The sequence below is a fragment of the Myiozetetes cayanensis genome, unplaced genomic scaffold, assembly GCF_022539395.1.
Source record: "Myiozetetes cayanensis isolate MyiCay16 unplaced genomic scaffold, myiCay2020 scf7, whole genome shotgun sequence".
NCBI lineage: Eukaryota > Metazoa > Chordata > Aves > Passeriformes > Tyrannidae > Myiozetetes > Myiozetetes cayanensis.
In genome coordinates this window covers 52127309-52415666 of record NW_026087964.1, presented here as the reverse complement: position 1 = coordinate 52415666, position 288358 = coordinate 52127309, and the positions used below count along the sequence as shown (strand labels likewise).

Below are 288358 nucleotides of genomic sequence, written 5' to 3'. Positions count from 1 at the left end.
GGAAATAAATACTACTTTCTCTCTGTAGAGCAATTAATTCACCAGCTAGCTGAGAGAGGACACTCTGCCCTTGGACTCCCTGCCATATGGAGGACATCAAGCTGGCCAGACTCCAGCTAGGACAAAAATTGTTACGTTGAGAGCTGTTTTCTGAAGCACCTTGTAAGATGTGGGATGTTACGCCTTCCCCTGATACTGAGGCTTGCAAGTCAGTTTGGTGTCTTGAAAATTGTGTTGATCCATCATAATACAGGTGTAGCAACGATTTGAGGATGTGGAATGCCCCTGTCTTGTTTCCTCAATGACTTTAGAGGGAGCCTAGTCAGATACCTGAGGCTCAGCACCTGATCTTTAGATAAAAGACAAAACTCACCTGCATGTCCAGTTGCACCGTGGAGAGCCTGACGTTGGGCAGACTGCTTCCTGCAGCTCAGGAAGGCTGCAAAATCTGAACATGCTCTCCATAGGTGTCAACTTGATCTATTCACCTCTTGAAATTGAGGTAAACCTTTCCCAGCTCTTTTTTTTTGTATTGAAAATTTCTACTCACCTAAATTGATGACAAGGGAGCAGAATATTCACCACTTCCCAGAGTCCTACCTCCAACCATGCTAATGGCAGGTTACATGTTTTTAGTATTGTGCTTGAGCTTTTTCTGGCTTCTCCCCTGCATGATCTATCTGTAGCCACATGCCCTTTGCACAGTGGGCCCACCCTGTTCCTGTGGTCAGGCTTTTTCAGTGCAACTCAGCATTCCTGTTCCATTGACTTGATATCAAAATGATGTTGTCATTCATCTTCCTTACGCTGCAAGAAGCACCACACGTGTGTTTTGCACCATATTGCAACTGGAAAGGTAGTTGAAATGACTGATTGAGCTTCTCTTGGTGCTACTGTTGATCTCTCTGTCCTTGAAGTTTGAGACTGCTTCCTTTGAGCTTTTTAATAAGAGCTGCTACAGGCTTGGCATGTTAACATTAATTTAGTCTTTACAGAGGAACACAGAGCACCCTTTACAGACTCGCAAAAAAACACTAGTTGGAGCTGACCCTGGTGTAATTCCTTAGTAATTCTGCCTTGGGAGAGAAGAAATTATTAAAAACCTGTGCTCCTGAACCCCTTCCCTGCCCCTGTCGTATGATACAAATGTATCAGTGAAATCCACAGAGTTGGTGATTTGTTGCAAATTTCCTGACCCAGGCACTCAGTTTGGATGGCTCTGCTTCCCTCTGAGTTACTCATGCAGCTGCTGCTCACAGGGATATGTGGAACAAGAAGCCCATAGTGCAGTCTTTCTGGGAGGTGCTACAGCCACTTATAAGACTGATGGAAGCCAGGATATTTTTTTTTTCCTAGACTACAGAATACAGTGAAATAAATACTCAGGCTCTGTAGCTGCAAGTAAGCCCAAGGGCAAGGTCAAATGTAAACATTTCTGTGACTTTTTGGTTAACCTGTAATGGCCTTTTCAGCCTTCCAGCATGTACGAATCATCAGGCTTCTGGTCAGAGTATTGGGTTGTGCTTAGAGCTCGTGTTATTTCTTCCCTTAGGCTAGATAGTGTGCTTTGTGGTTATTCTACTGTAAAGGTCAAGCTGCTGAGGCGTTAAGTGCATCCCTCCTTTTCCTGTATTAGCTGTTTTTTCTTTTTAGTCTGCTTCCACATTTGGGCTTTGTGCCTTCCTTGAGCAGTTATGATGTGTTTACTTCATATGCAGGTTAAACACCGTAATGTACTCTCATTCTGTCTATTTTCTTCCTCTGGTTTCACAAACTGTTTCCTATGTTACATGTTGATATCCCCAGGAAGGCACTCTTTGTCAGGAAGCAAATTAAATTGAGTGGCAATGCTTGACACCAACTTGATGGATGATTAAGTTACCTCTGGGAAACATTTGACTCCCAAAGAGAGAAACAATACATTGTAGATATGCTCTAGTCTTCTTCAAGGAGTTTTTATGTGGAGGCAGAGCTATGGAATCATAAATAATACCTTATGATTATCTCAAAGTTTGTCTTTCAAAGAACAGGATGTCAGCAAAAGAAGAGGCAATATGGCAGGAAATACAATTACTGCGCTAATTGGAGGGGTGGGGGTGGTTCAGTTTGGAATTTTTTTTTCCGTTTCATTTTTTTTTTTAAGGGACGTGATGGATAGAAAACTGCACTTAATGTCCCATGTGGGAAATGATGCAATCAGGGTCTTGAAGTAACTTTGGGACCACCTAGCACAGCCAAGACGCAGTGAAGAACTGACAGTGAGTATACGGCCATTAACCATGTACGACCAACAAGTGCCTTTGTGATCTTCATTTTCTCTAACATTCAAAATGAATCAGGCAGTGAGGGTTTTGTTAGGGGGATTATATGTTTTCCTCTGTTATCTGAAAGTAATAAGTGAGAGGTCATCTTTGTCTTTTTCTGCAGTCTGGACAGGGTAAAAGGAAAACTATTAAGCTACTTCCCATCCACCTTTTCTGACGCTTCAAGGCAGAATCACATGTACAATGCTGAGCTTCCAACCTGTAACCTTGTGATTAGACATAGCAATACTGCTTGTACCTCCATTTACTAATCAAGAGTTTACAATTTTAAAACTAAATAGCTGAATTTCTTTAGCCTTGAGTCCTGATTCTGCAAACAGTTCTTCTCAAAAGGGGATTTTTTGCAGGTCAGGAGTTTGATTTGCTTTTATGTCTTTTAGTATAACCCTGAAAACTACCTTGATTATTATGGCCTCGTGATACAGCAAAGTGCACCAAGTGGGCTTTTCTTTTTTATGTTGGATGTTGCTTTGGTTTTTATTTTGGCTCATTTTCTAGAAGCTACGAGCTCAAATTGGTTTGGGAATTACCAGAAGACTGCCTTAGAACTCTAAGCACCAAAATCTCAGTCCAGCAAAACTCTTGGGTGTAGGTTTAACTTTGAACATAGGCTTTAGATTCCATCACGCAAATTATACTTTTGGGAACACCTGAGGGTTTTATTCAACTCCAGCCACATATTGGGGCCAGTAGTACAGCTGGAAATGGTGTATTTAGTGATGCGTGGCAATGCTTCTTTCCTTGAAAATGGTCACAGGGAAAAAAATTTAGCTAGGAGGTGTGTTATTCTTACAGACTGTCTACCGTATTTAGGACTGAAGGGTGCTTTTCTCCCTAAATGTGCTCTTATTGGCAGTGTGGCTAATGCAGCTGTCTGCAGCTCACCAGTGAATGAATTGAGAGAAGCTTGGAAGTGGTTTATGCTCACTCAGACAGCAGCTCTGAGACAAGAAAGAAAGAAATTAAACACAGAGTTGCTTTGCACAGAGATTAAAAAGCTGCTGCAGACTGTTCCACCCAGGATGGGATGTGGCAGTCTAAAAAGAAGAAATAAAAGTAGTTTGGGACTTGTTTTCATTTCAGCTGGTGTCCAAATCAGTATTTGTATGTGAATGAGTGATAGCAGGTCTTATATTCCTTCAGAACATGTTGAAATGAGAGATTTGGAAATGTGTAGTTCTTTTGCTTTACTTGAAAAAAAGAGTCAGGCCACAACATCTGTCAGTGCCTCAGTTTCTCACAAAATGAAGGGGACTCAGTATTATTAATTGTGATCTTTGGGGTTGGAATTAACCCCCACTACAGGAGATGATAATGTGGCAGTCACACTGTAGGTGACAGAGACAGAAGAACCTCCAGAAAGCAAATGAGCCCAGCTGAGATCTGAGTTTCTCTCTGGAGTTCCATCTCTGTCCAGTGGCTAAAGGAGACAGTTAAGCAACTGCATGACCCTTTTAGACAGTGGAATGAAAGAAGATCTGGAGAACTACAGATGTTACTGAATTTACATGGTCTGAAGTATTTTCACTGGCTATGCAGGAATTTTGCAAGTGTAGTACACAAAAGACCCTTTTCTTGGAGGCACTAAGGAGTACCATCTACATCATTAATCTCTCCTAGGATCTTGTCACTCCTGGAGGCTTATGATAAAATTGTCATAAAGAAGAGCATTTTTTTCTATTAATATGCAACCAGCATTGCATTTCTAAGTGCCAGGTGTCATCTGGGGTCATTAACTGCTCTTCTGCTGCAAACTTGGGGAAATTAGTGACTGACCTCATGCAAAACCAGAGCTGGGACATAAGAAATCATAATTCGCAATTAAGCAGTGCCTTGAGAACTGCAGTCAATTAAAAGGTGTTTCTGTTGGAGGGGGGTTTGTTATTGTTTTAGCTTTTTGTTTAAAGAGTCTGAAGTCTATTTCTTTTGGGAAGGCTTGCCTAAGCACTTTCTAACCATTATAATGTCATTATATATGGGATTCATTACATTAGAGACATTAGGGGAGATTAAAAAGGATCTATTGGAGGCATTGGCTGAAAAAGAAAGGATAAAGACTAGTTGCAGTTTGTGCTTTTATTACGTGACTTGAAACAAATGTTGAAATATTGTATTTAAGCTAAGTGTTTGTTGGAGGGAGCATGAGGAGGGAAAGCAAAGAAGCAAATACCACTCTCACCATTAAAGAAAGAAATCACAATGGCTGGGAACAGTGTGTTAATTAGCAAACTAATTTCCTTGTACTTTAAGTGCATAACAAGTTTTAAATGCCTTCCGAATGGATGGTATCAATTGCATTTTGTTCCTTGAATGTAATTGTTTCCATGGCAATGCTGAGTTCTGCTGTACATGGATTATACCTGTAAATCCTTCCAGTCATTTATGAGAAGTCTGTATTAGTTTAGCAGCTGACCTGTATTCAGGTTGTATTCTGCTTTTGTTGCAGTTGTTTTACAAGCCAATGAACAAAAAGAAAAGTCACTGGCAAAGGGTCAGATCCTCATTCCATCCAATTTGGCTTCATTTCATTGATTTTAGTGGAGCTGTGCTGCATTACCTCAGCCCCAGCCCTGTTCTTATTAATATCTTCTTTACATATGCAGGAAAAAAAGGCCGCAAATGTCATTTCCCTGCTATTATAGGCCATTGTTCAGGCCACTTTTAATTTGCTGCCTTATGAGATGCTATCAAGTAAGCTCTTATTCCCCAGGGAGAACAGGTAACACCAGGGCACTGCTGTAGACCTGCTGGCCACTGCTGGGCAGCTGGAAAGGGTCAAGAGGAGACTGTTGCCTTCACGGGGCAGTAGTCACTGATTGCAGGGTGACTGCAGAGTCCTCTTAGTGTGAGGAACGTCATACAGGAAAAGGACTAACCCACCACCAACTTCTGGTCTCTTAAAGCAGGAGCACATTCCCTTTTCTCTGCCAGCTGTACCTTTTCTCCTTGATTTTTACACAAGGTGCTGTTATTACACCTTACTCAGAATCCCTTTACCTTCTCCCATGTTAATTAGATTCTTTTTTTTACTTCTGGTATCAGAAAGAGTAGCCTGTAAGTTCAATAATTCACTCAAAGTCCATGCTTTTCAGGTTGGCATTTGTTGGATTTCAATTCATCCCATTTTCCAATGGTCATGAAGTTCAGTGTTATGAAATACACCATGGATTTCAGGAGGACGGTCCAAATACCTGCATGAAGATACTGAAGGGCTGAGTTCAAGCCCTAGCTCTGTCATAAATTACTGCTTTAGGCTTGGGTAGATTAGATAGTCTCATAACCTTAGTTCCCATTGTACAAACCACTAATTTTTCATTCCCATCACCATTTTATCAATTTCTTTCTAGTCTATATATATAGTCTAATGGGACCAATTGTTTACCCCATTGTAAATTTCATAGAAAGGAGCTGAGGATGTTAAACTGTGGTGCTCACCAGGAAAAAAAATACTCTGTATTTGCATTTAATTTACTCTTTTCATAATTTACAAGCTCCATGTATAGTTTAGTCTCCAAAACTGGCACCACCTGAACATTATGTTGTCTACCACATTTTGACTTTCTTTTTTTCATTTAGAAATGTGAGAGGCAGTTGGATTCATTGGGGTGTTTATATAGTTATAAAAGATTAAATAGAGGAAATACATAGCCAGCTTGGGGAGGAAATGGAAACATTTATACAGAAGACTCAGCAGTTTCTAGTTTAGTACATGTTTTTTTTTTTTTCCCATTTACCTTTGTACTCTTTTTTAGTGCAGTTTTTTCTTTCCCATTTACCTTTGTTTGCTCAAGACAAAGACATCAAACAAAATCCTGACCTTGAAGAAAGACTGATGTGTGTGACACAGCATTCAGCAGAAATGCACTCTCTAAAAAAAGTCTTGCATAAATGTGTTAGAGAGGAATTAAACTCTATTTGGGAATGGAGGAGAAAATAAAAGAAACTCAATTTTAGTGGTGTACCCTGTAGCTCCTGTAGCAGCATGCCTCCTTACATCAGTAGTACTTAATCTCTATTTAGATTCAGTTGTTCCTTGTGTAGTGTGTTGCTTTTGTCTTCTGTTGGGACCCAGGTGTTCATTTTTATGACTCTGTTCTACATAATGAAAAGCATAAAGACATGGTGTAGGGATAGCCCTCGTCCACAAGAAACTACTAATGAAAAGACAGTAATAAAAATTATCTCTGTTTTACATGTAGGAAGCTAAACTAGGAAGAGATCATGTAATTTGCTCCAGGTCCCATAGGAAAGTCAGACAAAGCTGGGAAAACAGAGTTCATGTGCTGGGTGGACAGCATGACCACAGTTTGTAGCTAAATATCCAGCATGCTGGAGTTTTAAGATAGGCAGTCAGTGATGTCCAGGCACTAAACTGCTAGAAAAGTACTTATGCTTCAGTGACATAAATGTGAGGCAGAGCCAGAGGGCCTTTTTCACCTTCTGCCAAGTACTGTCCAGGCATTGAGCCTGAAGCCATTCCCAAGAGGTCCTGCAGTGCCTGAACACACCACACTTGGTAATAAAGCAGGTGAGTAATTTGCAGCAACCAAGAAATCTAGCAAAGAGCTCTTCTTTCATGCTTGGGTAAAATATTGATCATCTCTAAAATATGGAGCAGCATCCAGATATTCCCCAAAGGATGTATCCTTGAGGTATTTCAGGGTATTTCTCCCTTTCTCAGGAATTCTCCCTGAAAATGCTCAATGCGGAATCAAAAAAAAAAAAAAAAAAACATTCTGGAGAGAGACCTGACTTTCATAATTTATGCTAGATGGCAGTATAAAAAAGTATTATTATCAGAGAAATTGGAGAAACCCTTGGTTTAAGAGCTGTTTGTATTGCCAGACTCCAGTTAAAAGACAAATAAGAGGTACCATTGCCTAATACCCTCACTCTCGTCCCTCTAACTAAACTCTAGCCAGGTGTTGTTAGCCCTTGTAATACCTGGCCTTGGCAAGTGTTAATGGATTGTGAGCCAGGGAAGAGCTGTTGGGAAAATGGATTTTTGGTTCAGCAGTCAGCATGATTGTTCCAGACAATTTGTTTAGTTCTTTTAGGAGAATGGAGAGAAGGGGGGGAAAAAAAAAAAAAAAAGAAAAATAATTATATTGACCTAAATATTTCATTTGTTCTAATTTTGAATGCTTTTGCTTTTTAATTATTTCAATTTTCAAAAAGAAATTTTCCTCCAAAACAAGAAATTGAACACCTGTGTCTAAAAAAAAAGGAAAGATGGTATTTTGTTTTTGGAATTAGTACCTTCCCTCTCCTCTCCGTACTGTTTTTTTTGGCTATAACTCCCTTCCCTGTTTGACCCAAACAATTTCAGTTGTGTAAAACTAGATTTTTTACATCATATTTCTAGGATAAACTCAATTCTGGCCACATTTTAACTTGGGAAAAGCCAAGTGTTCTATTTCCATGAGACTCTTCCTCTCTCACGCAGCCAAAGGCAGGGCCTCCATCTCTGCTAGAGCTGCCTTGCTCTGTCCTGAGTACAGTGTGTGAGTCTGGGCTCCTTTAGCTGCTAACCACGACTGAGAATCAAGAGCGGGCAGAGTAAACACTCTGAATAAAAGACTTCAAGCACTGCATTTTCCTTGGTAGCTGATCCCACTGAGTCTGTGCTCTGTCCCAACTTAATCTTGCCCTTCAGCTAGGCCAGGTACCAACCTTTTCATGCTTCCCTCTACCTTGGCCTCATGTAGTTAAGAGGCTTCTTGCTGCTCAAGACGCATCCCTGAGGCTATAGCCCTCTCGTGGAGTGAGTTAGTCTGTGTAGCATCTAATTTCATGTACTAACCTGTGGTGCTTCATTCACCATGATCTCCTTTCTCATCTTTCCTACAAGTACAAGCAAGAAATCCCAGTGTTGGCTTCTCCATTGCTCCCTGTTGGGTTCACCTGTTCACTCTTTCTTTACTAATGACAATAAAGTGCTGTTGGGTAACTAGTGATATGTAAGTCATCCCAACTACTGCATGTCACCTCCAGCAAGGTAAAAAAGGCTTAAACTTTAAGATACCTTTCTCCTGGGTTAGAACATTAGCACTTCTACCTGGTTATCAAAGCCCTCTAGCTCTCCAGCATCCTACAGAACAAGCACTTCAGCCCAGGCAAATGCTGACACCCATTCTCAGTACTTACACATGGGAAAGATGTGGAGAAATCAGTTTCTACCTTTCTGCTCACTGCACAGAAATTTCCTTCCACTTTTTCATCCCCTTCAGTACATCTTGCTTGGCCAAAACCAGCTACATTCACTCACTGGACTGCAGTCCTACTCCTGCACACACTCCTGTGCACAGTCACGCACCATCATGTCATGCTCAGCCACCCTCATACGTACTGTACATGCACACATGCTTGCACACACGTACTGTCTCATGTACACACCTGGTGTAAATTTCATGTTGAGGGTATTTTTCTGGACTTTGGGGTTATTCAGAGATTTATCTCTAGGTATGACTTGGAGCCTGTTAAGGTACTGAAGAAGTAACACATTTTCTTCACTAAGATGGATGCTAACCACGTCATCCAGTCCTGTGTTGCACCCACGATCCTATGAGGCAGGAGGAACCAAATACCTTACAGACTCCTTTACTAATGATCTGCTTGATAAATCCCAATCTCAAAGGAACTAGTTTCTTTCAGAAAACTTTGAGAGCTCTGTTCCCAATGGGATGATTCAGGCTCTGCATCTAAAAAAATTTAGATTTACAAGGAGAAACAGAGTTAATATATTTAGAAATTCATGTGGAGAAGCTTTCGAGAGATTGAAGTTAAACTTGTACTATGTAACATGGAACATTTCAAGCTCCTGATAGAGATGACCTGAGGTATTAATGTATGAGGGACTGTTATGATGAGTTGGGAGCACCTATTCTAAATCCCTTTGAGTTTTAATCTGGGACAGATGAGAAGTGGGGAGAAAAAAGCAGATTTAAAAATAGCTGTGTGCCTTCTGCAGTCAATTCATTCTGCAGGAAATCTGAACACTATTCAGGAAATAGTATAACTCCCAGAAAAGCCTGTTGTTTCTAAGCAGAGCCAGTCTGGTCTTATCCACGCTGAGGAGCAAATGGGATTGACAAGCATATAACAGAATTGAGACAGGAAGTGTGAAACTGTGTTTGAAAGCAGAGAGAAACTTAGAGACAATGTTAGTTTCAGTGTGATTGAGAAAGGGCTGGGGGAGAAGGAAGGAGGTTCCCTAAAGGAGTTGGGTCTGCATTTGGAAAAAGCAGTAGGCACCTGAGAGGGTCTAAAGAAAACCAGCTCAAATTTTGTGCCAAATAACAAAAAGTTACTGCATGTCATTAAATAGAGCATGTCTGGCTTAGTGTAGCTGAACAAAGCTACCGGTATGGCAGCAAGTGACATCCACTTTGCATTCCTTGGATGAGTGAGTACACGAGGACTGGGAGCCAGAGCAGAGTCACACGAACAGGGGGAGGACAGTCCCATCAGCTGAACACAACCCTCATGAAATAACTGTCTGGCTGAACAGTCAAATTCATCACTGACTTGAGACAGGATGTCACTCAATTGAAAGCCAGAAGTTTAGTTTTCAAATCTGCTTTGCACGGCAGTGGTACCCTGTCTGCAAGGGAGTTTTTCACTGCAAAAGCACTGGCATTTTATGACACTGTTTCTTTAAATTTTGGGTTTGGACAGTTTTCTATTTTTGTTTGTTTCTTTTTAAAAGACAGAACAAAAATTTGCATGTTTGCTTGTCCTGTAGGGTGGATTTTTGTTAGTCTGAGCAAAACTGTGCATACTTCTTAGGAGGTTTGTGTGATCTCTAGGAAAGGAAAAAGCCATCTCTTATGAAGCTCTCTGCTATCCTTTCATCAAAGTGGAAGGGGTTTGGTTTTCAAGTAACTTTCAGACACCTAAATACCATTCAAGAAAAATTTCATAGAAAAAGATGGAAAAAATAGGGATTTTTTTTGTGAGAAATGAGTAATGTTGTGCCTTTCAAACATCTCTGCTGCACTGAAGAGTGTCTGTGTGGTAACACAAGGCTGTGCCTGAGGAGCTGGTCATGCCTGAGCTATGGCCAGAGCTGCAGCATCTCCTCAGGCCAAAAACAACCTGTGAGGATCTTTTATTAGGGCTGAAAGCTTAATCATCAAGGCTATGACCTGGTCTTTTGTTGCTTCTATCATCCTCAAAAAGGATGATAGAAAAAAAAAAAGCCTAAAAAAACCTCCACCTGTTGCGTTGTATACTTGCTTAGTTCCCTCTGAGTAACGCCACCCATGGCCAGCACCCCTTTCTTCCTGCTGGGCATCTTTTTCTGTTTGGGATTCAACAGCTGCTATTGGGAAATAGGAAAAAACTTGGCTAAATAGAAAGGATTTGCATGCAGAGCAGCTGCTTTCATGAACAGGATGAGCACATGCAAATCTCTGCCCTGTCAGTGTGTAACCTACTCACTGCTCACCAATATTTAAACAGTGGTGATTTTAAATGTGTCATCAGTCTTTCTTTGGCTAAGAAAGAAGAAAGGTTTTGTTATTTTTCAACTTGGTTATAGTCTTGATTTAGACACACTCAGCCATCTGTTGAGGTCACGAAAAGACAGAAGCAAGTAATTAAGCAGAGCAGTTGCACTCAAATAACAAATAATTGAGATTAAGTGTTTAGAGACAGCTAATAGGCTAAAAGTATTTTCTCATAGATAGCTAGTGCTTGTGAAAATTTTATGCACTTGTGAGAGAAAGAGGTGGCTCCTCAATGAAAGGTAAACTAGAAATAAGGTATCAAATCTGGAAAAAGATTTTTAGGGACTTTTCTCACTTTACTGTGATGGTCTAAAAGTTTCACTAGACCTGGAGGCACTCTTAACTAGTCCGGAGAGATCTGTAGACTTATTAAATGAGTTGCCTCTCACTTTGGAGATGTTGTCCTTTCCCAGTATTCCTGGAAGGAGCACACACCCCAGGGTTATTCAAGACATATTACTTCAAAAAGTCAAGTCAGGGGAAAAGTGCTACTCACAGAGCGAATTCCCAGCTCTGATGCAATCCAAAACAATTTTACCTTTGTTCAGTATTTTTTGAAGAAGAGTCTTTCCATTTAGGAAGCTACATCCTTCAGAAACTTACAGTAAATGTATAAAATTATAGTGTAGGTTGAGTGCTAAACCCTAAGTTTAGAAACAAGCAAAAAGGGCAGGCAGCCAATATTTCTGTGCCTTCTCAAAAGCCTTTATTTTTTTCCCCATAGTGAGCATTTTATTGAAACTGGCATAATCCACAACATAGAACAGACATTTTACATGAAGTAGTGTATGGAAGGGACATGGTGGCAGTGTGGAAGATTAACGAGCCAACACCATGTTGGGAACTATCATAACCTGATTTATTTGCCTTTATTTGTGATGTGTTTTCATACCACTTTGGGAGGTGCTGGTGGGAGAAAGACATTTCTCACTCATGCTGTTGCTAAAGTCTCTAAGACTGAGCATCCCCTACCCTGGTTTGGGGTAGTCTGGTCCAGCAGTTCTTGTGGAGCTACACGTAATTTTGCAGTATATCAGACATTATCAGCTGACGAGCAAAATTACTTATCACCGTTATAGTGGCTGTACTTTGACAGGTATTCAAACTGAAAGATCAATTTACATTTTCTGAAAGGAAGGAACATGCAGTAGATTAGTTTTCAAATGGTTTTTAGTGCAAGAAATGAAACTACTTACATCAGTGATTTCTAAGGTTACATCTGTTTCTGCTGTGTTTTTTTTCTCCCATTCTGGGTGCAATTCCTATTTGCTAAGGACTCCGTGCATTATATTAGAGTAAGGAAGGCTTGGAGGGCAATTTTAGAAAAATAGATATCCAAATCACTACCATAATCCTTCTGGCTCTTTGAAAATGAAAAGTAGAGTGTTTCAGAGAGCTGTTTATTGGAAAGATTAGTTTTATCATGAAATTATTGCTTCAGCACATGGTTTGAGATTTTCCATTACCTTAGAAAACTCACAGATGAAAACACAGGGAGAGTTGCCAATGAAAAAGACCTAATGACTGAAAGAGTCTTTTCCTTGTGCATATTTTTTCCCCCCTATAGCTATATAGTGGCTTCACCTGGGAGAAGTAAACAATCTGTTAAAAAAGCCAAGGATGGAAAAAATAAGTTAAAGCTCTACTGTAAATTTTGTAAATCAACTCATTTTTTGGGGGGAAGGTCATTTTACTTATTTATTAATAGTGCTAGGTAAATTTTGAAAAAAATGTATGAAAGAGCGACTTCTAAAAATAAACTCCTTTGTTCTTTCTTCAAGAACAGTCTGGCAATATGTGTTTACATGGAAGCTTGTAAAAGAGCTCTTAGTGCTTTTGAATTAATATATGAACAGCATGCAAGGATATAACAAGACCCTTAAAGGGAAAATTTTACAAAACACAAAGACAATTCCTGTGAAGATTGTTAATGCATTGACAGCCTTAGCCTAGCTTCTTTATTACAGATAACCCCTTGGGAAAGACCTCATCAACATCCCCTAAAATCAGAAACTGTCTGCCAATTGAATGCTCCAAATAGGAGAGGATCCTGTTTGGTTTTTTGCAGCATTACTTCACCACCTGCTTAATTTAGTTGTGGAAGGACTCTGGCATGAAACTGTCTTTCATTCAATAATGGAGACTCAGTTGCTGTTACTGAAGCTCTGAATTTATAGTCCTTTCACATATGGAAAACTTTGATGTCCGTAGTGATGGACCTTGAAAAAATACATGAATGAGTATGTACTCATGTCCATTCCTGATATGGAGACATGTATTTTGGAAGAAGACTTCTAATCTTGTAGACTGTATTTTCTCATTTGCTCTTTTTCCATCTCAATTTGATTTTGGCCAATGTAAGAATTTTCTTGACTAAAACCTAAATGCCTCCAGCAGGAATCTGTTCCCCTGTGTTAAAAAGATGGAATGTAAAGGAAAGTGAGTGTTTAAGTTCACAGTCATATAGCAAATTTCCATGTCAGTATAGTGGCTTTTGTGATGAGAGAAAAGATTATTATTGAAACTTCAGCAGAGAGGGATGAAAGGAGAATGAGGTCAGTGTTCCTTTAAATGTCTCACAGAGGCTGCATGAAAGCAGGAGAATATTAGTCTTAGGATGCCAAGGTTTTATTTATAAAAATAAATTCTTCCAGAAAATATCCCAAACCAGTGTCATATTGTTGAGTGCAAATGGCTACATTAGCAGTTAGCGGTGGTTGTACATATGCCCATCCATCTGCCTTATGACTCCGTATTTGAGAAAGGGGCTGTGTGTTGGTTACTTTATGTAAAAGTCTGCTCTTCATGTGTGTAAAGAAAAGGATTGGAGTCCATGGTGATACACTGGGATAAAAGCACTCGTAGGTGGCCAGATTAAGCCCTTGCTGGGGACACACTTGTCTCTGGGCAGAATAAGCCCAGGTGAATAAGATCAGGTGAAAAAATGGATTTAACAGAATTATGGACATGTCTTTGTTCAATTTTTTTCCTAGTCAATCCTGCAATTTTCATTTATAATTAGAACACCTTTCAAACTGGCAAAGGAACTCTTTTCTTTGAGTGGGTTGTTCTATTTGTCTTGGACAAGGTATTGAAGTATTCTCACTGAAGAGAGTCAAATGCTGCAAAATGGCATTTACGTGTGTACAAGCATTAGATCACAGTGCAGCCTGGAGGTGGATGGGAGGGACACGATGCACCACCACATCTCACTGCAGTTTAATTCCAATTCCTTTTGCCTACACCTGAGGCTGCCTTTTACTTGTCACGTGTAAATATTTTCCTTTTGGCAGGCAGTCAAGTGTGAGATGATGCAGATTCAAATCTTAGCGGGACTTTTTACCATGTCTTTGCATGAAGCTAGAATTTAGAATAGAAAACAACCATCGCAATGGGAAAAATAGAATTACCTCACTTGAAAAGGAGAGGTTACTGTGATGAGAACATGGTGAATATTCATTTCTTGCTATTTTTTTGTTTAGGAAGTTTAAGTCTTCCAGTTAAAGAGAGGAGATACAGACATGTAAGACAGATGCAACTTAGATGCAACACATTGTGAGTAGCAAATGACGATTTTGAAAAAGTCTCATATTCTACACTGTGTGAAAAATCTTCCTTATAGCGATATGACAAGCATGCATGGAATTGGGCTTGGAAATATATTCCAGTTTTCAATGGTCACTGAGGGAAAGGAGATAAATACTATTTTCTAATTCACAGCTAATATTATTTTCTGTTGATAACCCAAGCTTCCTATGCTGACAGGTGTTCATTCCAGCAGCCTAAGAGGCCACAAACATGAGCCAGTTTGCTGTATGTGGTGGCTCATTTCCACAAAATTTTTGTACATATGTCTCTGATTTCAGTTCTGCAATCCTCTTCAGAACATCTGAGCTGGACCACAAATTTTAGCCATTGAACAGTCATTATAAATCAAGATATGTTTTCTTCCAGATATGTCCCCTTAAGCTCTGTGGTTTTTGGAAACATATTTTCCAAGGGCAGGGTAAATATCTTCTGTTCTCTCTTTCAGCAGTTCCTGTTTCTTCAGTTGTAAACTGACTGTGCAGTGGTGGAGAAGAGAAGCAGCTCTGTAGAAAGTGTTGCTGCCAGTGGTTATCCTGCATGCATCCTTCACTGTCTGGCGTGGGCCTTTGTCTTAATTTCCCTTAATGGGATGGAGTTTGCCCTCATCTCTTATGCCCAGCATTGCCAGATGGCAAACTTCTTTAGTTGTTTATAAAATCTGCTTCTTGTCTGGTCATGTCTATCTGGCTGGCTGGCTGATCCAGCTGTGTGTAGGCTTCTCCATGAAGTAGAATTTATCTTGGTTTAGGAAATAAAATAGATAAATTCTCCCTTTTTGCAGAAGTACAGGTAACTAGCATGTATTCATGGCAACCTCATGCAACTCTTTCCATGCAGGAAGATGGTTCCCTGTTGTTTATCGTTTTTTATCATCATGTGTGTGGTTTTCTCTTTGATAGAAACAGCAACAACAAAACAAAACAACCTGCAAAATTTTACTGCAAATAATCTTCTTTTCCCCTGCCCTCTTATTCTTACTTAGTTGCTCCTCCCAGGCTCTTTTATCTCTCATGTAAAAAAACCACCAAAACCAAAACAAAAACAACAACAAAAAAACCAAACAAACAAAAAAACCAAACAAAAAACCAAACAAAACCAAGAAAATTTCATATGATGGAATGAACTTTGCTACATTTAGTGTTAAATTTAGTATAGGTATTAAATATACTGATGCTTTCCAGTGAAATTCTATGGATCTCTGGATTTTTTTTCTGACTCTGGACACAATAAATTATCTGCTACTTATAAGACTGCAGTCCCCCACCTCCATCAGATCAATTCAAAATCGATTATATTAAACTAAGGCAAATACAATGCAACAGACAAGCTGCAGATAAAATGTAAAATAAGCATGCAAGATTATAAGCTGTGGCACATAAATAAGACAAATATGTCCACCTCTCCACCCTCTCATCCCCACAACAAAATGTTTGCCTGGAATGGCAAAAGAATAGATGCTCTCCTCCCAGTCTTAAATGCACTGTTTTTTCTTTTCATTTACCAGCAGTTTGAACTAGTTAAAGCTCTTCTAATTGCAGCTGTGATGCCTCATGTCATCATTGATTTCTGTAAAGAAGGTACTTCAGTTGGTCTGCACTTCCCGTGATCGACCACAGCATTACCCGGTCATAAAGGAAAGCAGAGGGATGGAAAGGAGAGGGAGCTGGCTTGGGGCCACAGCTTTGCTAACTGACAAAGTTAAAGGAGTCATGGTGTCCCCACAGACACCTAAACAGTGAAATTTGTGCAGACTGGTTTTGCCCTGCCCAGGTAGCTGTGAACCTGAAGCGTGTCTCTGGGTGAGCACAGGAATCATTGATTGGTGCCCAGGGCAGCAGTGTGGTTTTAATGAACCGTGAAGCAAGAACTAAACTTGTGGGCTTTCCTTTCTAAGAATGGTAGCTATTTTGGGATTGATTTCTGCTCTTCTTGATGATTTCCCAAGCAGCAGCTTTGAAAGTTGTCTCTCCTACTTTTCAGAGGGCCTTTTTAAAAAGCTCTGAGTTTCACACGGTGCAGAACAGAAAGAAAAAAAGAAGCCAATGCAAAACCAGTCCAAACCGAAGACAATTGTATTCTGCTCAGCACTAATTTGGCTAAAAAAGTAATAATACTAATAGTGGTAATTTCAAATTAATTTATGTGCATACTCATCTATTTTAGTTGGAATCTGTTTTGTTCCAATGCTTCTGGTAAGATTTCAGAACTTACATCTTTAAAAAGAAAAAAAACATGTCCAAAATGAATTTATTTAAATGCTCAGAAGTACAATTGTAACAGCCTGTCTGCATTATTTGCCCTTAATGAGAACAAACTGTCATTGGCATCGTTTCCAGGCAACTACCAAGGAATGCTTAACCTTACACAGGGGTCTTGCAAACCACACATTATTCCAGGTAAAGCATGTCTTTGAAATGAAACTAGCTCAAGAGATCACATAGAAACTGTTTATTTAACCTTATTTTTAATTAGTTCTTTTCCTTATTTTCAGAGCTATTATTTTCCTGTCAAAAACTTGCTTTCCTTAACTATTAAAATCAAATAAAACATATTTTTCACATTCTATTTTAATAGTTAATAAGTCAAGAAGTACTCTAGGCTACAGTGGTTACTGTGGGGTCATTTGAAAAGATTTTGACAGTTTGAGAGTGTTCCCTCTTGATGAAAATAGGAAGAGCCAGTAAGCAAAATAAGATGGGCAGTTTTAGAGGCTTCCATGGAGACTGGAGATTCATTATGCATCATGCATCCTGCAAATACCCATCTCTCTTAACAGAGTACAGCCTGAATAAATAAGAAATTGATGGAGAAATGAAGGTACAGTAATGAGAGGCACAACTTGCAACAGGGGACTCTCCACCCAAGTTCCAAACAGCGCCTCATGAGCTGAGGGAAGTGTCAAAAATTAATACAGTCTGGAAGTGACTGAAATTACCTTTCACTTATTAAATGAAAATACATATAGATGGTATTGACTGTTACTGTGCTTTATGTTTGGCAGCATTTTAAATCAATTTTTGTGGTTATATTAGAATTTGATCATCAACATATTTTCTATCCATGCTCCTAAATGGTGCTTGATGACTAAATTGGCAAATAGCTGGAACCTTTTCTGGCAATTCACTAAAGTTTACATTTTTTCACCACAACACTGTTCACTTTGAAAGCTCTTATTACTTGGTGCAAAGAAAAGATAAACCTATAGAATAGAATGCAATGAACCTGCTTTTTACAACCACAGTCTGAGGATGGCTCACCCGTCTCTGCTCAGGGTGCTTTGAGCCTTCACTGGGAAGTCAGGGGAGAGGAACACACACAGACTTCCACAAGTGGCAGGTATCACTTCACTGGGCTGAGGAGGTGCTCTTTCTCTCAGTGGGTTCTTGGTATAAAAAAAGAGTACAAAGGAATGGGGAAGCTTTGTGAAGCGTTGCCACAGCATCCCTGATTATGTCAGTGGATCCCAAAGTAAAAAATTCAGTGAAACACCTTTCATTCTTCTATTCAGTGAACCTGAACATTCCTCTTAATTTTTGTGTTGGTAGAGGGAAGGTGGATAGCTTTCTCATGCAAGGCAGCACCCTTTCTGTTTGCTGAGGATCATCTGGTCTCCAAATCCCTGGCTGAAGTCAGCTGTCATGCCACTGTAGCTTGGACTAACACCTATTTATATGATATCACCACTGGGCTTGTCATTTTTTTCCCCACGTGAGGGCTGGCAAGGCAAAGAGGGTAAGTGGTATTTAGTATTCCAACAGCACCAGTAAAAGCTCCAGTATGTTTTCTTACCCAGTTCCCTCAGCCTTCAGGAGATGCAGAGGAAAAGTGGATAAAAGTTCACAAGAAGATATACTTGTTGATAGTCATGCATCAGTTATAATAATTGGCATGCTTTTCTAACAAGAGAAGGTTTTCTAGTGGCAACAAATTTACCAAAACCTGAAGCCAGAGCAGCGCTGCTCTCTTGACCTCTGCGGAGACAGGTTTGTGGTCTTATCTGTGTCAATACATAGATGTGATGTCTTTTTTCTTCTGCCAAAAGAAATTCATGTAAGGCCTGCACAGCATGGCCTAAACTGAGAAAGAGATTTGTCACTTTTTTGACAATAATTCACATAGACTCCAAAACAAATGTACTTCTGAGCAGTGACTCCGTGAACAATAAAGCAAACACTCTCGACTACCTACCAGCCCATCCATCTTTTTAAATCATGTCAGCAGGCTTCAAATTGTTCACTAAGCTTTATTGTTTCATAGAGAAGGAAATAATTTGTGGTGAAATACACTGAGCCATTGAACTTTGCAATTGTTTATTACTTGGTCTTGATTCCTTGTACATTGCTGCTTCATCATTTACCTATAATTCGCTTTGGATGACATGGTTTGTCCTCTCTTCAAAACTATCTGGATTGCACAGGTAAATTTGTAAACTCAACTACTTAGCCTTTCTGCTTGTAATAACATCTACTTTCTCTTTGTAAAATCTGCAGTAGTGCTGTGGATGGGATTTTGTTGTAGGCTGGATGTGAATTCTTTCTTCTATCAAGAGAAACAGGTGTATGCAGCCTGATGTGAAGCTTGCTGGCTTTTGTTTGGACTGGAAGGCTGATGAAGAGACTTTTTAGAAAGCAAGAAGGTATGTACACCAAAGCAGATGGATAAAAAGTGGTTGACATGGCAAGCAACTAGGCTTTGTGCCATAAGTGACATCTCAGGATATAAGAACTGTTGAGAAATGGGTCATTTTTGTGGCATGAGAGAAAGAGAGGTGACTGCATCTGAGCTAAGTCTGCTGTTGTTTCTCCTGTGTTGTTATTGCTGTTATAAATGGGTGCCCTAATTAGAACTGAGGGAATTTATGGGCAGATATGAAAATGTGGTTACCATAGTTACCAGGTGCTCCAGCTCAGTCAGGAAATGTGGCTAATATAATGATAGCCCAAGGGTAAACACATGAGGTAAATGGTGAACAAGCCCCCCTGCTTCAGGAGAAAATATTTTTCTTCTCACTTTTTCTGGTGGCTTATTTGCCAAAGTAACATCTATCACTACAATTCATTTTCTGTCCTTCCCTTTCTTTCAACAGTCTGGTTTTGGTGAGACTATAAGGAGCTCTGGGGAAAAGAAAGTGCAAAAATGAAGTAGCATTTAGAGGAAGGCTAAAGATCTATTTCCCTATCTTTCAAAGCTCTCTGCTAAAACCCTTCCCCATTCCTCTGTACATAGGCTAGACAGCAAGGTGAACTACATATATTTTCACAAGTTTAGAATGAAATCTTTCCTTGTGTTTGTGTTTTTTTGCTTCTGACCCTAATTCATGCAGCAACCCTATTTGTCCATGCCAGCCTGTGGACAGAGAAGGAGGAGAATGGAAAAGAGGAGGAGAATGGAAAAGGACCCCATTGGTTCTCTCCTTCCATCCCCTGACTGAGATATGGGGGACATCTCAGTGCATATCTGCTTAGACCAACTGCTAAAATTAGCTGTCAGGTGTGGGAGGATTCAATGAGAAAAATGACGTTTCAGAGGACTCAAGCCCCATATTGAGGTTGAAGTGGGATCTTTCTCGGTGCTGCCTACAGGCAGAATCTACCTAGGTTATTTCATTTGTTACAGGGAAAGGAAGAGTTATGAAGCCAGATTAATTCCTGCTGCAATTTCTCTGAAGTCAATGAGATGCCACCACCGATTGCTTTGACACAGATTTTTCAGTCCTGAGTAATTGCCTGACCTTTTAGAAAAAAACACATGAGGAGACAGAGAATCAGAACAGCTGCTGCTAAGGGAGCTGATCCCCACCACTTTAAACAGTGTTGACCATTAGTTGCTCTCTGCTTTTGGAGGAAGCATGCAAGAAGAGAAAGAAGCCTGAAGCATCTATATCCTACTCAACCAGAGATAAACTGCAACTATACTTAGCAGTATCCAGCATGTTGACTGCTGTTACTTGTTGACAGAGACCACAAAATTATTGCTCTGTGATTCATCTTGCTCTGTGTGACTGTAGGACCAGACTCCAGTGACGTACACAAAAGCAGAGCCACAGCTGCAGCAATGAGGTCAGTGTAAGCACTGTCACTGGCCGCACAAGTTCCAGCTCCTCTCTAGGCATCACTGCAGGCTGATGAACACACGTTCTGAAATCAGAGAGCATTGCCTATCCAGTTCACTCTCAGATACCTTGCTTGAGATGCCTTAATCAGACACCATAACCTCAGTCTCCAGCCTTAGAGAGAGACAGGAGCTCTGCCTCTCCCTTAGCAAAAAAATGCAAAAAGGCTTTGAATTCAATTGCCTCAGCTAGGGTATTAGTCACAGTCATTGCTGTCTTGATGAACTTGACCATCCTGAATGGTTTAAATTACTTTGGATGATGGATTTTCTCCATTAGCAAGAAGGTGATACATCTTCTTGTGGGTCTGCCACAAGCCTTCCCACAGGAGGAGTTAGGTGTGCTGAGATGCAATGTCTGGGCTTCAACATTAGCGTTGCTTAATAAAATGAAGCAAAGTGCACATGAAGAGCCATCCAATTAGGCAGTGTCTCATTGCTGCAAAGACTTTTCTTTCTACCCAGAAAGAATCAAATTCTCAGTGAAAGTAATCAGGCAGAAATTACTCATGGATCTATGCAGGCACATGAGTTTCTGCTTTGCTTCAGGGTTCATGCATCACTGTGGCTGCGCAGGGCTCATCTGCTAAAGCCTGCCCTCTTGTGCAGAGGAGGATACTGAGCTCATCCTCTTGAAGATGGTCCTTCACTGAATGTCCTGGGGTATGAGTAGAAGTCTCATGGCCTTTTCTTATAGCCTAGCTGCTGTTCTCTGTCATCTGATGTTTGCAGTGAGTTACAGGTTGCCCACTGTAGTGGGGTTTCTGCAGCCTTACCCAAATGGAAGAAATAGAAAATATCTAGAAAAGAAAACTTTCAGAATGACCAGGAAAGGAGGGAGGGAGCAAACAGGTTACATATGCACTAGTGATGACAATAAGGTTGCTTATCCTTTTCTTATGATACAAAAGATACCAGTGAAATTTAAAAGCCTCAAAACTGCCTGCTCTTTTAGTATTACTTAGACTACTGCTCTGACCTAGCATAGCTCTTTGACTTTAGAAAATGAAGAAAGCTTCAGTGTCCTGGAAGTTTGGGTTTGTCAGCATGGCATTACTGGGCTGGGCAGTTATAGCCTGGATGGGACACAAAGGAACAGAGACTATTAAATCACTGAAAGTGTTCTAAGCAGTAAACAAAACAGACTTTAGTGCTTCAGCTGATCCTCTGGAATATGTTTTCTCTGGACCTGTTTTTTGTTTGATCTCTGTATGGCTTAGAGAACAGCATGAGAATCCCATCCTACCTACTTCTCTGTCTGTCTCTTCTGTGTACCTCCCACATGCTATATTAGTCAAGCACTTCATATATTATATGTGTGCTTCATAGATTATATTTTAAAATGTTCTGTTTTCTCCCACATCCAGAGTAAGGGAAATGTTAGTCTACCTGTATATGTTGGGTTTACATTCTGCAAGATGTTAACACTGACTCTTTTAGACTTCTTAGGATCTTGAATGTAAATGAATTCAGCAGCAGCACTGATACATGCATTTTTGCAGGAGGATAGCAAGGGGACAAAAATCTTTAGAAATGTTCAAATAGAAAAATCATGTTTGGCCATAGGAATGCTCAATGATCCATGCTGTTGTGACAGAGCTGGAGAAATCCCATCTTCTTCATGTCATTAAGATCAAGGGCAACTGCTGTGTGCTGAATCTCTAACAAAAAAATGTAAAATTCGGTGCTTCAGACCTGCTTTTCTTTGTAAAGGTGATTATGTAGACGTCCTTCCTCCATAAATTAATACTTTTAGACATACTCTGTTCACAATACTGGTTTTCTTTTTGCTGCAAGAATACATAACAAAACCTTTGCCTGGTGATAAGCTTCTCCTTGATTGCCTAGGCTAGTTCCACTCATTGAATTTTGGATTGAGTAGGTGGCTTGAGCCAAGTTTTTATGCTTTGGCGTTTTACTGAGCCACAGCTGCCAGACTGGGTGAGCTGTGAAAACACTTTTCTGTAGAGCTTGGCTATTTGTCTTAGCCACATCTTTAATGCCAAAACAGTCCAGGAACATCTAGCTCTCCTGTGGTCTGTCAGCCTTGAAATAGGGCCATGGCTCAGACTGAAGAGCCAACAGAAGCAATTTTCTTCTGTACAGTTTCTATGCATTTGATCTTGCAGAAGTTTTTTGGAAGAGAAGTTTATGTGGCAGCCTGAACAGCAGTCTATCTGTCTATTTTTCCCTTTGGAAGGCAAAATCCAAAAACCCTTCTGTCTTTCAGGACCCAGAAAATATTCTTTTTCTCTGATAGCTGAAATGGTATTATAATACTGTGGACAAGGTTTACTACTAGAAGTCAGTAAGACAGATTAGCAGCCTGCCAAGTTTTCTGGGTTAGCAGGGAGTATGGGCTGACAAGCCTGATCACTGAGGTTGGATAAGTACACACCTCATTTTCACACCTCATGTTAGCACCAGGATAAACAAGACTAATTTTGAAAAACAATAAAGCTAGCTGGGAAATGATCCCTCAGCTCAAAAAATATTCGATATGTCAACACTTTGTCACTTGACCTCAGCTGGAGATAAGAACACTGCAAAGTCCTCCCTTACATCTCCTAACTGCTTTCTCTCATAATTTTTAGGCCACATGGATTCTTCAGCTAGAAGGTGGAGTTGTTATGAGTGGTGTTTACAAAATCTAGCCAGTTCATGCTGTAGATGTACTTAAAGATCAGTGATTCTGAAAACCACTGTAAGTTTGGGATATGGTTGTTTATACACACAGAGTGACCTTGACATGGCCAAGAGCTGTGCAGGGCTCCTACAGTCATGGTAAGGACCTTGTGCAATGCATAAGATGTTGTGAGATTAAAGAGTGACTGTCCCCCTTGCCTTCTGAAAATTTCTTGAAGAAATGAGCTGAGGCACCCTCAACTATCCTTTTCTGCAGTCTGCCTCCTTGGATATACAGTTATAGAATTATTTTGCCAATTTTAACCAAATTTAACTCAAGAGTACACAGAAGTAATTAAGCTCCTTGGAGAAAGGCAATTAGATGTCAAGAGAGTGAGATCCAGTGTTGGTCCCACCAAAAAAAAACCCCTGATTGCAGCAAAGCAACATTGTGCAGCAGCATTGTGACAATAAAAAACCATACATTTTATTAGACATCAGTGAATCCAGCCAAAAGGGTGGAACTATGGAGGAGTGCAAATTTTCAATGACATTGCATCTCATTGAATAATGAGTTACTTTCAGAAGAGATTATAAAAATCAAGAGAAAACATCTTAAAATAATAATATATACCACCTGCAACAATATGACTATGAAGTAATACATTCAAGTGAACTATGAAATCAGGCATTCACTTAGGGGTGCATCATAGAATTTCTTCTGAAAGAGGCTTTCTTTAAAAAGAAAAGTAAAGTTGAATGCTATTTTATAAAAGACTTGAGAGGTTTGTGGGAACATCCTCAGCATGCATGTCATTCTACTTAATTAGTGTTCCTAAGGAATACCTGTAGTCTCAGTAAAGGCTGGGGAATGAGCAGATTGAGAACAGCCCTGCCAAGAAGGACTTGGGGGTGCTGGTTGGTGAGAGGCTGGACATGACCCAGCAATGTGCACTTGCAGCCCAGAAAGCTGATCGTGTCCTGGACTGCACCAAAAAGCAGCGTGGAGAAGAGAAGGCTCTAGGGAGAACTTACAGCAGCCTTTCAGTACCTAAAGGGAGCTTTAAGAAAGACAGGGACAAACTTTTTAGGAGGGCATGTAGTAATAGGACAAAGGGTAATAATTATACACTAAAAGAGGGTAAATTGAGAGTAGATATTAAGATGATATTTTTTATGATGGGGGTGGTGAAAACCACTGTCACAGGTTGCCCAGAGGTGTGGTAGATGTCCCATCCCTGGAAAAATTCAAGGTCAGATTTGGACAGGGCTCTGAGCAACCTGGTTTATTTGAAGGTGTCCCTGCTCATTGAAGGGGAGTGGGACAAGATGGCTTTTAAAGGTGCCTTCCAACCCAAATTATGTCACGAATCTCTGATAATAGTATGCTATTTGCCAGTGGAGCAAATAGCTCTGCCCTTGTCCACTGATGGAGTCACTCCATCACAGAAGGTTACTGGGTTGGTCAGGCAGGACTTACCCTTGGTGAAGGCGTAATGGCTGTCCCAAATCACCTCCCTGTCCTCCATGTGTCTTAGCATAGCTCCTAGGAGGATCTGTTCTATGATCTTCCCAGGCACAGAGGTGAGGCTCACAGGTCAGTAGTTCCCAGGACCCTCCTTTCTACACTTTTTAAAGATGAGTACATTTCCCTTTTTCCAGTCATCTGGGACTTGATCTGACTGTCATGACTTTTCAAATATCATGGAGGGTAGCTTGGTAACTACATCATCCAGTTCTCTCAGGATTCTGGGATTCATCTCAGCGGGTCCCATAGACTTGTGTACATTCAAGTTCCTCAGGAAGTCATGAACCTGAATTTTATTTACAGTGGGAATGGATATCAAAATGTTTGACTTAGTGTTCGTTAAGATTACTGTCTGCTTAGAGTCCTCTGTAAGCAGTAGCCAGTGGTGCCTATAACGGATTGTGCAGTTACTCCTTTGGACCACAAACTAGCAAACCTTCCCTTGTGTGTGCAAATCAGATTAAAATGCAGCAATATAGAGGCATCTAGAACACAATATCAGATAAAACATCAGCATCTCTGTAAAATGTTTTCCACCTCTTTGGAAATGGAGGAATTCAGAAAAGATTGGTGGCTACCATCTATGGGGATTAATTTTTCAGTTACGGTTGTGTTTTCTGGTGGCTTTATGTACGTGTTATAAGGACAGGACAGTATAGGATGGTGATCCTTAAAGAATGGGACAGCTTTTCAAGGCTTAAAGTTGGAGAAAGTAAATGGTGGATGGCATGTGAAGAAGTGAGCGCTGTCAGAGCTCCCATCAGCCATGGGCAACATCTGCGCTAGTAGATTAAACAGTAGCAGAGAGCAGGTTTTGGTTCTCGGGCCAGCTGGCAGGACTTGACCTTGTCCATACTGTTAAACTTCTTCAGCTGAGCTGCATGCCCACATGGAAACTGCCTGTTAGACATAGTTCCTGGGTTGTGCTAATGGCAGAATTTGGGAAATGCTTTGTTGGCAGAGGCAACAGCGTGCTGGAGCCGATCAGCAGATGTAGCATAACTGACTGTCAGGCTCCTGTGTGCAGGAGTGGTTTCTGGCACGGTGTGTTTGACTTGTCTAGCTTCAGCCCTTCAGTCTTCCCCAGATTCTTGTATTCACAGTCTGTTATTTCTGAGGTCAGAATTATCATACGTGCAGAAATCTGGTGAGGTGCGAGAAGCACTTAGTGTTTGAAAGTGCCTTAAGCTCTTCCCTGACTTTCTGAACCTGACTTAGGCAAATGTTCATTAGCCTTATTAATGACATGAGATGCCGATGGAGCCAGGAAGTTATTTTGCAACATTGACAACTCCTGTTCTGTGAGTCAGACTTTTGTCGCTAAGCTGTGACCCTTTTGGAGCTGGCAGCTCCTCTGCCATTGGGAGATGGCAAGCGCTTACAGGTAGTGTGAAACAGCATCATCAAGCAGACAGTTTCTGTTTGCCCCAGTCAAACAGTTGTCTTTCAAGACATGTCCTAGATTTTAACCTATTGAACAAGAACACAACAAATCAAATGGAAAACACATGGTTCACTGCTCTCAGTTTTGATAGCATCAGGAAGGTCAATCAAAGATTAATGGGTGTAACTGTTTTCTAAGCCTATCTTTAACGCTTTTAGCTTGGTTTCCAATGGAAGTAGAGTGTATGTAGTAATTCTCTTCTGGATTTTTTCCTTACCAGTAATTCTTAATCTGAACAAATCTGACAAGTATGTCAATTCTTACAAGTTTTGTCTATCCAAGTATAGGAGAGAGTCTCTGTAAGTGAGGAAAAGTGGTCTTTAAGCTCAGCGAAAGACAAGAAGAGATTGCACAACGAAGAGCAATTCTATAAACATCACAGCTGAAGGGAGAGCTGCATGCTGAGTTTTCTCTCTCAGCAGAGATGTGTAATAAGGTAGGTCTCAAAAACTGCCTTTTAGTTACTCTTCATCACATCTTTTTTCAGAGGAAACTTTGCAAAATGGACAAGGTTAATAAAAGCTGCTTGGGAAGGTGAGGGCTGGTGTTTGCAACTCTGCCTTTGTAGATAAGAGCAGTAGTTACTTGAAAAGGAGAGTGGCACCATCAGGCCTTGCTATCTGGAAGGAGCACTGCTTAAACCCAGCAAGGGGCAAAGAGATCCAGTTGCTTGGTTCTGCAAAATGCCATGTGTTTAGAAAACTGTGCATGCTGCAACTTGTTCTTAGTGGTAACAGACAAGAACAAAGGGATGTGTTTTACCCTGAATTGGATATATTAATACACAATATTTTGAATGTGCCTTGTCATTTCTGTGACTTTTTGTGTTTATTTTAGAATAACAGCCTAAATGCAAGGCCATGGTAACAGAGCTGCATGCAAAACCTCAGATAGGTTTCAGGAAGGGAGAGGGCAGTAGTCAGAGGTATGGTTTCATGGTATGCATTTTTTTTATAAATTTTCTCCTTTGTTTCTCTCCACGTGTGTCTCAGCTTTTTCAGTGCCTCCCAATCTTCTTCCAATTCTTCCTTTTCCTGCAGACCCCTTTGCAACTCACTGTATTTTTTTCTCCCCATTAACTTGTTACTCAAGATAAATTTCATTTATCTGTTTTGAGCCTTCTTGCTCCATTTAACTCTTGCCCCCTTCCCCCCACCCCCCATGTTTTGTTATCTTTGTCTCTGCTAATACCCCCTAAATTCAAGCATCGTGACTCTGGTGGACAGCAGACATCCCTTGGTACTGAAGAGACCCTTCCTTTGACTACAGACCAAGCTTGAGTATCTGTATTCCAACTAAAACAATGCTGCATCTTTCCCTGATCATGGCCTGACTTTTTTGCAGCCCTAAGGGGGTGGACCATTGGGTGCCATTAGGACCAGTCCTCATTAACTGGAAATAACAGAACTGAACTCTGGAGCAGCACTATAGCTACCCAGTGCCATTTGACACATGCATGTGTATTTGCAGTGCTGAACCCAGGAATGCTAATGGTGCTCCCATCACAAAGAGGCAATGAAAATGAGCACTTGCTCTCAGCTATTTCAGTTTGCTATTATTTTGGACCATTGACTGTGAATGAAGTTCAAGCCAAATTGAACACCAATCACCTAGAAATGCATGTAAAAGGCCTCAGATAAATTAGCAGTACAGCCTCTCACAGCTTAAGGGAGCCATCATTGCATATCTGCCCCTAAATGTCAATACCGCTCTTCCTGCCTCCACGTTGCTGTACATTTGAGAGCACGTAGCCTTAGCAATGCTAGATTCCCATGCTCAAACTCCGGCTGTATGGGTTGCCTTCCTGTATGGCATTTTGTAAGCAAGCCAAGCAACTGCTGAAAACTAATAAGACTTGTGACAGTGGGGCTGATGTTTGTTCTGTCCCCAGTGGCATGCAGGTAGTGATGGGGAGACTCTTCTGCACTGTCTTTCAGGTGATCTTTCTCCTTCACAAGGGAGAAAGGCTTGTTCCACTGGGTACACATCAGCAATTGCAGGAGGGCTCTGAAATTACAGGCATCAGCCACAAGTACCCCACTTCAATCCATTATTCTGGTGGGGCAGGGAGGGAGGGTGGGGGGGCACAGAGTAAAAAGAAATGCAGGAGCTTGTATGGGAAATCTTAGAGAACTACTTGGCTTCTGTTCCAGGCCCCAGGGCTGCGTGGTTTTGTGTGTCTGTCAGTAATCAGGAGTGGGAAAGAGCCACTTCTCACTAATTGTCCCTCTAATTTTCCTTAATAGAGGAAATGGCTCTTTTTGTGGACATTTCTCTCTGATGGGCAGGTTAATGCTAGGAAAGGCTGCTTTGGGCATCCTGTGCAGTGCTTGAATGAATGGGAGGAAAAGTGCCTCTGGCTGCATGGCATTTATTCATTGCCTCCTCCTTGAGAGGGAGGTTAGTGTATCATAGCATGATTAAGGGCAAGAGAATCTTACCCTAAATCAGAGAAAGCTTGGGAAGAAATTAAAATTTACTTCCTCAGGCCACATATATTTATTTTCTTACTGCTGCCTTTCCTCCATCACAGAGTTCTAACATTGTTGGCACGTACAATCTAATGGGTACACCAGGGCCAGCAGTGTGATGGATTTCAATGTCACAGAGAGAGTACTGAGTGAAGTACATAGGGGAAAAAAAAAAAAAAAAAAAAGAAAAGAAAAGATCCTTGGATTTCATTGCACAAATAAATGTCAGAATGAAACAGGTCTGGCATGACTTCAGCTCCCTGCTACCCAAAGTCAATCACACTGAAATGCTCATATAAACAAGAAATACTGTACTGTTCTGGCACGGGTGAAATATAGGGTCTAGAACAAACCTTTTTGACCACTTAAATGCTGATTAAAACTTAAGAATAGACATAGCAGTACTTCACTGGAATCTGGGACTTTTCACCCAACCTTTTAGCAAGGGTTAACTGCAGGTTATCAAGCCTGGATTGGAGTGCTGGGTCTGATGCTGTGCTGTGGGACCCCAGCTGAAGCTTTCTTCACCCCCTTTAAGTCCTGTGAATTGAACATAAGGAGTGTGTGCCTTACTCTGTGTCAGTTTTTCAGCCTATACTTTTTGTGCAACACAGGCCCATATTTCCCACAGCAAGCCTGGGTGTTCCAGCTCTTACAGCTACCCCACTGGAGAAAAAGAGCAGGAGCATATCTCTCAAAGGAAAGGCAAAGATGGCTTGTCACCTTCGTGTGTTGCTGGCTGAGATGGAGGTAAGGGTATGGTCATAGAATTTGGCAATGTGTAGCAAATTCAGATCATGTATATGATATGTTATATATACAGGTACACCTCCAGATGGGCTGCTTGCAGTGGTGCTGTGTAACAGAAGCTCAGGTCAGCTCCCCTCGGTAAAGACTTAGCCTGAACTTACTTGGCTTAAGAGACCAGCTGTTGCTGTTTTATGACTTTTACTGGTAAACTAGTAAGTAGAAAAAAGCTGGGTTTGCTTTGTTTCACTCCTTTTCCCCAACACTTTCCACAGGTAGGCTCTTTTCTCAATTGGAGCATAATGCTACCTCTTTAAGGTAAAAGAAAATCAGCAAAGATTTAGAAACATGAAAAGTCTTTCTCTGCACAATAAACATCCTTTAAGACCCACCAAAATGTTTTTGAGATTTTAGTCATAGAAACATAGAATATTTAAGTTGGAAGGGACCCATTAGGATCATCAAAGTCCAACTCCTGGCCCTGTACAGGACACCCAAGAGTTGGACCATGTGCCTGAGAACATTATCCAAATGCTTCTTGAACTGTGTCAGCCTTGGCATTGTGACCACTTCCCTGAGGACCCTGTTCCAGTGCCCAACCACCCTCTGGGTGAAGAACCTTTTCCTAATATCCAACCTAAACTGCCCCTGACACAACTTCAGGTCATTCGCTTGGATCCTGTCACTTGGTCACCACAGAAAAAAGATCAGTATCTGCCCTTCCTCTTCCCCTCACAAGGAAGTTGCACCTGCAATGAAATCTCCCCTCAGTCTCCTCTTCTCCAGGATGAACAGAACAAGCGCCCTCAGCCTCTCCTCATACGGCTTCCCCTCAAGGCCCTTCACCATCTTTGTTGCCCTCCTTTGGACACTCTCCAATAGTTTTATATCTTTCCTTTATTGCAGTGCCTCAAACTACCATGATATTCCAGGTGAGGCTGCACCAGTGCAGAGCAGAGTAGGACAATCATCTCCCTGCTCTTGCTGTTGATGCTTTGCCTGCTGCCCCCCAGGACACGCTTGGCCCTCCTGGCTGCCAGGGCACTGCTGACTCATATTCAACTTGCCACTGAGCAAGACCCCTAGGTCCCTTAACATGGCACTGCTTTCCTTCATCTCATTCCCCAATCTGTACATAGATCCAGAGTTGTCCCATCCCAGGTGCAGAATCTGGCACTTGTCCTTGTTATTGATTGTCCAGCCCTCTAATTCATCTAGATCTGTCTGCAAGGCCTCTCTGCCTTTTAGTTAAAATATTGCTTGTTACAGCACAATCCTTTGTGACTGTAAAGTCTTTCCAGAACCTGCAGTTGTTGGAGGGCAGGTATCAAGCAAAAAGCACAAAACAGCAAAATATTCATTAAGAATCCTGGCAAGAGTACTCTTGTGGCCAGGTCTAGATAACAAAGATTTTTTTTTTCCTTCATTAGTTCCTTCATTTCTGCAGGCATTACAAGGTGGCTTAGTACATCCACTGTTGTCTGGAAATAGTCTAATCTTTATTTGCCAAAATGATAGTTTAAAACTAGAAACTAGCCTCAGAGGCATCATGTCAGTTGGACAAATAATCATAACAGTTTCCATGTCTCCTGCAAGGTTTTTCTTATTTAAAAAATAATAATAAAAAAGCTGAAAGCAAGCATTGAATCTTTGTGTAACCCAGTGAGTGCTCAGACAATAAAATTGCTTTATATGTGTCTCTCTCTTACCCTTATCTTTCTTCAAAGTATCAAAAGAACAAGGCAATAAAAACAAATACTTTATAGAGTGGTAACCTCTGAACTGCACTGTTTTAATTGAGGACCATATAATGTAACACAACATGATGCTGCTCTTTCTCTCACTGATGCCAGGCTGAAATGTAAGGTGGGGGTTGTGTCCTGAATGTAGCTTTTGAGCTGCTACTTGAAAATTTTGTTTAGTTAATGTGGTACAGATGTCTGGAGTTACTTGTATGGTGATGCCCTCAGGAGTTGTTTCAATTAGAATACTACAGTATAAAATCAAATCATTAACCATTTGGGATGGAAATCTCGGCTCTTAAATAGTTCATTAGTACAAAACCTTAACGTAGAACAAAACTGTATGAATAACATGAGGGTGGGGTTATGTTTACAGGACAAAAAAAGGGGAAAAAAAGATAATTATAATCTCTGATTGTTCTTATTGAAAGAAATGACAATCCCAGCATGTTAAAAGAACTTTATTTGACATAAATCATTGAAATTTTGAGTTTTAAACATAGTATTTACCTTAAAATTGAAATTCTATTTACAGTGATAAAAGGGATTGAGTGGAGAATAACCTCCTGACTCTTCAAATATATCTGAAAAACTGGGCACTTGCAGTACTCACTCATTCCTCTTTTCCTCCCTCTGATTCTAGTTTCAGTCAGCACCATCATGAGTTTGCCACGTTGGCTGTATGGGGCACCTGAGAGGGCCTGGCACTTTTAGGAAAAGCATGGCATCTCTCAGATGGCACCCATTCAAAAGTGCTTGTGATCACCTGGTCATACTTTAAAAGTAATTATCTTCTCAGTTTCTTAAACTGTACACTCAATTCTTCTTGTTCTTTCCTTAGGAAGATAATTTTCCTTTAATAATGGATATCCATTGTCCACACTGTATAGGGATGTAGCAATAGCTTCCCATGAGGTCATGAAATCCTTCATAAAAAGTGTTTGCCCTCAAGCCATTTGATGTGTTTTGCTGGGATTGTTCTTTGCTGTCTAGGTGAGTTTCTGTAACATCATTGCTGCTGAAACCCTGAATACCTCAAACATGGTGCTCTAGGACATGAGATTGAGGGGATATTTCATGCTCTTCTGGAAGCTGTTTTGGTGTGATTTACCCATCTCCACTATTTTATGGTCCTGTGCATAGGAAAAGAGGTTGTTGGTAGCACAACTTAAGAAAAGTATAGGTTCTTCAGTAGTTCATCCCTTCAACATTGGGCACGAGTAAAACTGAGGACATTTCCACAGACTTGCTAACAAATTACCTTCAGGAAAGAGACATGTTATGCCTGTGTTTCTGTTCTTCACCAGTGGAGAAACTTTAAGGCTTGTTTGTTGTGGTTTTTGTTTTTCTTTTCATGTTGTTGTGTTTTTGATTTTGTTTTTGTTTTTTTAATCAGAATTTAGATAGAAAGTACTCTGGCATAAACATCAAGCTGGAAGGAGTTTTTAGGGTGGTCCCTTATGGTTCTTATATTTCCAGCAGAATTTTTTAGCAGAGATGTCGACTGCCTCTGGAGCAAAAAGCACAAAGTTAGGACGTGACAGTACTTAGTTTGCAGCTGATCTTAGGTCTCTCCTTCTCTGATAATGATAGTCAGTGACTTTTCCACATCTTTGGTTTCATTAGTTGATTCTCAGTGACCTAGGATGCAGGCTTAAAACCAGTAATCCCCTAGAAATAGAGGGGTTCTATTTGTCACCCAGACGCAGCTCTAGCAGTAGCTTCTCTGCATTTGTTTTGTTGAGAAGATGGCATTTTCATGTGAGAACAACCACCTGGAAACTTTCCAGAATGGTAGTACAGGAAGGAATCAAATTTGCAGTTGGTGCTTAGGGACATATGTCAGTACAGCAACCTCTCTCTGTTTCACTGATAGCAAATGAAAGGTAAATATTGTGAGTGATGGGTTTATTTGAAGGGCTGAAATGAAGCTTTGTTCTGACTCTCTAACAAGCCTTAATTTCCAGGAGAATAAACCTTTGCCCACCCTGAGTGGTGCACCAAGAGCAACTTAGGAGACTGCTAATAAAGTGAGCCTCAGAAGTGTGGTTTTGTCACTCATAGGTCCATTCCACAAAGACGCACAGTAATCAGAAGGTGCCGCTGTTGATAGGGTGGCTTGTCTATGAGCATCTTATTACTGCCATTGCAGGATCCAGTGCTGATCTGTTATAGTCTTGCAAAGTTCTTCCAGCAGCACCAGACTAGTGTGAGTGCCTTTTAAAGGAGATGTGATAGAGCAATAGCGTCTTTGTTTGGCATGTGTCTGTGGAACAGCTTGCATCCACAACCAGACCATTTCATTCACTTGCTTTCAGTCCATGTTCTCATCTCTTTAAAATGGGCACTATAATGCTGTCTCATTATGCACAGACTTTATGGGAGAGGTTCAGTAATCACTATGAAAAGGTCAGATGCTTCTGTGAAGGGCACCTATAAATGAGTCTATAAATAAATAGTCTGGAAGCCTTTAGGAGAGGCTAACAACTTATTTATCTTTTATCCTGCTGTTTTCAGGGGATGTATAAAAGCAGTAGCATACTGCTAATTAGTTTAATGCTCAAATTTTGGTTTGGGGGCACTGAGACACTGCTGGGTGTAGCAATTGGCTTGATATGAGACCTGACCAGTGCTCAGCTCATACTAATACAGAATGTGGCTCCATGAGATCTGTGCAAAGCCTCGCTGGAGACCGCGTTTCTTAACTGGGAAATGGTTGTGTTTTATTGAGATGATACTCACTGCAAAATATATCATTGGCAACCATGTGGCACTGCTTTTTTCCACTTGGCTTAAGGGAGAAAAGCGACTGTTGGTAATGCTTTTTATTGACTAGTCTGAGTGCTGCTGGTTGTTTGGGTAGTGTTCAATAGTGTCAAGTCTGGACTTGAAGCTGTCTAGCATGAAGCTGGTTTCATTCCACACTCTAGTGATGTTTAAGACAGGTAGTAAGAAACACCTCGTTTGCTTTGAGGTCATTATACTTTTTATGAGAGGACACTCCTGATCTGCCTGTATAGCAATGGGATGGATACTTTTGTTTGCTAGCTGTCTGTGCAACAGGTTTTGGCTGCAACAGAAAGGTCTGTGGCAGAGCACAAGGACAGTCCCAGTTCTGAGGGGTGGCAAGAGATGGGGGAAGTGAGGGCAACTGAGGGGATGAGCCTCTTTGAAAGGCTTCTCCCTTGGGCAGCTCATTTAATCACTTCAGTAATGCTTAGCTTTATGTCACATGAGATTCAACACTTCCAGCTTCAGAGAAGCCGACAGTCTCAATGTGAAGGTTTTCAGAGCCTCTGGCACCTGATTCTTAATATGCAGCTTCTTAGGAGATCCCATCCGACTCCTTGATCCCTGGCTGCAGACTGAAGCACAGAAAAGCCACTTTAATTTAACTGCAGGACATAGAGTGCCCCCTTCCTTTTCTCTCTGACCACGGAGGCTGGAGTTATTAAGGGAATTGAGCCCCAAAGCATCCTGGTGTTTCTGAATCCATTCTGCTTCAGGTTGCAAATCTGCTTAGTCCTCTGACTGTTTCCTGTGTCAGATAGTTTAATGCCAAGTAAAGAGAGAAGAAGGCAGTTATTCATTGTCCTCCCTTCATCTGTCTTCTGAAATAATTCTGACAGGCTGGGTGTTTATTTTAATCTGGTTTAAATATCTGAGTTAAAAGACTGGCCTTTTTGTTTGACAGTCTGATCCCACCTGGGTTTGCTTTTATCGGCAGTCTGAATGGAATAGGGCTCAAATATTCAGTTGCTTCATGACAGGCTCATTTCTACCTGCTGGGCTCTCACAGGATGGTACTGGGTGTTGCACTCTTTGCAGGTGGGATTTTAATGATTGCAATCTTTCTTCTGTTGCAGCCTTTCCTTTCAGAGAGGTGGGAAACACACGTGTGTGTCCGTGAAGAGAAAGAGCAGAGACTACTTAAAAAGGGAAATGCCCTGATGCACTAGAGAAATAAGAAATTAACCCGCAGACTTTGTTCCTCACTGCAAGATGACCCATCTTAGGAAGGTAGATTTGGTAAGTGTCTTACTTTGTCCTCAGACCACTGTCTCTTCATAGTATCTCAGCATAGAAAATGTTCTACCTTAGTGTTTGTACTGTTTTGATAAGGCTAGAAAGAGAATCAGTCTTTCTCTGATGGCACAGTGAGCCACTTCAGCCCAAGAACCAGGAGAACACCCGCTACAAAAACATAGAGACACTAGGAGTTACAGCAAAAGACACAGCTGAAAATGCCTTCAGAAGGGTTCCCAGCTGGTGCTAGAGGAAAGAATTAACTGGTGTGTTAGCACATTGCAGGTTAGTCCAGCATCTGGCCAACCTTCCTGAGCACTCAAGGCAAGCATGTGGTTGGGGTTCAGTTTCTACAGAGGGCAGTGCCTGAATTGAAGTAGCTGTATGGATTAATTGAGCCACATGGGAGCTATTCGATTGGCACATCCAGAAGGGCAGTATATTCAGTGTGACATCCAGCAATATGCTGGATTTCTCATTTTACTCGAAAAACATAGGGCTGAAAAGAGCCTAAGCTTGGTCCCCAGCAAGCTGAGCCCTGTTCACTGTGTGTTTCCTTTCAGTGAGATAAAGGACTCCATCTTAAGAATCACTTGGTCATTTGACATCCATCTTTTTTCCTGGAGGTCTTCCCTTCTCCCCTGATCCCCTGCACCTCCATCCAAATCCTCTTCTCACAAGGGACCTCTCCATTTTACTTCATGCTAGCCTTCTGAGAATTGTTCAGACCTGTATGAGCTTGGGCAAGCTGAAAAAGAACACGGATGGAGACTTTCTGGATAAATAAATCACCAGGTACCTTGGAAGCTTACAGCAGTTCTCTCCTCTCTTTCTCCCATGCATGTAGCCTGTTTGTCCTGCATCTTATTCTTAGCCCAGAGCAAGAAGGTAACTCCTCTTTGCAACTTTAATCATCATTGAGTATTGGATCTTCACTGTTAGGAAACAACATATTTTTGCAAGAAAAAAAAAAATTCTCTAATGACCACTAAATTAGACTTTACTGTCAAGCGCAGCAAAACATTTGTGTCAACCCAAGGCTGCTTTTCTTTGGAAATCTTTAATAACAGGATTTATAATCTTTGCTAGATGAAATATTGTCAGTCCTTCAGGCTCCATTTCAGGCATTAGTATGTGTGTAAATGAGAGTTTTCCAGACCAAGCCTCACACCATATAAAAGTGTATAGAACCAGGGCCAGACAGGACATAGCATTAGCTAGTCTTTCATTTACAGTGTGTTATAGTTATAGGGATCATTCATTTAAGCTCAAATTTTTGCTATTTTTCATTACTGCCTTGGTGCTGCTGTACTGGAAAATTTTCAACTAAAAATGTTCCCTAAAGAACTACTGAGTTCATATGTATGTATGTAATTTTTCCCCCTAGTAAGTCAGTGAAATGAGAGCAGTTTCCTCAGCATCTTTCTTGTGTGAAGTTTTCTTCCTGCAATACCAGCAAGACACTTGATCACTCTTCGTTTATGTTTCCCTCTTTCGAAAGAGGCATTAAAGTGTTGGCTCACTAGGCCAATTTATAAGAAGGATAAATTCAGTTGTACACATAAAGATGGGAGATATTAAATAACAAAATGCTGAGCTATCTCTCTGTCCAGGCTATTGCTTGGATATGGGAGATGCCAAGCAGTTCCTATCAACCAATGTATTCCCACAAAAATTATATTTTTTTTTCTCAAGTAGATGATGATCACCTTGGGGCTGGCTGACATTTCTACTTGCAGTCTTTTTGCTTTTTTAGGAAAAAGAATTCTTTTACATTTGCTAATGAAGAAGAAGTGGGGATATTTGTTCTACAAGTACCTGTTCTAGACAGAGTATTTAATCTCTATTTGTATTCCTTCTTTTGACAGTGGTTACAGATATTTTTGTCTCATTATTCATAGACTTTGAAGGATTAAGTAAGCAATAATTGTGAACAGGACAGATTTCATATTTAAAGGTTCCATATCAACAAGGCGATGAATAAACAGGACAAATAGATTTAACCAAGGCTTAGAGTGTATTAACTTCATCTCATTTCTCATTAGTTTGGTATCGAGCTTGTCTTATAGTCTGCTGGAGTTGCACTGTGTATAAAAATCTGCTCTTAAAAGCAAGTTGATAGTTTCTGGGATTTATAAATATTGATGGCTGAATGTGCCTTCCACTTGTGTCATGACATTTCACACTGGAAAAGAAGAAAGTTGCAGAAGCTGTGCAGCATCCCAAGATCCCTTGTTACCAGCCTTTTTTCCTCCAGTGTTCAGCCTTTCTTTTTCACCCTCCTGAGGACAGAGACATCTTCCTTTTTTCATGGGTTTGAACCTACTTGGGAAATAAATATTCTGTGAACAAAAAGGCTAATACCCAGCAACTGTTAAGAGGCTAACTGTTAGTTTTATGCTACTCTGGTTAAAAACCTCACCTCTTACATCTGCCTCTATGCTATGCCCTCAGGCACGGTCAGAGGTTATACTCTTCCTTGGTCTTGGATGGAAGTGTCAGAGCTGTAATGGTTCAGTACTGTGAATTAGCTACTTGAATTCTTTCTCAGGCCTGGAAATGAGTAATAGATGTCTTGTGTCTCTAAGATGTGAGGCACACCCCTTTATGACTCTCTACAAAGATCATTAGGTTTAAGAGAACAAAGCACAAGATATTTGCGTGCATCTTGAATACTTATTAAGATGGAAGTAACAGTATTCTTAAAAGCAGAGGTGTAGAGAGCAATCTAGGCTATTGATTTTTAAACCAAGTTCTTTTGTTCCAAGAGAGAAGGTAATTCATCCTTACATTAGACTGTTTTTACATTAGATATTGGAAATTTGTATAGCGAGGCAAAAAGGAATTGCTGCCCTAAAATATATATAAGTCGGCATCCCCTCTGGAAAAATTCCTGCTGTAGCTGCAGAATTGGTGGCATCTCATCAGCTCTGGGCAGGAATTGTCCCAACAGGGGTTCTTGAGTGCTTTGTCACTCAAGTTTGCACTTTGGAGGTGGGCAGTTGAACCCTGGTTACTGTCTGAGAACTACCTGTACTACAGCTCTCCTGTAATGAGCAAATCAGGAGTGTTTTGTATTTTTGTATTTATGCATGTCTCTGTCTCAACAGCTCTTGTAACACTGTATTGCTGTGGAAATTTGCTGTTATGACAAATGCTGTACTAATCACAAAGATGAGATGTTTTAGGAAGGTGCTCTGCTTGTACTATGATAAATGAATAGAAGGGCTATTTCATAGTGTTTTTGTGGGAGAATAAAGTCCTGCTTCCCCTCATTGTCTCTATTTTTGAAAAAGGTTATCTTTAATTCTTCTTGGTTTGTTGTTTTGTTTTGGTTTGGTTTTTTCTGACCACTAGACCACCAGGGTAGCCCAGTATTTGGGAAATTTTCGCAGAATATATATGTTGATACAAAGAGCTTGTAGTCTGATAGTGTTCACAGCTGCTGTGCTAGGAAAGGAAAAGGATCTGTTTGTTGTTCACTGATGGTTTGTTAAATGCTTAGAGGCAAGGATACCCGATCATCCCTTCACCTAACTCCTTCACTTACTCTTCTGAGGAGAAAGCAATCCTGTTTGAGAGATACAAAGGGGATATAATAGGGTAGATTTGGTATAATTCTTTTTTCAAGGTAATTCAGACCTACTGCAAGAGATATATCTTCACGTGGATGAATGGGGAAGAGTTTTCTTTCCCAAATGCTCTCAACAGTGTGGGGTTCACAAGCGTAGTGCTCAGTGTCTGTGACTGTCTGACAAAATAGTGGTCTAGTTTTTCCTCCTCCTATAAAAATACAGTAGGCTCCTGAGAGAAAGTAGTATTTGTTGCCCCATCTTGTCACATATTTGTGTGCATATATGCCCGTGTCTGTCCCCCCCCCTTAATTACAATTACACCAAGTGCCTGGATGCAACCCAAAAGTCTCATGGGTGCTCCTGTAAATTTTACGAAAATAAATGTCCGGATGGAAAAAACAATGTCCTGCTGAGGGAAGGGCTTCCAAATTCATGCTGTATTAGACTTTGGGCAAGCCATATAGTGGAGCCTATTGTCATAGGATACATTAGCTCTGTTAACTCAAAAACCTACTGTTGGGTGTGTTTGGTTTTCAGACTGCCAACAAACCCCTAAAATCAATTAGTCGCCCAGCTCTACTTGCAGTACATGTTTTCCTGCTGTTCACAGGTAGAAGCTATTTTATGTTATCCCTAATTATTTTTGCATTCAGCTTTTCCTGCTGGCTAAGGCAGGCATTGCTTTTTGTGCAGGAATTAGATCCCAGGTAGCTTCTGATTTTTTCAAATGTGCTGTAAACCACGCTAATATCTGCACTGGTATCAGACACTGTCTAGCACACTTAATGGGGAAGGAGAAAGGCTGGCAACTATTTAGTTTCCCCCCAAACCCTTTGATGATACACTTTAAGGTAAATAGAAGTCCACTTCTTCTTCCTATGGCCAGAGCTCCATCTTTCCTAGATTCAACTGGAACTTCATAGTTCATCTCAGAAAGCAGGAAAATGTGATTGTTTGGTTACACTGATTTTAATACATTGTTTTTATACTTATTGGTATATGCACTTGTATTGCAATCTGTTGTATACGTGAACCTCAGTTGAATGGGCAATAGGCTTAGCACTTATGGGTGATTCCCTTTTTTTTGGGGTTCTCTCAAAGCTTTTTCTCTCTTCCATTTGAAGTAATTTTCAGCTGTCAAAGATGTGGCTGTTAGGTCACAGCAGGAAGAGGTGACCCACTCTAAATTGCATTGGGATGCATCTGTATTATCCCAGAAATAAAAGGGTGCATCCTGGTCTTACTGTACTACAAAGTACCACTGCGGTATTTCATATCTGATCCAGGCATCAGCAAATGTTTTCAGTTCACTAGCAGCTCATGCTTTAATCTTAGCTTTAAATCTACGAAGATGATCTATTTTTACTGTAACCCAAAGGGATCTGAAGGATGTGAAATTCGCCACTTGAAAAGCTGGACTGGTACAGGCAGCCACTTGCCTATTACATGTGCAAACACAATCCTGGTTTCTCCTGTGCATTTGCTTCATCATCCAATCATAACGTTTTTGGTCTTATTGATTCTCACCACATTGATGTGCACATTGTAGAGATCTTGTCTGATGTGGGGTGTGGTTGTTTCACAATGCAAAAGCAATGCAAGGCCGGATGCTAATTTTCCAGCAGTTACCATGGCACTAAAGTTTGCATAACCTAAGCAAATTTGGCCATCCTGCAGCTGTCTCTTCCAGACTATTGTCCTGTTAAGGAAAACGGCATAGAAAAGAACATTTCCAGTAAATTTGGTATGTTTTTTCCCAAACCCCATCCATTAGTTTCCTTATTGCAAGTCTCTTCAGGCTTCTCAGTGCTGAAGGGGTTCTTCCCCATCACCTCTCACTCTCCTCCCCACACTTGCTTCAACTGTTCCTCATCTTCCTGTCTCCCTTCTTCCCTGTCCTCAGCTTCCTGTCTCTGATTCCATCTCTCTGGAAATGGTTGCCCAAGAAGGAGATGGCACATTTTGAGGCTCACGCTGAGCTGCCCAGTGGCTGCTCAGTTGCTTGGCCAGATGCATGGTGTGGGGGATTGCAGAACTGTTCCACTTATCCCCAATTTTTGCAGTTTGCTCCAATTCATCTGTGAGATTTCTACCCTCCCTTCCATCTCAGTTGAAACCAGTCAAGCAATTCAAATGCTATTAAGAGGAACCTTTCAGACAGGCAAAGTGCAACCATGCAAACACACACATTTAGAAAACCATGGCCACAAACGTGCTGTTCCACCTAAAGAGTAAGAACGTAATAGCATGTTCTCACCCCAGCAGAGTGTTTCAGGGTGATCTGTGAAAGCAAAGTTGGAAACTCTGCCCTATCCACTAGGTGACCTAGAAGCAGCCTGGAACCTGAGGTAATTTGTTAATTTCATTATTACAACTTCAGCTCCTCTAAATGACCCTTAAAATTTATTTGCTGCATCTACTTGGGGTTTTAAGAGATTATGCTTAAGTAATGCTTCACTGCATTTAATGTTTTGTTGTATTTTAACTTACTGTGTAATGACTGTCTATATTAAATAATAGCAGCAACATCTGAAATTATTAATCAACAAAAGATGACAGATAATGCATGTTAAGTTCTCTCTGTGTTTTGAATCGTTTATCTCCCAGGTAACATAAGAAGAATGTTAAATCATACTGGAACACATTTCTCAGCTGATGTAAATCAGCAAATGTACAACAGCTGAATTTCTGGCCCATTATATTTTTCCATGAAAGATGTCTTTTCCTTCAAAGTATTAATTATCTATGATTCTTTTACTTTTCTTGTTTTCTGCCTTTGCAGGTGCTGCTAATTCTCCCAAATTCTCCCTGAAATGGGAAAATTTATCTATATTAGGAAATGTGTTCTTCCCTTCTTCAGTATGCTGCATTTTCATTTTTGGCATCCTTATTTAAATCCTAATGCACATAGAGATATGAATGGTGTGGGTTTTACTGCCTACAGTTTTAAATCCTACTATGCATCAGCTGCATGAACAGCTTAACCCCTTCTGGTTTTAGCAGAAGACCGTGTGGTTTTTTTTTTAAAGATGACTATGGTATACACTTTGTCACACACTGCACAGAGGTCTCTGTCAACAAACTGTCCCCATCTTCAAGTCCTACATCACAAAATCAGTTAAATCAGAAAATAGATGATGCACCAAGACTGGTTGCTGTAGGGGGATGAAGAGAAGATTCAGTCTCTTATCCCACAACCTGCTGGCACTAGCAGATGCACCAAAAGCTCTGACCCAAAGGGACACAATTGAAGAGGTTCCTTTCCCCTTATCTGATTCCCCCTTCAGAAAAGCTCAGGGTGAAACTCACAGTATCTGAGCTCTGGGATAACTTTCCATGTCCCACTGCTGTATGTGAGGGGGCATTTCGAGGGTTGTATGCCAGGGCAAGGAGTATCCCATGCTGCTCCAGAAGAATTCACCATTAGTGACCTGTATCCAGCAGCCATGGGAGAGACAACCCCCATAAGGCTGTGTGGGCGATTCGACAACCCCCAGTGTTTCCCCCAGGAGCTGCAGGGCATACAGCCTGGGCAGAACAGGGGAGAGGGTTAATCCTCCTGTCTCTACTAGAGTTTAATTGGAAGGGAAATTGTCTTTGACTTAATTTCCTCTCTTGTCTCAGCTCAAGTCTAGTGGATCAAAAGAAATGCAAATTGAAAGATAATATTTTGGACGTGCCTGATTTTAAAGTTGAACATGAATAATCCTTCATGCCTCTGACTTAATGTCTGTACCATTTTTGTTACAAAAATCTTGAAACAATGTGTATTTCCTTGTGTAACAAAAAGAATTTACTTTTCATCAAGAAAGGAAACCTGAATGATGCTGTTGCAGTATGAAAACACAGCTACTAATTACCTCAAGTTATCAAACATGACATTATCCTTTACATTAAAATACTGTATGTTTTATTTCATAATAAGAGGGCAAAGACCCAGGTACTACAAAGTATCAAGCTACTGCATGTGGGCTGCCATTATATAATAGGGTTTTTTCACAAAGAATTCAATTGGCTGATTATTAGATTATTAGTTAATGCAATTTAATATAAAACCTTCTTTTTCTTTTTCTTTTCCTTTCTTTCCTTGTTATTTTGAATTATAGTTCTAGGAAAGTATTTTTCAAGTGGTTAACTTGAGTTTGCTTTCCAACATCTCTTTATTTGTGAAGAAATGAATTCAGAGGTTCTGTTTTCTTTTTAGTGCTTTTGAAAATGAAGGATAGTTGTGCTTGCACTACAAGAAGGGTGATTTAGGTAAACGTCTCTGAGGCAGCTTGAGTCAATTTAGCTTAGACTTGCCCTGAAATTCTCTATTGCTTTGCTGCAAACCTTCCCAAGAGAAAAGATTTAGTCTTGCTGAGCTGTATTGGAGTAGAAGGTGGTTTTGTTGGTGTCCTACATTGTGGCTGACAAAAAGGGTAGAGAAAAATGCTACTCTCAACCACTTTAATGGGGAGGAGAAAAGATTTAGTTACTTCTTCGCCACATGTTCTGTCTGGGGCTGATGGATGTCAGTTGTGTCATCTCTAAAATTCACATCAGACTCTGCCAAGAAATCTATAAGGAGTTTTTATTGATGGTTTTCCAAGAATTCCTCATTTTCAAAGTGCACATAAGAGATTTTTCTGTGACTACTTGACTGCAGATAGTAGAGCCCTACGTGTTGGCTGACACGTTGGTAGAATAAATGCCCAGCCCTGTGTTCAGCCCCACCTTGGGAAGGCCCAAATGTATAGGTGGAAAAAAAGAACCCCACCTCACTTCTCTGCCATTGAGACCACAGTGCCCTGAGAATGTGCCCCAGGTCTGCACCATGGAACATAAAGGAAGGCAAAGCCCTGAGGCAAAACAAAGGGAGAAGATGCAAGGTTAAATGTTATTTTTCCATTACCCTGGCACTTATATATAGACTGGGAGAAATAACTCGTGCCTGCTCTTTGAACAAAGCCATTCCTTTGCTCATGCAGAGACATCTCGCAGGCCAGCTGTGCTGCCTCGGAGTTGCTTGTTGTGAACTCTTACAAGTGTGGGGGAAAGCAACAAAATCATGACAATGATAAATACTGCTTCTTTACACGCTTCCACAATGCCAGCCCAGTCTGTGGTCCAAAAGCCCCACTGTGGTCTGGCTCCGAGTAAACAGAGTTATTAGCAATCACAGGAGGATGAGAGGTTGGAGGTTTGAGCTGACCAGTTGTTACAGAAAAACAACAGATTCCTCCTCTTTTTCTTTTTTTTTTTCTTTTTTCTTTTTTTTTTTTTTTTTTTTCCTCTGGGCTCCTTTTATTGCTGAATCTTTCACACTCTGGAGAAGAGCGCTGCTGTTGTCTGGTGGCTAAAAGCAAGATCACATAAAGAGGGAAGAGAAAGGAGAGTAAAACAAAGCTGTCTCTCACTCCCAGCTCGATAACAAATGCAGCAAGTGATCTCGTAGGCACACCAGGTAGTGCCCCTGGGCTGGCACAGTGCCCATCTGTGCCATCTGCTGAGTATCAAACCTTCCTCTGCTTCCCACCGTGCCGAACCTGCTGCAGCCAGGCTCTGCTTTTCTGCTGAAATCACTGTGGCACACAGCCAGCCCAGGTTAGCAGTTTGATAGGTTTTACTACAAAAAAGGGGAAAGGGGGGCACACTACATCTTTGTATTTTTGCAGTTATAATCCCTGTTATGGTATTTGTGAGTGTAATAGGACATTTCTTTATCTATTTACAACAGGTCAGGGCAAGAACCCTGATTCTCATATGGCCTCTCACTGAAAGGGCTACTTTTGCTCGCTGAGTACAACTTTAGATGAAGGCTAGTGAAACAGCCACACTGGAATTACTCATGTGATTATTGTGTTGAAGGAGAACAATAAATAAAAATATGTTGTATATATTGTGAGATGCAGGACTCAAAGTGACGGGCTGTCATATAAAAGTGGGAACGAAATAGGAAACTGAGACCCCAAAAAAAGCAGTAATAAAAAGCTCAGTATTTTATTCCATGTCAGATAGCTTCTCTTCTATCTAAACTGGCATGTTTCCTAAAACAATATTGTTTAAGGAAACAGCTGGTCCATCAGAATGTTTTCCCTCTGCTGCGTATCATCTGCCCAGCATTTTGCTCTGATCAGAAAGGTAAAGAGTGTGAGCACAGAACGAGGGCTGAAGGAAAAAAATTTCCATGCCTCTAAATAACAATGCAGCAACTCCAAGAAAAGCCATAGAAATAGAAGAGAAATTCACTGGTAAATCAAGCATTAACATTTTCAGCAGGAGGAAATATGTCCTAACTGTCACAATATCTTTCAGCTTTTACAAGGCCAGTTCATCAGTACTTCAAATCAATAAGAATGTTAAGACTAGCGTCTGAGATTACAGAAAAACTGATTTTTTTCTCTTGTGCTGATTTTCAAAGCACAAGAAATTTCCAAGAAATTTTGTAAAATTCATAAATAGCAAATCTAGAAGTCTTCCATTTGAAAAGAATCACGTTGCTTTAGTCTTAAAAACTGAAAATATAACATCTGGTACAAAATGTTTTGAAGTGCCATGTGACCATCCCCTTAGATCAGATACTGTTAGGGTTGGAGAATTAGGCTTTAGTTCAGCTTCTGGGGTCTGTGTTAAAGAAGAATTTGATTTAGGAGCCCTTCTGACTAAAAAAATCCTGCTAAATAACTTGGGGCAGTGTTCTGTTTCTCCACAGAGGAGTTTAATTTCCAGTCTCATAAGCCTGAGAGCTCTCACCTGTGGCATTTTATATTTCGAGGGGGTTTTTTCCCTCCTTGCAAAGTTTGGAATCAAAATTAAAAGGCAGGGTGAACCAAAGAGGTGTTTTGCCAGGAATTATGCAACTTTTACATGATGGTACATTTAGATTGCTTTTATTTCAACCTGCATGGGCTGACTATACTTTAGAGCATTTGCAAGAATAGCACACACATGGATATGTGATGTTGACTTTGAAGGATTAGGTAGACGCCCCAATAAATAGTGTAATATTTAGAGAGGATGAGTAGTGAGGGACACCTAGTGAGTTATTAACCTTTACTTTGTTCATTTTATTATCTGTCGTCCTTGCTAAATTTCCCATGATCTCAAATGCAGATCCCCTAGTTTAACTGATTCTGTTCTGCAGCAGCTTTGCTTGACCAAAACCAAAGTTTTCAAGGCAGATTTGCCGAATTCACCAGTGCTGATCCAGATTCAAATATTCAGGTGTTTTGAAGAGTGAAAATGCTAGAAACTGAGTATATCACTGAGAGTTGTTAGTTCTTTTCAAAACCTAGTATTCATATTACCACCTCTTCTCAAAAAGCCTGAGATCTTTTGAAGAATATTGTTCTAAATGTGTATGTTGAGCATTTAAAAATTAGGCTTTGGGTTCTTTTTAGAGCATAAGTCTACAACTCATTTGAATAGAGTTAATGTAAGTACTGCATCTCCTAAACTCAACTTTCTTGGTGCAGATAGATGGGAAAAAATGTCAGGGAAGCTTACACTGAGACTTAATTTCTTTTGACTAAAGCACACATTTGCTCAAACCATGTTGTCCAAAAACCATGCAGATGTAATCTTAAAAATGTTGAATTGAGCTGTTTTTTTTTTTTCCTGAAATACAAGTCAACGCTTTTACATTTAAAAACCCATCAACCCATCATTTCAGTTTCAAGAGATTTGTTTGAGACTGTAACCAAAAACACAGAACAGCTGTACCATACAGGCACAGGAAAGAAACTCCTGTCTTTTCCCCTAAAATACGTGGGAAAGCCATACTGTCTGGTCTTGCTACAGTTGATTTACTACAGATTCAACTTGCCAATGTAAAGTCGTAAGTCAGAGACTTACATTGTTTTAGTTTTACCAAAACTCTCTCCCTTATGTAGCTTGTTATCAGCTAAAGCTGAGTTCACTATTTTTTTCCAAAGCAGGACCACAGGGTGAGGAGCCCCCTGGGCTCTGCTGGCTCTGCTGTGGCAGCCACTGCTTGGGCTGGATGCCCAGCTAAGGCAGCAGTCCCAGGAAAGGGTGCCTCTTGCAGCTGAAGGAAGAGCCTACACCAGCCCCAGGAACTTGCCTGGGGGTCACCAAACTTCTTTTGGAGGAGCTTTTTAAGGGGCTGTGGGGCTTCAAACTCAAAGGATTATATAATGGTGAAATTGGGTTTTGCAGTTACCGTGGAGTGGCACAGCATTTGGTCTGGGCTAACTGGAAATGGTTAATTTCTTCTCTTCCAAGGAAAATTTCATTTAAGCTGGACTGAAGGCATTCTATTCAATGACCACCAAGTGTTTTCAGTGTTCGTTTGGGGGTTGTTACTTTAGGTTGTGCCCTTTCTGAGTGCCACCTCCAGACATTTCTTTTTGAACCCATTGGCATGCAGTGCTCCAGAGTGTTTGATTTTTGCCTGTCTTTTTTCTAGGCAAAACTGCTCACCAGACAACCAGAATTTACAATTCCCACAAGCTGGGCCTTGGGCTGGAGGAGTAACTGCAGGCTGCTGCTCTCCAAAGGAGCACAGAATTTGGGGTCTGTCTGCACCACAGTACCAAGAATTCTTTTATCTCTTACTGGTAAGTACATGCAATGTAGACACACCTGTAGCTTTTATGCAACCCTCCTTTAGGTGAACAACTAAGGTTCTTCTCCAGACACTCCCTTGAGACTATGTGTTGGGTGAGAACATCCCATAACAGTCCTAGTCTGCACTGGAAGTATTCAGGTAGTAAAATCTACTCAGGGTTTCTAGTAATTGCGCTGGACCAGGTAGATGGTGGTGTGGAGAGTGTGCAGCCTGAGCAAGGTTGCATGGGGGCACTTGGGCTGATCTGTTCTAACTCCAGAGCTGTGCATGGAATGAAATGCAGTAGAGAGAACTGCAGGGCTCCTTTTCCTCAATGTTAGAAGTCCCTCTTGAGAGGCAGGGTAGCTGAAATTGCTGTCTGGCCCCCTGTGCTGTCACAACAGCATTTCTAACATTTAAACAACGGTTTAATTTTTCTGGGGAGGAAATGTCTCTAAAATTTCTTGGGAGAAAGCAAATCAAACCTTCAGAAAACTGCAGATGGAAAGCTTGCATTTATGTAAAATGGAAACAAGCTGCGAATCATTGGAGAAAACCTATATTTTCTTGCCAATTATAACAATATTAGGTAGCAGTGAAGGTTTCCAAGGCAACCTGGCCACGGGTGCATTCATGTGGAGTGTGTGTGACTACCTGCTTTGTCAAGCCAATGGATGGATGTCAGAAGGTGGTGTGGTGGGGGAGCACAGATCATTTCATCAAACTTCACTAGAACACTATTTAAAAGCAGAGGATCTTTTTTTTTTTTTAATGTATGTCTGATTGTGCCAAGCATTTCACTGCCTTTGTTTCTAGAATAGGCAAATGTGTGGAAGCCAGGCTGAAGACACCTGCCTGGTGAAGTGTCCAAGATTATAGGAGACCTTCTGGGCAAGATTATCTCGTCTTTGTCTGTCTCTCATTCCCCTCCACTGTGTCTGGTGTATAGAAATTTTCTTGGCCTCTCCAGCTATCCTGTAAACACAGAAACTGAAACATACAGTGTGGTCTCCATACATTTTCTCCAGGCCATCACTCTTGTCTCCTCTGAAGAGTCATTGCGGTTAGATGTTATGTGATGACCCCGCTGTCAGTCTCCAAGGAATTCACTGCCTTGTCTTTGACCTTTTAAAAACTTCTGAGAATTGCAGATTAGGTTAGTTTGGAGAAAAAATTATCAGGGCTGCACAATACCTGATACAGGTGTCAAGAAAATAAAAAACCCCACACCCTTAGCCACCCAAGGGAATTAAGAAAGGAATGTGGGTCACGTTCATCAGTCCTGACTGCTTTCCACATTACCAGGGTAGCTGTGACACAACCATGATGTAGAGCAGTCTGTCCCTCATCTTAGCTGGTCGGGTAAGCTGAGCTTGCAGGTCTGTGCTGACATTCAGAGAGCGGCAGATCACTCGGGGATGCACTCTGAGATTTCGCTGAGCATTTCCACTGTACTTCAATAGTAGCCCCTTTTCCAAATTTTTGCCTCAGAAAAAGGCAGAGGATTCCCAGTTATCTTTCTCTAAACAAAAACTGTTGCCATACTGAGTTCACTGTAACTTTGCAGCTTCCCCTGGGAATTGAACAGTCATAGGATGTGTTGAATGCGCCGTTATTCAGGTATTGAAAAATGTCTGTGTTATCCCTTTTGGCTCTGGCATGAGGGCTCCAACCACATTGAAACTCTGGTGATGTGCACGGCCACATTCCTTGCTCAGTGCTGCTTTCAGAGTAGCCACGTTGGCTGCTGTGTGCAATGAATGACAATCGCACCCTAAGCACCCAGAAGTAAGCTTGAGTGAAAAATTAGGATGCTGGGAATTTGTGCTTAAATTACTTTACCTAACCGTTGCTTTTTACTGTGGGTTACAAAATGTCCTCCGTGCATGCAGATGTGCTCACACCTAGCTCATGCTCAAACAGCTCGCACTTTTGTGCTTTCAGCTGTGGCTCAGATGTGCATCATTCTGTGTCCCTATCCCTGTGCCAGTGTGTACACTGCCATCCAGAGGTGCAACAGCTGCATGTGCAGGTACACCCCAAACTAGCTGTCAGCTCACTGTCACCGTGCAAACAGCAACAAAACCACACTTGCCAAGAGGCTTGGCAGCTGGCATCCCGGGAGTCCCAGCACACACATGCCTGATGGCCATGGCCCTCTCGCACCCGAAGTGCCTGAGCCATGACTGGTGCTGTTAGGTGCGTGCACAGCACCCCAGTCAGAGTGTGAGCACCAGGGAGAAGGAAAATGGGTTCCTCTTCTCAAAGCAATTGTTCAAGTGCTTGGCCAATGCCAAACTCTCAAAGAGGGAGGAAACAAAGAGAGGAGGATGCAGGTCAGGAACCTACTCAGCTAACCAACCCAGGAGAAGGTACTCATCTGCTTTTACAGAGATTTTCCACTGCATTGGCTGTCCTGAAATTTGAGGTATAAGCCCATTTTTTCCTTGCTTGTGAGCAAGGAAAGAAGAAACTTGGAAAGAGACAGCCGAGATTATGTCCTGTCAGTGTCTAAAAGGGGCCTGCAAGAAAGCTGGAGAGGGACTTTCTACAAGGGCATGTAGTGATAAGACCAGGTGAAATGGCTTTAAGCTGACAGAGCATAGGGTTAGATTGGATATTAGGAAGAACTTAGTTACTGTGAGGGTGGTGAGGCACTGGAATTTGTGTCTCAGAGAAGCAGTGGATGCCCCATCCCTGGACATTGATGGAAGGTATCTAAATATGGTAGTAGCTCTTGAGCATTGAATATGTTATTGAATACTCGGGCCCAATTGATGAAGGCACTCCTGACACTTAAGTCTTATGTTTGAGGCTCTCAGTCACCTTAGGGCTCTGCATTATTTGGCATTTTGGGTTCCAGAGAAAGATATATCAAGGTCTTGTCTCCGGAGACAAAATCAAACACAGGATTGAATTACCTTTCCTTTTCACAATATGGGACACTTGACAGAGCTATAGAAATCCCATTTGAAAAATGATAGCTGTTGATTTTCTGCTTGCTAAGAATTATTAGTATTTTTCTACCTGCAAAACCAGCCATTAAATCAGTAAAATGCTTTGGCATTAGAGCCATTTGGAATGTAAAAATACTGCTTCTGTAATGTTCAGCTGCAAAGTTAAGAGAAAATCTAAAAGGACAAATAATGATCTTAATTTGCAAGACATTTTACAAGTAAACATGCTACAGTTGTAGCTACAAATCAGATAATTGCTGAACATTTTAAAACCCAGGTGTATAAAATTAAAACAAGAAAATCAAATTTAAGTGAAAACAAATAACAGGGGAATTCTAAGTAGAAGGTTCAGGTTTTTTTTTTATGAACCATCTCTTTATCTCTAAAGCCTCAAATATCACATAGTGGTCTCTAATCATCTACTTTATAATATTTAAATTAGCATGTACTTTAACATAAAGTGGTTTACAGTCAGTTTTTCTATTTCTGTATAAGAAATGTATGCACGAAACATAAAAAGGTCAACTTCTTCAATGAAACAACTTTTAAAAATAATGCGGTTTTACAACCATACATAAAGATATGTATTTTATTATGTCAAAGAATATGAAATAATATAGCTCAGCGTTAAGTACCAAGTCTTTCAAGGGGGATACATTAGCTTTAAACTGGGATGTATGATCATTGAAATACATTATCTCTGCTTTGCACTTTACATTTCGAAGTGAAAGTTTTTTCTTCTCCCTACTTGCCATCTTTTGCTAATCTTTTTTCCCTCTCATAATAGTTTATCTATCAAAGTACTAATATATCTTGTCACCGTGTATTTTAGTAATGTCTAATTGGGCACTGAGGGCTGTGCTGGTCCCCTGTGTGCTGTGTGCTGTCCAACCCTATGGCCCAGCTCTGCCATGCCAGGACAGATGGTCCCATGCTTCCAGAGGGTGCTGGCAGCTGGTTTAGGGAGCAAACCTGAAGTGCAGCCATGATGCAGGTGGCAGAGAGGGTCTGGAAGTATTCCCAGGCAGGATGGGACTTTGACTGGGAGGAAGAAGCAAAGGGACAGTGCTTATGTTGATGCAAGTGGAACATTCATCAGAACTTCCTGAGAAGATAGAAGGAAAGGGAGATGAGACCAGAAAATATACTTTGTATTTGGTCCTCCTATTTACCCAGGACAAAGTATGGCTTGGTCTAAGCTGATCCTTAGAGAAGTTCCTAATGCTTTGGTAGGTTTTACATCTTCTAACAAACCTTTATCAGCCCAGTTATGTGTGTTGAGTTCCTTCCATACAGCCTCCCAGCATGTCCCACTTGACTGTGGGATCCCATGAATACAGATTCCCAAAGCATCTGCTGTTACACAGTTAACTAATATCTCTAGGCCATACCTGACCTAAATTTTATACAAGTAATTAAAAGGGCAAGTTTATTTCGGAGGAGCAGCTGTTCACAGAGTTGGGAGATAGAAGCAAGGTAAAAAACATTCCCATTCCCTACACATCCTTCCTCTGAAGCACTCAATAAGTTTAATTAGAGTGGTTAGGAATGAGCTGTGAAAGCAGCAAAGTTAGTATCAGATAAATTAGGGAAATATTGGGACAGAAGATATATGTGTGACATTTTTAACAAAAATCTGATGTACATAATTGCCCGTGCTGCTTGTTATGAAGTGGAGGAGTGTGTGCATCAGGACCTTGCAGCAATAGAAGGAAAGTCTATTATAATCCATCCATTTCACACACTGTAACTGCAGTCTCAATAAGTAATTGGAGGGGAGAGTGGTATAAGACCCACACCACCCTGCCTACCCCCTTGAAAATACTGGTGTTCTCTTACTGATTAACTCCTGAAGTCAATGGGTAAGTACAGGTTTGATATAATACAATATGATATAATCCTTTTGTGTGCAAGCCATTATGCTTTGCAAAAAGACTTTGCTTCTTTCTAGCATAGAAAGAAATCCTCTACAGTATTCCTTCTTTGAGTACCACCTGGGACAAACAAAAATCCAAAAAATACCGACACCCCTAGATTCATCCTGCTCTTTCCCAGATGCCTTAAGTTAAAAAGTCTAGTTGGTTTAGGAGGGTGAATGGTACTTCCAGTTGCCCATCTGCAGTTGATTCCCCTTTGGAGATGCCTTGTCTTCTTTAGTGACCATGAAGGTCCTCCCAGAATAAGCACCATGAGTCTATTTCTATCAAATTTCAGAGGCTATCCAGAGTAATTCAACACAACTGTCACCACTGGACTGTATCATGCAAGATACCCTTGTGTCCTTTCCAGCTTATGTTAGTATTAATATCAACTCCACACACAGTTCAATGTAAGACACATCTCTTCCCTTCCCTCTTGCTGGTTTGCTGGATAATACTTCTTAAAAATGCTTAAATACATATTTTTAAGGAAATCACCCCTCAAATGATGGACACAGTTTTAAGGTGTGGAGGTTCCACAATAGGGATCATTTATAACTGCAAGCATTGGCTTCCTGGAGAAAGAATTTTAAGGAAACACTTTATTTCTAAGTTTTATTTTGTTTGTGGTAGGGCTGCTCACACTTTTGAACTTAAGCATGTTCTTAAGAGCTGTATTCAGTTTGGGTCAACGTGATAAGTGACAGAGCTGAGAGGACCTTTCATACCAAACACCTTTCTGAAAAATGCTATAGATCTGTTGATACCAGAAGGTTTTGTGGGCACATACTCTTAGTTCTTTTGGTGCAGTAAAAATACCTGAAATTTTATTTGAGGCACTGAAATTCTCTGAGACACTGGATTTCAAAATCTTGTTGGCTGAAATATGTGAACTTTCAGTTTAAAATTGCTCCTCATGTCAATATTTTTTTATTCAATTGAGACACTTAAAACCAAGACATTTTGCAAAATCTGGTTTGTTTTTGGGGGTGGTTGTTTTGTTTTGTTTTGTTTTACTGTAAGGAGAGGACTTATTTAGGTTGGCAGAGAGAATAAATTGAATTATTTACTGAAAAGAAGAGAACATGATGGAGGACATCTCTCCAAATAAATAAAAGGCTGCTGCAGTGAAGAAGGCAATAAATCTGCTATTCTTGTTCAGGGTGGATACAAGAAAAAGTAACAGGACTCCAATTGAGGAACAAAAAAATTCCAAGACTTCAAGCTAAGCATTAGGAAAATATTCTACTGCTAAGGCTCCAATAGCTCTTGGAGAATTCTGCCTGACTGGAGATCTCCAACAAGCTACCTCAAGTCTGTTCTTGAGGTAAAGCACCCTCAGGATAACAGAAAGGACTTGTTCTGCCTAAGGCTTAGATTATCTCTGGAGTCTCACCAGTGCTTGGGATTCTCTGATGTCGAGGGCTGTTTTCCTGAAAATAGATGGAAATAATATGGGAAGAGTCTGGTAAGAGGTTGTAGGTGCAGCAAACAGATTCTCAAGGAGATTTTTCCTTGGACAGTAAGTGGCTTCGGCAGGCTGTCCCCAGGCTTTGAATGTGCTTTGCCTGTATGTGATCCGCATGTATAGGGGTGCAGATGGGGCTGGCAGAGGTGAAACATTTCTTTTAATCCTTAAAAGAAATGACAAATTAAGATGTGATTATAGAACTGTTAAAAATAAATTATCACAGAGGAATTTCCAGATGGTTATGTAGAATAACTACTGAAGAGTGAACAGTCAGGCTGAGATACTTATCCAAGTACAGTTCTTTCTTTTCTTTGTTTCCAGTTGGTGAGTCCCATTCTGTCTGTCTTCCAGTCCCTCTAATAGTTTCTATTTCAGTCCAGTTACAACTACCTTTCTGCCTGATAGTTTTCTTGTGTAGTGCTGGTAATATTCTTTTAAACCTAATTCCTCAGGAAAATAAAAGGTATGGGATCAGTTTTTCCCCCACTGTGGAAAACAACTTCGGGATTTTTTTTTTTCTGATGTTAAGTCTATTTGATAGTGCATAAGGGATGCTTAGGTACTGTTTTGTGGAGCAGCATGCAATTCTGCACGATAGGGTATCAGAGCAAATCACGGCTGATAACCTCCTAGGTTAATTGCTGTGCAATGAGTGCCTTAAATCAACACATTATGTTTAATCCAAGAACACTATAGATACCTCTTTACAGTGACTCGACAGGGCTTCCAATTGTTATTTATGCATGAGAGGTGACACTTTTTCAGGGCCATGTAAGTGATTCAGATATAACAGTTTAACCTTTTTGCAGGAGCTCATCCCTGTAGATGATTCTGGCATAACGTACATTGCAAATGTTTCTACATATTCCAGTTAATGCCTAGATAATTCCCTACTCCCCTTTTTCATCAAAGCTTGTAAATCCTTATTTGTTCTCTGCACAGTGGCTAGATTTTTTTAAAATTCTCTGAAGTGCTGAGCACTGCGCATGAGTCTCAGAGGTCAGCATGAGATCCTGATGAAATTTCTCATCTGACTGCAGGTTTCTGTATTTGACAAAGTGGTCAAATGCTATGTTTATTCTAGATGGTCCTCTGGGAACTGATTCCAGGGCTGGAGAAAGATTTCAGTCACATCAGTGGAAAGATTCTTGTTGTCATTCCTTCAGCTCAGGCCCAGAGAAACTGTCCAGAAGTCAAAAATCTTGCAGAGCGTGGGATTTGTGTTGCTGCTGAGGATTAGGTTGGATTGCCTTTTTACTAAGGAGAATTTCCCAGCGTGTTTTACAGGAACTAGATTCAAATTCCTATTGAACTTTGTGGCAAATTAGACTTTGCTACTTCTGTAAAAACTTACCTTTATGATCTAACTGGAGTAAGGCTGTTCTAGTCCTAAAAGGCATGCTGCTTATGCAGTTTCCCTAGGTTAAAATAGCACACAGTAACAAAACCACATACTTAACACTAGGGCTGAGCAGGTTCTTGTTCACAACTTCACTGACCGGTCACAAGACAAGAGGAACTCTGTAATTTGCTCAGTACTCCTTCACTGTCCACACTGCTTGTGTTCAGTCTCCTTTTTCATTAGATCTTGCACTTCCAAATCACAACGTTATTCACAGCTGACTATTTAAGTATTCCTGCCATGGAAGACTCTGAGGGAAGGTAGCTTTTGTTCATCTTTTAATATCTTTCCAGACAAATTGTACCTCTGCAATGCTCTGTCTTTCATTTATTACTGTATCACTCACATCTTCATTTTATATTGTCTCACACCTCCATATTTCAGTATTCCCTCCACAGTAATCAAGGATATGACTAAATTTACATCACCTTGTAATGTGGGGAGTGGGGCAAGAAAGGGAGATAATGCTGCACACACCCTGTTCATCTAAATAAAATTAAGTCTGTATACACAACTTGCAGTTACTTCAGCTGCAGCACAGCCCAAAGAAAATACTGTTTTCTTACTTTGCAGTCAGCTAGAAGCTATTATAAAAACTTCCACTATCAACATCAAAATAAATCTTTGCTTCCAGATAGAGCAGTATAAGTTTTCTTCTCAGGTTCACAGAGTAGCTCTCAATTTACATCTTATATACAGAATCTGTGGAAGGAATGTGTATTAACTTTTTCATAAAAATGTTGATCTTTGCTTTGTGTTCTGTGAGGCTTTCCATTGCTTCCTTTCTGTTTTCAAGGCTGGTAGTGTGCTGACGGTGAATACTGCTAAAAGTTGTTTTCCCATCATGTGCTTTTAGACCTGTAGTCCAAGCCTAGCTTATAGACTTTAAAATTAACCTTAAGTATCCATGAAAGAAACTTGCTGCAGATATAACCATGGTCTCTGTAGCTTCTTTGTTTATAAGTTAAAATTTTACCTTTTTTTTTTTTTTAATGGAGATTTAAAATAAAATATCATTTGAACTCATAAAATCTATGTCCAAAAAATAATGTAGACACAGGAGCAAAAAGCTCTGGCAATAAAATGCTCTCATGCAGAATGAAAAACTTGCTAACACAAAGAAGCTCACACAAAGAAGTGGATAGGGTTCAGTAAAATGCAGGATTTTTCTGATAAATTGCCAACACTTTCATGGAAATGATAAGAATTTTGCTATTTAGGCTATTTCTGTGTATACTTTATGTCATTTCTATATACTCTTCTTAAGCTGTACTTGTGTGAAAGATTTTACTGGTTGAAATACTGATAGAAATCATGATTTCTTGTTTGAGGAAAGTTTCTGTGGAGAACATTTGCAGATTCTGATCACATCTTGGCATAATACAGCTCTGTTATTAAATTTAGATCTTAGACTTTCTTACACATTAGGCCAGGGTTGAGGATTATCCCATAAAGGACAGTTTTGCATTCTAATCTGATGAGGAAAAGATAGGAGGGTGGCATTCACTGGTAAATTAGGAGTATCCTTCATTTACAAAGGAAGCTAACATTACCTTTATGTATATTATCAGCAGTTTTCTACTTGTACCTTTCGTATTTCTCCATACTTTCCACTATCCCTCAATTTTTTGTAGAACAGTCCTGCAAGAATTTTTCTGATGATTGACAGTCTGAGACTGGGCATTTAAAATTGGGGAATAGTATAATGTGTTAGATGTGCTGAGATTTTTATTTGGATGGATGTTTTTAAAGCAAACTTTCATCTGTAGTAAAAAGTTTTTAGCGTGTTAGGAGTCAGCAAACCATCATTATTTGTAATAAGCAAAAAAGAAAAGCCACTATTTTCACCAGAATTCAAACAAGTGAGAGAGACTGGACAAAAAAATTGCAAACTTTAAAAAGCATGGAAGAAATGATCAGTGTTATATGACAGAAATGTTAGGGACAGAGGATTAATCAGACATCTCAACAGTCAGATATGGCTGGAAAGGTTCCAAAGTACTTTGCAGCTGAACTGTGGGTTCAGAGATGCTGCTGTGCCCAAGGCCTCCTCTATCACTGATAGTGCTCTCCATTAGCTGAAATGATGACTATGATTTGCCTAGCTCAATGTCAAGAACCTTTTCTATAAGTGTCAGGACACAGTGAATTACAAGGAACAGGCAACCATTCTTTGAGACCCACACAGCTCACATCTACTCCAGTCCAGCTGTAGGCTGGACTGGCTAAAAGCCTGAGGCTACACTGCTAATCTGTCTCAGAGCTGATGCATGATCCTGTGTAGAGGTACCTGAAATAAGTACCTCAGGCTCCTTGTATTGCAGGTATTGCAGATTGCCTGTGGCTGCTTTAGCTGCCGATACACCATAGGACTTTGGTGTCCACATTCTGGTTTAGAACATTTTTGTGACTGCTCTGACTCGCCTGGGACTAGGCTTAATGCACATAACCTTCTAGGGAGAGAAAAGATCATGCTCAGGTATCTGGGCTCCTTGTTACATAATGTTTCTAAATCCAGCTTTACAGCGGCAGGAATGACCATAAATTAGTGCTAAATGAAACAAGGAAGAGAGAACAGACAACAGTGTTTTTCGTGTATGGATACGTCTTCAGGGGAATGACCTACAGAGAAACTGTGCAGTAGAAGGAGTGTTTGATAATGGCTAACATTCAGTGAGCAGTCAAATCCAATAAAAATATGCTTTAGAAATCAGCTGTGGTACATGAAAGAAAGGTGCAGAAAATTACCAATGCATTCCTCAACATAATAGATGCTTTCTAAGAGAATAGGCAGAAGATGATGCTGCACAAGGACCTATCCTTCGTTGTTTTTGTCTTTTAATGAGACCATAGCAACTACCTTTTGTCATGAGCAAAAAAGCGCTTTCTTTGAACATAAGTGCTGATAGTTGCATAATATGAAACTTACTGATGCATATAATGGTAGCAGTGGGCCGTCTGGGCACAATGCATGCTTTAAAATTTATCTATGCTCAGATCAGCAAGCACATGCAGATTCTCCCATGTTGACAAGAGCAATGTACTTCTTTAGGAGAAGTCAAACTTTCAAAGCCTAGCAGCTGGAGTTTGCAAGCTTGTTGTTCCGTTATTAACTCTGTAGACCTTAGGGAAGGAGTAATGGATGAGGTGATCCCATGAGGTCCCTCCCAGACCTACTTTGTTTGGTTTCATGCTTCCTAACCAAGCAGGCAATAAGCAAAAATGTTTTCTGAAATGAGCAGGGGGAAAGGGATGTGTGTTAGTTACGCAAGATGCTTCATTCAGTGCAGAACAATGTAGTCTGTCCCAGTCAGAGCTCAGAACAGGTGAAAGGAGCCACAGCCACAAGGAAGGCTTGTGTTTGCTAAGGACCACTGTGACCTCCAGTGCTGCTGAATACACCTTGAGGAGAACCACGAGACTGTAAAGAATGGGTTTTGAGGGAGTGAGTTTGGGCAGGACAAAACTGTTAGGGAACACATCTCCCAAGAGACCTGAAATGAACATCCCTTGACAGCACAGTTCATCAAAATCTCATTTATTTTCTGCAAGAATAAGTGGCGTTTTACAGTGATGCCGAAATCACTCAACCCATATTGTAAATACTGGGTATTTGAATCACTACAGCAGAAACACACTGGGTTTCTCTGTTGCCGACTTGTGTGCTGTGATCCTTTAGAAAGCCTAAGGCTGGAGGGAGAGGTCGTGCTTCCACTCAGGGCAAGGCCAGCACTGCTTCCAGACATGTTTGCTTCAGGCTTTGTTCACTTGGGACTTGAAAGCCCCTGAGGTCTGAGATTCTGCAGCCCTTCTGAGCCCTTGCTCCTGTGTTCAGCTGTCCTCCCAGCGAGCACAATTCAATACATTATCTGCTCTCAGGACTGGGGTTGCCAGAGGTTAGCCAAGCCTGCCAGGGTCAGACTGTAGCTGTATCTCAGCTCTTTGCAGACCTTTTGGTGCTCCAGTTGTCATCTTCACTCACCCCTTGTAGCTTGTCTTGAAGAGTCTTTTCTTGAATGTTCGGTGGTTTCAAGTAATATCTCCACTTTTTTTTTTTTTTTTTTTGAAGGAAAAGGAAGGGCACCGTTCTTTTGAATAAAATCTGTCCCAGCCTTTTTGCAATCCTTTGACTGCAACAATGCATTTGTGTATTACTCCCTTTACCTTCTTCCAACAAATCAAGCAAGCCTTCAGTTCACATTTTAAATGGAACTCAGATGATTTGTAGGCAATTTTGTGATGCATTGTAGCATATTTGTACATTTATGAGCTCAGGTCAGAATTTTCCTTGTGTCTAGAAAAATGAGCTATCCTTCCCCATCAGCTTTCAGGGGCTTTCAGGCATACATGAAAAAGACCCTGAGTGATTTAGGCACATACTGAAAGTCAGTTAGACTGAGGACTCTACTGCACTTTTAAAAATATTACTTTCTTCAATGTTTTAAAAATCCCAGCTGCAATAGCTGTAGTAATAAGGAGTTAAGTTGAACTCTGTGTTTTTGTAAAACAGGATGGTTTTTCTCTGTGTTCTGGAAGATATATAATCCAGAAAAACAAGTCATTAAAACATTCATTTATAAGGATAAACAGAATTGACAAATAAAGCCGGTTTTTGAAACTAGGCTGAAAAAGTATTTTTTTCTCAAGAGGTGATGATAGATTTCAAAGCTCAGTCCCTGCTACCTCATGCCTACACCGTAATTCCTCCCCCAATTAGCTGTTTGTAAGGCAGTGCCGTCTTCCACTTGTCACATTATAGGCTTTATTCAAATGAAATGCAAAGGGAAGAACGAGCTGATACCACTGTCACTACCTGAAACAAAAACCTCCAACCTGTCCAGTACTACTAAGTAGAATTCTATTATGTAAATATACTTCCATATTTTGGGAACAAATGATAGGCAGGACATAAAATGGAAAAATAAATTATACTTGCACAAGTAAAAGATCAGTCAGGCAAGGTACTGAGGTATCATTAGGGCTGATGAATCACTATTATCATTATAAAAATAACATATAATGCTTCAAATCCTACATCGTGGTTGACTTCTTTGGTGATGAATATTTATGCAGTTTCTTTTGTTTCTTTGTGTGTCTAACAGATGCCAAGCTAAGTTCAATAGACAAATTGCATCTCTGTGAACTGTCACAGCCTTGTCCTTGTTTTTTCTAGCAAACTGAAGTTAAATAGCAAAATGGAATAAATAAACAGAGGTCAGAACCTTCATCTCCCTACAAGATTCAATAATCTGTGGAAGAATTCAGTTCAGATCAAAGGAAGAATGAAAGTTAAATCTTCCTTATTTGAAATGAACTGTTTGCATATCTGCACTCTGAGGATCATAAATTACCTAACCAATGTCTATGTCATAATCTAATTAGTCACTTACCTCTGCTAAATTTCTCAGTATTTCTTGTTTCTGTGCTCCTTCCTGCAGTGTAGGATGGGAGAATTATTGTAAATGTATGGGGTTTTTTAGCAAATTAGGCTTTTAAACAAATAAAAAAATTTACAAGAAGGAAAATAAAGATGTTTAGATAGTGGTATTTTTAGACACAAAAGATGAGGTCAACAATATTTATAACCTTTTTCAAGTGGTAATAAATCAGGTCAATTAATTCAATGTCTTAGCATAATCTTGTTCCAAAACAAACTGTTATCTTAGCATAGTAGTATTTATGGCAGGGGATTTTTTTTTTTTTTTTTTTTTTTGCATCAGGGACCTCCAAATGTACAGTCCTATCGATTTGCTTTGCAAGCTTTCTGTAGAAGGTAGAATCAATGGTGCACTGTCACCCAAACAGCTCTGAAGTAGAATTTATAGATTTGGGGAAATGACTTAATTGCTGGAACCATGCTTGCAGCTAAGCCTGCCCACTTACACGTGTGCAACTACTGTGCATTATCCAAGTATTAGGCATGAAATATATAATAGTATATAAAAGGAACTGAGAAAATGTGTTTCTGGAATGTCACCACTCTTGTGAAGTATTACACAGCGTTTAACTGATGCTCACACAGGGATACCATATCTGAATTTTGTCCCATATTCTGCCTAGAACAGCCCTGAGACTTTTGACATCTTTTAAGATACACAAGGCTTCCCACAATTAACTTAGGCTATACAAAAGCAGAGTTTGCCATTTAAAAGCCTTGCCAGGCAGTTAGGTTAAGGCTTTTCTCCTGTCTCAGTACCAACCATTTCTCTGTCTTCATGTGGAAAGTCTCTCCTTGCAAAGGCAGTACGTGGGATTCAGTAATGATTCAATGGGCTAAAGAAGTAACATGCCTTCTGAGAAGCAGATAGTTTGTCATTGCTTCACTAAGTGATACCTTTGTAAAGATCGTGTCTCTGATAAGTACAAACACACACAAAAGTTGATTCTCCCTTGTCAGCTTCACTGTTCCAGTGCCCGTTTTTCCAGTGTGGGCAGTGCCCATCAATACAAGTCCCACTAGTCACTGTGATTACTTACAGCCCAACCTCTTCTCTGAGGTCTTGTAGTCCCTCTGTTCTGACATCTTCAGAAAGTGAACTTGCTGATATTTAAAAATGACAAGACTGTAACCAAGAAGTGAAGGGATTTGTGTTTTGGTTTTTGTTTTGGTTTTTTTGTTTTTGTTGTTTTGTTTTGTTTTTTGTTTGTTTGTTTGTGCATTTTGGGATTTTGTTTGGTTTTTTGTTTGTGTTTTTTTTTGTTGCTTTGTTGTTGTTGTTTTGTGTTTTTGGTTTTTTTTCCTGGTGATGCAACACTCTATATCTTTTGGGCAGCTTTGTCCAGGAAATTTTAATATCTTCACAGAAATCATCAGCTGCCGTACCCAGCTATACAGAAGGTACTGAGCCTTACACTGAGCACCTAGTTCTTCCGTGCTTGGCCACTGCCAGGATGTTTCTTGCCAAGGGATCCAACAATATGTAACACCATATCGTTTGCTAGCGCTCCTGACTCCTGAAGAAAACATTACGTTTGGAATTAGTTTTTTATGGGGAAATCTTTTCACACACCTGCATGATTCTGTCTTTAGCCAGTAGCTCTTCAAGTGGCAGCGTAAAGTCATTTGATTCACTTGCTTGACCAGTTTCTAATTGGATATAATGAAGCAAAGCAAAATAGCTGTATACACTCCCTCTAGCACTGCTCAATTATTCCTCACGTCTCTGTGATGAGATCAGCAGGACCGTCTCATACATGCCGGGCTCTCCATGCCACTGACAATCCCACCCCACTAATGAGGCTTTACTGCTATTTCAACGCCGTTACATTTTTATTCACTCGTCCTCACATTTACACTTCATACGAGCCTCTGCGAGTACTGCATGAGCAAATTGGCTTCTTAATGCAAAACAAATACACGATCTGTTGGTATGTATTACACATATATACCTTTTGCTAAAAATCAGCTGTGCATTAAATGGATGGTATTTCTATTTAAAACAGTGAGTGTGGTCTGAACAGCTATGCTGTGAGCAGGTTGCCTAGGCAACAAAATTCCTCAGATTTGAGGCGTCTATACCAAAAGATGTTTATCTGGCTTTAGTTTTGGGGCATAGTTTTTAAAAAATCTTAATTGACTCCTTTTAAATGTATTTTATCTAGTGATAATGCTATGTTTCAAGCAACAACTAGGACAAATACATCTACTTTATCTCTGCTACAAATTATAGCTATGAAAAATATAAAACATAGACAAAGTTTAAAGGGTGTTTCACAGTTTAGCAAGTATTTAGATGTTTGAGCCTTGCTTCTTAGCTACTACGTTTACTGAATATTTGTTTATTTTCTGCATACATATAAAGCATCAAAAATTATTTTTCTGAATTTGACTGCAGTTGGGCTATGAGGTAAAAAATTCTTGGTCTTATTTTAATTAAGTTCTATATTTTCTGTAATATTGTCTGTAAGTCTCCCTGCAGCATGCTACTCTTTCCACATAACTCAGCACCATGGAGAGTGGTTATCCATAATCCTAGCAGTGGTGTCGGACCCATTATCAAGGCAGGTGTGTAGATATTTTTGTTTTGCCTCTGGGTCTGCACTTTGACTGGAGGGACTGCACTGTTTTTGATAAGTGGGATGGGCCTTTTCCTTTCAGTAGAGCATGACTTCAGTCTCCCTTAATAACCCCCGCCCCTCAGATGGATATGGGAGCAGGGTTATGTGTTAACATGGCTTTGCAGCAAGGCCTGAGGGCTCAGTGTGGGTCAAGCTCCCACTCTGGGGGTGGTGGATTCATAACAGGGCAGCTGTATTGCTCCCAGAGCTTGAATCAGTGTGTTAGGGGCTATATCAGGCTCTGCTGTTAAGGTTGATACTGCAGAGCTCAGCTCTACCATCAGTGTGAAGGTGAGAGTGGCTGTACATTTACCTGAGGGGATGCTGCAGCACCATGTTGGGAATAACCATTCTGACATCTCCCAGCATCAGTTTCCTAAGAGTTCAGTGCTCACAACTGGAGGGAAAATGCCAAAAGGTTTATCTCCCATTAGTCATTAGTTAACTGATGACATAATGTAAAGTGTTCAATATTAGGTAACTTCTGCTGTTCTTACAGCACCAGAGGCCTCTCTAAACCCAAGCTGGTCATGGCAGCATGGGTTCATTCTGCACATCTGTAGCAGCTGACAACTGGTTTTCAGAGGTGGCTGTGTGTGCAAAGTTGTCCCCAGTCAGAGGATCTCTTGGGAACAAGGTTTTGTGGCTCTGCAGGGACTTTGAAATGAATTAAAATTAATAGGAAGTGAGCCTTCAGATCTATTAAGAAGAAGTTTCAAAAGCAAAGGCTTAATGTTTCTGTAGGTGATTTTTTCCAAAGCGCTCAGGAGATTTCAGAGCATAAGGCTCCCTGCAAGGTAGTGGGACTGCACTCCTCAATCCCTTTAGGGAGAGGATTTTGGGCTGCCTACCCAAAGACAGGTAGGAAATATCTCTCTGAACAAAACCTGAGAATTTTCCACCTTTTACTTCCTTTCTGCTCACCTGGATTATACTGATCTGTGCATAAAGCAAATGTAGGGCTGGGAATCAATCACCCATAAGTAACTGCTGCTGTCTGGATTTAGGTATTTCTTACTCTATCTGCAGCTGCAGTTTAAGGGAAGGCATGTGCAATTTTCTGAATTTTAACTTTGGGAGGAAAGGATTTGGCGTACATCTGTTTTGGACAGCAGAAACCTTGCACAGATGATGGTGATATTAATTTTTCTTGCCTTCATCAAAATTAAATCTATTGCCTCTCCCAAATTAATACTGATGTTCCCACTGTAGATTGAAATTTCTCAGCACTTTGTTTCTTGAGCAGATATTTTTCCTTTTCAGTACTGTTTTCTACAAATGTTTTTAAAAACCTCTGTTAAGAGTATCTTGAATGCAACACATTGAAATAGTCAGGTACACTCATGCTTGTGTATTCACCAAAAAAAAAATTAAAACAGTTTGACACCTATTTGAGGAAATCTGGTAAAAATGACCTGTCAAATGTACTAAAGTTTCAGTGCCAAATGCAGACAGTGAAATGTTTTCCGCTCAACTGAGACTGGCTCATCATCTTCTTGCTGAACACCCATCTCGCTCCCTCTCCTGCATGCAAGATCTTTCTCACTTTCATTAGCTTTCCCTAAAAATTCAGACGGTATTGTTTGCTTTTCTCTGCTGACAGATTTTTGCCTTTTAAAGCTCAGCCTTGCTGTATGATTATGAAAGTACTACTGAAGCTTCTGATTCAGTATTTTTATTCTTGATTGTCCATCATTTTTTTGTCCCTGAAAATCTCAGTCGTTTAGACAAGAGAGAGATGTCAGATTCAGCTTAAAGGAACTGGCATGATAGCAGCCTGTTACTAGGACCTCTCAGTGCCTCAAAACAAGATGCTTTGTTCCTAAGCTTTCTTTTGCATGTAACTCTGGACATTTATTGTGGCAGGTGTAGCTTAGACAGATGTCTGTTGCAGGTCCTGTCTTGTTCTTACAGTAAACAGGAGAGATGAAAAAATGTGTAACTAATTGTCAATGGGGTAATGAATCTCCTCATATTTTGACAGAGCCTGTTAATTCAGTTGTGATCCTGTGGGTTGTTTAACCAATTCTGCTTGGAAATGGGTAGACACACAACAGAAGGGTAGAGACACATCAGTCCCTATGTACTCAGGAATAAAAAGAAAAACTCTGTTTCAGGTTGATACAAAATAGACAGAAAATACCAAGTTTTAGTCAATTAAAATATTTTAGAGCAAACTTTCCCTGTGGTTTTTTTAATTGCCATTATTATTTTTTTTGTATTTGGCTGGGGTTTTAAGACATTTTAAGGTAAGATGTAAAGGAATTTTGAAAAGGTACAGTCACTTGGAATTGAATGACAGAAGTAGTTGTTTAAGGAAATAAAACAATAAAAAAAACCCAAACCCAACCCAACAAACCAACCTGAGATGTCTAGATTGTTACCATCCTGCACCTCGTTCCCTTCCTAGACCCATTCTGGCACGAAAAAAAAAAAAAAAGTGAAGGCAAACCAAAAGGTTCTTTCTCCAAAAACTAATTCTGTAGTATTACCAGATCACCATTTTTCCCCCCAAAGCATTCTTTGATAGAAAATGCTTTACTTTGTGCTTATCTAGGAGCACAGGACATTCATCTGAATTACAGGTGAGCACAAGGAGGACTACAGATCTTCTGCTATCAGCAGAAAACAGCTTTAGTGTTAGCCCTGCACTGGAACTGCTGAAATCCTCTTCAACTGAAGGCAGTGGCAGCGCAGTCCTTTAGGAGGAAAACAAACAAACCGAAACCAATCTGTGGGGCATTTATTAAATCACATTGCCAGAATTTATGCATATAGTACTTAAGTCAGTAAAATCTGCTTGTGGGAAATACATTTGGGAGCAAAAGTACTTAGGATTTCTCAGTGTCATTTTACTTTGCTTTAATTTTCAAGTTAAATTTGGAATAGCTTAATACTTTTTCTGATATGTAGTAGGACACAGAATCTAATAACTGGAGAATGGCAAAAAAACTAGAAAGGGAGGTAAGGAACATATACAAGTAAGTGCTGAACCCTTACTCCTTCCATGGCTAACCTGAATGCCAGGCACCCAATGCTGCTATGTTATGTGCTTATTTGCTCCTAATAGCAGTGGAAGTGGAAAGTGCTAAGAGTGATCCTTTTTTATTTTTACTTTTTGTCCCAAGTGAGAGGAAATTTATATTGATTCATCATTTGGGCAGTACTGGATGATTATGTTGAAATTGTAACTGGTTGGCCTGTCCCTGCAGTAGCAGATAGGCCAGTCTAGCTAATCACGTTACTGTTTCATGTCTTCTGCTGCTATTCCCTGTGTCAGGACCCACAGTGTCCACTGTTCAGTGGGTTAGTCCTCCTCTATCTCATCCCCCATGCTGGCTTAAGTGCAGACCCAGACATTTCTGCACACAAAAATACCCAAACCCAGTCACTTCTTCCAACTTCATTTCTAGTCTCTGTTGCCATTGGCTTCACAGAGGGCTTCTCTATTTTGACCTGACACTGAAAACATGAATTCCTACTGGTGTGCTAGGTACTCTTCACTAATATTGAGAAATGCTGTGATGAAACTCAGAGCTTCTGTAGGCTGTTTCTTCTTTTGCAATAAGACTTTCACACTGCTTTCTCCATAACTACAATAATGTGTCAGGCCAAAGACCTGCCTACAAGTCAAATTTACTCCCAGAAAACACCTTCTTTCTCATCTTATCTCTAGAAGACTAAGGCATTCCTTGGGAGTTTTAAAGTGGTCCCAGCACAGCACAAAAAAGGAAATGAGAGGTTTGTCCTGCAGATTTGGTGACTTGAAGGAAGATGAAGTTCCCAGTGCCAAGAAGTATTGTGAATGCAGATATCACCTGAATCATCTGCAAAAAGTCACCTGCAGAACAGCTTAGAAATAATTTCTGTGTTAAGTAATTAACCTGTAGCAATTGCCTGGGGAGGCACAATTTCACAAACTTTATGGTCAACATAAAGTTAGGCCTGGCTGACTAGAGAAGGAACTCTCCAACCTCAATGTGTATTGAGCTCACAGAAATTTGGTCTGCTTACTTGAACAGGAATAATACCTTTGAAGCCCATTTATACCAAGGGAAATAGGTGTATTTCAGGCACTTACATCAAGGTTAATGTTTTGGGAGAGAACTGAATTCTGGACTGGGAAGCCTAACTCAAGGAAGCTGGATCTGGGAATATTTGCAGTGTTGATCTGTTTGTTGAAGCTGGCAAACTCCCTTCTTGCATTTCAGGGATTTTCAGAAATTTTTTCTGTGTTTCTCTAAGTTGCCTCAGTCCTCTGAGGGCTTAGGTCACTTCATACTGCTCAGCAGGGTACGGGACAGGGCTTTATGACCTCACGTGCCCCAGTGGCATCTGTTATCTTTCTTTGTAATATTTTTTGCTTTCTTTCCCCATTTCTATGGCAACTTCTGACAATGTCCCTTCTATTATGCAGCTCAGCATAACTTGAAAAAAAAAACCTGTTAAATTTTCAACAGGGTCAGATGTCAGGCTTTTTAGAATGAGATTGAACATTTGGCTGGCAATGCTCATGTTGGCAAAGTAGGGAGGAAAATTCCTTTGTGTGGAAACTTTTTCTAAAATGTGCAATACAGGCTCTGATTGTGGGTGATACGTCTCTGCCCTGCATCCCCAGCATGAAGTAAAGGCTGGATTACAACAGGAGAATAAAATCAGCCACTGGTCTGGACTACTTGCATCCTTTTAGGCAATTACACTTCTCTCATTGTACTGCTTCATGGGTTTCTCTGTGGGAACGAGGCAGTCTAGTGTGCTTGTTCTCCTGCTGCCATGACAAAGGGACAGGTTAGAGTGAGGCTTTGCTTCTTATCTTGCCTTATTTAATGAGAAGAATCCAGAGCTACACAGCTGCCCTCACCCTTGCTTATTAATCACACCTCAATCCTGCACAGAAAAATGCAATGGTAAAAGAGAATATCCACAAGGCACGCTATGTTCATCTCTGTTCCTCAGCAATTATGATATCTGCAGTGAACCTCTATGTAGTGAGATATCTGAGGCACAGCTATGAATGACAATACTTTAGCAAAGGTCTTGTAAAAGTTGCTGGCACGGTGGTTGGTTCCTCTACATCACCTTAAGAGAAGCTGCAGTTGCCAGACATTATTCAAGAGCTGGACTCCTCAGTGTAGGACTAAAATATTGATGAGGGGGGTCTTCCAAAAGTCTGATCTGATTAGTTTTGCCTCTCTGGAAATGAGATGGCTAGAAGAGTCTCTGACCTCGTACTTGTGGTCAGGAAAGAGTGAAAGAAACTCTTCCTGCACACCAAGCCTGCGAATGAGATCAAAGAGGGCTCAGAGATCAGAACTTAACAGGAGTCAGGGGAAGAGCAAGTAGCAGTTGTTTTTAAAAATTCAGACATGTAAAATGAAGATCAGCAGTTTCAAAAGATATCATATTTATCGCTGACACACTCAATTTATTTTTGTCTTCTGCTCTAGGAAATGACAGTGTCCTAAATGAACACAGCGGAGAGCATGGGCAGGCCAATGAACACACCTTAAAACAAGTGGCTCCCCACAGATGAATGGAGGAACACACTGTTTGCAAGCCTCATAGTACTAAGAGGTGAATGATGGGGCAATATGTAGAGCATGTCTCCCCAGGAGTGGGAGTTGAGGTCTGTGTATGGGGCATTCCTGGCAGGAAATGGCAACATGTGCTCCCAGCATACCAACCTGAGCTGTGAGAAGCAGAGGGGTTGCACTGGGGTAGCTGTCAGCTTTGCACCTGTGTTTGGAGGGAGACAGAAATGCAGCAGGTATGATTTTAAAGCAATCCCTCTCTCTGTTGCTTTGAGGAAAGTAGAGCAGCTGTCAGGAGGAATATCCCTATTCCACATGGCTTTTCCATGTAAATATAGCACTGTAAACAAAGACCTGTCTGGGAATTAATCCCAGGGTGACTAAAAATACATGGACATGTTTTGCTGTCTGTTCTAACACTTAGCGCAGCACTTTTCCCACTCATAACTGATAGATATTTCCATTAATGCATGTATAAGCAATTCAAAGAGTTGCTGCTAGCAGAGCAGGCTGGAACTTTCAAGTGTCACAAACCTGAAGTGGAGAACAGAAGTCATGCCCAAATGCCAAGCCCAAATACTTGCATGTTGTGGTGCTGGTGAAGCGCTCGGAGCAGGGAACATTAAATGGCACAGGAGGGCCATGACACCACAGAGGCCCACACTAATACAGCCAGTTAGCGCCTGTCTGATCTGTCTGAATCTCTTGGGGAAGGGTGTAGTATCACAGGTTTGGAAGCTGCAAGGATGTTTTTTTCTCTGGGTCTAGTGTGGGCAATAACATGCCAAGGTCACCCACTCCTGGGTTTGGAGGCCATCCTGCCTCCTTGGCAGGATAGCCTTCAGGTATAATTCCTCCCTGCCTACCTGTGTCAGTCATTATTTTCCCCCAAGTGTCCATGGGAAGAGAAGTGATGAACAGAGACTAAATTATCTATTTTAAAGAGATTAATTTATGTTCTGCATGAAAGTTGTAATGTTTTTGTAAAAAGTAAACCTTATTCCTCCTGCCGCTTTTCAAATCACAGCCATATTCTGCTGCTTGTAGAGGATGTTTGTATTTGTGTCAGTGCTATATATTCAAATAACCCCTTCCTTACTTAGGAATTCTTGAATTTTTGAAACCTGTAGGGAACTCAAGGGTGTTGGCAAGTGCATTTCTTCAAAATGGTCCCAATGGTGGAGATTTGAAAGCATTTATGAGCTGTTTTGATAATCCCTCTACTGAGCTACTTTATAACTTTGGATTCTAAAATACTTCCCTGACTCTGGCCTAAATCGCTTCAAAAACAGAATTTAGACACTTAAATCATTAGGAGAAAAAAATTCTACCAGTAATGCGTAAGTCCTTTTGAGAGTACAACTCAATGTCTTTGGCATCAAGTCCATAGAACCCACATGTCAGACAAGAAAGCAGGTTTTGCTAGCAAGAAAATCCCCTCAACTTTGAGAATTAAACTGCCATGACACCCTACAAATCATACGCTCTTTGTAGCAACCTGTCTTGAAAGTTCAACATCTTGTTCAGGCCTCTCACACTGAAAAAAGGTGCCTTCATAAACTAGAAGACACACAGGCATCCCCCTAGAAAGGTCAAAGCATGACAGATTCCTTCTGTGTCATATCTCATACAGCAAAATCAAGAAAGACTTTTAAAGTGGTGCACAAACACAGAAGCAAAAATAATTGGGATAGATGAGTTAGACAACCTACCTAATTGCATCTCCAACAGGTAATGCCTTCATAGACATACATGGGAGAGGAGTTAAATATAGATCCTGATTTGTATTCTTCAACATGAGAGTGTGGTTGGCTATTTTTTTGCAGGAGAAGGGGAAACCACAGAGTTGGACTGCTGAAAGCACATTGCCTTGTGATTCTGCATGTGCTCTGCACTAGGATAATAGCTGGAAATAGTTTAGGCATTCATTTTGCCTGAACCTGGATGCCTACTGTCACAAGGCTGGCAGACAGGAAATACTACCTATGGGGAAACAACTGTGTTTCTGGAGAGATAGCCCACTGCCTGTCTGGGTACAGAACAGGAGAGATATTTCTACCCTTTGTCTCCAGTCTGCCTAAGGGGTAGGTTCATAGAAACATAGAATATACTGAGTTGGAAGGGACCCACTAGGATCACTCGAGTCCAGCTCCTGGCCCTGCACAGGACACCCCAAGAATCACACCATGTGCCTGAGACCATTGTCCAAATGCTTCTTGAACTCTGTCAGGCTTGGTGCTATGACCACTTCCCTGGGGACCCTGTTCCAGTGCTCAACCACCCTCCAGGTGAAAAACCTTTTTCTGATATCCAAACTAAATCTCCCCTGACTCAGCTTCATGCTGTCTCCTTGAGTGCTGTCACTGGTCACAATAGTGAAGAGATTGGTATTCACCCTTCCACTTCCCCTCGTGAGGATGTTTAAGAACATCTCACCACATCACAGACTGCAATATTTATATGAATCAACTCTTCATCAGCCTCTTGCCTCACTGCTACTTCTTAGAGTATTTTGATGGGGCATGTTTTTGAAGAGATATTTACCTCCTTCAGCAGGGCTAGAGGCACCAAAGAGATGTTCAGTTTTCTAGGTTTTGAAGAATGACATTACATCTTTGTTGTGACAAGACAGCTACTGGGATAATTTGGGGAGGGGGGGAGGATAGCTAAGCCTAATAACAATAAAAATTTAAGAAATAAGGTTCTGACTAGCTCCTTGAGCTTTTCCGTTGGGAAAAACTATTTTCACTATTTTAAGGTAGTGAAAATAAGAAAAGAAATCTTGTGGTTAGTTTGGCCCACAAAGAGCTACTATGAAGACAGGGTGATGGATGTGTTTCATAGAATGAATATCGAACACATTCATGTGTTTGTTGGAGTGAATAGATAGAATTTCAACTACTTCTTGAAGCTGAAATACTGATCCTAAATATGTTTGAAAGCAGGCAGAATCTGACTGACTACAGCCCAAGTGACAGGAGAACTGAGAAGTCCACATAATGAATAATACTTGGGAATTTCACCAAAAAAATGTTATTCTTACTATCCCATACTTTTTTCTCTGAACTCAAATATTAATTGCCTGAGATCCTCAAAGCCAAATACAGGGACAGCTCACCTTAAACTTTTCATCTGCAGTCTGACAGGCAGTGTCTGTGTCCACCACTCCATCTGCTTAACCTTCCGAGGAAGCTGATGTTCATCTTTGGGCTTCAGTGGATGGTTTTGTTTTACTGAAAAAGAAACTAGCTCAGTAGCACTCATGGGGCTGCCAAATGAAAATGGAATTAAAAAATGTTGGCAATTTCTCTAATAATCAACAGTCTGCCTTGAAATACTCTTGACACTTCCCTTTCAAATTAACTCAAAAAACACTTCTATATGGAAAAATCTTACAGAGGTTTTCCAGACCCTGAGAGTTTGAAGATTGTCTGTTGTATGCAGAAAGTTGAAGAGAAGTCCTGAGAAAGCAGTCTGTAGAAATTCTCATTTTTAGTACTTTTATTATATCCAAAATAGGCATTGTGCAGGTGAAGGCTTTTTGTTTTACTTTCATGGGTTTTGTTGCAGCTTCTTACAGTCTGTCTGCACGCCAAAATGAAATTCCTTGAGACCTAGACAGGAGAAAGTCCTGCTTCATTTTGTGTTCGTCAGGTAACGCCAGGTAGTCCTGCCCCTGGTATGAGAAAACTTGAATTTTGTGGGACTTTTGGTCAGGTTTATTGTGTCTTCCTATTTGAATTTCTGGGCTGCTGGGGATTTGGTGTATCAAATATTCTTTAGGTGGAAGGTTTTTATTCACTATTTTCTAGCCTGTGCTATCCATACTCAGGTTCTTCCAACTATATTATTCTGACTTTAGGTTTCTTAGAAAAGAGGGGTATGTGCACACAAAACAGACCTGAACACATGCTATTGAAGAGATCTTTGTAAGCTGAAAGTCAAGTGCTAAGGCTTTTGAAAAGCATCCTAGTTTCATCAGGCCCTGCTGAATCTCCCTATTGGTTTCTCTCGCCTACAAGGCTCATCTTGCTGACTGTGCTTTATCAGCACTGAAGTTGCAGGACTAACTGGCTGTTAAGCTTTGTGCTGGTGCATTGGTGGGAGGTACTTATTGTCTATCTATTAGCTACTAGCATATCTTCTGTCTCTTTTAAGTTCTGTTTGCTCCCCAGCACACGAGTGTAAACTCGTAGTACCAGCCCGGACCTGGAAGAAAGGACAATTGTCACGTCAAGGGCAATACCAGCAGGCGAAGCCTTCAGTAGCTGTCAGCGCAAGTTGGTGAGACTCCAAGGGGATAGGACAGCACATGGCACAGGTCAAAGACCTGCCCAGCTCATCGGTGGGAATGACCCTAGCACAGCATGCTCTGACAACACCCAGCCTTACTGCCCACCCACTGACCTGTTCTTGCCCACTGCTAGGATGAAAGCTCATGCTGTGCACACACAGCAGCCAGGATGCAGTAACACAACTATCAACACACAGTTCACACCACGGCAGATGTTACTGACAGTTCACAAGAGGGTAAACAAGGCCACAAACAAGGGGTTTTTTTGTTCACAAACATGGCCAAATGCAACAGCTGTGGAGCTGAGAGGCCTGAACAAGTTGCACTGTTGGGAGGTTACCATGTCTTATAATTGGCAGACCAACATTTTGGCACAGTGGTTAACCCGGAGTAACTTCCTAGAAACAGTTATGTCCCTGAGGGCACAGTGCTAAGTGTTCCCATTTTGTCCACAGTTTCACACAGGTTCAGCCACTGATGGAGTCTCTTCTAATACGAATACAGCGTGGGTGGCAACTTCAGACTGGTCATATTGCAAAGATGACACACTACACATTTTACTGACTATCTTGCTCAAAGGATGGGAAAATAATTGCTAGCATGCAGAAAAGGAATAGAATAACTTTATATTTTCACAACTACCAGGTTAGTCATTTCATAAGTCTTTCTCATAAAGTTGCATGCCCACATACTACAGATTTAGGTTTTTTTGACATCTCTAATTGAGGAAGCTCTTCTGTCTGCCAAGTACTGCTTTTAATCTGTTTTTACCTACTCCTTTTACCTATTTAAGGACCATTAATTTCTATAATGTTTTTCTGAAAGACATGAAAGTATAGTTCTCACTTCTGAAGTTGCAAAGATAGCTTAATGATAACAAATTATACTTTACCAGATTGCATGTGGGAAACATTTGGATTTAATTGAATCACTTGTTTCTTCCAACTCAAATATCATTTGCAAATACATATAATTATATCTACAGAGACTTATATGCATACTTGACAATTTCTACATAAACATATTCACGATCAGGTCATTTGGATTATATTTAATAGTGGGCAGAAACAGAGTTTCTCTTTTGTGGACTCTGAGACACTTGAATTTACACCTTATTTTCTTTATTCCATAACTTCAGTCATAGCCATAAACTGTTTCACCTTTTCCTCCTCATATAAATATGTAATAATGGAAATCATTAAAGGAATGTTAGGCAGCGAGTACTTGTTAATATCTATATGGTGGAATTAACTACTTGCTCTCCTGTAAAACTTATTGAAGACATTTAAAAATAAGATAAAACTGGTGTTAATTACTATTTCAGTTACCCAGGCTAGAACACCTTCCTCCATAGGAGTCAGATGTTAACAGCATAGTCGGTAGTGGGATTTTTAATTCTTTTATTCAGTTTGTTAGCTATTATTCTTAAACAACTGTTCACAAGGTTGCTTGTTACTTTTTTTCCATCCCTTCTCTATAACTACAAAAAGATAATATTTATACTTTAAAGTGTCAGCCTCAGGAAACCTGAAATGCAACAGTCAAGCCTCAGATATAAACAGGTAAGATTATAGTCTACTATTTTACTAGTTTTGGCCAGGATAGAGTTAATTTTCTTCAAGTACCTTATAAGGGTTATATTTTATATTTGTTTTGAAAACAGCATTGATAGCACAGGGACATTTTAGCTACCGCTGAGCTGTGCTTATAAACATCAAGGCCTTTTCTGCCTCTCACACTGCCCTGCTACTGAGTAAGCTGGGGGTGTATGGGAGGGAATACAGCTGACCCCAAATGACCAAAGGGACATCCCATCCCATGTCCTCATGATCAGCAGAAAAATCTAGGGGAAGAAGAAGGAAAGGGCCGACATCTAGCATTTGTCTTCCCAAGTATCTGTTACTCATGGTGGAGCTCTGCTCTCCTGGGTGTGGCTGAACACCTGCCCACCTATGAAAAGCAGCTAATGAATTCCCTGTTTTGCTTTCCTTCCATGGTGTTGCTTTAGCTATTAAATTGTCTTTATCCCAAGCCACAGATTTTTTCACTTTTCTGATTCTGAGCAAGCAGATGTGTGGGGCTGAGCTGCTGGCCAGAGTTTACCCAAAACAACCACTTTCCTTCAACATTTATTCTACTATGGAAGAATCAACATTTTACTATTAATTATTCTCCCCTCAGAGATTTCTCCAGTACTTACATAGACTTTCTGGAAAGAACTCAACTAAAATCAATAGCTTCAGGACTAGATTCAGCTGCTTCTTTTAAAATGTTGCCTTGTAGAGTGTAATCCTTACAGAGATGGAACAAACCATAGCACCCGACTAAGCCATGAAAGTGCTTGGGTTTAGTGCACTTTCCTGGTAGTTGATGGAGACTTACAGAATCACTTTGTAAGACTATTTGCTTCTAAAATTTGAATGCTTTGTCAGTGTCTTCATTTGTTTCATTATTTGGACACTTGTTTTGTATTGTTAGGGTTTTTTTCCATTTAAAAATACTATTAGTTTTTCCAAGTTGCAGTCTTCTACATTTTAACTGGGCTTCCTGGGCTGTTATCGGGTTCTTATCATTGCAATTAACCCTTGTAGCAGGCCATCATTACTAATTAGAATTTGCACAGGATCTTTCATGTATTCTACTTGCATATTCAGCTTCACACTCTTAGTTATACCTGTAAAAATGCTGTAGCTTCATTGTGTAGTTGAGTAATGGTTCAAATGGCATTTGTCACAGCCCACACCTCCCTAAAATTTCTACATTATGTTGATAGATAAACCAATATCTTACACTACCCAATAGTCTTAGATTAAGTCAACTTTCAAGTTTGCTAAATATGAAACTGCAAACTGAAAAGCTGAGAAGGAACAGAGTTACTGCTATTCCTTGATGCTTTGCTAATCAACATCTTATTAATTTTAATAATACCAGAAAGTCACACTGGTAAGGGCAACAGTACCTTCATAAAAATGAAACACACCACTCCTTCCTGTTATATTTTGGTTATGTGCCCCATGCAGAGGCAAAAGGCCTGTGCTGGGCAACTGCCCATGTACTGCCTGATCCTTCCTGGCTCCTACCACCTTCATGGGGGTAGGAGTGCAACTCTTACTCACTGTCATTCCGGGGGGGGCTCTTGACATGGTTGTAAATAAATTGCTGCCATCACTTGATTATAAGTAGCATAGTTTAATATTGAGTATGTGTTGAATAATCAACTTACAAGTATATAAATAGTAATGAATTACTAATTTATAAATATTGTCTGATTATTAAACACTTGATAATTAGTTAATAAGCACAGAAAATATTGCATAAGTGTAACATATCAAATTGAAGATGCTGTTTGGCTGCTTTCTGGAAAAGTGCCTTCCTTCCCAGGGGTGGGGGAGCTGGTTCAGTCTTGGGTTTGTCTGTGGTGAGTGAGGGCAACTGGGCCAGTGGCACTGCTCCTACAAATTGCCCATCAGGAACCATGCATGTGCTGGGACACAGTTCTACCCTTGAAAGGAGACAGGGAGAGACCTGCCCAGGATTCCCTGAATCTCTGAGGAAGAAGCTAGGCTGCTTGTGCAGAGGACAATGCTGCTGTCTGCTCTGCTCCTGGCTGGGGGCAGCCCTGCCCATCCTTTAGCTAATTAGAGCTTCTGCTCATTATAGCAGTGTGGGTTTTGGCAAGGTCATAAATCAATCACTGTCCTAGGAATATGAGCTGTCTTAATTGTGCATTGTCTAAATGTGAACTAACTAATGAGTTAATGACTATTCCAGCTGTTGTACACACCTTGAATAAAAAGTTGGACACACAGAAACAGTATGAGACTCCTTCAGACATTGAGTTCAGTATGTTGCAGGCTGGTCTCTCAAACTTTGGGGACCAATATGACCAAACCCCACCTCTGTCAGGGGTCTAAATACCCTGCCCACCTCCTGCCTGCCTGGAACATATCATCTTCTCACCCCTTCCCACCCTCCTGCTCAGAAACAGATTAATCAATCTCAGTTTCTAAGCCCAAACACGCAGGACTTGGTCTCTTCTCCAACCCCACAGCCCAGACCCAGGAACCCTTTTCCCAGCCCCAAGCACACAGGACTTTGTTCTCTTTCAGAGCTCCCAAAACAGCCCCCATGAGCCTGTTTTCAAGTCTGGAAAATTCAAGACTTAGTCTCCATTTTCAAGTACAGAAAACACAGGACTTAGTCTCTGAGTTTGATGACTCTTGGTCTTAAGGCCAAGGAAACGTGTCTTCCTTTGAGGCCCACAGCCCATGACTTGCTCTCCTTCCTTGAAGTCAGATGAACTGGGGTTTTGCATCCCCAAAACTGCCCCTCCGAGGACCCTTGTCTGGAAAACAGGGTTTAGAACAGGTTTGGGTGTCCCAGATTGCTCCAGTTGCTCTAGTTCCAGCCTGCCTGCCACCTACCCCATTCCAAGGGCTGCTCAGATTGTTGGGTGCCACATAATGCCTTTGTATCTGGGAACTGATGTTTCTAAGAACAAAACCAGAATGAAAAAAACCACAACACATTATGATCCATTTCCACATCTCAGGCAGAGCAGAAAGTTCCCTCATGGTCACATATACTGACAGCAGCACTGGATCAGGCACAGAAAGCGTCAGAGCTGCTGTGAGAGCACACAGACATGTTGGGAACTGCAATTTCACTGGAGAACACGTGGCTGGGTGCACAGGACTCTCACAAATAAAATGCTAAGCAAGGGGAAAGATAAAAACAAAGAGAAGCCCATCAGGTTTCTGCACAGGGGTGTGGATGTATGAAGGACACACACTGCTTCTTTAGTTGTGCCTGAAGGACAGACACAAAGCCTCCTACAACTCTTAGCAGGAACAAGTGCCAGGAGAAAAGAGAAGTCTCATGCATGGAAGCCAAGCCTCCAGCCCTAGCCAGTGATAGAGGACTCCAGAAGTGATTGAAGGCTGGCGCCATTCCAAAATGACAGGATGTCACCCAAAAAACCAGGATGTTATCAGCATTGCAGCCTAGTAAATCCTAGGCTGGACAGACCCTTCCTTTCCCTGGAGCTGTTTGAGGGGGGTGTAGGTCTTCAGCAGCCACCAGCTTCTGCTCCCAGTTACTGCCTCCCAGCTGAAGGAAAGGAATAGTTCTTTTGTCATGCCACAGTGTCATGTCTGCCACCTTGCTGCGTTAATGCTTTGTTACTTTGTAGACTGACTGGGATGGGATTTAAACAAAACCCTTCAAATCAAGATCAGAACCTTCCATTCTCATCCCTCCTCCCTGATCCTGGTGGTGAACTAACGCTCTTGACTTTGGAAGATCTCTTCACTGACTGTTTTGGGAAACGAAGATGTTTTGGGAGCTGGCTGTCTCTCTCAGAACTATGCAAGGAATGTGAGGGAAGATATGCCAAAAAGCCAGGGATTTTTGTCCAAACTGGCTGTCTGACTTTGCTCTATTTCTCCCAGAGAGACCACCTGCTCTCAGGCAGCAAAGGGCAGCAGCCCTGTAGGGCCCTTAATTAAGCCCATGCTTACTTAATTAACATTAATTAATTAATTAATTAACATTAATTAATTAATTAACCTGAGCAGGGTCCTCCCACTTCCATTTAAGCTCCAGCTGAGGGGCCCTTCCTCTTTCCCTGGCTGTAGGTAGGTCTTTGTACACCTCAGGTCCTTTCTAAGCTTCGTGTCCTTCCCTGGATGTCTCACTTTCAACACCTTGTACTTGCTTTCTGTGTGCTGGGCCTTTGGCAGAACCTGCTGTTAATTCTTGCTCTGTTCTGCTTCCCCTACTTGGCTGCTGGGGGAGCTGGGCTTCACCTGTGAGGCTGATGTACATGGGGGGCTTATTTCTGCTTGATTTCCCATTGTGGGATTGTTTGGGGCTGGCCTGTAGCTTCAGGTTCAGTTGGAAGTGGTGTAGGAGGCTGTTGTCAGGTTGTAGCTGTGCACCCTAAAACTTACAACCCCTTCCTTAGCAGATGCCACTCTACTCAGGTGTCTGGTGCTGGTTTCTGAGTCTTCTGGTGTTATAGGGTGATACCTCTCTCCACCCTGATACCCTGCCACAGCTTGGGGATCAGCACCTCCAAGAGCAGCTAAGTGGCTCCTGGAGCTGCCTCTGACCTTTCTCCTGCCTTCTGCACCCCTGGGGAGAAATTGTTTGTGATCAGTCCAGCTCCCCTGATAGGACTGCTGGGGCCTCTGACCTGGAACTTGTTGGCCACGTCCTGACAGTGGGCAGGTGGCTGCCTTGAATACAAGGTGGCCCTGACCAACCTGATTTCCAGGACACTGCCCACAGGAGGGAAGTGAGAAGAGACAAAATGCTTGGCTAGTTCCATATACCTATCTTGTTAATCCTCTGTCTTTCCACTCACCTCAGGAGGGGTCACTGAGAGCAACCAGTCCTGAATCCTGGGGGTCCCTGGGATTCACCCCCAGACCTCTCCCTGTGGTGGTGAGCAGCCAGTGGCTGAGGGCACCAGCAAGCCTTAACTGCCCTGAGCAGTCTTGCCTGGTACCTCTCTGGGATTCCCCTCTGGGGTGGGGAAGTTGGTCCAGACAGTGGCAGGATTTGACAAGGGCTTGGGTATGCTGTGCTGTGGAGAGCGTGGATGGCTGCCCTGGGATCTGTGGAAGTCAACCTTGGCTGTTTCAGCTCTGAGACTCAGTTCTAGTCTGTAACAGGCCTTAAGGGCTCTTTCCTCCATTGAGTTAAGCAGCCAGTTTCAGGAGCTGACCTGTGCTGTATGAACTTGTGAACCTGATGTTTTTTTGGATTAATATATACTTGCTTGTGTATCCTGCCTGTGCAAGTCTTGTGTAACAACAGTGCTCTGAAATTGTGTGGTCCATCATCTCCACTTGCTCACGGGGCATCACTGATATTCATGAACTCACTCTGTATTGTTGTCAGAGTGCAAGTTTTGCAAATAAGCAAGCATGAAGGGAAAAGCATCTAAATCCTTTAGCTGCACAAAATATAAAGCCCCTGTACATACAGTAAAGAGGTTGTGCCTTCTGTGATCCTCTAACTGGCCAAACCAACAGTCCCTTTGTGCTTCTGATGACTTGGAGCAGGACTCATGTTGCCTATCCTTCCTCTGATTTCTCTCCAGATGGTGAAGACTTCCTCCCACCAAGAACAGGTCACAACCTTCATGACCACTGTCCTGCATAATGTTGTGTGCTAGACTAATAGGTGTGTGAGGCCTGGACAATCACCTTGCTGGTGGCACACAGAAGTGAAATACTGCAGGAGGTAAGAGGCCTTTTTTTTTTCTCTTTTGGATTTTTTTTCCTTCTTGCTGATGAAGAGCTTTTACTGACATAGGACAGCCTGGCCACTGTTGTCAAGGGACTCTGCCTGTCAATTTGCGGGTAACTTGCTTTAGTGAAACTATTCCTCTGATCTCAGGTGTGTTAAGCTGACAAGATAATGGAAATTAGCCTTATTTGGCCAGTGGTCCAGGATAAAAATTCTTCTTTTGGAAACTACTACTGCAATTTCTAGCATGGAGAATCTTGCAATAGGAGCAGCTGGGACTTTTTGTAACAGTGGCCAAGTTTGGAAAGGTTTGCATGGCTCAACCAGCCACTGAGGTGACAACTAGAGTGTGTGTGACTCCATCATCAGCTGGGGATGAGCCTTTACCAGCATTCAGTGCTCATGTCTCTGCCTGTTTTTTTCACTGTCCTAGAACCTTATCTGAGGAGAAAGTAAGAGCATATTTTTAAAAAAAGTCCTTTCCCTCTCCTTTTACCAAGGCTTTGGAATAGTGTAGCTGCTGAAGCTTTGGGGCAGTGAAACTTCGAAAGGTGCAACCTAACTGGGGTCCAAAAGCTGTGTTGCTTATTACAGAATTAAGACAGGACATGTGTTTTAAATAACACAAATACAGAACTTTTTACATCATCAAAGCTTATGTTTGATTATGAAGATAAAATCACTTCAACTTACAAATAGCTGCCATAACTTTTATTGGAGAATTTAATATCAAACAAAGGCTCTTGAAAAACCTTTAAGATGACTTGTAACGAAAACCAAAATTGCAGTTTTATTATTGAAAATAACTTGATTGGTTAAGATGTCTATTTCTTGCTTGACTTCCCACCTGCCACTTTGTCCTTAAATAAAACCTGAATGACAGTCCTCCTTCCAAGAAGAAGTCTTTCCACCTTTAAGACCAAAAGGTGCAAGTAGCATTTAAGTATGTATTTATGAAGGTAGTGCTTAGCGTGAGCTGTGTTTTTAGAGTTTTTTGAAACAAGAATGGGAAGTACATTGTCTTATTTGCTAGACATTAGTCTTGCACGTTTGAAATCCAAAACAAGTTAGTACTTTTTGAAGCTGTTTTGTTAACTGGAAAGGAACATGGTTGGAAGAATCAACTACTGTGTACGTATTAAGACAGGAGAGTTCTTGCTTTAAGCCAGGCCAGTTTTCTACCTGCGTTGCTGAGAGCTGTTGTGTGAAACACAGCTTGGGTAGGCACTGGTCAGAGTGAGAGTGCTAAATCCTGCAAAGTTTTGCAGGTGTTTGTGTCGTTTGCTTGTGCTAACGACTGAACTTGAATCCAGGATGTGTTGCTGCCAAAGTCTGCAGAGGCATTCGTTGCATTGTCCTTCCTGTGAGTGAGAAATAGTGTCATGCTGAAGATCTGGACCGACATGACCAGTAGGTTGGTAAAGGAGTAGCTATAGAGACAAAAGGAAGAAATGCTACTACCTATGCTTTTCAGCATTAATAACATCCTGATCCAGTGATCTCTCATACATACCTGGAAGTAAAGTGCTAAATTCCCACACTATCCTGGATATGTCAGAGTGAAGGGGCATCCAGGATGCAGGTACAGAAGAGGTGAACAGGAATGTGCTTGATGTTATGCTGGCCACAGGTTTCCTGGCTGCCTGGACTGCCTGCAGAATACTTTCTTGTCTACAGAAGTGCAATATTAAGCTTTGAGTGGACAACTGATAATTTAGAGGGTAATTTATAGTGTTTTCACATCCCCTTATATAAAATGTCTTGTTTATTTTCCTGATTATTCATTTCAACTGTACATATGATTAAAAATAATGAATGTTATTAATTTTTATCATTAGTACTATCATTACGCCTACTCATATCCTTTGATATTATTGCAAAAATTATCTTTAATAGTTTTAATAGGAGCTATTCCCCATGCTAATGAGAATATAAATCAAAGTATTAAACAAGGTAGAAAGGAAAGTTTTGAACTGTATTCTGAAACTGAATCCCCTCTGCTCAGTAGGTACCTTGAGGTTTTGCTCAGAAGAATATTTATGTATGTCTCATCCATGTTCTTGCACAAGGGAGTTTAACAACTTGACTGGCATCACTCAAACTGTCTGTGGCAGTAGGAAGACAAATTCAAAAAGGCAGGAGAAAGAGCAGCTAGGCTATTAGTGAGCTCTATTCTTGCATAGGTCAGGAGGTTTTATTTCACTGGCTGCAACAAGGGGAGGTAGGCTGAGTACTCTGGGGGAATCCCAACTGAAGGACTTGAGCATGAAGTATGGGCAAGAAGCCTGAGCTCTGGTATTGAGTAGATATCAGTCACTGAATTCCATAGGAGCATGCAACAGGATTCCCTGTTTAATTACCAGCATTCCATCTGTTAAAGTTGAGACATAGCAAAAAGGAATAAATAACCCCTCTGGTAATCTTCCAAAGGATGTCTTCTAAACATGATAAACTATCTCTGCCCTCTTGTTGTCCTCTGTTGCTTTGCTGTTTGTAACGGAGCAAAGCCTAGCAAGGATGTGGTGCTGGCAAGGGATCAGAAAGTCAGGCTGGCTTCCTGTGCTTTTTTGTTTTATTGGGTGTTTCACCCAATAGCAGTTAAAATGCCATTAATTTTTGCAAGGCTTTTTTTTATTATTTTTGCAGTAAATATTGAACTAGATCTCACTTCATACAGCACAACGCTCTTGCCAATATGAGCAAAAGCAATATAGCAGAAAATACTTTGGCATGTTTTCTGTGTTCCTAAAATTTCCTGTTCAGAGTTGAGTTCCCTGCTCTAAGAGGATTGCAGACTGTTTGCTATGGAGTCTGCTAATGAAAGGTTTTCAGATACTCAGTTAAAGCTAATTGTTGCTAGGCTTGTCACAATTTTTGAGGCCAAGGACGTTGCTGCTCTGCATGGGGGAATCTGTTATTGCCAAGAATGAAGCTGCTAGAAAACAAAAGTCAAGAAGTGCAAAGAAAACAGCTTTGTGCACCTAACCTATTGCTAGCCGAACACTGTGAGAAACTGTGGGCTTTACAACTGGATTATGCTGGATGCATCTCTGAGGTTTTGGCTTTCTTTCTCCTCATTCCATGATGAACCTCTGTCTTGGGAGAACAGCAGTGATGTAGCTGATAACTCTATAATGGTTTTGTTTCTATATATGGGGTGGAAAGTAAGACCTGTTGAGAAACTCCTCACATGATGAAAATAGGACAACAAATGAAGCTGTTGAGGGGAGAGTTTAAAAATATTTTTCCTTGCAGAAATTAATTAACCTGTGGATCTCACTACTAGAGAATGCTCTGGAGACTATTAGTAAAACTTCAGAAAGTTTTAGTCAAGTTAATGAACATGTTTAATATCTCTGAATGCAGTTAATGCTCTGGATAAAACCTCTCAAGGGAAGACTCATCTCTTACCTGTCGAAGTGAAAAGATGTTGCAGAGTAAAAATTTGTATTGATCCTTACTCTAAATAACTACTAGGTAGAAGACATCAGCTAGCTGGACTTCAGTCTAATCCAGAACACATCCTCATAGCTTCCTGTTCCTAGACTTTGAGGACAGCTGGTTCCTCAGCAATATAGAAGATAGCCTGAGCCTGGTGAATTGGAGCTGCATTCTATATAGAACTGGTACCAGCAGTGCTGGGAGGCAAGAGACTCTTGCAGGGAGGGTGACCAGAGCTAAGTGACTTGGCCAAGGTCATTTTGGAAGCCAGCACCAGTCAATCTGAACCTGGGTCAGTGGTGCCCTGAGGCAACATGGGAAGTGCCCCTCGGTCCTTTCAGTCCGCAACCCCCTCTATTGGTCCATGCATGGTAAGTGCTCCCCTTACAGCGGTATAAGTCACATCGGGGGATAAATGCCTTCAAATCTATGGCTTCAATAATAGCCTGTAATGGAGACCAGCTTCAAAAACTTCTTTTTAATGTTAGACAACACTTCTGCATTAGTAGTGCTTTTTTGCAAGAGGAAATGAAAACTATACAAGCAAATGGGGAGAATTACAGATGCATTTTCTCCTCGCCCTTAGTGAATGAGGTCTTTGGTGTCAGTCATCTTTCAAACTAGTTGATCGTATATAATCATGTGTCTATCTGGGAGCATCTCTGGTTTGAATAGCAACAGCTCCCTCTGTCTGCCTCGAGTAAATGGTGGGCTGTTGCACATCAACAGATGATGCCATTTTCTTGTTTCCTGCCCAGTGAAATTCACTCTTTCTGGGTATGTTTGCAGCTTAAATGGATTAAGTTTGAGAAGGTTTTAGATTTTCTTTGTATATTTTTAGGAGTGGCTGTAAACTTTTTGCTGTTACTTCCACTTCCAGTTTATGAATGGAATACTTGTTTAAAAAAAAGGGAGGTGTGGGGGTGTGGAGGGGTTACAGCTTGCATTAGCGCAAGAGACTATTTTCTGTTCAAAGGGAGCTTTGAACAACCCGTGAATTACTGTCACATTGAATGTGTCTCTGGAGATTTGAAAGTTTTATACCCTCTTCCAAAGTGCCGCTATTGTCTGTGTAACAAATGTGAGCTGAACTGTTCTGTTAAAAGTAAGTCATGCACACTTAAGAACATAATAGTAGTTCAGCGTTAACAATGCTGCTACATTCATTTCAGCAAACTGTTACTGTAGTACAACTGAAGCTCTAGCAAACCATTTACCTTGTGATGAAGAGCCAGCATGCGATTAAAGGCATACTATTAACATTTCCTAGCTCTCTTCTCACTCTGACATTTGTCCTGTATTAGGTTTTTTGATCACAATCTCAGCAGAAGACTTTACCACGCATAGCAAGCACTTGAAGTTTTCACAAAGCTGCCTATAAAGGATACATCGTATCTCATCTGGTATTTGCTGCAATAGGTAAAGGAGAAACAATAACCTGGCTGAACTTTGTTTTGTATTAAAATATTTTGCCCAAGAATTTGCTGCCATTGTTAGGTTTTTTCAACATATGAAAATAGCTAGGGCTCCATCTTCAAAGTACAACATAGATGATGACTTGATGCAGCTCTGCTACTAGAAAGTGTTTGCAGTGCATTGGAATGCAGAGTTTATTCAGATGACAAGCCATAAATTCTTATTTTCTACCACAGAAAGAAAGTTTGGGAGAGTTTGTGGGAGATGTGGTCCATCCAGAATGCATCAGATTTAGGTGACACATACAGTTCCTTAAACTGGCTACGGTTCCTGCAAGTTTTTGCTGTAGTCTTTCTGAAGAAGTCTTTCAGTTCTAGAGTTTCAATCTGTGAGAAATTTTCCTCTTAACATTGAACACTCAACTGGATGGAGAAATACATTTTTCTGTTAGGTTGCTGTTGCCTCTTCATTGAATAGGAACAAGGTATTTTCCTGAGTTTTCCCCAGGCATCTATATTAAAACAAACAAAAACCCCAACAACAAAAACAAACAAATAAAACCCAAACAAAACCACAACAGTCCCCCCCACCACACCATATTTCAAAAAAAATACCCCAAAATAAAACAATAATTGAAAAAAACCAGTTCAACAATGTCTTGTTTTGCTGCCATTTGTGAGTTATGCTTTTGGAGTGAATTACTAAGGTTGTCTTGGCATGTGTGTGCATGGTCAGAGGTGTAAGAAAAGTGGCAATAGATATAGAGCTGCGTTTTGTGACATGTCTCAAACAAGCGTGTATGCTTACACTTCAGTAAAGTCTTTTATAAGGGAAACCATTTGTAGAGTCCTCTGGTCTTTCATGCTTTATAACCAGGCCTGAAGGATGGGGTTTAGGGGCATGTAACTTGTGGAAGACAGAATTAAAGCTTTGGCAGAACTAAAATGTGCTCACAAATTTGTTAGCATGTACCATTAGCTACTGAAGCTGTTTTAGCACCCAAGTCTCTCCTTGGAGGTGACAGTCCCACCATGGATGCTCTTGTTGGATGTTCCCTTCTGGATTTAACTCCTATGCTTCAGACTCTGTAATTATACATATAAAATAAAATCCCTTTACATTGAAAAGGCTACTTCAAATTAATTAGAAATTTCATGGTTTTTCTTCTTCCTCAGTAAGTGTCAGATTCAATAAACATTCTTGAATGAAAATAAGTAGCTACTAGGGGGGTGGGAAAGAACTTAAACTGTACAGCTCCCTGACAGTCCATTCAGCCTCAGGGTACGTGGCTAAATTATTAATTTGGTCATTGCCCTTCAAGTGCCTTTTATTTTTTTGAAGCCCTCTGCCTAACTGCTGCTTGCCAGCAGGATGACTGCAGCCTGCCTGCCTGCCTGGCTGTGGTCATGTCACTCTGGTCACCCAAAAGTTACTGTGTAAGGCTGCTAGTCTCTTCAGCTTGAGCTGAGCCTGAATCTGATGCTGTGCCCAACAGAAAAGTCTAGTGTGATACATGGTATGCTCCATGTAGTTCTCTAACAAGGGTATCTCAAATTGTTTCCTATAGTCAAAATACTAATTTCCCTGGAAATCTTTTCTGAATCTGTACAATTTCTTCCAGTGAAGCTCTCCTTAATGCAAGTTCTGTATGTAGAGATCTTGTTTTGATGAAACAATGGGGAGTTTGTACACATACATATAGAGAAAGTAATCCTAACAAGCCTTAATTAGAATGGGAAACATTATGGTCCTTAAAGAATTCTGTTCCTATGAAACTTAGTCATGCTACACTCTTCTAAAAGCTGTAATGTAAATTTGACCATAGAAAAGCAGCACATGGTAACTGCTTTTATGTAAGAAATCATCCTGCTCCCAGTGGTGTTGATAACAGACCTGTTGGTTAAAGCAGGGGGAGGTAGATGAACAGCCCCTTATTAATGACATAATGAGGGCTGTAGGGCTTGGTGAGCTGTTTTGTGGTTAGTTGAAGTTTTCAAAGCTGTTTTGCATGTAACTAAGTCTATGGTGAGTTCTGTTCTTTTTCTGTTCCCAAATAACCTCGTCACCTCACTGATTGTGGTTGGGCTTGGTGTTCTTTTGAGACCAAAGAGCGGATGTTATAGGGAGACAGATACTTTGCTAGAGTGTACCAGTTAGGTGAATCTAGCTAGATGGATTGGAAACATTGATCTAGGATACAACTATGTGTTCCCTATGCTGTACTACTACACCAGATGTCTGGCATCTCCTTCCTGTTGTGTTGGCATTGCTTGCATGAGCACCCGCTTGGTTTCAAAGCCAGCTGGCTGCAGGGAATCCTCTGATATGCCCTTTGGGATTACTGGTCCCAGAGCACAGCCTTGATGCCTGCAAAACCTGGAGAGTCAGCCAAGAGACATTGAAGTCTGTGTGCTTGGGCTGTGGGTGCCTGAGATAGTCTTTAAAGCCCAGGGGGAACATTTCCAAATTTAACTGGTACTTTGGATCTCTCATGAACTATTTGAGTAACTGTAGCTGTACTGTTTATGGTTGGGTGGAAAGAAAACTGGGTTTGTTTTTCATGTCAGTGAAATCTATATTGCCGTTCCAAGGGGAAGTGAATGTAATTCCCAGATAGTTTGGCACTCAGAGTTTTGAGGGCCATATCTGTTGGCTACAGTGCCAAAGAATCATAAGGTCCTTCCCATGTGCCTTGAACTTGTGTTTTGGGAATTAAATCCTCCATGCATGCAGGCAATCCAGGAACAGAGACTGTTCATCTTCTGTCTGAAGGATGGAGGGGAGAAATTGTTTCCTCATGCACATTTGATGGTGAGCATAAGAAAGCCAGGGTGAACCCATCTGTCCCTTAGAAAAGACTTTTGCAGTGAATGAGGACCCAGGGAACTAGAAGGGAAAGGAAATATGTCTAGGAACAATGTGTAAGCTGGCCTTTAAAAGCATCTCCTGGCTGGTGCCACCAGCACCCGCCTCTGTGGCACAAAGGTGGCAAGCAGTTATCCAGGCTTGTCAGCTACTGCAGCAAGCATGAGGGAAATGGGCTAGAGCACAGCCTGTCCATCTTCCACCTTTGGGAAGTACCCGGTTTTTGACATCCAGCCCTATGGGGGGATTCTCCCCCCAGAGCTGAGGCCCCATGTGAAGCACGAACATCAAATGAGGTTTGAACTGAAGGAAAAGCCAGAGGCCTTGACCAGTCTCTGCTTACTCCATGAGTGCTGCTGTTGCCCCTGGCTTGCTGTCTACTCATCTGCACCTACAGGGTTGTAAGCTGTAAAGAAATCATGTTTAGTCTGAGCCCAAAAGCACAGCTAGGCTTTGTGTGTACTTTATAAAGGCCATGAATTGAGCTCTTGTGCCAACCTTTTTGTGATTTACTTCTCATTGTTTCTCCTTCTCCAGGAATTCCTCCTCTGAATTGCCAGCTCTGTTAACAGGGAGCTCTGTGTTGCAGATTTTCCATTAGTACAAGTCTTGATGCTTTTGTGCAGGAAAACTGGACCACTGTGGAGGCCTGTCACTGCCTCTATGTATTGCTATAGCTACTGGAGTCATGCTGAAGGGTTACTGCTTGGTTTTGGGAGGAGAAAGAATAACTTGCTCCAAATAGTCTGCAGCATTGGGTGTAAGCTAATTTCTGGGACAGCATGGAAATCCGAGGTATGAGAGAGACTGTCAGACCAAGCACAAATTATTTGCTTTTACTCTCAATTTTGTGGTTTAGGTCTGTGAGGGGTTTATTCATTCATAAGCCTTCTGTTACCAGTTCTGAGTAGGTTTTTAATTGTTTATACTCTAATGACGTGAAAAAGGATTAGGCACTAAAATCCAGCTGCAAAGGTGTTTCTTCTAATCACTTGTTACAACTTGAGTTTGCTGCTATGGTCAGACCTGAAGAATGCCGATACAATAGACTAACATAATTCTGTCTCACTTTTCAGCAACAATCACTATAAACTGCTCAGGATGATTTTGATTAGTAGTGATGGAGTTACGACACGTGCAGCCTTCATGTGTTTGTCTTTCAAAATAGTCAAGGTGACTATGTCACACTATCAGCATTAAAAGTTCTTGATAATTCTACTCTTGAAAGCAACCAGCATCTCCTTCTCTACAGAAGAGTGAGGGAAGCTTCTACTGCTGGAACTCAGCCAGGTACTGTTTCTGTTTTGGAGCTGTGATGCACTGATTGTAAATACAAGATAGCAGTTTCTACTGCTTGTGGGTTTAGCTATGGCAGAAGAGCAAAGACAAGGCTATGCAAAGCAGGAATTCCAGGGAGGGATTAATTTACCCATCCATGGAGCAAGTGTCTAAGCAATGGTTTAAGCTCCCTCTGATATAATAAGAGTGGGTTATCTGTGAGAGTCACTTGATTTCTTTAAAATAACTAGCTTAGCCTAGATGCCTGACTTTTAGCCATTTAGTGTTGGGTAAGATGATCCTCTTCTGCATATCTATATTAAGAAACAAGCTGTTGATTTTTTCCCCAGTTTTTCATTCTTAATAATGACAGGATTTCAAAGGATATTCTAGCAAAAGTAGAAACTGATGTGGGATATTTCCACTCACCTATCCCTTTCTGACGCCAAAGCCCGCTTTGCAGATAGAAACCTGAGAATATTATTGAGTTCTTGGTTGTGCTAAACCCCAAGAAAATATTGAATGTCCATATATTTGAATAGTGAAATGCAAGACAAACAATATTAAATAATGACAGGTGTCTGCACAAGGTAATCCTCAGGGAAAATGTATTGCATTCCCTGAATGTCAATAAACCCAACTTTATACGTGGAGGTCTGAGGAATCAATAAAACCTTACTTTTGTTCTGACAAGTGGTATCTCATTTAATGCTTGCCTATGAAGGGCCTTTTTTATCTCCTGAGGTCTCTGAACTCCGCTTTGTCCCTAATTTCCTTGTACACACCCGTTTTGAGTTAATTAGTTAATATGATGCTGTCTAAATGTGAGTCTGTCAGATTCACTTCACAAAAGACAGGCTGTTTCTTAGGAAGCTGTGTTCAGCTAGGAGAAAGAAACTGTGATCTTGAGGTGGTATTTGCAGTTAGGCACCCTAGTACCATAGAAAGTTGGAGGACCAATCAGTTGGCTGCATCTATCCCAACTTTAAAATAAGGAGCTTTTAGAAAGATCTTTGGAAAGTAAGAAAGAATAGAAAAAAACAAGGCTGTCTCCTTCTCTTGAACAGGTTTGTTTATTCATAGTCTATCCCAGAAATCCAACAAAAATAAAATTACTGTAAATAAGAAGGGGACCTATGAAGGCTTCTGCTGACATTGGTAATCTTGGTACTGTGTCCTTAAAGTGAGCATGAGGAGTCAGCCACAGCCTTGAGGTCTCTGGTTTTAAAATTAGTTTTAATAGGGCACAGTAAATAGACTGGAAGCATACAATGCTATGAATAGTAAAAGATTAGGTGTGGTGGTTGAGACAGATTAAATGAAGTGCTATAGATAAATAAGGCCATACTAAAGATATGTTTCATTTCTTGGGTTTGAGGTGGGGCATTTGGCTGATTTTCCTTCTCCCAGTTAACACTGCTTCATTCTTCTGGAATAAAACTGAAGCTGAATCAGGACCTTGCTGGGTCTCCAAGATCAGCCAAGAACTGTAAGTGTGGCTGGCTGTCCAGGGTTTTCCATACCAATTTTCACATTATTCCCTCTTTATCATCACAGTTAAAACTCTTTTCACATTCCAAGGCAGAGAAAACTTTGTGGGGTTCAGGTTTTGATGCATAATTCAATCTTCAAAGTCCAAAACAAGCATGCAGAAATCAAAGGCTTGACATGAAGTAAGTGATTTGATTCTGCAAATAGCAGTGCAGTGGTTCTTCCGTTGAAGAGGATATATTGCCTTTAGGATTTACTGCAATCAAGGCAGTCACTTGCTGGATATTGATAATTTAGCTACTGCCTCTCTGGAAAAAGTAATTCACTAACTGCTGTATAACAGTCTTCTCAGGAGTTGCTCCCCAGCTGCTTTTCTTGGAGTTCTTTCTTTCAGTTTTACATATGTTTATGTATATTATTTTTCCTTTGCATAAGATTTCCGACAACAAGTGGAATTCTTGTGCTGGAAAGCAGTATTCCCACTTTAAATAGTCACAAATCCACTTTTTGGGAGGAGGCAAAGGCAGGAGCACGGCAGTATACACGTAGCTAGACCACTGAGTGGAGCCCCTGGTGGTCTAGTGGTAAGGGCGCGGTGCTGTCACCTCCGAGGCCCGGGTTCGATTCCCGGTCAGGGATACTCCCGGGCAGATGGAGCTCGTTAGCCCTTAAATAGGCAACCCACCTACGTCCTAAGGACCTCGCTGCCACCGTCCAAGCTCGCTTGGCCCCGGCAGATGAACCTTAGGATTAAAGGGTGGGCTCAGTTCCGTGCACACTGTGTCTCACCTAAAAAATCCAATGCGCAGGCTGGAAAGTGTAAAGACCTTCCCCGGATCTTCACTCGCAAAGACTGGCCATTATTAGACCACTGAGCAGACATCTTCTGTTCTTGCTGAGTAAGACTGGCTGGGAATGGAGAGACAACGTGGGGCTGACAGCTAGGCAGATCCCTATAACTAGGCCATGGGTTTTATACATTAAAGTCTGAGAATTTCCAACCACAACATAATTTTTATCTTAATATTGGTTTTTAGCGTTTCTATGCCAGGTGTATCACTGTATATGTCAGATTGCCTCTTGATTCCAGTTTTATTATCTAAAATGTGGTTCCACAGGTTCAGGTGTAAGCGGTGACCTTGCAGCATATAAGTTTACAACTCAAATAGAAATTGACTGTTGTAACTTTGCTGTCTAATCTGCAAGTCCAGCTAATACTGACCCTAAAGGACCAGTTTGGCCATGCTTATTTTAAAGCATTTCTTGAACATATTCTAGTGTCTCCAGTGGTAACTGTTCTTCCAGGGGCACTGTGGGGCTCAAGTGAAACCATGGCATGCTGTTTTCTTCTCCTCCCACTGCCAGCAGGTCAAAGGGCCAGGAAGGGAGCAGGAAGGGGGATAGACTCCTGGAAAAAAAAAAAAATCCACTTATTGCAAAATATTCCCTGGTGTGGAAACTTTATTTCTTTAAGAATCATCTCTTACCTAACATAGAATCATAGAATTAACTGGGTTGGAAGAGACCTTTGAGATCATCAAGTCAAACTCCACTGTGATTACTAGACCATGGCACTCAGTGCCACATCCAGCCTCGTCTTAAAAACCTCCAGGGACGGTGAATCCACCACCTCTCTGGGCAGGTCGTCCCAATGCCTGATCACTCTCTCTGTAAAGAACTTCTTTCTAATATCCAACCTAAACCTCCCTTGACAGAGCTTAAGCCCATGTGTTTGTTAATTGCTGTAGGTGTCCCCAGCTGATAGGTGGCAGCTATTCCATGCCACATCTTCAGCCTTTGCGTGATTTCTGGGAGGAATAGATACCTGGACCCAGACAAGATCCAGGCACTGCAGCAGTAGGCAGCACTGGACTAAGTCTTGCAAAGAATAGGCAAGTTTTGCAGGTGTAAGGCACGCCCAGTAAAGGAGGAGATACCTCCGTAAAAGCCCAATGGACTGGCTATGGTGCCACGTTTGAAAGGGTAGCATGCATAAAAGGGCCTCATGTTCCTACCTGAGACTGACATGTACCTTTGGTGTTCTGCCTGGTCTGTGGAGAGATGGGAGAGATGTGTTCATGCTGATAGTCAGGAGTTCCTCTACTGTCTGAAGCAGGTGAATTCATAGCTGAATTCATAGAGAAATATGCTAAGGTGGAGTCCTCAGTCAGTTATAAATCATTTATGCTTTCTCAGTCCTGTGCTTCCCAGACCTCAATAATTTCATTGTTCCAGCTGAACAGGAGTTTTACCTTGTTAAATTCAGGGAGCGCCACTGGTGGCAGCAGTCTTTTATCCTGTCCTTCTCATTTTCTGACAGACCATAATGAATGATTAATCTCAGTGTGTTGCAAAGGGTTCAACTACCTGTTTCTTTTGCCTGTAATAAAATATATGCCATTTGACTGTGCAGCATCTCTATTGGGATTTTTTTTCCCATTTAATCTGCTTTATATTGTGAACGTACTTAAAAAGCTGTTCTATAACTCTGGAAAATGTATTTTTCCCCTATTGTCCTTCTTTATTTTTAATGAACTGATTTCACTATTTTTAATGCACATCAGTGTGTAGGCCTTTATCACCCATCCATGTTAACACTCAAGTTTATTGATTCTAAATATACATTTCACTAGTCTTCAGGATTAGTGTCAAAAATCAAACCACACAGATACACCTCTCATCTACAAGCACAGGTTTTCATGGAGGTATCACATTACAAATCAAATCTTCCCTCAATTCATGGTCTAGAGCAGATCCGCCATGGGTGTAAATTGCTGCAGCTCCATTGGGCTAATCAAGTGGACACCAACAGGGGCTGTGGTCTTCCAGAATGGCATATTTTCTGATATGGCTATATATTGGAATCATGTTAGTACTTAAATAGTTCAAGAGCATGGAAACACTAGGTCATTTCTTTTTTTTTTTTTTAAAGTTATTTTAAAAAATTTCCTTCAGTGTTCTTTTTTTTTTGTTGTTGAAATCCTGAAAGCAGAGTAAGATGGAAAATGAGTTGTACAAAGACATCTTCATAGGAGGCTCAGTTGTTGTTATGCCAAGAGCAGGTAGCTTGATTTACTAATGTATCAATCACTTCAAAATAACATTGTAATTTTATGTTGTAAATTCAATACTTGCTATTTAATACTGCATAAACTATATTGCTAGTTCTCAGGACTAAACATACCATACTAGCTCTATCCAAAATATACTTGTTTGGATAGTTTACAAGTCTAGCGGATTTCTTGCAGCAATTTAACAAAGTCATTCCTGACTGCCTTGCTGCAGTGTGGTTTGTCACAGATTAGCTCTTCAGGTAACTAGGGCTTTACAAGAGGCCCTGAAAAGCCCACTGACTATATAAACATAATTCTGCAACTTGCTTGAATCTTCATGTCTTCAGGAAAGGAGACAAAACCAAAAGAGATTTTTAACTTGTCAGCTTACCTCCCTGGTGCAGCGACTCGCTAGTGTGTTATTTTGCTTTTCTACCTTATTGAAATGCTGTCTCATAAGATGGTGGTATTTTAGGCCAGGAAATGTGTGGGGATCTTTTTTACTAATGGTGTTGTGAACTTTTGTTCACAGCAACTCACCTGCTGCCTGTATAACTACCCCTGGCATTAGTGATGATTTTTAGAAACCTGCAGCTGATTAAATGCTGAGCTAATGTACATTTTTCCATCACTTATGTTCAGATAGTGCAGATGACCTCAGAGGTATCTACTCGTTTTATGGGCACCCTACCTTTGAAGTCATTAGTGCTTAATTTTCACTGCTACTTGCACTCAACAACGTTAGTAGTGGCTTCATGAATTACTAATGTGGTACTTAAAGGTGAAAAAGTAAAGACCTCATCAAATTCTGGATATTTGCATATACACTGCAGATAATTAAGTATCTGAGAGGCAGTGCTTTTTTCTTTCCTCCCCCTTTGCTGTCATGGAATTCAAAAAGCGAGTCTATTTAGTGTCTTTTGCTACTGAGGATTAACCTTTGTTTAAAGCTGTCTGGTCCTATATGATATATCATATGCTGCGTTAACCCTCATTTGCACAACAGCTTCTTGGGTTCCATTGTGTTTACACTGGCAAGCTCCAAGAGGTAATTACAGAGCTCCTTTGAAAGAAATCAAGTGCAGCAGATGAAGTCTTTTCCTGTAAATCAGAAATCGCATATACAGTTTAGTTTAAGAACTCACGGAGTTCATCTTTTTCTTTTCCCTCTGAAATTCTTCTCCATCAAATCAAAAGTAGTTCTTCAAAGCATTGAAGTGTATACTTAGCATTACGCTTTTGAATTCAATAAGACACTTCTGCCTTTACTAAGCAAGCATGTATTTAAACAAAGCACTTAAACACATGCTTAATTATTATTGAGAGAAAAGGTATGGTGTATATATTCTGTTCACATTTAAAAAGGGGAATTTTTCTCTCTAGTATATATGACCTCTTTAAAACAAGAAACATGCTTCTAACTTGACTAATGGGTTTTTTTCTTTTTTAATTGCATTTCAATTCAGTGTGGATAAAAATGGTCTTCTCAGTCAACAGTTTAAATGCCTGTTTTGCCCAATGCCTTCTGAAATCCACTTCAGACATACAGCTTCTTCAAAATAAATAATTGTGCCAGAAGCTATGTTCATCAGCAAACTGTTTTTAGTATCACCTGCATAAACCAAATCACAGATGTTTCAATCAAGGATGATTTTTTTTTTTTTAAAGAAAGGCTTTAAATTGCCTGCTCTGCAGTATAGCATGCTTGCTTGTAATTTAGTGCCTTATCCAGTGTAGTGCCACACAGATTAGTATCTTCTGGAACACAAAAAATGATTAGAAGATTAAAAATCCATATACAATTCCCTGATATTTACAGAATACCAGAAACAGTAGAAAAATGTTTAAATTATTACAATTCTTGTAATCATGTTCAAGACATTTTTTCTGAAGTTTGTTTTACAGTGGGGTATTTTGTTGGCTTTCTTATTTTTTTTTTTCTCCCCAGAATAATGAATTACACTTTGGGTTATGTGAGTTTTTTGAAGTTTCTCAGTTTATTAAGAAGGCATGCATGAGCACTACACAAAGCATTACTTGATAGAGGAACTGGCAGGGATTTTAACTCTTGCCCATCTGAGCTGATTGCTTTAGGGATAGAACTGTGATGTTCTCCATCTTCCCGGTGACAGATATGGCATGACACTTTCAAAAGGGGTCATTCTGTTCTAACTGTAATGGTGGGGCATCCCATCCGTTGAGTTGATGGGATTAGAGAGGGCAAAGTCAGTGAGCAGTGTCAGTGTAACTAAATCACTTCCTGTTTTAAATTGACTTCACATTGTCTGGTTTGGCAGTGCTCATGTACAACTCTGCAGCTTCTTCTGTTGGTACCTTGTGTCACATACCAAGACAAACCAGTGCTCTCTGTTACTAGAGCACAAATATGTGGTGAGGCATAGGCCTTTTGTTCATCTGAAAGGGAGGTGAATTAACACAGCAACTGCAGCATGTGAAAAAATCAGATTGAGGACATGTTAGTAGGTTCTACGGCCATTAACCATTTCTATGGTATAGGAATGAATAGACTTATGCTTTAAGAAGGCAAGAGTGTGGGTATTGTTGCCAGACCCCTTCAGGAAATTGGTGAATAGCAGCCTGTTTGGTTTGTCATAGATCAGCCAGAGAAGTGGAGGTCCAGGGCACTGTTTCTACAGACGATACCTCTCTGCCTGTACTATTGCTAATACTAGTCAGCAGTTTTCCACTCTGTGGCTATCCAAAGGTTTTCCAGTCATTGCAAACCTATTTGTAAAGTCCAAGTGCAGCCAATTATGTAGACTTTGTGGAATTATACTCACCATTCATGGGTTCTAGTGTCATGGTGAAAATCACTTTCTAGTAATAAGAGCAATGCATTCTGAGTAAAACTGATTGTTCAAAGCTTCACTGGAAACTGGTCCTGACCTATGTTTATTTGTAACAGATGCTAGAGAGAAAATTCTCATGTGCAGGTACATGTTCACCTGACTAAACTTATTGATATAGAGATGGAATGATACGGTCCTGATTCTGGAACGGTGACGTTCAGACTTGATCATAGAGTAATTCAGGAGCATTGATTGCCAGCACTTGAATAGACATCATGCTTCATTTGGAAATGCTTCCACCTCTAAACTCATCTAGCTGTGTCTAAAGTGTGAGCAAGAGCCGTAGTGGGCTTGAATGTCCTTTTAGCTAGTTAAAACACTAGCCTGGCAATAAAGCCTGCTGCAGACCTGCAACAGCCACTTGTGGAGGAACAAATGGAATGATACCAAGAGTATCAACTCCATCAAATGCAGAGGTATTCATGTCCATACACAGCTGCACCTCATGGCAACAGTACCAGAGGTCTGTTGTTCTTCCAGAGATATAAGGGCATTTTCTTTTTTTTTTAATTGTAAGACACACAAATATCAGTTTGCATTATGGGCAAGTGATATTACTAAAGGAAATAATTGTCCAGAAATACTTCATACTTATGTAGAAGTTGTCATAACAACTTTTAAGTGAATGTTTAAGTATTAATTTTCCTCCTTCCAATCTGCACAGAGGTTTCTAAACTACCCTCTTGTTTGAAGCAGAAAGAATGAATTTGTCTCCTCTTGATATTGGGATGCAGGTCTGTGTTTGGCAAGACTTTCTTTTCTGATGCATGAAAATATCAAGGCGATTCAATCTCATGAAAATATTAAGTTTGGAAAATAGCAGTTAGCTATGCTTTCCTTCACATACTCATATTCCCCAGGATATCTCTTAATTGCAGACGCAGACATGACCTACCACCTCTTTGTAGGAGGCTGAAAGATCTTGAATCATCACTCTATCATCTGTGCCTCTTGCAACATCATTGGGAAGCAAAGCAGTGCCATTATCCTAAATCATTTGTCCAGGATCACAGAAGAGGTGAGTGGTGAAGCAGGACTTGAACCCAAGCCAGCACTCTAATCTCTCATCACTGTCTCTGTTTAAATGACTTTGGGGACTGATAGCAAAACCTTTGGAGTGCTTCTTTTCTGTGCAGGATCTGTCTGTTTTACAGTGTGCAAGCCACCTACTTCTGTACAATACCCCAAACCCTAAAATGTTCTTGATTGTAATCTGTGGTTGTTGGAAGCACTGAAATCAATTGATTTTAAACACCTGTTCAGTGGTAAGCAGGTGCTTAAATGCAGTGTTGCACAGGAGTGAGTGGTGTCAAAAGCTACCAGGTTCTGGTGTTGTGTTTAGCAGCAAGAAATGTACAGGGATATACATTTTACTAGTTTGTATATGTGGCTGTGTTGCAGTATCAGAGAATGTGTTAAGTCACGCTCAACAAGCTGTTCAGCTCCTACCCATACTCTTTGCTCTGATAATGAACTCAAAAATTCAGTCTCAGGAACTTTAAGTCTGTAACTTTAACAGGAAACTCGCTTAAACTGTTGTGGTGAATGTTGGAGGAAAGACAAAGAAACATCTCAGCTCCAGTCTTATTTTTCAAAGAGACCCACCAATACCTAATGCGTTTTTCCATCATATTTAAGCAGATGATCATTATCCACCTTGCAGTAAACATCTGACTTTATCTAGGGAATTGTGAAATAAACTTGATCCTTAACCAATATGATGTAATGTACAGGCACTTAGACCTGACCTTTACAAAAGCAGTCTTGAAAGTCAAATGTCAGCCTCTTTCTAGTTGCTATTCCTCTGCAAGCAGGCTACCCTTCACTTGGTCATTTACTTGTCTAATCTTCATTGAAATAGTTCATCAGAAATCAGAGTTGATTTGCTGTTTCACACCAAATAAGGCTCTGGCTTTAAACTCTGAAACTTGTAAAAAAAAATCTTACCAACTTGCCTTTATCACAAGAAAAAAACCCTGCAAAAGACATTAGGATTTCCATGTCCTATCTCCCTTAGTAGGGATGCCATTTGCCAACTTGGATGAGCACTGAATATGGATATTCATGGACTCAGGTTGAGATTGGAGGCAAAAGGCCTACTCTCTGCAGCCTTTTGAGATACGTATTTATTAGCAGAACTCTGCAGGGGAAGGGAGGGGTGGAGTAACTATCCCATCAAACATCTGACTTTTTTTTTTTTTTTGAGCTTTTTCTAAAATGGTTTCAGACTACTCAAAATTTTATAACCTTTCAAAACCTTACAAGTCAGCTGTAAAGCAAGATCTCTTTTTTAACAGCCAGCAAATCAAGGTGTGAAGCTAAGGACATGCAGTAGCAAGGTATATAAGAGATGTGCTTCTTCTGCTGCATTTATCTTTAATAAGAAGATACCTAAAAGCTTCAGCTTTCTTCTATCTTTCACAAAGATTTATCAGAACAAGTGGTACTAAGCCTTTAATGCTCTTGCTTTACATATACAAAAATGTTAAATTTTGTTTCTATTTTGATTCATCCTGATTTGAAAAATTTCAGTCTTAAATAGCAGTCTCTTATTTTGGAATTTATTTTTTTTTGAGATACCAAGCAGTACAGATTATATCAGCTGAGTATTTTGAATTCTTTTTCACTATCCCATTTGCCTTATATAGCTATGTAGTATGATAATTGACATAATTTTGTTTCCCCTTTCGTCCTTTTTGGAAATAATCAGAATTACATTGTAACCAGCATCAGAACTTCATTGTGACAAATCTCCTGTGCTTGTTCGATGAAATGCAAAATGTACAATATGGAATTTAAACCCTCTGTCTGATTTCAGAATGTGTTCATGCCAATGCAAACTTAATACCTTTGGCCTGTGTTTTATGCAAGTTCTGAGTCCTGAAGGTAAAGCACAACCCCTACAACCAACTTGCCCTACCAAGGGTGCTGTACCAGCACCAAAGGTTTAGACAAGGGCAATTAACTAGAGGATGAGGCTGGGTCACCCTGAGTTTCTGGTGGTTTTTGACCTATACTGAGACCAGTCACTGTGGACATAAGGGGAAGAATTGTCTTATATATCCCCACTCTTTCTTATCTCAACTTTTACTATGTTCTCTCATGGTCTTGGTTGGTGTGTATGACCACGATCTATTGATTTTAATTAAGTGATGGTAACTTAATGTTACCCAGATCCCAACATGATGAAACTTCAGTCTTAAAGTCAATCCTTCATTTCTGTTTCTTACACAGCTTGTGAGATCTCCTAGAATCCAGCAGTTTCCATTCCTGACCTCAACTGCTGTTTCTGGCACAAGCATGTCAAAATGCTTTTTGTTCTATGACAACATGCCCATCATCTTGACTCTGAAACATGGTTTGCTTGTGAGGATTAACAAAACTGTTTGCAGCCATGCACAGTAGTTTGTGTGGGAAGTGTTGTCTCCTACCCGAAAGCCATAGCAGTACTTCCAGCTACATAAGTTAGACACCTAGAAAGAACCAGATTTTAAATTTAATTTGCTTTTCTTTACTGGAGGGGAAAAAAAAAAAAAAAAGGAAAGAAAAAAACAACACAACGCAAAACCCAAATTAATTGGTCCTGCATTGCACAGAGAGAATGATTAATCTCCTGCATTCAGGAGCATCTGTCTACTACTTCTGCTTGAATTCCTCAAAAGGCTAAGAGTGTTTCTAATGGTCATTTAAATAATAAATGCCACCACACTCATTAGAGGTGTATCAGTCGTTCTTTTTCTGCTCTGGTGCTTGTTGCATTCTATTAATATTTATTGAATTCCAGGAAATTCATCCTGAGCTAGTGGTCCACATTTCTTTTCAAGGTCACAAAATATAAATATTTTATTTATCTAATTTAGAAAAATGACATTAGATGCGATACAGCAAGCATGACAAGAGTACGAATTAGTGGAAAGCTTCCCTCAGGAAATGTATCCAGGTACCAGTAATGGATAATTATAAGTCCAATTGCTTCTCTCCTAGCAGGTAATAAAGATACATAATGGCAATACAAACCCTCACCTGAAGGTCTGCATATGGCAATAGCAGTTAGTAGCACAATAGACTATTTACTGTGAGGGCATTGGAAGCATCCAAATCTCTTTCTGGTATTTGGGCCCTATGTAGTCTTATTAGAACTTCAGCTTCAAAATTTGACATGGATAGGCATGTGGGTTACATGACAGATTTTCAGTAGTCCTTTGGGAATGAATATGCCTAAATCCATTAGATGCTTGATGTTGTGTCTTGTGCTGGCTTAAAAATAAAAAAAAAAGTACCATCATATGAGTGGCCAGAGTAGCTCATTCTGAGTATTGCGTGGGTTTTCTTACCCCTCACAGTCTGCTGTCCTCAGACAGGGCTGCATTATCTACTTGCTGTGCATGTGTAGTCCAGGAGTGTCCTCTGTCTTTCTCACCAGTTATGAGGTGAACAGAAGATCCTGCTGAGATTTTGTGTTCTGAATGTTCCTGTGGATTAAGACTTCCATGCCCTTTTCTGCTGCATATTTAACTTCTGCACTCTTGGACTCTGTCGTGTTTGCTTTCCCTGGAGGTATAAAAATTCTTCTTATGATAAATTCATTTTGAGCCAGCACCATCCTTCTGTCTCCAAAAAGAAGGCAATCCGATGGGAAGGTACATTTAAGGAATTGATAATTGCATCCTTGCAGACGTTGACTATAAGAAAAGAATGCTTCAAACAGGAAAAAGCTGGTAGAATGTGTTTACCTCCTCAAAATGTTTGCCAAAGAACAGTTCCCCCAAATTGAGTATTGAGCTGTCAAAAATCAAAGAAAACAAATGAAGTGGCATTTAATTTAATCGAATATTGTGCTTGTGGGTTTTTGTTTCTGCATTCAATCTTTAGCGCATTGTGCTCTTTTGCTATTTCTAAGGTTAAAATTAAATGTTTACTGCTATTGTCTAGAAATATCACAGACAAAGCACAGGCTCCAAAGAAGTGGGTGTTGAATAACTGGTGGGTTTTAGCAGCACTGTTTTTAAAATACACACACAGTATCTAAGAGAAGGTGCTGCAGGAGAACTGGATACAGAAAGATGGTCGCTCTGGAGCTTTGACTTAAGTGGTGTGAGACCTGTGTTGCTTCCTGACTTTGCACATAAGCATTCCTATGGCCTTTTGTACAGGGTTTGCCTGGCAAGGTATGGCAGTGGGTGGGCTACAGGAGTGGCTTCTATGAGAAGCTTCTAGAAGCCTCCTCAATGTTTGACACAGCCGATGCCAGCCAGCTCCAAGAGGAGCCCATCATTCACTGTGGTAGCATCTCTCTGGGATAATGTATTTAAGAAAGGGGAACAAAAAAGCCCTGCACAACAACAACTGCAACCAGAAAGGAGGGGAAAATATGTGACACAAAAGCTCTACAGGCACCAAGGTCAGTGAAGGACTAGGGACAAGAGGTGCTTCAGAAGCCAGAGCAGAAATTCCTCTGCAGCCCCTAGTGAAGACCATGGTGAGGTAGGATGTGCCCCTGCAGCTCATGGAGGTCCACGGGACAGCAGAGATCCACCTAGAGCCAGTGGAGGACCCCATGCTGAAGCAGGTGGATGCCAACAGGAGGCTATGACCCTGTGGGAAGCCTGCACAGGAGCAAGCTCCTGGCAGGATCTGTGGCATTGTGGAGAGAGAAGCCAGTGCTGGGGCAGGACTTGTGACCCTGTGGGAGACCCACACTGGAGCAGCTTCTTCCTGAAGGACTGCACGCTGTGGAAAGGAACCCACACTGGAGCAGTTCATGAAGAACTCCACCCTGTGGAAAGGACTCATGTTGGAGTAATGGTGGACTGTCTCCTGTGGGATGGACTCCACACTGGAGCAGGGAGAAGAGTGTGAGTCTTCCTGGTGAGGAGAAAGGAGCAGCAGAGGCAACATGTCACGAACTGACCACAGCCCCTATTCCCTGTCCCCCTGCACCACTGGGCAGGGAGGAGGTGGAGAAAATTTAGAGTAAAGTTGAGTCTAAGAAGAACGGAGGGATGCAGGGAAGCTGGTTTTAGATTTGTTCTTATTTCTCATTATGCTATTCTGATTTGAATTTGTAATAACTTTTTTCCCAAAGTTGAGTTTGTTTTACTCATGCTATTAAGTGGTGACTGATTTCTCCCTGTCCTTTTCTTAACCCATGAGCTTTCATTATATTTTTCTCTTTCTTGTCTAGCTGAGGAAAGGGAGAGATGAGAGCGACTTTGGAAGGCACCTGACACCCAGCCAAGGTCAACCCTACACACCTTTCCTGACCTATCAAATTGAGATTTACAGCCCTATCTCACTGTTGACATTATTGGCATTGAGCTCTGACAATAGAGTACTAATTGGCAGCTCATTGATATTCTCAGGGGCAAGGCCTCAATGAGAACAGGTATGGAGAATAAATCACTCCAACTCTCTTCTTGCAAAGTTTGTTTCACTCTGTAGAGAGAAGGTCTGATCTCCTGAATCCCAGTAGAAAAAACATTTCAGATGGGTCTTTGGGATAACAAAGAGAATAAATAAGACCCTTGTATAGTTGCAGGAACAAACAGAGCTCTGATAAATACTGAGCTGAGTTGCTAAAATAAGTGTTACCATGAGTAGTAGTTATGGACAGACAGCAGCAGGAGCACAAGAAGTCGAGAGAGGAGACTCTGAGCTAGCAGGAGAAATGGAACAAAATGGAAGAAGCAGATATCTCTGTTGCTGCAGATATAATCAAAACATTAGATCAATGTTTGGAGGGCCTTTGTCATGAATAAAATAGATCCCTATATAGAGGGACACAGAGTGGAAAGCATAGAGGCACCTGAAAAAAATAGCATACAGCTGACCAAACACCTCACTAAGGTCCTAGAAAAGGTGGGGAAGTGTGACAAGAAGCCGAACAACCTGTGTGACAGAGCAGGACCAGTGTACATACAGCAGGGGCACAGAACAAGGAGTGTTTGGGGAATTGTCAGTGAAGCAAGCCAGGAGGGCAGAAAAGCAGGAGGTTGTTGAGGGGGTCTGAGCTGGAACCAGCTCTGGAGATAGTCCTATTATTGCAGGGGCTACTGAGTGTTAGGCTGGACAGGGAGGAGAGCTGTAATGGATTTGGCAAACAGCTGTAAGGAGGCTTGGAATTTGTTGTGCGCTTGAGCAGAGCAAAAATAATCGTGGCACCTCTATTGTTGCTCTTCTCTGGAATCATATTGGAAATTATGCCTGCTGCATAATGTACATATCTTTGTGCAATGCACCACATCCTCCCCTTATTTCAAACCAACATGGAAAATATGCATGGCAAAAATATCTTTGGCAGCAAGCTAAACAAGTTCTAGCATGACAAGCTACTAAGTAAATACTTAGCAGTTGCTAATTAAAGTGAAGTGTAGTTGATTTTTCAATTAACACACCCAGTATATAGTGATGCCTTAATTATTTTTGTGTCTAAAAATACTTAAAAGATATCTGTAAGTCTCGTGGTGAACTCTACCAGGCAGATGATTCTCTGTATTTTCAATGGGAGGGTGGTGGTAGATTTAACTGAAATGGAAGGGAAGCTCTCACTGAAATGTATCATAGTCAGAAAGACTTTGAGATTAGATATCCTTGTCTCTTCCTGTTATCTTTCATTTATTTCACTTTAATATCAGTTGAGCCATTCTCAAGCAATTACTTGCCCCTTAATCAGCCTTGTGGGTAATTAGTCTACAAGAGAGCACACTGGCCTTCATTAGATAGTTCTACCAACTGCCCACACAGGGAGGGATCGGCATACTCTGCTCTGAGCTGTGGAGTGCTATGGCGCTTTGTTCAAACCAGGCATCTGCCCTCCTTCTGTAATTGTTGCAGAGGAGGCTGAACAGTCCCATCATGAGATCAGTGTTTGATAGATGAGATGAATTACACACTCTGGAGGAGCCTGCTCTCACTCTGGACAAACAAGGTAACTACCTTATAGAGGTCACCAAACAATCAGGGCAGGAGGCAGCAGGGAGATGCCCGTGGCTTAGTTGTTGTCTGGACTTCCAAATCCCTAATGATAGCCTGCCTGTTCCCATGGCAGCACTCCTAAAGGCCATTCATGTAAAAGCAGCTGCTTCGATAAGTACACACCTATAAAAATGAGGGATAATGATTTAAATTGCTCACTACTGGAATTTTTCAGACATGCTTTCAGAGCTTGTCAGAATTTTCTCAAATATTTTTAATCAGAAAATTCCGGCTTAATGAAACACGAAGCTTGGGCATGTTTTCAGAAGTATCTACAAAATTAAAGAAAAAAAGGTCAGATTGAAGGTGTTTTCAGAACAGCACGTGCTGACTGAAAAGTTTGTCTTTTAGACTGAAATGTAACTGGTGATTTTTATTTTGATTACTGATCAAATTTAGAACAAAACAATTCAAGCCATATGATTGATTGACTTGAGCTGACACTGAGCATTTCGTTTGGAGAATGGTTTTGTGGGTTTTTGCAGTTTGATTATTAGTGTCAACTTGACATAGGTTTTGTTTTTGTTTGTTTGTTTGTTTGTTTAAATATTTTCTCCTAGATGGGTAAAATAATGTCCTCTGTCTCAATTGAGTGCCAGTTTAAATACATCCCATTTAAGTAGAAGTGTGGTGGGGAGTTTTTTGTTTGTTTTTCGGGGAGGGTGGTGTTTATGCCCAGTGGAACAAAATATTAGGAAAATCCAGAAAGAATACTTTTGAAAAACTTTTCCTATATATTGCAGTGGAAGTCCTACTACATTTTGAGGTTTAATGCCCAAAAGTGTATTTCCCTTTAGCATGAGGGCTATGAAGCTGTCTTCACCTTGAAGGGACTGGGGTAACGGGGATGCATGTCTTGGAGGATTGGCATTGGTTTCTATTGGTAAGAAATGTAGGCTGCTGCTAAGCCATGAAGTTCAAAACAAAGTAATTGGGCTGAGAGTTGCTCTAGCAATTGGCTGCTAATTCTGAAAAATAATCTACCACCTGTTGTTTAGTCTGTAGGATTAAAGAAGGTTTAATATTTGAGGCAAGAGAAATTTATTGCTCCAGATGGAGCACGATTTTTAAAAAAACCCTATGAGTGAAGATCAACATTCAGTGCAGTAGCCTACTACTTTTAAAAAGGCAGCCTGCTACAAGCCACAGCACCCTTAATAGCAGCCTATGGACAGACTTGTTTTCCACCTTCAGAATATTTCTTCTCTATTGGGAAGTCATCACAGTTGAGTTTATAACGATTCTTTTAACAGATATGCTGTGCAATTCTCGCTTTTTTTTTTGCCCATGTATGTCATCAGATTTTAATAAGAGGCAATAATTTTATTGTCCCACTAAGAATGTAATCAAAGATGTGTTTGATACACAGGATAAACAGTTGCTGGAGAGGAAAATGTGAAAATTCAAGGGTTTTTTTATTTGTGTGCTATTTACTGACCATCTGGAAGAAGGAAATATTGGCAATGAGAGACTTTCAGAAATCAGTGGTACGAAGTAGATGAGAAGGCAGAGTAAGGTAAATCTGTTGGTTGGACAGACTAGAGCATATTGCTGGGAATATTTCTGCTCAGCAAAAATCAGACAACTTTCCTGATTGATGAATAATGTTTGTAACAAAAGTGTTTTCAGGAAATATTTCCCAGCTGGCAGAGAAGGGCATGGGGGGATATTTTCTGGTAGGGCTAGAAGAGGGACTTTATTCTGAAACAGTTCAGGGCCTGGCAAACTTACAGGGACAGGGAGATGTGGGGCCAGTTCCTGGTCTGGCTCAGCCTGGGATATAAATCTGAACTGACTGCATCCCACACTAATGCCCTAATCAGTCTGGGCATTGGACAGATTGGAAAGTTGACTTTTGATTGCCTGCTCTTAGTGGGAATTTGAGGACATTTGGTGGGAATATAACCAACATCATACAGGAGTGTATGTTGTCAAAGCAAGCATGTTGTGTTGCAGGTGTGATGCCCTGGAGTTGATAACCAGAAAGTTCAGCAGGAGCCTCTCACACATGCCCTTTCGCATTCTTGGGGCAGATTTAGAATATATTAGGTGAAAAGAGGAAGAGAAGACACCCCATGCTGGAAAAGATTAATTAAGAATCTTTGTTCTTGTCAAGCTTTGTACTGAACCTTTTTTCCAGTCTTGTACTTTTAGCTGCTTCTTCCATTTCCCCTGCCTAATTATTTATTTTCCTTGGCCTCAGTCATCTCCTCCTTGATTTTTCTCCTCTTTGGTCCTATAATTCTCAGGACTCGGGACTGGATGAGGTAAATTAAATTCTAGAAAGTAAATCTCTGATTTGTCCACAGAGCCCTTTCAGGGCAAGTCATTTATTCCAGTCCAGGAGTTTTCTGGGGCATCCTCTTGTTTTTAACAAAATTCCTATGTTCTGTGTCTTCCTTCAGTCATCCCTGAAGTTTAGCTATACAGGTGCTGGATATCAGCTGCTCCCTGTTCCCCTCACAGACTCCAAGTTTCCTAGTTGGTGACTCTCTCTCCCTGGTTTGTCCACTCAGGTTCACCTAGCTGAGTATATTAAGGCTGGAAATCCATAGTATTACACATCACTGTAATCACAGCAATCTTGTTTCTTCTGATGGTATTCCCTGGCCACATGGTACTGGGGACTCGTTTGGTTTGCCTTTGTGGGAATTTGCTTTTTCTTTTTCAAGAAACTGAACAGGCTGGGCACAAGGTCAGATGTGGGACTTCACAGCATGGAATGGCACTGTGGCCCTTAACAATTGAGTCCATTCAGTCTGCTTTAAAGTTGGTGTTGCAGGTCCTTTGGTCAAAAAACTGATTCCAGCCTGTTGGATGGGTCCTGGGGCAGCCAGAACAAAGAAAAAAATGGGTTCTCTCTTGTTCAGCTACACCTTCTGTAAGAAAACATAAGGTAATGCAAACTGAGAACAAATCAAAGAGCGCTGTCACCTGTAATAAGTGTATAGAGTGGCAACTGGTAGCTTTTGAAAAGCTTTGTAGATAGCAGCTTGACCAGCGCAACCTCAGAGTACACATTATGTACTATTTTACAGCATTGAATTTAAAGCATCTCATTTTTCACCACTAACATTTTGCATTTCAGTGGCAGTAAATATTCAAAGGCCCTTAGACATAAAGAATCCCTAGGGATGCTGTAATTCTCCCCTGTTTTTCTACCATAGACATGAACATTAGTATAGCTGGATAAGAAGCAATAGCTTTGTCTGAGTGAAATCATTAAACCAAAGTACTTCTGTTTACTGAAGTACTTTGGGTTTCTTGAAATTTTCCAATAGAGAAGATTTTTTTCTTCCTTTCTGTACTGTTTGGGTTGTTATTCCCACCTCCCCATGTGAACAAATTCAGACATGACTGACAGCACCCCCTAAGTCTATTACATTGTCCTACTATAAAGAGTGTTTGTCATCTTCTAATATTTTACGAGTGTTGATGTTTTCAAGTGAATTATGTCACCCAACAGAAGGTTTAGCAGATCAGCAATGATACTTGAGAAATTCAGTGGAAGGAGGCATCTTCTAAGCCGTCTTTCTGTCTGGAGCACCTTCTGGCAGGCTATAAATGTTTACCATTCTCAGTGTCTGACTCATCTCAGGGTTGTGGTCTGTTAGTGTGTGCTGGGATGTCAGTGGGGAGGCACAACTACTGTGCCTTTGTTCTGGATAACTTGTGCATTTTGCAGAGCTGGGTCCTATTCTGGTATGCGCTATTTCGGACAACTTGTTTTGAAGTGGCTGCACACCCTCTATTAGCAAGGCTGGTGGACACATTTAAGTAGCAGCACCTCAGGCTGGTGCAATTGCCCTGCAAGAAGTACCCAACCCAAGCCACCTTTAGGGAACTTCTGCCTCAAGAAGTGCTTGCAAGAGTTTGAAGGAATTGAGAACTTTGAAAAGCAAGTCCTAGGCAGTGACTAAGATACAAAGGGAATGGATAATGTTGCATTATGCAGAATATTCACAAATACTTGCTTACAGTCACACTGATACCACTGTAAGAAAAGCCCTGTGAATTAAAGGTGCGGTCCAGTACCATACTATATCTGCTGCTCCAAAGAGAAAGAATGGCCCTTATTAGAAGTATTTGGTGGACTTCTCCTTATCAATGCATTGTAAAAGATAAAGACCTACCCTTTGAAGGTCTTCAACGAAAAGATTCAACAATATAACAGCATCTAGCAGTAATATTGCATCAGATGCTAGTGTTCCACTGTGGGTGCTAGACCCTGTCCAGCTCTCTCAGTCAGTGTCTGAGAATCAATCTGCTAAGAAAACAGATCTCTAGCTAAAGTGCTACTTGTGCAAACTCCTGCATGTACATCATGTGATTTAATCTCAGAAATTGTAAACAAATTTTTAAAATCCCCAAATTATCCAGGATCTCTCCCCTCTTTGCTTAATTCTTCATTTATTGTAAGGACAGTGCAATTCTTCATGGATATGAATTTATTTTTTTAACCACTGAACTGATAAACATTTAACAGTGTTTCAGGTGGAAGAAATGGAAGAAAGCTAATCCATTGACTTTGTCTTAGTAAATTGATAAATGTTGATCTAGGCAAAGTGACAAATGTTAAGAATTTTCTCCATGAAGGAGCTGGATGGAAAACAGAAATCCTGAAACAAAAACCTGAGCCAGTAGTACATATAAGTGCTGTACTCTGCATTTTATCCCTCAAAGGTTATTCTATTATATTCAGCACAATATTAGTGTGTTCCATGTTTTCATCTTTATATTTAATTGACAGTTAATTTCACTTTGGAGACCAAAAACCCTCTTGAGCTCTGCAAATGAATACAAATGCAAATAGTGCTCAGGAAAATGCCAGCCATCTCCTGGAAGTTTTGCTTCAATGGTGTATATGCAGGATATGTCGTGTAGATTGAATGCAGACACACTGGTGTTATTCAAGCTCCAAAGATTTTTTGTGTGAAAGCTTGGAGGAAACACTGGTTTGGGTTTGAGATGATGTAGCGTTCGAAGGCGTATACCAGATAATAATATCTTTGGGAACTTGGAAATTCCTTTCATTCAAAATTATGAGTAGTTCAGTGCCTAAATACCCTAAATCTGCCCCAAAACCTTTGTGTCCATGTTCCTGACACAGCACTGACACAACTGGTCAAACTTTTTTTCTGAATCTTATTGAGACTAGGAGGTATTTGGGGCTGGGATTCTTTCACTCCTGCAGTCAGAAGATTTTGAGCAATGTGAATGAGGTTTATCAGTGCCTTTGATTTTCATATTTAGCATCTTTTAGCTTTTGTAGCTTTTTACATATGTTTAAAATCTGGCCTCTCACCCATAGCACTCCTAATTCTAATATCTCAAAGTAGTAAATTTCCACCAGGGATTGTTTAGGATTATTTCGCAGGCTGTTGAAGTCAGAGGGGATGGGTACCAATCCTGCAATTTGTTTCGATGTGTGTGAGTACCCTGCCAGACCTAGCAAACAGCCCAGTTGCTGGCCTCATCTAGAATATATAAAGTGCTAAGAAGTCAGGAAAAATTAGATCCAAAGGTTTTTTTGTTCTTCTTCATCAAAATGGATGACTACCATTTTAACCTTACTCATTCTGTTCTTAAGTTCAGGTGGATGTATGTAGGTGGAATTGGCTACTCTTCAGCTTCCACAGTAACAGATCTTTTTCTGGCATCAGGAAAAGATGCAAATTATTTTTATGTGGCAGGTGTTTCAACCAAATATCCTGGGATCAAACCAACATTTATCAAGTAACTTGAATCACAGCTTTATGTACTCAGTGGGCATTGCCCATGAGGAAGTAATGCGTCAGAGAGCAGAGAGTTTAGAATAAGGGGAATAACAAATCACAAATCAACAAACTCAATTGTATTAAACATGTTGCCCAGGGACGCTTTCCTCTGGAAGAAAAAAAAAAACCAAACCTATTCAGATGCAAAGTTACTCTTAAGAGTTTAAAAATAGACCAACTGTAGGTAGATCACAGTTTGGTAACCTGCAAACAGTCAGGATCCTGAGCTCCATTTCAAATATCTGCTTGTCGTATCCTTGGTGCTGGAAGGGATCATTATTGCTGTTCAATTAAACTGAATTGAGTATGACAGAATCTTACCAAATACTGGCCTCTGAGGGGGTTGTTCTTGCTAAAATTTGAGTAACATGCTATTATGAATGATGGTGTTTTAAATTATTAAGGATACTAAAAGAAGTAAAAATAGACAGGACACTGTGAGACTTCCCAGCAGTTGACGTGTTTGGCCTATTATTATATAGTTGAGTTAATTTGAAAAGACACATGAGTTTCAAGGAGTTTTAAATGCAGTGCCAAATAAATTACATACGTGGGTATGAGCTTTGCAATGTGTTTTGATTAGTCAAAATCAGAAAACTTTCACATATTCTTTTTAACTTCTTAGTGCCCAGGAGGATGCTGAATTTAGATTTGCCATAACTACATTCTTCATATGGCTTTCTAATCCCTTATAGCTTTCTGTTAGGATCAAAATCAACACAGCCAATTAAATACAAGGTGATATAAGGGTGGTTGGTAATTTTCTCAGTATCAGATGGGGCAACCAACCTCTTAATGAGGATTGCTGCCTTGGTTGTTGCTATAGCTAAAAGGTTCTCAGTGATTGGCAAAGTACTGCTAGAAGAGTGAGAGTATCGTGGGAGTTCTTCCATCTGGGAACTTAATAGTTCCCTGTCCTGGACCCTTAAACACCTAGTTCCTGGCATCTTAGCCTGGCAGCTTCAAATTTCTGACATGGGATATAATGAGTGAATATTGTATCTCTGGCACTCAGGTAATGTAGCTTGTAACAGACATGGAGACCTCACTGAAACCAACCTAATGCTTCCCACAGAATAGTCCTCTGTGGTTTTTGTGTGTTCTGTTTTTGGAGGAAAAGCAGTGTATTAGGGTCTCTTGGTGGCACTGCTCAGATGGGGTAGATTTGAGGCTGTTATAACATGAGAGATCTCCTATGTTTTCTCCATCCTGTTTTCTAGTTGTCTTTGTCTTTACCTTAGCTTGTTTCCCCTTATTTCTGAGCGTGAAGCTCTTAGACGATTCTCACTCGGGGAAGCTAGTAGGTGAAGCACTGTTCCTTATGCTTTGTACCTCAGTTAAATGTTGGCATGGCAAATTAAAACTAACAGTAAAACTGCTTGCGTGTTTTCTCTGCAGTTCCCCACTTTTTCATAAGACCTTCCCTAACAGTCAGATACCGCAGTTTCTGTCAGTGATGGCTCATAACAAAGCTTATATCAGAACCTCTCTTAATTGAGCATCCTTCAACTCTTTACTTTCTTTTTCATTTCTCAGCTCCTTTAATGCTGTTTTAATAGTAGTTTTCTCTGAAGACTTCTATTCATTGGTTCTTTTCAAAAAAATTGCTTTTGAAAAGATCATAACATAGCTTTTCTCTGTTTTTTTAACACATAAAATTATCTCAATTGGTATTAAGTTCAGGGAGTCAAAAGGCCAAATATACCTTCATAAATCCAAGATGACTTTACTGAAGTCTTTGAATTTACAGTCTCTTAACAGAAAGCTCAGGTTGACCCCAGAGCCCACAATATTAGCTCTAATGGGAAATTTAGAATTTTGTGGTACCCTGAATTCAATGACACATTGGTAGGATTATACAAGGATATAAAACAAATGTTTGCTGTACCATAGCATTTGCCTTTTTTTCTGTGTATGTCTGCTCTATTTGAATGGTGAATTACAGGGACTGAGATCCAGGGCAATTCGTGTTTGAATTCTAAACAGCTCTTTTCCTGGGAGGATTTTTCTTTCCTCTTCAAAGTTGGCCAGGGTTTGGGTTTATTTTGGTCTTTGTTCTTTCAGTCCTTAGTCTTCCTAAGGGCTTGTCTGTGGCTGCAGCACTGTCCAGTGGCTTCTCACCACCACAGTGACTTCCCACAAATGTTATCCCAGTGATTACTTGGGAGCAGCAGTAATTAACAGTAAGGCCCCAGGTCATTAATAGGGGATGCACCAGGTGAGGAATAGTGATGTGTGGAGTCCTTGAACTTGCACAATGATATTCAGGATGGCTCTACCTCATCTTGCACTCAGCTTTTTTTCATTAGGTTTTTGTATCCAGACTGCAATTTATTAACCACTAATGACTGACTTTATGTGCCTTGGTCATGGAGGTTTCCAGGTAGAAGTGCTTTCTTTTTAATTATTAACTTCCTCAGAAAGGGAATCCAGACTTTGCGGTGCCACTTCTCCCATTTATTTGTTTACAATATCAATTAGACCTTTGTTTTACCTTGTCTAGGGGATTTGTGTTTGTTTGCCCTCTTCTATCAAAGATAATCAAGGATCTGATCAAATCTGCATCTCTTTGTCTTGACTTTGAAGTGCTTGCTGATTATGTGGGAGGGATAATAGAGAGAATGCATTAGAAAGGATGTTCATTTAGTGAGTTCTGTATACAACATGATGTGTTGAACTCCACCCCAAATGCTTCTCTTCCACTTCCTGCTGTGCCTTGTTTATCCTTTCGTGCCTGTGTTCAGAGTAATGTTGGCCTTCTGGGCTTGACTGAGGAAGTTGAAACTGCAGACCTGCCTCTGCCAAGGTCCAGCTGAGTCCCTCCTTCCTGCTATGTTGGCTGAAGTGCTACGATGTTAGTCCTTCCTGCCAGATTTATATCACATTGTTGTATGTGATAAGACCACCAGGCCGGTGCAGCTGATCCAGGTTCCTGTGTTCCACTGTGTCAGCAATCCGCTCCTCTTCTGACCAGGCTGTGGGCTGCCCCACAGGGCAGGACAGCCACTGTTTCTATGGACAGCTAATCTGCACCTGTAATGCCAGATGTCAAAGGGTCCAGGTAAGCCAGGAATACCATGAGCAGACCTGCCAAAGATAGCTGGTGGATAGGACGTGTTGCCACCTGGCATATACTGGAAAACTATCCAAGCTACTATAAATCATTACAGAACACATATGGGGTGTGAAGGCAGTCTAAGGTCAAAGTTTGTTTTTTTTAATGTCCTGAACAGAATTTGGCCACAGACAAATGAAATGTAAAACTCCATTACTACAAAGCAACTTCACACATGCTTTGACCTGCTTGGTGGGAAAAATGTCTCCTGTGTTACAAAAATGTCAAACCACATCCCATAGCAACAGCATCTACGTCACCAATTCGGTGGTAACCATGCTGTAGTAATCTGCAAATATTTAAATTATACATGATTGGCTTGTCAGTTTTGTCACATATGTTTATATGCAAACAGATCTTATGACTAGCGCTTCCAAAAGAAACCAGGAATGTGTCAGTGCTGAACACTCATCAGGTTTTGTTGGTTGGGTCTGACCTGAGTGTTAATCATGCTTTTCCTTAGACAAGCATTAAATCTCTTCTGCTTCTGGAGACCAACATCAAAATTCAAATATTTAATTTGCTCATTGACATTTATTAAAATAGCGTTGTGCTTGAATATCAAGTTAAGGCAGTGGTAGCTAATTTTGTTAGTCTAGATGACGTTGAAAGTAAATTTAAATCTGATTGAGAAGCATTTAATACTAAGAAAAGGAGGGAATTAAAGGTCAATGTATAAAATGTTGATCTCTTCAAACAGCAGAGTTTTAGGTTTGGCTTTTGAAGTAACTGAATGAGGCCTCAAAACCAGTCACAATAGGGATGTTTCAAAATGTTAGGTGATGGTCTTCTACTGCTTCCCAAGATGGGCCTTAGTGTCCTAACAAAACAGAGTTCCTGACTCCAGGAATCTCCAACCTAGCTCCTTTGGGTGTTTTGCCCCAGAACTTACCTTAGTTGTTGCTGCTGCCACCATGTCCCTCACCAACTGAGGAGAAAATCGCTAATTTAAATGTTGCCATTTAAGTGGGAAAATACATACATATGTACACACCTATATTGTAGAAAGGCCTTGGTTTGAATGATATTTAGTACACAAGGTACTTATAAGTATAGATGTGATGGAAGGACTGCATTTTTGAGGTAAGCTGAAAATACAAGGAGGGACAAGAATACTTGTTGACCTCTTTAATCACATTTTCAAGTAACTGCCTGGTCTTCTATTAACAACTAGCTTGTTGGGTATAATTCTAGTTTTACACCACTTACATGATTGCTTGTAGGTTGGCCTGGAAAACTGAATTGTGAATTTTTGTTAACTTCCTTTTCATTGTGAAACCGTGTGACTGTAACTGAGAGAAATGTGTTTAATCCCCTGGGGTGGGGATCAACTAGAGGCATGTAAGTACAAAGGATTATTTTTTCTCTTTTTAAGAAAAACTTCGGTATATTTACAGATCAGTAGATTGGAACGTATTTATTCAGTAAACAAAGAAGAGCTAGTCCTTTAGCAAACAGTGTGAGATTTGCTTTGAGGGTTTTTGTTTTGGTCCTATTTCATTGCATTTCTCTAGAAACACTTCTTTTGGACATCTCTGAGGGGGTTTTGCTGTTTCTTTAATCTTGGCTGTCATGCTGAGCTAGCCATGACCTCCTGAAGAGAAGGTTAATGTTAAGTGAAACTTCCCTAAGTTAAAATACAACTGTCAACCATTGTGTGCAGGGGTCCAGTGACTAACATCAATTTGAATAACGCCTTTCTTTTTTTTTTTTTTTTACCCAAAAGACACTGTTCTGGATTCTCAGTGGACTGTCCTACAGCAAACCTGAAAAGTCATAAAACTTCTCAGGCTGAGAGTCAGTTTGAATTAACCCTGAGTAGGATTTCACACTGAAAAGTTCTTCGTGGGTGCTCTATTTCAGGAATGCATGAGAGGTAGCATATGGTCATTTTGAAGAATGCAGATGAGGACATTGCTGTTGACGATTAGTTTGTCAAATGCCTACCCTAGGAAAGAAGGGCCTACTATTATGCAAACATTGAAAGCAGACATAAATTCCAGAGTGTTATGTGAATGACATCTGTTGCTTGTTTTTGTCAGACATGTTTTTTCTCTGAAACTTGAAACTCTATGTAGAAAGCTTGGGGTCAGAAAGAGCTTCTATTAATAATGCCATTTTGATCAAAATGCCTTGAAGCTCTTTAAGCAACTTTATAGATAAATGTGGCTTTCTAGAGAGTAATTCTGTTCATTTATTTGTTTTGCAGTGTATGACAAAGTATGCTTTATTGTCTGTCTCTTACTCTCAGTTTAGTTGAAGGAACATAGAGCAATTGATTAGGCATTTCAGTTCTCATTTTTTTTAACTTAATATTGAAAGAAAATGATGGAGTATTAATGGTTTCATTCAAGAAGAGGAATTTGGAGCAACACCCAGTTGCTCTCCAAGTTCAGTTTCCCTCTGCTCAGCTTCTCTGAGAAGTGATGCTTACAGCTAATTTACAGAATACTTTCAGCAGCAGATGAGCAACTTTCCATCCGCTGTTTGAGGAATATGCCTTTTGCAATCTGAAAAGACCATATGTAGGAGAAAGCTGAGTCTTTGAACTCTTGTAGTCTTTAAACTGAGTCCAAGCAGTGTCAGTCTTCCTGGGCCTTTTGTGCTGAGAAGGCTGCTCTTCAAAGCTGCTAGAAAACAACTGAAAGTAAACTGCTTGGTCACAGCAACACACTCTTTGAGATGAAATCTAGAGCTGGGTAGGTGAATCTCCATTCAAAGCCTTACAGCATTCAGTTTTACAAAAAACTCCCAAACTTTCCAACAACTCCTTTCCAGACTCATTTCTTGACAATCTGACTGAAACCTCCAGATTCAGTAGCTCTGTGGAAATCAGTTACAGGACTTTCTGGAGCAGGAGCATTTGAGTTCCTTGTGCCAGGTAGAACCTAGGGGTGGCTCTGAGGGTTTGCTACATGTCCCACTAGCCTGATGAGTATTCAAACTTCTTGGATCTGTGGTCCTGGCAGTGTGAGGATGTGAGATTTATTGGCTTGTGCTGAAGGAGGCAAAAATGATCCCTGAAATGATTTCCAGGTTTCCCATGTTCAGTGTTAAGTGACAAAGTATGTATGCATGCATGTGTTTGCAGTTGAATGGACTGTGGCTTTTCTTTGCATAGGAGATGTCAGAGTTTGGAAATGGAAGGAGTCTCATATTGGAAAAAAAACCAAAACAAAACAACAACAACAAAACAAAACCAAAATTTCCTTGCAAAATCACATTATCTTTTATTTGTAGCTCTGTCCAGGATATCAGAAAATGAAGCAATTTTAGTTTGAGGCTGGATGCAAAACAAATACTTATCAGTCTGTCTGTACCCTCCTCAGGACACCATCACACTCTGTGACCATTCAAACAGAAGCTCTGTGTGAATACTCTTCTCTACTTTGCTTGCCCTTAGCTAATTTTTAAGGGCTTCAGTTTGGGTATATCTTACATTTTTAGCTCTTAACTTTGAGAGCACTCTGAAATGAACTTTCATTTTTCTTGAACATGTTGAAGCTCATGAATTTTCTAGCCAACTGCAGAAGAGGGTTTCATAGGTAATAGCAAACTGTCAAGGAAACTCTCGTGTTTACAGAAAATTGCTAACAATAGCAGGTGCATGAAGATCATGTCAACTTCTTTACATAGTACACATGCTCTGATCATGTAGGGCAAAGCATCCCCCTGAGGAAAGAACAGTCCCTGGAGGACTTGTCTCCTGGGACAGATACTTTAACTTGGCATCCGTGTTGAGTGAGAAGGCACTACAAGCAAATCAAAAGAAGAAAGATTCAGCCTGTATTATTAAACATTGAAGGTGTTTTGAGCCCAAATGGACTGTTGAAGGTTACATAGCCTGGTTTTTGTTTTCAAACTAATATTAGATAATAAGTGGGCAGATTTTCTTGTCCATCTCTGTTTAAGAGTGGTTGTGTTGTCTTGGTCCTCTGTAGATAGAAGGACTCACTAATAGAAAGCTCAGAAAGCAGCTTCTAGTCATCTTAAAATAAGACACATGTAAACCAAGATTTATCTCATGATAGCTGGTGCTTCATAGCCTTTTGAAGTTATTTTTGGCTCCTCCTTTTCTCCTGCTTCCTTGTAATTTCTTCAGCCATATCCAGGCTTAGATTTACCCAATCTTACTTCATCCAAATACTTGCATTTCCCAAGGACTGGCACAGCTAGGAGCTAATGCTGTTTGTATTTGATGTAATAGAGATACAGAGCTGAAAGACCTGACATTTCTTCCAGCTGGGTCTAAACCTTCTCGCTATCTATCTTTGCAGCTGTATGTAAATGCCAGACTAGATGGGGAAGGAGACTTGCTCATTTTTATAGTCCATTGTTATATGTTTATCAGCTCTAGCAAGAGAAGGAAAATTCACTAGAACTGAGTGCTTTTATGAATGCTGTACAAAATCTTGGCATCACATCTCCACTGTTAATTAAACCCTCATGATTGTGACCAACCCTTTGCCTTTGGGACAAAATTGAAGATGTAGGCTTAAACATGAGTTCAACCCCTCGTATAAACTGCATGAGAATCTTAAGGCCATGGATTGTGAGTCCTATGTCTATTGAAAAAAATTTCTTAGTGGTGTAGTTGCTGCCCTTCTGTAACTTGTCTGCCCAGATGGGAACTGCTGCCTGCAGACTCGATTGGATCGTCCCAGCTGACTGAACCTATTGTATTGCACATGCCTCAGTGGCTGCAGAGAGATCTTTGTGTTTGGGGGGAGAAAGTGATTTGCATATGCTTCATTTTTATTCTTGCGATAGCTGTGCTCTGCCAATTATGCTATAAATAAACTGGTGTGTAGGAAGGTAATATACAGTATGTTCCTGGCCGTCCTCTCTGTAGCAGGAGCCGTGTAGGTACAGTGTCAGAGCGTTTCAGGGATTACTGTTTGTTTCACAAGCTGGTCAGGGAAAATAATTGACATACCTGCATGCCCACAACACTCTGAGTATACAGCAGTAGAGTAGATTTTATGGTTTTAAAGCCACATGCTGTGGTTTGGAAACTCATTGCTGTCTCTTCAATCTTTGCAAATGGGCACAAGCAAGGACCTGATGGATTGTTTTACCAGGAGCCAGCTGTCATATATTGGCATGTCAGACTATACTTTATTCAGCTTCCTTAAACCCTTGTTTCAACCAGCACAAAAAACCACACATAATCAAATCAAACAGAAGTTTGATGCACAGATAAATTCTACTTGACTCCAAGAATAAGGGGATAAAATTTTAGGACACACCTTTACCAGTAAGGAGTCTGGAGGAAAAGATTTAAAAATAAAGGATGTAGAAAATGGCTGAAAGGATAAATGAAAGCACAGAAGTGAGTGACATGCTTTGGAAAATCCTATTATATTCCCAGTCATGTTTCCATGCTAACCCATGGTCCATGTTTCAAGCACTACCTGAAATTAAAATGCAATTTTTAAAGACATCCTTAAGTCAAATAGGAATCTTCAGTAGAATTTAGACTCCTAAGTGATTCCCACAAATGGATCTTAAGCTCCTTAAGCAGGTAGGTGCTTTTGAAAATTGTACCCTGTGGCTCTAATTATTGACACTTATTTTGAGTTGCCTGGCAACAAAATACCAGTTCCTTCTTCATAGCTTTGACCTATACACTTCTGAGAACTTATACAGAGGCATTCATTTCATGAGGAGGGGCAGTGCTTGACAAGACATTTCAGCTTTAGGAAAGTGAATGTGACGTAGAATGTCAAAGGTCAAAAAGGGAATTGTTTTTTTCTAAAAGTACTTGAGGGACTGCTTTGAGATTGTGAAGGTAACCTGTTATACAGATCATCTATTCCCTAGTATCAATGGAAGAGACCCCTTTGGAGGCTCTTTATAGCCTGTGGGGAGGCAGAAGGCAGTGTGGGGACACATCAGTACACGGTTCCTGCAGGGAGCTGAGGGCAGAGAACCATCTCCTCTGGAGTCCTTCAGCTCTTTCCTACTCTGCTTCAGAGTTGTTGTCCAAGTCTGGACCACTAATAGAAGTTAGCTGTTCCCTATAATTTTTCTCCCACTTAATCATTCCTTGTCTTACTTGCTCTGGCAAGAAACCTACCTTTCATTTTTTCTGTTTCTTTTTTAATGTCTTGGGTTTTACCTCCCCAACTCTCTCAGGATCTTTTTCCCCAGTACCAAATCCAATCACAAAAATATAAAAAGCATTCTCGTAATCAATGAACCTTTTTGTTAGACTGACTGACTTTGTTTAGACACTGTCTTCTCTTCCATAAGAGAAAATTGACAGAGTTATCATTTATTAAAGGCATGAATTATTTTTCATGTTGCTCACCTGAGATATATGTTGCTGTTCTGCAAAGCCAAGTAGTTTTTCACTTCAGAAGCATCTGTGGTCTAAGCTGTAAACAAATGGAAGGTTTCATATTGTATCAGCAATCAAAAAGTATGACTGAAGAATAAAAATTACACTAGAAGTAAATGTGTGTATACATGTGCACATATGTGTCTATTAGTAGATGGTGAAGGGAGGATGATTTAGATGTACAAGATGGTGGGTGTCAGTAGGCTCTCAGGTAACTGGTGTCTAGTTCTTTAGTCCTGATTTTGTTTGTTTAATCTGTTTTCCAGTGGACAGGGTCAGGTAACATGGTTCGGCAATTCCTTCAATAATTTCAAAATTCTCCTGACCCGTTTGGAAAGAGGGCTATTTAAAGTCATTGTGTTCCTATGTGATTCTGGACAGCTGGTGTATGGTAGAGGTCAGCTATGCAGACCTTTGTTGAGGGCACTGAATTAGCCAAATTTAGCCATTAAAACTTATTAAGCAATAGCTACCTCGCTTGCTGTCTTGCTTGTACCGAGTAGTGTAATCTGCATGAGTTTTGCTCTTGATTAGCCACAGTGTGGAGTAGCTTCTGTCAGACAGGGTTGTTCAAGAGAAAAAGAGGTTTGTGGATGTGCAGGAGTTAATAGCATGGGACACTCATCCTACAGGTGCAGGATACACACTTTCACTGGTTTCACTGCTCACTGACCAGATTGTTTGGGTTGTGTTTTGTCTTCCATGCAATGTCAGCAAACACCAAATTATTCCAATAGTATATAACACTGCTGAAAGGTATTGATGGGATCCGCCCATAGGAGAGTTGGCTGGTGATTTTAAACTTTCTTACCTGTTAAAGTGTGGATTCTAACATTGGAGTATAAAATTTACTGTGCCCTGAATGCACTAAACACAACTCTGGAGTCTTTTATTTTTCCAAATAATTGAGTGTCTGAGAATAAATTTGGAAACACTTAACATGGAGGTAGAAGGTACCAACTTTTAGGTGAGATGCAGATCTTTATATGGAAGACGAAAGTAACAGTTGGTGCCATTGTTAGTTGGAGTTAAAATATACGGTGAGTTACTGCGTTGCTTACCACTAGATCATCATGTAGGAGATATACTTTCCTTGGAGTCCAAGAGAAGTCAATCACTTCAGTTACATGAAGAATTTAATAAGGATCAAGATGCACCAGCTTCTTTCTGTTGGTACAACAAGCCTGATGCCAGCTTCTGAGAAATTTTGCCTTGTACTAGAGAGAAATTGTATTGTTCAGAAGTTTTGTGGATGTGGGATTTAACCACTGTAACCCAAGTGGACATCTTAGTGAGGATGTAGGATGTCTTAGTGACGGTGTTTCATTTATGCTTTTGGGTACCATTCATTTGGGTTAGCTGTAACTATGGAGTTTTCTACAAAATGTTTGGCTTCTTTCTTGAAGTGTGCTTTGGGATATTTCCATATTCTAAGTTACTTAGCTTGCTGCTTCTCTTATTCAGTGGAGTATTAACTTTCTTTAGATTCCTCAATAGGTTTTTTCACGACTGTTAAAAGCAAGCTGTGCCACCACCTTGAAATCTTTACTCCTTCTCTTTTACGAAGTGCTAGGTCTATTACTAGAAGCATTAATAATGTATGCACTTTGCAATTTCACTATTCAATTACTGAAGACACCTGGTACGTGAGAAACTATTTAAGTTGATAAGGCAAAGCCAGATGAATAGGATTATCTGTTTCCTAAGCATACTGAATACAATGGCATGTAAATCTTATACCTGCAATGCTCTTAATGAAAATGTCTGAGAACATGCTTTATTCCCACTTGGATGTACTAGAATTGACATTAAAGAGCATAGAATTCTTAAATTTAGAAGGATTTAAAAGGATAGATAGTTGTCCTCTTGGATATCTAGGTTGCCAACACCTTTTTGGCAGAGATGAACACGAATATGGAAAATGTCATAAAAAAAATGCAAAAGAAAGAATGAGAAAATTTTCAATGTTGGGGTTTTTTGGTTTGTTTGTTTGTTTGTTTGTTTCTAAAAAATCAAAATCCAAATCTTTCATCCAGTTTGGGAAATGATACCATACCTTTTACTGACCACTGGGTCTACAGAGAACCTCAGCTTGAAGAACAGTACTTCTCATACACTTTGCTGGACTTAAGAGAAATGTGCTAATGAATCATCAGCAAAACTTTTTTAGCCTCAGGGCATTCATCAGAGACTCCACAGCTACATCCTGATCTGCTTTTACTGAGGCACAGTAGGAGAGTGCTGACAGGATCAGAGCTCAGGGAGTAGCGCTGCAGGGCCTGAACTTAGTGTTTATGTTGCTTCAGGCTTCCTTTTTTTTTTTTAATAACAGTAGCTCTTTCTGAATTTTTTGTTTTGAAGTGAGCATGCTACAGAACTGCAGTCTGAGTTGTTCCAGAGAGTTTTCCAGTGGTTTTGGACAGTCTAACCAGAAAGGTACCTTGCCACTGAAAAAAATAATGTAAAGAAACCAAGTAGGAGTGGAGTCAACTGATGTGTAAAAGCTTTCCCTGACTTTTTATATTGCATGGCATGGAAGAATCCTCCAAACCAACTTTTCTCTGGAAGGCACTTCACATTGTTCAAAAAAAAGAGACATGCCCTTACAAGGCATGTGACCCATACATAATGTGTGCTTTCTAGCATGGATTCCTCTGAGTGACATGCCTCCCTCACGTGATCATACCATATAGGCTGGACTTCATGTTTTGGGTCTGGCTGTACCTTATACTCCACCTGATCAAACTGGACCTCCTCTGGAGGCTTTTCAATCACATCATGCCTCATTTAAGGTTCAGCAAGATACATAAGAACATGCCTTACCAGCTTGGAATAATCCTATTAGTCTCAGTGGGCTTGCTCATACACTCCAAGCTGGAAGGCACTTTGCTAAATGAAGACCTTTGTAATGAACACAGCATGAGGAAAATGCAACTTCTGTTCTTTTTGATTCCTTAGAAAACTCAATCTGATGCTGAGAAAAGATTTGATCAGGCAAAATTTCCAGAACCATTAGGAAAAAATTTAATTAATAAACATGCTCACCAGTAGGAGTCATTGCTTAGGAAAAGTTGGTGATGATAGCACTCATTGAAAAGACAAAGTTCTAAGTATTCTGTCAAAATTAAAATGCTATTGGTACTTGCAGTTGCTATACAAGAAAGAATAGAGAAGCAATAAGATACTTAAAGGCAGGATTCCAACTGATGTCAATAGGAAAACTCCTGTCTGCTTCACAGCAGTCTAGTCTTGCCTTCTTTTCTATATCTAGCAAAGGAAGTGAGGGTGATGTCCTGAAGGCTGCTGTTTGAGAAGTGCAATGTACATAGTCTTTTTCAAGTCAGTACCTATGTTTTGTTGTGAAAAGCACAGCAGGGCCCATGATCTTTGAATTGTGCACAACACAGGTTTAGCTTCCTAAGCTCCTACCTTCTCTCAAACCAGAGTGTGCTGTTCTGGGCAATGTCACCAAACTGGAATCACAACAATTTAATTCTACTCAGGTCTTCTAGGTTTTAAGTATGATTGTTATAACCAGGTTGTTAGGGAATGGGAAGAAGACAAGGGATAAAGCAGACATGCTCAGAATTCAATGGGGATTATGGCAAAAGCTGTGGAATGAAGTAACAGACAGATCCTGTTCTTTCTGTACACCTCTCATTATAAAAGCAGCATCACCTCCCACAGCCAGAAAATAAGTGAACTGCCTGCTTTCCTGAGGGCAGCTGGTGCTTTCAGGAGCTGAAATAAGCTCAAGCCTTACTTCAGAAAGTATTAAGAGAAAACACCCATTTGGATGAAAGAAAAAAACCTCCTGATATATTTCCTGATGGATAGGAGAACTTTAAAAATTATATGGCAGCAGGAACAAAATATGCTTGATTCAAGTCACAGGAGAATTGTAACTATGGCCCTATCACTGCTCTGTTGCTTTCACAAACTGCCCTGCCTTCTGGCTGTGCTGGGAGGGGTCCTTTGACCATGAGAAAGCTCAGCAAGTGGAGATGAGGATCAAAAGTTATCCTGCCTGTCAACCCACCACAAACAGACCTACCACTCTAGGACTTGTGTGTGAGGCTCTAGAGAAGGGGAGCTTGGCCATGTCATAGTTGCTGGCTGGCTGCATGCCTTGACAACGTGCCAGAGCTTCCTATTTCAGCCATATGCAGCAGTGGGTTTTGCAAAGGAAAGGGACTGAGAGGCTGCTGGCTGTTGGGTGCTTTGGAACTTGTCTGTAGGTATCTGAGACTGCAGCTCCTGAAAACCCTTGTCCTCTGTGTGTAGTTAACATATGAGTCTGGCTCTCAGCTCCATGATATGATGATCTAAGGCAGATGCTTTACAGGATTGCCTGTAAACTGAAGTTTACAAAAGTAAATCACGGAGAACTTTTTTCACTACCTGTGACTGAAAAGACAGATTTATTATATCTCAAAGTACTGTTAGTCACAATATCTTTAAAATCTTAGCTCTGATTCGATAGACAACTCCTTATCTTGGGCAAAAACATTTAGTGTTAATTAGAATACTAATTTAGTAAATAAAGGTCAGAACTTTTTTAATGCTTTACATAGGCCATAAGAAAACTTAATCTTAGGATTATAAACAGTGTTGCTGTTAAACAGAGAGGAAGCACTTCCAGCTGGAGTCTCTGAAATGTAAATGAGCCCATTTTATCCCTCGATTTTTCACAAAGCTCTCATCACGTTGCTACTACAGAAGAAAAATAAAGAATTTTTGTATTACTTCGAAAGAGACCATGCGTTTATTGAAACCAGCCTGGAGCTACGTTTGGTCACACTGTTTTTTGCAATTTGTAGCATTAGTTTTAATATAGATTCAATACAAATCATAAAATGATAGACTGGTTTGGGTTGGAAGGGACTTGGATACTGTTTAGTTCCAACTGCCCTGCCATAGGCAGGGACACCTTTCAGTAGACAAGGTTGTTCAAAACCCCATCCAGCCTGGCCTTGAACACTTCAAGGAATGGGGCATCCACAGCTTTTCTGGGCAACCTGTTGCAGGGACTCACCACCCTTAGAGTAAATATTTTTTTCAATTGGCAGCAAAATCTGTTTTTGTACTAACTGATGGAAGCATAATGGGTCTGAGCTCTCCTTCTGTGTGGATGCTTCACGGTGGAGTGCACACAGCTGTTAAATGTACACCTAACAAAGGCATCCAGTGTCGTTACCCTACATATACACGTTGAGTGAGCAGAACAGGGCTTTGAACTTAGGTTCTTGTGAATGTGTGGAGCAAATAACAAAAAAAAGTGAGAAGTCTGACTGATGTAATAAAGTCTTGCAGATCCTTAGTAGGAATATACTGTTGGATCTCACAACATCCTTTGATTTACATCTTACTCCTGTGAAGATCTCTTAGTTATGTTGCAAGGTCAGAGTGAGGCAGAATATGAGCTTTTGTGGGTAGATCAATGAAAAGAAATGATCTACAAGACAGACTGTGCTATATAGAGCTCAGAAGACCAAAACTAGAAGGGTTGAATAATCCTGATGTTTTTATGGGACAAGTAAAGAGTCTACCCAGGGTCTGGAGCTACTTGTATTTCAAAGGTCTTAGAGGTGCAAGGAGCCAGTGAGGGGCTTGGACAAGAAGAAATGTCTCAAGGAATGGCAGGAAGCTGGTTTTTTTCTAAAAGAAGGAAAAACAAGCATTTTTGCCTTCCCCCACTGGAGACTGGAATCTCCCGTGGTTTACAGTAGTTATAGGACTGTTACCTCACAAACCCTCAAGATATCTCCCCATTTGGAATAAAAATAAACTTCCACCAGTTTCAGCTGCTGGATTCGAGACTGGAAATTTGAATGGCAACTGAGTTGCAACTATGCTGAGGGGAACTGTAGCTGCTCTGTGATAATCAAATTTGGGTTGCTTGACACATAATGAGATTATTGATTAGACACACACAGCTTGCCATTTCAAATCACATCTCCTCTTCATTTCCAAGGGATGATTGACATAGCCTAACATGCTCAGCATCATTAAATGGAAACAGTTATTTACGGTGTTGCATCAGAATTTATCACTAATTCCCAGATCTGACAGAAAAGAATCACTTTGTGTGCTAGGCATTTTTATCTTGCCATTAAAAAGTGTATCAAAAGCTTTAGATAAGAACTGAAGCTGAAATTCCTTCCTAGTCTATATCCAGATAATCTGGGCTGCAAAACTGAAGCAGGGAGTGGTGGGATGAGTCCAACACAGTTCCTGATCATTCAGTGACTTCTGACATATTCTGGCTGCTCCAGATGTGGATCTCAACTCAGAGCACACTTATCCTTCGTAAAGTTCTCTTAAGCCTTACTTTCCCCTTGTGCCGTTAGATATCAGCAACACCAGCCATGGGCAGATTTTAGTGGCCAGATAGTGTGTGCTGTGTGAGTCTTCATTTAGGAATTCATAAGGCATCGCTTCCATTCAAAGGAGGTGATATTTACCAAGAACAGGTTTAATATGCTTTTATTATCTCATCCTTTTCTTGAGGATAAAGGTACATGGCACCCAAAATTGTAAAGGAGAGGCTGTGAAGGGGCACTGTGCTCTTGCTACTGACCCAAACCTGTTGGATTCTTTTATCCTGAATGTCAAACATTTCTCCTTCAAGCTCTCCCTCTGATAATTTGAAAGAGCTGAACTTGAATCCTTCCTGACAGGACAATTTTACTTTAAAGTAGTTGTACATAAAATCATACTATTCACACAGTTCTCTTGCAGATACTTATGCCATATTCTGCAAATGGAGCTAAAAGAGCTCTTTGGGGTAAAATTATATTTGATGTTTTTGGTGAACAGTCTCCTTGGCATTGTGACAGTACTTCTATGTATGTGAGATACCACCAGCCCCACACTTGGACTCATCTAGAACACCTCTACAGAGTCCCATTCTAGATTTCATGCTTACAGAAGTGTTGTGAGGACGGAGGACATTTGAAGAAAACATACACGGTTAAATGAGCTGTAAAAATATGCATTATACAGAGAGACTCCAGGAGCCCTCTCTCTCATTTGTCTCATCAAAGCAAAGATAAATGAGCAACTTCCTCGTAGGCTATAATTACCTCTAAGGGGAACAAAAACATTGATAATTGACAGCTTTGAGCTTGACCCTAGGAAATAACAAAATCTAGTAGTTGGAAATTGAAATTTTCAGTGGAAATCAGATGAGTTTAACCCTGTGGTTAACTAACTGCAGGAGTAACAAAGTTGAAATTGTGGAATCTGTGATTTTAAATCTAAATTCTAAATCTGGGGGTTTGTTTTTTCCTTAAAATATACACTCTTCTTCTAATTTAAGTCTTTGGCCTGTATTCTCTCATAGAAAGGGCCAAGAGGTTTTAAGAGCTTAGCTCTTATTTTGGCAAACAGGTGTTGTACAGGTAGTAATCCTCTTTGAAAGGCATTCTCCATCTTTAAGCTTCTAAAAAGGGGAAGGACTGCAATTTTTGAAATGTGGTCCCAACAGTGGGGTCTGAGAATCTGAAGTATTGAGGCCATAAAGCTGAAGAGCAAATCCATCCATCACCATGGTAAAGGGTCTGGAGTAAACCGGACCCTATGTTTGGAATTCCTCTGTAATTCCCCACCTTGTATTCAGTCATGCCTGAAATGTCTTATGGTTGTGTTTGCATTATATCTGAGATTTAGGCTGTCTAAAAGTCCCATCTACCCAAGCAGAATGCAATGTGAAAGCTAAATCTGGTTACATAGCACATCTGCAAACTACCTTAGCAATGGATATGGTTTTTTTGTGTATTCCATGAGCTCAGTTGCAATTGCTTCCTACAGGATATTGTGTTTATGCATGTCTTCCAGTGTGAGCAACTGAAAAGGACTGGCAGGCATTCTTGGCCTTGTCTCAGTTTCCTTTGTCTTAAGTGCGCTTCTGTACATATTTGGTTTGTTTGTTTGTTTGTTTGTTTGTTTTAATAACTCATTGGACAAAATGGAGTCTTCTCTGCCTTTGGTCTGCATTTATTAACATCCATATGCCTATGCAAGGTTTGACTCATTTCATATTTTGCATTTGTTCCCAAATTTTTCTCACCTTTTTTTAAAAATTTGAGGTTTTATTTAAAGGTTTTGTATTTTCTGTATAGCATAAACCCAAAATGGACCATGAATAAGCAGGGGAATCAAGGCATTCTCTTGGCTAACCAACATAAATGGCATCTTTCTTCCCATTCTTCAGATACTGTCTCAGGATCCAAGTCAAATGAGAATCAGAACTGATGCAACTGGGCTTGCACTGACTGCTATCACTTGTTCATTTTCACCTCTTTATGAATCCAAAACTTCCATGTGATAACTACAATATTTATGTTAACTATCAAATTTCCAAGTATAGGACAGACCTGTGCCCTTGTCCTGCCATGTAGCTGGAGTCTTTTTCAATGTTGCACAACTGCAGTAAAACAGAATCTGCTAGAAAATCAATGTTTGATTGTTAAATTAGGATTTTTTTCTTCCCCCCATGTGTCACTTGCTTTATACATTGTATTTTGTATTGGCCAGTCACCGAGACTTAGATGTTCTTCCTCTACAGTTCCTCAGGCAGTCCTCACCTTTTATACTGTCCTGAATAACTTGGTGGTCTTATTATTGCAAGTAAGAGACATTCGCAGGATCATAGAATATGCTGAGTTGTAAGGGATGGGACCCATCAGGAATGTCTTTAAAATGAAAACAACATTATACCATAAAAAGACAAAATCTGTCAGGGTTGAACTGGCAATAAGGACCCAGGTTGGGATCAGCCTGAATTTGATAGCAAACCTTCCTCTAGGAATGCTGAGCCTCAGACTGAATCTTAGATGACTTCCCAGCCAAACAGGGGACTTCTCCTCTTCAGCAATCCATGAGAGAGATTCAGAAAGTGTTTTGTGATGGAACACGATCACCTGACTTTGCAGACCAGTCTCAGGTCATCCCTTTCTGCTTATCCTCGGAAATAAGGTTGCCTCATGCTGTACCAAGGAAAAGATGTACTTTCTGAATGATTTAGGTTAACCCTACAGGCTGTTCCAGCCAGCCTGCTCTTGCAGTATGGCTTTCTTAACTGTTCCCAGCAGCAAATCATAAAATGAGAGGACAGGGCATGCTCATCAGTTCTGACATATTTAAGGAAAGCTCTTCTTTCCACCTTTTTTGATAGGTTTTTAGTTACTGCAAATAACATGCAAGACAAGGATGAATCATCTGTTTGTATTTAAGACTCTCAAACTCATTTTGTGAGGCTATGAAGTAGGTTTGTGATAATGCCAATAAGAAATAAAGGTTTCTTTTTGTCTATGGAGAAGTTTAGTGCGGGGTTTTTTGCCTTTCATTTAGCTTTCTTAAAATGTAGGCTTCTGACCTTGATCTAGTTGGCCTTCTTTCTTTTCAAAGAGCTATAAAACAGCTGTGACATGCAAAAAATATCTGCAAGAAACCTGACTGCCTTCCCAGCCAACCTTGGCGATGGGAGACTTTGAGTGAGACTAACCTTACCTTCACTGGAAAAGGGTCTGTTCAGTAGTGCCTTTGTGCAGCTTGTCAGGACCACAGACACTTAGTCATTTGGCTCCATCTTCTGGGATAAGGCAGAAGAAACAGAAACCACTTGAGCTGACATTTTGCAAGTCCTGTCACACAACATTTATTGGTCTTTCATTACTCTTCATTAATGCTTCCATGCAAACTCACATTGTATGCAAACACAGTAGGAAATCTTTTGCTTTTCTGGAGACATTTTAATGGGAGCAAGAAGTCAGTACACAAAAAAAGTACTGCAAATCAATAGCTTTTTTGTTTTCTGAGACTAAGAAAGGACAGTTAGTGAATGTTTGACTTGCAATTCAACAGTGATAGAAAAAAAGAAGAGCTCAGGTAAATGGCTTTTTGATTCCTATACAGTTTCGGAGAATTAGCTATGACTTTGCTTCAGGCAGCACACTATTTGTTCTCTGTTGTTGGATCTTTGAATGAGAAAAGGGAATAAGGCATTATTGCTATAGCAACCTTCAAGTTGCTGCTGTAGGTGGTCAAAACACTTTATTTGTTTGGGATAGAGGTTTTAACCATCACAGCCTTGCCCTGCAGCACCCAGAACTGTGGGCCAGCTAGCTGAGCTGTAGTCACATTTACTTATGTGGAAGATTATTTTCAGTTTTCAATTCAGTCTTTCAGTTTCTCCACTGTTCGAAAATTAACAAAGTCTGAAAATCTCTTCAGCCAGTTCTTGTAAGCCTTTCATCTCTGAAGGTATTTTTTTTGTACTCCTGCTGTTGCTTAGACAGACTGGCATTATTCCCTTCCAGGGGGCAGCAGCAGGATCCAGCACAGCTTCTCTGCACTCCACTGTGACTTGGGCAAAAGCAGCAGCTGGACCACTACCATCCACTGCATCCACTGGTCACCTGCTTGAGCTGTGCTTGCTCCTGTTGCTCAAGATGTTCCTGAAGGGTGGACCCTGAAGGGTCTGTTGGGGGATTAGCTGGCAGGCTGTAGCTTTCCTAGTGGGTTTTGGGGCCCTGGATGGCAACCCTGGGTGCAGTCTGCATGCAAGCCAAGGAATGGTGACCTAAGGGTGAGCCCAAGGAAGAAGGGAGCTGAGGTTTTGCTGAGGTGCTAAGAGGAGGTGACTCTCCAATGTCCATACATTTAGGCTTTCCTAAATGCATTTGGGTGCATCCATAGCATCCAGACAGTAGAGCAGGGAGGTGGCCACTTCCCTGGGCCTTGTGCCTATGGCCAGGACTGGTGCCCGCCTGCCGTCAGGGGAGGCCAGGCAATGGTCTTCAGGGTCACCAGGGTGCCTGTAACAATAGGGGGCAAATTCTCCTCTCCTCTATGGGGGCTGTATGGATGTGGGGTGGAGAATACCAGCTTCATTCCTGGAAAAGCAGCAGCATCTAGGTAAAGAAGACATGCTTTGGAGATGCCTTTTGCTGTTCCTATGTCTAATATGATTAATTCTTCTGTGAATCTTCAGTAATACTTGGCTTTTGGAATTGTGTGGATGGTGGTTTGCTGCTGGCAATGAGCTCCCAGAGGATGTGGCTGCTAATACCTGACCACCTCCAACCTGTGGTTGGTTTCAAGCACATGGACAATAGCAGCTTTCATTTTGGAGAAGTGATGGCAGTGACCTGGAAAGAGGTCTTTGTGTCCCCAGCACCAAACTGTGCTGGTTATTGGTGTGTCAAGGGGAGTTCACTTCAAAGCAAACTTGCAGAAAATAATGAAGTGTTAAATATACATGTTTATATATGTATATATGATACTTTATTTCTCTTCTATGTAATTTATGAGAGATGACTAAATGGGTAACACACTTTTAGATTAACTAGCTTGACATAGGTTGTCTGAAATCTTTATAATCATTTATATAATATCTACTTCTCAAGTAACATGCTTATAATGTTTACTGTGCATTTATTGAGCCTTTACGAATACATTTTAACAGGAATCCTGACATAAAAGGGAATACAGCTCTTTGTCTTCTGTGAAAGCTGAATTTCTTTGAAATTTGTGGTTTTGACTTGAAAATACCTCTTAATGTCTAAGATAAAGCTTGGTAATGAAATAGTGTGCACATTAGTAATAAAAATCTGTAATTTTGCAACTCAGGGATGTGTAACCTTTAATTTAGAATAAGTGAATTGTAATTTGGAGGAAAATGAGCTATCCATACAGATGCCTAAGACACCACAGGCATGCAGATGGGGTTTCCTTAGCTCAGTCCTGTATATTGGACTTCTGGGAACTGTCATGCTGGTTTTGAACTGATTCTTTCTCTCACTGCCTTGAGGAAAGACCCATTTCCTACAGCCTCTGAAAGATAAAAGTCTGCTGTTCTCTGAAAGAGGGTTTTGGTCTCTTTGGTTTGTGGTAAGCATAGTCTGGTAGGCTTGGAGAAGGCTTTGTAGGTCAGGTCCCTTGAGAATTAGAGCTGATGAATGGGTTGCTCAGAACAATAGGCATTGAGCTGCTAGGAATGCTGGACCTTTTTGGAATTAAAGCTTTAGGTACAACTAAAATTTTGGAGGGACAAAGTGTATTTGCAGACTTGCCAGTTTTGCATTAGCCAGCAGTTGATACAGAACTGTGCAGTCTGGGGTTTGTAGGTACAGTCTGAGGCTTTCAGATGAGGTCTAACCATCCACGTCCCTTAGCAGGGCTTGCTTTCTCTTACCCTTTGCCCTGAAAGATGATTTGACCCTTTGCACACTGTAAGCTCTGGTCATCTCCATCAGGCTCCTTAAAAACAAAACAAACAAAAAACCAACCAAGCAAACAAAACAACAACAAAAACCACCAAAAACCCACCCCAAAACAAACAAAAAACCTCCAAGAAACCCAAAATAAAAACTAAAACAAAGAAACCAAGCCAAACAAACAAACAAAAAACCCCACCAGAAAAAAAAACACAAACTCTACTTTTTTCCCCCTGAGTTTATAACTTCAGCATAGACTTATAAAGTCACCAAGGATAAAGAGTGAAAGACCTTCAATCCACACACCTTTTGCCTTTATTATTGCTTATGCCACAAAAAGGCAAGGAGATTTGTTCTTATAAATAACTGCATTATTCAGAAGTATGTGGGCAACTAGAAATACAGCTGGTACGTTGTCCTTTGGGTTTCCTCACTCTTCTCAAAATTACTCTAACCTGTATGTTTCTTCAGTCAAATCTTTGAAGATTTCTCTCTGCAATTTTTCCTGTCCTGCTGGTCTTAACACTAATACTTTTTATGTGTTGTTGAATACTTGGCTTTTCCACTGACTTATGACTGCTAAACTGTGTGGAACCATTGCCCTGCAGGTAGCCACAGCTGCAGGGAGGTGAGAGAGTCCCTGTGGGGGAGAGGAGAGCATGTATGAGTCCTGTCTGGAGGCACCTGAGGGAGTTGGCAGCTAACCACCAAGGGAAAAGTCCCTTTTTCCTAGCAGGGAGTTACATGGAGGGGTGTTCTGAGAGATGCAGGGGGCCTGGCTCTGCCCCACAGGAACAGCAACCTTGAGGTAAGAGGGAGACATACCTGTAACCACTTTTTGCTGCTCCTTTTTCTTTTTTTTTTTTTTTTTTTTTAAATTCCTGCACAAACCCTGTATAACACTTGGCATTTGAACATATATGAGCATCAAAGCACTGTTAGCAGTGATCTCCCAGAGGAGAGGTCTGCTCATCCCAGCTGGCTCTGAACTATGGGTGTAGCAGATTTTTCACAAGGTGCTGGCTGCGGGTGCAATAACTGTCCGCTTCTTTGATGCGTCCTTAGACTAAGCTTAAACAAATTTCAGCCAATATTCTGAAAACAAAGATGAAGAGTGAAAGAACTCCTAAAAAACCCTTTGAGAACAAGTCCCCACACACACTTCTTGCTTTAGATAACCATGTTTTCAGGAAGGCAAACAAGAGTTTTGTTCTCATAAGTAAAATCTAAAAGCAGAAAGGCATAGGTGACCTTAAATATAGCTGTTACTGCCTGCAATAGTTATTGCATATGCGTAGACACAAACATGTCAATGCTGAAAAGAAACTGAGCAGTGCTGCTATGGATACGCATCACTGGAATGAAACAAACTAAAAACTCAGGCATGGGATGTGCTTGCCCTGCAGTCCCATTCGGGAAAGTGCCAGGATGCTTGTTGCAATTTCTGCAGAGTCTCACTGGTCTCTGGCTCTTCTGAAGTGTGCCTGCCTGTGCCTGTGCCAAGACACGTATTTTGGCCCAAGGTGGTTTACTTCACCAGCTTTCTGGATTGGTGAGTTACTAAAGGCATTTATGATTTCCTCATCCCTAGAAGGGTTTTCCTTCCAAAAGAAGCCAAGGCATGCAGGAACACGAGACACTTCATAAAGGTATGCCCCGATGACCAGGTACCCAAGGGCTGTATGTGCCCTGCATGTAGGTACAGCCAGTTGATGTGTGTCTTATAGTTCCCTTTTACCTGCTGTTGAGTTGTTGTTGTGCTCTCTCTTAATACTAAATGACAGATTGGGAGAGAATTGGAATAAATGGGTCTTGCCTTTTATTCTCATATAGTCCAAGCCTCTTGACAACAGGGAAAAAAGAGGAGATGAATTCACAGTGGCACTCAAATACCTAGCTCTGGTGTGAGCTGAAGTGAATGAGACAGTAGCTGAGGTCTCTGCAATTGTTTCCATTGCACGGTGCAGAGATGTCAAATCAGACAAAGCTCCGCAGCAGCAAGTGCTTGACGTACTTGGTTTGCTTAGGGCAACCTTACAGTAATAGCTGTTATGTGCAGTATTTCAAACTCTCAGTTCAAACTCTTTATCCACATTTCAGTCTGTGATGAGATAGTAAAATATTTTGCTTTGCTGCAGATAGTAAAAAATTAAGGTAAAGGGTTGGAAAACTTTATAAAATTTTTTTATGTCAGATGTAGTGAGAATTTACTTGCTCTTCCAGATGGCATTTGCGAAGGCACAGAATGTCACAGGTTATTATCTTAAATTGAAAAATAAAATATGCACAAGTTATTTTACAGCTGCTTTAATAGCTGATTTGTAAAATGATACCAGTTAATAACAAATAATAGTTGTTATAATTAGGACTAAGTAATTTGTAATTATGGAACTCCAGAAGACTACTGAAGGAAGTGAGTAGAAATAACTTGTCAGCTGAACTCAGTAGTGGTGTATATGAAGTTATTAATTTAAATCGATTATCAATTGACTAGTTGTTATCTGATATAAATTATTTATAACTGGAGCTGAAATATGAGTTTGTGACTGAGAACATCTTTGTGACCAGTCCAGAAAAACTGAACAACAATGTGCTTTTAATCCTGTTGACTTCAGTGGGACTGATAGCTGAGGCTTTTCTTAAGTAAGATCCATCTGCATTCTATGCTTTTATTTAATGCAAGGTGCAGGACTGCTGACTTCATTGAGTAACACAGTTTCCCTGAGAGCATAAAAGTGACCAAACCAAATTAAACAACAGATCTGGCAGCAGCATGTGCTTGGGGGAGCTGCAAGTGGAGGGAGAGTTGTAGTTCTTATCTGGGGTGTGGTTTCTGTCAGCCTGGAACTAAGAGTCTGCTTGGAGCCAAGGTGAAATTCTCATCTAATGATTTTTAATGCATTGTTCTTCTGTAAAAATGCTTAATTATTCTTTGAACATGTGTAAAATTCTGATATTCACATAATCCTACAATAGTGAACTTTACATTTTCAGTGTATGCTTTATGGGAAATCATAGCTTTTGCTTTTTTTGAATCCACTACCTGATGATGTGGATTGATGCTTTTTAGGCCTTCTCTTATAACAAAAAAAGTCAACATGCATTTTAAATTAATTTTTGATCGTATTTTTTATTTTCAACCTGTATCGTATCGTCCCTCTTGCTTGATTCTATTCTAGGCTGAAAAACTGTAGGTGATTCAGTTGTTCCTTGTTTTGAAGGCATATCATACCTCTGATTTCCGTTTTCATTTCTACTTCTACAGTGTATTTTTAGAGGTTTGGGGAGAGGCCAAACCTGCAAGCAGTATTCAAAACTCAGGGTCACTTTGGATTTATACAGATATTTTCTATGTTGTTCTCTATTTTATTATCTCTACTCTGTCTGACACTTTGACTGCCACTGATTGAGTGTTTTAATAGAACTCTCTCTTTTAATTCTGAATTCACTTTCCTGAGAGGTAATAGTTTGTTCAGACTCCATTGTTGTGAATAGGAATTTAGGGCTGGTTTTTTTATGTGCATCACTTTACATTTCTTCAGCCTTAACTTCATCTGCCATTTTCATTGCCCATTTACTCAATATAATGAAATCTTTTTGCAACTCTTTGGAGTTAGCTTTGGGGTTTTTTTTTCCTTTCATGAACAGCTCAGACTCTTTCCCTTTTGTGCTTACTTCTATTTTTTGGACTGTTTAGAAAGTGTGCAGCAGCCTATTGCCATGTGCTACCCCCTCTCCTCCTGTTCTAAAAGAATACGGCACTCACTGACATGAAATAGCACACACATTTCGGTGTATGGCCAGACTCTGAAACCATATGGTAAGGCAGGAGGGATGCTGCATGCTACATGTGCTGGTTTGTTCTGTTGCAGATCAGGGCTAGTTAGCCTTTATGAAAGTATGACTGAATGGCTCCATCCTCCCAGCTGGGATGGCCAAGGAAGTGGAGATGGATTAGTAGTAGTCCAAGCCATACACCAGGGAATTTTTCCAGGTATTTGTCTGGAAGCACAGGGTAAAACCTTTAATTGCATGTGGTCTTCTTGGCTACCATGGACCAGGCCACAGCTCTAGCTCTGTGTTGGGATCTCTTCTGCCTCAGCTCCAGCTCTTAGCTGAAAAAAAAATTGTGATAGCCCATTCTTACAGGCTTTCCCACCTCTTTATTAAACAAGTGCTATCTTTCTGGAAATTTGTTTTTGTGGTTAGTATAATGTTCAAGTGCAGCATAAGCTGGGGGTGAGAAAGGGGTTTGGAAAGGCACAAAGGCTTAAAGAATTGGCACTAAGATGGGTATTTCTCTAGGGATAGGCACCAAGATGGTGCTTTCTCCTCGAGGTAGTTGGGGATACAACCATTTCACTGAGAATGGGTATTGGATGTTTGCTTCCCCTTTGTTCTGCCCCACTGAAGGGTGCCAGGATGGCTTCCTAGGCCTGAGCGTAGGATCCTGCAGGCATCACCTTTCTGTTGCCCAAGGAAGCGTGTTTCATGCAGTGGGCCCTTGAACACTGCTACTGTGAAAGCTTTCTTTCCAGTTTGAGGGCTTCAAGCACACATCTGCCAGATGCCAACCCCAACCACAGAGCTGTAAGTTCACCTGGAAGGCGTCAGCCAGCCTTGCTGTCGAGGAAGAGCTCTGTAGCTGTGTAGCTCCCGCACTGCTCATGCATTTTACATTCAAGTCATTGCATTAAGGGAGGGAGGGCAGGAAATGGGTCAGGGCACAGAAAATTCTGAAAGCAGGCATTTTAATGAAATGCAATTAAATTAGTATTTTAATCCCAGCTTGCAAATGTAAAGCAAGAATGATTTGGCAAGACTGCTTTTCATCAGACATATCCTCTCCACCCAAATTTTCAACCATGTTTACTGTAAATAACAAAAAAAGAGTATAAAAAATGTATTGACAAAAATTATATTAGTATTGTTTCTCTGGGGATGTATATCTTGAGGATATGGGCAATTCTAACACTTTAGAGATTAGAGAAGTGAAAGTGATTGTACCTTTAGAAGCAGGATTAGTCTTTAAAAGAAAGTGACGTAATTTTTCTTTTCAAACCCACTGCAAATTTTTTAAAATAGCTGTATTCATAGTTAGGCTGATTTCTGTTACTATGAATTACTACAAATTGTTACTAGTATAATATTTATAAATAGGTATTTGGGTCTTGGGAGAGGGAAATAAGTCAAACTTTACATATAGAGCGAGAGATTCCGGGCTGGTTGTGACTCCTCAGGAAGTGTTTTTGGGATTGTAATATTAATTTTTAGTAGTACCATAAAGGACATGAATATTAGTAATTAATTAACAGGTGAAAGAAGGGAGAATAAAGTGAACCTGCTGGAGCTGGTCCAGAGGAGAGTCACAAAGACAGAGGGCTGGAGCACCTCGCCTACAAGGACAGACTGAGGGAGCTGGGATTTTTCAACCTGGAAAAGAGAAGGCTCCTGGGAGATGTTAGAGCCCATTCCAGAACCTAAAAGGGGTCTACAAGAAAGCTGGAGAGGTACTTTTCACAAGGGTGGGTAGTGATAGGACAAGTCGGAATGGTTTTAAGCTGGAGGAGGGTTGCTTTAGATTAGATATTAGGTATAAATTCTTTACTGTGAGGGTGGTGAGACTGGAACACATTGCCCAGGGAACTTATGGATACCCTATCCCTGGCAGTGTTCAAGGCCGGGTTGGACAGGGCTTTGAGCAACCTGGTGTAGTGGAAAGTATTTCTGTGAATGGCAGGGGGTTAGAACTAGATGATATTTAAGGTCTCTTCCAACCCAAACCATTCTATGATTTTGTGATTGTATGTTTATCACGTACTGTTTAAATCCATAGTGCAGTTACGTTTTTACTGTGCAATCTGGTTCCCTCACCTCAAAAGTGATACAGAAGGAAAGTATGGACAGGCTTCCATGCTGGTACTCATTAGCCAGGATAGCAGGCAATAAGGGGAAGGGTGTGATGGGATCTGTGAAACCTTGAGCGGGATACAGGAGGTAAATAAGGATTATTTGTTCATTTTCAAGTTGGAAGAGAAAGTACATCTTGGAGTCAACCAGTGAGAGCTAGAAAGTGTCAAATTGAAAACAGGGCAGCAGCTTTTCATGTTTTTGTAGATAATAAACATTTTCATGGCTTCCAGGGGCAATTTAATGAAGGAGATGCCTATCAAAGGACTATAAAATAAAAAAATAATAATAACAAAGAGAAAATTAGCAGCATTTCTGAACTGAGATGCAATTCAGCAACTTCTTGGTTGTCTGCAAAAATCAGAAAAAAATTTTGGCTGTTTCGGAGGGAGGATGGATCTTTCACCTGATCCTGATCTAGCCACTCTTATTGAAGCACGTGGGAAGACTCCCAGTGCTGTCAAAGCTATTCTTGTGTGGGTACCTTAACTTATAAGCATGCTGAAACAAGTGCCTTACACTTTTGTGCATCCGTATGTGAAAATCAAGCATAGATGGACTAAAAGATGAGTAGTATGCCTACCATTTCCATGAATGTTAAAAAACAGGAAGGACTAGAGCTGTTAGCAGAAAGCTATCCTGGTGATATGTTGTTTCACCTGAAAACAAGATTTTTCACCCCCGTCACTCTGTGTTTTTAAGAGAGTTTAAGTGTTGGCAAATATCACTCCGTGCCTCTAATCTGAAAAAAAAACAAATAGGCTTTTTAAAAAAGAGCACAATTACACACCAAAGCAAGTAACCTGCTGTGATGGTGCAGTCTGTTGTTTTTTTCTTCTCCTGAGGGTTTGATGTTTTAAAATATTCTGCATATACATGCCTGTATTTAATATTTTCCACCCCAGAAAGCCCTCCGGAAGATTTGCTGTCAGATTGTTGGAATGATGTAAAGGGGAATAAAAGAAAAAGAAATAAAATGTCTCCCACTGTCCGGATGGTCTTAATGCAGGGAGAGGTAATGGGTAGGAGAAACTGCCAAGCTTGATCCCAAGGCTTGGGAAGATAGTTCAGATGGGAGGGAGCAATCTTAATGAGGCATCTCCAAACTCTTTGAGGTCAAAGACTATGTCCAGTGCTCCCCCAGGTTTGTAATAGAATCTCATCTGATACATGACAGTGATTTTTTTATGTGATAATGATCTGTGCAGCATATCTGAAAAACTCCCCTTTCCCTTACCTGAATCTGAAGCTCCAGTCCTTGCACTTTGAGCAGGACTTGCTAAAGGAGGCCAGGTACAGCCACAAGGATTACAAAATATGCCTGTTCCCCAACAGCACCATAGCCAAGTCATGTGATTGCCTTTGTGCACGCAAGCAAACACACATTTCTGCATGGGGTGTTGCAGATGTGGCAGTATTTACTGCTCAGTGCCTCCCTTGTGACCATGTGATGCAATCCAGTGGCCCTGTGTACCAAAGTGATGGGGATGGGATGAGAATCTAAAGAGCATTGAAGGCCTTTGCTGGTTATTTTATACCGGTATTGAGTTTCAGTGCATTTTACTCCAGTTCTGGGCTACTTGTTTCCCGAGTATTTCTTAAGCTCTGGTGCAATGGAGAGTCAGTCCTGTAGTTTTTAAAGTTCATTTGAAACTTTATGAGAAGGAAATCAACTAAGTGAAGGAAGAAGGAAATGGGATGGTGACATTTTGAACTGATGATTAACTCAGCAGAATTACAGTGTACCAGCTGACATTTTCTTACAGTGCTATCTGGGAGACCTGCCAGTGTGGAATTATATTAGTCAATCTGTGAACTGAAAAGACGCATGGTCTGCTGTTTGCAAGAGCGAACAAGATTTGATTGCAGATAGAAGCCTTTATCACCTAATTCCAGTGTGAATCAAAAGATAAATGGAAGTCCTTTCATAAAGCTCAACTAGTTTTCTACCAATTAACACAGGAATTATTGTCGTAAGCTTTACAGAAGAGTTGATGTCATTATGAGCATTTCCAGTTTTCCTGGAATCAAGCAATTAACCACAACTGGTTTTAAGAATCTGATCCTGAAGGGACCAAATACTGAAACAAAGGAAGTATTAGATGTGAGTGGAGAGCAAAGAAACGGAACCTCATCTAGCTAGAAATGAGTATTTCTTGGACAGTACCATCTAAGATAAAAAAATCCCAGAAGCATAAAGTAAAAATGACGGGATCTGAAAATAATAGAACCTGGAGGACCATCAAATTTCTCAGTAATTTTGTATTGCATGCAGTAAGAGCAAAGCAGTCAAAATACTGATGCAGTGCAAGTGCTGAATGAGAGAAATTGCTAGGGAAAAATTGGTTCTTTTGGGGATCATGCTCTTTTTAGGATAATAAGAATCACTGTGCAGCTTCAAAATGAACTGAAATTGCAGTGAGAGTTAAGGGAGTTGCGGATTAGAAGGGAGTCACCATAATGTCTGAAATCGCTGTATTTTCTGTGGTTACAATTCCAAGGCTTGGAACAAGAAGTATGATATTTCAAGTATTTTTTAATTTACTTGAAATAGAGTCGTACTTTCCACAACCGTGAGCATACTGCTTTTTTAAATACATATTTGAATCTCTCAGCAGCAAGATAGGCAGAAATGCGGAAAGCTGTTGTCATTGAGGCTTACACTGCCTTACCTTTCCCTGAAAAGCAAGCTGCTCTGAAGGAAAGAGAAAGTTGCCAGTGAAGTCTGCTGGCATTCAATATAAGCAACAGGGTCCCTTGGGTCTGAGTGCTATGGGTTTCTGTGGGTAAAGACAATTTTCCGAAAGGATTCTTGCATTTGAAATGAGAAGGAAGATGTAAAATGTAAGCTGGGGAGATGCTGGGTTAGAGTGAATTGAATGGCAAATAACTATGGCTGTGCAGACATGCAAATAAACTGATTTATCCCTGGTATTTGCTACCAGGGATGGTATAAAAAACTTTTTTGTTTCCTCACTTCTTTTACAGCTTTTCATGGAATAGTCTGTCTTTTCTCTCTTTGTATTCTAAGAATAGACACATTTCAGGTTTTGGCTGTGAGAAATTAGTTTTGGAGACTTCTTTCTGTGGATAAAATGTTGTTTCTTATCCTGTGAGAGTGTCTTTGATTTCATAAAGAACAGTGATTTATTTGTGTCCAGTTGTTGATTTACTTCCTATGAAAAAAATAATGAGAAAATTTTGAAGTAGGTAGTTTATGATTGTAAGCAAGTCACAATTGTAAAACACCTCAGGCTGCAAAGGACTTCTAAGGTTTGCCCAGTTGGGTTTTGGATATCTTCTGTACTGGAGACTCCACAATCTCTTTGGGCAGTCTGGTCCAGTGTTTGGTCATTCTGACAATAAAATAGCATTTTCTTATTTTTAAATAGGATTCCCTATTTGTGTCCATTGCATCATACATTATCACTGAGTTCTGCTGAGGAGATTCTGGCTCTGTCTTACTTACCATCTTTCCCCCTGCTTCCACCAGGTGCACACACACATATCATCTCTTCTAAAGTTTCCTTTCTCTGTGCTAAGCAATCCCAGTGCTCTTAGCATATTTCAGGTGCTCTAATCCTATCAAGTCCATTAAACTTTTGCTGAACACACTCCAGTATGTTTGTATCTATCTTTAAACGCAACTTGAAAGACACTCTTTAATCTCTGAAAAGAATGACAAAAATACAGACTTCAAGAAATAGTCTTTGTAGGTACTAACACCAGGGTTATCAGATACCTTGATGTCAAAACTGGAATAAGAGGGAACACATTAGTAAATCATTATAAATCAGTAAATCACTTCCTGCTCTAAATCCCATTGCATAAATGGAAATTTCTTATGCCTTTTCAATAATATTGTTCCTATGTGATACCTGGAAAATTTCTCAGAGAAGGAAGAAGGGAAGGAAAAAGAATAAACCCCCTAAATCTGACCCAAACTGTATTTTTATGAAGGTGTTACCTTAATTATCAGTTATTGCAGTACTAAAGGAGTGACACAGAGTCCTTGTTTGATATTTTCAGACTCTTAAAAGCTGGACTACCCAAAAATACTGCTAGAGCTAAATAGCTGATAGCATGTTTGCTTCAGGAAAGTGATATTACTCCATGGGCACATGAGCTATAGTAATATTAAAACACTGGAACTGAAGACTGGATCTGAAAAGGATGCAGCTTTCAATGATTGCTGTAAACAACACCATTTAAAATAAGACAGCTTTTAGGAGGCATGGAAATGAGAGCTAAGTTTTATAGAAAATCTATTCTGGATGACTTCATTATTTGAAAAGAAAAAAGAGCTGGTAGTGATTTCACATTAAATAAAGAATATAAGCAAAATATAAATATTTGTGTGGACTTTGAACACAAAATTCTTTTGCGTTTCTCCAAGAGCTGAAGTCAGGAAGTGCTGTTAGAACTGGGGAATGACTAGATGCTGGCAAACACAGTAGGCTCTTCAGGCTGGCTGGCTCTCCAGCAGGAAAGCAAAGTGGCAACTGCAACTGAAGGGAGAACACCACTGATACTGTCCTGACAGAAGTAAACATGGCATTGCTTTGCTTTGAGGCAAAGTGAGGAAAAGAAATGAAGTTGCTATTTATGACCCAAGGGAACTTAATCCTTGAGGTATGTGGTGTGAAAGATTATTTGCACATTTCCAAACTGCAAAAATGGTTACAGTTCTCGGGGTTAGAGAAATCCCTGTGCCACAGCTCAGGGTGGAACTACTGTTGTCACTGATGCTAAGTACTGCCACTGTAACAGCATGGTGAGGAGTTTTTGCCTTTGAAGTTCCCCATTATCCATGAAATCAGAGTGTCTTGAAAATCCCTTTGTAAAATGTGGTGTAGATGTGATGTCAGGTTCCTTGAGATGTAAAGCTGCCACTGTCACAAGGTACCTTCCCTTCCGTCCCCAAAGGGTTTGGTGGTTTGAATCTTTTTTTCCTTCATACATCTACCCACATAATAAATGGAATCAGTTCAGACCTCTGATCCTCCAAGTGAAGTGAGACAGTCCGTGGGCCTTTCCTCCCACACTGAAAAGTATATCCAGAAGATTGTTTGAGGGGGAAGAAGCAGGTGGGTGGGATATAACTTGTTTTGAGCTGATTAGCTGGAGAAGAGCCAACAAGTCCAGGAGGAGCAGGCTCTGCTGTAATGTTTGCAGAGAGCTTGAAAGCAGCATAAAAATGAGGTTTCTAAACTCAAAGAAAAGTACCAGTGCTTTGAGGATGGACATGGGATTTATTTAGACTGATACAATAGGTCTTCCACAAAAGAATTGGCTCTAATCTATTGTTTAAAAATAATAATAGAAAAAATACCCCCAGGCTAGAGGCCTCAATGTTTAAGGTAAATTTTACAGAAGTTGCAGGTGCTTATTTTCTTGAGTAAATTTAATCAGCTGTTATAGAAAGGAGAGCAAAAAACTAATGGTGAAAGCAGTTACTTTTGTGATTCAGTCTTGTTTCTTTTCAGAAAATGAAAAACCTATGCCTGAATAGAGGAAGAATCAAACAGCAGGAGAAAGAATCAAATGGTGGGAATGGCAAAGGTCCAAGGCTTCTCTTTTCTTCTTCACACACTGCATTCAACCTAAAAATATTTCCCAATAGGATCTCCTTGAGGCTTGCTTGTTTGTTTGTTTTTATCTGGAGTATTACTATGCTTCTCTGGATTTGTTTCCACTCACTCCCTTTACCCAACAGGCATGTCCACTTAAACTGATCACTTTCTGGGAGATTTTGATCCAGTTTTTAAGAACATTTCCCCTCAAAGTTTTGGGCTTTCCATAATAGAGGTTTAGTAGTAATCTCATACTCAAGAAAACCTTCATCTTCTTCAGTTTCAGCTAGTCATAGGAAATTATTGTTATGATCAATATGGATAGGAAATTAGGTAGCATACAATATATTTAAAACATTTTAGCCATGTATTTTTTTTTCTCCCCTGTGAATTCTTGACGTCTACTTTAAAGAAGTTTTTTTGCATGTTTCAGGATGGTTTTCTTCAAGCAAGGTTTTATGGTATATTAGTCATTCTTTGGGGTTTTTTGTGTCCTACTGCCTAATTAGCCAAAGGCAGCAATGTACAACGAAAGGACCAGCAGCCTGTTGTGCAGACACGTAACAGGATCTCAGGCCAGTGGGTATGACTGCAGTGGGTAAACTGGCGTGGCTTGGGATCAGGTGGTGATCATCATAACTTATTTTGTTGCAATTGCTAAATGTACATACAAGACCTAGAGGAAGATCATCACCTTGCTATTCTCAGTGGGACTTTCCTTTTACCCCCTGTCATTGGGATATTTAGATGCTTTTGAAGGAATAAGAGGATGTGAAATTGAGAGGGATATTTTTACATCCCTTTGGGTTGTGAATCATATTGGCTTTAATGATGTGTCTCTTTGACATTCTTCCAAACAAAGTTACTTTCTGCCTTGTGAATTCATGTGTGTACTGAAGGAATTCTTTCTCAGAAGACCCATTTGCCTTCTATGCTGGTATCTAGGCATTAATAGTCATTCTTCAGATAATGAAAGATAAAACAAAGTCGCCATGGGTGACTCATAGGCAGAATATTTCCCTTCTGTTTAGACACACATAAGTGATTTCTGATTAGCTGGCAGGTCTTGATTTTTGTATTTTAGGAAGATATTGTTTATGTCTAAAGCAGGGCAGATGATTATTTCTGCAGTTGAAATTAAAATACAAATGTATTAAACTTAATATTCCTCTTGGAAGAACAGAACACAATAGTCAGAGGTCATAAACGTGCTTCCTTATGGACATATGGACAGTGTCCAGGGCAAAACAAAACTTAACTTTTTGTACTCAGTGTCTCTTAGATGCAGGTAACTTAACTGGATACAATTTTGTTATCCAGCCACCCAGAAGGGAATTATGCACAAGAGTGTTGATATGCGAAGTGTGTGCTCCACAGCACAGTGTAGGATTTCCTGAAAATGTGTGAATTAATTAATTGTAAGTTTAGCTATTGTTTTTCTCATGTGAAATTGTTTACAGATCGATTACAAACAGCCAAATACTAAAAATTACTAAGGAAAGTGGAAGCATCAGTGATGCTCAGTCCATGTTAATTTGTTACTCAGAAACTCTGTGTACATTCTGTGCTTAATACTGTGTTTTAGAGTTGAGTTTAAGATGACACATGATGGAACTTTGAGCAGTGTTCTACTTCTTCCCCATCTCTGACATCGTTTAAAGGAGACACCTCTTGCTCCTTTTGCACCCCATTGCCCAGCAGCTCTGCCCTGGGAGAAAGGAAAGTATCACCTGGAGCAGCACAGCTGCCATGGGGGTGTTCTGCCATAAAGCAGAAGGAGTGTCAAAATCTCAGTTGCTCGGGACTAAACAGAGATCAGTGGAATCATTCAGTACAGATGAAATGGGAATGAAGTTCCTGATGCGCCTTCCACAAGCAAAATATCTTCAGTACTAAGGAGAAATACTTCTTTCTGATTTTTACCCCATCCCGCGGTGGCAAGTGAAGGCAAAACTCTTCTTTGTTATTGTTAGTAGTGCTGCTTCACAGAGTGTTAAACAATCATTTTTCTTAACATCTGGAAAGACTTTTACTGCCAGTGAATGTGTTAAGTAATAATTTGGATCTCAGTGAGGGGACACCTGTAGGTAGAAGCAAAATAATCTATCTTTCAACTGGGACATGATGGCCAAATCTAAGTGCTGGACTTGAGTATATTTAATTCAACATTTTAGACTTCTTACCTCAGACAGGCAAACCATGAACAATGTGTTGCCACAGCAACAGGAGTCAGACAGTGTTTTGAATACTATTTTCAGCTAAGTGCATGTAAAATAACTGCAATTTTTAAAAGCTGTAATAACCACTTTAAATGCGTTTATGCCTGAAGAGAATTTTTGTACATATGTATTCCTTTAAACTGATCCAAGGAGTTGAGGAAATGGTTTTAAAATGCACATTATCAACACATCTAGACTATTTAAATGGTTAAAATGTATCAAAATAATCTTTCAGCAGTCTTTACTTTTATTTATTCTTTGCCTAATATCATGTAGTTAAAGTAATTTTCATTCATTTTTAACCACTGATAAAAAGTACAGAAAATGAGAATTGTTGAACGTCTTCCATGAAAAGTAATTTCTAAACCTCACTTCAGTCACATGTAAAAGAGTAATTGTGTACCACTTGCAAAATGTAATTTGGCACCCATATCCAGTAAGGAAGGAAAACTAGGTCAAGAATACAGCATCCTCATTTCTAATCAAACTATTTATTTGAGTGTATTAGTTCACTGCAGAGCTGATGATTCCCTCGTGGTTTTCACACCCACAGCTTGTTACAAATGGTGTGAAGGCCTTTTTTAAGATGCAATAAAAATGTGTCTTGACAGAGATAGTAAAAAGCCTGATTTTTAATATTGTAATATTAAATAAGCCTGGGTTTCTTCAGTGTACTCAAAGGCTTGTTTCATTTTGCATTTCCATTTGGCTGAACACGGAGTGAAGTTCACTAATGTACAGTGTCGGCTTTAGGTCTGAACAGCTCTGAGTAGGAAGATGCAGGTGCAGATACGCCGGGCAGATGATGGTGTGAGATCACTTTCCTAATGGCTCTGGGGAGTATCGTTGGGGTCATCCTCTGGACTCTTTCAGTCAGGTACTATACAGTCAAAGTGGGATGGGGGCAGAGAGAGACTGACCTTCCGTGAGATGCCTGATCACTGGGGTATGTGTACCTGGTTAGGAGACTCTAGCATTTTGACTTCACTGCAGGTTTGCAAACCCATCTTTTTCAAGAAAGTCATTAGAAGGTAAGGCTCCAAATTCCTGCAAATGGGTGAGTGAAAGTTGAAGTATGTGCTTCAGTCAGGGTAGATGCTTCTATGTGAATATCTGGCCATTTCCATAACCAAAGTTATGATGTTCTATAGATATGCAGGAGCTCAGGTTTGATTTTTCTCTTCCTGCTTCCATGAATCCACCTGTGGGCAAAACAACAGGTATTCAGATGTTGCAGGCACAAAAATACCTCATTTGGCTACCAGAGATGCCCATAATGAAGCCTCACTGAGTCCAACACAGATTAGTCTTGTTATTGACTAATTTAGTGGCTGTGTTGAGCTGAATATAAAGTGCAGCTTACTACAGGCTATTCTAATGCTAGGTTGGGCATACTGGAGTCATGTCATTGTTGCAGAAGGCCATACCTACAGAAATTGCACAGATCACTTCTTTAGTATGTGGTTTGAAAAAAAAAGCTATTAGTTGAGAGAATAAAAGACCATGTTTCCTTTTGAGGAAACTTTATCTTCCAGAAGAACATTCCTCGAGAAAAACTGGCAGACAATAATGTCTGTAGAAAGATAATTAAAGCAAATTGATTTTGTATCTGGTCTTAGGATGACTGCATGGGAGCCCTATGGGTAAAGTATTCTCTGAGTTCCACAGTACCTTATGATGTATGTCACTGCAAAACACTAATGCACTTCTTAAAGGAGGTTGGTGTTTAAGCTGTGGGAGCAGCTCAGGCTCTGAACAATCACATCTTATTCCTGGAATCTGACAAAACTAAGAAGCAACATACACCTTATGAGCACTAGTGAATATGAAGGGAATTATTTCTGTGTAAGCAGGGACAGAGCAAAATTTAGTGGTTTTTTTCCTTTAGTGTGTTTTTCTGAAATTATTCACTGCTTCTCTGTCAATTAACTTGACACAAGTTCACAGGTAGAGCCCTTCCCTGGAATGACTGTTCTACACATTTCTGTGAATAATCTAGGGTGAGGTCTGCCTTGTGTTCTTCCAGGTTGATGTTGGAATAATTACACTGATATTAATACCTATGGAAATGGGATAAGTCAAAAGGTCTTTGTAGGCTCATAAATCTATGCTTACCTCAAAGGTAACCCTTCTTAATGGTTACTATTTTCTTTTCTGATCCTTGTGCTATTCTCTGACTTTTAAACAATTATCAAGGATAAAGCCAAAATAAATAGTGTATCTTTAAGAAAGTCATCCTTCAAAAGGAGAGGAGCTTTTCTTTTTTGAGGAAGATATGGCCAATTGAAACTTCAAAGGGATAACTGCACAGGGCTGATTGAGCTCCTAATGCTTGAAAACACATCAAAGACTCATGGACTTATAATCTTCATATTTTATTCATGAGCTCCTTAGAAGGAAATGATTCAGCATCAGTCAATTTACAAACAAGACACAAAGAAAGAGCATTTAGAAAAGAACCCTATTTTAATGAGGGTTGGGGAAGCCTTCTATAAAGAACCATCATAATCAATACTGATGTAGGGAGAGGAGGACAGTGCCTGACTAGATTAGGAAGTAGTTTAGCCTTTAACCACTGAATCTTTGCTTGCACTCCATACCTGATGAACAGCAAGTCCTTGTCCATGAGCTGAGTCAGCTGGCAAGGCTTCAGTGTTCTTTTTTCTGCTGCAGAGACAGCCACATCATAAAGTGCCTGGTTTTTATACATATTGGTTCCAGTGCTGGTTGGGGTTGCAGGTTGAATTTTTCTTTCAACCTGAAGAAGTTTGTCAGCATCTCCTTGACCCAGGTCATGATTTCTGACCTAAGATGTATTTGGAATGACAAGTGGACCTTGGTTTGAGAGGTAACTTACTACCTGGCACTTGGGACTCTTCTCATGCTTCAGTTTGTGTGAAGTTGCACAAGTAATGTTAACCACCTTGCAGAATGAAGATATTCATGCCAGCCTTGTATAAGACACCTGCAGATCTAAGATGGCAAATGCTTTGCAGGAGATCGTATTTCTTCTGAATGGACTCTTTTGTGTTCTGAATTTGTACCTTGAAAACATCTACAAGCTCAAGTCTTGCAGAAAGGAGGGTTTGGGACAGCATTATCAAAGGGTCACCTAGACCAGTTTACTATCTAAGGCAGGATGAACTATTTCCTTTTCCCAACAAACATGTCTAACCTGTTATAGATTTTCCATGAAAGAGAGACTGGTCTTCCCAGTGCTTCTTAATTCACTTAGGCATGAGGAAAAATCTTCCTAACTTAAAGTGGACTGGATGTGCTACAGGGAAACCCTTCATATCCCACTGTTCACTCAGAAATCGTACTTGGTACCTTAAAATCTGTTAGTGGAGGTGACTGAATAAAGGAAAATAATTGATTTCTTTTTTCCATCCCTTTCCCCCTAATCCTGGAAAACTATCACCTTGGGAAATTTTGCTGGAGGATCTGAATACACCTCTAATTTTAGTTGTTCGGTTTGGTTAGTTGACTATGTTGCCTACAGTCTTTGTGTAGCTAATATGGGGTGTAGATCCTCCATGTTGTTCTGAAATATGCCCATTTTTTTCTTCTTTGAAGTGGGCTCTGAAGAAACCATGATCTTCAGCTCTATCCCTAATCTTCCAGGGCATGAGAGGATAAGTGCACAGGCTTTGTCAGCTGAGGTGGCCAGTGAGGTTTGGCTGGCATGAGTAATTCCCTGGAAGATGCTGTTAGAAATCTCTACTGTGTATTGTTCAGTTACTTATATCAATCGGGGTGCTGTTACTCTTTGAAATGTATTTTAGCACTTTGTCTTTCTGGCAGGGAACCTTTAGATCCTTTTTTTCCTACTTCTTTGTTTAAATTATATATTCTCCTTTTTTCTACCCACTCCCAGGTCTTTTCTCCTACAGCAATGATCTAAAAATATTGAACCAAGAAATTAGCCTCTGCTTACTTCGACGTCCTCAAAGAAGAGCAAAAATCAAGATGTAAAAGCAAGTCTTTATGCTTTGTTCTTCCTCATTTGTTCTGCGGCACTGAGAAATTGAGATGTTAATAAGCAGGGCAGCAGCCCAGATATCAGCATAGTGCAGAAGGTGCTTGCTGGAAGTATATATGATTTTATGCCTGCATTTTTCATTTGTAGCTTAATGTCTAAGGGAAGACAGTACATTTTTCTGGGAGCGTAGCTGATTGATTGAAAAACTTGACTGGAAATAAAGAGGTCTGGGATATAGTGTTCCAGAGATGCTAACGTTTTTTTATTCTTGCTCTCCTTTCATCTTGCAAGCTTAGCCATGGCTTTTACGCTTTGTCTTTTTCTTGGAGAATGCAGGCTTTCAAAGATTAGTGTCTTTCAAAATCAACTGGAATTTCTGAAGGTGGCTGTAGTAGTTGTTTAGGACATCTAGTAATCTTTAATTGCTTTTTGAATAATTTGTATAATGAAATAAAGGTCTTTTGGATGTAAGGGAGGTGAAGAAAAGGTTAAAATTGATACTGGCTGAGAGGGCAGCACCTTCCTTCGATGCAAAGAGCTCTGGATAGAAAAATGTTCAGTGAAACCTCTGCTATCTCTCTGGTTAGGGAGAGCTGCTGCTGTTAGTCAGGATCACCAGGTGTAATATTGGCTTGTATTTTCTTACAGAAACAAATATGGTTATTCAACGTTCACACAATATTTTTGAGGTAAATAAATTATTTACTACCAAAACTTTACTCATTAATAGGGAATCTTTCTGTATTACCTTAAAGTTTATTAAAAGGTTCTCACTAAGCTTTGTTGCACCTGTTGATTTAATTTCACAGTTAACAGGTGATTGAATTTGCATAAATGTAACTTTTTCAGAGGTCTTAACATCAGAAGGCTTAGTAAGGACCCCTTACTGGAATATTATACAGTATTCACTGTTTGCCTGATACTGCCAGTGAAAGCTCTGCCTGTAGCTTTCTCACACTTTTTTATCACTTCAGCATAATTCCATCAAGCATGTGTTCACTGTATTGGGAAATAAACCTAGGCAGGTTTAGACATTTGAGTTTTGCTGAGGAGTGGGTAGGCATTCGTCTTCTTTATTGTCACTTAGCTCCACCAGCTGAGTTTGGTAAGTGAACGTATGGCATAAAAACAATGATACACCGTCCTGTCTCTCCCAGCCTGCCTTGTCTCTGTTTCATCTTGTCCTATTTCTTTGCTTTCTCATCTCCTTTTAGAAGGAGTCAACTGGCTGACGTTAATAAGTACTACATACTGCAAAAGCGTAAGTTTGATATACAAAGAGCTGTATCTTCATGGTGACGTCTGAAGAAGCATGCCAGCTTGTTTGTCTGGAGTGTTCATGGCTTGTTCTGAAGTAGTTTATGATCAGTATTTAAGTTGTCCATGTATCACCTTTCTTGCAAGCAAAGCATTCCTATGAGATGAACTGTATCCTGTGTCCCTCCCTTATCCCAAGTGGTGTTCATCCCTCCTGTAAGGGTCTCCCTCAAAACACTGCACATACTGAATTGTCCCTAGGAAGACGCATAATAGACATTTTTTCATATATAGAGTCCATGTAAACAAGCAAAGCAAAAGCCAGAAGAAAAAGTAATTATACATGTCTTGCATCCCATGTGTTTGTTATGAAACTACAGAGATGCGACTTCTGTGGATTCCTGTGGACAGGGCTGGAAATATCACAGAGCACATTGCGTTACTCAGCGTGGTCTGTCTGGAAGTCAGGTCTTTCCACATCTACACATTTTCCAAATTACTTCAAGGTTGCTCACATGGCATATTCCGTTCCCTTGAAATACACCTTTTTGTTCACAATAGGTACTTCCACAATAGAAATTCTTTCACAACAGAAATCTGTGTTTTCTAGCCTTGTGGTTTTAATGATTGCCTGTCTGAATGCATAGTGAAACACAGCCCACAAGACTCTTAAACCTATTTTGCCGTAGGATCTTCTTCCACCCATTCTGACAATTTGTAGGGTTTGATGAATGATTTCAGTGATAGCTGTAGAGAAAAACTTCAGTAGCATAGTGGATTTCAATAAGAGATCTGATCCAAAATACATGCAGCTCTTACCCTGGGGGTTATGTGTAAAAATGAAACCCATGCAACCAACCATTTCCTCGACAACTGCAAACTTTTGATGTGGTCTTTTCAGAGTTATTACCCAGGGTCAGAATAAGACTATAATGCGGCTCTTAACGTAACACTGCCTTTAATCAGAGAAATTACTATTGCATGGAGAAGCTTCTAGGACATCTTAACAAATATTTCACTAAATCATCCTGTGGTCTCACATTACATAAAACTTCAATGGCACATTTCACTTTTGACTTCCTAGTAATGGGATTTTCTTTCTGTCACAAAATATTACTTCTTTTTTACCTTGGCTCAGAGCAGATCCAAGTGCTGCTGGGTAGTGGAGCAAGTGCAATGTTATTTACTGGAGTCTGGTGCTAGGTCAATTTCCATGTAAGGATTTCATGGGAATGGAGTCTCCAAAATACATGTTGGCTTGGTTCTTTACTTTTTCCCTACCCTTGCTTTCAATTAGAAGTACAATTTTTCCATCAACTGTGAAATCCCTTGTAAAATTTAAAATTGCAGATCTCTGAAAGTAGAATCTACCTTTAGTGCAGCTTTTAAAAGAAGGGCTGTTAAAGTAGTTAGCTAAGTGGGTTTTATGTATGTCACACTGACAGGCTCTTAATGCTGCATTTCAGTGCTTCAAAATGACTGTTTATCTGTGAAGAACTCTGTCCTTGGTACTAATACTTTTAGTTAAGGCCCTCAAAAACCTTAGACTAAATAGTTCAGGATATGACTAATGCTACTTCCTATAGATGCACTGTTGTATCCTTTGTACCAGAATGGAGTTAGTACTTGTGCATGGCTAGATATATAGAATTGGAAAATGAATGATAAAATTCAATCCATGTTGATATCTAGCTTTCAAAATAATAGTCACAATTATACAAATTACTTTGACAGCCATAATATATCTGGCTGCAGACATTCCGTTTATTCTATATGGGATGCCTGCTCCTAAGAGTAAAACACTGCAGAAGTTCTACAGGGTAATAGAGAAATAGGAATTAATCCATTTGATAAGGTGGATTGGAGGGAAGAAACACAAAGGTTGCATGGTATTCTGTAATTAAGTATTTTCAGTCATTAAGGGGAGTAACTGTTGTAGGTATATTTTGGTGTGAAACTGAATTTCCTCTGTGTGCTTTAGGAAGTATCACAAGCTTAACATATCTGGTACTTGATCCCAAGAAAGTGACATAGAATTTCAAGGAAGTAATGAAGTGTCTTAACAATTGGAAGCACAGTTACGTTTTTAATTACTTTGCACAATGATCTTAAACCATTGAAATAATCCATGCTATAATAGCTCTCCCATTTCTATGGGATTAGGTGTTAGGCATATCTAAAGGAATGTTGCAGTCAAGTCATGCAGGTATTAATGGGAGAATAACCAAATTTTGCTTGTGTACTCAGCAGAGGCCTAAACTCAAATCAAGATAAATTGGAGAAAGCTGGGTCAAGGCTAGCACAACCAACTTTACAGCTGAATACTCCTCTGCAGCTCAGGCCCAAGGCATCCAAACTGTATTATAAAACCCAAAAAGCAGTAAAAGGGAGCCACCAGCACAAACACTGGATTTCATGCTTTCGTTCTGCTGTCAAGTATACTTATGTTTCAGTGCAGGTGGCTTTTGCAGCTTTCTGTCCTCATTTTGTTTCTCACTACCGGGGTACTGAAGAAGAAGGGACTGGGATATTTCATTTTTTCACAGATGGTCCCAGTCCAGTAACTTGAATACCTGCTTTCAGGCTCACATTTTTCTGGTTAGGTTACTATCTAGAAACATTCCTCTTTACTCCATAAACTACGTGAGAAAGAGATAAAGCCCCTCTCAAGGGAAGACTTGAGAGTCCTAATATACATAGATCTTATCTAAGCAGCATCTGAAGTATCTAGGCTGCTGGCTTGCTTCTACTGGGGCTTAAGGAAAGATGTTTCTAGAACAGCAGTTTGTCCAGTGACCCAACCATGTAAAATCTGAGTAACCAGATTTCAAAAGGGAATTTGTTATCCTTTTATTCTGAGAAATCAGGAGAAAATACAATTTTATTTCAAGTTAAATGAGAATGATTGTAGCAGAAGAGCCCTAGGAGTTTAGCTTGGGAAGCTCTTCACAGGACCTGAGGGATGGATGTGAAGCCATCTGTGGTGATCAGAAGACAGGCTGTCTGGTGGGAAGCTACATGGGGCTGAGAACATAATACCTTCTCCCTAGCTGATGCAGTGATTTATTTTTTGCCAACTTAACAAGCTGAAGTGGCTCAGTGCAAGGTTGGAGGAAGGCCAGTTCTGGCACAGAGAGGGTGCAGGACCACAGTTTGTGATGGACAAAAAAAGTTAGGAATGAGGCAGCAAGTGATTAGATCCACTCATGCTAATTTTGAAGCAGAGGTTTAATTTTCTTAACTTTTTTTTTTATGTTTTGAATGCTTTCATGCTTTGTACTTCCCCAAAGGTTTCTCTCAGGCTGCGTGAATCCTATTGAGCCCACTGTCCTCTGCAGCACCACATAGCTCTGGCTGTACTGCATTACTCATGCTTTCCACTTTCTGACAGTGTGTATGACCAACAAAACTGAGCTGAAGTTGCGAGCTGTTTGGCTAAACCTACTTCTGAAAGGCTAAAAAGAAATATCTGTGAAACCATGTTTTTTTAAGTATACATTTTTGGATGTAAGAGGCTGAAGAAGGGGGCACGTAGGCGGGGAGAGAAGTAGTATGGGACAGTACAGAAGTCTGTTGCTGAGATGACCTGCTGGTGATGCTACATGAAAGTGGTTTCTCAGGCACATGGGAAAGTACTGCTTGGATTGGAAACCTCTTTAGTCAGGTGCACAGGAGGTGCTTTGAAGAGGTGGTGCAGCACAAACACAGATGTTCCTTCATATGGCCCTAGGACACAAGTTCCCATCCCTGTTCCTTCTGCATGTTCTTTGCCAAGCTTCAGTAATCCAAATCCATGTTCAGCTGGGAGTCTTGGTGGCTTATACTGTTCCTACTTACCTGAACAAGAATCACATCTGTGGTGGTTTGTAACTAGAGGTAATTTAGATAGCAGTCCAAAGTGGATGTGGAATAAATAAATCATGGGCTTAGGAAAACAAATAGGTGCATGGTTGCATTTCAGAGGTTACTTATATTGCAGATAGAGCACCAGTTTGTTCACTGCCAGTAGTTTCTGTCTGTCGCTTTGCAGTTGTACATAACTCTGTGGAAAGCCATTATAGGGCAGCAATGCATCTTTATTGTATGGCTTCTCCCTCACTAGCTAATAAAGGATGGAAGTCTGGTACATGTTTGCAGATGGTGATATCGCAGACTTTCACGTCTTGTACCTCTGGATATGTCAGTCAGATTCTGGTACCTCCTCTTTCTTTTCTTCATATCTATCAGCACTTCTGAATCTTGTTTCTAATATATTCAAATGTCCACATGTTTTTTTTTAAAGGTGCTAGACCAGAAGGTCAGTTACTTTGGGTGTGTAGAATAACGATTAGCAGAAACTGAAGATGAACATATATCATATGTATAGTGCACTCTTCATGCATGCAGGAATGGGGCAGTAACAGTGGTTAACACAAGATGAGCAAGTCTTGCTGTCTGCTGATGGGAAGGCCTTTGTATTGGTTCTTGTCACATTAGTGGGAATCTGTTCCCTCTTTGGTACTTTAAAGGATGACTTGTATAGCTGCCTGTGCTGGGGGATGATAGATAGACTACCTATATCCAACACCTATGAGCTGAGATTGCTGTTTGCCAAGTGGGGACTGTAGGCCTTTGCTGAGACTTTGGTAATGACAACCTGATCTGGGAAATGGTGAGGCTTCAAAGCTTCCCTTGACTGGAGGTGGGATTTGTAATGGATGGATTCCCATCTACCTGCTGTGGTTGTGGAAGTTAGCACAGGCTTATAGATGGCGCCGTTACCTGAACAGGGTGATCAACCCCCCTAATAGCACAAAGAGAAATGTATGAATTGATGACTGTCACCAAAATGATGCAGATTCTTTCAAGGTTTGGAAAGATTTGTCTTAATTTGGGGATTTGACAGTAGCTTTGCCCAGGTTCCTACATGCAGCATGTGGTAACAGCTTGTGCCCATGCATGTGTCAGTCTGTGCTTTTGTTCTGCAACTTTTTCCAGTGAACATTTGACTGTTGTTGTTGGTTTGACTTTACATGTTTTACATGTGATTTATACAAAAATACTTTGCACTGTGCTGTTTCCTAAAGGGTGATCAAGATGGGCTGTAGGAATGATTAACTGTAATGCATAAACAAAGTCTGTATATATGGGTACAATTTTAAACAATAGACCGCCCCCTTCTTGGCAAAAAAAAAAAAAAAAAAAAAAAGAGGGTACATATACTTAACATGTACCTAATTAAATGCTGAAAAATCTGTATTACTGTCATGCAAATTCTGTAATAGAGTTCTTCACTGAAGAAACATATGCAGAAAGTTAACTCTACCTTTTATTTTGCAGTAATATTTCAATATTAAATTCCATTGTTATACGGCTTATTTTGCTATCAGGAAAGTAATAAAGGTATAAATGTTCTCATGAAACCACTATGTCAGGTAAACATCATTTAGTCCCTCAGAAGAGATGCTGTGGTTTACTTTAATGGAGCAACATCTGTTCTTTCAGAATTAAATGAGTTCCCTGCACAGTAATTAATAAAAATATTGCCACTGAAGATGTATGGCATATTTTTTATAATACAAATATAAATATATGAATTTATAATAGAAATATACAATTGGTGGAAACAAGAACACAGTAAATGCTCTTGCCTTCTTTCCTCCCACCTCCCTTAGAGGATCTCTTAACAAAGAACTTCACTAGATAGTTGGTTTGTTGGTCTGAATGCCTAAACACTGATAGGTCTTTTTACTGGGAAGACTTGATGTGTTCTCAATAGTAATAACTGCAGGAAGATTTCTACTTCTTCTGATTGTGTGATGTTATGGAGTTAATAATCCAAAAGCCTTGCACTAAGATGCTGCAGAGCCTGAGTACACAAAAGAAAGTCCTAATGTATGCTTTTTTATGTTGTTCCTCCCCAGCAAAATTCACTAATTGAGAGAGTGGACCACTAACCTTCCATCAATCAGCACACAGCACTCAACACAGAGTGGATTTTGAGGTCTGCAAATGAAAATGAAATTCCTCAAAGTATGACAGGAAGAGAATGGTGAGTGTATTCACTTGATTTTTTTTTTTTCATATTATAAAAATATTAAGCTGCATTGCATTCACATTGAACATCAGATGGTAGGGTGTTCTTAAGTTTGGTGACCATTTCTACTGTAACTTCCCTCCTGGTCGCTCATTGCAAAGAGGTTTACTCTCTCCCACAGCAGCTAAACAGGACAAGTTAACAGGCTGAAGGTAGAACTTAAAATGTTGTAGGAAAGATGTTTTCTGTAAACAAATGAATAGTATATCCATGTTATGCAATGATGTTGGAACATATTTTCCTCTGTTGACAACTAAGCAACATTACAAGTTGGACTTAGTTTTCTTTTTTTATTTTCCCCTCTATGGGCTTATGTTATTTAAGAGAAAGGGAAGACTGGGTAGCTGACTTAATGTCCCTTTATTTTTAATTTCCCTGGCTGTGATTACTACTTTCAGTGACACCTTTGCCCATCACATTTACATGTGTCTTGATCTAAGACTGACAGCATCCATATACAGGTCAGTTTCGGAAAGAGCATGCTGGGATTTAGCTTCCCCAGAAGCATGCATCTTCATCAGAAGGAAAACAAGTGGTTAAATTTGGCAGGGATGGGAAGCTTTTATGTTCCATTATGAAGGAAAAATCCTTTCAAGCAGTTCAAGCTCCGCAACTGTCAACAATGCAGACTGTTAAAGGGATAGCAATCAGCCTACACACCAGACACACAAACTGAATTCTTACTGCTTGTCATGTAACCAGAGATAAGAGTATTTTCCAGTGACTCTGTTAAAATAAGTGCTGTCATAATGATTCTGAGTGAGACTCATCCAGATGTTGCAGACTTCTCGCTGTGGTATTTATTCATAAATCTTGTTAAAATATAATCAGAGAAAACATGTCTCAATTAAAACCATCAAAACTCTGTGACAATGTTCATGCAAATGCAATAATAATCCCAATGTGTTGACACAACATTTGTGCAGTAGGTTACTGGTATATTTGAACCTGCTGATGAGAGCTCACCAATTAATACAAATATAACTTCTTACAAGTGAAAGGGGAAATGTAAGTTCCCCTCTACATGAAGGATTATGGATTATGCCCTTTTTGCCTGTATGCATATGACTACTGGGACTTCCACAATGCTTAAAATTCATAAAAATTTTCATCTCTATTAACATGTACATGTGCTCATAACTTCTCATACTTACCCTATACAATTGTTGTTACCTAATCATGGCACATAACACCATTTCATTCAAAAGTCTGGATGTGTAACATAAGTAGAGAAGAATATAAGGGTGAAATGGAGTATGTATGAACAACCTAGAGGACAAAACAGCTTGTATAAACTGGGATATCCCCGCTCCTCTTTCAAACACTTGACTGTGCAGCCATAGCACTCAGCTTCTCATTTCCCTCTGGTGAGCTGTATTTAAAGAAGCAAAAAAATACTTTAATTATGTGTTTCCCTCGTAATAATCTGCTGCCCCGCTGTAGGAATACTCCTCAGTTGCCACAGGGGGAGGATGTTTCTGAGCTGATCATTCTGTTAGGATGTGATCGCGCCATGACAGATTTGTCTATGAAGCTTTAAGACTACTTGTGAATACCAAAAAGAAACAACTTAGCTTGGAAATTGTAACATCATGTGTCAAGTATAATTTGCATGCAGAAAGAGCTCAGGGATAATTCTTAAATTTTAGGCTCAACTTTAAAGCTGGATGAGCTTCTTGGGGACTGAAGTGCTACAACAAAGTCTTGAGGGTACTTGCAAGTTAAGGCGTGACTGGCGAAATGTATCTTAGCAAGTTCAGGAGCATTCAAAGTAGTGGGATGGAAGAAAGCTAAACACACTTTGTTATTTAATGTGCAGCAGCTTATTGCTTCCTAATAACTTGTTTGTGAGTCTGATCCCATGGTGAGAAAAGTTAAGGCTCCTGCTAAAAATTTGTAGCAAACTTGATAGAAACAAATTCTCACGCTGCAAGACAGAAACCACAATGCTGATGCTTGTAAACTGCGAATTGGTTCTATAAACCACAACTATGCAAACCTAATGTTTATCTTTTAGTACCATTGTACACTACTGCAGATGGTTCCCTAGAATTCGGGTGTCCTCTGACTACCTTACCCAAAAGCAGAGGACTTTCCCATCAATCTGACCACTGGGATGCAGTTCCTCCTCTCCTGTCTCTATCAAATTGGACTACACAACTTCTGGGTTGGCACAGACAGCCACCATTTTCATACTGTGGAAAAATGTGCAGAAGAGGAGTGCAATTGTTGCACTAATATCTCATTGTAAGCATTTTTACATCCTGTCTTGATACTAGCCAGGCATCAGAAAATTCTTTTCAACTCAGAATAGGTGAAGGTGAAACTGGAAATAAAAGAACATAAAATATTCCAAGTAAACCCAAATTACAAACTAGATCCAAGTGACAAATCCCTAAAGAAATTATAGAAGAAGGAATGAAAGAAACCCACACGATATAAATTCACTGATCTACAAAGTATCTCTCCTTGTACTCAATAGAATTCCTTTTGAGTCTTTCCTCAGGAGAGATTATGTCCTCCCCCATGCCCTACATCTCAGACTTACTTTATGCAGACAGGTCCTAGAAGAGGATCCTAGCTCTTACACCTGACGACTTGTGGTCCTCCAGGGATTTCCTTCAGTCATCCCATTTTCTCCTCCAAAATGCATTTACCTTTGAGTTATTCAGGGAATACACTTTTAGCTTCTGCTGGTAAAAGGACTCTTTCACTTTTTCACTTTTTTTCATCACAAAGATGCAGGTGTTACTTCTGCAGACTGCATGACGTTTCCTGTCCTGGACTGGCCTAGGGGTCATTCCTTGACTCTGAGAGTTATTTTCATCTCCCTCACTCCCACAGGGAGCTAATTTGTATGCTTCAGTGTGAAGTGTCTCCATCCACTAAACCTGTCTTTCTTCATGCACAAACTGATGTAAAATGTATGTAGCTCATTTTTTCTTTCGAGAGTGGATGCTTTGGGTGAAAAATAGGTTTGGAGTGATTGACTCTTCAAATCAATCTTTGGTAGTGCAACACACAGAATTGAACTGCATTGTCCTTGCAAACTACACTGCGAGGCTATTCTCTGTATTATACCTAGCAAACCAGAGCACAAAGAGGCTTAGAGGAGATACCCCTAGGGATTTCAGCAGTCAGTATTGTTTAAGTGTCCCTCTGTGGCTAAATCAGTGTGCAGGCCACAAGCCTCCTACTGAATACTGCAAGTGACCAAACTACCTTTGCATCTTAAGTCTTGTGAGTTCCCAGAACAATCCTCATCCCACCTGGGCAGAGGAAATGAGCAGCTGTCTTCAGCTTCTAGACATTTCTCTGCCTATGTTTTGAGAGTCCAAGAAGAGATTGAAGGGGTTGGAGAAGTTTATGTTCAAAAGTTATTGAATAACAGACAGTGACTCAATACCTGGGCAGTGCATTTGGGATGTGGAGAGAGGAAGGTTTAATGCTCAGCTTTGCTTAAAACATTCAAAACCTTTAAGCCTTTCAAGTCTACCAGCAGAATAAGCAAGAGCCTGGAAACTAAGACATTTTATGGTGGGAATAATTCTGTCTCTCGTAACTGTATTCTCTCTCAAGACAATTGAGAAGAAAATAATGCCAGAGTTACTGGGCCAGAGTGGAGTGGACTTGCTGGTGAGTCGAGTCAGCTTGGCAGAGAAGGGTCAAGACCCTGCTCCACACACATCTCAGGCTCTCTGTCAGACTGTCCCTGTCATAAAGGTGCTTTCACCGCCAATGGTGTTGATTTCTTTTCTCCTTGACCCCATAGCTCCAGAGTCACTGTGTTGATCACAGCAGCTCTCAGGTCTCTATAGTAACTTGCCTCCTACCCACAAACAAGAAAGTTTATGTCTAAGCAAGGCATTGAACCAACTGCAGTCTTAAATAACCATCCTTCCAATAAATAATTTGATATTTGTTACTCCTTACTTCTTTCAGTTTCTAGTTGTTAGTTGGGATATCAAGGGCAGAGTTGTCGTGGTGAAAGACAAAATACCAAGTTGTAACAATTAGGGAATGGAGATCACCAGCAAGTGTGAAGGGTTAGGCACTATTACTAGAGTGCACGTGCTCAGTATGTGCTGAAGGACTTTGCAGTGATGTGGCTACCTTGTTAATTTGGAGACCAGTTGGCATTGAACAAGGGAGTCTTTCGTGCTCACCAAAAAAAAGAACTCTGGTATCCAAACTAAAAGTGGGGATGACCTCTAAAAGTGAAGTAGCACTCTCAACTAAAGTGTCACATTCTTCATTTCCTCTTGACATTGCTCTGTTGCTGGTGTTGGACTGTGGATGTGCATGTTAGGAGGAGGTAGATGTCCCATATGGACTATATCTGCCATCTTATGCTTCCAAACCTTTGATAGTCTGGTGTCTGGATAAACAGTAGTGGGGCGGTTGATGGCATCTTAGAGTACCTAATCAGTTTGGTTGAATTATGCATCTACCTTGCTCTTAAAATTTTGGGGTGGGGTACTGTTTCTCATTTGCATGCTGGGAAAAGGACTTGTCATTTCCAAGACTATGAAACAACTGTAGGTTAAAAGTTATAAACTGTAATTCCATAATCTTTTATTGTCTCAAAGTGTTTATCTAAGGAAATATTTGAGTTGACTGAAGTGGTATTGATACATTGTCTAATGGATCTACAGCAAATGCTACTCCTCTATGGAGGGCAATCTAAGGACTGTGGCCCAAAAAACAAATAACAGCTGAAATGTAATCATCACCAACAAGAGAATGAATCTATGACAGAAATTACTATGGGGGAAAAATATTTTGGACAGAACAAATGCTTCCTGAAGGATGGATGCGTGGCTTTGTGCTTATGATTGAGAAAGTTCAGGTTAAGTTTGCTGAGGGGGATATTTCTGCAAAATCCCCCTTGATGAAAGTCAGGTCCTTAATTTAAAAAGCTGTCATACTGTCTGCAATCTATATATCAAAGTAGGATGGAAGACACTTTTCTTCAATTTATAGCCTCGTCAGCTTGTAAATGCAGAAGTAAACTGAAGTAGAAAGTGTTGTGTTATTTTAAAAACTGATTACTTTCTAGAAAAGACCTCTATCTCTGTTTGCTTGTCTCATTATTGTGACAGCATTTCTCTGATAGCTTGCTGCTGCCAGTCCTTGTTAGACAGGCGAACACATAGGTGCTTTTGTGGGCGCTGCTCTTTTGTCCTCTGGATGGACTTTTTCTTCTGTCTTCCCAATTTGCCTGTTGTGCACTACTGCAAACTGAGCATTGGGAAACTCTTGATTTCAAAGGTGAGAGTCATACTCATGGCTTCAATTTTCAGCTGTTAGAGCAGCCCCATAGTCTTCATTTATCCCAAAGGTGTGAGATAGGGTCCATGTGCAATAACTTTTTGATACTTAAATAATCCAAACTAATGAATGAAGTCTTCTTTATAATCATGAACCACCTCTAGAGACTGATCTGTCTTGTTTTATCACAGTGGTTGTAAAGTGACAGGCTCAGATGTTTAAACTTACGTGAAAGCAATGTCACCTATTTTACTCAGACCATACTGGAAAGGGTTGTGGCCAGGCACAGAGGAACAGATGTTCAGAGGAGCTCAGTTCCCAGGTTAGGCACTTAGATAAGGTCAGTTTTTCACCTTTGTTTCTCTCAACAGAAACTAGAAGGTGCTCAGCGGGGCTGCACAGTTTTATAATCTCAGCTCAATGTCAAAAATAAAGCAATGACAAAAAAGATCTGCATGTCTCAGGAAATTGCAACATTTTAGCACCACTGATCTCAAGTCAGAGAATGAATTGAAATGCATCAACATAAAATTCACAGAGCACAGAGATCTCTTAGTTCGTTATTTTGTAGTGATAACAAAATATTTCAGTGTTCATATATTGTACTGTAGGTTTTGATAATCTCTTATGGGCTGCAGGGCTCATATGGGGAGGCAGTTCCAGAATATTTTGTGCCTCTTTACCTTCCCTTTCTCACAGCCAAGATGAGCAGAAGGTGTTCTATCACAGACAATACAGTCTTTTTTTGTCTTTGGTGCTTCTTTTCTGTCCCAAAAGCAAGCACAGAACTGGACCTTCAGAGTGTGAGAACAGCCACTATAACAAAGACAGTAAGAAGAGAAAGTGCTTGATTAAATGCATGCGTTAGACAAACAGATGAACCACTTACTGGGAAACAACCTAAGTGGGATGAACTCTAGTTATAAATAAATTATTGCTGGTACTTGTATGGCAAGTTTGTCATAGCACCTGCTTTTTATTATGCTGCTCTTTGAATGTTTGACACGTACCCTGATTTGTATAAGCACATTGTGGGTTTATTTCTTCAAGTAAACAAGTAAGCAAGCAAGCCAGACAGCAAGCCTGCTTTTTTTTTTTTTTTTTTTTTTTGTAAAAGAAACAAAATCTGCAAAAGTACACCGAAAAAACAGGGATGCAAACTGCATCCAGCCTGTACCCTCTGGCAACCATCTTTAAAAAGGGTTTGGGTTCTTACATACACAGGAGTTTGGAGGATGTTTCCAACTCTCAGTGGCTTTTTCAGGTCTGTGAATCCCAGTAAATCTCACTAGAGGTAGACCATGTTTATAGCATTTCACTTTCTTCAGACATGCAGATGCATGCAACATGCAACAGCAAACAGCTGCTGCATGAAACAAATAGGGCACAGGATTTGTGGCAGCTAGGAAAAGGGTGTCTCCCTGTCCTGCTGCTGGGGGGCAGCAGCCACTGAGAAGGGCATGGGCTTGGAATTTGGAGTGAACAACATCTCTAGTCAGCATGGGAAGGGCTGGCAAAACCTGTCACTCTGAACCAGTTCTTCCACAAGCTCTGTGGCTCCATGGGAACACTACATTTAGGAGAAGCTGAAGCAGAAAAAGGCTTTGGACAGAAGACTGAGATGCTATTGCTTTCTCCCCCACAACCCATCAGCAGCTAAGATATGCTGAATTTGTGCAAGGTGGCAGTGCAACAATAATTGTTTTCCTACTCGCATAAAAAGTTGGAACCTTTAAAAAGGGTAGGGTGGATGCTTGGGTACTGGGAGTAGCACATGGGTTTGGTTCTAGCTTTTTCATTAAGAAGAAAGTAAATGCTTGCTCCTATAAAAAGCAAGGTTTAAAATTTATGTACGCTAAGCACAGCCTCCTTGCATCAGCAGATAGATAAACTGTATCAATGTATGTATACCCAGTTTGGGGGTTTGTCTATTAAGGTGATTTAGCTAATAATTTTATATTATTTTTCACATTAGTAGTTTGTTTTTTCCATAAGGTATTTTTATTTGATTCTGTGCTGTTTCCTTAAGCATTAATAAAAATTGTTTTAGGCAATAAAAGTTGTGGTGGCAATCCAATAAATAGGAGAGACCTTGTAAAACGGTATTGAAATAGGAGACTTACTGTGAGTTGCTTGAGCAACAACTTTACTCTTCAGATGTCAAACCATCAACAAGTAGCACTAACTTACATGCAATAGCCCTACTGCTGTAAGGTAGGGACAGGCAGGTTTTTGCTTCCTACAAATCCAATAAGATCTTGTTCTTTCTAAGAAAGGATTATTTTAGGGCAGATGGTGGCAAGGATGCTGTATGATAGAGAGGTCTAGTTGGGGATATCACAACCAACTCTGTGCCGTAGGTATAACACAAAGTGCTTCGGCAATAGTCTGTCATTCAACCTCATTGTCAGCTGTTTCTGAATTTACATTAGAGGAGTGAGTTCTGGGAAACTGAGGTACCACACTTTTTCTTCCTTTTTCTCTTATAGAGAAGGTGATGATGAGAGGAAAAAAGTGTAACCTGACAGGGTATGGACAAAAGAGCTGCAGTACAAAAAGCCCTGTGCTGAAATTATAAGGTACTGTGCACTTCCTTTAATCTAGAGCTCCTAAATTCCTCAAAAACAAACTTAAAAGAATTGAAATACAAGTAAACAATTAAACTGATATTTTCACCTTAAATGCTGATTCTTACCAGGTAGTCTCTTTCATGAAATGCTGCACTAAAGTGTTGGCTTAGTCCAAGAGAGAGGTCTTTGCTATGAAAGTCAAGGCAAAAGGATTGACCATATTGCAAACAATCGGGACTGAATATAAGACTGGGTTACAGATGGACAGATAGGTCCAAGCCAGAGAGAAATTTGGATGGTATGGTAATTAGAGGTTCATATTTTACCTGTTTTCTCGTTCTCAGGTGGTGTGTTAGTATCTAGTCAAGGGGAATTCTGGTGAAGATTTCCAATGAGGTTATTAGGGAGGCTCTGCAAATATTTACAGCTTTTTTTGAAGACAGGAAAAGACAAGGAGAAAATTTTTTTATAAATTGAGGAATTGAAGACACTGTTTTTTCTTCAAATGGCAAATCTTGGCAAGTTGTTCATGCCAAATGGTTAGCATTTCCCTTTCTTCAGCAAGTTTTTTGGTTTGTAATTTTTTTCTCCCTTTGGAGAATCATTGTTTCTTTATAAGAGTAAGTCACAAGGGTGCTTTTCCTTTTTCTCCTGGTTTTAGGTAAAATAGAGTTCATTTTCTTCCCAGTTGCTGGTACAGTGCTGGGTTTTAGATTTTAACATGAGAATAATGCTGATGTTTTGGTTGTCGCTCAGCAGGGCTTATCTGAAGTGAAGGACTTTTCAGTTACCCCTGCTCTGCCACTGAGCAGGTGCACAAGAAGCCAGGAGAGAGCAAGGCCAAGCTTAACCTGAACTGGCCATAATATTCCATACTGTAGGACACCGTGCTCAATATGTAACCTCGAGGCAGTTGGACAGAGGTTGGTACCTCGCTATTTGGGGACAAGCTGGGCATTGGTCAGCAGGTGGTGAGCACCTGTATTGTGCATCACTTGTGTTTCTTGAGTTTTATTTCTATCTCTCTTTTAATTGTCTCCCCTTTCATTACAATTATCACCACTGTATCTTACTTCGTTTCAATTGTTAAACTGTTCTTCTCTCAGCCCACTTGTTTTACCTTTTTGTTTGATTCTCCTCCCCATCGCACCGGGGCAGGGGAAGACAAGCAAGCAGATGCATGGTGTTTAGTTGCTGATTGGGATTAAACCATGACACTGTGAAGCTGAAGCGTTGTCCACCCTATTGAGGGGCTAGTCCTGTTCAGGATGACTTACCAGATTCTAGGTTTCTATGATGCATAGTAGAAAATATGAGTTTTGAGTTAGGGTTATGGGTAAAGTACTAGCAAAATTTGAGATAATCATCTAAAGACATGAATTTTGAAACTGTAATTTGACCTGTGAAAACTGTAAAAATAATTGCTCTAAAAGGGAAACCAGCTTGAAGTAACAAAAATCTAATTAATATAAAAATGTTAGAATGTAAGTAAGGTTCTAACAAAGAACCTGCAGGTGAAACAGGGAAATTCAACTCAAGGCAAACACTTCTGCATCCTTTCCTAGCAGTGTATGGTATTGCTCATCAGTGGTTTATTTTTTAATGAAGTAGATGAAAAGCTTATGGAAATAAATTGAACCCCAGGACTCAACAGTGCTTGCTGTGAATGGTGTAACATTACATGGTGCTTTGAAAGGCCCTGATTTTCACTAAGAGCCTTTCAAAAAGGAGGTATCTTTGCACCCCTAACCATGACAAACCCACACAGTTGTTCAACATCCAGCAGCTTCTGTGTTGGCTCTGATGTGATGCTTTGGATATTGGGAAGGTGAAATTCCCAGAGACATAAAGAAGTGGCACAAGGGAGATGCTGGTCTGGCAGAAAGTTTGCTGACAAATGTTGTTCACCTTACAACTGTGTAAAAATGTGATGACCAATGGCTCCTAGGGAGTCATCCCTTTGGATGAAGGAGTCCAGAGCTGAACCTGTGCCTAGCTCTGGAAATCAGGTGGATATCTTAGAAAATACTGAGTGTAAGTGCTGAAAAGAGTAGGAGAGGTGAGAGAAGAGGAGTGGTCCTGGAGGGATTGGGAATTTAGGAGCTGTCTGCAGCCCTATGCTATTTGAACAGAGGAGGAAGAGCTTACTCCAGTGGGACTCATAATTTCCAGTGATCTCAAGCAAGCTTTGACTACCAAGAGATTGGAATCTGTGATCTGAGACTTGCACTGCCTTAATGTAATAAGCTTAGTGGAAAGTCTACAGCCATGGATATGGCCTGTGGTGCTAACTATCAGAGAATATTTAAAGCCATAAATATTTCATTTGAGTCAGAATCCACAATGGAGTAGCCTGGACAAGGGAACATTTCCAAAATTAAAAGAGAGAAATAAGGTAAAGATAAAAGGAAAAAAAAATTAAAAATTAGGTAACTGTAATGAGTTGATCTGTGTAATGATGTAAGCACAAAGGACTTCAGAGTTCTGTGGGCTTGGCTTGAGAGGTAAAGGAATAGCAGGATTTAAGGATGTTGTAACCTAGGAAAGGTTTTATACCCTGTTTTTTTTAACTTGGAAGAGACTTTTCTGCATTCTGGCCTGGATAAGAGGTGACAGCGAGTTATTACACAAGTTTAGCAACACTGACTTGGTGGGACTCATAATGGCTTGTGGGAATAGGTGGCAGGGGAAGAGCTGGAGACTGTAGAAGCAGTCTGTATCTGAAGATTAGGAGGCATCTAATTAGGAGCACCCTGTATGTGAAGATTCTTATCTAGTGGCGACTCTGCCCCATTTTCAGCTGCATATGAAACAAAACAGATTTAAAACATGACATTTCCAGTAATAAAGACCTTCTTGTCCTCTTTATCTTGGTCCTTGAAGTGACTCTCACTTTTTGGGAAATGGTTAAGGAAGAACCACTCTATTTGAAGGACTTGTTCATGTCTTCCAAAATCCCCCCTGTTCTTTGAGGTACTGTAGCAGCTGGTTGTGGGTTGTTTCTCAGTGTTTTGCCAAGTGTCTAGAGAGTGGAAGGTAGCATAGAGTAAAATAATTATTTTGCAAAAAATTAGGCCTGGTGTAGTTTTACATCTCTTTCAGGCTGTTTTCTTGTGGTGACTGGTCATAAGGGAGAATCAGATTCTTACCTTCTGAGAAGGATGTCTTCTCTGCATGGCTTTTACCCACACAAGATGTCTCATCAGTGAGGGGAGCACAAGTGCATGTGCTTAATATGCAGGAACCAACTGTCTGAACAGTGGCAGTGTGAGGCACAGAGAAGTGTTGGTGTGAGATAACATGTGGTCTTGGTGCTGGATTTCCAGACCTTTTGCCTTTAGCATGGAAAGAATGAACTGTGATGCTGAATTTCACATCTTTTATCTGAGTGGAGAATATGTAAATAATCTTTGCATGACAACCTGTCCTGCCCATCTGCAGAGTTGTATGTGCAGAGCATATGTACCTTTATAGGAAGAAAATATTACTCATTTGTACTTATGGAAAAAGAGTGTGAAATGGGTAGATCCTGTGAAGAAATACAGCTAATGCCTTGCCATTAGGTAAACTGGAATGTCAAAATTCTACGAGCTTGGACAGTCTCTTAAAAAGCTCATATCTTTTGCACTTCATCTTTATAGTAATTGCATCAGAGAACATCCTATCATTCCTAGTATTTGAGTTCAGGGTGGTAGGAAAAGTATCTTCCTAGTCAACAATATCACTAGATGAAAGAAGTTTTGAAGACGTCACTTTACACAAAATATTTTCTAGGAGGAAATTAGGAAAGGGTCTGTTTTGTGAAGTTCAGCAAACTCCTCCTGGCCATTCCAAAAGGAACTTTTTGAGTCCCCCACACCTTTTTATAACTGTTTTGCTTCACTCCTTAAAGAGTATTTCTAAACTTTTTTGGGACTCTCAAGTCAGACATTGTTTTGCCATAACAGAATGGTTTGGTCTCTGTGCTGTTTCCCATAATTCTATTTGAAAGAAGCTTTGAAGGAATTTTTCTAGTAAAGTGTCAGCATTCCCTACTGAACTTACATTGCTCCCTAGCAAGAATTTGCAAGAGAGCTGAGTCTCACTGCAGTTATACTTGTCAAGACCAGATGCCTCTTCCATTGGGAGAAAAAAAAAGGCAATACCACTTCCAAATATTAGCTGTTTGCTTTCTTTAAAAAAAAAAAAAAAAAAAAGGCAACTTACTAAGTGGTCTTTGGGGTAAATATTGCCACAGTTAAGTTCCCTGAAGTTTTCTTTCTGTATTATACATGTCTAAAACTACAATTTAATGACTAATTTTCTATGGTATAATATAAACATTGGGGTGGCTCTTCTTTTTGTGTGTTTCTCTGTGACAACCCAGCCATAAACATAAATTTAAAAGGTAGTGAATGAGATCAGAGTATTTTTTTACAGGGTTCATTATAATAATATAACTTCCATATGAGAAAACCTCACTCTTTTCTTGCAAATCCCTGAACAGATTTCAAGGCACTCAGTTGCACTGTTTTAAGAAAACCAAACAACTCTGTGACTGCACTCACCCTTTCTGAGCCATCTCTCTTTACAGTTACAGGCACTGATTTCCACTGGACAAAGTAAATGGGCAAAGTAAATGCTTGCTGTTAAATAAATAAAGGCTGGGGTTTTTTTCTTAAACCAGTAGAGAGCACTAAAATTTCCTCCTCTGTGTTCTGGCCTGCTCACAGGCACTTAAACAGTTCTGCACATTTTCACTCTTTTAGACTTTATTACTTTTATATTACTACAGGTCTTTGCTAATTCTCTAGTTGAAAATATTCTCAGCACTGAGGAAGGATGCAAATAGTACATCCTGAGCCATGCAGTCAAACTGAGGCTTCTGACTCCAGGAGTTGGTCTGTATGACTGCAAATACTTCCTTTTCATGACTGTCAGGTCTCAAAATAGTACCTCTGCCAGTCATGATTGTCCATGTTCAGGAGAGGATGGGCAAATATTTGGGCTGCTTAGCAGAAGGAATTGCATCTTTCCTTTGTAGCTGACTGATGTTTAGGAGATCTGAATACTATGTTCAGGTAGATTAATGGAAGCTTAGCAGCTTCTCACTTCTCCCTCCCCACCAATATTTGACTCACACCTTTAAGGTGTGAGCCTTTAACTGAATCTGTGAGAGTGCAGAGAAGTATCTTCATTGGCTGTATTTCAGTCAAAACTATGTGGTAAAGTAGAATAACAGGTGTATGAAATTATTCTTTGCTATAGTGTTTTCATTATCAGGATTTATATCATATTACAAGAACAAAAGCTAAAAAAAGAAGAAGGCATACACTTTAAAAATGCCAGAAACTTAAATAACAAACAAACACACACAAACAAAAACCAAACAAAACCCAAAACATTTTTAAAAGCAACACAATTATAAGGCATGAAGCTCCTCTCCTAAAGTGGAAAATCTGTGTTAAATTTGGTTCAAGCTTGGCAGCATTCAAGTAAGTGAGGTACACATTAAAATATCAAAATATTTTCTCTTATTTTGCTCCTGTGTTATGATGCACTGGTGGTTAATCATAAATGACATGTTCATTGGGGATGGTCTTATTCATTATTTGTGCTCCTTAATCCTTGATTTCAGTTTGACTCTTGACTATTTGGGATGCTGAGCAATAGGGTTTCAGGTCACTTCTGGAAATAAAACCTATGTTCCTGGCTCTTATTTGTTAGACTGTAAAAACAATCTGAAAACTTTTGTAGTTGACATTAATTATATCTTGATCAGGGAATTAGGACTTTGGAGCTTTGCTGCTAACTTTGACACTCACTGACTTCTACAACCAGACATTATCTATCCTTTTTTTGGCCTTGTTTCCTTTTCTAGGGTTTAGCTAATGGTACTACAGGGACTTCTGACTAATTTGTACTTATGTAGAATGCTGAGTGCTTAGCACAGTGTGGTTCATTTTCACCAACTCCTCTAGATTATACAGTACTGCAGTAGTCCTGACGAAAGCAATGTGGTGGGATAGTTACGTTACTGGCTTGTGGAGCTCGTGGACATGCTTCCTTTTGGCAGGATAACTCCTCTGACATGCAGTGTTTCGTTTTTTCTTTTAAGCATTTCTTTCAGTACAATTTTAGAAATGGCTGCATGCCCAGCAGTCTTGGTCCTCTGAGCACATGTGGGTAGTGAAGACATGTTGCTTTAAGATAATACATATTTTTGAGATACTAATATTGGAGTTCATTAGTCAGGTTGTTTTAGCTTTGGAATAAGTTGGTGTATACATTCTGATTATTATAGCCAAGTAAAGCTTTTGGGTGAAAAGTTGCTTTGTCAAAGATACATTTTAGGATTGAATGCCTGTTGGAGGAAATAAAAAAGCAAAACTGAAAAGCATACATAGTAATTAATTTTTATTAATTAAATATTTCCATTTTAATACTGAAATAACTTGTATTTTGCTTGTATTTAACAGTAAAAAAATTTTTGAAGTGACATTGTAACTACAACAGTTGTAATTACAACCATTGATTAACTTAATTTCCTTTCAGTTGACTTCAAAACCAAAATATGACTGATGGTTTACCTGAAGTATGTGTGTGGTGTGTTCAGGGTTATTTTTTGTGTTTTCCAGGAAATCAATTGTTTGCTCATCTTTTAATATGTTTGGGGTTTTTATCATATTTGAGTAATAAGATGATCTTGCTGTATGAGTTTTCAAGACTACCACTGAAAATATAATAAAGAAGGGAGGAATGAATAAATAGAAGGTAGAGAAGAAAGTGTGTTTTGCTGCTACTTGCATTTTTGCATGTATGTGTAAATAAGGGTGCTTTTAGCATAGTTATCTAATGATCAAGATCTTCAGGGAGTTTTTTCCCCTGTCTGTTAAGAAATACGTCTGGAAAGCATGCTGACTTTGCTTGTCATACAGCTGAGCAGTCATGTTGTGACATGTGTTAGAGCACATTCAAATACACTCAAGCAAACATACAAAACTTTGCACTTGGTACAGTCTTTTTTCTTTAAGGAAGTCACCATGTTCAACTACCATTTCAAACCAGACTGTTGTACAAAGATTCAGGAGTGGGAGGGAAAGAGAGGAGACATTGAAGATGAAAGTCATGTCAATACCATAAATGAGAAATGTGGGCAGTGCAAAGAGAATCTGTAACAGTGTTGACATCGAGTAAACATTTAAAAAATATTTTCCCCAAGTTAGAATAAAAGTTTTAGAATTGTTTTGTGAAACTCCTAGTAAAAATTCATGAAAATAGGTGGATGTATTAATTGCTTTGCTATAAAATCTTGGGAAATTGAAAATATAAAATAAGTATCTGAAAAAATATTTCTATACTCATCTACAGTGTTTAGATACCTTCTGCTTTGAAAATACAAAGTAGATAAGAGACTTGGTCTCACAAGTGTAGTGAAGCAAGACTTTTGGCTGTTCAACCTTTGTAAATCAGAGCACATTCCCATTTGCAAGTGTATAAATATCCCTTATGTTATAGTTAACCGATGCTTTCTTCCCCTTCATGTTTAAATAATGCATGTCATGGGTATCTAGTTCTGCCTTTGGGAAGCTTCTTAATAATTTCTTTGCTGTGAAACAGTCCAAGCTTTAGTTCCCTTGCTTCCAACTCAGCTATACTCCCATGGCATGTCCTTACCTATTTTTTTCCCATCATGCTGGTCCAGGTTGTGCTGCCCAGACTCGACAGTATTTTATCAAACACACTTTTCTGCTGACTTGAAAAGATTTGATTTGCTGTGGTGGCACTTGGGCTTTGAAGAACAATATTGTATTTCTATTCCATACCTGCAACACCTACCATGCCTGTTTTTAAAAAGGAGACAAAGAAAATCCATCTAGTAGCGTTGCAAGTTCTCCCCATATCTGGGGAGTAAGACACAGGCACCACTTCCTCAGGAGCTTTTTTTTTTTTCTCAAATTTTTCTGTCTTCTCTGCTCTGTTCTCTCAGTAGCCTGTTTTATTTTTCTCAGTAGGTCTTTAGCTTTCAGCTTCCTTCTCCTTCCCATGAGTTTTATGCTTGTTATTTAAGGACTTCATAAGAGCTTTGTTGTCAGCAATGCAAATTATATGCTTTAAAAAAAAATTATGGATGGCAACCAGAAACAGAAATTTCCTTTCATTGCTGATTTAAGGTAATTCTTTTATTTCTCTCTTCTTGAAACTGACTTACTTAGTGACTTTTGAACTAGCAGGATGTGGTGATGTTTTTAAAAATACATAAATCACTTAGACAAGATGGCAATGTGGGGTAATCCATACTGGGTTGAGAGGTGTGGAGATGGAGACTGTGCCAGTGCAGTGCAGAGCATAAATGAAAGGATGTAAGGGAAATCAGGGCTCAGGGTACACACCACTCTAAAGCCAGAAACTTAATGCTTTATTTCTGTTTCTTCACTGGCAAAGCAGCTCATCGTGTTGTAAATGCTTCAGGAGGAGGAAATGGCTGGAAAGATTCCTGTCCCCGCAATCAGCAACACAGTAGACACAGAGGGGTCCTCAGAGTGTCTGTTCTCTGCTTTCCTACAGGGACAGGGCATTTGTACACAGCACTTTACAGATGCTGTTTCAGCTGCACTCATGTGAGCCAGCTAATGCCAGTTTGCCTTGGGTGATGTGGGAGTCTGTATCTAGTGAGATAATGCATGTGGTGTAGGGGCAGCAGCACAGATGGAATCGGACTTGCTCATGTTTTCTCAAGAGTAATAACCTACTTCCATTTCCCAACCAAATGGCTCGAGGTCTATGGGCTCCAGACCCTGAACCTAGAAAGGCGTGATCCCTTGGCATGCGTGGAGCCCTGGTATAGGTTAAATAATTACTGTGCTCTATATCCGTACATAGAATGTCTGCCAAGTTCTCTGCGTTCATTGACTTTCTGACTAAGCTGGCTGCATTTCAGGTGCCAGCCTTTCCTCCGGATAGAGCAGGTAGGAAATGAAGTTATGTTTCTTGGTCGGTATAAGGGCACAAGGACCTCATTTCAGTCTCTTTTTATAGAAAGCAACTGAATTGCTCAAAGCAGCCATCTGAGGATCCTAGACAAGGCAGAAGGCTAAATGGGGAGAAAGATGGGAGAAAGCTTCAAGTAAGAAGTAAAAACTTGATGGTACATATTTGGTACATTACTTCAGCATGTCTTCTCCTCCCTCCCCTTATACTCAGTGACATAAGGAGCTCATTACAGTCAAAAAGAACCATAATCCCCAATTTACTTTATGAATCTGGCTTGTTGGTATTCATAAATAACACCCAAGCAAGGTTTTATAAAGAATGTTTCCCACTACTTCTCAATAAAAATCTGAGACCATAAATTTGCAACCCATAGCAAAATTTTATTCCAGCTATCAGTGTTGTAGACAACTCAGAAGGTAGAAATGCAGGTCGACAGTTCTATCCCTGATGCTCTTTCTAGGTGGAAGAATGTTGCTCATTTATAAATGGGTGGAAAAATTCCAAATTCCCTTAGCATGAATGAAATCTAATAGCAGGAAATCTAATAGCAGGAAAGCGTTCTTGTTCACAGCCTGAGGCACATTCGCTGGTATCTCTTCCTATACTTGGGCTATGTATACTCCTCCAGGTTGTCTGAAAGTCCTTCCTTTTTGCCCATATTCTAATAATGTCCAGCAAAACCTTCCATCCCTCTCTTTGAAATTTCTGCCTTAATTCACTTGCTTTTTCTGTCCTTCCTCTTGGCTGGTCCAAAGCGGAACTGTCGTTGTTACCCTTGTCAGATGCAGTGGGGCTTGCTGGAAGCTGAACAATATTTATATGGTTTCTACTTAACAGTGTACTTTTTGGATATGCTCAACTGAATTAGAAACCAGTTATATTAAAAAATAAAAGTCATTTATGAAACTGGGAATTGGAGCCTTTTAAAACGTTAGACCAAATCCCTGTTCAGAAAGGGATGGAGTAAATATAACTTCATAACCAAATCCCAAAGGTTGAATTTTTTTCCTTTTTTTTTTTTCAAGGCTGTTCTCTTACTTTCTTATAAGAGAGGTAATATTTCTTTTCCACAAGAGAGAGTGTTTGTCTATGGCAGCATTCAAGTATTTTAATGATCTTAACATTACACAACATGGTATGTGAAGGGACCTGTTATTTCTCTTGGGTCCTCTTACAGAATTTTTGCTTCATTCTTTGTGCATTTAATCTCCTGTTCATTTTGGAGGAGAATATCTCATGCAGCCGTGTTTAAGTCAATATTTGAGTCTGCTCCAGAAAGCACAGGAAAATGCCAGAATTTATTTTGTGAACTTGAGTTGTCATTGCTGAGGAGGGAAGTTTTGATGTCTCTGTTTGGTCCCTGATACAGATGAAACTTCTGGCTGCTGGTGGTTGGCTGCTTCAGGGATGTCAATGCAGTGCTTCAAGGGAGACAGAGTGGAGAGTCATCTGAAGGATGGTATCTCCCTCTGAGAAGCTTTAAGATGGTGCAGTATCATGTGGAGCCACAGAAAAGTGGATGGCAGAGGAATTTACTGCCATGTTGTCTACAGGTGAATCGACTGAAATTTGCAGTACTTCGTTTTTCTCAAAGACTTCAGAAACTGGAATTTTATGTGAGACTGGCAGCTTTTATTTAAAAATATGTCATGGAATGTTTTTAACTGTTGCTCTCTTTCTATCTACTGACAGAAGAAACATCTGATGAGTTAAGCATGAAAAGGACAGGAGGCAACTAAAACAAGCAAGCATCACATTACTTTTTTGTATTTAAAATCCTTGGGTTTTAAGCCTGTTATGTGTATTCTTGGAACCAGGCCCAAGGTTTGTGAGCTGGGTGTTGGCAGCACTGCAGCTGACATTCTGCTCTGTGCATCATCCTGCATTCTCTCTGTTTTAATCTGACACACAAATTTTTAAAGCCAAAGGGACCATTATCACCACCTGCAGATCACAAATGAAAGAACTTCACTCAGTAATTCCTGCACTTACTATTAACTGTGTAATGGAAGGGCTGTTAAGATACAGGTGAAATACAGACCATGACTGTTTGGGAATGGAGTAGGAAAAGAGAGCCAAAGAGCCAATCCTTTGGATATACACCGGACTGTCCCCTGTATATATTCCTGTAAGCCAAATATATGCATTGGAATGTGTTTTGACTGGAAAGTGTTTTTCCTAGAGCTGTAAAATGACATATAAAATAGGATTGTATTGCATAAATGGAAACATTAGGAGGCTTAGAAAGCCATTTGGCAAGCAGATGTGTGGAGTTCTATTTTATAGATCTCTCCAATGTTATTGGGAAGCTGACATCTAATAAAACTTAATTCCATAACATTAAAATACTCACTTATTTGCCATGGCAAAAGCTCTCACTTTACGGGAGAAAAGGGTAGAGGGGAATGCTCCTGGTCACTAGGCAACATGTTGCCACATTTCTACATTAGTGCAAATAAGACATTTACTGGGTGAGCGTGGATGAAATATTGTGATTACAGGAGGAGCTTTCAACATGAAGAAGTTATCATATGCAGATAAAATATGAAAAGAACGGCAATGAGAGTATTATTAATGTGATGGGAGAAAGGAAAGCTGTGACACACAAGACTCTAAAAGGTTGCAATACTCTCTAAAGGGTTATAGCCAGGCAGCCGATCCTGGCTGCATTGCAGAGAGCATCATTAGTTCTGGTCCTGTGGGGGGCAGGTTACATAACAAAATCTAGCCACACAAGGCTTGAGGATTTTGCTGGTGAAAAAATGTGAAGAATTGACTTGCTTTAGCAATGGGAAAGTCCCTAGAGCAGGAGGGCTGGTTTGAAATCAAAGCGAATTGAGTTGAAGGGTAGTAAGCACTGTGAGGGGGTTTGAGCCAACATTTCACAGAATCAAAGAATCATAGGGTGCAGAAGGTTGGAAGGGACTACTTCTGGGCAGCCTGTTCTAGTGCATAGTCACCCACACAGTAGATATTTTTTTTCTCGTATTCAGGTGGAACTTCCTGTGCATCAGCTTCTACCCATTGCCTCTTGCCCTATTGCTTGGCACCACTGAGAAGAGTCTGGATCTATCCTCTTGACACTCTTCCTTCAGATACACATAGACATTGATGAGCTTCCCTCTGTTGTCTCATCTTGATGCTGAAAAGGCCCAGCTCCCTCAGCCTTCCATCATAAGAGAGATGCTTTGGTCCTTTAATTGTCTTTGTTACCTCCACTGGACCCACTCCAGGAGCTCCGTGTCTCTATTGTCCTGAAAAGCCCAGAACTGAACACAGCACTGCAGATATGGTCTCACTAGAGCTGAACAGCGGGGCAGATCACCTTCTTTTCATCCATGTAGGCAGAGAAAGCCTCCAGAATGAGGCTTATCTGAAAGGTGATGGAGCTGACTGACCAGTAGTTCCCTGGGTCCTCCTTCTTGCCCTGTTTGAAGACTAGAGTGACATTTGCTTTGTTTCAGTCCTCAGGCACCTCTTCTGATCATCACAACCTTTCAAAGATGATCATGAGCTGCCTAGCTGTGTTGTCCACCAGCTCCCTCAGCACTTGTGGATGCCTCCCATCAGGGCCATGCACTTGCGGATGACAGGCTTTCCTGGGTGTTCTCTAACCCAGTCCTCCTCGACCAAGGAAATCTCTTCCTTCCAACATTCATTTACCCTGATCTCCTGCATCAGAGATTCCTGAGGACTGGTCTTGTCAATAAAGACCAATGCAAAGAAGGCTTCATAACTCTGACTTCTCTGCGTCCTCTGTTACCAGAGTCCCTCCTCCATTTAGTGACAGGTTCACATCATCCTTAGTTTTGCCTTTTGTTATTGATGTATTTGAAGAACCCCTTTCTGATTTTGACATCCTTGGCAGATTTAATTGTAGATGAGCCTTGTCCTTCTGTGTCTCATTTCCACTTACTCTAACAACTTCTCTCTATTCATTCCAAGTAGCCTGACCCTGCTTCCATCTTCTGTGTATTTCCTGCTCACATCTGAGTAACTACAGGAGATCTTTATTCATCCACACAGGTCTCTTGCCCTCTTTGCCCGATTTCTTGCTTATCCAGATGCATCATTCTGGATGCATCATTCTCTGAGCCTGGAGAAAGTGATCCTTGAATGTCAACCAACTCTCTTAGACCCTTCTTCCCTGCAGGACCTGTTCCAAGGAGATTATTCCAAGGAGAAGCTAAAGTTAGCTCTCCTGAAATCCGTGGCTGTAATCTCACTTACTGCTGGGCTTCTTCCTCACTGAACACTGAACTCCACAATCTCATGGTCACTGCAGCCAAGGCTGCTCCCAGCCTTCACATCTCCAACAAGCCCTTGCCTGTTTGTTAGAATGAGGCCAAGGAGCACACCATTCCTTGTGGGATCCTCCACTACCTGTGTCAGAAAGTTGTCGTCAATTCTTTCTAGTAAAAGTAGGAAGGATTTATTATAGTCATGGGGGTTATGACTATAACTTCTGGGGTTTGTGGCTCATTCTCAACATATATTGCTAAAGATAACATTCCACAATATCATGCATCTGACATATGCTACTTTGTGTATTATTTTGATGATTACACGGTGATAGCAGATTCTCTGTAGCAGCAAAATGTCAATAGTATTTATACTTACAAACATATCCTGGCCCATGCAGAAAAAACCCCATGAATTATCTCCTTTGTCTAGTTGCAAATGCTACAGTCGTTAATAACTTAAACAGTATCTTCTAAATTAAATGCCTGTTGAGCAAAAACATTATTTACTGGGATTTAAATTTCATCATGCTGTTTTCATATAGTCTTTACTCAGTTTACATTTATTTGCATTGGTGCCAAAAACACCATTTTTGAGATCCACAGGACTTAACAGCTTTGGATGGCTGGTATAACTTTAGCTGACAAAATTAGTATTTTTCTTCTCTGCTCAAACTATGAGTCTAATTTCAATTTCTGTGATGTGAATCCAATGTTAACCAAACAGCATACAAGCTCAGTGATGCATTTGTTTCATTACGAAAGAATGATGCAGAACTGGGAGCCACAACTCTGAACATTTAAAATAAATTTGCTAGAAGTATCCATGCAGTATCTGGTTTTGGCTTTCATCTCTTCAGAAGCATATGCTCAATATGTTTTTTTAAGGAATGTTAAATTGTCCTTTTCCCATTTCTGGGGAAAGTGCTGTGTATACCTGCTTACACTCTTGACCTGGAAGGGTTGGAAGTGCAGATCGTCCATTGCTGGGGCCAGGCAGGGAGTCAGGGCTGTGGCAAGCTGGGAGCCTGACTGAGTGGCCACCTGGGATCCAACAGACTCCTTGCACAAGCAGTCAGAATGGAGGTGCAGCAAGCCTTGCAGACTTGCAAGTAGGTGACTATGGCCAGTAAGGCTCAGTTTGGAGTAACGTGCATCTTGATGGTGCTTTGCATTAGTTTTTAGCCTTCCAGTTTCATGAATGTGTGTGTTTCTATACCATGAGGAAACAGTTAGTCTAGCATTATGTAAAATATGGTAATAATGATAGCCATAAAAGCTCACTATGGTTTCTAATTTGATTAGAATTTAGTTCTTTTTTTTCTTGCAGACATTGTTTTTATGGGTAGAGCTAATGTTCTAGAGAAGCCACTAGAGACCTAAGGAAGCTGTTCTCATAGTTGTGTCCTCACACCATTAGTTGGTACTGTATTCCTTGCCTAAACTGTCAGACTTCAACTATCAGTCTTTGCCACATACGGAGTTTATAGGATAGGGTAAAAGGGTTTGCACATTGCTCTGTGCATTGAAGTGGTGTGGTGTCTCCCTATCTACTCTGGAACTAGAGGACACTACCAGAGGTGGTGTGGGGCCAACCTTTTGAACCTGTATGCTCAAACTTCTTACCACAAGATCTGGCCTGATATGCCAAGGAGAGATGATGGTGCTGCCTGAGGTAGCATCATCTGTCTCATCATCTGTGGGGCTGTGTCTGACCTCTCCTCCTGTATCTCAGCTGCTTTACCTGCTACCTGCTCCAAACTGGCAAAGAGACCATTAGCACTGAAGAAGGCTTACTCCTTCCAGGTATTTGTCTGTGTTTGCCTCCAGCAGAAACATGGCTCTGAAGGAAGTTCAGTGAACTTTTCCAGAGAATGGCTGAATAACAGTGACAGAAACAAGAGCTGGTGTAAAGTAATAAGCATTAAAGTTATTTGAGAGCCTGGATAGAAACCTTTTACCTTAATTTAGTATGAGAAAGTACATTTATAAGGATTTTCCAGGTAGCACCAAGCTCTTAAGATGGTATAATGTGTTGACAGAGCTTAAGAATAGGAGGAGAGCTTTATAGTTAACGCGCTTAGCAGAAGAAATGCCAGTTGATTGGTTTGATCTTCTCCTGCCTAATTGGCTTTACATTTAAAATAGAAAATAAAATTCAACCTGTCCGTCAGGCAAAAATACCAGGTCTACAAAGAAAACAGATCAGAAGATTGAGGTCTTTGAAATTGGGCAGGTGTGATGGAAACAGGGATCGTGACTTTGCAGGGGGACTGCTAACATACTAGGCACCATGGGCAATAAAGCCGAGGAAGCTTTATGGATAATGAGAAAATTGCAATCTCTATGTCTGTTCTTAACTGGGAAGCTTTGGGAGGTAGGCAGGCTAAAAGTGCTGCAGAGATGCATTCCCCATAAATGGATTATTCTATGCTGTCAATCATTTCATTTTTGTGCTTTACCTATGAAGCAGCCTGCGCTGCTGTGACCAGGTTCAGGACAGTTGATGAGTGTAGAACAGGCTTAATGATTTCTGGCAGCTCCTGTGTTGAAAAACATGCTAGCCATATAGAAAATTGAGCTATGTCAAGTAATTATGGACATTATTATTATGGCTTCAACAAAACAGAGATGGCTTACTCAAGATGCATTTCAAACACAGAATATATTTTTCTTTTAAAACTGGGTTTCAAATACTTGATAATCCAGTATCTAATCCAATCAATCATTAATTTAAGACTATTTTCAAGTTTGAGCATTCAGGAAATCTTAGTGACAGCACTTGCTGGTGAAATTCTGACACTCTTTTTTCTCATTTCTAGGCCCTGCAGATGATTATAAAACTTTCTCAGAACTCCCTGTTTTTCAGCCTTTACCCCCTAAGCCTTCTCTGCCCCGTGAACCACACACTGGTGAAAAGGTCTGTTCCCTCCTTGAGCTTACTGGAGGATCAAGATTTAATGTCAGGAAATGCGTGGGTTTCATTTACTTTATAATATGGAAAGGATCTAGGTATGTTCTGCATGCCTTTGAAAATCCTATTCAAATGATCTCCTGCTTGGGCAGCTCTAGAAGCTCAGCATGTACAAACACAAATTCAGAATTTTTTAGGGGTTGAAAGCTGCTGCCCTGCTCTGTTAATCCTTTAATTGCTGAGCAGAGAACATCTGAGCACTGTTTCCCAACCGCTGACTTGAACTGCAGAGCAAAACTCTCAGATCCCCCTGAGACTTGTATCCATGGATCTGAAACCATCACCATCCTGGTGCAAATATATTCTAAATTATTATTTTCATTTCTCTTTGTACATGACCTGAGAAGTGATATAGTTAAACATCTTCACTTAATGTTTTCAAGATCTTCCCAGTCACTCAGCTCTAAGGTTGCTAATATTAATCAGTCCCTCTTAGCAGCTTCTCCTTTTTCTGACCTATAGCAGCTGGTTTAGAAGTGATTTGTCTCCTGGTGTTATTGGTTTGAAGTGTTTTTCTTTTTCCAGTTCGCCATGTAATAGAAGTTGTTCTATGTTCAGTGTGCTGGTTTGTCTCTAGGTAACATCATCAGTGCATACTTTGATCTTGCTATTTATACTAAACTGAGTGTGGGGGGGAAATGATCCAGAAATGTTTTCTTACCAAATTCTTGTTGATTAAATGACATTCGCTCTAAATGCAGGTAGCAAGAATTGTCCATCCTGCAGATTACATGACTGTGATCAGGAAAAAAATCCATTCTTGGCTAGTACTAAATTCTTGTATTACTCTTATTTATAGAATAATTGAAAAATAAAAAGCCACTAGTAGCATACAGTTCCTTATATATCTCTGAAGGAGGCTTCTGCTTCCTGCATCTGAGAACCAGCTGTAGGGCAGGGAACCAGATGTTATGGTGCTGCTATTCCTCAACTTCTTGTTAAATCCTTCATTTTTGCGGTATTCTGGGAAAACAAAATTAAATTAAAGGTCTGGTATTTTTTTCTCAAACATTAAGCTCTTCTCCTCAAAGCAAAATTTTGCTTTTTGGTGCATTAGAGGAAGGAGGAGAGGGAGTGGCTCTATAGTTCAGAAATGTTCATAATGCAAGAAAACCGTCGGTCATTCCAGTCTGTGATGTGTGTAATTCTTCATTTCTCCGAGACTCATATGATTCTTGCAGCCTTCTCACTTATATCTTCCCAATTCAGAATCAGCTTCACACGACTGTCTATCTCTGGGTGGTCTGATAAAGGGACAACAGCTTTCTACTAGAATATAGATAATGAAGGGGTAGCCTCTACTCCATCTGTGGACTTCTGTGCTTTGCTACTTGGAGGTGAACTCCCCCAGGATGTGCTGACACTCATGCCTCTAGAAAACTTAACTGCTCAAGAATTAATTTAGGAGTTCAATTTTGGGTTTAGGAAGTCCATTACCCCTTAAAGTAGCTGTAACATGCTGACTTTTGCAAGTGGTGCACTTTTGCTGCAAGGATTTCACTTCTGAATTGCTGTCTTGGTCATGGGTGATTTCGGTTCCAGTAACAAGTGCATAAAGCCTTTCTTTGGAGGAGAGGTTACCATGGTATATAGTTAAAGAGAAGTTCTCAGAGTACTTTGGAAAAATAAGCCCTCACTTTCAGGTTCTGTCTGCACCTGCTTCCAGTCTGCTGTCTTTGAGCATCTTGGACAATAACATGTTCTGCCCTTAATTTTCTCAGGGAATGCTTGATAACTTGTGAGGGATTAGATACTCTACAGGAAAGTACTTTTACTTTTTTGGGTGACTCTTGTGACTGTTTATTTAGGAAGGCTGTATGGCACCTTGACTTGACAAGTCTCCCTATTTTGGAGGAGGGCTGATCAGTAAAGATCAGTTATTCAGCTTGTAGCATATAGCCTTTGAATCAGAAGTCTTCATCCTAATGATAAGCAGTTTGAGCTCCACATGGTTTTCATAGTGAGCTGTTTGTTTTCTGCTTCAACAGCTTAAGGTTGTAAATGGTAGGTGATTGGAAAGAGAGTCTTAATGATAAAGTGTTTAGGCAACTCGCCTCTGTATCCTGAAGTACTGTATCAGCTGTGTAATGTGTGTGCTATTAATTCAGATCATATGTATTCTGCACATCACCTGTGCAGAAGACTTTATTGTGGATATGTGATAATATACCCCAGCCTTGGCACACCAATTGCACTTTCAGTGTCTCTTGTACAACAGTGTGAGTTTTACAATATAGCAAGTTTATCTCTTATGAAAGTTTGTTCCTCCATGACAGTGCATCTCTGAAACAAGGGGGTTAAATATTTATCCTTCATTTTGAGCCACTTTGGTAAAGGTATCTTAAGGGAAACTGAACAAAATGAAGAAATTCAAAACAGGTATTATACTAATCTAAATAGCTGTGAATTATATTCTCTCTCCTGGCTAAGTGGTAGGCAATACATATGCATTCCTGTGGGCACCACGTTTTTCCCAACACATACTGGAACAAGTGCGTGCTGCACTGATGCTGTGAGCCCATCAAACTTCTGTTCAGTTTGGCAGCTGATAAGCATCCTGTCAGTCTGGGCACTGATGAAAGTTATTCACCACTTACAGCCATCAAATTCTGCAAGTTGTGCCGACACTCCCTTTTGCAGGATAGTTGGTCTTTGTTCCTGTGTGCCAGAGGCTGGGCACAAGGAAAAGTACCATTAAGGTTGGCATGTAATGTATGTTATTCCCTATGGGATCTCAGAAGGGAAAGCACAAGATGTTAATTAGAATTTATCCTGTCAGATACAGACTGAATTTATTAGAGATTATGGACCATGAGGCCAGAAGGATGCAGAACTGTGTGGAACTGCTGTATGAGAAACAGATGTGGTTATGGTTTTATACCCTACGTGTGGTTTGTGCACAGCTTGACCCAAAACTGAATAGAAGCAATTATATGGGCAGGCTCTCCCACACAGGGGAAAAGCAGTTATGTGGTCAAACTCCCTTCCCCAAGCTAGCAGCAGTGTTAAAACATGCGGCTCAACACACAGCCAGCAAACACTCTCGCTCCTGCTGCCTGAGAAAGTTGACTCTGCTCACCTTTCTACAGGAGACTGGTAGGACAGATTTGTCCAGACCTAGTCCATCTCTTTCAGGAAAGGAGTCAGCAGCTGGCCCTGGAGATGTAGTCTTGCAGAGATCAGCCCAAGTCCAAGCTGCTTGCTCTCCCATGGCCCAAAACAGTAATAGAACTGCAAAGGTTTGAGAGGAGATTTGTGCAGCATTAATTAAGGGGACCAGTCCATGACATCAGGCTGTCTGTCACTGGCTTTGTGGGGCTTCTTTGGCCATAAAAAAGTATCTGCTCTTCCTGTTTTCTTTCCCAGTTGTAAAGCTTTATGGCACTGTTCTTTTGATTGTGGTGTTTATTTGATAGGATGTACTAACAAACAGGAGCCCTGGTACATCTTCTTATTAGTTCTGTTAAAACAAAGAAAAATAAAAACGAACAAATTACCACTTCAACAAATTTAAAAAGGTAGATAATTTCTGGTTTTCCTCCTGTTTTTCATGACTTGTGCTAACTGTAGAATTTCCTCTTCCCTTCAGTCTCTCCAGAAGTGAGCTATATCTTGAATCAGAGGAATGTCTTAGGAATAGGGTGTAGAGACAGATTTAAAATTATTGTTAAAAGTGATTGCTGATACATTACACACAATTTTCTGTGTGTTAGGCTTGGCAAATAAAGTTCACCACAAGTTGTACTAAGAATTGTGTTGAATTGAAGAGTTGTAGTCACAGAACTGTCATTCACTTCTATGAAGACAGTATGACCCTGAAAGTTCCTTCTGTGGTCTGCTCAAAATCGTGTCTTGACGGAAAAGCTGTATGGATTTGGCTGCTTTTTGATTGTTTTGTTCAGCACTATCATTGCTACACTGGCTGTCTTGGGGGGAAGGGGGGAGATTTTTTTGTTGTTGTTTGGGAGGGGTTGTTTTGTTTAATACACTGTAAATAACATCAAATATGATGAAATGGTGGGCTCTCTTTCACTCTACATACCACCTCGAAAATGAGGTCTGTTAATACCATCACAAGATACCATCTCGCTCCTGAACAGCAGTCAGAAGGAACAGCTGTGTATTATTTCTGCCTCGGGTTGGAGCTCATTTCAATAAGCTGAGATTGGCGACGTTTTCCAAGACTCTGAGAGCTGGCTCATTTGTAACAGCCATTCTTCAGAGCTCGCGCATCTGTCAAACCTCATACAAATCCTCCCCTAGAGGAAGCAGATGTTATAAAGTTATAATTTAGATGTTTGTTTTGCCTCTTAGAAGAATTCTGGACAGCAATCACTGTGGTCTGTTAAACATCGTTAGCAAATGTGAATTTCTGATGAACCTGTATTAGTTTGTGAGTGATTTTTGTAACAACTTTTCACCTCAAGATTTAGACCTACGGGATTAAAAAGGTAATCTACTATTACAAACGTCTAGAAATGAATAAGCTGTAGATTCATGCACAGCGCTGAAGCATGCTCACTGAGTTATAGTGCTATAAATATATTGCTGGAGTCATTAGTAGTGTAGACTAAATGGAGAAATCCAGACAGTTTGGTCTAATCAGTGTTAGATGTGTGAGCACTTTCCAGAGAAGACCTTTCCCTCCTTTTTTTCAGGTTGGCTTTTTGGCAGTGTGGTGCTTACTGGTGCTTACTTTAGTGGTTCTCCTTTCCTGTGAGAGTTAGATCAGATAAGAGCATCTACCTGGCAATCTGAGGGGCTTGCTGCTACTCAAGTGGTCTGTAAAGCTCCAGAGGCAGATCTGGTCATTGTATGTTGGGGCATGGACTGGGGAGCATGGGCTGTGTTTGTGTCTGTGTTTTCAGAGTTTGTTCTGTGAGTGCAGTGTCATGTTGGTTTGCTTTTAAGGGTCATATGAAAAACAGGAGTAGTAGGGAGTGAGGAGTGTCTGCTAATCTTGACCTGGCTGCTGCCCTCCAGGGATTAAGCAGATGAGCAAAGAAGTATTTGTTACAGCTAGCTGGAGTTCAACACTGCAGTGAGCAGGATGGCTCTCTGCTGAGGCACGTTGAGAGGGTTGAGGCTATTTTCATTCAACTGTCTGGTTTCCTCAAAGAACAAACTCTTAACAAAAAATATGAAATATAGGAGAGGTTGGACTATATTGTCATGTGGCAAATGTAGCACCTTGTTATGTGCTTTTGTAAATATCTAGAAGATGTTAGAAAAAAAATACCAAAATGTGTTGACGTCACACATTCCTGATCTGGATGCAGTGAAATACGTGCATCATGAATTCATTAAAAAGCATATGCTGCACACACAACCCAATTATTACACTACTTCTGCACTCCAGGCCTTAGTGTACTGAGATAAGGTCACAGGGCAGATTTTAATGAGTTAACAAAAAATGGTCCTTTTACTCATCTCTCCTAAAATACCATACTGTTGTTGAATTTGATCTTCTCTACTTTTGCTTTTAAAATCTTAGAAGATAGAGAGGTTTTTTCCAAGAACACAAGCTCTATATTTTTCTTCAAATAATGATAAAATATTCTGTTTGTTCAAATGCTAAATTATCATAGATATTTTTCAAAAATAATTATGATCTGTGGCACACTTCATTCTTAATTAACAAAGAAAGAGTGCTGCTATTAGCTGCCAACACATTTTGATGTGGGGAAAATTGATTATCCATGCTACAGGAGATGAACAGGTCAGATTGTCAGCTGAGATAAGCTGTCAGAACTGCAGATGCTTCTCTTGTCCCTAGTTTAGTCTTTATACTAAAATAATTTTGAAAGAACCTTTTTTTGTTCAAGAAATGTTTCTCTGATGGGTGAGAAGTGAAGCTAAACGTGAAAGGGCAAAATCTACCCTATTTTACTATGTTACATAATCTGAGCAAGCTAACTTAAGCTCTCTCTGCCTGGAATTTCCCCCTAGTATCTAATCCTCTCATATCTAGTTAGGCAGAGCTCTTTTGGGAAGAGTTTATGGTACTTTTTTCAGGGTGCTCCATCACACCTTATCACACACTGCAGCTATCCAGTCATCAGCAGTCTCTCAAGTTGGGAAGGATTATGTCAATTCTATAAGTGGGGAATTGTCTCTCCAGGGACATGAGTGAAGCTGAAGGAAGGATAACTAGGAAGAGCAGAAGGTAAATAAACTATAGTGTATGAGGTCAACTTACAGTTTTGGGGCATACAGGGCTTAGTGAGGCACTTAATCTCACCATAACTGGTTATCACAAACTGCAACTGAAATTGTTTTGCAGATGCAGAGGCTGTTCTGGGCAGCCATGTATTTGGTCTCCCACACAAGTATCCATTGTGGAGTATCCATCGCTGTCCTACTGTAGCTGTCTGAAGTTTTTCCAGTTGCTGCCTCACAGAGCAACAGTATTTAGGACCATGAAAAACATTAACCCCACCCAAATAGTTTCTCTGTGCTGATTCTGAAGATTAATTGTCCCATCTGCTAAATATATGCAACTAAAATTGACCTTATGTTACTTTCTGTTCTCACTTCAGGTCTAGTTGCACATGATGTTATGGCTTTCCTGAGGGATTAAAAAAATCTTCTAATTCAGGTTATTTGCTTCTTATATTGGCACTCAGACATCATGATCCATTCACTTTACATACTATCTGGTATTTTACCAGTTTATTATTCCTGAAATGTGCTTGATAAAGAGAATGGCCAATATAGAGTGTCTATTTGCAGAATGGATTGACAAAACTTTTAATGGTTCCTAGAGTTTGTCTCCGTTGCCTGATGGCAGAATTTATTTCCTTATCTTTCAAATATCCCTTTTAGGTGTATATTGCACTCTGCAGCATCCTATAGCTTTGGAATCGTGTGGGAATTAATTCTAGAAGATCACCTCATTTTTAAATTTATCTTTTAAGAGTAGAGAATTAAATCATAGCATTTTCTTTTAAACTGTTTATCTTGGCTTTTTTGGTAACACATTTGCCTGCTCTGTTGTTTGTACTCATGTCTGCTTCATCACATAGGTGCTAGTGATGCTGGGAAACCATCCCTGAAACACCATAAGTACTTGTGGTTTCCCTCTGAGGTACCTGATGTATTTTTCTAGAGCACCTGCCATAGGCCCACTAAGCTCCTTGACATCTCAGTATACCAGTTCTGACTCGTTCCTCTGAGCTCACATATACACATCCAAATTTGTTTTAAACTCACTGTTTGGGAAGAGATGGCATATCACCTTGGAAATTTCTGCTGGGCCACTAGTGCGGATACACCAGCCTTACCACCCCTGTGCATAGGGAGTCTCTGGCAACTGCACTAACACCGTGTTGGTGAGGTCTGCGTGTTCCTACATCTTCACAACAGCTTGTTTGGCTCCACAGATTCCCCTGATCATGTCTGTTCGAAACAGGGTTTAATCTGCCCTGGAAAACGCATTTCTAGTGCCCAGGTAGCTAATCAGTACTGAGCTCTGATATGGACATGAAGTTCCAGGTGTTTGTACTGAGCCATTTAAGGATGGAGATACACATCCTAAGGACACATGGGTCTGTAGTGTGGCTAACACATGCCAGGAGCAGCATTATCACAGCTAAGAATTTTGTATCAAGGTCTTAGTGCAAATATGGGTTAATACGCTTCCTCAGCCATGTCTTCTGTATGAATTGCCCAAAAGGTTGAATCAGAAGCCTTGAGAAAACTTGACTGTGCAAAATGGGCATTGTTTAGCTAGAATCAAAAAGAAATAGTCTGTCCCTGACATTAAGATTGTGTCGAATATTTATTGGTTTTAAGAAACAATTTTCAACTTCGTTTAATATGCCAATCATAAAGGGAATTGTGGGAGATAAGTGCTGATACTATAAAGCTTTACTGCATGATGAATTTGGACCCAGGTGTCTATTTCATTACTTAGTTCTCAGATAAGTGCATGTTCCTCCATGTAGGTTGTTGGTTTGATGTTTATGTGTCCTAAGCAATAGGTACATCAGCTTCCTCTCCCTGGGAAAAAAATTTGCAGAGAAAAATGCATTATTTACTGATAAGCTGCATACATCACAGCCTCTCTAAAAGTTTGGCTTCCCTAACATGTCTGTAAGCAAAAGCATACCTTTTTCTTTCTTTTTGCAAAATACCTCTGTCTGGCTGTAGCAGTGGGAAATCTGCAGAGTGCTGTAAGTAAGGTTCAGCAAGAAACTACCCAGTCACCACCCAGAGGAGGAGCGCTCTGCAGTGCTATTGCAGCAAGAAAAGTGCAGTTGAACCGACAGTGTTACCTGTTTGCAGTGTTGTTGTGAAGCAGGAGCAATTTTCCACTGAGAGTCAGAATAGTTGCATTATTTTTTGTTTGTTCTTCCCAGTAACATGCTCTAAAATACTCAATATTATTCGAGTGTGATTACAGTAAAAAGAGCAACAGCATCAAGTGGGATCTGGTTAATGAATGTGTTCCTTCTGTGCCTTTAAGTACTGCTGGTTACTGCACCAGTGCTGACACACTGTGCAGTACAGAAAAAAGCCTTCCCTGCACTGTAAACCCCATGTAGCACTTCTTATTTGTTCTGATTATTGCTGTTAAGCATGGCAGCTGGCAGCTCCAATCAATATCAAGGCCCTATTATGCTATCGATTGTGTAAGTGCACTGTAAGGGACCAGTCCTCAGCCAGGGAGCTCACAGAATGGCAGAACTGGAGCAATGACTGGACCAACATGATGCAACAGGCAACTGGCAAACCCAGGGCTAGTGTGCAGGTGTCTTGGAAAGCAAATAGCTTCTGGCTTCTCATTCTGTCTCCTACTATTGAAGAATGTGCTCTGTTGCAGATGACCCAGTAAAATGAACAGGCAAGGGTAGAGAAATGAGCAAACTTGTGAGTTTTCATCCAGGAATGAGTCTGGAGCAAGCTGGAGGTTGAAAACTGTTTCTTCAGGAAAACTCAGCCAAATCATTGCAAATGCAAGCAAATGAGTGAAAATCATGACATGTTTTCTGGCATGTTTTAAGTCTGTGAGAGTGCTTAGTATGCCAAGTTAATAAGACTTGTTAGGACTTTGCCCAGCTCTCAATAAAAAAATCATGTGTTCAATTTGTTACTCAACATTTTTCAAATAATATGGTTGCTACCAGAAAGTAGAGATCTAATAACTATGAACGAGGTCTTTAAATGTATTCTGATATTCAGGTCTTCATTTGGTAAACTAAACAATAAATCACCATGTCATTGAATTTAGGTAGAAATACTGTTTTTCCTCTATTTCCTGTCCATTGATTTTTTTTTTTTTTTCAACAAGAGGTTTAAATATCGTCTATGTGGGAGTTCATCCTCAAACAAGTTTTTCCAGTTTATTTATGTCAGCCATCAAGACAAGCAATGACAATGATAGCAGCAGGGCTGGCTTTGGTAAGTTCTGGGGGCCTGCATGAAAATATGCGGCCACCCAAGTCTCCAGCTGCGAGGAATGTCAGAGCCTGGCACCGGTATTGGACAGCAGTAGAAATGAAAGCTGTGTGAGCAGGCTGAATAATCTACTCAGCCTAGTCGCAGATCTAAAAGATGAGGTAGAAAGGTTGTGAAATATCAAGGGACTCTGAGGAGGAGATAGACCGGTGGAACTGTGCTCTGGCCTCCTTGAGACAGGAGCAGAGACCAGAAAGAAACACGGACCGTGAGGGTCCTATATCTTCCCCTGCCAGGCCCTGCAGTAGGTCAGGAGGAAAGGGTAAATGGAGGCAAGTCATTGCTCAGGGCAACAGACTACAGGCAGTCTTTGCCCACCTCACCCTTCTAGGTGCCTCTGTGCAATAGGTATGAGGCTCTGGATGTGGCAGGACAACCAGTGGATGATGCGCATGAAGGTCTCGCTCCACCAGAGGTGTTGTCAAGGCCGGATACAAACCTTGTATCAAGACCAGTTCCACAAGGAAGAAAAGAAGGATTGTAGTGTTAGGCCATTCCCTTCTAAGGGGAACAGAGGGTCCAGAATGCAGAAAGGACCCTGCCATCTGGGAAGTCTTCTGTCTCCCTGGTGCCTGGGTTAGGGATGTTACCAGGAAACCTCCTAACCTCGTTCAACCTTTGGACTACAGCATGTGTGCTGGTGCTCCATGATGGTGAAGATGAAGTTGCAAAGCATAGTCCAAAGGCCATCAAAAGAGAATTCAAGGAGTTGGGATAGTTGATGAGAGAATCAGGGCCACAGGTTATTTTTTCCTCTATTCTTCCTGATGCAGGTAGTGACACTGAAAGAAGCAGACAAACCCAGTGTATTAAAACATGACACCATGTTCGGTGTCACCACCATGATTCTTGCTTTCTTTGATAATGGGATGGTCTACATGGCAACATACTTGTTGGATTTGGGTGGGATTTGGCTCTATCAAAGGAGGAAGAGGGTCTTTAATCAGGGGCTGGCAGTGCTTATTGATAGGGCTTTAAGCTAGATACAACAGGGGATGGGGATATCATGAGGTTTAACAGTGATAAGATGTGGGATGACATGCCATCCCACTCAATTCAATTCTGATATTTGCTTGGAGTTAGATGAACTGTTGTGTGTCTGTTGATCTGCAAATCAAACCTCGCATTGATGCTTAGGCAAAGCAGGAGTGTATCAGAGTAATTTTTCCAGTTTTTCTTGTTGCGAGGAAGAAATAGAAGGGAGGAGAACCTTTTTCTTTAGATTTTTGGCTTAATTTTGAAATGAGTGCTTGAATTTCCTGATCTTACAGAATATACTTGGAGGTACATTGCTCATGATCCTGTTACTTTCATCTCATGGATAGCTGGAGGGGTCAGACCAAGGAAATGCCAAATGTGCCATTACCCTAACGGAGGAGTGTAGCAAACACCCCTCTGTCTGGTACCTGTCTGGAGGAATTCCCCACACCTGCATCTCTTCAGTGCCTATGTGTTACCATCAGTGAATTAGAGCTTTCTGATGAGCCTCTCAGTAAGTATCATTAGTTCAGGTCTCCCCAAAGTGAAAAGTGTTCTCATTTTTCTAACAAGAAAGACAGTGGGACTGTCTGTGAAGCTGGATAATAAATTATTAATTATTATTAATTGCATTATTATTACATGCTTACCTGAGACCCAACCTCACTACCTTGTACTGGTATCAGCAAGCTTTTTTAAGCAAGAAGACCTACTTAGGTCCATGTGACTTCTCCTGAGAGTAAGACTTTGCAAAATCTGATATCAGCACTTTAATAAATTAAGTCCCCCAAACAAAAATATGCTTTCTGTTTGCAGGTACTGAACCTATGTAGCAGATCCATGTCAGTAGGGAAATATGCCTGTCATTGAGCAAATGTTCTAGTCAGCAAAGCACAAGGATTAATGATGGAAAATACTAGATGAATGAGTATTATAAAAGCTGCCAAAGCTCAGACTCCCATATCAGTTACATTTTACCTTACACATCCCCTTGGTGTAGCAGTAAATTATTAATGCTGAAAACTGTTATTTCATTCATGAATAATTTAATATGGCGCGAGTATGCAGTGTGGGAACAAAGGCAGTGACTCCTGCTGATCCAAGATGCTCTATGTGATGAGCAAGATAAACCCTGGATCATATGTTGTGCATCCAGTAGGTAAGGAAGGAGAGAAGGGATTGATCATGGCTTCCTTCAAAGTGCATCTGACCTGTGCTGCTGAGTGATACCAGGAGCAGTATCTGCAGAGAAAGTTTCAAGGAGTGACACTTAAGTATGAAACTCCACAGGGAGTGTGTGTTTGTCTCAGCTCAGTATTGCATAGGACATTCTCTGCAAAGGCTGGAAAGGGGGAACTGTGTTTGCACCATCAAGCTTGGAAGGCAGAAGGAAGAGTGGCCTGAGTTCTGTGCCAGACGTTGCCTCATATCATCAGGAGGGGACTGTGGAGTACACTGGTGCTTTGCTTGAGTGCTGTGAACTGCTCTCTGGAGAACACTAACTGTTTAAGGATCTCAAATATGTAGATGCCTCCACATAGATCCTTGAAATTCTTCCTGGTTCTTGCTTTTGTTGTTTGCAATCATTTTCTTTTCTGGAGCTGCTCAGGCAACAGAATCACAGAATAGGTCAGGTTGGAAGGGAACACCAATGGGCTCATCTGATCCAACCTCCCTACACAACCAGGATCATCCTAGACCATCCAGATGGTCCTTGAATATCTCCAGTAAGGGATTCTTCACAACTCTCTCCAGGCAATCTGTTCCAAGGTGGGGTCACTTGCACAGTAAAGTTCTTCCTCGTATTCAGGTGGAACTTCCTGTGCATCAGTTTCTGCCCGTTGCCTCTTGTCCTATTGCTTGGCACCACCAAGAGCCTGGCTCCATCCTTTTGACACTCTCCCTTCAAATACTTACAAACACTGATGAGGTACCCTCTCAGTCATGTATTCTTGAGTCTAAATAGGCCCAGCTCCCTCAGCCTGTCCTCATAAGTGAGATGCTTCAGCCCTCTTATCATGTTGCCCTCTGCTGTACCTGCTCCAGGAGCTCTATGTTTCTCTTCCACTGAAGAGCCCAGAACTGGACACAACACTCTCTATTTGCCTCACAAGAGCTGTGTAGAGAGGCAGGATCATCTCCCTCGACCTACTGGTAATGCTCTTCCTAATGCTAATGGTATCCCAGGATACCATTGGCCTCTTGGCCACCAGGGCACATCTGGCTCATGGACAGCTTGTTGTCCACCAGGACCCCCAGGTCCTTCACTGCAGAGCTGCTTTCCAGCAGGTCAGTCCCCAGCCTGTCCTGGTGCATGGGGTTATTCTTCTCCAGGTGCAGGATCCTGCATTTGCCTTTTTTCTTCTCTGCCCATCTCTCCAACCTGCCAAGGTCCTTCTGAAGAGCTGCACAGACCTCTGGGGTATTGGCCATCCCAGCTTTGTGTTGTCGGTGAACACACTGAGGAAACATCTGTCTCCTCATCCAAATAATTGATGAATAGGTCAAACAATACTGGGCTCAGTATTGACCCTTGGGGGACACCACTAGTGACAGGCCTGCAACTGGACTTTGTGCCACTGATTACAACCCTCTGGGATGTGCAGTCAGCCAGTTCTCAATCCACCTCACTGTCCACTCAGCCAGTCCAGACTTCCTGAGTTTGCCTATGATGATGTGAGAGAGACACTGTCTAAAACCTTTCTGAGATTGAGGTAGACAATATCCACTGTTCTCCCCTCATCCATACATGTAGTTGTTTCAGTATAGAAGGCAATCACATTGGTCAAGGATGATTTACTTTTAGTGAATTTATGCTGACTTCTCCTGATCACCTTTTTGTCATCCATACAGATAGAGATGGCATCCAGGATGAGCTGCTCCATCTGTCTCCAAGGAGGAATGGTTTCTTTAAGTCTATCACAATTCTAACTCTAATATTTTTTGTTATAAATATAGCATTTCCTTGTCCCATGAAATTGTCTCAAATGCTTGTTGAGCTTCTTAACCCCATGTGCAATAAAGTGAATTAGGCATATTTGGAGACTTGCAGTTGGAAGTTGTCAGTAGAGGCAAAATGTTGAGTAGGCAACATTATCCTGTGCTCTTTGAACTCTTCTGAATGTCATTTAGCATTGCAAACTATTTGATCTCTGAGGATACAGAACTGTGCTTAAAATGCACTTGTTTGGAGCACATGCCTCTGCATCAGTCTCGGCACAAGAGCACGGTTAAGTATCCTGAAGGGCTATCGCTTGGTGCCACCTTCCAGTCCAGTCACCAGGGTGGGGTGTTGGTTTAAGTTTTCAGGCTTCTCTATCTTTTTAGATGTATCAGAAAACACAGGGTAAATTATCAAGTTCCTGGTGTGATTTCTTTTTGTACAAGTTTCACAGCTTAGTTATTCCTTTCTGGCAGGGGTGAAAATGTCAAAGTGTTGGGGATGAAGGAAGGTTTCTCGCTGTGGTATGCCAATTAATTGCTTCAGGGCTGATCTGAGACCAAGTGTGTTTAAAGTATGGGAAGAAAATGAGGAAAAGGTTGGATTCACCATCATATTTTTTTCCTGTGGACCTACTGATAAATGTGCAGAATCTACATTTGAAGAACCAGGAGCCTAACTTTCGTGTGCAGTTGATGTTAGTGTGATTTCAGGGGCAATAGGGAACTCACTTCACCTTCTCGTTGCATGAAAAGAGATCCTATCATGCATGTGTGCAAAAAGAGAGGTGAGTACTGGGAAAAGCTGCTTCCCTAAGTGAGGGGAAAGTGAGCCAAAGTGCAGTTATTCAGTGTCTTCCTTCATCCTGCTATTCTCTGAATACTTCTGCCCCCTTACTGGTACATTTCTTTACCTTGTGCTTAGCCAATATTGAGTATGCATTTTAAGTCATGTCTCTATCTTTTTCCTATTGTCTTTAACAGGGAAAAAACTTCTCCCCTAATTTCCTATCAAGGCAGCAATCTGTTGACTCAAGCATTGGACAATATTATTTTGATGCTCATAGCTTTGTTTGGCAGTATTTACACCTGGCTCAAGTTAGACTATGCTGAGAGGTTTTTCCTGGCTTTGGTAATATTACTTACTTATCCTAATGAAGGGGATACACTTTGCTTTACTGGCACTGTTCATAGTACATAATTCCATTGGCTATAAGTGAGCCACAGAGATGGGCTCATAAACAAGATATGGATGAGAAGACTAGTTGATGCCTTTTTTTAATTTGTAAAGATATGGTGAAACTAAGTAAATTAAATTACTCCTTTATGCTAATTTCACGTGCACACCAAATAATGCATGCCACTTTTGTACTTGATTTTAATATCTCTAATTTATGGAGGTTATAATGTAAAATCAACAATACTGTGACTCGGGTAATTGGTGGAAACTCCATGGCTCTCAAAGTGAAAGGAATCTGCCTCATAGTAAGACTGTCTTTAGAAATGAAAGAGAGGGGGGGAAAAGGAGAGAGGGCACATCATGGCATGGAAAAAATCTGTTTGAGTCAGACAAACAATCTATAACAAGCTCACTTGGAAGAGATCAGGGTAAAATAAACCATCTGATTTTATAGGGAAAAACCAATCTAAAAAAAAATTGACGTAGCTGGCCCTAGTTAAGGCCACACAAAGATCTGTCCTGCTGCATCAATAAAACAAAATACTTTTGTTTGCAATTCTTGTCATATATCAATATTTTAGAATGTGAGTCTGCTCTTGCTTGGTAAGAATCTATTTGTTTCCATGCAGTTACTGCGCTGTTATAGAAATGTATCTAATCAAAATAGCCTGCTCCCCTTAACCTGATCTCCACCTGCACAACAATTAAAAGCCTCATCGAGCCAGAGAGCTGCAACTGAAAGAGGTTTTGAGCGTGTTAGGTGTGAGGAATGACGTCTCTTGCTAACACAGCTTGTGAACAGCATAAATATCTAGATTTTATCTTTGGAATTTCTTACCATATTGATAAAGGTTAGTTAAGTTCACTATCAACAATTTTATTAAGTATTTGATTGAAATGGTAATTTGTGCTTGTTAATTGGAAATCACATTGAAGCATCTTGTGACCTAGATATCAGGATAATTTGCATGCAGAGGCCTCAGCACCCAGTCATGTCATAAACTGAATGATTTTAGATGCAGCAATAATAAAATTGTAGTTCTTTCTGTTTGATATCTTCCGCCTTCTCATGTTTTCTCCTCTTCAGAAATATAAGTATTACTGATGCAGAACAAATCTGAAAATTACCAGCACAACTCTGTGACAATTATATTGCTAGACCGTTGCCAGCTTAATCCACATGTAAAAACTGCATAGATTTGTTTTTATTAATAAAAATGACACCACATTTTGAGGGGAGGAGTCTCCCATCCATAGCTTTTCCCTTCTTTTGTTATTTATATCCTAGGTCAAACAATATTCACAGTACCTTTTTGAATCGCTGACAAGCATTTAGTGCAGAGACACGGAAAATTCTGTTTCAGGAAAATGAAGGTTCTTGTAATGGGAGCATTACAAATTGTTTTTTCTGTCTGTAAAATGTTCACATGCTTCAACTTTCTCATAAAGACAGAGGTTTGTGAAGTGGAACTGGTGTTAGCATGCAAATGCTACTCTGAGCTGCTTGCACAAATCTCAAGGAGTTGCTTGTGTTTATCTGAGCAGAGTGCTTAGAAAGGGTTCTCATTAGCTTCATGTTCTGGGCTGAACAACAGCAAGTGGCTGATGGATGCAATGTTTTGTAGCCCAGGTGACTGATAGAGGGATTCTGGACATAACCCCATCACAGGAAGGTCCTGTGGGAAAGCAAACAGTGTGGTAATGGTATCTGAGTGGCTACAGACCAATGCTACTCTTTGTAAATCAGTGTGGCCAAGTCACCACTACAGAGGAAAGTGTCACAGATGCTGTATCCCTTTAAAAAAACCACGTTCCTTCTGGGAAGACCTGAGGAATGGAATTGAGTTCTGCTGATGTTGGATTTTGAAAGGTGGGTGAGGAAGTTTAAGACTAAGAAGGCAAAGGGGATAGCCCCTCCTTTCAAGAGGCAGAATTTTTTTCCCCAGCTATTCGTTTGGTTTTTTTCCTTCTGACATGAGAGGAAGAAGTTGAACTGATTTCCATTTGAACTGAGTGGTGAAAAGCAGCGTGAGTGTTATACTGGAGTTGTTTGTCCAAGTAGACGCTGGTTTCTTTGGTATTAGAAGACAAACTCTTCCTGGCAGTCAGGGTTTACACTGTGCAGCTCTAGGAAAATTGGAAAGATGATTTAATGTGGTGTGGGATACCACATGCAGCTGCCTTGAATGTAGAGACTCTCTCTGGATTTGTGGACTTGCAACTATTAAAATTCTTCTGAGATTTACAGGGAAACTTTTGAATGAAGAACAAAGTTTCATATCCTTTGTTTGAATCCTTAGTTTCAGTACTCATGTTATCATGTCTTTCGCCCTTCCACTTCTTCCCTATTAAAAAGTCTTTATTTCATATTCTGAAATAGACCCAAGAGTGTTTACAAAAGGAGAAACACCATCTGGTAGGTGGGATTCAGAGAAAGTCTCTCTTATTAATTTTTCTGGAGTGGAAATAAAAGTGCCCAAGGGCTTGATCCAACTGTTCTGCTACCTTTTGATGATGCCCTGAAGTCTTAAACTGAGTCCTTCATAGTGTCTGCAGCACCTGGTTATAAGTATTAAACAGTCGAATCTGCCACTGATTCTTTTATTTTGTTTCATTTCAGTAATCAGTAAAGGAGTGCTGGAATACAATTGGGATGTTTGGAAAACAAGGCCCATTTAGGATGATTCTCATCTTGGGAATATTTTTAAAACCCAACTCCTGATTTCCAGCAGTGTGTCTGAGACCAGTATGTGCCTGATTCAGGACTGAGGCCATAACTATATGCAGATCAGATTTTAGCTAAAGTAAATGGAGATAGTTTGAAGGACTTGGCTGATTAATGCCACGTAGGTACCTCAGGTCTCAAGGTAGAGCTTTCACAGCCTTGTGACAGTCACTACATGTCTCCTGAAGCCTGAATGATGCAAGAACAGTTCTGCCACAATTTAATTTAGATTTTACCAATAAGACCCAAAGTGGACCTTGTTCTCTGACTGCACAAGTCTCCAACTTTTTCCTTTGTCCTTTTATTGAGAACTAAATAAAGCTGAGTGGAACTGCTGGTTCATAAAAAGAACAGTTGATTCTGGAAAATGTTAATATCTTGTGATAAAGTAGTCATTGTCATTTTATGATACCTGACAGAAATTACCCAGTTTCTTTGCACACAATTAAACGGAATTATCAGCCCATTAGGTTAGATACATTTCACAGTAGGAAAAAAACCCTAATGTTTACTTATCGATGTTTAAATAAATTGTAATTATCATTCCATGACAGTCTTGTACTACCGTAATTAAGCTTTAAAATAAAGGGTAGTTGGAATTAAGAGGGCTTATCTACATTTCATCTAGAAGTTACTGTTGAAGTCAGCTGTGGTAATGTGCAATAACTTTCTGAAAACAGCACTCACCTGTTTCTGCCATGGATTCCATGCAACGATGCTGGCACTGTAGAGAAGAAATTTGTGTACACCTCACTGAGAGAACCGTAAGAAGCAAACTGCATGTTTACGGAAACTTCCTCACATTGAATAGTGATGTTTTTCTTCCTTTTCTTGGGATTGGGTGTCTTTTGAGAATGAATGCCTTTTGAGACTGAGCTGAGCTTTGCTTTTCTCCTGCTCTTTGGTTTCTGTTTCTTGCAAGAATAAGTTTTTCAGTTTTCTTTTTATTTTTCACCCAGTGTGGCAAATTGAATGATATGGATTGCTGGCTGTTTGATTCAGCAGGCTTTGCATACAAGCCTTTCATTTGCCAAGGAAACTCGGAGTTGGGTGAACAAAAGGGCCCAAATCTACTGCTTGGGGACTTCTAAATTCCTAAATTTGATGCAGACAACAGGATTGGGACTTCCAGTGGGGTGAATTTATATGTTAAATAGATATGGGGTAGATGTACAGAATGCCACAGGGAGAGAAATCAGCTCTCCACTCAGTAGGAGCAATATAGTAAGGGTGATGCATCACCTGAGACAGCTTTTGGCACTCCTCCCTGAACAGAGGTACATCTCAGACTCAAGCGTCCCTTGAAGACTTCAGTAAAAGGATTTTAAAGGGACTTGAACTCTTCTGAAAAGAGACAATTCAGAAAACACTTGGAACAAACAGTCTTCTGCCTGAGGTGTCAGTAAGTGGTGCATTTGGGTTCCCACCAGCAAAGGGATGTTCAAGCATGAGAAAAGTTGTAGCCTCTGGCTGCTTAGGTAAAAAGGATTTTTTGAGACTATGTCAGATACTAGGAAAGACTGTTATCAAATCTTTTGTGCAGGTTGGGGTTTTTTTTAATGTAATAGTATTTTCTTTAAATTTCATTTTGATTTCGGGAATATTTTGCATAAGCGAGAGAAAGCATCCATTCATGTACATCAGTCCTTTGTTTGAAGCTGTTTGTTCTGCTGGATTTGTGGTTGGTCTTGTTTCCTTCTTTAAATTGTCCTATATAAAGAATCAAATTTGCCTAATTAAGGGCAATATTTATTTGAGTTCCTCCCCAAGCCCTTCAATGCACCAAGGGAATTAACAGATCCATAGCCTCACAGGCAAAATGCATTCCCCATGTGATAAAACTCCTTTGGTTTAGTTTTGTATTGCACATGAATGCTGATGATGTTTGAACGGTCTTGCATGCAATCTTTATTCCTTGTTCTCTTCCCATTGTGTGGAAGGATGAATTTTCTTTTTCCTCAAGCCTGTCTCTTCCTCCTTGAGTATGGGGGATTCCTGACGCTGTCAGGGCACAATAGGAAAGGTCCAAGTACCAACAGGTGCATCTTGAATATCTCTCATAGTGAGTTGTTCGTGTCTCAGAAGCCTGACAGAGGCCATGGACATGGACACATTCTCTCACACTTTGAGGATCTGATGGCTTTGTATTGTTTTGTGAGAATAGCCAGGAAGATACTTTCTGCTGTTCAGTTACCTGTAGTAATATCTTAATTTGAGGGGGACAGCCTGCGCCAAGACATGAGGTCAAGACTGAGAAAGCACTGCATGCTGGATAGGGGTCAAAGTTAGCTTTAATTGCCCAGATTGGTATCATATTTTGTCTGACTTCTCATTGTTAGGTACTAGAATTTCTCAAAAGCCCATGTAATTTTAGGGATAAACTTTATACTATAGATTTTAGACCCATTTTTTAATTTCCTAGTGGTCTTTGGAGCTCTTTTATGAAGTACAGTCTGTAAACATTCAAAGTGCTCTGAACTGAAACTCATAAAGGAGCTTGCTTTTTAAAAATGTTTTGAGGATTGTGGCTTTTGAGTTTTGAGGGAGAGTTTTTTGAAAAAGTCAAAGCTGAATCAAATTTCTTTTTTTTCCTTAAGTGTGGTGTTCAACTTGAAGGATTTGGATTAAAGCTCATCTTCAGCTTAAATATAATTTAAGAATGCAGAGTGAAGACATAAAGACACTCAGGACTGGCAACTATGCAAGTTTGAAAACTAATTAGGGAACAAATCAAGCTAGAAGATCATATTAGTTATGCAGTACTGCTATGTAATTTTTTTTTTCTTAAGGAAAGTAAACCCATGAAACTATTAGTTAGCTAGGATAAATCAGATTTGTTCCTGTTACTATGGATTTATATTAGCTGTGGATTTACTTACTCTGGTTTTTGCATAGCATGATTCAAAACCATTCCCTTCTGATTACCCTGAGATTTTTTCAAATTTTGTGTATTTTAGGGAAGTCAAACTTACAGCCTTGCCATTGGAGTGAAAGGACATGAGATGGCTTGGAAGAGAATTTTTGTGGGTTTTGAATTTGTATTCTAAGGCTGGAATGGTAGGAATACCTTAAACATACTCTTGAGTTTAATGTGGGGTGATTTTTAGCAGCTACTCTTTGATATTTGTAATATTCACGATTTTTTTTTTTTTTGTAGTATCAGGTAAGCTTAGAGCTCAGTTGGAAACATTTTCAATATGTGTAAATTAGTAGACCTGACCTGATTTTAATCTCAGTTTATACCAGATAGAAATCACCTCATGAAGTGAAGTGATGACCAGAATTCAAAATATTTGGAAGTGATATTTTAATGATTTTCCATAAACTACTTGTTAGTGTGTTCATAGAATTCTGGTTTTGTTTATCTCTCTCTCTCTCTGTAAGATGACATAGAAGGTGTCATCTTAACAGTAAAGTTGCACTAAATTTTAGTGTTTAAACTAGAAATGCGTCTGCAGCCAGCCAGCTCAGGAAGTTTTAGTTTGATGTGCTAAGCTAACGTAACTTAGTGTGGTTACAGACCCACTGAAGTTAAAAGTAAAGTTTCTGTTGTTTAGTGGGTTTTGATCAGTAGCTGAAAAGGGGGGATGTCACACACATCGATCTCCATGTTAACTCTCTTCACAGTTAAGTTAGTGGGTTGCACACAGTTTCCTAGGTTGGATCTGCAGTTTTGTGAGTTCTAAGTTAATGCCTTGTGTTGTGTCATTTCAAAGACAAACATCAGAAAGAAACATGGACCATGCAGAAAGCTTGCTGGAAAAGAAAAATTATTCTTCATGGAGTTGATTGGCAAGAGGGGCAGCTGAGAGTGGCAGGTTTGTTAGTTATGAGGAGCTGTCCATTTAATTAGGAAGTTCTTATAAGAGTTGTGGAGCTGTTGCTCTGCTTTCCCTTTAGGACCAGCCCCTACCTTTTTGCACAGGACACCTTTATTGTTGGAAGGTGAGCAACTCCTGAGTAAGGTCATTCTTCCTATGAGTGAGGGCACAACAGGGTAGCTCTCGAATGCTAACCCTCGTAATGTGCTTTGATTTCCTGAATGGTAATACACACATGGTCCAGTAGACACCCACAATCTCAAGTGCACTTCAGCAGGCTGGGTTTTGTGAAGGAACATGTTGTAATACATATGATAGATAAAACAGTACTGAAAAAGTAAAAGTAGTTTTAAAATTCCAGTGCTTGTTTATTCTCAGTTTGTGATCTTTACCTTGGAGAGCAGGTGATGTAACACCTTTGTTTTAGCCTGAAGCTGTGAAGTGCAATCATACTTTCTTATTCCACTATAAAATTTTACATTGGCTACAGTTGACATCTTGGTGCAATAGGCCATAAATTAATGCAGGTGTGAGCTATAAAAGGAAGGACATTAGAATAATCAAGTGACTACAGAGTTAGTTGAGTGTATGAGTGTCTATGACACAGAATTTTTCGATTAGCCTAATTTTATGGGCCTGGTCTGTTCATTCTGTCTATATCCAACATACCTTAATTTCATTTTCTCTTGAAAGTAACTCAAAGGATTGCTGAACCTCTTGAGTTATGAGATTTTTGTGTCAACAGAAATTTAATTACTTCAGTGAAATGAATCACTGTAGCCCATCTATAATAAATCACCACAGTATAATCCAGAGACTACGTTTTCTCTTGAGCCAAGAGGTATAATCTTTATCATCATTTGTCTCTCTATTAGTATGACCATGTTAGAGACATAGTTGCTCATTTTTTTTGTTTTGTTTTCTTCTGTGTATGCTTTCACTTCCACTAGGCTAGATCTCTGTTATGAGTGTAAGGACCTGTACATGGCACTGAGGTTTGTATTTCACAGAGACACTCTCAGCACTGCTGAAGTGACTTGCTCATGCTGTGTTTGCCAATATGGAGCAACTACTTCACACTGGAGCTGACGGTTTTTCACACTGCCAATTATTTAATCAATGTTAATGGCACATTGAATTACCTTAAATTGCCGCTGTTTCAGAGATTAAGGCCTGGACTTCTTTTGTGTGGACTGTTTCCCACAGCATGAGCATTGGCAGGAGCTAGGGAATAAGTATCAAAATGAGAGGAAGGAAGGGCTTTGCTTTATGCTACAGGAGAAATCGTGCACTGTGATCCATGTGTATTTGAGTTTACCAATTTGACCTATAAGTTTGTTGATTCAAACTGAGTTCTATGTAGTAATAAGATAAGATTTTGCTTTCCATCTACTGAGTGAAATTACTTTTTTCTCAAGGGTTAAAGTTTCTCAGTTGCTGAAACAACCTGAGCAGGACAAGTGTGGTTGTGGTTGTTTATTGGTTGATTACTTGTTGTGTTTTTTTTTCCTTAATCAGAGTTCAAAATTGAAAATAATCCTAGTGAAGGGAGCCAGTTCTTTCTCATTAGTATCTTGGTAAAAATTGAGCAGATTTCCTTCCAGTTAAAAAAGAGGAAAAATTGCTTTTAGGTGGAGAGTAGATGTGAAAGCTTCAGTCTCCACATTAATTCCTAGGAAAGGTTGTAACTGGAAAAAAATTTCTTTTTTTTTCTCATGAAGAAATCATGCTTGTTTTCCTTATAAGCTTTCTTACTGAATGCTGAGGAACTTCTCAAGTCAAAGGACAGAAACTGGTAGTCTTCTGGGCATTTTGTTCAAATATCTGCCTTGGCAATACAACACTGATATATTTCAAAGATATGTCATTGAAATATCCTGTAATCTGCTCTCAATCAAATTTATTATTACTGTATTATTTCTGTGTCAATGCAGCCTTTGGATTTGTGATCATCTTTGCAAAATTATATCTTGTCTTCTAAATAACGTTCAGTTTTGATTCCTGTGATGCTGTATTTCATTCAAAAACAAAACACAAAAAAATGTCCCTTGGAGTAAAGTTGTATAAACCGGTCCTATATAAGTTGCTTTCACACAGGAATTCACTCTCTTGCACGTTTTTTGTAAGAAAGATCCTCTTCTTTACATATCTACAGCCCTGTGAATATTACCGGAACTGCTGTTGTACCTTCCCATGTTATCAGAGAAGTTTCCATGTTTTGGTAGACTGCTTGCAGTGAGGTCAGTGGGATCAGTTATGGTTCAGAGAGCTGTCAAGTTTGGCACAGAGAAATCACCGGGCACTGAAGAGATCTGGGATATGCAGTTTATGACAGAGGATATTTTTTCTATCCTTTTGTTCCCGGCCTTCAGCAGTGAGGATTATTCACCTTTCCCAGCCAGCTTTTTCACAGAATCATGTAGAAATATTTTCCTGTATTTATCCTGAAACTGTTTTGCTGCAGCTTACTCCCATGACTTCTCTGCACCTTTAAGAACAAGGAAGACAGATTATTCCAGTGCCCTTGGCATGTTTAACGTTTGGATGTTTTACATTTAATGCTATTATACTTCCCCTCCAGTCCCTTCCTTTTAGGTTGTAGTCTAAACTCATTCTGTCTTGTTGGTAGATGCTGTTTTCTAGACTTGAATTATTCATGGTGTTCCCTTCTGAATTTTGCCTAGCTGCTCTTTTTTTTTTTTTTTCACCTACTATGTCCAATTTGTCAGGATTATTTTTGGACTCAAATGCTGATTTGCAATGTGGATAATGTCCCTACTAGTTCAATATGGTCCTCAGTGGTAAGTTTTTGTCCCTATTGAATCATTCAGGCGGTTCATGTAATGACTGAATGACTGTCCTAAAACAAACCTTGTGGGGAATAAGCATGAAAGCATCAGCATCTTACTCTAAGAATGGGGTTGCCTGATTCTGTTTATCTCTTGGTGAAGGTTATCCCTGTTTGAAATGGTGCAACTTAGGTACAAATTAGTTATGGAAGTTTTGATTTATATTTTTTTAAATTTATATTTCCATCTTTTTCCTAGGTCTGTCAGGGGTTATGCTTCTATAGAAATGGTTCTTAATAATTGTCAAGCAACTCGTTTTCAACCCATCGGAAAAAAAAATGCTACTGAAGCAGCTCAACTTGCTTTTGGGTCTTAAATAGAACTGACAGAGCTATTCATTATTGCTAGTCCTAATGACACCAAAGCTACATGACATCTAGTGTACTTATATGTACACAGAGAAAGAATTAAAATGTTTCTTTTGATCCAATAACAAGACAAAAATATGAGGACAGGCAAGTGAATACAAAGGACCACAATGTACCAGAAGTATATGCCACTCTGAGTCCCTCCAACACCTTTTGATTAAACCCTGCCACATTTCCGCAGTGGAATGAGTCATCTGAGGACATCAGCAAGCTAGTGGTTGGGGTGTTTTAATTAAAGATGCCTTTTGTACATGCATATATTATATATATGCATATATACATTTGCTGAAGCTTGCATGCACAATAAACAGGTATAAACATAAGTTCTTGGTTTCTGTCCACACTGTCTAGTGGTTGATAAGACTATCAGCCCCCACTTGCAGAAATACAGCTTTTTCTCTCAAGTAGCTGTAGCTCTGTCTTGCTGGGACCCTGCTTGATCTAGCTATCTGGCTTTAGGCAGTATTTTGAAATCTGTTTTTTAAAGACAATACCATGGTAGCCATTTGTGGGCATATGTTGGAATGGTTCTTTGCTAAGACTCATCTTCTGCTCTGCTTGCCAAGAAACATATTGAAACAAAGCTTATTAATATAAAGTAATTTACTGTGCATCCCCCATTCTCAATCTTTCTAAAATGCATGCTCTGTTATTGTACAATACCTTTTCAGTATAAAAGTGTCCACAAGATACCAGCAAAGATTGCTGCTGTTACAAGCCGGGTCTTCACTTGCTGTAAATCACTGAAGTTAATAGAGCAATACCAATTTCTCCAAGAAATGATGAAAATACAATTTTCCCACAGAAACTGCTTATTCAACAAGATCAAAACATTTTGTGGAACATACAGACTTCAATCACACTCCATTTATAAAAGAAATCAAAGTGAAGTAGCTTTTTACCTCATTAAAAAGATAGCTTTTTGATTTTTTGCTTTGAAATTTAGATGAGAAATTATAATATTATATTTTTAAACATGTTCTGTTTTAATTGATTAAATGAAATATTTACAGAAATATGTACTTTAGGGGATATTTTGAATGTTGGCAGCTCATTCAGATTCTGAATTAAGTGCAGAAATAGTGCAAATTCCTGCACATCTGAGGACTTTTGTTAGGCATTCAGGTATGCAGATCAGAAGCCATTATCACTGGTGACTTCTTGGTATTTTCAAATATAGCCAAGGAATGATTAAGAATGAAGAAGCAATTCATCCCTAAGATAGGAATGGTCCCTATGGTATTTTATAATGAGGAAAGTGGAGGGAAGTTTACATTTGATATGATGTAGTGCGTACTGGCATACCCATGTCTAAATAGCTATGCATTTATGGATGAAAATGATTCTTTTCAGATTTATTTCTTTATAATATAAACACACAACATGATAATAATGTCTTTAAGTACAGCTAATGAAACTTTACTAGCCTGTGATAGCTACGTCAATAAAAATGTGAAGGATGTGCAGCTGTTCTGAAATAAGCTTTGAATTGAGTGTGGCAATGGAGTTATTAGCATCTTTGCTGGATAACAACACCCTGTAGAATCAATGGAGCTTTGAGGAAACTAGCAGGAAGTCAAAACTCTGGCTCAAGATTTCCTGTTTTGCTGTGAAAGCGTGCATACTATTTTGGAAGAGAGGTGGAAATGCTGGCCATGAGACAGTGATTTAGCCAAGAGGGTGATGGGGAAAATAACAGGCAAGCAGATGGAAAATCTCTTGGGAGAGTATTTGCTGGGGATTGCTTGCATTAAGACCATGGAGGTGTTTGGTTTTGATGCTTTCCCGGAACTGAAATTCCGATGATGAGATAGGTGAGTGGGATAGGCACCATACCTGTGTTCCTGTGTAAGAGCCAGCAGTGGCACAGTCACTGGGCCAGACTGGGACTTGCTGGCATAGACAGCCCGTATACATTTGTAGGGAAGCCAGGAGTATTCAGGCTGCAGAAAGCCTTGGAGACACTAATGAGATAGTGGTAGATACTCCTACAATCCCTGGAGAAATATAATCTTTATCTTTGATTAATTAAGTAAAAGAGGCAACTATGGTTCTTCAACTCTAGCTTATTTATGATTGTAGTCCAATGCTGCATGTCCATATAAATCTGACAGCCAAATAATAAACAATAAATTTTGGCTATAAGATCAGGCAGTGAATGCTCTGATGTTAAGCAATTCTTGAATCCCATATACTATAGATGATTTGTGCATTATAAACAACTAATAATCACATATACAACTACATAAAAACATTGCCTCACGTAATGGAATATATGTATAACAATTTGATAGTATTTGTAACTTTGGACAGCGCTATTTACCTGTCCATTTCATTGTGAAATGTGACTGCACACCTTTCCAGGCTCTACTTTTCTGTTGGTTTGTATTCTGTCATTAGCGTGGTATGGGCATTTCAGAGAGAACCAATGCTACTTCTGCCACTTATATTGTTCCCTCTGCTGCTGTTCACCTGCTTCTGGATTCCTCATTTCTCTAGCTGCACACAGTTTTGTTTTCATAACACCAGTCTAGTTGACAGCAGTGAAGAATCCAGCCCAAAATGTAAGAAATACCATAGTGTAATGTGAGGTATAACAAGTTTCTTCGGAGTTACCTTGGATGAATTTCAAATTACCTAACGCTGAGTCATACCCTCACATAAGCCTGGCTGAAACTGGGTACCCTGAGAAACGAGATATGCAAGACAAGTCAGTCCTGCTCATTTCAGTGCTGAGTTTCCATTAATCTTAGAGATATGCAATTTCTGCCTTCTTTTGCAAGAAGGAATGAAGAAAAACACTGTCAGAGTATATTTACACATTTATTTGCAGTTGCGTTCAAGGTTCACAATATCAACCTGTACTGCAAAACATAAAAGCATTGCTAGGAAAACGAATTACTCAAGGGCCCTTTCTCTGTAGGGAATTTTTCTTCCTGAAGAGAATAAACCTGTTGTCTTTCCAAGTACAAATTAAAGAACAGGAGTTGCATTACTGCTAGCAGATGAAAAGATGGCTTTTTCTCTGCTGTGCGCTGATCAGGGTTTAGAGCATGAAACTGAAGTTACATCGATTATTTCAACACAATTCCTAGGCAGAGCAGATTTTTCCACTATGTTACAGCTTTCTCATGACAGAGAGCATAGTATCTGCTTCACAATTTAACTTCCTTTGATGTTTAGATACCAGAAAGATAAGTGACTTTCTAGAAACTTTCCTAGACTGGGTAACAGCATAAAAAACCACTACCTCATTTTTGTTTATACCCAGGTATAGCCTCTGGATATTATCCACAGTTGTTAAGCAATTCAGAATATTTTAGCACGTCTTTGCAATTTTTCCATCCCTTCAGGTTATAGTGTTCATTAAAACCCAGTTCATTAATTTACTACTGTCTGTGCATTATTTCTAAGTGGCAGCACTAATATTCAAAGTTATCAGTTATTGTTTTCTTCCAAAGTATTTTGTTGTCTCAGCTTTGTACAAGCCAAGCACTTTAATTGCAGCTTTTAATCTTTCAAAGTGCTTTGCAAAGATGAATTAATTAATCATCATAACACTCTCGTTGAGCAGGTACAGTTGTATTGGACATAAATTGCAGGACTGCGCTTGCACCTGAGTGCCCAGTTATCTCCCACATGGGCGCTGTATCAGGAATATGTCAGAGGATTTCAGGCGATAAGGTTCTCCAGTTTCCAGTAATTTACTTGGAGGAACACAGAGGGTCTGGCTACAGAGCTGAGCTAGCCTAAGGGAGATGTACCCCAGAAGAATAGGGTCACTGTGGACAGTGGATGGAGGCAGCGATCTCTCTCTTGGAGACCTTAAGGTTTAGGGTAAAGTAGAATGTAGTGGTTCCGTTTTCTGTGACATCAAATATTCTTAATTTAGTGCAACTCATGGTCCTCATGCTCAGAGTGAGCACATTCCTTCATTCCTTCCCCTGAGTTTCCTTGCCCATAATTTAGGGGAGCGGGGAGGGGGGCTGGGCACCCTGGTCCTATACTGACCAGTCCCAGGGACTGAGAGGTTCACCTAGGTAATAAAAATCAATTTATGTCCACAAAAAGGGTTTCCTTCCCTTTCAATAGTAATGCTTGCACCCAAAATCTGCTGGGGGAGCCTTCTACATGAAATGCTCTTCTTGGTTGAAAAGCAAATTTGAAGCAGTCATGTGTCCTGTAAATCTTTGACTAAAAAGTAAGTTTGTCAATTTGATCAAAGTTGCACTGCAGAATAGCCCCAAGCAGGAGTCTCTAAAACCCTACTTCATATTCTGCAGATAAGGATAAATTATAAGCCTCCTTGCTATATATCTCTGAAATATAATGTACCTATGTCTGTAACACAGGCTATAAAATGGAAATGAGATAGCCAGCACTGCGGTGTTTTTCTGATGTACAGAGGTTATCCTGGCAATATATCTCAAAAATCTCTGGCAATATTTTAAAAGATCAGTGATGTCAATTTGCATAATTTGGTATATAATCTTTTCATTTTTTCCTAATGGCTGAGGAATGGTGAATAAAATTTCACACTATTCTCTGTAAGTACAAATAATTTAATGTGTGAAAATGCAGCTGTTATCCGTTACACAAGGACTGAAGGAAATATACTATACATGTGACATTCAGAAACCTGTCAAAATTATTTTGGGCTTATACATTGTACCCATAGTGGAGTTACAATTGGAAATTATTTAATTATTTCTTCTGCCAAACTGAATGGATATGGAAATTTTTTAGTTGACCTTTGACATTTTGCTAGAATGTAATTAGATTAAGCATTTAATAGTGTATTCAGCTTGTATTACTGCTGTGGCAGATCTATGCAAGTTTTTTATCGTAAATGTTGGTTGACTCAGTGTTGGGGTTCAAAATTCAGCGGGACTGACAACACATGAGATTTATTTTCTTTAACTTGGTCTTCACAGGATGAAATGCTTTGGGCTTCATTTTCCATAAAGACTTGGGGGGTTAATTTTTTTGCAGAGACGTATTTGGATAAAACATTTCCATTATTATTCTGTGAAAGAGATTTTCTTCTTGGTTTTCGAGGGGGGATTAAGTATTTGATAAACAATGTAAATTTTATAAAGAATTATCAGCATCTTCTAGGTCAATGTTTTGTTTTCTTAGCAGGTCAGAAACAATTTCTTTCATTTTAAGTGAAATTATAACTGTCTGATTTGGGGACAAAAAATAGAAAATTTCATTTTGAAGGGATAAGTCAATAACTCCATTGTAAAACGTGGTCACAAACTTCTAACTTGGGCTAAACTTTTGTCCTAAATTCAGAGAGATCGACCCCAAGTTTTCTGTTAATATGCTAGCTGTCAGAAAACTGCAATCAGCCTCTCAACCAGGTAAAACTTTTCTGAGTATAGCTGCATTTGACCTATCGATATGACAGGCTGTCTAATCCATGGATATTTCTTCTACATCTACCTCTCTGGAAATATTTGTTCAGCAAGTTAAACTTATTAACTGATATTTTCCAGCTCTTGAAAGCCGATCAATTCCTTGGAGTCAAAGTATATAAATTCTCTCTCGTACATCATCTTTTCATCTCATTGATCCCAGTATTATAACTTCCCTCTATGCGTATTTCACTGAGGGCTGTGTCGAAAGAGAACAGACCAGTTTGAACTGGAGGTTTGTATTTAGTGTTTGTTTACTTGAGTTATGTGAGAGCCTTCATAGCTGCTGTTGCCCTCAAGCTACTGCTGTGCTACAGGGCAGATGTGCCCAGGTGGGTGTGCTCCAGTTCTACCTCTAACAGCTGACTTTGCAAATGTATTTTCTACAGGACTGTGTTCATTCTTGCATACAGTCACAGATTTGGAAACAATACCAGTCCTATTTTTCAGAGAGAGCTCTATAATTCATGGTATATAAGGGTATTGCAGTTTTCTTCTTTTCCCAAAAGATCACTTTCACAAACTGAATCATGTCTGTGAAGATATATCTCGGGTGTCTCCAGAGCAAACATATACATATCCAGCTAACTATTTTGACAAACCTCTATCTGCTCCATAGTGAAAAGTTTTGGTGACTCAATTTATCCTTAAAAAACCCCAAATTAATCTGCCTAACTGTTATAACACATTTATTAGTTTGACTCACCCAGAGATGATGTGAATGCTAGAATGTGAAGGATATGTTGACTTTTGGTCCTCTTTGAAAAGTGTATTCACACAGTTAAAACATATTTTCCTTCTGCTTCATCTTAAAGCCAGAGATTTGGCAAGTCTGTGCTTTAAGGCCCAATAAAGGAGTGAAGTAAGACTGAAGGATCTTACTGCATCAGCAAAATATCACCTGCATATTTAATGTTCATCTGGTTTAGCTTTACTGTCATCTCAAACTGCTTTTTCAGGTAGCTTCTCCTGAAGGCTCAAGAGCAAGCACTGATTGAAATGAGAGAGGGGGATGCCCTAACTTCTCTTCCTCATCCCAGAACAAGGTCAGGCACCCATTAGCAGTTTCTCAGAAGACTGGCCATCATTTTGTCGTGCATCTGATTTTCCTGGTTGGCCCTAAGCCAATCCTTTCAACAGTAAAACAAGAGGCACCCTCACACTACATCTCATGTGAATAGTGAAAGTGCTCTGCATGCGTCCTGTTGCCTTGGCCTCCAGGAGGGCAGATCCTCATGTGCTGCTGTCTCATCATGCACAAAGTCCCCAGCTGTCACCATTTGCACCTAACTGATGCCTACTGTATCCAATGTCATCTTGCATCTGTTCTGTGGGTGTTCACTGCACAGTCACTAATTATTTCTACAGCACCATATGTATCCATTTCTGTGTCACTGGTGTTTGCTTCGTGCTTCAGGCCTCAGACAGTGGATGTGGAAAATAGTTTGCACTTCATCAAGACCTGTGGGTAACAATCCTGACTCTGACCTTGGTGGCAGCACTGGCACAGATTATGGTGGTTTCAGGGATTGATCCCAGTGTTTTTATGGCATGCTTCTTGCAGAAACTTCCTAGTCCTATGACCATAGCCTTTTTGGCACTGCCCAAGTACAGGAAAGAATCCCTAACCCGAGTGAAACATATGCCGTGTTTCTTGTAACAGATAATGTGGTTTGACTCATACATAATTTTTGTTAATGCTGTGTTTCATTTCATCAGGCACAGTATATTAGTGTGTGCAGGGAAATCAGTGCACTTATTCCATGTGAATGAGCACTTCCTTACCTCTTTTGTTTTGTGAGTGATTTCTTTATTTGCAGGGGCAGAATTAGAGTTTTGGAAATGAGCAGACACAGCGTTGTCCTACAGGTGAATGAAATGGAAGGGAGAGGTCAGTACTCCTGCACAAGTGGGAAATTGGAGTATATCTACATTTGTTCTGTTTCAGACCTAGTTCCTTGAAATTCATCACGACTGGAGCTTATTTTTATTTTTTTTTTAAGTCCACTCTAACCAAGAGTTTTACTTCTTCACTAGTATGGATATGGCATCTTTTATGTTAAGGATATAATACTTTATTACATCTTGAGTTAATCATGCCCAATACCTAATAATCACAATAAAGTTGGCTATAGAGTGTTTTCACTGCAATTTATTCCAACCAACTCTTGTTTCCATTAGCTAAATTCAAAAGTTTCAGTTATTTGACTCACAGATGAGCAAGTCTGGGGGCCACCAACTTTTCAGAATTTCTAAAGCACATGTCCAAATCTTTTTGTGCCTGAGATTCATTCAGCTCACTTCTGGTGTGAGTTGGAAAAGGGAGCTGTACATTTAGTTGCAAGGTGGAATATCCATGACTCTAGCTTCCTAATGGTCCCAGCACCCTGTTGTGGAAAGGCACTGGCCTGCTACTAAATCCTGGAGAATACTGGACTCACCAGCCTCTTCTGACTCAGAATTTCACTTGAGAGCAGCTTTCCAAGGACCATCACAGCTGTTGGCCTTGTCAAACTCTCAGCCTGAGCTGAAAACCTTGTCTCCTTGTGCAGAGCTAGGAAGGATAAGGAACCGAATTAATGAAATGAGCAAATAGCTGCAAAGGCTAATTGGTGGGGAATAACATAGGGAGCGGCTTGAGCATCGAGAGTTTGGACTAAGCTGGTAAAGCTGGTAGATAGCTACTCCTGTGGATTTGCAGAGTTAGTCCATGAATTCTGTCGCAAGGTGTCTTGCAATGAGCTGTGTCTTTCCATTATAAACTTTCCCGGGAGCTGTTTGGGACCGCTTGCTGTCTTCTGAACACACTCATGTGATGCAGAGCAAGGCACATATGAGCCATGCACTGAAGAAATTGTCTCTTAGAGTCTTTGGCTCACAGTGATTTCTCTGCAGCAAATGATATTTGCAGTGGAAGGAATGCATGGAAACACAGTGTGCTTAGAAAGCCTTACTACTGCTAAAATTCTTTGAAAGTCCATAGTGTGAGAGAACACTTCAACTACACTTTACTATCTAACAGCAGAGAGCAAATACAAGTTAAGAGAAAGACAGCCTCTGAAACATTTGGAGGGTTGAAAAGATCTCAGTTAACTTGGCTGGAGTTTGTCTCTGAACGTGCAACACAGATCTGAGCAGTTAAGACTGGCTTCGTTAGAGACTTCAGAAGGCACGGGAAATGCAGAAAATGGATCCTGGGAAATTACCTAAGCCAAGTCAACAAAACCTAGCAAAATCTGGTATTGGAAGGATTTGAAAGAGCTCAGGCCCTACACAGATGGCCTTGCTCTGTGCAAGCATCAGTGCAATGCATAGATTGAGGGAGAAGATAGTACTACAAGGGTTATTCAGAGAAAGGGATGGTGTGCCAGGACAAGACAAATGACCTGTCAGCCTGAAAGTAAAGGGACACTTATTAGTTTGAAGTTGGACGCAGATTCAGAAGCCAACATGGTGCCAGAAACCATAGTGTTAGCATTGCAGAAGAAACCACAGATGGTTGAGAGAAAATAGTTAAAAGTCCAGGATAACAGCTGGGATCTGGCCTCTGCTTTGGAAAGACATGAAACAAATGTGTAGCTAACAAGGTGAAATCATAGAATCATCAAGGTTGGAAGAGACCTTTAAGATCCTCAAGTCCAACTGAATAGTTGAACACTTTTTAATAGTACCTGATAATGGATTATTCCTGGGTTAAAAACCACAAGAAATCCTTGGTTACATATGGAAAATGCTGCTTTTGCAGGAGTAGAATGGAAATTTACGGATCTGTCCCTTGAAGATGTACTCAGACACCTTTCATCAACTTTTCTACACTGTCAGAGTCTGAAAAAATCTGCCTAATCTGCCTGGGGATCAAGATGCACTTGAATTGTCAACCTTTGGCTCAGAGTGATTATGGGAACCCTTGCCACAACATGCAGAAGGTGTCTAATTTTTTTTCTCATTAATCAATGCCTGCCTTCATACTGCCAAGATGCAGTATTTCCAGACTAGGAAATATTTCCAGCAGCAGCTAACCACTCAGGAATGTGTGGTTATTTTCACATATTCCCCCTTTAGCATGGGAGTTAAGGAAGTAATGCTGTGCAAATATGAAACAGTCACCAAACTCCTGTTTCTTCATCTGTGAGTTATATGTCTATCAGTATGTTTCTAATTCAACTTTACCTTGTATTACCATGCTTTTTAGTTGTTTAGTTTTTCCAAGTACATGTTTGCAGCAGCTAAGTGGTCACTGAAAAGAAAGTTATAGATGAACCAATGTAAAAATAAGTTTTATTTCAGCTCATCAAGCTTCATTTTGGGTGCTGCACTCATGCTCTTGCAAAACCAATAGGAATCAGACTGTTGCTTGGCATTTGGTGAAAACAGCATTTAATTGAAGACCCAACCAGTAGTTACAGATGAATACTATTTCTCATTTTGCTTCTGGACACTTTAATCAACCTGTCTGCATGTTGGGATCAATCAGTTTCAGCAGTTGTGTTCATTCATCTTCATCCTGCCATTCATCTCATGGCAGCAAGGAGAACACTGTGTAATTGAATTTAGTTGAAATCTAATACAAGGACAAACTGTGACAAGCCACCTATAATCAGCTCAATTCTGAATTTTCAGAACAAACATTAGGTTTGTATTTTCTGGAGGAGTATATTGAGGGTCCCGTAGAGCTTCAGTGAGAAAGCTGGCAAAAAAGTGAAAAACTGGAGATGTGGGGTCTGTTTTGTGGTTATGTTGGTTGTTTTTTTGCCATGTAGAGTTCATTAGAGATAGAAAATATGATATCTTGCTTTCTTTCAGTCAGCTTCTACAGTGTTTGCTTAATTCAGAAGGGAAATCCACAACTTTTTCCCTTGTGTAAAAGGTATAAAATGACATTTTGTGTTGTGTGTGTGTGTGCTTGGTTTTTTAAGATGAATATAACAAATCATAGCGATAAAATCTCAAAATAATTTCGCTGAAGCAGGTGTAGGACTAGAGTTTCAGTTTTCCTAAATTGCTCAGCATTTGATCCCCATTTCCACATGGGCTCCCTTAGAAAATTATTGCAGTAGTGTCATGTTCATGGAGTTACCGCTTTTTGGAAAGCAGGATATTAACCACCTGGGTTTAACATGCTGTAAGTTATGTATGCTGTCGCTAGAGTTTCAGGTGATTTGACTTGACTGAGTATTCCCATGGAGCTTTGGTTTTTTCCAAGTCTTTTAACACTGCAGATTTTTCTGACAGAATTGGAGGGCAGCACTCTAAATAGAAACCAGCTTAGGAATACTCAAAGTGTTTCCTACTACCTACAAATTCTTTATTTTTGGTAGTAGTTTTATACATGAGTTGAGAAATTTATTCATAGTCTAAAATAAAAGAGCTAAAATTTGGGAAGGAAAGGTCGCTATATACATATGTATGTGAAGGGATTGCAAAATAGTCCATCAAGGACTTATTACAAGGGCTTATAATGTTTTACTCAAATATGATATTTAATAAGATGTCTCTTTTTTATTACAATACATTATCAAGCTCTTACAGAGTTAAACTCCTGGGAAGTGTTTGTGTGACCATTTTTTCAGGCCAAATATGATGAGGGGAATATGTTCAGGATACAATTCTAATTTTTCCATAGCAGCTAGGCCCTACTTTTCTCCCTCTCCTTTCAATGCATAGACAGCAATATTTATGGTCCTAAGGTTCTTGGAATACACTGTGCGTCCCGATTACACATATATAGCTAAAGGAAGGTCCTTCAAAAATATTAGTAGTTGGGGGAGAGGAGTAATGACTCTATTCTTCACATACTGTTTAAAGAAAACTAGGAAAAGTGCTGCTTTTGCTGGGTTTTGACTGCTGTAGCTGTGTCACTGAGTAACGAATGAATATGCTCAGAATGCAGCATTTGGATTTTTGGTGATTTCAGATTACAACGTCAGTCAGTGCTTTAATGTTTTACAATTAGGAATGTCTGCATAGCCACCCACTGTGTAGCATTTAACCATTTGGCAGGGCACAGTTTCTGAATTGAAACTTCCCATATTTCATGTGCCATGTAGAACTGGCATGTAGAGCAGCAAATGGGTATAAAAAATGATTTAAAAGATTAATCATGTTAGAATACCAGTTTTACATGTTAAAAGGACTGCTTTAACAGTCATGGCCATGCCTGGCTACAGGAAAGGAGCAGCTCTGTGTACAGCCATTTGTCACGGGGAAATGAGGAAAGCACATTAACACGGACGTGTGCTGGCAGACTTGAGTTCACTCCACCTTTTTTCTGACCTGGCTGGAGATAAATGAGTTTTGGACTAAGGCTGTGCCCAAGCTAATAAGCCTCATTCAGCCTTTCTAACTCAATAACCTGAATTTCCCAGGTCTCCCAGCTCTCTCAAGCCCTCTCTCTATTGGACATCTTTCACAGCAGTCAATCACTTCAGGTCGTGGGGATGAGCACAGTAAGTTGTAGGCATCTCTTTTCTGTACCAAGAACTGAGATTCCAGTTTTTTAATTGTTTGTGTTTTTAATAACAAACAGAAGCACCTTCTCAAATAGCATTATGGGCACAGTAGTTAATTTTCTCTCATTATAACCAAAAGTAAAATTAATCTTAATTGATTGGTGGTTACATTTGTTATTTCTCTGCTCTGGGACTAAGGTCTTCTGTAACCAGGAAAGGAAAAACAATCCCAGACCCAAAGCCTGTAAATTTAGTGTAAGATAAGAAAACGTAGGAGAGTACTACAGGGTGGGCAGTGACCAGTGCACAGAGTGCTAATGAGGTCAATGTGATTAACACAATAAACCCTGGTCAAATCATAGTGGTTTTTTGTGCCAAGAAGTTTAATGTATTTTTTTTCCTTTCATGTTAAAAATTGGCAAGTGCCTAAGCAGAAACATAGCTTTATTTTGATTTTTATCAGATATTGTTTGTTTTTCTTCACTGTTAGTAAATAATCTTTAATTACAATGTTCTTGTGTGTACTCCCTTTGCTGCTTTCTATTAGTGTATTTTTGAAATCACTGGGATGCTAGGAAATTATTTGAACAAAACATCCATAAAGTTCTCAAAGACATAAATATTATGTGGGAATGAGGCTGCTAAATCTTCTTTATCCACTAAATTGGAAACATGTATAGATTATATTCTGAGACAGAATGTAATTTAGGGGGGATGTAACAACTCTCATTACATTCCCATTAGTCAATAACATAAACCACTATCTATCTGTGGAAGATTTTGCAAGAATAGGCTATGGTATTGTTTGCATGAGATGCTATTCATGGTAGTGATTAATTCCTGTTTTTTCTGAGGCGTTCTTGACTTGTGCTGTCTCCAGTGTTACGTGTACCCATTTTTCTTTTCTCATAACTCACTGTAACAAATTCAAATTTTCAGTCTCTCTTTGGGTGACAGAGTTGTCCTCCAACAGCTACAGATATAATTGTCTGCTATTGAGAGCAGGCCACTCCAAAACAGGGCATGTTCATTAAAACAAAACAGCTTTTTTTAATTGTAAGTTTTAGTGTGCTGCAAGAGGGAAGGGGAAAACAATTTTTTGAATTAAATTAGCTGAATTAATCAGGCTGCTTCAGCCCAGTCGAAAATAATTTTTACGAAATAAATTCTTCCAGCTTCAGTCTAGCACTGAGTGTTTCATACCTTGTACCATTTGTTGAACTTTACCAGGGCTTTTACAGTGTTTCTAGACAGTTCTACTGACATCAGTAGAGTTTGCCCTCCAATTGTTGTGTGATTTTTGCCAAATTTTACTAATTCTGAGATACGTTTTAAACACTGAAAGCATAATTTAATTATCTGAATGCATATGCTAGTAAAATACTCTGTAATGCAACTCAGCAGCAAAGTGGTTTTGCAGGCCTGAAGAGGGATTGGAAGAAGTGGGTCCTTGATCTTGATTCTTTGGCATTCCATTTATCCATTTTACACTCAACAGATACTGTCTTCTTAAATCTACACAGCAGAAGAGAACAGGGACAGGAACATGGGACTTCTCCCCTTCTCAAAGGATTTATTTCGTACCAACAGCCCTTCAAAGTACACTGTGTGCAGAAGAAATGTGGGTCCAGAAAGTTGGCAGGAGTTTAGCTAGTTGCTCTCAAAAGGCAAAGATTTTGTTCTGTCTCTTATGCTTTAATTTATTGTAAACAGCCAAAGCATTCTCACTTATGTATGTGGGAAGGTCTAAATCATTGTAAGGCAGTGCAAACAGAGGAAAACTTTATATGCAGCCTGTCAACAGCAAATGTCAATGGAAGAGCATTAGTAATAAATGTCATGGTGTGCTCTAATTACCTCCTACAGCTCTACTCCTTTAGGGTAGATGTTCTATCCATTGAGGTCATGCTGTGGTACATATTAATTAAATCTCTTCGGTGTTATCTGCTGTTTCTGGAAGGCAGCAAATGTAATGTGCAAAATAGTGGTTTATCTGGAAAGAAAAGAACACATCCCAGAGCAAGGAAATATCTTTATCTTTTGAAATAGATATCATCTATTATTAAAGGGAAAAAAAAATGAGCACCTGCTAGATTTTCTGCTCTTGTTAATAGCGTAGTTTAGAATGAAATATTGACTAGAAAGAGGAAAGGGAAATAAGTTCAGACATGAAAGTGCAAATGCTATAGTTGCATAAATATGTGTTTCTCTTAAAATTATGACCCTGTAGAATTGGTGGCTAGTAAAGAGAGGCTTCCACAAGCATTGGAAAGAAATACAGCTACAAGCAGCTCTTTGCCCTTTGTGCGGAGAGATTCCATTTTGTCTGATAGAGAAACAAGTTATTCCAATCTGAAGCCAGCTGAAGTCAGTCAAGGGAAAACTGTGAGGTTTTCCCTTGATGCATGTGTCTGGCTCAGGTTTCTGATATTCTTCTTATGTATATTAACACCCACAAAGTCATTTTTGACAGAGACATTTTTAAGAACTACTTTTGCATTTTTATTTCAGCTGCAAAAATATATATCCTCACAGGCAAAACCACCTATTTTTCAGTGAAGAAATAGCATCACTGCTTGATGACACAGTAGAAAGTGGAAATTTTTGCAAAGTGTCTGAGGGAAGTGAGAATGCACTCAGGGTTTGAGGCACTTTTCACTCACATATTTCAGATCTTAGCAGAAATGCTTCTTAAATTTTTGAGAATCTTCAGAATCACTAAAGAGCAGCTTATTCTAGGAGCAAGGAGTTGACTCAAAGTAGGTGAAAAGCCCACTATGGTTAATTAACAAATTTAGTATATTCCATGAAAACATAGTTAGAAGCACTGCAATGCAGTTCCTTTGACTGTCTAATATCTAGGCACTTGACTCATGCTGATGAATTGGGATGAATGTTCTGTGCTAAGTTAAAAAAAAAGGCATTTCCATTAAGCTCAGTTATAATGTCCATCTAAATCATTAAACACAGACATCTGTATTACTAAAGTATGTTTGCTTGGGTTATGTTTGCAACACAAATACTGGTGAAGAAATATTCAAAAGAACTCAGAGTGTTTAAGAACATAATTCTCAGGAAAGCTCAGGATTAAGTAGTTCTTGTTGTTCCCTGATTTGCACACCTTTTTTTGAAACTTGGCTACTCTTTTTAAGTTCTTGAGGGATTAATCATTTGATCTGTTAATTATCTGACCCGCAACATTTTGGATGCAGCATCTGACGAGACCCAGAAGTCCAGCTCTGTCGATAGCGTGAATGTACCTCACATATTTTAGGAAAGGTCTGGGTCCAGCCTGAGCTCCATTAAACCCAGAAACTGTAATTTAGTTGTACCCTGAGTAAAGATTTGTGGAAGAGCTGGAATGCTGTCATCTTGAATGCTGATAATCTCAGGCTTTACAAACACAGATCTTCACCCATGTATTCAGCACATGTTGGCTGAACACAAATTGTGAGTGTACATGCACACAACGTGATCCTGGCAAACCCAGGATTACAGTGCGTGTGCTTACACTGGAAGAGCAATGCTGCAACTGCTCCCTTCAGCTTGGCAACCCTAGATTTTAGGTGGTGAGTATTCAGGGTAGAGAAAGCAATGCTTCAGAAGGGCTCTGCAGGGCTGCTGAGACTGTGATAAGCTACTTGAACCATCTCAAATACCTGAAGTGGTGTTTGGATATTGAATAGCAACAGCTAGCATAGTACTATTAACATAAATTATTACTTCAAGGAAGATACTTTGGTCTACTGCCAAGCAATTACAATAAGTAGTGTTTAACTAGGTGTTAACATGAAGGAGAATTTCTTTCTTCTCTGTTGTACAATTCAAGAGTTACCAGGTAAAGTTCAAAAGATGAAATGGAGAAAAAGAACACGGTGGAAGAGGATCCCATTGCACTGTTACCACTCAGCTCAGGTCTCTTCCTCAGTTTTCAGAAGTACAAGGACCAAGTCACTAGATGGATTCATGGTTTCAGATCCAAGTTCCTGCCCTGAACTTTTCTCTGCTTTAAATCACAGCCGAATTTTGGAGACGTTTCGACCTGGATGTAGAGATTAATGTCTGGCTGCTTTGGAGCTAAGGTGTTTAGTCTAGATGTGGTGTTCTAATGCAAACTTTTACTTCAGGCCTTTTTCTACTTTAAAATAATTTCAGATTGAACTTGTTTCTTTCTAAGGCAGGGAGGAAGCAGGGCAGCCCTGGAGGAAGAGGGTGTTGTTTTCACTCCATTTCTTTTCAATCTCTCTCATCTTGACTTATAAATGTTAAACTATGAACATGCTTGACAGCTTGCCTTCATCTGGTGCCTAGACAGAAGGCTCCTGCAGATAAACACCACCACTTGTGTGCCTTAGCTTGTCTACCCTGAATGTTACTTAGTGCAGGGATGTGCTTTAAAGGGTGTTGAAACTGCTTTGGTCTCTGCACACATCTCAGGCTCCTAAGCTCCAGGTCACTAGCAGGTTTCAGAGGCCATGGGTACCTTAGACTCCCAATACTGTCTGCATTTCTTGATCAGGGAATAAGGAGTTCTTTTGGTATTTACACGTAAATGGAGATCTCATTATGAGAGGAATATCTGTACTAGCTCTTGGCTGTAGTTCAACACTCATCTGTTTTCACTGAGGGCTTGAGACTGGCATTGACCTTTCTCTGCAGACATGAGGTGAAAAAGTCAAATTAGAGGAGGTAAACAAAAAAAATTGCTTTATATTTTCAAGGGTGAGTACATAAATTCTCTCTCCACAGCACCAGGGCAAAGGTATGTTACAAGTAATTGGAGATTTGCATCTGTTACTTTGTATATGACCTTCTCAAATAGTGGTTCTCTGCTCATTTCACATGCTCATAAAGAAATAATTTTAATTATCTAAAATAAATAGATCTTCCCATATATATCAGTACCCAAATGTAGCTTTACGAGTGTTAGATTCCTTTGCTTTTAACCTGAGGTAGTAGCAATATGCAAGAGCATTACACTACAGGAATTTATGCCATTAATGATGTTGCAGCTGTCCAAAGACATCTGCTCTTTTTACTACTGTACATCTTTTAGTGATGTGAAAAATGATATAGCTAAGGCCATGGCACAGAAAGATACGGGGATGTCAACTTGCACAAAGATGAGAGCTTCTTTCTGCCAACAATTCGTTAGAAAGTCAATGAGCATATGCAGCTGCACACAAATTTACAAACATTGCTCTTTATTACATCACATTGTGTCTTTCATATCACTGAGGCCTCTCCATTTGATTGTGCAGGGATGGCTGTACTTACTGGGACACAGCACTATGAACAGCACCAAACATCACAGGAGCTTCATGGTCAGAATACTAGGCTGATTTTTTTGCTCTTCTCCCTCCACCTGAAACATCTATTTAACAGGAGATCTGACAACTTCACATCTACTAAAGTAAACATACCTTGTGAGCTCTCCGCTGTTTTCCCTTTCCCTCACCCTTTGTACAGTAACACAGTCCATTTCTGTGTTTGTGTTTTACTCAACTGGTATTCTCTTACTCTGTTAATAATTTCCACAGCAACCGTTCTTTCCCAGGTTGCAAAATGCAGTAAAAACATATTTACTTGTGTATAGTTTAAGAAAGTAACCCTTAGGGAAGAGCTGTCCTTTGTTTTAGCTCAGCAATGTACAATATTCCTGGTTTACCTTGACAGAATAATGGGTTTACATGCAGTGGCTCCTTTCATAGTCAGTGGCTGGACACATGCATTGCAGCCACATGTGTGATTTCCACCTCCAAACACACCTCCCTGGCATCTGATTGCACCGCAGCTGCACGAGCTGACAGCAAGTGGCACTTAGACAGCTCCCAACTGGGTCTCCACCTGCACTGAAGGTATGATTTGGGAAGACAACGGCAATGAATGAACTTCAAATCCTGTGAATTATTCCAACAGCATGGATGGATATGAAGTAGGGGCCGGGACCTACTTTAGCCGTGTTTTCAATAGCATGCAGCCCCACTGTTTGCTTGGGATTGCTGGTTATGAAACCACCTTCTACTCAGGGACAACAGTTATCTGTAGAGAAATACTGGGAAGTACACAAAGGGAAGTGCAGCCAAAGTGGCCTGAGTTTTAACTCCACCTCTGACACAATCTTGTAGAGAATCTTGAGGAAGTCATTTTGCCTTAGCTATATGTAATTCTGGAGCTGTGCTTTTCTTATCATGCATCAAGTAGATTTTACTCTCTGGCATTAGTTTGAGAAATTCTTTTCAGCCATACAAGCAGGTAAGTAGTTAAATCACTTGAAAAACCAAGCAGAAGTGCAATGCTGATGTGAAATAGAATTGCATCTATGCATGGTAATGTTTAAGAGACAGATAGACCACTAGGCAGGAACTCCAGTTGCTTGTGTTCTCTTCCTAAATCTGTCATTTGCTGTCATGTGGCACTCACCTGTCAGGTATCCAAAACGCTTGCATTCCTTTCCTTGGGACAGATTTTGTTCAGTATCACAGCTGTGAGGGGATGGAGCCTTGATAAAGAAGCATTGGAAGCACTTTACCATGACCACCACAGCTCTCTACTCAGTTCCTGCTGTCTAGCCCTAAACCGATTACCTGCATGACATAGTTCCTCTTCTCACACTTGGTCTTTTTGCTCAAACAAACATTGTTCCTTACTATGTGTTTATGGATTGTCTGAGAGCAGTGGACGGTTCTATGTTTGGTGCTAGAGCAGTATAAATTATCTTATAGAAAAAGGTCTAACATCTTTGCTCTTGCAAGGCTTCATCTAGATGCTTTGGTGCATATAGTAATTTTTAAATGCTGCTTATAGAGGTTGCCATTAAAAGGACAATGTTTATAAACAAGTGCTTCATCATATGCTGGTTTACAGTAATACAATTTTCCTTGGTGTTCTTGGGAATACTGGAGTTCTTTAAGGCATCTCTCAGCAAGGTGGTTTTTGAGTTATTCACATTTGCAGCACTGAATCACTCTCACAGGATGAGTATCCACACTTCAAAAAACATGAAGTCCTGAAATCTCCTTCTAATTCTAAGAGTGTAGATTACCAGAAATGCCACAGAAAATTGAATGCAAAAGTCTTTCTGAATATCAGGTTGATTTTAGGTATCATACTTTGAAAAAAATTGCTTCAGCTTTTCTCTACCAAATCATTCAGTGACATTCATGACATAAAGTTTTTGACAATCTCCTTGCCCTTCTATTTTTCTAAGGATTATTCTGCTTTTCGCGTTGAAAAACTGTCACTTGCAAAAAAGTGTAAACATTTCTTGATATTTTTACAATTTAGCAGAGTACTAACAATAGCATAAGAGAAAACTGATACATAAAAGACATTTTTTTCCTTCTTTGACAGAGAACTAACTGTATCTTTTATAAAAAGGAGGATCATTTGTATTGGGCACTGTGGTTCTGACAGATTAGTAATAAAGCTGCAGAATTTTTCCTTTGAAATCTGTGGTTCCAGAGGATTTATGGTGGGACTGAGAACTCTATTTGATTCTGTTCAAAATTTTGGGCATGAAAAGCTTAAGTCTAAAATTCTTTTGAAGAGAGTCCAAAGTAATAGAAAAGATAATTTTGAAGGAGCTATGGCTTAAAAAACTATTTGTTTCAGAGTTAGGAGCTCTGCAATGAATTTTGTGCTTTTCACAAGAGCCGTAATGTAGTTCTGCTGTGGCTTAAGGCCAAATATTTGCCACTACTTTCAGGGAAGTGATTTACAATGTGGTTGTGCCTTTAAATAAGACAGTTTGACTTCTCTCCGGAATCTTTCCTGTCAAACCAGTCATTTCCAGCCTTCAAGTGACCCACAATATATTTCTTTAATCGGCTACCTTTTGGATTAGACTTTTTCTTTTTTAGGTTTTGTTATCTCCTTGACAACCTTCACAGTATAGTAGTGTTAAAAAACAGCAGCATTTTAAAATAGAGTCCTCTAAATCTGGATGGTTGGTTGTGTTATGTCTTTTTACTTGTTTTATGACTGTTGAGAAACTGTGATGCAAATAAATATATTTTTCAGTTATCTTTTAAAGACAGCAGCTCCTGCCAAACCATTTTCTTTAATGTCATTTGTTAACAATGACTGAGTGTGCCATCCGTGTGTGCACGTTTGAAGACACTTTTATATTCAGATGATAAAAAAATCTCACTTCTGAACAATAAAGACTGTAGCACATGTGGAGTAGGAGTTTTTATGTAGCTCTGGAGCTGGTTTCTTTGGGGTAGGGAGTATCAAAAGTGGGATCTTTTAAATGTTGCTGTGTAACTTGTCCTTAGGCTCTTTAGGAGAGGGGTTCTGCTGAAGTTTCAGATTCAAATCTCACCTTGGTTTTGATAGCCTTAAATACTTTTTGTGCTTCTGAACTACTTTTTTTAAGTGATCTTCTATCCAAATTGAGTGCTGACAAGTATTCCTGGTTTAGAAGGAAGTGAATGACATCTAACCAGGTCCTCAAGGAGTCATTTTCAGGATCTCCGTTTAAAGTCAGAAAGGTAGAATGATTCCTGGATAGTCACTTGTCTCCAAGTTTGTCCAGTCTACCTACTTTACTTCTAATTCTACAGTGACTAATTCATGTGTCCTCCAGGGCTTCCTTCATGGACCCAGGTTTATTTACTTATCTCTGTTTCCATTTACTGCTGTAATTTGGCATAATGAAGTAGATCTCTGGTTTTGTCCTGACTTTCTGCAAATTTATTTTCAGGTGGCTGCCAGATGTTATATATCATTATCCTTATGATTTTGATGGCCATCATAATTTGGGTGTCAAATAGTTGGTTATCTCATTTTGTGAGGATAAATAAAGCACTTTTATAAAGTCTTTGGCATCACCTTTCCCACTCTTTCCCCATCTTGTGATTTCTTTTTTTCTCCACCCCAGGCTGTGATATGTAGGCACTCTTCTCTGCTAAGTTGCTTGTTGTATCTCATCATACAGTGCTGTTTCTAAGAATGGCTCATTATTATCTCTGTGCTGAGTGTCAGGATGCATAGAGAAAGGACTTTAATTTAGGAGGTAAGATCCAAATATGTTTATAGTCACTCCTAGTTCCTCTTGACTGCTAGGGAGACATCACTTCAAACAACCATTAAAGTTGAGAACTAAATAAATATTTCTGCTTTGAGGCAAATGTGTGTCTGTGGAGCCAAACTATGTCCTCAGATGCTGAAGTGACTGTTTTCGCTGGAGAATGCGGCCTTCCTGCCTGGGAATGATACAGTGGCTTGAGAATTAAGACTTTATGAATTGGGAGTTTTGTTCTTACTGCTTTTGTTTAAGACAAGGGTGGAAGAAAATCAAATAACTGCTCTGAGCCTGAACTGTCACTTTGCTTTTCAAGAAGCAGAGATTGTCTGTTGGGGAGATTTTAAAATCTGAGTTTATGTTTTGACATTAAGTGGCCTCTATTTCACATATGTTATAACAAACATGGCTTTTTGAAAGCCTTGCTGCTCCTACCATTCTCGCAGATGCCTTTTATTAGAGAAAGCTCATCTTGTTGATCATGCTGCTAGACTTGAAATTCCAGAATCTACCACAAAGACAAGCTAGATACCTCTGACATACCATTTCACCTCTCTTGGTTTGTTTCCCCCATCTATAGGGGGCTCCCAGTGTGATATTTGGACTTTGTGCAAACAATCTGGGCATCAAGACCTCTTGCAACATGCAGGACAGGTCAAACGGCCTCAGCTGAATGAGCTCACATTAAGTTACATGTTGCACCTTGCTGATGGAGAGATGTCTTTTCTTCCTCTGTAAATTATAAGTGGCAGTGGTTTGGGCAACATTTCTCCCAAGTAAAAGCACCACCAGCTAGCTCAGTAATATGTCTCACTGAGCAGCACATTCCTGTAATGGTAGGCTTTTAAAATATTTTATGGGGTGTTTGTATGGGATGGAGTAAGACTAAATAGAATTGCATGGAGCATTTTCCACAAAATTTGCTATAAACCTCTAACAGGGCAAAGCTCATTGCAGACTAATTAAACAGATCCTGCTGAAATGAAATTTGTCTTTATTGCTCTCGCTTGAATAGCTTGGAATATAGCAGTATAAGCAGACCATAAGATTTTTAATCTTAAGATATAGTAGAAGTATTTAATAATATTTCCCACTGTTTAACTAAAAAGACAACATTGTATAAGGTCAAATCATCAAAGATCATCTTCTAAAGCTGATTCGATATTTGGAAGCGAGTTTTCCAGAGAGTTCCCATACTTCACATTACCTACATATGGTGGAAAATTTCTCTGCAGGTGTCAGCACCCTGTAGCTCTACTGAGCACCCTGTGCTGTGCAGACTGGGGGTTCACTGTGTCTGTGAGTTCAGTGGTAGCTGTCTTTATGAACATCTTCAGTGTAAACTCTGAAGCTGTAACAATATCCTTCTGCTGAAAGAGAAGTAAGAGATGGTACCTGACTTTAAATAGGCTAGGTGCAGAGCTCTCCCAACTTCTCTGTTTCCAGACTTTCCCAAGTGCCCACGCTCTGTCAGAAGCGAAGACAAATACTGAATAATCTTGATCTGCAGGCCAGAGAACATATCTTTATGTCTTCTGGGTTTTTTTATTTTTCATCTTACCTCCTGAAACTTGGAAGAACTAAGCAATATATGCAGTAGAGGAGAAAGAATATTTTTAACATGCACGATAATTGCAGTGTCTGCTCTGGTGTGCACTTCGTTATATGCTGATAGTTTATTCATTAAGAACTTCATTACAAACACCGACATCTGACACTTTAATTGAAAGAAATGGAAAAGTTTGAGAATTGTTTTGTGCTGAACTCTTATGTAAAAATTACAAACAATTTCTCTTCCTGATATATAATGCTGATTTTTCATGCTGGAATGCTCTACCTGTGAAATTTCATCCAAGAGTGCATTTTAATAGCTGAGTTCTTAACCCTTCCAAATAAAAGTGCATAATGGAAATAATGATAGAGTGAAAATCCACCCTTAATTTGAGCTGTGTTAGAAAGCCTGGGTATAACATTATTCTATTACTCTTTCCTTTTTCGAAAATGAGCATGTACTTCTGTCACTTGGCTTTACGCATATTCATACACCATTTAGCACCCTTTACTCAGCTGGATGAGATATTACCTAGGTAATCTAGCTCATTTATCTTCAGCAGTGCAACTTGTGCATGGAATTATTCACCAGTGGGGCCTGTTAGACTGGAATGGGTTATATTTTTTTTAGCTGTAATGTGTATGTTTTTTCAGTTGTAATAAATGCTGAAAACTGTGTATTTAGATGCAAGTGTACTTCCACACAATGAGGGCTAGCTCAGTTCATGAATACCATCTGTGGTGCTTTATAGGCCCTGATCTCCACTCTGTTGTCCCCATCCATGCTAGTGTGACCTTTGGTGTAGGAGCAACAGAGAAGTGGTGTGATAGAATGGACCATCAAATTCTGCAAAGCCAAGCTCTTTCCAACCTCTTATGGTAAAAGCTCATTACTGGCAGATAGCAGTATATGTGAGCTCTAGCTCAGGGGACTCAGTTGCACAGGAACTTGGAGAGAAAAATTGAGAGACCTTGTTAAATAGGTTAACATGAAGCAACTGCTCAACTAAAGCTGACTGCAGGCTCCCCACCTCAGCCCTTCTGAGCAGAGTACTCAGGATGTAGCATCTGATGAGGGCTTCTCTGATATACACTCCTTCTCCAAAACTTCTGTCAGCAGAATGCTCATTCAGGAAACTTGGAGTTCAGTTGTGAGATCCTGAACATCACAAGCTATTTGCTAGTATTGTTCCAGCTAGGCTGATGCAAAGTCCCCATGAGCCTTTTTCTACACTCTTTCTCTCAAATTTCTTATTGGAAGACCAAGCTGTGCTCACGGTTTTGGACTCACTTTCAGTGTCACATCCTTGCTTCCAGCTCCAGCATTTTCCTGATGCTCTCCCATTATGCCAGGGAGGCTCAGGGCTGTGCAAGTATGGCTCTCTTCTGGCATCTATCTCACCCCAAATGCACAGGGCCAATCAGACCCAAAGTTGTGATGGCACAGTTTTGAACAAGTGAGAAGCACTAACCAGCACGTGCTTTGTAGTGATAATGGTGAAGGCTTGTCCCATGGTCAAATGATAAACAAGGGAAAAACAAGGTCCAAGTACCTTCCTTCAAGTAAAGGCAGCACATTGTTTGGGGACTTGTTTGGACGAGTAAGAAGAGTTTCATTCTATGCAATTTGGGCTTCTCTGTCAGATTCTTGCATTAGCTATGGAACAACTTAGATGTTCTTTTGTCCCGCAGTAGATGGAAACAGGAAGGAGAAATTGCTATATTTGGTGTTTTTAATGACTCTCTACAGTTTTAAACTATCACATCTCACAGGTTATTGAGGAATGTTGTTACTCTTTAGCTTTAAGCTTAAGGGCAATCAGTGGTTTATGCCCCACAACTTTGGAGCACTTGATTTTGATTTGGGCTGTTCCCTGCCACTCCCTAATAGAAAGAGCATGTTAGAAACAAGCTCTGTCCCTGCATAAGGAAAATATCTTTTGGATGTAAATCTCTCAGCAACGTAGGTTTGTCATCCTACATTTAAGAAAAATTAATGTTTTCTTTCTCCTACCCTCTAGGCAATGGTGAATCATTAAAGAGTGTTTTGTTTGTTTACTGTGGGGTCTACCCCATGGGAGCACAGGTGTCATGCATGATAGATTTATTGACAGATAATCATTTGTTTGGGGCTCTACCATGAAGAATGGTTTCCCTTCATAAGTATTACCTTCAGAAATTATTTAAAGCCTTTTAAATTTAAATTATGAATCTTTTGCAGCAGGGAATGTTCTTGACAGAAGTCTGTAGGAACAGGAAATCTTCTCATATATCAGTAGCATTAACTAAGCAAGTAAACTCCTATAGGGTACATCTACATGGGCCAGGGCTGTACAGAAGAAATACCCATGCTGGCTCAGAACGAGCTGCAGTAATGTAAAATTGTGAGCTGGTGTCTCTTTCCTTTTAAGTATGTGTATTCTTTGTGTATCTCAGATAAATACAGCATGGAACTGATCACAAACCAGATATCTCCACTAGCTGGGCTGCAGGGCTCAGGGCTGCTTGCACATTACAGCTTAACATGAGTTAAATTAGGTAGGGGAAAAAAAAGGAGACTTAGAAAATGTGAACTTAATAAGGGTAGAAGTGAACGCTGGTATTGAAGTGGGAAGAACTGGTCTCATACAGTCTCTGTAGAGTTAGCAGTACATGTACAATTCAGAGTAGCTTAGCTTGTCATGATTACAAGACTGAAGAAGAGCTTTACTTTGATGCTTCATGAGTCACTAAAACCTGCTGCTAATAGCCTCAGTCTGGAGGCCTCATAGGGAAACAAAAACAAAGATCCTGCAGGTGTTCAGAGAGCAACCCTGTTGTGCTTCATGGATTTGATTCAAGCTGTTCTCAGTACCAAGATGTGAGGTGGCAGTGCTGTTGCCATCTACACTCTGTGGCTCCTGCAGCCTCTCAAGGAACCCCAGCAGGTACTAGGGTTTCAAAGCAGCTGGTGCCATGCAGGGTAAAAGCATCCTCCTCCTCCTGCTCTAGGATCCCGGCAGCGTGTAGAAGGTGAACAAGGAAGTGATGCAGAAGAACAGTTAACATACCAAAGACAGTTGCAAACACGGCGGAGTAGTTAAATCCACATCAGTTAGCACCACAACTGGTACCTGATGGCAGTGCTTTCTAGATGCTGTTGCAGTAAATGTAGGTTACTCAAGAAGATGAAGAAGTTACCTCTCCCAAAACACTATTTGCTTTGGGGGTTGTTTTATGTCCTGTTAAATTTAGTTGATCCATTATGAACAGCTCAGAGAAGTTTAATACATGCTATACAGACACTGCAGTGCTTAAGAACACTGTATGCATATTGGATATATGCTGATGATTATACTGGCAAATAAAGGTAAGCCTTGAATATCTGCCATTAGATATTACAGTATTTTTGTTGCAGTACATTTTCTCAATAAATTCCTCCTAGAGATCATTTTGTTTATCTGTCAGGCATGAATTGTTGTTACAAGAGAGAGGCAAGCTAGTTTGCTAGAATTAGCTAGAAATTAGGTAATACAAATTATCGTGAAAACTGATGTTTAACTGCTCCCCTTTGCTTCTTACAGTTCAGCATGCTCTTGTGTCCAAATGATTACAGATTTAGTCAGTTGTGCATGAATAGGGCTAAGTGCTGTTAAAGTAAAACAATGTTATTTGGCACTTACACACCATTGTGCATATTCAAAGCATTTAAAAATATGAAAGTTTAGATTATGATCCGCTGCCGCTAATATCAGCCCCACATGAGCCATGAGTCAACAGTCAGCAAAGAAGGCAATGCAGCACAAGCATTTCCCTCCCCATGTTAAAATTCTTGTTTGCCACATATATCTGGAAAAATTATTGTCAGATGACATTTATAGGTCTCCAGGGTTGTTTGTGATCGGAATATCACAAGGCTGACTGTTGTATCAAGAGTCAAGCCTGATCACCCAAAATGGGAAGTGTAGTTTTTATTCAAAGTAGAATCAATGCAGAAGTGGGTCAAATTCTTCCAACTGAAAGTTGATTGGAAATGTGTGCCCGAATGTCTTCCATGATTTGAAACTCCAACCTAGGTATTTTATTTTAGGAATTATTATCAGTTAATCTTGTAGGGTTGGAAGCATGTAGTTTGGATGTGCCATTTTCTGTAGGACTATTTTATAGGCTGGTATAATCCTACACTGTTCTAGAGAAACTTGACTTTATAGTGATAAACTACTTCATTAAATGCTCTATCAGTTAATATTTTAACCTTTTCTGTAACAGAAGGGTAAATCTGATGCTTGCTATTTTTTTTTTTCTCCTAATGGCAGTTTTACACCTCCAAAGAATATGTCTTCAGGCTAGTAGGCACAGCAATGAAATGTGGGGGTTTGCCTTAGTCGTTAGACTGCTGTGAGTGACTCATTTTGCTGTACTTGGGTGTCTGTACCTGGCTGGGTTTCAAAAAGAAAGCAATGATTTTGGCCTTATCCATAAAGTGCGTTGGGAATGGTCTATTGGTTAACATTTTTCTTTTGCTTGTTATCTCAAAATCAAATTTCTGTAACACAATTTTATAAGAAGAAACCAATTAATTAATTAATTAATTAATAAGCTACTCCAAAACTCTGAATTTGTCTCCTTTGTCTGTAGTGTCAGGTCACCTTCCCTCACAAAAACACCTGTGTTCTATGCAACTGCTCTTGTGCTGACATGTTTATGGCAAGACACCTTTTAAAGTGTGGACAGGCTCATGCTAATGAAATATATACAAAGAAAATAGGGAAGATTACCAATGCCAGATTAATGAATTATATTATCAGTGCCTTATGGAAAGAGCCATGAATCACATTACAAGATAAAGAATGATTTTTTTCCCCTTTGCTTTTGAAAGGAAGAGCAATATATGGTCTGAAGTCTAGCTTTGATATTTCTCTCTACTCTCCTGGCTCTCAAAGGTTTCTTATAACCAATAAAATTCACAGGTTTTCAGTGAAAAGGCAACTTAAAAACTAATATGCTGGGTTGGCACCAAGTGAAAGAAATTGATTTAGAAGATGACAGCAAAGGGGCCGTGCTGAAATGTGTATAGCCAGGCAGTGTCACACTTCCTTGGAAAGCATTCAAATCAATTTCTCATGGAAATGTATTCCTGAGGAGCTGTATCAGACAAAAAACGCTTCCTTCAGGAAGTGCTGATCTGTCCAGTGGGCTCCCATCAGTGCACTGCTCAAGTGCCACCCCAGGATGTACTGGATTAAATGTACTTCAAGGTTGCTCTGGTGTGTTAGTGCAGTCTGCCTGAGATGGCAGGCTAGGCTGGAGCCCAGGACACCTGGTGCTGATCTCAGCTTAACTTCTCAATTGTCACTTGGTCAGGGACAAGACATATCCTTTTTAATTCACTCCAGTTTCTCCATCTTCAGAATAGTACAACTAAATCTTTTTGCTCAGGGCTGTGAAAAAGTGCCAGAGGAAGAAAGGATAAAACAGCTAGCTGATTGATGCTGCTACAATTGTTATATTTTTGTTCAAAACATCTGATTTAGATATCAATATGTAAGACCCAAATAGACTAGAAACACTTTTCTGCTCTTATGCTGTACCACAGGCCATGCCAAGTTTCAGGCTTAAACAGGAAAGACCAGATTTCTGAGGGAGATTGTGGATAGCAGTGTGAAGCAGACCACCAGCATTTATTTTTGAACATCAGTGTCACAAGCCAAAAAGAGTCCCTCTTAAAGTATTAAGGATAGCTGGGTTTGGACTTATATGAAGGCCATTTGTCCGGAGAGACAGGAGATTATCACAGGAAGCAGTAAGTTTTGGTAAACTCTTAACTTTGTGACAAAGCCTTTTGAGTTTTAAGATTACAGATGAGGTTTTGGACAGATAGACAATACCTAGAGAAATGGAGATTATATCCATAAAGAAAGGCAGTGAGATTGGACTGTTTAGAAACTCGTCTTTAAAGAAATAGAGGCTGCAGGTTTCATATTCCCAGGGAATGAGATTGCATGCACACTGCAATACAAAAAAGGAATAATAATGTGAAATGGAAATAGAGCAGATGAGCGTGAAGGTTTTCTGGTTGCTGCTCTTCCCTTCCTCCCCTGAATGACAGAGTCTGTCTGCAGAATAAAATGTTAGAAGCAGTTGCTGTTATTTTCCCTGGCAGCCAGAGTTTAGTAAGGTGTTAACTTAGAGGTTGTGTTTTGCAGTTTCTTAAGGAAGATTATCATCATTCTTCATATGCATGAAATCCTGTATATCACTTCACTGCTGCTGAACTCACTGCTTCTTTGGAATTCATTATTTGAGGGATTAATTTTCTGTTCAACTTAATGGTTTTGTCTGTGTGTTTTGTGGGGTGTGTTTGTTTTGTTTTGTTTTATACTACAGTGCAATACACTTGAAAGCATTTCCTGTATCTTCAAAACTATAGAGTCATTTCAGTTGGAAAAGACCTCTAAGATCAAGTATAACCATTAACCTAATACTGCCAGTTCTCAAGTGCCTGCATACCATCTATTCAGATGCATAGATCCCTTCCTTCTTCCTCCTTTTTCTTAGGGGAACAATCCTTTGCTGTTCAGCTAACCAAATTATACCCCTTTCTCTTTCTCATAAAAGTCTCCTATGTTTATTGTATAAACTGAGAGCTGGGCTGGTGTATTAGAGGTTGAGTTTTGCTTACCAGCCTTCCTCCATCCTAGCTGGTGGGAAATGGCAGCAGGCTGTGAAGGGTCATCTATGTAAAGCACGGAAAGGATGCAGCTTTCTTTACGCCAGGGCTTGGACGTCTTAGTTCCTAAACAGCCCAGTCTTCTGGGATGCTGTTAAAAGCTACATGGATCCTTTCAGATTGTTTCCCCCATGCTCAGCTCAGCTGTCTATAACAGCCCGTTTTTATTGGAAAGTGGCAACTCATGGACACCTCATGTGATTCCTGGCATAAAGCTTCATGGGGAATTGTATAGTCTCTGCTACTGTGACTGGAGTCAGGAGGGTAAGAATAGAAGCATGACCAAGGTGATCTGGCCAAAGATGCATGCATTCACTCCTGTCCTGCCACAGGAACCCCAACCCTTTCTGTAAATGCTTTAGCCTGTGCAGGACAGCTTCATCTATTGGATTCTCAGGGAGTCTGCTTTGGACTGGATCCCACTCCTGAGCAATTACTGTGTGTCTGAAGGTCACTTGGGCACTGAACCAATACAGAGTCAGTCCAGGGCCAACCTCAAGTATTCCTTTCTTACAAAATTTTTCTAGGTCCTCTATAAGCACATTTTGTAGGTGGCCCGCTTGCAAGTGCATTTGGAGCAGCTGAAGGCACTGCATTAGTTTATTCAGTTTTGAAAAGATAAATGCAGTTTTTAATAGAGTCTCCTGAAAAAGTGGGTTGAGGAGCTGTGGAAAAAAAAAAGAGCAGTTTTGGTATTCATTTATTTGATGAAATGAATGGAAAACTATTGGATTAAAATTAAAGAGAAGTGCAACTTTTTTTTATTTGCTTTTGAAGAGGGACAAGATGTTTTGCTTTTTTTCCCCTTGAGACTGTTGCTCCTTGTTTCTAGCTTTATCTCTTATCTCAATCCATCTTTGTAGTGATAAAAAGGAGAGAGCAAAGAAAGAAAAAAATTGCAAAAAATGAAACCTAAGTTGTCCTCTCTGATTTGTATCAGCATATAATTTAATTTGGTTCTCAGAAGGTTTTACCACTCTAGCCAACTCTACCTATTGGTGAAGTGGATGAGGCAAAAGTGTATCCTTTGGGTATGTTTGAAACAAGGAAACACTGCTTACAATGTAATATATTTTATAACAAAACACTCTGATGTTTTGTAAGCAAATGAAATAGCATGTGAAGAGTACAGATAATTCTTGCCAGTTTTCAGTCTGGTAATCACTGGAGTGACGTATCAGTATGTCAGTTTTTCCCCGAGGAGTAAGCAGGGATTATTCAGTTTGGTAGCATTTTGTTTGCCAAGTGTTGTAGGGGGAAAGTCTAAATATTTTCAGATATCTTGCAGTCAAATATTGAGGATTTAAAATCTCTATTGGTGTGCTATCAGCAGGTGCCTGAGTGCCTGACGAAGGCTTTTGTTATGTATTTGTACAGTACCTGCACTGTTGGGTTCTGGCTGAGCTCTGCTGTGCAGTGCATGCTGTCATTGCTTCAGGACTTGAAAGGCAGTAAGAGCTCTAAGCGCCAGGCGAGACAATCCACTGTCAAGACTAGTTAACAAGGATGTTAACACTTGTTAATGAAACTTGGAACATGCAGCATACATGAAAACAACCTTTTCAAAAGCAACATTTTACACAGTAAACAATAGAAGCAGAGTCTTCAGAAGGCAGGTCTGTTTGGTAAAATAAGTTTTCCTGTGTGTAGTAATTTTTTAAAATGATAATAAACCCTCCAAACCAGAGTTTTTATTTTCTGAATTTCTACTCAGCAATTCTGCTTGCACCTTGCAGTATCCTTACTTAAACAGGAATTGTATTTTGGAAATATAATTTACTATTTGCCAGTCTTGCTTGATGCACTCACTAGACAGTGGGCTTTCCCCATTTTGCAGAGGCTAATGGGTTAAGTCCTTGAGCATAAAAAGACTGAACTGAAAGTTTTCTAAGTATTCAAGGTGTCTGGTACAAGTTACTCACTGACGTATCTTGTCCTAGCAAGTGGCTGGGGAAGAAAAGGCTGTTCTGGCAAAACGTGGGGTAGGCTCCCACAGCTGGCTTCCACAGCTTTCCTTGGAATTATCCTGGGCCCTTTGAACATACCCAGCTACCTGCAAAGATCCGGCTGATTAGGCCTGTTTGCTTATTTCCTTTGACTAGTGTGCACAATGGTGGATGTTTTAGATTCTGCACTGCTCATGAGGCTCAAGTTTTATGAGTACCAGGGTAAAAGCTGAGCGGTGACACGTGCCTTCCAGTGCAGCATACCAATGTGTCCTCAGCATCCCCCTTGTAATTGAGCTGCAGCAGAGCTGAGCTGTGGGCTATCAATATCGTTCAGGGTGTTCAGATCAACTCCTCATTTGCTCTGGTGCAGTGTGATGTATGACGCTAGAGATTAATTAATTGAATATTTTATTTAACAAAGACTGAAATGAATTAGTAAGCAATGTACTGCCTGGCCTGAACACCCAGTAAGTACTAGTAGTTTTCATTATCCCTCAAGAAATCATTGACTATTTTATGTGATGCAGTAATGTATTATTCATAGACAATTTCATTGGTAACATTATTGCAGATTCAAAATGTAACAAGAATGTACATAAAGCCATGAAATCCTTAGGAAGAGAAAAACAGGTGATCTTCTGTAAAAATGAGAATGTATGTCCATATACATACACAGAGGACTATAGGCCTTCACAAAATCAGGCAAATGCCTTTTAATCATGGCATTGAGCCTTATTCTTAAAATGTTTTTGCTGCTATTCTTTATAATGCACTAATCACTCTCAGTTTCCTAATGATAACTCTAAATATTGGCCTGAAATGTTGTTCTTTGCCTGAATATGAATATTTTCAGTTCTGTTGTTAGCAATTCACCTGTATTTATTACAGGGATGGATATGCCCATTCCCAGCCAATTTATTCACCAGGCTTGATGCATAACAGTATGCACCTGGAGAAACCCATCTGCTTAGCATGAAGTCCCATCTTCTGCGGTGACAGGACACAGCCCACACTGTCATTTAAGGTGAAGGAGTCAATTTCATAGTGTCTCTTTGGCAAAGTAAAGTAACGGTGGTAAAGAGACACTTGTTCAGCCTCCCTCTCCTGTAAAAAGGCGTAACTTCTCTGGCATCAGGAAAGTCAACTTACTATTTCAGACCATGTCATCAATCATAACTCTGCCTTTTCTTCTTCTTGAGTTTCAGGTTTCCAAGCCCAAATACTACATCCAAGGCAACTTCTTGTCTTGCCACAGCAGGTTTTTGTCACCAGAGTGCTTCTTTCTAATCCATGGTTCTGCAGGCATTGTCAAATCGAGGAATGAGCCCTTGCTCCGGTGGTAGTAGGTGGCACTGCTTCTTTACGCTTCCACCCTGAAGCACAATCCAGCTGGCTTGGGCCCTGCTACAAGGAGTGAACTGAGCTCTGCCTCACCTCATTGCTGCTGCACAGGTTTAGCACGTCCTCATCTGCCTTTGGGGACCTTGGTGCTGTGGCTGCATGGCAGGGGTGCTCTAGAGCTACTGCCAAGCCCATTATCAGACCAGAATCTATCTAAAGGCAGTGGAGCTTGGATTTCAAGCTAGCCTTGTATCCTCTGCAGTGTGTCCAAACTGGGTTCTTGTGGCAAGGACTCATACGCAGACTTTATGATACTTGCAGTGAGTGCAGTGTGAAAGCATATTCTGTTGATCCTTTTCTTTTTCCACTATGTCTTATGGTTGTCCTTGAAACCTTGCAGGCAGTGTTGTTATCTAACTGAGATAGATTGCTGTGAGAGCTTGCTACACTGCATTGGGTACTTTAGAAAGCTTTTACCTTTTCATAATTTAAATGTGTTTGTCTCTCTTTAATTGAAAAGTTGTAAGGAGTGAAAGGTTTGTGTGTCTGCATTGTTTGAAGGCTTCCTTGACTTTTGGTTACCGAGGAAACTGTTTTAATGTAGAATTGGATTCCAGTGACCTCAAATTCTCTGTTCTCTTAGGGTTTGTGCATTCTTCAGGATGGGAGCTCTTTCAGTGGGAAACTGTTTCAAAGTGTTTTAGTCCCATCTGGAGTTTGACATATCTAAAGAGGGCTGATAGGGCTTGAAAGTTTGTCCAGCACTGAAATTTCTAGCACAGTTCTATGTTGCTTATGGATCTAGGGTTGGACCCGACACCAAAGTTGCTGTCTGGTGACTGAATACATGTGCTAACAGGTTACCCTCTATCCTGACTCATATCCTCAAATTCTTTTCTTACTCCTTTACCTGATCACACAAGTGGAGCATGCACCAGTGATGTTATGGTTTACTAAGTGGTGGTTAGGTGTAATACACTGGAGACCCTTCATATTAAAGCTGCTATAAAGATGGCAAATACACCTGTTTTGTACAGTTACTGAGGAAATCTTACATGAAGAAGGCCAAGTAGGTGATGAAGTCTACAGGTTTGCAGTTCTCATCCATCTCATGCTCAAGGTGTTGAACAAAAGAATGAAGCCATAGCTTAGAAACCCATGTTGAGACAAGGATGCCTCTTCACTCTCCTTTCAGGCAGCTATATTGTTACCTAAGACCCTTAATTTGTAGCTGAGCCATGAAAGTGTGGAGTATGGATTTGCTGAATCCCTTGGAAATATTAGCTTGACTCTGGTATTTCACAAGAAAATCATGGGACATGTAGTAATGCATCCTGTGTCTTGGCTGCTAATCTCATTGTTCCTGAGGCTGGAATGAATAGCCACCTAACCTGAGTGGACTCCACTGGCATCAGGGCTTCTCTTCTCATGAGCTGTCAGAGCTGCAGAGCAAATAAAAGCTGTGGTGTAACCTCTGGGGCAAGAGGACACAGTTAAACCTGGGTTCTGTAGGGGAGGCATTTTCTTTTCATGGGCAAGTATCAGAAGGTTGAGTGGTCGACAACTCTTGCCCCCATTGCAGTATTTAATAGACTGCATGAGGTGGTGTAGGAAGGCACTTTATACCCCATGGTACTGCTGTACTTCTGGTACTTCCTCAGCTGGACTGAGGAATTAGAGTAGAGGAGAAAGAGGGGAAAGACTCCTATCTCTGAGCAGCTCAGACATCTGCCATCCAGAAGTAGCTTTAGATCATTCAAGCTGCAAAAGTGTCTTTCACCAGCAGTTCTCTCCCAAGTCAGGAAAAGACAAAGCTTATCTACAGTGGTGGTTATGGGGAAAATAACTTAAAAGAAAGTGTATTTTCTCCTGGAGGCACATCCTTATATACCTTTTATGTGGAGCATGAATACGTTAGTACAGCGGAAGAACTCACTTCAATAGCAGGTTCTGCTGTGCAGTAAAAGGCCACAGCTGCATAGACGTGAGCCTCCAGCCTAGAAGGGGAACTGCACATCAGCTTTGGAGGCTAATAAAGGCATGACCTTCTTGCCTAATGAAAGAAAGTTTTCCCAGGGGATGCTGTTCCCTGCTGACTGCTCTACGTTTTTCCAGTCGCAGGCCACAGTCCTGTCCCTCCTTTTCAATCAGCAGCACTTGTGTTGTCACCCCAGCACCAGCTGTAGGAGGGAGCAGGTCTGGCTGGACATGGGTAAATGATCAGAAAATATTTTTTCAGGCAAAGAGGTCAATAAAAAAATCATTTATTACAAAGGAAGCACAGGATATGAGGAAGGTTAGCAAAGAGAATTCTTGAAGATGTCTGAGAGGACAGATGTGGCTGATGAACCCTGTGTCACTGAATGCTTTAAAGCTCCTGGAGATTATGCCATCTGGAGGAAAGCAAGTAGGCTTCAGGACATCTGCGCAATTTTTTTGGTCCTGAAAAAATACAATAATTATTACATTAAATGAGTTTTGAAGGTTCAAGGCCTGAATTGGACCATAGGATTGGGTGAGTTGGAGAAACCCTTGTGAAACTGATGTATTCATTTTGCTTTCATCACAATCCAAATACTTCCTGAAAATTAATTCATTTCTGCAATGATATTTCAGAAGGAATGGAGGTGGAAAAGATTGAACAATGTCAAAACAGCCCATTTTGATTCTGAGAAGTCTCCATTTGGGTGGGAATTTTGTTTGATTGTTTTTTGGTTTTGTCATTTGTGTTTGATTTTGTTTTTAGTGGCATCTTTAAGTTATATTGGAGTGAATAAATGTAATCTAATTTATTTCATAGCACAATGTTAGATCAGTCCAAAGCAATTACTTTTCTCCAGGAATGTCATGTTTAATTTTGCTTTTTAATGAATTCAGAATTGGAAATCTCAAAGCTGTTGATGAAACCAAATGTTCATCATTTTTGGGACAGTTCTGTTCAGGTGCTCTACTTTTGGCTACGGTAGAGTCGCTGCATAGCACAGACTGCAGTGTCTTCCTCCTACCCTGAATCTTCACTGGTTGGGGTGAAATCTCTTCAGAAAAGAACTGCCTTTTCCTATGTAAACCGTGAAGCAGAAAGGAGTAGAAATTACCATCAAGATTTCCAGGGTCTACTGTGGTACTAATTCAGGCCCCATATCTTGTAACAGGCATTAACAACAACTGTATATATAATAAGTTTGACACATTTGAGTTCTAACAATCTTAAACTCCAGGGAATCAAGCCAACTTCATTAAAACGGTGGAAGAAAATCTTAGCAAGTCATTTGAAATGGTGTTGGCATATATACACCTTTTGACTTGAATCACATACTGTTGTCCCAGTAATTTAGTCTGTGTTTTCTTGCACACTGTGTGAATGTAAGGAGGAAGTGGCATGGTTTCCTTAGGGTCCCACTAATGCTTTGGCTTAAATCTTTGCAGTACTTGCTCCCTCTGTGTGAGTATATGGGCATGTATTTATATATATATATACACACATATATATATATGTATCTCCATATATATATATATTCCCATATATATATGGAAAAAAGCTTCTATTTTTCCATATGCAAAGTATTAGGGAGCATAAGCCCAGTGTTTGGCGCCTAAGTCTCTTAGGTAGGGCAGGTATTCAGACTTTAAATAATTCTGCTGTCAGAACATGTATATTCATCTCTTTAACAGTTTTTGAAGCTGGTGGTCAATTTCAATTACATTTTGAAGAGAAGCAGAGGTGTCAGAGGGACTGCACTCCTACAAGTTTTTAAAGGATTAGTAGCTCATAGAGAAGCCACAGTCAAGAAAAGCTAACCCTTTGTTAGACAGCAGGAAAGCATGCAGAACAGACACTTGTGAACCTGATTTACTGGTTCCTATGGCTCATTCAAATTATTTGTTTAAACCTTAAATATACCTAATTTATACAGAGTGTGGTGTGTCTACACACATTTGTCTGTTATACACATGCATAATGTTCACTAAAATCCTTCCAGAAATTAATTGTACTCCCTCTTGCTAAAAGCATAACCTCAGCTCCATCTGCTGGCTCTGTAGATTGATAAGACAAAACTGCTGAAATATGTCTTGTCTGGGATTTGGGATTTTGTCTAGTGAAAAAACATAAGCATAGCACCAGACATACAGACATGTTATTTTCCTTGAGTTAGATATTATCCATAAAAGAGGAGACCCTTATCTTTTGATTCCTTTTGGGGAGGGTTTCATATTTTCTAGGCTTAATGCCTTTAGAGATCAGGAGGCTTTTTCCTCAATCATGAGAGCTAAGAAGCTATTTAGGAAAACGAGAAGAAATTTCCCTTCACCTCACCCCTTTATCTCTTGAGAGCATGGAGGAAAGGCTTTATGAAGAAGGTCAAATATTGTATCTGAGTTACAGTGTCTTCTTGATTTATAACTCTTGCCATGTGACCCCTGGAACAAAGCTTCAAGCCAGCTCTAAAAACAGGAATAGTCACTGACTGTCCCATACAGCTAATTCTTCACTAATAACATATTCTGATAAAATTCAAATGCTAGAAGTGGGTATTTTCTTGCTTCATTTTTTTTTCTCTGTTTATATTAGGAAGGCATTGGGCATAGATTTTCTGTTATGCAAGCTGTTTTGTAGTTTGAAATTATTTTTATTCCAAGCAGAATAGCAAAAAAGAATTCTGAAATGAATTTTTCATCAAAAATTAGTGTTAGATCTGGCAGAGGTTTTGTTTTGATTTTGATCACATGTTTTGCAAAGAAAAAAAATAGGGCAATGCTCAAAATAAATAACTGTTCTGTTCAGACAGTGCAGGCATGGCTTCACGTTTTCAGCAAAATGAGTGATGCAAATGAATGACACATCTTTTTGGTGAAAAATAAAATGGTTTGTGGCAGTGAACTGTACTGTCTCTGTTGACTTTGCATGAACATTAGGGCCTGGAAGCAGGGCAGTGAAAATTAGTATAGGCATCTGTAAGGTCAGCTAAAAATTAGCTTCTATGCTCTTTTTCCATTGTGAATTGACTACAACAGCACTACTGAAACTTTGGGCTACCTCATATAATTTAAATGCATTCTAAATTGAAAACTTTTGTTTTAAAAATGTTACCATTAAACAGCTTGATTTCCCTCTTCCTACCACTGCCTTCTGAACCTGACTTAAACTCAGTGACAGTTTGGATGGTCTCAAAAACATGTTTGTTGAATTTTAATAATGGGGCTGACATATATAATTCTTCACCCCCATTTGGCAATTAGCGGAATTGGTGGATCATTGTTTAGCTTTCAGATCTTGTGTATTACATATGGCCATGAACTTGGAAAACCATTACACATAAGGTGCTCATTGGAATAGGAAATTGTGAATTAGTCTCATGAGAGGAAAGTCAAATCCAGTTTCTTCAGCAAGATACTTGCTGCGAGAAGATGCAAGGCCCAAGGCTGTGGTATGGAAACAGTAATCCAAGACTGAAATTTACTTATTCCTTGTACCTTCCTAGTCCCTTGGGACAGCCCGTCTATAGCAACATCCCCAATGCTGCTAGTGCTACAGAGAGTGGGTAAACATGAGCCTATACAGGTTATGGGGAAGAGTAAGTAGGTCAAGACATTGAGAAGTGCAGAAAATACATCCAGGTGGAGCAAACTTGTGAGTTGAGAATCCAAGTAAAACCAGGACATCTTGCAGGCAATTTTAGCCCTGAAGATATTCAAGTTGGCGGCAGAAGTGTCCTCACTGAAGTTTACAGCCTCCACGTGCTCCTGGCTTATGTCACACTTACCCACCGTTAGGCATTTGGCAGTGGAGCAGTTGCATATTCTCTCCTTTTATACATTGCACTTTCCTATGTATGGTGAAGAGTTTTATATAGCCACAAAGAGTTTTATATGCCTTGGTGACATTTAGTCTACATACTCCCCTCTACTTCTTCGTTTTCCTAATGAACAAGCTGTAGGCTGCATATTTTGCATACATTAATGCTTTGTCACTTCGAACTTGAGGCAGAAGACTGTTGCAGGCAGAAATACCATCTTGTTCCTGTCACAAGGCTTGATACAGGAGAAAATTAAAAAAAAAAAAAAAAACAACCAGAATTTTGAATCTTTTAACCAATTCTTTGCACAGGGTGTTTTCCTGTATATCTTAATAATGCTTAAAATCACAAAAGAGAGCACTTTCTTGATGCGGGAAGCACTGAGTTCATTAATAATTAAAGAAACCATTTTTCTAAGCTGTGTACAGTTATGATAGACAGTGACCAGGAAACATCCATACCTCTTACCAGGAACTGGTGCAAAAATCAGACATGCCAAAGGTTCCAGAGTGTGGTTGTGTCAGAAGGGAGATTTAATCTCTTACCAAAAATAAGAGCGCGTATACACACACACATGCAAAATGTAACAAATTACTTAAGACTGAGGCTAACTAAAACAAATGTGTAGTCTACAGCTAGGCAATTGTAAATGGTGTGCTGCAGAGATGGGAAATGTGCAAAAAGGTTAATCAAAGTACATGTGACAACACTGTTCCCCTATTTCTGCCACTTGCACCCTTAGATGGATACTGAACACATGGTTGAAGGATGGCAGCTGCAAGACAATATTTTCCCAAGAACAAACAGAGTCTTGTTGGAGAGTAAAGCTGTTCAGTGTTTTCTATTCCACTCATGAAATGGAGGTGAACTTTTCTGGCATTTATAAAAAGAAACAAGCCCAAAGGACACAAGAGAGCAATCATACTTGCATGTGTTTGTGTTTGCATTCAGGTGCAGTGGGGAATTATGGTAGAAGAAGGCCAAGTATTGATCTGGGGAGCAGACACTTCTCAAGACAGGCTGAAAGGATCCACAAAAAAACCATCACAGCCCCTGGGGATCCACCCTGGCTCTACCCCACCTCTTTTGAAGTAAGCAACCCTGCTTCTGCTTCATTGCGTAGGGGTACAATCCCTCCACGTGCCTGTGTGCACATCTTAAGTGTGGCATTAGGGAATGAAGCTCTCTATGTACAGAGGCAGGATTTGTTGAGGGAGCATCCCATGCTACCTCGAAAAGGGCACTGACTTACGAGCTCACCATCACATGTCCCCATAGAGACCCTGAAATGTCAGATCTTTAAGGATACAGTAAATCTAAAGTATTTCTTTTAGAAGGAAAGTGGTCTTGCCCTGCTGATCTGTAAGGAGCATGGAAAAGATGATGACTTGACAGGTAGAAAAGCACATAGCATACACCTCTCAGATCCCCTTGTAGCTAATCAGACCCTTTTGATGTTAGAGAAGCCTTTTTTCTGCTTTGGTTTGTATAGTAGTTTGGAATTTTTCTTTGCTTTTTGTTTGGGTTTTTGTTTGGGGGGGGGTTTGGTTTTTTTTGGGGGGGGGCTTGGTTTTTTGGTTTTTTGGGGGGGGGTCATTGTTGATGGGGAGTGGGGGGGAGGTGGGTGCAGGGGCAGTGGCAATGTGAGGCAGTTGTATAATTTTCTTTGTGCAAGCAGAGAAATCAGCAATTAAAAGGCAGAACTACATGTTCATAGCAACACTGAATGTCTGTAGCATCACCACTTTTTCTGTGGAGACTGCAGCACTATGTAGCACTCCCTTACAGCAACTCACTAATAATTATTATCTACAGATCATGGGAACTCTGGCAGTGCAGAAAGTATTTACTTTCTTGTCTAGTAGTTAGCTAAAACCTGACTTTTTTATCTTTTTTTAACCAAAAAGGGTAAAATCAATCATAAGATGAATATATATTCCCAAATCGAAGTGTGTTTCTTAATTGGCAACTTTTATTGCAGTAACAGCTTTCAACACATTTGATGTGATTTTGACATGTTGCAATTTGGTCTGTGGAGTTCCGATGATTTTACGTGAGGCAACATTGATTTTAGATTCTTTTTTTTTTTTAGATTCATTTTTCTCCTTTGCTGTTTTTCTTAGTCGCCTGCTATGGCATTTGAATCTACACACATAAGATGAAGTGTTGTTCAGTTGTGGCACTGTCACTGCATCTGAGCTTCTCTCCTGTGATGTTAAGGCAGCCTGCAGAGACCAGGCTCCTGGCTTAAGCATCAGAAGGAAGGTGCTTAATGCAGGCTGTCTGAATAGCCCTTTGCTGCACCTTGTTATCTCTTGTAAGACTTATTTAAAGTCAAATGCTTACTTAACAACAGCATTTTTATAAGAATCTTTAGCATGGACTCAGTGGATTTCGGATTGGGAGTCTCTGAATACCTTAATGTAAATACACTGTAGTTTTATGTAGTTATTGACAGAGGAGGAGAGGACATTTGTAGTGGTAGTGTAGATATGTCTGTCTCACTGGTTGTCTGCCCTGTGGAGCTGTTTGCACTGGACCAGATCTGAGCAAGAAAGATGATGATGGGTGTAGTGAAAACATCGGGAGCTCTCATTAGGGCTGGCTAACCTTTCCATCCAAGCTGTGGGTCTTCAGCATTTTCATCTTTTAGAAGCAAATATCCAAGGAACTGTTTAAATAAGTGGTCACTTATTTTATAAGTGACAGCAGTAACAGCAACAGTATCCCCCTGCTTCACAGGGAGCCTCACAGAGACATTTCACAGTCCATAGAAAAGTAATTTTTCAGGATCACAGAAATACTAACACTGGTAGAATGTAGAACATTCCATTCCTCTTCTGGTCTCTCACACACACTGCTCTACTCAGAGGTGCTTAGGAGGGGAGGACTCGGTGCCCGGGTGCAACAGCAGAGACACCCCCTCAAGGAGCTTTTGATTAAGATCACAAGGCAAAGTGCTGTTTAATTTAAGGAAAGATAATACCCAGAGGTGATATATTCAGTCACAGCTTAATTGAAAAGAAAGAGCACGCAAAAAAGGTGACAGAGACAGCAGACAAGAGGTTAAGCAAAGCACCTTGTATCAGATGTTCAGCTGAGAATTAGCTGTTGATTGTGGAGCATAAGCCAAAAATCAAGTTTTATTGTGTGCCCTACAGTGATTTCTGTGTTCAAAATGAAATCAGGAAAACAGGCAGTTGTTTATCTCCATACATTACTGCAGCATGTGTGACAAGAAAGTAAAAAAGTCATGAAATATTATTAGTGTTTTCTTTTTATTGATTACTGAGCTTAGCTGCAGGAAATACTGGAGAAAATTTATGGCTCCAACCTTTAGTTTAAAATTAATATAATTGTTAAGCTTTGGGATTATGAACAGCTGCTTGTTGAACAGTAACAAGAAGACGACCTTTACAAGAAACACCTAATATTCTGCCTGCATCAGGGAACTTTTGCACAATAAGGAGAGTTGACCAGTAAGATGAATAATTTGCTATAAAAGGGGAATGTAGATGACAGTAAATAAGAACAGCTGTTGAAACAGGCAGTGCAAGACACATAATGAGGGTGTTTCAGAGAGATTTGCAGTAAATACAAGTTTTTTTAATGACAGGATGTTTACAAGTTCCTCTCACTTTTCACTCCTGACTCCAGCACAGTAATTCCACTGGTTTGGATGGCACAGTAATCTAGTAAAGTGTGATGAGAGCTAGATTTCTGTTCTGTAACTAAATCATGTCCACTTCATCGTCCCAGTCCGCTTCTGCTCAAAAATGTTTCCTATTGAATGCTGTGCTTTTCTCTCAGAAGAGTTAAACAGTAGGCTCAATGGCTTTACAAGTAAGTTGTTGGTTTAAATCAGCCTTAGTGGTTGACACTTCTTCTGTTCATAATTTTTTAAGCTGCTATTACAGTGCTGTTGTATCTTCAATGGAGTGGTGACTTACTTTGCCCCATTCAAAGCACAAGTTAAATATGCAGGGAATCTGAAGAAACTATTAAAAAAAAAAAAAAGGTTTTTTCTACTTTATTGTACAATATTTCTGTTCCTAAGGCATCTTTCATCTGGTGATTAACATCAAAGCATTTTGTAGGTCTTGATTATTTATCTGTCTCAGTAGTCTCAAGGTATTTTGAGAAAAAGGTTTTGCATAGATCGGAGTTGAAACTTCTTAACGGTGCAGAGCAAGGTGGCACAACAACTTGAGCCAGAATTAAAAAGAAAAGTGATATTTGGCTAAAACTGTGGGAGGAAGCAAATGTGGAAAAAGATGAGTGCTTCACAGGCAATCAAGACCTCCCTCTCCTTAACCTCTGTCTTATTTTGTCTGTAAAGCTTTGGAGGAAATAAAGAACTGGGCCCTGAACATAGATTGCAGAGAGCTGTGCTGAGCTAGAAAATGTAGAAGTAGTTGGAGAACATCAGTGTTGGGTCTAAGGCCATGGCTAGCTTATGAGAAAGCCAGGTCTTGGGCATGCTGGACCAGCAGATGAATTGGAGGAGCAGCACTACAGATAGGATGTGTGGTCCTTGTAAGTCCTCCATGTACTGGTAGCTGAGAGCTGGGAAATCCAATAGCTCATAGGAGCACTGCTGAGGATCTAGTAAGGTCAGCCAGCAAGGAAGGGAAAAAGCAATCCTTCACCGCAAGGGAAGTGGTTATCAAAGCCTTTAAATTCTGGCAGTTAGCTGTTTCTAATGGAAACAGTTCTACTGAAAAGTAGCTAGTCAGTGTCAGGTATAAACCCTCGGGGATGTTTGCACATGTTTTTTATTTCACACTAAGGAATGGTCAAAACAATGTCATGGAAGCCATTCACGGTAAAAAAATTGAATAAGTGTCCAGTCTTTGCAAGATTGAATGAGCAGATATGACCATGGGATTACCAAATACCATCCAGTTAATCACCTTATGTGCCTGGTTTCCAGACATCTGAAGCAGCCACAGCAGGGATGATTGTTTAAAGAGCTCTGTATACTCAAAGGGACCAGATTTCTGAATGGCTCAACACTCTTTGAGAACTATCTATTGCCCAAGCATCATGAAGAGATATGCACCGGCTAAACTGGCAGAGCATGCTCTGACCCACTACAATACACACACGTGTCTCCATCTTCAGTAACTTAAAGATGATACTGAAGTCCTTAAAGATGATACTGAAGTGGAAAAAGATATACAGCCTGGGAAAATAATGACCAAATTTGCTTAACATACTTTACAACAATGGTTATGTCATATAATTTCAAGTGAATCTTGTTCATTAGAGGCTGAGCCCCTGCATTCGATGCTGTAGAAGTCTGAGGGAATCACAAAGAATTTGTCTAATTGGCATCATGCATGAAGGCTGCTGAAGCATTGGGAATGGCTAGGTCTTCCGCACCAGTAAGGATCTTATTGCCATAGTTACAGTAGTCTGATTCTCCTTCTCCCTGCGAGTTGACAAATCTCATTAAGAATATTTGCAAAAACTTGAAAGTCTCACCTAGGATACAAGCAGTTGAACAGCTGCTTTAAAAGCCAGTTCTGTATATGCTCATGCCCAATCATGCTTCAGCCGTGGGGGAACCCCTTAATTGTTTGTAAAACCAGAACATCTACTCACTCCTTAGTTCCAGGTACTGCTACCCCAGAGATCCTTGATCTTTGTGGTTGCTTGGGGCATGCTGACCCCTATGGAGGGCTGTGAGGTAAAGTAGACATTTTAATGTGCCTTTCTTCCTAGGGAAGGGAATAAGTATAATACTGATGAACCTGTTCACATAAGGAGCCTGGGTTTTGCATGTACAGCAGGACAGAGGCACCGAGATCAGGGTGAGTTGGTGTTGACTTGCCTTGGCAAGGCTGAAATGTCTCTTCTTTCCATGAGATGAGAGCACTGATTCCAGTGGCCTGTGAAATATGGGTAAGTAGGGCCATCCTTCATTCTCTGTCAGGAAGCTGTGCTCTACCTGAACCATGCAGGTGTATAATAGCACAGGCTGTGAGCAAGAGCCAGAGCAAGGGCATTTATCACTTTTGATTAAAGAGCATCAACTCTTGCTCTGTGAATTAAAGAAAAAAAAGGCTCAAAGGAACATGTTTACTAACCATGTTAGTACTTTTAATGCCAAAACCTATTCCAACCCTTCCCGTTTGTATTCCCTTTTCTCCTTCTGCATCTTCCTGTTAGCAAGCAATAGTAGCTTCTTTTTCCACTTTTTGCATTTTCAGTCCCTCTTGTCTCAAACAGGATGCTAAAGGGGGTGGCCTGACCTAATCAGGTGCCTGGCAGGTATTAAGAGGAATTTTCCCTTCCAAAGCACTTTGTCTCAGTTTACTGGCTTGTCTGTGTGATGATTTGGGTAGTTTCGGCATACTCTACAATTCACTGTCTGTCTGTTTCCATGGAAAGTGTGAGGATGTCATTGTCTGGTGTGTGCAGGAACTAGACTGCCAGGCATTCTTGCATGTATGTTCTCCCAGTTTTGTAAGTAGACTTGATAAACTAAGAGTGTTTTTTATACAAACAAGTGGGCTAGCAGACTTTAGAAGAGGCCCTTTCCCTAAGCCTTGCTACAACTAATGGGATAGGCGAAGGGTCTTTTAGTCAAGCACACTGTCTTTGTGCTCATCTGCCATCTCCTTCTGTGGACTCATTTAAGGCAAGTCTGAAACACTGTTTAAAGTTTCAGGAGAAACATCTATTTGAATCTTTTAATTGAAGTCAAAAAAGCAGAAGCAGTAAGCAAACTTGAAAATCTGGAAAGGGGAAAAAATGTCAGTTTGGGTCTGAGGCAAGCCTTGATGTAAAGGGATGTGGGTCTGGTGAGAGGCAGGGCATGTCTTTTGCTGACAGATTGCTGTAACTTTGGTGGATGGTGTAAGTGAGCCTCTCCCTGCCTCTCAGGGACAGAACTTCCCCTCTGGACCATGCCTACTCAGGGCTCTGAGGCCACAGCAACTCTCAAAGGGGGATTTTTTCAGCATCTCGTGGGAAATGAAGTCCACCAGAAGCCCATGACTTTGAGAGAGTCTCTGGCACAGAAATACCCATGAGAACCCACAGCAGTATTTCCAATTAACTGACAGTGGAACTTGACAATTTTCAGTGTTCAACATTCCATTAAAAAACAAACACACAAACAAAACCCACCAAAAACAAACAAACAAAACCCAAACCAAACAAAAACAAAACCCCCCCATCTGTTTCAGTTAAGAGTTAAAAATAGAAAAGTTAAAAATACTTTTCTACATTTTTTTTCAAGCCTTTGCCGTCATCTTTTGTACAATTTAACCTTACTATCCAGCAGTGTTGAAGGGATGAACTCTGTATCTGTGCAACATTCTCCACACTATCAGCATTAGCTTCTCCTCCTTGGCCATATGGATTCAGGTTTCGAACTATCACCTGTAGCCAGTTTCATAATGGCATTAATAATATTTCAAAGGGGGTGTGTATTGAAAATGGAGGAAAGCAAGCACTCTCTTAGTTGATCAAACAGCTACATTATATCTGCATTATCTGGGCAAAGTGACTATTTTGCTCTGAAACCATGGATTGGGTGTTTTTCTGCTTGTTGAGTGAGTTGACTAAAATTGCATCATGCATGATTTAGAAGGCTTTAGACCAACAACACACAGTGACTTATGCTGTATTTTGCCATTCGCAATGTCTTTGAACATTGGGTCAATAGTTATTAATAGTTTGCAATGAGAGATCAGGCTGTGGTCTTTGATATAGTTTTTAAGGTGAACCCTACTGATTTATTTAACTGTGCATGCACAAGATATATCTGCTACTGCATCTTCAATTTTAAGTTATAACCAAGCTGTAGGAAATAAAAACTCCATACTGATTAAATTATAGAATACTTTTTTTTCTTAATCTTACCCAGCAAGCTAAAATAAACATGCATCCTTAGATGTACCAGTAATTCATGTAACATGTTAATTACTCAGTGTGCAGTCATTACATTTCCAGTAGAACTCATTACTCCAACAGCTCTGAAGTGTTTCTGCAGCAACACTTGGCTTGTGATGATACCATTTTGCAAGTTTCTGAAGTCATTTTTTTGCCCTGAGTTGCATTGATTGAATTTCATTTATCTTTTTGCCACTGCTATTGTTTATTAGCAAGCACTTATCAATTAGCTTAGTCAAGATCCAAAAAAACCCTACTCACTAAAAATCAATGAGGAAACTCAATAACTCCTTCCAAAACCCAATAAAGAAGTACCAAATTAAAGTGTTCACAGCAGATATGTGCACAGGGCTTTGGCTGAATAGTTTACCCGATGAAAAAATTATGGCTTTTATTAACTGTAACTATCCACCAATGCAACCTGAACCTGCAAATAATTTGTTCCTGCCTCGCTCCTTTGCTTTTGCTTCAAAATACTGAAATAAAGGTCACATTTTCAAAGAGAAAGTATTTTGATAATTTAGAAATCATGTCTTGAGAAACAGGTTATAGAAATGTGAAAGTACTACCATTTCTGAAGGTTAAAGCTATGCTAAAACCAGTCCACAGTGTTGTGTGCAGGGACAGGCAGGAAGAATTTTAATGTGAAGAGGCAATGCTGCTCAGCTCAGACCAAAGCAATCGCTCCTTGCTTCCACTTCCAGTGTGACTTTGAAATTGTCATTTTGACCTCAGTGGACATACATTTCTCATGTTTAAAATAGGAGCCCATCTGGAGTATATTTCTGGGGACATGGACTAAAGCTCATTTGTTCTTTTTATGCTGAGACTAATGTAGTAACCTTCATAGCAGAAAGCAATAAGAAATTATCTTGTGTTGTAGTTTGGGATAAAAAAATTCAAGAGGAATATATCTGATGATGAGCTAACTAATTCTAATGCAGAAACAGTAGGGGTTTTCAGCAGAGTTACAGCAGGATCAGTTCTCAAATACCCTTTAGATATGACCAATAATTCTTACTCTTTATACGACTGTGGCAGCAAGAGGTTACCAGCCAAGCCAGGATCTGGCATACTGTGCAATGCTGTATTGTTTGTGCATACAGCACAGGACACCCCTGTCCCAGAAGATGTGCTAAAATAAGTAGATAAGGCAAAAATACTGAGAGAAAGAAAATATTTTTTTATTTTTGCTTGATCAACTCAGGGAGATATGGGAGAAGTTAAGAGATACTTTCTGATTACCCATGGAGTTGCAAGCACAGCCCTGAGGCACACACTAGTGCCTTCGTTTCCAGTAGGATACTTTAATCTTGTGTTATCCTTCATGTGCACAAGAATCAGAACACAGCAATTGGGAAACATTATGCTTCTCATATTTTGAAATGGTCCAGAGGAAGCAGCCGTTTTTGCGTAACAAAACTGCTTAAGGCTTGTCAACAGTTAACAACATGTGGAGAAGGGAAAACATATATTTTTAAAATCTGTTTCATTCTGATCAGATTAGAAAATAGTGTCAAGGCAATTAGAGGAAAATAAAGAAGGATGAAACTGCTCTCAGAGTAATGGAAAAATAATTATCAGTGTGCTAGCCGATTGCGTGTTGTCCCTGCTGGATGCCAGAGAAGAAACATCTATTTTCAAAATGTTCTTTGGGCCTCATCCTACATTTTGCTCAGCTTGCTCAGTTCCCATACAATATTGATAGAAATTAGAGGCATCCAGCACCTCAACAGCTGCCCTGAGCACGTTCCAGAATCAGCCCACCATAGACAAGAGCAGCTCATGCACTGGCAATGAGAACAAGAAAACACAACAAATATACATAAAATGTATTGAAAAATGTGGTAACTAAAGATGACATTTAATCATGATTTATTAACATGGTTGCTGTCACATTTCCAGTGACTATCTGTTGTTTTGGAAAAGTGTCTCCTTGCTTGTGCTTACACATTTGTGTTTGTTTATGTGAGAGATCTCCCAAGAGCAGTTCAGCAGCTGGGAGATTGCTGGTATACTGGAAAGCGTGTGCATCTCCTTGAGAAAATTTCTCTGGACATTGGCAAGGAGAAGATGGAGGTTATTGTGGGGAGACTTTGAAACCTTGTTCTCCTGCTCACAATAAGCTACTCCTAGACAGGGGAACTGAAAATAAAACAGGAATATGGGGATGGCTCTCTCAAAAGGCCCCTAGAAAATCTCTAAATGTATTCATTCTCTACTGACAGGAAAAAGCTGAGCTCAGGGATTTGTTGTGCTAACTGTTGTGTAAGCGTAGTGATAGAGCTTTAGTAGATGGACCCTTCCCGTGTAGACACAATTATCAGCACAGGTACTGGTGCTGCACAGGCAAGGTAAAAACTGAGCAGTGAAATTGCTTGCCCAGGGCCCTAGTGCCAGAGGCAAGAATGCATTTACAGGTGAAATATGGGTCCTACTGGAGTTAGTGACCCTTAATTTGAGCTTCATCTCAACCCAGTATTCAACAGTCCTGCTCTGCCTTAGACCAATATGAATACTCACATAATGACCTTGACTATGATTTTAATGACAACTTTAGAAAGGTTGACATTTGCTTTCATGGCCTTTGGTTAACAAACTCTTGCAGCAGCAAAGGGAGAGGCCAGAAGTAGCACTGGGAAAAGAAGCTAGCACAGCTGCTGTTTCTCATGGCAGGAAAAAAAATAGTGAAATCCATTAAGCTGTTGTTTTTTATTCTGCCTCGCTGCTATTTAGCAAAAGTAAATGCATTGAGAAGATCAGGGGCACAGCAGTCATATGCTCTGGCCTGTGACATGAACACATATTGAACAGTTCTGAAAGCTTCCCCTTCCTGGCTAAATAGATGATGGCAGCAGGAGAGCTTACGTCCTACCCTCCTGCTGTAAATGTTCTTAGACCTTTATAAGTACAGCCAAGGGGAGGACTTTCTTAATCAACCTCATTGGTGATCTGACTGAAGGTCTTTAGCAAGGTTTATTATTTTCTTCATCTTTGGCCTGAATTGGTGAGATGGGTAATTAATTATAGTTTATCCATTTGTCAGGATGATTAAAACAGCTCTGCTGTGGAGCTTGACCTTCAGGTAACCACAGTACTCCTTTCACTTAGTGCTACCTACTGTTGCATGAGATTTGTGCAGCCTTCTGCACCTAATATTTTCCTTTACATTTTTCTTAATGTTTGTATTCCTCTAGTAGGATTTTTTTTTCTTTAATCTAGAAAATACACAGAATAATTGTCATTAGGGTTGGAAGAATTCTGGGACCCACAAGAAAATTCACATTGAATATTGTGGGCAGTCTTGTAGGTTTATCAGCTTCTCTACAGATCTAAACCCTTTTATTGAAACTAATATATAAAACTTTCCTGCCTCTTAGTAATTCATTCTCTCTCTCTTTACTGAAGATAAAGAGATTTCTTTTGTGATTCTGCTCTCAGATGTTTCATTGAAAACTGCACTTTTTCTCATAGAGGATCCTGAGAGAACCAGTTTAAATGCCTACCAGAGTGGTGGAGGGTAGTGAGGTTTTTGTGACTGCGAGTCCAGACTGATGCTGGAAAGGGTATTCCTGCAATCTTGCATGTCGAAGTCTTGCTTGTGCTGAAACAGTAAAACAAACTAAGAATGCCTTTCAGATTTTCTTTGTCTTTACCATTACCTGACTTGAAAAGTCTCTCAGTTTCTTTCTCTTTCCAGATTATGTCGTTTGACTTATCTACCTAGACAACTCCAGCAGATGTTCCCATTTCTGTCTTGGGAAGGACTTTTGATCTAAGATCCTAAACCATAGCAATACAGAATTGGCACCATGATTGCCACCTTACTTCTGGTGTGCTCTTGAGAAGTGCCTGCTTTTTATTCCCTAGTGACTTTTCTCACTAAACTATTGTGTGGTAGTTCACTGCATGTCATAGGAAAATGTTCTAATTTAAAATACAATAGTGTCTGATGTTGATATTGTAATTGCGTATTCATATTCATAGATTACTTCAGAAAATTCCAGTACTTGCCAGAGTAGAGAAACTGTGAGCAAAGATTCTGTAAGTCATGAGATTGCCTTAAAATCCTGAGACTCCAAGATTTTGTTTGTGTGTGTGTATTTCTCTTGGGTATTTCTTTAGGGTTTATATTTTCAAGCTTTCCTCTGCCAGCTGAAAAGCAAGTCACTTATGAATAAAAGAAAAGCTGAGAATTTCCTTCATGTTAGAGGGCTTCAGGAGCCACAACTTGAGCATGAAATGTCACTGGATTTGTAATGAAATCATAGGAGCTGGCAGGACTGCCAGATTCTGTCTTTTGCCTACTCCTTAAAAACAAAACCCTTTAAAACTGAATTATTGTTCCTGGAAAATTAAGTACCACTGTCCTTTAATGCATTCCTCCTGTTCTGTGAACTCACAGTTAATTATTTTGCATTAAACCTATGATTAACAGCAGAGCAGAGGTGTTTAATAATGATAAATAGCTGAGGATTTAGTGTATATCATAGATGTGAGTCCATCTCTTTTTTGTGTTGCTTTTTTAGCTGCAGTTACACATCTGCAATAAAACTGTAGTAAATACTTTAAGGAAACTTTTACATTATTCCTTCCAAAAAGACTAGTATCCACAGCCCAAACTTTTGTAATTTAAAACCCAGCATATGCATTGTCCGCACATTTCAAGAGGCAACTGGATTAAAACCTTTTGGATGAGATTTTAATGAATGACTGTGTTCTCTCACTGAATCAGTGCAGGGAGTACATTTTTAATGACTCATCAACAAAGTTAATAGTTTTGAAAATCATTACAGTGTTATTCTATTATTTTGTTTCTTTTTGCAGTGTGCGACTAATGCTCCATGCATCATAGTAATGTTTTTCTTTTGGTGCTTCCAGCAGAAGTTGTTCTGACTCAGAGCTTCCTCTAGGAAATGTGTTATGAAAATGGCAATTTAGAAATATTCTGAGACGACCAGGAGTTGTATTTAAGATCCCAATAGACGTACTTGAAGGCCAGACACCACAGACCATATGGGCCCCTTGAGAAGGAGAGGCATATGATTTTCAAAAGTATTTTAGTAATCTAACTTCTGTTTTAAGTATGAAGCAGAGACCAAATCTCTGTAGGCAACACTATAAGATGCTTAGCTTAGTTTCCCTTCCTTCACTGTTTGAAATGTTTCAGATGGTCCTAGGTCTGCATTCATACACCCACTGACCAGCAGCCCTTTGCCTGGAATAACAAGTGCTCTATGCTCAGTACTGTGTATTCCCTTCTATCTTAAGGCAGCTCTTTATAATAGCTATATTTTATGTACAGACATATCTTTTATAGGAGCCTTTTTGCTACAGCTGTCGCCATGAAAATCATTCTGTTGGATTCAGTTCAGATCGACTACTTCCAGAGGATAAAAAAATACCTAAAATTATTTTCTGTAATTTATCTCTTAGTCAAATGTCTGTATAGTCCATTGCTCACTGAGTGAAGAGAATTTATAATAAGTGTTAGCTAACAAGCTTCTTCCTTGCTAACTAGAGCATTAAATTCATTGACAAATGTTGTCATGAGTTGGTTTGTGAGCAAATAAATGGAGTTCACAAGTAAGGAGAAGAAATATGAGGCCACAGAAAGGGGCCTGGAGAAATGTGAAAGCTTAACGCTTGTCATCCTTAGAGAAGACCTTTGTCCTGACAAAGCCATAGAGGGCAAAGTTTTATAAAGCGATTAATGGAGAAGGTAGTATGGTCCCCCCCAACCCATACTGAAAGGTATATAGGTGTTCAGAGATATCAAAAGGGGTGAGTTTAAAACTAAAACAATGATTCCCATTGATTTGAGACCAGTTTATACGCTAAATGAGACAAACACAGCGGATCTTATTTATTATGAAGATTGCCGCCCATATAGGCTCATGGCCAGACTTCCCAAGATGTCTAGGGGTATCGGGAGATGATATTTACCATTTTGCAGACAACACCAGTATTTAAGCCTACATTGAGGACACCCTACAGCTTGGACCTAAATGTGAAATAACCATAAGCATAAGCAATTTCCCCTCTCTGACTCCCCTCTTTCCTATCTAGTCTCACCCAAGCATTGTGCTAGAACTTTGGAATTAAGAAACCTATGCAGCACATACCTCTACTGAGGCCTTGATGTGTTGCTATGGGGGCATTATATTTCTGAAAGACGCTAAATTTTAGGACACCTTGTCTCTGTCTTGCATGTTTCCTGCTGTTCTTAACAGTCTTACTGCAGACTCACATCATTGTCTTCATATGTATCTCTAACATGATGGGGACTGTCATCCTGGAGATCTTCATGGATGATACTTCCTTAGTCTGCAAGCAACAGACCCTGCAGTAGTCTCAGTCTTGCTGTTTTGAAGTGACTAAAGCTTGCTGTCGTAAGAGCGAATCGGGTTACTGGCAGAAATTAAGTGCTTTCATGGATGGGGCTACAGGGAATCGGGGTTTTATGAAATGTCTAAATAGAAATTTTCAAGAAACACTATATCCACTTGCTTTTACTTACTGATAATAAAAATGTTTTTCTTTGGCTGCAGGCATATAATCTTGCTTGTCAGTTTTATGTGATACTCTATTAACCAGTGTATTTAGGGTTGCCATTAATTCAGTACTTTTGCTCTCCTATCAGTAGTAGTATGAGGGTACAGTATCTTCTCAATGTGCCTATGTATGTAAAGCTCTATTGAGCTAATGGAAGATATATGTCTGCATTCATGCTAAAAGCACCTGAAGCTCTTCTGTCTCTTGATTCCTCACAAAAAAAAAACTCTGTTTATTTAACAAGGTAATTCCACCTACAATATTTGCTTATGAACCAGGGGAGGGAGTCTTGTGGTTTATCTCCGAGCAGGGCTGGCTCCCAGGTCTGAATTGGGCTTCAGGCTTGTCTGGGCTCTAGGTATAATTGATGTTGGCTGTGTCCTGTCGCTGTGCTGCCTCTCAGAACCATGAACTCAGAGCAGTAAACTGCTACATAGGCAACACTGCCACCAAAGCCTTGCCTTTGGCAGCTCGTTCTGCTGTTCTCTGTGCCTTTGGTTAGACTTTGTGGGGCTGGAGGATATACAGAAACACAGAGTAACTGTATAGAAGGCATCTTTCAATGCATCAGGATTGCAGTAGGAGTTAGGTGCGGTCTGCATAAAAGAGTACGTGGATTTCTCCAGACCTTCCTGAGCAGGGTCAGAGCAGAGCACACCATGGTTCCTACCTACCCAAGAAGTGCTTGCAGATTCCACCATTTCAGTCATAAATGGGAAGGTACCTGTGTGTCACTTATCCAATCTCACTCCTGCTCCTGATGGTCCCCAGGTTTGTTTCCTTTTGACAGAGACACTGATTTTCTTCTCAGGCTCATGGTGGCAGTGCCTAAAACTCAGAGCTGGCCCTGCCTGTACCAGGAGCTGAATGGGTCTTCAGGTGGTATGGTTTCAAAGGAAAAAAATTTATTTTTTACATTGGAAATGTCCCCTGATGATAAGGACTAGAAAGAGATCCATGGAAGAAGGGATCTCTTGAGGGCTTAGACAGCATAGACAGAAAAGAAGGGGACCCCACATTTTGGACACCAGCCTGCGGCCATCAGGCCTTGCTTTTTCTGCAGGTGCTCTGTAGTTCCTTATCAGGTTATTGCTGTATTATTGTAGTTGCTGATACAGGTTATAGTCAATCTACACAAACAATCCTAAAATTTGGATTTAAGTGAATTCATGTTTAGGTCAACGTAGAGTGAGAGTGAGCAACGTGGAGGGGAGGCTACTTTATATGTGCTGCCTGTTACTGAACTTTAATTCCAGGGGAAATTCAGTGTGCTTTGTCCTCATAAGAAATCAGTGAAGTATGCTGTGGACTAAAAATGCTGTGTAGAGTTCTTAGAAATGGCAGTGCTGAAAAATAAAATGGACTGATGGTATTGGCTCATTCAGCACTGCAGTATTTTTAAGACTACTTATCGCTAATATACAGATTCTAATTCGTAATTCCCACTTTTAATTACCTTACATTTAGTTACAGCAAATTATCCCCTTGTTCTTTAATGTAAATGAATTTGTGTGAGCATGTGTTTAATGGCCTCTTTCATATTTTCCTTTTAACCAACACTGGAATTTATTCTACTTGAGCTAAGCACCTCCATATTTTGTGGCAGTTTACTTATGTATCATTCTATCTGAGAGTATCACAGACAAGATAAACGGATTGGCACCAATTTAGTACTTGGGTGATTAGTGTGAAAGCTATTTCTAAACTATTAGTTTATTATACATGGCATTTTATCTTTGTTTAGGAAAAAATGCACTCAGTGCAGATGCTAACTATAGATTAAGCAAACTTAATTAATTTTGAAATGTAATAAACTTTGGAGAGGATTGCCTCCAAAGACAGTGTCCTCGCTCATAAATGCTCAGTTTTAAATAATTTTATTTTAAATCCACTTTTACTCATAATTTTGAGGTAATTGTCTGTCTAAATAACAATGTACTTCAGAAACACTGATTTCTGTTTTGTTTAAAAAAAACTAACACCACCACCACTACTCAAAAGAAATTGTTGCTCCTGCACATCCCCAGCAACTGAGGAGACTGAATAATATGGTATTTAAATTCTAGTATCAGATTTTGTATGCATCACTTCTGAGTGAAGATATTTCATCCCCAGCAAAAACTGAAGGCTGTCTTTTAGTGATTTTTTTGTTGATTTAACTTATATATGTGATTTTATAGCCTGTATATACCCTGGGTAAAGGCTGGGATCTGGGTCCCACAGGGCCTTCAGTTTTACCCACTACAATTTCTACTGAAAGAAGCAAAATTTCCAGCCAGTTTATGAGGAACAAACTTCAATCCTGACTGTGTAGCTGATCAGTGGAAATCACAATGGTCAGCTAAAAGTAACACACATTGGAAAACTTTTGGAAGGGAATGATTCTGAGTGATGCAAACTATAATGCAGACACACAGTCAATATCTGCAGTATGTCACCTGAAGTTTCAGAGTAATAAAACAGGGAGATGGTACTATGAATTACCATGGGGAGGGAGAGATGGTCAATATTGTGATATTAATGAGATTCATGGTATAGATTTCCATTTGCAGGCACAGTGCTGCTGATAGAGAAGTAATAACAACTGTGATGTCTCTAATGAAAGTTACATCTTGTGTGCTGTCTATTTAAAACACAGGGTTTGTACCCCAAATCAGTTCTTGGTAGCTACATGGTTATTCAACAGCCCAAAGAGAAAGAGGTGACCCTAGTCATTGACTGGCTGGGAAATTTAGCTTAGAGCAATGCCCATGGCAAACCTGGTCTGGAATAGCACAATGTTTTTGGGCTTCTACCCTTAAATATTAGTTTTTTCCTTCCACATTGTATCTATAAAATATTTTATATCTTCACTCTTTGGGAATTAATAGGGCCTGATTCTTGAAAGTGTTCTCCTAGCAGCAGCCAAGGAGATTGGAGAAGAGTGCCACATAATTTGAAGACATATAATTAGCACTGTCAAGCACGTTTCCCCAAGGATAGGCCTTTCTAAAAGCCCAGATTTCCAAGAATCCCTGTGGAGATCAACTTGTGTGTCCCAAGCATCTTTGCAAATTAGGCTGCATATGTTGTCAGTGAGGTATCCTTGTGCAAATTTAGAATGTTGATAGTCATGTATATCAGGTTTCTGCAGTTTACACAGTGACCTTCTGTGGACTTTGACCATTCAAATAATGCAAGAAATATTTCTGTGTGTCCTATGGTCTGTCTGTATGCCTTGTGGCATCTCATATCATGGTAACCAAGGATGTAATTCTTCAGTTAAATAGAAAATAATTTTGCAAAATGAGAGCTAGTGAGAAAGAAAACTGACAAAGGAAGACAGAAGACAGCATGATAGAATTAATAATCTGTTCATCAATTATGCTTTGAAGTATATGTCAAGGTATTTTCTTTTGATTTGTATCAGATGGATCAGCATTACTTCCCAGAATAAACCCATCGTCTTTTTGTTCCGTTTGCTTTCTTTCCTTTCCTGCCTAAGACACATAATCAATATCTATAAATTTCTTAATTTTCATTTTTCCAATATGAAATCTTTTTAAAAAGTACTTTTAGCTAAGACTTAATAGGCAAAACAGTGGTGGTTTTTTATTTTCCCCAGTGACTACTTGAAGGGGTGCTGATCTTCATTCCTGCTCAGCACTTGCAATGAAAACTCCATCTGATAAGAAAGAAAAGAGGAATCAGTGATCAAGGCATACCTTTATCTTATACCTCTACACAGAAGCCTCTTAATTCCTCCGTAGGAAATACTGCAGGTTCGTTAACCGCACAGATTAGAGTACCCTGAAAGCACCAATTTAGTTCGCATTTTGACTCTGGCAAGGCCCCCTGTGCAGGTGCAGTGAGGTGCATTTAAAGCATACCTGTGGATAGCCAAATACCTTATTATAAACACTCTCAAGTAGATATAGAAAGAATACCTTATTATAAACACTCTCAAGTAGATATAGAAATATTTTTGAATGAGCATCTGGATTGGCAAAGGACACATTACTAAATAGTCACAAGTATTGGAGACTCTGCCTGAAAGAGCTGGAAATGTTTGCAGATCCTGAAACTGCAGCACATTTCAGCATATATCAAATTACCTGCATCTTTAGTGTCTTTAGTGTCCACTTGCTCCTTACTATTTCAGATTGGGATATCTACTCATCAGAGTGCTGCAGCAGAATCTTGTGAAGAGACACACTGAATTCTGAAAGGCATAAGCTACGAAAGAAACAAACCAAAACAAAACAAAAATCCTGTGATCAATATTACAGGGCAGAAAAACAACAAAGCTAAGTATGGAGACAATGTTTCCCTTCAGTATATCAAAAAACAGCTCTTAGCAGCACCTTGTAAAGTGCCTTCATTGTCTGCTATTTAAAATGTGATAGACATAGTCTGTCAGTAGCAATGCCCAATAGTTTAAATATCAACCACATGGACAGGCAGTAGAGAATGTCTGATGAGAAACACTAAGGATCAATGATTATAATAATAAAAACTTTTCTCAAATTTTTTTAGAAACAAGAAAGTAAGCTGAGGGATATCAGGTTTGCTAACAAAGACACAATATTTTTGTTAATTGATATTTGGAATAAAGTTCTGGTAGTTATAATGGTAGATAACACTAGATAAGAACAGACTATTTCAATATCCCAAATACAATCTTCTACCTTTCTATATTTTTATGAAATTACTGTGTCTCCAAAACATTTGAATCACTTATCCCTCCACTGGTTGGGTAGGAAAAGAAACTGTTATTTGCTGTCTGGCACACAGGAGAGAAGCTCCATGAAAGAACATCAGCATCAGAAAAGCTTCCTGTCTATGTGTTTTGAGCATGATATTCTATTTGTAGGAGTGGAAAGAGGAGTCTTATAGAAGAAGTTTAATTATTGCAGGACACATAGTGCTCTACTGACTTGGCTTTGATTTCTATTGTCATGTTTCCTATGGCAGCCTACAATGGCTGAAGGAGGTGGGGTATTCTATTTGCTTTCTTAGTATGTGACTTTAGTGCCTTCATCTGAGCCATGCTCTCTATGGCAGCTGAAATGTTATTTTTTAACAGTAAGTTTACCAAAATTGTGTGTTCTACATCTATGGCAGGGCTTCTTTTATGTTGTGTTAGGGAGAAGGAGGTTTTTTTCTCCCGGAGATGGTGGCACAGTTGTTAGAGACAAAAGACGATTACAGTAGATGTCTTTTCTTAGGCATGCTTCCCTTCTGAAATTATTTTGAAAGCTCTGATTGTAGTGAGAGTTATTCATATAATCAAATCTATTGACTTCAAGGGTTGAATTCTTCCTGCTAAGATTTAGGCTCATTACCTTTGGATTGGTATCGTTTCAACATTTTTATCAGAGGTGGTTAAGAAAGTCATACAATTACAGAATAATTTTTGTTCAAAGGGACCTTCAGCACCCCTGCCATTGGTACAGACATCTGTCACTAGATCAGGTTGCTTAAAGCCCTGTCCAATTTTAACTTTTCCCTTGGGACATCTGCAGCTTCTCTGGGAAACTTGTTTCAGTGTCTCTCCCCACTCATTGTAAAAAATATCTTCTTTATATCCAATCTAAATTCACTCTCTTTCAGACCTGGAAGTTTTGAATCCTTGCATTTGCATTCTAAACCTGAACAAGTTTAATTAAAATAAGAACAAAAACACATTAGCATTTCCAGTTACTTGAGAGTCATTAATCTTTAGATTAATTTTCTTTGAGCGGCTATAATTTCTATGCGATGCTATTCGATTGTAGTTGTCTGAGCTGTTTAGTTGAACTAGGTAGCTGCTGCAGGAGTGTGGTAGACGAGAGCTGGAGCAGAGATGATTGTTTGGCCCGGTGAACAAAACCTGAATCGTATGCTTGGTCTGTTGAGGAGAGGAAATCAAACTGAAGAGCAGGCAATTATTGCATTGTGGAAGAGAAAAGGGTAAAATAAGAAAAGAGGGAGCATGAATATGTGCATGTCTGCAGGTGTACTTGCATTCACAGACCTCAAACTCTAGAACTACTGCATTCTCTGTGGTCAGGATTTGGATATTCAGGGGATCCAGGAAACATCATCCATGTCCCAGCTGTGAGATAACTTTTGTTCATTGCACCCCAGCAGAGAACTTGACCTACCAGCTTGTAAACTGAGTTGCTTTTTTCCCTCATCCCTTTGTTTAAAGTTGAATGCATCATTAAATATTCTTTGGAACAGAGAGAGCCTGTTGCTCTCTGGCACATCAGATCATTCCTAATTCATGCCATAAGAACAGTTAGGAGACCATTTGCCTGAGAAGGGATTGCAAGAACACAGTTACTTTATTTCATGACTGTTTTGTTTGCTTCCTGTCCTGTGTTCCATCAATATTTGAAGTTTTCATTGGGCTCAGTTTCCTCTCAGGATTTTCCCCAGTGTAAAAGAAGCAGAAAGTACTGCAAAGCTGCATAATTTCTTATTGATATTTTCTTTAGGAGAGGCAGTAGCTTTGATGCGAATTGCTTGGAAAAGGCAAGACTGTGACAGTATGCCTAAGGGCTGACCATCAGACTAGAATGAATGAGAGCATAAATGCATTAGCTGTGTGAAACACTATAGGCCTAAAGTATATGCTTGTGAGTTTGTACAAGATATACAGCAGGCTTGTCTGGATAAGGAATTCTGTATGGGCACTGATAGCTGGCTCTGGAGCTGTACTGTGATATTCTGGTTTGCACTCTGCAAGAAGTTCCACATCCTGCTTTATCCTGCGCTGGAGCTGTAATATCACCGATGCTGTAAATTCAAACATAAACGAAAAGGGAGGTGTAGTGGTTTTTGGCTGTAATTGCCTGGTCTTTTTGCTGCACGGGCTGGCGTCAGGTCAGCGTGAGGGTAACACTTTCCTATTTTCACTATGCATGTCCAAACACAGTCCTCGTCAGTGGCTACATTACATCCCTTCTCTTGTGAAAAATGAATTTACTGTCCCAATACGTGGGCTCTGAAGGTGACATTTCCTGGCTGCATCTTCTGGGATCTGTGAGGAGGTCAGGTGCCACAAAGGAAAGCATTTAAAGAGTAAAAATAAAGACCAAATTATCAAAGGCTTTTTTTTTTTTTTTTTCCCCGCAATGTAACTTTTAACTGCAAATACAGACTGTACTGTCTAAGTTTGGGGTTGTACTATGGAGAGGTTCATTTATATATCTCTGTGAATGTGCCTCTTAAAGGGTCAGGTCAACTGCACCTTGGGTAGGCATGGTTTGATTCCAGCTCACATTCCAGCAACCTGCAGAGCAGACCATGCAGTTCTAGGCCAAGAAAAAAGAGGGACTCGAACAGTCTAATTTTTAATTGGATCTGACTTTCATGTGCATGTGGATGTATGACATCATCTGTATCATTTTATATGCAGGCTGATCAGAGAAGGGATGGATCCCTTACTGTCCTTCATGGAGCACAATTTCAGGATGCAGCATAAGACACAATGGCTACTGGGAGAGGGGGTGGGTCTCTGCAGCAGACGGGAATCAAGATGTAGTTTTGATCTCCCCATCCTGGGCCATCAGCCCAAATTGCAAAGGGAACTGCCACAGGCAAAGGCTGCAGGGCCACGTGGCTGCTGAATTAAGAAGGACTGGAGGAGACATCAGATGGGACAGACTCTACATTACACCTCCCCACACTTTTTTCAGGGAGTTGAATAATGCGTTTTGTGTGACTGAGGCCCCTATACAATCTTGTTCAGATGATATAGTATATTTATACTGGATCCTGAGAAAATGGTTTAGAGCCATATTATAGGAAGTGTGGTTTGGAATTCCATATAAATCAACTGCACTTCTAGTATTGTACCAGTTCATAGGTGCTCACAAGACACTTCTGCAAAACAAGAAGAATATGGAACCTTTTTCAGAAATACATGGTTTTGATCAAGAAGAGAATGAAATAAATGTTTAGCAGCATTTCATTTCTCAATTTGCAAAGGCTGATGAGATCATCTCAGTGTGAATGTCTTTCAAATAGGCAACAATTGAAACAAGGTCAGGTTTACAAGAGATTTATGATTCCAGAAGTAATTATAAAGAGTGGTACTAAGAACACCTAAAACAATGCAACTGAATTAACTCAAGATATATGTATAACAAATCCTGTCAAGATTAATTAAGGTCAACAAACACACTGAAAAATCTCAGGTAAAAAAATAGGAAGGTTCATTAGTCATTAATCCAGTTCTAAACCTGAAAGATGTTACGAACCCAGCAAGAGAGGAGGACAGAAAGTGTAGGAATGAATTACCCATAGAGCACAAAAATTGCAACATGGAGTTTGAAGTTTTCAGTTTGGAGCCACTTTTGTGACAGAGTGAAGCATTTCTACTCTTAACATTGTGGCAAACTTTAGAAGAACTGAAAATGAAGATATTATTAGCACATTTTAAAAGACACCACTTTTTTGTGTAAAAATACAGTGTGAAAAGGTCTGAAAATAGTGAACGGTGTTGGTAATCATGTTTGTCTACTGTCTTGACTGCCTTTTGCTCTCCTGGAGTCTACCCATGGAAGTGCCATGAGCTGTACTATGCCCTCTCTCCTATCTCTTCTCCATAAAACGTGCCTGGAGATGTGGAGGCTCCTTTTTGTCATTCAGGTCAGGGCTGCATATTGGTTAAGAGATTGTGTCTCCGAAGGGACAGCTGCCAGAATTGCTGAGGCAATTTCCTAGCATCATGGGATTCACAGTCATCTTGGGTAAGCATGTGCCAGCCCGTTCCCTCTGCGTCTTGTTTCCTTTTGTTCTGTAAATTGAAAGTCATGCTATTTGCCATCTCCTGCATTCAGGGTGTATACCCAAGTAATGCACTGTGTAGGTGCCAAATATCTTGAGTCAGTTGCTTGTCTATAAATATTAATAGACCAGAATACTTGACTTGGTGACCTAATATGGGCATTAACTCAACAGGTTCACTGCCGATAGCATCAAAATATGAACTCCTTTAAAAGCTTGACCTCTTAATCAAATACAATTTTGCAGGTTAAATAGAAACCTTATGATGGGTAGAAGAGACTTGGGATGATCTAGGTTTTAAAATTCCAAGATGTGTCTTCAGTGGCAGCTTTTCATTCAGGTTAGCAGATCCTCGCCTTCCCTAGCTGACAAAGAAATTTTTTTTTGGCACTCAAAGGACACTCACTTTGTGTGCTAAAGTGTCCAGAAGCTCTGCAGTAAAAAGCAGGCTGAGAACATCAGTGAGATTCTTGGATTTATCAGTGTAGTGTTGCTGAATAATTGCAAAGAGCCTCATCTGAGTTGACAAGTTGGAAAAGTAAGTAGATGGTTGTAGAAGAGCATTATGATAGGCTGTGTTGTGCATAATGATGTTATATTTTGAATATGGGAAGGTCACAATCTGATATACTTTTAGTGACACTAACTAGGATTGGTCCTTCTAAATCACTGTCAACACATCTGAATTGCATCTGGCTCCATCAAACATGCCGTAGCTCTCAAAATTCAGCTGAACAGAGAAATTTCCCAGGCACGATCTGAAGATGCCATTACAAATATTTATACATTGAGCTAAAAGGAACACCATTTTCAAAAGACCTCACCATCTACCAGCTTAGATAAGAGTTCCTCAGATAAGAGTTGCAAAAAAACCAGGGTCGTACTGTCACAGCCAGTTTGCTTACCCATGAACAGTGGAGCCTCTTTTTTTTGCAGGAGATTCCATATTTCTTATGTACAAATAAGAAATGTATCAAAATACATTTTTTCCACTGGAATAGCACAGTTTCAGCAAAGCAGAAATTTCATGGACACATTTACATTTTGATGCCTTTTTTCAACTGGTAGGAGTGGAAGCAAATAGCTTGTTCGTGTCATTTAAGTAATGCTGAATTGTTTGTCTCAATTAGTTAAAACATTTAATTTTCATACTGTTTAATTCCATTGAGACTTTTGTACTGTAACATTCATTTTATGCTAAAATGTTCTCTATTTTCTTTTATATTGCTTCAGTGTTGATTTAAAACATCCTCTTCTCTTTTTAAACAAAAAAGATTCAACTATATGAAAACACAGCTTTTTGGTCTTTCACAAGTTTCACAAGAATTTTTAAGTATTTTTAAGGTTCACAAGAAATATCAACTTCTGTGCTATTTTGCAATACAAATTCATTTCATAATGACATAAGACTTCACTGAACAGAAATATTTTCTTCACGGTTCTAGTCAATAAATTGCTTTTGGACTGTTATGAGTACTGACAGGAGGTATTATTACTTCTGCTGGTGGTATTTCATCATTATGTCTTCAGTCTGAGTTCTGTCTAGAATGTGTTTAAGTACTCATCATATTGATCTTGTATCACAGGCTTGCTCTTTACATTTAAGAAAAAGAGAGGTATGCATTATTCAGTGTTTCAGTGATTGTGACCTCACACTGTATATAAAGGAGGTGGTTGATTACTTTCCAAAAAGGCATGTTATGCAATTCCTATTCAGGTTATCCTAGCATAGCACTCTTTGCTGTTTGGTTTTTGTGGTTTGTTCATTGTTCTTTTGGTTAGGATTTTTTTTCCTCTGCATGGCAATTTATTATTTCTAATCACAAACCAAACAGCTATTCCCATTATTCAACCATCTGTACTTTCTGTTTGTTTGGGGGGTTTTGGTAAGGTTAGTCACTTTCCTTGGAAAGGGTTTGTTTTTGTCAGTCATCTACATAGTTCCTTAGGATACCTGGAGCAGATGTAGTGAATGGGCTAGTTCAAAGCCAGTTTATGCAGCACAGCCAACGGGTTAGCCTGAGCTCACATCCAGACCATCTGGGTGTGTGCACTCTTTGGAGCTTTCTGGAGCCTACAGTCAACTCAAAGCCACAGACACACCATTATCAGCAACACAAATAGCTGCTCTACAATGAGCTTGATAAAACATACCCACCAAGTAATAGGTCATTTTAATATCAGGATGAACTATTGTGATGGTGATTGTGATTTTATAGCTTCTTGTCTGTAATTTATGCTAGTGGCATGTGGCCTTCTTCTGCAGATGATGTTTGCCCTGTCCCTAAGGACATGACTCTTGATTTCAGTTTGCTTCTACTGCAAGCCTCTTGCCTTTGTGAATCTCGCTTCTGTCTCATATAAACCTGATCAAGTGTCTTGAGTTTCTCACCGAGGCATATGATCTACATCTTAAGCAAAACTCTTGTGTCCTCTCTCAGATCAAAGATAATCAGGAAAGCACTGAGACAGAGCTGAGATGCAGTGCTTTACAGAGTGCAGCAGTGCAGAACCAACTGTAGTATGTAGATATGCACTAAGTCTGAATTGGTAGGCTGTTGGTAGGTGGGCCAAGGCTAGAGCTATAAAAATAAATTTCTTTGGTCTGCTCACACAGAACTTTTTGATGGTGTTTTAACAGTTTCATAATTGATTTTAGAATTGCATTTTGAAGTTTAGTCTTCATGCAGTAATTGTGATTGAAGATTTCTGCACTGATTCAGATCTGTGGTAAACAAGAACATAGCCTTCTCCCTCCTTCCTGCCTCCTCAGTGGTTGACAAGAAACAAACCTAAACGAGGTGTGCTACAAGTATACTTTCTCCCCTTACTTTTACAGTCCTTGTAGTATGTGAACATATTATGACTACGGGTGAGGTGCATTTTGATCACATTGCAATTATCTAGAAAGGATAGATCTGCTCTCCTGTATGATTCCCAGCATGGGAAGAAATATTACAGGTTTGTTTTCTCTAAAACTTTCTTAGGGCAGTACAGCAAACCAGGCTTTCAGAGAAATGTATTAGCTGAATGTCCAAGCTTCTTTAGGTAGCCCTTCCTCTGTATTCCTGTTGTGAATTCATCCCTAAGCATGCTATGCTGAATGGTAGTAAATAGAACAAGGAAGAAGAGTGGCTGTGAATGGAACTGCTTAACAGAGGATTTGCAAGCCTTCTCTCTGCTGTCAGAAATCAGAAAGTACCAGAGGTGATACACTCCAGGGTTATTGGAAAAATGTTTTCCCATTTATTTTATGCCCTGAGTGGTCTTAGAATTCTATCAGTAGTGAGCATTAAGCAGGAAGACTAGAGAAAGTTACAGTATTTTGCTTGACTTGTCTCCCCTGCTAACAGAAGAAGCAAACAAGAGGTCACAGTTTGTATAAAGCCCACAGAACAACGTCTCTTACTCCTGAGGTTCTGCATGAGAGCAAACCAAGTGTAAAAAACCCAACAAACTGAAATGTTAAAATAAGCATTTCTAATGGTGGTGTTAAGGGATCATTTGCTGTTACAATGACATTTCAGCAGCAGCTCTGAAAAAGGCGAAAGACTTCTTGGCCATGCTGGTCCAGATCTTTTATGGCACATTTTCCACCGCAGATGGTCATGTCAGAGCTGGAGGCTATCAGAACAAAGAAAAAAATGTGCTATCCCCCCAAATTATAGTTTCCAAGGCTACAAAACTGAGAAATAAAATTAAAGGCATGACTGTCATTTGGTGACACTGAAAATGTTTGCTAAGTGTTCCAGTAAAGATGATACAGTAATGGTGTCACATTGTGCATTTATATGTCACAATGCTTTTTACAGTAGCTATAGACTTTCAGATGCACTCCTTGATAATCCGGCAATTTTATCATCAGGGAGTGATAACCTCTCAGATATGAAAGCTGATGTCAGCGTCTTCTGCCACTTTGATCTGCACGAGATGATGCCTTGAAAATTAATGAGAACGCTACATATGAAATCAAAATCAATCTACTGCGGATTTTTTCCTCTCTGTGCCTTTCCAGGAGAGCTGGCAGAGGGAGGGGGTTGGTGGGAGACATGCGTTATCAAATCTGAAGCGTGGCAGAGTATAAAGGCAGTAATCTCATCTCAGGATTCTTATGGCTTTAATAAACTCTTCATGCTTCACTCTTGCAGTTTACTGCATCATAGGGACCCCTCTGCAAAATTGCAGCCATAAATTTTCCCTTCTGCTGGACAGATTTTACTCCCTTGCTTTGGTATATGTGTCATCCTGCTTTCAACAGAGTAGAGACATGACAAAACTGATTAAATATTTGAATTACCTTTTTTCAAAATATACAGAGAAAAACTATTTCTTAGATTGAAGGAAAGAAGGCAAAACGTTGTTGAGTATAGTTTGTGAGGACTTCTTGGTGCTTACAAACACACAAAGAAAAGAAAAATGCAACTCCTGTCATCTCTTGGGATAAAAATTCCTTGTTGCTTGATCTAAGATTGGCAAAATATCTTTATTACCATTGGCATTAGTCAATCATACAAAAAAGCATTATTGTCCTGCCATCTGTTCCCACATCTGCTTAAATCCTGATGGCCCCCAAGAAACTGTCTGCCATTAGCAGTGATCCCTGAAAATGAAGTCCTTTTTACTATGGATAAGTGAGCTAAGTAGACCAAGTTCTCCCTTAAGATGGTCGTCTGGCTGTGATTGCACATTAATTATGTTTTGGGGCTGACAGCTGTAAATTGCAGTAATTGTTTGTTGGCTTCTGCTGGAGGAATATGTGGGGTGGAGCGTTATTTCATCTCTGTTCTTTCTCTCCAAGGCCTAGGCATGGCCTCAGCTCACCCTGCTGCCGGCAAAGCTTCCTCTTGTGTTACATGCACAGCTCACTGGGGCCAGCTTATGTGGCACAAGGCTGGCAGCAGCAATTGCTGTTGAATTGAGCACAGCAGGGCGTGACACCTCTGTGCCCCTGCTGCTGTCACCCAGGCTAAGATGATGATCTTACTGCGGGGTCCATTCCCAGTAGGCAAGCTCCGAGGGCTGCCGCTTCCTCAGCCAGGAGTGCCAGAGCTGTGTTCTGCAGTGATGGGATATCTGTGCCTCCTCTGTTCTCCAGCAGGGAAGGCCTCCCCAAAGCTGCCAAGAGAGGGAAATTGCAGAATGCAGTTAGAGTCAATACAGCTGGCAAGCACCCTTGACAGCAGTTTGGTACACTCAAGTGAGCTGGCAGTTGGAACTGGAGGAAGGCATCTCGGGGCACTCTGTGCGTGCATTTAGGTTGAGGTCTGCACGATAAGGAAACTGTACTTACAGCTAGAAGTAAAGTTTTATGTGTTTGGTCTTCATTGCATACTCTTTTCAGCATTTGAAATGGGATGACAGTGTGACACTAGTAAAATATTTGTTTTCTAATGTTTTGAACGCTAGGAAACAAACTAATCAGAACGTTTTTTGGGAGGGGAGTTAGATGATCAGAGAAGCTTTTACATGGACAATTACTTTAAGAGCTTCATCTCTGTTTTCCTGAAGTTCTTAAGTAAGCTGCAGAAAAAGATAGGATATTTCCATTATGAAAAACTAGTTAGTGCTAACACTTGAGAGTTAAAAGCATTCCCCTTACTTTTTGTTTGTTTCAGGCACTTGTGTTCAAATAATCATGATATAATATATTGAAGGCTCTTTTACTGATAATGAAAAATAAATTTAAATAACCCTGGTGCCTTGGTATAAATGCCATGAAATTTGAAAATACAAGTCTAGAGTACCAAAACTCAAAGGTCTTCAAATTAAGAACAAATTTTAAATTTGCACTTATCATACTGGTTTCAGCAGGGAACAAGTCTAAAAGGATGCAGTGCATGAATTGAAGAAGTAAAGATATACAAGTCTACATTACTATTGCCAAAAGACTCTTTTCCTTTTTTATTCTTAGTGGCTCATATTAAGTCTCTACATTCCTAAGGAGAGGAAGAAAAGATTCTAAGCCTTAATATGAAGACACACATGCAAAATAAACATTTCATGGTTAAGGAGGAGTGTAAGATGAATGGGAAGGAGGATGGACAGACAATTACTGAGAGTTTCTTCTGCCCTTATTTCCTCTTGTCCTACAAATCTAAGAACTCAGTCTGATCATCCATATCCATGGTGGGACCCACTGGTGTGTATAGCAGCAGAGGTACTTCTGTAGATTCCTGACCAGGTCTAGTTTCATTTGAAATTTGTGAATGAAAACCAGTGATTAAGCCCTTCTGTTTTAGCTGAGTGTAACCCACAGTGAAACGGGTAGCTCAGTAGTTAACCTTATGTATTCACACTGTTCCTAGAACCTCTGCCCTTCCATAAAGGTGAATATTTCAGCCTGGGGGAGAAAGGTGGTGTGGTGTGCTTGTTTTGGTTTTTCAATTTTTTCCCAGTTCATTATTTTCTTACCATTAGCCTGGGGAATATTTTCAGGCATACAGTTTTCTACAATCCCCTTCCCCAGCACTTTACAAGCACGCCCACGAGGAGCACTTCTGCAGTGTGTTGCACCTCTGGTCCGTAGGACACTCCTGCTACTTGTAATCCAGAGTGCTGAAGATGGAACATAAAGCCCTCCTACAGTGTGTGTGTCAGCTGTATTAAAGGCACTGAGATGTGCATGATGAAAAGACCTTGAGGACCTTTATAGTGTCTCACTGATGTTTTGCCTAACAAGTTGTAACAAAAAAAGATGATTGAAATATGGAACACTAGATTCTTGTTCTCAGTGGGTAGAAAAGAAAATAAAATGAGGCTTTCCAAAATACTTATGGGATTTAGGAAGACTGGTCTCTTAGGAATTCATTAGGAATTCATAGAGCTGGACAGGAAACTGATATCCAAAAGATATTTCCGCAGCAAATACTATTCCTGCTGGATTGTTAAAGGCACTCTATTTTCAGACAAAAAACTGAAAAGTCCATTTCAGGTCACTTTCCATCTTTGAATTTTAGGGATCTATGGAGTTTCATTCCAAGCTAATTGGAAAAGAGGTTAGGGTGTACATTATTCTGGTAACTTGTATTTTGAGCCCTTTCCATCTCCTCTGGACAGGATCTCCTGAAGTACTGGTGCTTCCAGGAAGACACTGTGCTAAAAGATACGTGACTGAGCTGTACCTCACAGCCTGTCACCAAGATTGACACAGTGCTTTAGGGAAGATGTAATTCACTGAAGGATCTTGGGCCACAAGCAGGGCAAAGAGTTACAACTTCCACAGGCCACCTTGGGGATCTCAAATGAAGAAGCAGCCACTGTAGCATTGTTCTGTCAGTTTTAGCCACACAAGGACTATGCTCATTAACCTTCACATCACTTTGCAAGGTCTATTTGCTCAAGACTTTCCTTGAAGGAGAGAGGTTATACGCTGAACCGATCTGAAAATAAAAGCATCAATGTCAGTTCTGCAATCCTTTATGAACTCATAATATTTTAAATTGAAATACATTTGTTCAGAGCCTGCCATAGGTATATATCCATCAGAGAGGAAAATAAAGTATCATGCTATTTCTGATTCACTAGCAGCCGTACAGAGGCTGCTATTCTATGTGAAATGTGCTACATTTCAAGGTGGAACAGTGGAAACAAAAGTTTTCACAGCCATATCCTTCTTCCACTGTCTTGCTGTGTTGCACTTCCAAGGAACCGGGTTCCTACTCAAAACTTGCCTGTGCACTGGAAATTTTCAAAGATATCCAGGACAGCTCATTACCCAACTCCCACACCAAACCCTACGCATTTCAGGATCAAGATATGAGTCTACCCAGTCAAATAAGGTGTTGTTTCTCGTACGTTTATTCAGTTCCTCTAGCTGTATATACAGGAACAGAGCAGTATTCCAGAACAAGTCAGTGCAGGGGCCAAGGGAGAAATGGATGGACATCTGCCAAGCAAGAGGGTTTGCAGGAGAATGTATTACCCCATTTACTCTCCAGTCCTCTGATCATACCTCTTCTAGTGAGATTTGTGATCTGTGCTGTGTCCTACAGCATCAGGACATCAGAGGATTCAGTCAGTGTAAAGCAACTTCTTCTTCATAGGAAACATTGCACTACCTATGCTCTTGAGTTGGATAGCTCAAGAGCCAAAGGCATGCTACAGATTTGGTAGCAGTGTTTGGATTGTTTTCTTTTATTGTCATACATTGTCCCTGTCACTTGGCATTTGCTAGTTTTCTGTCCATTATGCTTGCTCAGCTACTTAATCATAACAGAGCTGCTCTCTCATAACAGAGCTGCAAGAAACAGGTTAAGCTACATATTAATGTTTCAGTGCAACACTGCAATTTGATAACAATAAACAGAAGCTTTTATGAGGCTGTAAATGTCTCTTCCATTTATAAATATTGTACTATAACTGCAGGCTCTAGGGTTATCAGGCAGTCAAACCTTTCACCAAAGCCAAATAGTTCCTAAAGTACCACTCTTAAAAATCTTTTGCAGTCATTAATGTTTCATTAGTTCTCTCAAATAGGTCTCCTTGGGAATCTGTGTAGCAAGTAAAATCTAGTTCTAACCCATGGAAAAATTAACTGCATATTTAATTCCTTTCTTCAGAATTTACTCCACATGGCTTGTGGTGCTATATAGCTGGTATTCCAAATGCACTCAGTTTAAAGGGTAGCAGTAAAATTATTAACATATGTACAGATGTACATTTTACCACTGTGCACTCACCCCCCAGCCAGGTTTCTTTCTGACCATCCAGCTCTCCATCTATCCCTTGCTTTTCCACTGAGGGGGGGGCTATGTCTACCCTGAATATGTGCATACTCAACAGAGCACATTGCCAAGCCTGCTGAAGCTCTGAGTATGCTTATACTACCATGCCGCACCCTGAGGGGATAGCCTGTTGCATCTTGGAAAGTGTGTCATTTAGCTAGTGAGATACAGCCCTGAAGTTTGAAAATCTGTCTATGAAGGATATAGCTCTGCTTCTGCTTGCTCTGGATCAGTCTCATTTTGCCCCAGCTGGGCAATCTGCACTGTGTGAGGTTGGGATGTGCAGGGGCAGGCAGGTCTTCATGCGCATCTCTCGAAACCCAGTGCTTCCTGTCTCTGCTCAGCCAAGCCAAATTTACAGAAACTAGACTGAAATTGCACCCACAGTGCAACAACCAAGGAAGCACTGTCTAGGTATTTGATTTATTCACAGATTCTCAGGGCAGCAGGGACTGCTGGAACTGCCATAAATGCACATATTTTCTATCTAATGTACTGCTTGAAACAAATCGTGCCAGTAGCACACACACCCTGTGTATTCGCTGTTCCTTTTTACCTCTAACCTTGTAGAGTATATATCCTCAGGTCCTGCTCAGTGTTTAAATGTGTGTAATTGGAAACCTGTTGTTACTGCACATTGGCATGGAGCTTTATAATTGGTGTGAAAGAAAATTATTTGGACATCTGTAGTGGCTTTGTTTTTTCCAGTTCACATGTGACCTTCCAAGCAGTGTTAAATTTTGTGCCGCTTATCCAGTAGACTTTTAATACAAAGTACAACCACAGTGCAAGTCAGATTGAACCTGCATCTTTCAATTCACAAATGACTGATTGTTTATCCTCTGTGACAAGGCTTTTGGGAGAGAGTCAAGGCCTGAACTGATCAGTAGATATTCTTTGCAAGCAATTGCGGTCTTATAAGGCCTCTCAGAGACCGAAAAAAAAAAAAAAAAGGAAATACCGGCATGCTGCCCTTATTGGGTTGTTGGATTTTGGCACGGTAGACACTGGAGGGAGGAGAGAAGTAAGGGAAGGCAGGAGCATGTCAGGGAGGTGTATCTCTGGGTGCCTAGCTGCAGGTATGGAAGTGGGCATGAGCATGTGAAGTCTCAAAGTTTATACTGCTGTCCACATTCTTGTTTTGAATAGGGTTGTAGTTCAAACTGCAGTGAGCTGAGCTGTTCCTTTCTTGGTTGCATCCAGCTCAGTGTGAGCTTGGCTCTTTCAGTTAGGAGAATTTTGGATTTCAGGATGAAATGAACTGCTAGCACTGGGCAGAAGAGTGAGTCTCTTTTTGAGAGTGAGCTCAAACATGGTTACCCCTGATGTCAGCATGTCTGTCGATTTCTGCAAGATGTCTACATTCATCTCATTCATCTCACACCTCTGTTATTGAACCAATTGCAAGTATGTCTACTGATACCTAAAAGCATTAGTAAATAGGGAGTCAGCAAAAAAATGGTCTCATGTCTGAAGAGTCCCCAAGGAACCTGATTGGACTGAGTAGTCTACAATATCTGTTTCTGTAGTCTGGAAGAAACTGTCCAGTCTCTGTCAGGAAAAACAAACAATCAAACAAAACAAACAAAGACTTGAGCACAAGTCCTATGAGGAGAGGCTGAGGGAGCTGGGGTTGTTTAGTCTGGATAAGAGAAGGCTCAAGGGTGACCTCATCACTCTCTACAACTACCTGAGAGGAGGTTGTAGCCAGGTGGGTGTCGGTCTCTTCTCCCAGGCAATCAGCAGTAGGACAAGAAGGCACGGGCTTAAGCTCTGCCAGGGGAGGTTTAGGTTGGATATTAGAAAGAAGTTCTTTACAGAGAGAGTGATCAGGCGTTGGAATGGCCTTCCCAGAGAGGTGGTGGATTCACCATCCCTGGAGGTTTTTAAGATGAGGCTGGATGTGGCACTGAGTGCCATGATCTAGTAATCACAGTGGGATTGGATCAGGAGTTGGACTTGGTGATCTTGGAGGTCTCTTCCAACCCAGTTAATTCTATGATTCTATGAAACAAACAAAACTGAAGAACAGTGAAAATTATAGAATTAGTAGAATGAAAAATAGTAATGGATACAACTGCTTTGTATGGGTCCTGTGAGACTGTGTGGTACCGTTGCTTGATCTGAACTACCCCTTAAGCACAGTCAACAGAAAATTATACATCCAGGAAAGCACACTGTAGTTCCTACTGGTTCAATGGTGTTGAGTATCTCACAAAATAGTGTCTCAGGAAAGGAACTGAGCATTGCAAGAGTATCAGCCAACAGAATGTGAGCTGATGACTTCTGCAAATATCTGCCTGTGGTAAATCATTATAACATGGCACAGGAATGCTTTCCCAGTCCACGTGTTGAAAGCACTTGTCGTGCGCTATCACGTGGTCATTTGCAGTGAGTACAGAGTCTCAGTTTGTGACATTTGTGAGGTTCGTTCCCTAGATTTTCCCTCTTTCTTTCTCTCGCACTTCATAAAATTGCTGTCTGTGGCAGTGACAAGGCAACATGTAAATACCTTTCGGAAGAGTTATTCATCATTAATGCAGGCAGTTTGAAGTCATAAGCAAACAGCATTTGGCAGGAAAAACTTTTTAATGAGCATGGCATTAAGGAATTTAATTTAAACACTGTTAAGGGATTCTTTGCACATGCCTCTGGCTTCTCAGCCTTCCCCTTCTTTTTCTGTCCCCTAAAGATTTATTAAAAAAAAAAAAAAAAAAAAAAAAAAATTTGGGGTTCATTGATTTCTCATAGTGTCTTTGACACTCAGCTCCTCACAAACAAAAACTGCAAAAAGACTTTAGGCTCAGGGAGAAGTGCAGGGATTTTTAATACTGGAAATCTCTAGGGGAAAAAAAGGCATCATGAAAATAATTGGCTGGAAAATCAAGCTGGCCAAAATGAGTATATAAATAAAGTGGAAATATTTAACAGAGAAGGAACAGCAAACCTCAAGCTGGGGTGAATGATCTTCTTGTGACGTCTCTCTAAAGTAAATACTATTGCTCAGTCAGAAATTACAGGGTCAATGCAGAGATTATTCGGTATTGATCTTTGGCCCAGCTTTATGCGGAGCATAAGTCTCTAAAATTGCAATGGTTCTTGCAAATTTATTACAATGGGTTAAAATTTGTTAATCACTTTGGAAATGCAGGTCATGGACTCTGAACTAGAATAATAAAGCTCTAAGCCACTACCAATTATCTGAGAAGTTTGTACAACAGAATGGTTCAATTACCCTGTGTGCAAGTTTCCCAGCTAAACTGCAGCCAGGCCACAATAACCATCTGTCCTTTGCTAAGTAAATGACGTTGCCAACCCTCCCCAAATTAACACTGTATCCCACCATCAACAATTAATTCTCATTAGTGAGGTATATCTACAAACTAATACAAGGATATTTAAATATAATATTATTATCGGAATCAAAATATGCCTGACATGAGAAATGGGAGGCATTAGAAAAACCTGTGGGCAAACATTACTGTTCAGGGGAACAGCAAGGGGATGTTTTCTTATCTACACAGTAATAATGGCTGTACTGTCGTATCCCATTGCTCCTGATAAAGGAAGAGGTCATTGCTGTACATATTTTTTGACAGAATGAGGTCGTTGACGTTATCCCTGATTAGTTGAATAATGGTCATGACAGATTCTTAGTTGTCTTACCTTAGAAGTGACAGTCTGCTTTCCTATCCTGACCTTTTTTTTTCTTAAAGGGAACTATACTTGCAGAACAGCAGCAGAAGATAAGAACTGTGGGAGCTGGGAAAAACCTCTCTCCTTATGAAAGAATAGTGGAAAGAAAAGGTGAAGAAACTCTAGTGGCTGCTGTAGCAACAAACGCTCCTGTTTATCTTGTGGTGCAGTGCATATGAAGGATATGATCTCTGTGGCAGAGGAGCTGGTAGAAGAAATTCCTCCACCTCAGTCGTGGCAGATTGTTGCCCCTCAGATGAGAAAAGAGAGGCCCTTGCAAGGTTACTTTATTAGATCATCTGCTTTGCCCTCCGTAGCATCTCAGCCCTGTGCCCTGCTACCAAGCATAATAACGTGACTAAAACACCTCTTAACATTTAACAGCCCCATTAATTTTCCATTGATGCACCACTCAGGCTAAGGGATTTGCACCCTTGACCTTGGGCATCTAACACATAAAATATTAGATTATGTTTTTGTAACTCTCTTGTAACTTTCAGTCTTTCAGTGCTGGGAGCACAGACGGTTATAACCAGCTTAGTCAGACAACATAAAAATTTAAACTTTTCTGGCATAGACAAGGCTAGAGACACAGGAGAAATTCAATGTCCTTGTCTTGTTTAATAAGTCTGCAAGCTTGAAAGTGTTATTAAGCATTCAGAAAACAGAACGTGACACACTTAGAGAAAGTTTGTGGAAATTACCTTTTCTTTTTTTTTTTTTTTAATTCCTGTTGAAGTCTCCTTGAAAAATGAGAACTGAGAACAGAATTCTCATTTTTAGTGCCTTACAGTAATTTGGATTGAATGTGAACTGTTTTCTTTTCCTCTCCATTCATTTAACCAGAAAATGGAAAACATATTTTGTTTGAAAAACCTTTAGGGAGTGGATGGAAATGAAGTTATTCTAAACAACCGCTGCATTAGAGAAGTAATATAAATGAGGTTCCATTTTCCTGTAGAACTTTTCTTGAATTTGACCTGAAATGCAGTGAACTACATCAGAGACACACACTTAAAGGAACAGTTAAATTATAGAGAATAGAAAGGAATGCTAAAGTTAGAGCTAGAGCTGACCTACACCTATTCTCTGGATTATCCTCTCTTCCTGCCCACCAGATTTGGATAAATTTTGAGTTTTTAGGGTGTTTTTAACTATTCACTTGAATAGTGAGTTAAGTGGCTGCTTTCCTAGAAAACTCCTTCAGACACTTCTTTATTTCCATCAGGGAGAAGGGTGAGATGCAGATACAGGGTGTCTATAAAGAATGAAGAAGCTTTCAGGTGAAGCGTGATGCTGTATTTCTGAGACTGGTGTGCCACATCTTGGGATTTGGCAGGAAAGCAGGGAGGCTCTGAGACCCTCTGCAGTGCCTGTGCTGGGTGGTGTCTATGAGAACCCCTTAGGGCTTTCCAGGCCACTGTGAACCTTCAGATGCCATCTCAGTGCAGGGGTCTTGGCATTTACAGGGTTTTCAGATCACTTGCAGTGGAAGCCTGGTAATCTGAAGATGGTGAAATGCCTTCTTTAGGAGCAGGTTTGTTTTCCACCTCTGAGACAGAGTCAGAACTCATCTTTGGTGTGAGGCACAGAGCACTGATATTATGGGATGTGAGTGCAGGCATGTGAGACAGAGATGGCATCAGTGACCCGTCAGGGTCACATAGGCATTCCCCGGACTGTAGCAACACATTTCCTGGGGTGGCACGAGCCAGCATTTTCTCTTCTGCAGCAGGGCTTGATTTGCTAGCCCAGGGCAGGCCAGGCCATGCCAGTCTCCAAGTAGTAGCCAACAGGCGGAGTCCTGGAAAAGGAGAGATGCTCCTGCCATGTGTGCCATGGGAGCAGGGTAGACTTTGAGACAGCAGGTCTCATGCTGCAGATTTTTTAAGGCATGTTCTAAGCAACAACATCTCTGTTTCTTTAAATTAAATGACTTCTCATTTTGCATCCTTTTAGGAGGCTAACTCAAAGAGCTGTAGAGTATCCAGTTCACGATCCTCTATCACCCGCTACAATAAAAATGATGAACAAGCCCTTTGTAGAAATAGAGAGGGGGTAGTCTGGGATGGAGCAAAAATAAGCTGACAATCTAAGGTTATAACCACAAACAGTAAGGCAAAATAATATTTTCTGAGGTTGTTATCAGGGACAGTTAATAGAGCACTAATGAATATTAATTTATATTCACATAGATTACTAACTTCTGTGCTTTTGCTTACATGGCGAGCAGTCAGTATTTAAATGTCTGGTATTTCTTTTGATTTACCACAATTAATGTTTCATGGCATGTATGTGAGTTTATAAACTGAAAAATTTAATTACAAGTTGTTGTTCTTGGATTTTTTTTGTGAAGACTGGATGGCCACAAAGCCATGCCGTACTCAAAATTGGAATGCTGATGAAATATGAGTAGATGATGCTAACAACTCTGTGTTATTTCTTTTTAATCTCCTCATATTTTGAATGAAAACATGGTTTTAAATGAAAATGCTCATTATATAAATTAGATGGATGTTATTACTAAGCACATTAATCATTTCTTTTCTCCAAATGTTCACTTTACAAATGTAATTATTTTTAATCATACTTGTTCCACTAAATTAGAGATTTGGATCCCTTTTTACACTCAAATTCAAGGTCTCTGTGTTTAAAACCACATTATTTTTTTATAGATTATTTCCTGCCATTTTACTTCAAAAGCACCTAGTAAAATTTCAGTAAATGTGATTAAATAGCACAGGAAAGTTGCCATGGTATTTTTCTTCCTTTCAGCATAATAAAATAGCTGCTTTCTCTATGGCAGGTTTGCAGCTTCACGAGAGCGTGGGTGTGTAATTAATCTGATTTCTTAATATGTGTATTGAAAACATATTTTCTTGAAGTTCAGTGACTGATAGTAAGCTATTGAGTATTTAGCCCTGGCAGAAGATCAGGACAGGGCCTCTATGGCAATCAAATGCCACCTATAGCTTATTTTAAAGTCTCACAAGGTACTTTATAGACCTTGTTGTCACCTCGAAAAAAACCATGAATACTATCCCATATTTAAAAAAAATCCCAAATCCTCAAACCCAGGGGAGATTTTGCGGCCTGCTTTTCCCCTAGTAGTTTGCAGCAGAAAAAGCAGCTCAATGTCTTGTGTTATCAACAACCATCTGGCAAAATTTCGTTGTCTGAGCTTTTCAGCTGCTTTATGAGGAACAACAATTAAACTCCACACTGAAGACTGTGCAGGCTCACAACCAGATCCAGTCATTTTCAGTACTGCCCCTCTGTTAGTGTGTATAATTAATATGGACTTTGAGACATTAAGAAACAAATTCTGTATCTGGAAGATATTTCATGTGCAGATTAGGAAGCGACCATCTGCCACCTTCTTTGTGCATTACTGTAGTTTATTTTAGAAAGAGAAGAAAAATCCCAATGTGTTCAATGTTTTGCAAAGACCAAATATGTTCCCAAGAGAACCTGCCTTTGCCTTTGCTGGAAAGGTAGTTCAGCTACAAATGTAAATACACATTCTCTATGCATGTTTTCTACAGCAATTTTACTAATGTGTTAAGGAATAGTATTTCTGTGAGATTCTGCTAACAAAAAATTCAGCAGAAATAAATAAAAAATATAAAATATAAAAAAATAAATTAAAAAAAAAAAGTTACTTACATTGGCATCCCATGCTTTAATTGCAATGTTGCATTCAGTGCAGCAACACTCTGTGTCTGATCTTGTACTCTACAGTGGTTTGGTGGGTTGACTCCCAAACTGCACTTCCCATCCAGCTTATACAATCTTTGTACTTTTTCTCTTTTTGAAAACAAAAGTCCACCTAGCTCCTATGGTCCCTGATTTTGATGCTGGCTTTATGACCAAGTCTGCCTCTCCACAGTTTGTCTACAAAAGGGATCACGTGAAAATGCAGATGAAGGAAAGAGATTAATCAATGGGCAATTGTAAATCACAATGAAGCAGAGATGTCCTGAGAATATTTGTGATAGTTAACAGGAGCATAAGCATTCATAAGCATATGGAAGAGAGCATATATTCAAAAACTATTCCGTGAGAAAACACTGCTCATCTCACTGTGTTAGCAATTTAATACACTTTGAAAAATAGTGTGAGAGATTGTTCTTTTTTTGTTCATTGTAGAGCAGGCTGATCATGTAGAGCATGGTGATACAGAGCATGTAGAGCATCACGGTTTGTGGTTTCAAAGGCATTTTTGAAAATTGGCAAAACATCCATACCAGTTCTCTAAAAGTGACCAAATATCTGTCAAAAAGCAGGATCAGGAAAAAAAGGCATTAAAGAAATTGGAAGGAAGGAGGGCCAGTGGTAGCTATTACATGCAATGGCCCACTTGTATCCTGTTAGATGCAAGTCCCTACACTGCAAGAAGGTGGGAGGGAGTCCCAGAGGAATGGACACTCTGCCTATGTCCTCATCAATGTTGTTCTGCAAGGGCCTCTTCCTGTCAAGCTCTGAGGTAGAAACTCACTCCATAGACCTTTGAATTGATCCTCAAGGGGTGTGTATGTAATTTCTGGTTTGCATTTTAGAGGTTTTTCTGAGATGGTTGCCTTGGATTTCCACATGAAGTTCGAGGAGGCAGGGAGCTGTGTTTTACTCAGTTGTGCTTGCCTTATAGGGTTTTGTAAGACCCCAGGAGAAGTATTTCTCTTCTGCACTTTTATTTAGAGTGTAAAAATCAATTTTCTCTTTCTGCTCCATAGAGGGCATGGAGGACTCATCTACTCCTTGTAGCTCAAAATATAAAACCTCTGGTGAATGACCACAGAAATCCAGTACCATAAACAGTCAGTGCAGTAATTATTTTGCCAGTGTTCTTGCACCTCACTGGCATGTTAAAGAGCTGGCAGCTCCGTGGGTCATGGGATGAATTTAGTTTGGTTTCCTATGACTTTTTGTGCCAGTGTTGGCTTCTCAGAGGCTGATGCGGGTGACTTGTCCCCATCTGTTCCTTCCATCAGAGGCTGCTAACACATCTCTCAGTTAGCTTTCCCAGTTCTGTGAAACCTTTTAGGAATTTACTGTCTTAACATCTCTGGCTTTTTGTCAAAGTTGATGGAAATATTTGCGTTTACTCCAAATAGGATGGGAGGCGTAGGTGTGCACAGACATGCAGCACAATTACCTAGCCTTTGTTTCCTTAGGGAAGCTGGATACAAAGTGTCCATTGCATCCCCAGTCCCCCTCAGTGCACATGAGCGGTCTTTCTTGAAATGCATTTAATCATGGCACAATTTTAACAGGGAATGGATAATGTGTGTAGTAAATGGGCTGAGATTTTTTTTTTCAGTCCTCGGAATCCTTGACATATAACCTTTTGCTTATATAAAACACTTCAGCTGTTCATTCATAGGTTTAACTATGCTGAAGACTATCCAGTGGAAAGAAATCTTATTATCTCCAGCTTAATATTTCATTATCTGGCACAATATGAGGATATTAGACTTTGATTGCTGGTTCTCTTCAGAGATTACAGCATTTAAGTTCTTATTCCCATCTGCATTTTAAACTTTATCTCTTTTTTTATTTTTTTTAAACTGGTCATAATTATGTTGCATTTAAATCTTGTCTTTCAAGTTTTCAGGGTAAAAAGTTTAGGTGCAAAATATTCTAATTAGGTTTGTCTTGAATTTCCAAAACTATTCTGGTGTTTGCCCATTCATTTTATATCCTAACAATACGTAGGCAAAATAATGGATATCAAGGAATTGCAATGGCCATTCACTACACACCAACATCACACATCTGACAAAAAAAAAAAATCCCTTCGAGAACAATATGATGACCTGATGAACCTAAACCCTTTACAAAACTAATAATCTATGACAATGTCACCCAAAGTTACAGTAAATAAGTTATTGAAGTAGTTTTATGGGTCATAGTAATGTATCTGTTTGGAATCTGTTGTACTCAAACAGGCATATACTTTTGCTGTAAATGGATCTTCAATCTCTGTGAATCATTTTATTCTTTTTATACACACTATAAAATTGCCATTTTTATGGCCAGGCTTGATGTACGATACGGCTGAAGAACTGTGCGAGTTAATTAAAGAATAAAGGGCTGTCCCTTCTGCTGTATATTTCTGTTCATGATATTAGTATCTTAGAACTACTGTTTTGTACCATGCAGAGATTTGACTTTAGAAGGATCATATAGGTTGAGGCATGTGTACTCTCATACTGTGCAGGAGCACAAAATTTGGTCCAAAATCCAGAGGCTTTGTTTCACCAAGGCAAGTATCTGCCCTACTGGGACATCCTTACATGTCTTTGAAAGCATCAATAACATCCTAGACTGCAAAGCAGAGTAGTTTCTGTAAATGGTAATCCCACCAAGAAAATTAATGTGGAAAAGTAGGGCAGGAAAGGATCACTTAAATTCTGTCTGCTGCTATCACAGATGGCCATGCAGTCTCATTCCAGTTAGGCATGCATCAGAGCTCAGTCAGATCTCCCGACCTCTGTTTTGCTAAGCTAAGTAAGACAAACACTTTTAGTTCACTCTTAAAAGATAAACTTGTCATTTCTTTGATCATCCTTCGCCTGCGCCCTCTTGGGTTTCTACTTTTGCACAGAGCTGGAAAGAACTGTCCCCTGAATTTCAGTCAAGGTCTCCCCAGGTTGTCTTCTGTGGAAGATGATACTCTTGTCTCCTGGAAGGAGGGAATCAGCATCACCAAAATGGCTTATATTGCATCAGGTTTCAGAAGTGAATGTGTGTACCCAATCACCTGACTCTAAACTTTACACTAGCCATGTATTTCCAGTCAGTAACTCTTATCTCATACCAGTCCAAATATGAACAAAAATCCTATAGCCAGGGAACATATTCAATTTTAATTCTTTCCCTTTGAATCATGGCTGCTGTGCATTAAATAAGTTATTTTCTTCCTTTGTAACCACGTGATGGAAGTTCCCATGAGCACTTTCCTTTTCATCAAGAGAATATCATTTAGACAGCCAAAAGAATGATCATTGTAGCACAGGATAGTCGTTGGAAAGAGAAAAGAATGCCTCCTTATATTTACATTTTAGAAAGCATGACATTCTGTTTCACTTGCTCGTCATTATCCAGTATGAGCCTAAGACATTTGCAGAATATGCGCTCTCCAAAACAATTTTAAACCATAAAATATTCTATTTGCTCTGAAGTGTAGAACAATTTTTTTCTCTTTATTAGTCTTAGAAGAACAGCATGAAAGTGTCAGAAACTGTAACTCATTGCTGTTTTTTCACATAACTTAACCAAGAGCCTTCATTTTGAAACCCACATACAATAATGCAAGTTTACTTTGAACATCTTTAAGAAATCATCCTTCTTCTGCATGGTCTATATTAGTGCTGCGCCGCTTCAGGAACTTTTTTTTCTTCATTTAAATGCTATTATACATTCAGATCTTTAATATCACATTGATAACTAAGTTTTATCCTTGAGATCATTTTGTTCTAAGAAAAGAGCTATAGTCCGTAGTTTCCAGTTACAAGCAGATCATATCATTTACATGAGGCACTGGTTTGCTGAAAACAGGCTAGAAAAGCTGGAAGCACAGTTAAAGAAATGAACAATTGAGGTGGCAAAACACTACAAGAAAGGTTTCAAATGCCATGCAGGTTATAGGGTTTTAAAAGGTACATGATTCTGTCATATTCCTTCCTACAACCCAATTTTGGCTTCAGAAATATGACATATTACTATCATTCCTCTTACATATTAGGCTTATCATCTCCTTGCCCTTTACAGCTTTCTTCATGTCCTCTGTTAGCTCTAATAAAAGTTAATCCATAGGAAAAGGCTCAAAAGACCAGGCAGACCAAGCTCAATTAGTTCTTTGATTAACTTTATAATTGAGCAATAAGCCACAGAGCCAGACCTTCCTCAGCTGAAAGGGACAGCCCTTGCAGTGGCAACGTGTAGAGCCTGCTCCACGTGCATTTTAGCACAATTTTATTTATATCACAGTCTCTTATAACTTAAATCCTTTGTTCTTATACCAGAGTCTTCATGCATTTTTCTTTTCTCTCACCCTGTCTGTAAGCCAACTGGAAGGGCACTCTCGTAGCCTCTCTGTATCTCATCACATGTGGACTTCAGTAACTGAGGATGCCAGCCCCATTCACATGGCACGAGCTGCTTAGGACCTATAAATATGACTTAGTAGATGTGAAAACCATTTGGGAAAGAAGCCTGAAGTTTCTCCTCACACTTTTCAGCACAGTGGGAGGGCTTTGTGTTCTAATGAATGCATACAGTAGTTAGAGGTGTATGTTAGTTAACACCAGGTAGATAGGTGTTAAGACCAAATAAGACTACAGTTTGTTTGTCTTGCTGTGCTTGAAAATGGGCAGCTGTGTGTGGCAACTGTAGTCTGCAAGATACAGATCTCTTAAGCAGACTGTATTTGCCTGGGTGTATGTGCTATTGCTGTTGTGTGTTTTCTGCTCTACAAATGTTTTGGGTTTAACTCTGGATTGTGCAGTGAGCTTTGCCTTCTACCATGTAGATACACCTGCTGAGTCAGTCCTAAGTCATATGCAACCACTTTGTTATTATGTTCCTTCTCTGTCCAGCTTTCTGGGTGCTTTTGAAAACAAAATTCCAGATTAAATGGACCTTTCATGTGATGCAGGGTGGCCATAGCCTTGTGCTCTGCTCTGGACCAGGCTGCTCACAGCTGTGCCCCAAACCTTTTACAGTCTCATGACCCTTTATGACATCGTCACATTTTCATTTGTAAGGTAGTCTGGGTGTAATGTGGGCTTTTAATAGGAACACCAAAAGGTACACAACCAGAACTAGGCATTAAATTTTAAACCTGTTTTTCTGTGGTAAGAATGTTCCCCTCCAATGTACTGCAGAAATGTCACCCTTTTTGAGGCAGTTCTCTAAAGAAGCATTGTATTAAAGAGAGTGAGAAACTCAAGGGTTTGGGCTGGTCCAGGAATGGTGCTGATACACCAGTATTTGGGAGTAAAATCCAGGTGTTTGTTCCTGAAGAGGGAAATATGTCTTTCTTTGAAATGTATGGGGGTTTTCATGTGTGTTTCTATACTGAGATATCCACATATGCAAGACATTACAGGTGTTTGGAGGTGAGACAGAGTAATAC

At 40.0% G+C, this 288358-nt stretch overlaps 1 long non-coding RNA gene across 1 annotated transcript; it reads left to right on the top strand.

Moving 5' to 3' along the window:
* Positions 1-80045: 80045 nt before the first annotated feature.
* On the top strand, positions 80046-244649 carry LOC126652073 (uncharacterized). Its single transcript, XR_007631867.1, has 3 exons — positions 80046-80125; positions 156820-156947; positions 244535-244649. It is a non-coding gene; the product is annotated as an uncharacterized LOC126652073 (long non-coding RNA).
* The last annotated feature ends 43709 nt before the right edge of the window (positions 244650-288358 follow it).